General features: G+C 40.9%; 2 protein-coding genes across 8 annotated transcripts; both read right to left on the bottom strand.

Moving 5' to 3' along the window:
- Positions 1-46,386: 46,386 nt before the first annotated feature.
- lgi2a (leucine-rich repeat LGI family, member 2a) lies at positions 46,387-80,475 on the bottom strand. The gene is made up of 8 exons (XM_069923101.1): positions 80,294-80,475; positions 79,520-79,591; positions 70,377-70,448; positions 70,208-70,279; positions 69,990-70,061; positions 60,393-60,562; positions 54,351-54,515; positions 46,387-47,204 (listed from the first exon to the last, which is right to left on the bottom strand). The coding sequence occupies exons 1-8, from the start codon at positions 80,473-80,475 to the stop codon at positions 46,387-46,389; spliced, it is 1,623 nt and encodes a 540-aa protein (XP_069779202.1).
- A 47,499-nt stretch (positions 80,476-127,974) lies between these two features.
- sepsecs (Sep (O-phosphoserine) tRNA:Sec (selenocysteine) tRNA synthase) lies at positions 127,975-266,895 on the bottom strand. 7 transcript variants are annotated; one of them, XM_069925043.1, is made up of 13 exons: positions 266,698-266,808; positions 246,707-246,825; positions 226,523-226,677; positions 214,274-214,392; positions 200,387-200,545; positions 193,605-193,758; positions 192,548-192,650; positions 181,502-181,631; positions 179,833-179,924; positions 157,147-157,240; positions 135,284-135,374; positions 134,747-134,985; positions 128,621-128,737 (listed from the first exon to the last, which is right to left on the bottom strand). In XM_069925043.1, the coding sequence occupies exons 1-13, from the start codon at positions 266,792-266,794 to the stop codon at positions 128,721-128,723; spliced, it is 1,569 nt and encodes a 522-aa protein (XP_069781144.1). In that variant the 5' UTR covers positions 266,795-266,808; the 3' UTR covers positions 128,621-128,720. The 7 variants fall into 7 exon arrangements, with proteins under 7 accessions (XP_069781145.1, XP_069781144.1, XP_069781140.1 ...); XM_069925039.1 differs by lacking the exons at positions 128,621-128,737; positions 266,698-266,808 and adding exons at positions 131,526-132,576; positions 266,834-266,895; XM_069925038.1 differs by lacking the exon at positions 128,621-128,737 and adding an exon at positions 131,526-132,576 and having other exon boundaries at positions 266,698-266,812.
- Positions 266,896-285,520: the final 18,625 nt, after the last annotated feature.

Raw genomic sequence — 285,520 nt, 5'->3', positions numbered from 1 at the left:
TGATATATGGGAATTATGATTTACAAGTAACATTAGAGTATAAAAAACATTACTAAGGATTCCAAAGTAAATCACCGAGGTTGAAGTAAAAGCACAAAATGCTGGAGAAGCTCAGCAAGTCAAACAGGGTCCTTTATGTAGCAAAGGTAAAGATACAGAACCGACATTTCAGGCTTGAGCCCTTCATCAAAGTATGAGAAAATGCCAGCAGGCATCCAAACAAAAGAGTTGGGGGGGAGGTGTTAAGACCGGAAATGATAGGTGGAGAAAGGAGGGAGGAGACAGCAGCAATGAGGGGGAGGAGGGATGGCTGGGTGGGTGGAAGAACTGGATAAAAAAGGTGAACAGTTTTATGGAGAGTCAATGTTCATGTCATATGGCTGGAGGGTGCCCAGACAGAAAATAAGGTGTTGTTCCTCCAATTTACAGGTGGTCTGGGTGGGATAATACACAAGGTCATAGACAGATGTGTCCGTGGGAATGTGACCCGGAATTGAAATGATTGGCCACTGGGAGGTCGCTGTGGTTGTAAACGGTGCTGAGTGAAGAGATCTCCCAATCTGTGATATTTCTGAGTGGGACAGTACACAAGGCCATGTATTTCTGAGTGGGATAGTATTCCACTGGGACCACTCCCTCCACAATTTCTTCATGTACATCTAGAGGACTTAGTTACTACATCTGCTGCACCCTTTGTGGCATTCTCTACATTGGAGAAACTGGTCACAGACTGGCAGATCGCTTCACTCAGCACCTCCACTCTGTTCACAACCACAGTGACCTCCCAGTGGCCAACCATTTCAATTTCGGGTCACACTCCAGCACTCACATGTCTGTCCATGACCTTGTGTAGTATCCCACCCTGACCACCTGTAAATTGGAGGAACAACACCTTATTTTCTGTCTGGGCATCCTCCAACCACATGGCATGTACATTAACTTTACTTCTCTCAGTAAAACTGCTCACCTTTTCTTTCCCCTCCCTCTTTTCCTATCTTTCCAGTTCCACCCAACCAGCCATCCCTCCTCCCCCTCATTACCACTGTCCCCTCCCTCCTTTTTCTACCTATCATCTCCTGCCTTTGCCACCCCTCCCACTCTTTTGTTCAGATGCCTACCAGCATTTTCTCACTTTAATGAAGGGCTGCAGCCTGAAACGTCGGTCATGTATTTTTACCTTTGCTACCTTTGACACTGTTTGACCTGCTGAGTTTCTCCAGCATTTTGTGTTTTCACTTACTAAGGATTCTGTTTGGCCTGGTACGGGTGGAGGTCCATGGGGGGGGGTGGGGGGGGGGGAGAGGGAGACACAGAGGGAGACACCACGAGTTACCACCCTGGGTAACACCAACCCTAGAGATGCCACTGATTCTGCTATCTCATCTGGTGTTGTTATACTGTAATACCATGATATGAAAAACAGGAAGAAATGGTTGATTTCAAAACTAGACAATTGGCTTTTCCACACTCTTTTCTTAAATGTGTTATTTTTGCTTGTTGTATACAAATCCAGTTCTGTTGTCCGGTACATTGTTAGGGCTCTGAGGCTGAAAGGCTGGAATCTTACATCAAGGCAGTTGTTCTCAGGGATGGATTTAGAAAATCATAATTTCCTTAGATAGAGTAAACATGGTTTGGGAATCCTGTTTGACAAATCTAATGAATTTTATTTTCTTTGACATCAAGTAGCCCGACCAGGGAACATTTTTAAGGCTTCAACTTTATCAATTAGATGAAAGGATCAAAACTGGGCACAGTATTCTTGATGAGACCTAACAAAATCTTTGTGGCAAAAATTGAACTCTCAAATATCCTTGGCTACTCTGTGGGGAAAGATGGTCAGAGTCTCTAGGTTATGAGTTCAAATCCCATTGTTGTTGCTAGATTTAAATAAATTAATATATTTTTTTAAATCTGTAATTTAAAAATAAAAGATGACCTTACTAATGGTAAAATGAAACTACAAGATTGCTGTAAAAATGCATTCAGTTCATTAATATCCATCAGGAAATGAAATCAGGCACTTTATTCAGTGTGGCCACACCCACCAACATGACTGATTTTTAATTACTTCTTTGGGAGAAATTAGAAAAAGACGATAAAATTTCAATATTGTTGTGGATGTAGATATCCCAAGGTATGTTTTAGATGCAACATTTATTCTGTTATTAACACCCTTTTCCCTGAATGAACTTGAAAAAGGCAAAGGATCACTCTACTGTTACCTGGGCTGATGGGAGTGTACCAGAAAGAGAGGTTTGGGAAGGCTGGCTGATAATAATTGGAGGTTAGAAGGGTGAAAGGAAGTGTCAAGGAAACACTGACAGGTAGGTGCCAAGAGAGTAGAGAAAAGGAAGAACTACATTTGCTGGAAACTTGAGCAAACAATGAGAAGCTGGAGACCATTTGGAAACCTATTTAAGGTTTCTACATTATATGGATGGATACGGAGTTCTTATGAGGACCCAACCAAAGCTGTGTAGCAGAACTAGAATCCTCAAGCATCACATCTCAACAACTTTACTTAACCCATCATCTCCCAGCCAGCACCCATGGGGAGAAATGGACCATCGCTGTAAAGGGTCCCGAGCCAAAACCAATTAAGTCCTTCCAGGTTCTCCCTATTTATTTGTGATGGCAAGAAGATGCTCCCTTTCAAAATAAGCATAAAAATTAAGGGGGCAGGATAATCTGTATGCCAATTATGAATGAGAGGAGGAGCTATTTCATTGGGGTTGATGTAAATCTGTGGAATTTTGTTCTCACGAGGACACCTCATGCTCAGTCATTGAGATGGAAATGAATATTTTGTTTATTTATGTAACAAGACGATGATGGCGACACAGTTCATATAGCTGTCAGCATAAAGCTGTTACAGCGCCAGTGATTGGGATCAGGGTTCAAATCCCACACTGTCTATAAGGAGTTTGTATATTCTCCCCATGTCTGCATGGATTTTCCCCAGGTGCTCTGGTTTCCTCCCACCTTTCAAAACATATCAGGGTTGTAGGTCAATTGGGTGTAATTTGTCAGCACAGGCACAGGTTTGTTGGCCAGAAGGGCCTGTAACCGTGCTGTAAGTCTATTTTTTTTAAAAATTCAACACACATGGAGATTAGGCAGAAATTTAATTGCAGAATCATCTACAATTTCCTTATTGTTGGAGCATGATTAAGAGGCTTCCTCCTTCTTTGGGTTGCCACCAGCATTTCAATATTGTCTTTCTCCTGTTGTTGCACAAGCTCCTTCGATATCAATCCTTCAAAGGCAGTCTGGGGAGAAAGAGTGGAACAAGAAATCAGCCATGATTATGTGGAATTTGCAGAGCTGACTAGAGGGAAGAAATGAATGGCCTTCTGCAGCTCCTATTTCCCATGGGTTTCTTTTAAATTTTATGTGCCTCATTGGTGGAACCAATAATTGTTTACTCTGTATTCAAACTATAAAAAATGAGATAAAACATGGTTGAATATATTTTTATTATTAAATCTTGGCAATTGATTCTTGATTCTTATGTAAATATGTGCCTAATTATAGAACTGGAGCCAAAAAAGGTCTCAACACTTCCTACTATGTTCTGCAATAACATTTTTCAATTTGATTCATTCATTCACCATAAATCATCTACTGTGTATTGTAATATTGAACTTGTTTCCACCAATTAACAGGAAAGGAAATATATAATTGACTTGGCTGTAATATGCATTTCTTGGAAACACTCTGTGACACTCTGTGTTATGTCTTACCCATTATGGATATTTCAGAAGCTGGGGGAAGGGGTCAAAATTTGGATTAAAACCTAGATCAATCAGATTTCTGCCTGATATGCTCACAGAGAAAATATAAAACTTGCAGTCAGTAATCTGTTCATCCCCACTAGTAACTTCACGTCAATTCGAGGGCTCATCATTTAATCTGGAGTTATACTATACTTTCCCTCCATTAAGTTTAGCAAATCTCACATCCATTGTAATTCAAGATTCAATATTTCTTTAGTGTAATATTACACAAAATTGCCTTGTGCATGTTGTAAGGCCAACAGTGTCACTATTAGTGTCACCCGGTGCTCCTTATGGTAAGAGAGAAAGAGAAGCAAAAGAGAAGCTTCAGAGTTGTTGAGTGTCCATGGATTCACCTCCTGCCCTCCCACAGCCTGTGCAACTGCACAGGCTCCTGTTCAATCCATCGACAACCCAGCCTCCAGATCCAAATTGGACAGAATCAAGAAGCCTTCAGTGCCCGAGGCCCTTTGAGAGCCCTTCTTGCCCTGAGTACCCTCTCAAATCCTGGCTCTAACACCCGATTCCCATGAGCCAGTGTCCCGTAGCCTGCATGGGTCCCTAACTGGTCTGCTACCATGATCATCTTCGCTCTTGGGTCGTCTCATCTGCTTCTCCTCAGTTAAGGGGTTCTCTCCATTTCTGGTGTCTGGTGCCCATCTGTTGTTCCTCAATGTCGGCAACGCTTCATGGCCATTGCCGAACCCAGGCACCATCTTGGGCACAGACCCGTGGTTGCAGGATTTTACTCATGAACATCAATGGCTCCTTTAACAGGCCACTTAAAGCAATACAAATCTTTTAACAGAAGTTCTGCCATCTTTTAGCCTTCAAAATTTGAGAATAATTCATTTTAGAAGATCCACGAGTTTGAAATCACATAGCACTAAACTCAGGGAATGTTTCATTCCCATTGTTATCAGGCTCTTGAAAGCCCTCTCATAATTAAAAGATTAACTCTTGAATCTCACAAACCCGACTCCTTGAAGGTCCTTGCATTTTCTTTTGCTACACTTTTCTCTGTACCGTTAGATTTTGTAAAGTTTTGTTTTTGATTTTGTTTTGCTCGACTTGTTACATGAATTGATTTTTCTGGATAGTATGCAAAACAAAGTATTTATTAAATCCCATTCCACCTCATAATTAAAAATTTGATTAATCTTATTAAAGTTACTATTCCCTGTGACTCTTCCTGGCCTCTGGTCATTGTATCTTTGGAGTGTTGTCTTCCAGGTACAATGGTAAATTTGTTACCTGAGCCAGCATTTTGGCCTAAAATCATTATTTATTGTTCCTTCCTCTTTCATATTCCTCCATTTGTCTCTGTTTCCCTCCGAGAATTCAAAGTATCTTCATAGAAGATTTTTGAATTATTCGTTTTAATACTGTATTTGGGACGACCTCTGATTGGATGGGAAAGGAAGTGCCTCACACAATAGAAATGTTTGGAGTACATCCAGGTTTCCCCAAATGATGTTAAACAGCTAACTCTGCTGCATCTACTGACAAATAAAGGGTCTTGGTTCTGGTGAAATGACTTCCAACTTGAAATTTTTTTTAACAACATGGTAGAAGCCGATTCCTACCTAACTCCTAATTAATCTTCAACCCTTTACGTTTTGGAGGGTGGGAGGAAACCAGAACACCTGGGGAAATCCCATGCAGACATAGGGAAATGTACAGACTCCTTCCAAACAACGCTGGGTTCAAACCTTGGTCGCTGGCTCTGTAATAGCATCGCGCTGACTGCAATGCTAACCATGCTGCCCATTTTCTCTCCACACCAATGCTGCCTGACTTGGTAAGTGATTTAGCACTTCCTATTTTATTTTGAATGCTTTGTATTACTTTGCATTACTTTGCATAGTGGAAGAAAGAAGACATAACATTTTGTTTCCTTGCTGCAGTGGCGTATCTGGAATACTGTGGCCAAAACCTGCTCATGAATGATGACACTTCCATGTTGTCCTTTTGGGATTTAGTCTCATAAATGCAAGTAAATTCAGCAATTGCTCATTGAAATAAAGAAATATGCAAATAAATTCCAGCCAGTGCATCTGCCTGCACATTTCACTGCTAGGTTTTTCATGAATTCCAACAGCAGAACTTAAATTTGCATTGCAAGTTTATCTTGAATTTACAATAGGCCCTTTCAAACTGCCTTGTAAATGGGGTTAACCAATTAGTGCCCCAGTTACGCAGCAGTTAGAAAGGGTCTGACCCAGTCAATCCATCGGAATCCAACCGGGTCCCTGACCTCCCTCAGGGTAGTCAGTGAACCCAGTTAAATGTACCTAGGTCACGTCCACTGGCGATTTGAAAACTAAAATGGCCAACCCACTTATTCCAGTGACGCTTGCATGCCAGCATCCGGACATCCGGCAGTACTTCCAGTGAGTACATGACGCGTCATTGCTGGGGCAGAATCCCCTTAAATTGCTGGGTTGGTGATTTAATGGGTCGACCCCCCCCCCCGCAATTTAAAAGATGCTTCCGGCACCTTTGTCCCAGTAATTGCACCTTTATCCCAGGACGGCTACATAGGTGCTGCAGTTTAAAAGAGGCTACTGAGGTTTCTGCTCAAAGGTTCTGAGCCTTTGACACAGGATCCAGAAACCTATCCATTATCATTGAGTTTTATGTACAGTTGCAAAGAGAAACATCCAATAACAAAGACAATTACTTTTAATTATTGTTGGGACCAAGGTAAACTGCCTCAGGATCTTCGTGATGCCACCATCATCACCCTGTACAAAAACAAAGGCGAGAAATCAGACTGCTCAAACTACAGGGGAATCACGTTGCTCTCCATTGCAGGCAAAATCTTCGCTAGGATTCTACTAAATAGAATAATACCTAGTGTCGCCGAGAATATTCTCCCAGAATCACAGTGCGGCTTTCGCGCAAACAGAGGAACCACTGACATGGTCTTTGCCCTCAGACAGCTCCAAGAAAAGTGCAGAGAACAAAACAAAGGACTCTACATCACCTTTGTTGACCTCACCAAAGCCTTCGACACCGTGAGCAGGAAAGGGCTTTGGCAAATACTAGAGCGCATCGGATGTCCCCCAAAGTTCCTCAACATGATTATCCAACTGCACGAAAACCAACAAGGTCGGGTCAGATACAGCAATGAGCTCTCTGAACCCTTCTCCATTAACAATGGCGTGAAGCAAGGCTGTGTTCTCGCACCAACCCTCTTTTCAATCTTCTTCAGCATGATGCTGAACCAAGCCATGAAAGACCCCAACAATGAAGACGCTGTTTACATCCGGTACCGCACGGATGGCAGTCTCTTCAATCTGAGGCGCCTGCAAGCTCACACCAAGACACAAGAGAAACTTGTCCGTGAACTACTCTTTGCAGATGATGCCGCTTTAGTTGCCCATTCAGAGCCAGCTCTTCAGCGCTTGACGTCCTGCTTTGCGGAAACTGCCAAAATGTTTGGCCTGGAAGTCAGCCTGAAGAAAACTGAGGTCCTCCATCAGCCAGCTCCCCACCATGACTACCAACCCCCCCACATCTCCATCGGGCACACAAAACTCAAAACGGTCAACCAGTTTACCTATCTCGGCTGCACCATTTCATCAGATGCAAGGATCGACAATGAGATAGACAACAGACTCGCCAAGGCAAATAGCGCCTTTGGAAGACTACACAAAAGAGTCTGGAAAAACAACCAACTGAAAAACCTCACAAAGATAAGCGTATACAGAGCCGTTGTCATACCCACACTCCTGTTCGGCTCCGAATCATGGGTCCTCTACCGGCACCACCTACGGCTCCTAGAACGCTTCCACCAGCATTGTCTCCGCTCCATCCTCAACATCCATTGGAGCGCTCACACCCCTAACGTCGAGGTACTCGAGATGGCAGAGGTCGACAGCATCGAGTCCACGCTGCTGAAGATCCAGCTGCGCTGGATGGGTCACGTCTCCAGAATGGAGGACCATCGCCTTCCCAAGATCGTATTATATGGCGAGCTCTCCACTGGCCACCGTGACAGAGGTGCACCAAAGAAAAGGTACAAGGACTGCCTAAAGAAATCTCTTGGTGCCTGCCACATTGACCACCGCCAGTGGGCTGATAACGCCTCAAACCGTGCATCTTGGCGCCTCACAGTTTGGCGGGCAGCAGCCTCCTTTGAAGAAGACCGCAGAGCCCACCTCACTGACAAAAGGCAAAGGAGGAAAATCCCAACACCCAACCCCAACCAACCAATTTTCCCTTGCAACCGCTGCAATCGTGTCTGCCTGTCCCACATCGGACTGGTCAGCCACAAACGAGCCTGCAGCTGACGTGGACTTTTTACCCCCTCCATAAATCTTCGTCCGCGAAGCCAAGCCAAAGAGAAAGAGAAGATTTTTGTTTGTAATAATGTTTTTAATTTAAAAGGATTCTAAATGCTTGACTGACTGGATAGCTGTGACTTTGCTGTTTGTCATATGGTTTCCTTGGAGATTCATGGGTGGGGCTTATTCTTGCCTATCCAGGTGATTTGATTACATTCCACAAGGTTTTGGTGGCACTCAGGGCCTTGCTGTATGGCCCAGAATAATCTCGCCTGGCAGATAGTGCTTTCAGAATTGAAAAATATAGGTGCAAGGCAGTGGGAAACCTGAACAGCAAATATCAGCAGCAAGACTGAGAAAAATCTGTGCTCCTGTGAGATTGATTGTTGCGTGTTATTCCAACAGTTGTTTTTAAATTGATTTTGTTGTGTTGGCCCTCTTAACTTATTAGTCTGTATGAAGTGTGTGTAAAAGGGGCAGGACAGTGGAGAGATTCTGTCCCACATGTTCAGCAGCCAAAGTTCAGTCCTGACTCCCAATGCTGTGTATGTGGAGTTTGCAAGTTCTTTCTCCTCTGAGTGTTCCATTTTCATTCAACATCCCAAAGACATATGAGTTATGGATTAAATGGTCATTGTCCTTGGTGTTTGAAGAGTGGTAGAATCTGAGGGGATTTGTTGGGGAAGTAGAGTAAAATGTTTTGGATAAGATTTACTATGAATGGGTGCTTGATGTTCGGCACAAACTCAGTAGGCCGAAGGAGTATGCTTGCACTGTCTGACTCTTTCACTCTAAGAGAGAACATCGCAATTTTAAAAAAAAACTGTAGATCCTGAAAATCTGAAATACAAACAGAAAATGCTGGACATGTTCAGAAGATCAGACAACATATATGGAAAGAGAAACAGAATTAATGTTTCAATCAATGACCCTCATCAGAATGGGTTTCTCTTCTCTCAGATGCTGTCTCAAGGCTTTATGAGCCAATTGGTCTTTTGTTGTTGTTTGGTTAGTTGTTCATATTTCATACCAATTTAATTTACCCTCTATTCCTTTAACTAACAAGGCCACAAATAGACAAAAACTTACAATATTTCCTCTTACCCTTCTATTCTAGTTTTTCAGATTTTTAAAAATTCTTTCAAATATTTCATCTTTTACAACTTTTTTTAAAGCCAACTCTTTGCCTTCAAAACATTAAATCTGTAAATCCATCTTTGTGTTATCTCCCTCATAAGAAGCGTCACATAAAGGCCACATACAGTAAATAGAAATATTTTTTTTCCATATTTGCACCCCTATTCAAGAATTTTGGTGTGATAAGTGCATCTTAGCATTTTGACACATGCACCCTGTCACATTTGTGGCCCGAAATGTGAAGTTAATAAAACATTAAACACAAGTTTTATTAGGTAAACTTCTCCGAGTCTTTTTATTTTCCAGTTTCCTTTGTTCTCCTGCTTGTGCTCTTATCTCCCTCTCATACCACGTGACTTCCGGTACATCTCATACATATTCATTATCATGACATCCCTCCTTTAATCAGAAATAAACTTTACCTTCACTTACCAATATCCCTCGGAAACATACAAACATCATAACTAATGGTAATACTATAACTCAACTACATAAAATTTACTTCCTACAACACTCATACATGCACTTTATGATATAAGATTAAAATACTGTCCCAAAGTTCTTATTAAAACTATGGCACAAAGTCTTTGTATCGTTTGGGCACTTTCCGGTTTCGTTTTGGCCTGCCTGCGATATTGTCATCGCTTCTTGGTTGTTCACTCTCAGCGTCGGAAATACTGCTCGCCACGGCTTTGGGTGTTTCTGGCGCTCTAGTCACTTTATCAGGAGTGCTGGTAACTGCCTCTGGAACATCATCAGGTCTCTCAGTTTCAGCATCTCGTATTGGCCTTTCAACCTCTTCGCTCGCTGTATCTCTGGACTGGTACCTTTTTACACCTGATACATTTCTCTTATACAGGACTCCAGTCGGAGACTTGACTGTCACCATACTGCCACTTCTGGATACGACAGTATAGGGTTGATGGTAATAAGGTGTGTCTAGCTTACCACCAGTTTCATGCCTCACTAGAACATTATCTCCTGGCATGATTTCTGAGTACTTGGCTCCACGTTTCGAATCTGTGTACAGCTTTGCTGCACCTTTCTTTTCAGCATTGTGGTCCCTCATCTCCTGGTCATCTCGGATTTCCTTTATTTCTGGCATTTTTGTGCGGACTTTTCTCCCAAAAAATGCTTCTGCAGGACTTTTTCCAGTGGTTGCATGAGGCGTTGCTCGATAGACAGCCACATAAGATAGCAATGCTTCTCACCAATTTTGTCCTTCTGCGTGTGCAATCCTCAATCGTTTTTCAATGGATTGATTTTGTCTCTCTACTTCTCCGTTGGCTTGCGGCCATTTCGGAGTTACTTTATGATGGTGGATACCTGTGGTCCTCATGTATTCCACAAATGTCTCTGAAATGAATTGTGGACCATTGTCAGAGTATAATGTAACAGGTAATCCATATCTTGCGAATATCTCTGCTAACGCTTGTATTGTTTTTTCAGTGGTTGTGGACTTCAACACCACGTACTCATAGTATCTGCTGTAGTAATCTATCACTACCATAATTGATTCACCCGTCGGTAAAGGTCCAAGAAAATCAACAGCTACGTCGATCCATGGTCCTGTCGGGAGTTGCGTACTCCGGATCGGTTCTGGCGGATTACTCCTACTTGTGATTTGACATCCGTGACAAGTTTTAACAAATTTCTCTGCGCCTTTATCACAACTTGGCCACCATACCTTGGTCCTGAGGTTTTGCTTGGTACCAACAATGCCTAGGTGTCCTTCATGCGCTAAGGATATGATCTTCGGTCTCAATCTTTGTGGTATCACCAATCTGCAACCTCTTAATACACACTGTCCAATGCAACAAAGTTCGTCTCTAATGGGAATGTAAGCCTTGTGAGTATACTTGTCCCATTGTCCACTCTGTATGCATTCTCTTACTTCCCTGAGTTCTGGATCACGTTCGGATTCTCTCTCGACTTCCTTCGTGGTCACAGCTTTCGGTGTCGACTGAATAGCTACGAAGCGTACAAAGCTCTCTGTTTCTGTTCCCAATTCTGACTTGGAATGTGGACCACCATCCTTCACCAATCTGGACAGCGGATCTGCAATGTTTGTTTTCCATGCAATGTGGATTACTTTATATTTGTAGGGTTGTAGTCTGAGTACCCATCTCTCTATTCTGGCACATGGTTTGGATCTAGGTGCATAGATCACCTCTAATGGCTTATGATCTGTGATGAGTTCAAATTCAATGTCGTATAAATATGCATGGAACCTCTCACAGGCCCAAACAAGTCCGAGTGCTTCTTTCTCTGTCTGAGAGTATCTTCTTTCCACATCTGATAATGATCTGCTGGCATAGGCAATGATTCTTGGTTCTCCATCATGCATCTGGACCAACACGGCTCCTAAACTAACCGGGCTGGCATCTGCTATGACTTTGGTTGATGCCGCCGGATCGTAATATCCAAGAGTTTTTGCATCTGTCAGGCTTTGCTTCAGCTCTGTGAACGCTTTCTTCTGCTCAGATCCAAAATGAAATGGTACACCTTTCCTGGTTAGTTTCCTTAGTGGTTCTGCCACTGTAGCGAAATTAGGAATGAACTTTGCACAAAAATTGACCAATCCCAGGAAACTCCTCACCTCTGTTGCGTTCTGAGGTGCACGTGCCTCTTCAATAGCTTTCACCTCGGCCTCTGCAGGATTTAGTCCTTCCCGTGTAAGTCTGTGTCCAATGAAGTCCATTTCTGACATACCGAACTGACACTTGTTTCTATTCACGGTAAGGCCTGCCTCCTGTAGTCTAGATAGTACACGCCTCAACCGTTTGTCATGCTCTTCCTTCGTTGGTGCATGGACTATGATGTCGTCAGAAATGTTGACAACTCCAGGAATGCCTTGAATCACTCGATGGATTTCATACTGGTAGATCTCCGAAGCTGCATTAATTCCAAATGATAGTCTCTTGTAACGATACAATCCACAGTGAGTCACAAATGTTATTACATCTCTGGAACCTGGATCCAGCTCTAATTGATGATAGCCCCATTTCAGATCAATTTTTGAGAATATCTTACTGGTAGTTAGTTCTTGGACTATTTCCTCCACTGTTGGTATAGGGTGTCATTCTCTAATTATAGCTTCATTGGCCATTCTCATGTCAACGCATAGTCTTATGTCACCCTTTGGTTTGGGCACAATCACTACGGGACTGACCCATTGTATCGAATGTTCCACCGGTTCAATGATGTCTTGTTCGATCAATTCTTTAATTTTGGCTTCGACTTTCCCATGAAGTCCAAACGGAGTTTGGCGCATTGGTTGTGCCTTGGGTTTGACCGTTTCATCTACCGCTAGCTTGAATTGTCGACCTTTCAGCTTTCCTACTCCTTGGAAGACTGCGGGGAATTCTTGCTTCATATCCTCGTATGACTGAATTGAATTGACACAAGCTCCAATATGAAGTATTGCCAGGTCTTGCGTTGTGCTTCTACTCAGCAATGGTTCTCCCCTCTCTTCTATGACCATAAACTCTGCTTCGGTGTACTTATCTCCAGCTTCAACAGTTGCAGTAAAACATCCAATGGTCTGCAATGGCTTGGTTGCTGTGTATGGATACAGTTTCTTGGAACACTTCTTTGAGGTACAGATGATCTTTTTCCTTTTCAACTTCTCCCATAAATGTCGATCAATCACATTACTGTCACTGCCTGAGTCTACAATGACCTGCACTGTCACTCCACCAATGATCACTGGGACCTTCTCATGATGTACTTCATTCAACGTAAATTGGTAACAACTCTGTTCCTCCTGGGTATCATCATCGTCACCGTCTATCTGGCGAATGGTATCTTTCTTTCCAGGATACTTTCCTTTCCCCCAGGCTTTGCCTTTGGAAGTTGTACTCTTCCTCTTCTGGTCTGCATTGGACTTGCTTTTGCATTTCTTTGCAAAGTGGTCCTTACCTCCACACTTTCTGCAAACTTTGCCTTTGGCCGGGCAATATGGGTCTTTTCCAAAGTGACCTCGGTTTCCACATCGGTAACACTCCACGTCCTGTGTCGACGTATATCTTGGCTGATTATGGCGATGTGAGAGCCTCTTAATTTGCTGGCTTGTGTTGTCTTTCAGTGTCATGGTATGAAATTGCCCTTCAACAGCCTCTAATGCAGCAGCAATGGTTAAAGCATCGGTGAGTTCCAACTCACTCCCTCTTTCCAGTAGACGTCTTCTGAGTTTATCTGATCTGCAGTGCTGTACGACTTGATCCAATAATTGATTGTCCAAATCAGCTGGCATGTAATTGCATCCAACAGCTAGCTGGCGTAGTCTCGTCACGTTCTGAGCAATTGTCTGGCCATCTTCTTGTCTCGTTCTCCGAAACAAATGGCGTTGAAATGTAGCATTCGGTGTCACTACATAGTGTGCATTTAATGCATCTACCGCTTTCCGGTACTCATCCTTTCTTCCAGTATTCAAAAGTGTCTTAAATGTTTCCCAAACTGAGGGTCCCGCAGTGAAAAGAAGTAACGCCCTTCTCTGTGCTTTTTGTTCAACCGTACCGGTATCTAGAAATAGGCCACAACTGTCGGCGTAGGATTCAAATTCTTCCAGCCATGCCTTTCACTTCACACTTACAGTGCTTGCATCACCCGTTGGGTCAAAATGAGCAATTCCACTATGTGTTAGAAAGTCACCGTCTGCCCCAGCCATGAGGAAATATTGCAGCCCCAAAAGTACTAAGCAAAGAGAAAATTCTTATCACCTTGAAGTTGTCTGTAATCCTCTGTAATCTTGTTTAGTCTTTAATTTTCTTCAAGCTTCTTTCATCCTGGTCGCCAATGTCACATTTGTGGCCCGAAATATGAAGTTAATAAAACATTAAACACAAGTCTTTTTATTTTCCAGTTTCCTTTGTTCTCCTGCTTGTGCTCTTATCTCCCTCTCATACCACGTGACTTCCGGTACATCTCATATATATTCATTATCATGACACACCCATTTGTGTCACCCATTTTATTGATCATGGTCCATGGGAAATGGGGATGAGTGATAATGGTTGAGAGGAGTTTGCTGCGTTGCAACACATCAAACCCTAACTCTAATGTTCATCTGGAGTTTTGGTTTGAAAATGATCTCTTTAGTCCTTTTAGTTATTCCATACATTCTTTTTGATGTAGATTACATTGATAGTACACAGAAGATGCATGAATTTTGTTCTAAATTCCATTGAATTTATGATCAAAGGTTGTACTTCAGCAAGAAGTAGTTATGAAATAATTCCAAAAAGAGTAATTTTTATTATAACAGGGAGGCAGGTTGGGCATGATCAAGTCTCACACATGCTCTCAATAAAGGGTCCACAATCATTTACACTATACGTATGGATGCTGACTGACCCATTGAGTATTTCCAGCTTCTCATTATTTGTTCAGTTTTCTCAGATATGCAGCCTAATTTTATGACAGGATTTTATTTCTAAAACATTCTACTTCCAGTCAAACTGAAGGTTGGTTTCTTGTTGAGCACCAGGATATGGGGCTGCACTTACACATTCCCTCTGACTCTTTTCTTGTCTCTCTTAGGTGGTCTGATTTCCAGAGGACCAGAAAATTTGATCTGTGAATATCATTAACAGAAAGCATCAAATAGCATTGAAAATACCTTCATCAACATTGACCTTGTTTGCTGCATAATTGTTGGCTTTGAGTCATGCGCTCCACCCTGCCCTTAAAACATTGGTGTTCATAGCTGAAAATCAGTTTCAATAAAATTGTGTAACATGGAATGCCTGGGTTTCCCCTCCAACACATCCTGCAATTTGAAACCTTTTGAAACACTTGAAACACTTTTCCATTTGGAGGAATGGTCATCTTTCTCAAAGAGTAACTTTATTTTTCTTTCCCTGACTCATTTTTAATGACTGTCCAACTTATTATTGTATACAAGTACACTGTAAGGACCAAGCTCGGAGAAGCTTCCCAGTTTTGTTAAAGCTTAAATTAATTATAAATTATATATTTTATGTAATTCCTGCAACATAGACAATTGAGTCTGGGCTAACTCTCAGGGTAATGCCATATTTCCCCCCCCCCCACACACACACACACACACACACACACACACACACACACACACACACACACACACACACACACACACACACACACACACACACACACACACACACACACCCTTTAATGCTCCTCTGATTTCCCACCAACAACCTGCACCATGAGTATTGTAGAGCTGCCAATTAATCTAACAACCAGCAGGTCCTTGGGACATGGATAAAAACAGGTTCACCTGGAGGTCCACCCAGAGAGCACAGATGTCAGCATCAAATCTGGGTTCCTGAAATTGCAAGGTAGCAGGACTAACTGAAGTGCCACTCTTTCCACTAGCAAGGGAAATCAGAAGTAAGGGACATAGGGTTTTGTCCATTTAAGGCAGGGATGAGGCTCAGAGGTTGTAAATCTTTAGAACTCCCCATGCCATCAAGCTGAAGAAGTTGAATCACTGAACATACTTTGAAGCCGAGAGAGAGATATTGGGACTACAAATGCATCAAGTGGTTTGGGAAACAAAGAGAAAAGTGGAGCCAAGTTTAAGATCAGATCAGCCACGATCTTATTGAATTGAGGAATAAGCTCAAAGGGTCATTTGGGGTACTTTTGCTTTATTTCAAATGTTCTTTTGCTCATGCCTCCCCATTCATCTTCTGTCTGCCTGCCCTGGAAGGCAAAATTCCTAAATATTCATTATAGAATTTCATTACTACAGTGGCTATTATCTAATTCTGCTGACATAAAATGATGTCAATGAATATTGGGGTCGAGATGCACTGGCTGGCTATGAAGAACTGTGAAAAATATAGATGGATTTCTCCAAATTTGGACTACTTTGTCTCATGATTAAAGAGCAATGAGGAAAATGCTATGTTTGGTATTTCCCTTTTAACTAAAGTAGAAAAAATTAGCCCAGAAGCAAGAATTTGCACTTAAATGTGACAACTTCAACATCATATTTGATAAAAAGGTGCAGTAAATGATTGATTGTTGTGGTATATGATTTCAGCATCTGACAGTTCCCTTTTTTCTGTTTCTGGAAGATGGCACATTCAGTTAACAGCGCAATATGTGATAGATTACAGCAGCCATGAATGTGTTTGGCAATGCAATTAGAAATTATAGAGAAGATCTTCCTGGCTTGTGTCTGGGGAAATCTCTTCCAATATATATCAGGAAACAGCCTATGATTAAATAATACAATCTTCTTGGTACCTATAAGGCTGGCTTCCGTTAAAGTCAAAGGGATGGAATTTAGATTGTATTCGAAAAATGGAGCGCAGGTTCAGGTTGGTGGGTGGGGACGGGGGAATGGAGGTGTGGACACTGCAGCAATTAGAATCAGTGCAACCAGCAAAGAATATCCCAGAGGCTGCTCATGAAAATAATTAATATATAAAGTCACCATTCTTTGTATTCATTGATTTTACATCCATTATCGAAGGAGCAATAGTGCTGCGAGATCAAATTGCAGCAAGAAACTCTCAAAGGGAAGGTTCATTCTATCTATATGACTGAAAATGGTGAACAGAACCAAAAATCTCCATTGTTATTGTTGAGGCATAACCTTAGGTAGAGGGAGGAGGACGAGGAAGCCTTTTGGCACACTCTCAGAGGGAAATGGGAAGATACAATGGAGAGCATTGATGCTAGGAATAGATCTCCACAAATGTAACCGTAATAAAGAAAAAATGAACGAGTTGACAAATTAAGGCAAGGAAGCTGAAGAAAATTGTAGTAAAACCAGAAAGTTTTAGAAATATTTAGTGCCCAGACAGATTCTGCGAAGAGAGAAATAGAGCCAAAGTTTCAGGTTAATGACCTTCCATCAGAGCTTTGTTCTAATCATAACTACATAGCTCATAGTATTCAACCTGGTAATCAAACTTCATCAAAAATCATTTTTCCTAATACAAAGTCATTATAATTGCAATTCTTGATTTGTATCTGAACCACAAATTGTCAGCTATACCACATCAACAGCCTTGCAGAAGGTAGGAAACAACAGGAGACTGCAAGCTGCTGTAAGGGAAGAAATCACTCCATCTCATAACATTTCCTCCACTTGTAGAGAGCAGCTTGGCTATCGCAGGAAGAGGAGGTGACGTTGCAGCAGTTTTACTCAGAATCTGCATTCTCACTCTTCCCTCAACCCATTCAATCATGTTTACCCCTTTCTCTCTGCTCTCTTTTACATAACAAGCAAACATTGCTTGGTTGGATGATCATTCCTTTATGATCTTTCCAAGAAGCTTGAAGCCTCAGACACTCCACAATGTGTGGTCTAGGTTGTGATAGGGATGTGACTATTATTTACCTCATATCCAAAATCCACTATGCACAGAGGATGTAGTAGAGAGAGAGAGAGAGAGAAGTACGTTGGTCCCAACTACCACAAGATGAAAAGCAAAAAAAAAACATAATTCTCCAGATCTGAAATAGAAACATGTTTATTAATATTCAATAAATCTGTCAGCAGCTGTGGGGGAGAAATGGAGTTTGGTCCATTCATCAAACCAAGGTAACATTAGAGATCAAACATTGAAGAGAAGTGGGGAGAGGCAGGTCTACTTACTGACACCAAGGCTCATCTTAAAGCAGCCATTCATCCAGAAAACATGAGATTTGAACAATGTGGTATAAAGTCTCTTTGTCCGCTGAATATCTTTAAGTAAGTCTTACCTTTCAAAGAGATCTTAACTGCTGTGCATTCGGCTTCATCAAGACATGGCTTAAACCGTCGATATCTGATCAGGGGGTTTCTCAGTCCACAGGATGAAACCCACAGTGTTCACAGGAAAGGCAAGTGGCAGAGGGGCTTCCTCATAAACACAGTGGAGTGATGGGATATATGGTCCTGGTGAGCTCCTTTACCCTGGATATGGAATATCTGCCATGAAGTGCCACAGGAATTCACATCAGCTATATTGACAGTTACCATAAATATTCATGTATAATGATTCCCAATTTTGAGGGGAAAAATTTTACCCCCGTGTATAATACAACCCCTCCCCTCACCTGCTTGAGTCATGCTGCCGTCTCTCACGACCCCCCCCTCCCCTCACCCGCCTGAGTCACGTTGGCGTCTCCTGCTCGCCTGGCCGCCCGCCCACCCGGCCACCTGAGTTGTGCTGCTATCTACTGCTCGCCTACCCGCCTAGCCGACTGTCCGAGTTGCGCTGCTGACTACAGCTTGCCCACCCACCCGAGTTGCACTGCCGACTACCGATCTCCTGCCCAGACACCTGAGTTGCACTGCCGACTACTGCTCGCCCGCCCAGCCGCCTGAGTCATGCTGCTGTCTACTGCTCGAGTTGCAGAAATTTTTTTAAAAATATTTTACTCTCGTGTATAATGCGATCCCCTATTTTTGAGGGGAAAAAGGGGGAAATTCTTTTGCATTATACTCAAATATTTACAGTATCTACATCTTACCCCTGGTGAATGCAGAGCTGGGCTTCATAAACTATTTGCCTCCATCAACAGCCATGAAATGAAGCTGCATTAATCATAGACAGGGACTTCAACCATGGCAACTTCAAGAGCATGCTGTTAATATTACTCCAGCACATCTTCTGTCCCACCAGAGGCTGAAACACCCTCAACCACTGTTAAATAACCATCAAAAACATCTACCCAGACCATCCCATACTCATACTCAAACAGGTAGAAGAGCAGTCAGCACTTCTACCTGTTTGGAATGGAGCCTGAGAAGTGAGGACCCAATGGTAAATGATGTGTAAGACTGGACTGGAGACACCGATGACATCATATGCGACTGCTTTGAGTCCATATTCAAGAATTCCGCAACCATTCTTGACAACTACACTGATTTTATCAGCAAGTGGGCACAGGACAGTGTGCCAAAGAGAACAAACTGTGGGTTTCCTAACCATGAAGTTCACTCACATCTGAAGGCCAGGACTGAATCATTCAAGTCAGGTGACCCAGCTTGATACAAGAATTTAAGTATGAACTCCACCAGGCTGTCTAAGATGCCAAGAGGCAGTACCGAATCAGATTTGAGTACCAGCCGCACCTCATAAACACCAAGAACTCACAGGCTATAAAGTGAAACTGGCCAGAATAGCAAGCACCAGCTAATCCCTCCCTGATAAGCCCTATGCACTCACTTCGAACATGAGGCCAGTGAATCCAGGCACGTGTCCTATTAACCTCAGGCACGCTATGGTCCCCACCACAGACATCAGGTTAGCCTTCTGTCGAGTGAACCTGCAGAAAGTGACTGGAGTCCCTGGTTATCTCCTTCAAGTCCGCACTGGCATCTTCATCCTCTCCCTGCAACAGGCTGAAGAACCTACCTGCTTCAAGAAGGCCCCACTCCTCCTCGTGCTGAAGAAGAATATGATGAATCTAATGACTATCAGCCATGGCTCTCATTTGCTCCGGCCTCCCAACCACCTTCACCCACTCCTAATCACTTACAGATGCAACAGATTCATGGCAGACACCAATTTCCTGTCTGTTTCCTCAGCCCTGGAATATCTGGATGACAAGGATATCTAAGACATACCATTATTGATTTCAGCTCCGCCTTCAGCACAATGGTCCAAATAAACTCCTCCCCAAATTCCCCTGTCCACATCAACAGTGCTGAAGTGAAAATAGCAGACAGCTTTAAGTTCCTCCAGTGACTTGTCCTGGTCTACCCATATTGACCTAATGTCAAGAACTGTGTGAGGTACAGCTGAAGCAAAGAACTAGAGGGGAAGAATGCCAGGGCTCTCCCACTAAACCTTTTCACATCCTGTGTAAGTAAACAAAATGGTTAATGTATGATGACTGTAAATATATAGCTTGTATTTGTATACTCTGTGAGTTCACGATGAATTTCTTTTCTAAGAAATAAGAGTTCATTTTATTTAAAAGAAACTGGTTTCTCCTTGTTTATTTCTTAAAGATTGGATGCTTTAGCAATCTTTTCCAAGTATGTCCTTTGTTTATGTTTGAAGAAGAACTTCAGCCATGTTCCAACCATCAGCCTCCCTACTGGCCTATTTATGCTCTTGTATTTGTGGCACTTCCTTATTGCATACTGTTTTTCAATTGTTGCAGGCTTGAGCCACACTTCCTGATCTTATTTCCTCAATTTGACATTAAAGTAAAAACAGTGTATCAATTTCCTCTGTGTGACGTAACAAAATATTTTGCAAATTTCATACAGTGGCTAAAAATGACCTATCAAAAGCCAGGGTTAACATTGAATCCTAAATAGAAATAAGTCAAGTGAAAGCATCATCAAATAATTTTGGATGTCTAGCATTGTTTCCTTAATCGAAAGATCCAAAATCAGAAACCCAAACAACTAATTTATGAACCTCTGAAACTTCTTTCCGCAATCTCCACTCCTCCTCATGTTGGTTACTTTTGAACACAAACAGTCTTTGCTTTGGAGTCAGATGTCACAAAGGTTTGGGGTTTTTTTTTGCTGTTAAAAATAAATGAGAATAGAGGAAATATTTACACTCAGAAAAGGTAGGGTTTTTTTTAATTATTATCAGAATTATTTTCTAAGGCAAATCCTCCTGCCCCACTAACAAGGAAACACTATTTGATCATATCCTGGAGGATGACAGCCAAGGCCAGTTTAAAAAAAAAAGGCAAATTGATCAATGATATTTAATAGCACATCGACCATAGAAGAATGTACCAAATTTAAGTAGCTGCTGCAGTATTTTGAACAGATTAAATCTGGGAATGTTGATGATTATTAAACAGAATAATCTGGGAGGTAAATGAATATCTCTCTACTAAATTATCGTGAAAAGGTACAAAATGACGATAACACAGAGGGCAAAAGGGAAGAATAGTTTTATTTGCACAAACGTGTACAGAGCTGATTAGTTCTTCCAGAAATAAATTTAAAATAAATTGTTTCTTAAGGAGGGATATTGAAGGTTAATGGAAAATGAACAATGGAAATGATTTGAACTAGGTGACATTTACTGCACACTAATACAACAGACATAATGGCCATTTTCCAATTATAAAAGAGAAGCACAAACTCTGTAGATGCTGAAATCTTGAGGAAACAAAGAATTGCTGAACAGCGAACAGTATATCATTACAAAAATGGCCAGGGAAGTTAAAATGGTTCACTGCAGGAAGCCTTATTGTAGATCAGGTGTTCGGTGAAGAAGTTACCCAATCTGCATTTGATCTCACTGATGTAGAGAAGGCTCTACCGAGTACACTGAATGCAGTAGATTTGGTTGGGAAATGTGTATGTAAAGCTCTGCATCACCTGTTTGTAGCCATGGAAAGCTTCCTTTAGCCAACCATTTTTACTCTCCCAACCATTCCTATAATATGTCTGTTCTTGGCTTCGTCCTTTGTCAAGATGAGGTCAAACATAAACTTAAGAACCAACACATCATATTCCTCCTGAAACCTAAGAGCATGAACATGGTTTTTTTTCTTCTCGTTTTATGTTACATCCACCCATATGGTTCTAATGTTTCCATCTCTTCTTTGCCTTTTCCTGTAGTTACTTTTCCCCGTCTCAACATTTCTCCCTCACAGTCTCTTCTTCTACTTGTCGCTACGCCTCTCACACCTTCTGACCTCTCACACCTAGCACCTCTGGGTCCCTCCTCAGTTTCTTTACGCCTCCCTTTAGATGCATCATATCACCATCATCCCCCCACCCCCTTCCCTCACATCCTGATGAAGGGTCCCAATTTGAAACATTGACTGATGATTTCTCCCATGGGTGCTGTCTGACGTGCTGAGTTCCTCCAGCAATTATTTGTTTGTTCCCAATACAATGTTCTTGGGTTTTAATCCTGCTTTGTACTTTATGAAAGATCACTTCCACCCATTATGGAGTGTCTAACATTTGTAAGAATGGCAGAATTGATGTCAGATGCCAAAATACACCATCCTGTGTAAAGCAGGAGCTGATCCATCAGATGGTTTCCCATTGTAATGAGAAATTGCTGCTCCAGATCACTTCTCAAGCATTTGAACAACCACCATCCTGAACAATACCTATTCTGATTGTCTCAATAGGCCTGTATCATTCAAACCTGATTCCAAGATCTATTCAGGCCGGAAATGTCAGTCACAATAAATCAATACCTCAATGGACATTACATGACCTGCTAAGATCCTCCAGCATTTCTGTGTTTTTTCCTAAAATCACAGGATCTGCAGACATTTGTGTTTCACTCCACAAGATCTGTTCATGATGGCCACCTTCAGAACAAACAACATTCCAATTAATTTCATTAGTATACAACGAACATCTTTTCATCTCATTTATTTGATTCTTCATATTAAAATGCATTGACTTGAAATGTTCAGATTTAAACTGGACTGTTTAAATGGATTTGATTAGTTAGTGTATAGCTATTGCCTGACATACATCAAGTTCCGTTCTCGAAATTAGTATGACATGGAGAAGTCGAGAATCAAACATTTTCATTTCCAAATTGAGCATCCTCCTCGGCTTCTTGCTAGATCTATCAGCAGGGGATGGGTTTTTCCTTTTGTTTGCCATCTTCTTTAACGAGCTTACCACGCTGACCAAATGGCAACTGAGAGACTCACTATCGTTTGCATGCAGCTGTTTTATTTCAGTCGTATAAACGGATGGTAGTAAGTCACATAAGGAGAGGCTGTATTTCATGTTCCGTCCATGTCTGTTATGAGGTTGAAGAGAACCCCTTGTATTGTGTTATGTTTATTGAATACAATGGACTTCTTTCATGCTCACCCAATCTTTGGGGACAATAAATATACATTCTGTAAGGTTAAGTGATTTAGATTATACTCAACAAGTTCATTTCATGAACTAAAAGTTATTTGATGGTGGAAATCCAACTTTGTAGACTTCAACTGATCACAGAAATTCAGCACCTAACCTTCTCAACAGTAGAATTATTAACAATGCAGCCAGGCCAATGTCTGTATTAGCAAAGTTTGCAAATGGTTCCCTTTGGTCGCTGCGCTAAGTCCAGCATTCAGTGTGATGAACCTTGAAAAACTGAAATAAACTACTGGAATACCATTGTCTGAATCTAGAGCTCCATTGAAACTCTGCCATGGAGAATTATTCCCTACGATTCTAGGACAGATTTCATGCTCATCTGGACCATCCATCTAGAACCATTACAGCACAGATACAGTCTCTTTGGTCATTTCAGTCTTGTGCCAAAATATTATTCTGCCTAGGCCCACTGACCTGCACTAAATTCATATCATTCCAAACTCCGTCCCCCTCCATTAATATACCTATCCAAATTTTTCTTTTTTTGATTATTTTATTTATGATTTTCCAAACTTAAACTCAGTTCAATCTTATCGATTTTAATGTTGACAACATCAACATTGATTACAGTTTACAATTATCAAGGTTTTCTGTAGAGTTCAAGCTTTTTCTATCCCCTTCCCTTACCCCCTTACCTCCTCCACGTTCAACACTTAACACTTAACCAACCACAGTTACAGACAAAATTCAGGGTGTTCACAACAAAGGTAATACAGGTACTCAATCCTTTATCCGGAACCCTTGGGGGGACAGTGATTTCCAAATTTCAGATTTTTCTGGATTTCGGAAAGTCAGATTTAAGCCCACCTGAATTGTGCTGCTGTATCCACCCCCACCCCATTCCAGTCGCGTTGCCATCTCCCCCCACCCTTGCTCACCCGACTCGCGCTGCCAGTCCCCCCCTCACCCGCCTGACTCGTGCTGCCGGTTTCCCCCAACCCCCCCATCGCCCGCCCGACTCGTGCTGTCGGTCTCTCGCCCGCCCAACTCGCACTGCCGTCTCTCTCCCCACTTGCCAGATTTTGGAGCTTTCCAGATTTTAGATGTGCAGATAAATGATTGTGTACCTGTATCCAAATTTTTCTTAAATGTTTAAATTGAGCCCACATTTACCACTTAAGCTGACAGCTCATTCTACATTATACTCTATCTATACCCCTCATAAATTTGTATACCTCTATCAAATCTCCCCTCATTCTTCTGGACTCCAGAGAATAAAGTTCTAGCCTGTTTAACCTTTTCTTGTAATTTAGTTTCTCAAGTCCCAGCAACATCTTTGTGAATATTTTCTGCACTCTTTCAATCTTATTGATATCTTTCCTGTAGTTAGGTGACCAAAACTGCATAAATTTGGCGTCACCAATGTCTTATACAACTTTACCATAACATCCCAACACCTCAACCCAATACTTTGATTTATGAAGACTAATGTGCCAAAAGCTCTATGACCTATCTGCCTGTGAAGCCATGTTCAGGGAATTATGCCCTACCCATTTATTGTGCATGCCTTACCTTGTTTGTCCTTGCAAAATGCAGCACCTCACATTTATAACCATATAACAATTACAGTACGGAATCAAGACATCTCAGCCCCTCTAGTCCATACTGATCTAAGAGATTTCCTCTAGTCCCACCTACCTGCACTTTGCCCATAACCCTCCATTCCCCTCTCATCCATATACCTATCCAACTTTTCCTTAAATGACAAAATTGACTTTGCTGCGACCACCTTTTCCGGAAGGTCATTCCAATCAGCCACCACTTTCTGAGTGAAAAAGTTCCCTCTCATGTTACTTCTTAACTTTTGCCCCCTAACTCTTAACACATGATCTCTTGTTTCAATCTCACCTACTCTTAAGGGAAAGAGCCTATTCACATCTACTCTATCTATCCCCTCATAATTTTAAATACCTCTATTAAATCCCCCCTCAACCTTCTACGCTCCAATGAATAAAGACCAACTCTATACAATCTTTCTTTATAACCTAGATGCTGAAATCCAGACAACATTTTAGTAGATCTTCTCGGCATCCTCTCTACCTTATTGATATCCTTCCTATAATTTGGTGACCAGAATTGCACGCAGTATTCTAAATTTAGCCTCACCAATGCTTTGAATAATCTCAACATCACTTCCCAACTCCTTTATTTAATGCTTTGATTTATAAAGGCCAGCATACCAAAAGCTTTCCTCACCACTCTATCCACACAAGATTCCACCACCAAAGAATGATGAACTGTTATTCCTAGATCTTTCTGTTCTTCTGCATTCTTCAATGCCCTCCCATTTACTGCATATGTCCTGTTTTGATTATTTTTTCCCAGAATGAAGCACTTCACACTTCTCAGTATTAAACTCCATCTGCCATCTTTCAGCCCACTCTTCTAAGCATTCCAAATCCTTCAGCAGTCTCTGAAAACATTCTTCACTATCCACAACTCCACCTATCTTTATATCATCCACATATTTACTAATCCAGTTTACCACTCCATCATCCAAATCATTAATGTAAATGACAAACAATAAGGGACCTAACACCGATCCCTGAGGCACATCGCTCATCACTTTCCGCCATCCTGACAGACAGTTATTCACTATGACTCTCTGGCATTTACCCTCTAGCCACTGTTGAACCCATTTGACTATCTCAAAATTAATACCCTGAACCTTCCATGTGGAACCATATCAAAGGTCTTACTGAAATCCATATAGACAACATCTACTGCTCTACCCTCATCAACATTCCTAGTCACCTCCTCAAAAAATTCAACAAAATTTGTCAAACATTAAACATTGAAAAATCTGATTTTGATATATTGGAGTTTGGATTGATAGTTTACCCTTTGTTCCTATAACATCATTTCTTTTAACCCATATCTTTAACAAATGTTTTAATACCGGCATATCATATCCCTGCAATAAATTCAAATTCCACTTACTTATAAACTGGTGAACATCAAATTCAGAAATACAGGCTAACTCCACTTTGGTCCAACTAGGAGGCTGATTAATATCCATCATTCTTCTAACAAACTTCAACTGTGCAGCTTCATTATAATTTTGAAAATGAGGCAACTGAAGTCCACCTAATGCATATTTCCATGTCAATTTCTGTAAAGCTACTCCATAAAAATTTCCTCGCCATCTTATTCAAGTCCTGAAAAAAACCCTTTGAAAGTGAACATGGAATTGACTGAAATAAGTATTGAAGACAAGGAAAAATATTCATTTTAATACAATTTACTTGACCTATTAGTGTTAATGGAAGATCCTTCCATTTAATCAAATCAATTTTTTTTATCTTTTTCAATAAAGGTATATAATTTAACTTAAATAAAGATTGATAATTTGCATTCACAGTTACCCCTAAATATTTAATTTTATCAGACCATCTTAATTTTATAATATTTTTACACTCTTTATAATTCCCTTCCAAAATTGGCAATATTTCACTCTTATCCCAAATCACCTTATACCCAGATAACTCCCCAAATGGAACTAAACATTCTTGTAAATCTTTCAAAGAATGTTCTGGATGTGTCAAATAAATCAATACATCATTATCAAATAAATTAATCTTATATTCATCATCTTCAATTCTTATCCCTTTAACCTTGTATTCTGTCGAATTGCCTGACCTAATGGTTCATTGATCAATGCAAATAAGGCTGGTGACAATGGACAACCTTGATGAGTTGATTGTGGTAATTTAAATGGCAAAGAAGTTTGGCCATTCGTCATGACCCTAGCAATTGGATTTTTATACAATGTCTTAACCCAACCAGTAAAAAAAAGGGCCAAAATTAAACTTCTCCAGCACCTTAAATAAAAAAATTCAATTCAACCCTTTCAAATGCTTTTTCTGCATCAAGCACAACCACCATTGGTTGGTTGGGATGCTGTCTTGATGCATTGATCAACATTATCAATCTAAGAATATTATCAGATGCACATCTATTCTTAATAAAACCTGTTTGATCTGTGTGTACCAACTGAGGTAAATATTTAGCAAGTCTATTTGCCAGTACTTTAGCCATTATTTTATAATCCACATTTAATAAAGAAATTGGTTGATACGAAGCTACATTCAATAGATCTCTATCTTTCTTTGGAATCACTGTAATTATCGCACTTGAACAAGATTCCGGTAATGACTGATCTTCAGTTATTTGTTGGAACACATCCATAAGTATAGAAGATAAATTTTCATAAAACACTTTATAAAATTCCACTGAAAATCCGTCATCCCCTGGTGACTTTCCATTTGGCATCTCTTGTATAGCTTCTTTGATCTCAAAATCTATAAATGGAGCTTTCAATTCCTTTACCTCTTCCTCCCCCAAAACCAGTAAATTTAACTTAGATAAGAAGGATTCAATAGAACCATCATCCTGCTTTCTCTCAGAAGTATACAATTTCTGATAAAATTAATAAAATTGGTCATTGATTTCCTGAGGTTTATAGGTAACTATTGAATTCTTTTCAACAGCATTAATAGTTCTCGATACTTGTTCTGTTTTCAATTGCCAAGCTAATACCTTAAGAGCCCTCTCACCCAACTCATAATAACATTGCTTAGATCTTTGAATTAATTGCTCATACTGATATGTTTGTAAAGTATTATAATGTAATTTCAACTTAGTTAATGCTGCTTTCTTATCTTCTGTAACCTTCTTCTGAAATTCCTTTTCCAACTCAATAATTTGTTTCTCCAACTTCAAACTTTCCGCCAGATACTGTTGTTTTACTTTCATAGAATAACTAATAATTTGACCACGCAAATATGCTTTAAAAGCATCCCTCATTACAAAATTACTACTAACTGAATTAGCATTTTCAGCCAAAAATAAAGCAATCTGTTCCTTAACAAAAGTAATAAACTTTGGTTTCTTCAATAACATTACATTAAATCTCTACTGGTAAGTTGATTGCAACACTTCAGAACCTACACAAGAAATAAACAACTTAGAATGATTAGATATAACCCTACTCTTCTATTCAGCCTGCACTACTCTAGCCTGCAAATGTACTGAAATTTAAAGAAAAATGTATTCTCAGGGTATAAAAGTGATTCAGGATTGTTTTGAAGAGGGACAGTTTCTTTCTTTTAATCAATTGAGAGAGAAATTTGGTATACCAGTAAATTTTTATTTGTGTATTACCAACTTAAAGCTTTGATAAGGGATAATTATGGTAAAGAGATGAGTTCCTTTATCCCAAAGAGAGGTTTTATTTCAGATATGTATCGATTGTTACAGGAAACTATGGATAAACCAAATTTGGAGAAATCTAAAAATAAATGGGAAAGTGATTAAACTCATGTTATACCTCAAGAGGATTGGGAGGTTATGTGTCATGAAGGGGTAACTAAGTTGACTATTGTAAGATATGGTTTGGTTAATTATAATTTTTTTGCATCAGTTATACTTGACTCCTAAGAAATTGAAAAAATATGGATTTAGTAATTCGGATCTTTGTTTTAGATGTGGGTTAAGTACTGGAACCTTTTTGGTCCTGTGATAGGGTACAATCATTTTGGGAAAAAGTTAAGTTGGTTTTAGAGAAATAATTTAAAATCAAATTACCATTAGATCCAGAGAATTTTTTGTTGGGTTATATGGTTTCTTTGACTGGTTTGGAGATGGATAATTTTCAAATAGCATTTGTACGTTTGGTGTTATCTGCGGCACGAAAATGTGCAGCAATTACTTGGAAAGACAATGTAGACATTAATATAGCTCGTTGGCATAATGAATTGAGATCTTATATTTGTATGGAGAAAATAACATAATTTACATGATAATTACCCTTTTTTTGTTAAAATGTGGTCATCTTATTTAGAATATATGGGTTTGGAAATATCTTAAAATATTGTCTATGTTTTATGTTTTATTTTTTGGCTCCCCTTGAGGGGGCTGGCTGGGGGGAGGGGGTGTTTACTATATTGTATAAAAACCTTTTATTTCCTGTTGTTCCTATTGATTTTATGTTTGTAAAAGTTTTAAATAAAGTTTAAAAAAAAAGATTTGTCAAGCATGACCTTCCATTTGCAAACCCATGTTGAGTATTCCTGATCAGACCCTGTCTCTCTAGATACTTATATATATTATCTCTAAGAATACTTTCCATTAGCTTATCAACCATGATGTCAAACTTACAGGCCTACAATTGCTAGGCTTACTCCTCGAACCATTTTTAAACAAAGGAACCACATGTGCGATACGCCAATCCTCCGGCACTATGCCCCTCCCTAATGACTTGTGAAATATCACTATCAGAGCCTCTGCTATTTCTTCCCTGACTTCCCTCAAGTTCCTGGGGAAAATCCCTTCAGGACCTGGAGAGTTATCCACCTTTCTATGCTTCAAAAGCTCCAATACCCCCTCATTCCTTATCCCTACATTTTCCATAATTACCCCTTTTGCTTCCCTTATCCTGCATTAAACTCCACTTGCTATTTTCCAGCCCATTTTTCCAGCTGATCCAGATCTCTCTGTAAACTTTGAAAGCCTTCCTCGCTATGCACTACACTTCCAATCTTAGTGTCATCTACAAATTTGCTGATGCAACTTACCATATTATCAAGGAGATTATTGTTATAAATGGCAAACAAAATGGACCCAGCACCGACCCTAAAGAACATCATCAGTCACAGGCCTGCGGTTGAGAGGCAATCATTCACTACCATTCTCTAGCTTATCCCATAGAGCCTATGACAAATCCAGTTTACTAAATCACCACAAATAATAAGCAATTGAGCTTCCTGACTAACCTCCCATGTAGGACCTGGTCAAAGGCATTACTAAAGTCATTGTAAAGAACATCCACAGTCTTCATCAACTTTCCTGGTAACTTCCTCAAAAATTTCTATAAGATTGATTAAGCATGACCTACCATGCACAGGTTAACTATTCCTATTAGTCTGTGGGGTGCTGTTAGTCAGAAGCAAACACACAAAACCAAAAGACTGTTCAACAAGCTTTATTTGACATATACTTCCACAGAGCCAGTTGTGAGGAGAGCTGCTGTAAACTCTGAGAATGTCTTCGAAGGTCTGGCTCAGGCTTATATCCTGGAGGGTGATTGACACCTGACCGGGTGGGGCTTGGTCTATTCAGGTCAGCTGATTGACAGCCAGCCAGGTGTCCCTATGCTCTTCTGCAGATACAGAAGTTACCCGCTGCAGTAGGCCAGTGGTATACCACCACATTCACCCACTTCTTTAAAATTGTCCCGGGAGAGGGGGTGAGGGGGGTGAAAGTTGCAGTAAAGAGCCCCAAAACATAAATGCAGTATTTATAGATTGAGACGGTCCAGCAGCTGTTGGAGACTCTGCGACTGTTGCAGGACTGGCTCCTGGTCAATGGTCAGTGAAGGTGTGGGGGGGGTGGTGGCTGGGGCTGAGGGCCAGAGTGGCTGGCATGGTGCAGCATGGAGAAGTGGCCAGGGGGGCCGGGCTGAAGGCATGTGTATTGCATCGGATGGGCGGGGGGGGGGGCAGGTTCATCGCCCACAGTTGTAGCAAGTCCTTGGTGTCCAAGGAGGTCTTGAGTGCCCCATAGCTGTCTGGGGTTGGGGGTGTGTGTCAGGCCAGGGGGGTCCTGGGCTGGAGGATGCTGTGCTGTGGTGGGAGCTCCTGCTGGTGCCAGGTCCCTGGTTGAGACGGTTTCCTCCCTGCTGCTGCTGAACCTAACTTAGGCATAGTTGTGGTTTGCGTGTAAGAGGAACACCTGCTCAACCAGGTGTTCAGCCTTGTGTGCCTGCATGTGTCTATGCAGGAGCACCGCTCCCAGGGATGCGAGGCATGCTGGGAGAGACGTTCCCGTCGCCGATTTCCTGGGGAACGAAAACAGGCGTTGGTGAGGGGTATCGTTGGTAGCCATGAACAGGAGTGACCGAATGGCATGAAGTGCCTCGGGAAGAGCGTCCTGCCAGTATTCTATAGACCACCCCTTTGACTTAAGGGCCAGGAGAACTGCCTTCCAGATCACCCCGTTTTCACACTCCACTTGCCCATCACCTCATGTGACTAGTCGCGATGCTCCTTGCTGTCAGGTACTGGCGTAGTTCCTCACTCATGAATCTAGACCCCCAGTCACTGTGGATAAATGCAGGGTAGGCAAACATGGTGAAAATCTATGTCAGTGCCCTGATGACGGTGGCCGTGGAGGTGTCTGGGCAAGAGATAGCAAAAGGGAGGCGGGAGTACTCGTCTATGACCGTGAGGAAATAGATGTTCTGATTTGTGGAAGGCAGAGGCCCCTTGAAGTCCATGCCAAGGTGCTCGAAAGGTCGAGTGGCCTTCACGACATGAGCCTGGGGTGGACGGAAAAAGCGAGGTTTGCATTCTGCGCAGACCAGGCACGTCTTGGTCATGGTCCTGACATCCCTGATGGTGTAAGGGAGGTTCTGGGGACTTGATAAAACAACCTATCCCAATCCACACTTAGATCCTTTCTCATTTCCTCAAAATTGGCCTTTCTCCAATTTATAATCTCAACCTGAGGACCAGACCTAATCTATAATTATCTTGAAAATAATAGCATTATAATTACTGGACCCAAAGTGTTCTGCTACTCAAACTTTCTTTATCTGTCCTGACTAGCTTCTTAATAGGAAATCCAGTATTGCACTCTCTCTATTTGATACCTTGATAGGTTGATATAGAAAACTTTCCTGAACACATTTTACAAACTCTAAGCCTTCCAGCTGTTTTACAGAATGGGATTCCAGTTAATATGTAGAAAGTTAAAATCACCTACTAACACAACATTTTTTTCTGCAGCTATCTGCTATCTCTCTGCAGATTTCTTTCAATTCTCACTGACTATTGGGCGGTTTATAATACAATCCCATTAAAGTGGTCATACCTTTCTTGTTCCTCAGCTCCACCCATGTAGCCTCAGTGGATGAGCTATCTGATCTGTCCTGCCTATGCACTTCTCCCCCTTTCATCCCTCCTGCTCTTTTGCATCTGAAACAACAGAACCATTGAGTTGCCAGACCTGTCCCTCCTAAAATCAAGTTTAACTAATGGCCACAATGTCATAATTCCACATGCCAATCCTCACTCTAAGCTCGTCTGCCTTTCCAACAATATTCCTTGCATTGAAATAGATACACCTGGGAACATTATTTCCACCATGAACAACCCTTTGATTTCTGTCTTTATATGCAGACATGACATCATCTTTTTCCTCCTTCATACCACTATTGCACTGGCAATCTGGTTCCCACCCCCCTGCAAATCTAGTTTAAAGCCATTGCGGAGCAGTATTAGCAAACCTTCCTGCAATCTTTCCTGAAAATCTCAGTCACTGAAAGATACAGCAAAGGAGGTAAATCTTTCCTTATTTTTAATGTTTTATTTTTGTTTAAAATTTTCCATTTTCTAAATATAACTGTATATATAAAACATTTTTTCTTACAAAAACAAAACTCAACAACTCCTTCCTCTTGCCCTCTTCACAGTATAAATCCTTACACAGTCAGGGCTTACAAATGGGAAGGTCACTTATATTTTTATAATAGTAGCACTTTTTTGTATTTGGCCCCTTTATAATCCAAATGATCTTGCCATATTTTTATAAATGTGTCATATTTGTTCTTTTAATCAGTTCTCAACCTTTTTCTTTCCACTCACATACCACTTTAAGTATTCCCTATGCCATCAATGCTCTGTGATCAGTAAGGGATTGCTTAAGGTGGCATATGGATGGAAATAAAAAGTTTGAAAACCATTGTTTTAATCATACCTACTTGACTCGTTATGTGCATCGTTTCATAACTCCAAAGGAAATAGGCCAATGACCATTTTTCTCAAGCAAAATATTTCAGTAACAATCGGGTCGAGAGCAGTGATTCTCAACCTCCCCTTCCCAGTCACATCCCACCTTAAGCAATTCCTTACTAATCACAGAGCACCGATGGCATAGGGATTACTTAAAGTGGTGTGTGAGTAGAAAGAAAAGAGTTGAGAACCATTGCTTTATCTTGTATGTGATTTTCTCCATAGGTATACAACTGTTCATCTCTGTCTTCCATCATGTTATCTGTAGAAGGGAGTCAGATTTCCAAGTAATCACAATACATTTCTTATCACAGCTAAAGCTATTTTAGCAAATTAAATTTGGAATTTAGTTAATTTATTATTTATTTCAATAAAGCTGTCCAAAAGGTAAAGCTCCGAGTATTTCAGTAATACCCTGCCAGAAAAGTCTCACATTCACATACAACCACACAGCATGTACAAGCGTTCCTATTTCTATTCCACATCTAAAACACATTTCCTATTTTGATTTATGTAATTTCTGTGGTGTGAGGTATAATTGGTGTAGAAAATTATATTATACCAATCCATAAGGTAAATCTTACCTAAGAAACACAAGAACTGAAGATACTGAAATCCAAAGCAAACAATCTTAAGCTGGCAGAACTTAATGGGTCAGATAGCATCCATGGGTGGAAACAGTCAGTGAACATTTCGAGTGGGGACCCTTTATCTTTCTTATACTGGCTCTACAACGGAACTATCCAGCAAGTCTTATTTTGCCCTTCCTTTCTCAGAATCACACTGTTTCCCCTTCCAACATTTCTACAATTTCCTTTTTAAATTGACTCTACTTCCATTACATTTACAGAGAGTACATTCTAGATCACGACACCTCACTGCAGGGAACGAAATTCTCCTAATCTTGGCTTCTTTTGTTTTGTTAACCTGGTCTTTTATTTTCCATACCTTTAACACTAGAAATAATTCCATCTTTTTAATTGCATGAAAAATGAACATTATTTTAAATCTTCATTTTGGGTAGAGAATTACTGAATATTTTTGGCCTGCAGGGAACTATTCAACTCATCTTCTCTGTGCTTATTGAAAAAGAACTACCCATCTTAATTTTACCTTCCAACACCAATTCTGTAGCCGAGCAGGTCATAGCTACACAAGTGCATGTTCAAGTACTACTGTATATGTGATAAAAGTTCTCTTTAGCCATTTCAGGCTTTGAGTTACAGACCCCAGATACCTGAGTGAAAATATATTGTTCTCATCTTCCCCTCTAACCCTTTCCTATTTACATTAAATCTGTGGTTACTTTGACTCCTCATTTAAGGAGTATAATCAAACACCTTTTATTGACAAGGTGACCATTTGGAAATTTCGATAGTTCGGCATCTGGCTCACAGGGTGATATTTGTATTCTCCAATCCGCTGGTACCCCAGCCCCCTTCTCTATTACAGGGCTTTGAATCTTGTGCTCCCTTCCATTTCACTGAGGCCAAGGTTGTTATGCTCCCTGCACGCTGAGCAGGGCCCTGGTTCCTGTGTTCCCTTTCGTCTCACCGAGGCCCTGCTGCCAGTGCTCCCTTCCTACTCACCAAGGCCCTGGTTTCCAGGCTCACCTCTCAATGGTGCTCTGTCTCCTGTACTCCCTTCTATCTCACTGGGGCCCTGGTTCCCATGCTCCTCCCTCTCACTGGGGCCCTGATTGTGGGGCTCTCCCACTCAGGGAAAGACCTGTTTCCTGTACTTCCTTCCCTCTCACCAGGGTTGTTTCCATGCTCCCTGCCCACTCGCCAAGTCTCTTGATCCCAAGCTCCCTGCCAATTCTCCAGGGCCCTGGTCTCCAGCTACTTGCCCTCTCTCCAGGGTTTTGGTTCCCAATTCCCTGCCCTCTAACCAGGGTTCTGGTTCTCGTGCTTTCTTTTCACTCACTGGGGCAGTTCCCATGCTCCCTGTCCACTTAGTGAAACCCTGATTCCTGTGTTTCCTTCTCTCTCAAGCCTTGGTTCTTGTGCTCCCTTCCCGGTCTTTGGGCCTGTTTCTTATGCTCCCTTCCCGGTCTTTGGGCCTGTTTCTATGCACTATTCTGACTCACTTAGGCCTTATTTCCCATGTTTCCTCTCAATTCCTCTGTTTCCCAGATCCATGTGAAATTTACTGAATGGATACCAGTTAAACTTACTGGATTCACTGGAAGAATTTTTCTTCTACTGTGCAACCATCTTAAAAAATGTATTTAAACATGTGCTTGAGTGTTACAACGAATAACAGACAATAATATGAAAAATCTGCTGGTATGGCACCACCAAAATCCTGAGTGTTCCAGATTTACAGATTTTTACCGTGGGTTCTTTCTAAATTCTTTATTTTGGCCCCTATAGTTACATGTATCTTAATTGATTCTTCTCTCACCCTTCCCTTTTTCAAAGAAAACAAGTGTGGATGATCCAGTAATGACTTTTCCAGTCCTGGAAAAGTTCCTGTAAACTTCCTCTGGACCATCATATCAGGTGGTCTAATTTTTTTACTGTGACTATCATAATTCAGGCTGCAGTTGCAGTGCAGTGGCGGGGTCCTGGGCAGTCTGGGGCGCCTGTGTCCAATCGTTGGCATTGGGCTGGTAGGTATGTGGCGACGAGTCTGGTGTGTCTCTGTTGTGGGTGAGGTAATGTTCCATAGCCCTGGTGCATCATGGGTGGATAGGAGTGAGGGGAGTGTGGAGTGATCAATGAAGGACTCCAGGGCCCCTGAGGGCGCCAAATCCTGAATAGAGATGGTGTCCTCATGCCCATCATTGTTCGCCACATAGGCATATTGGGGGCTGGCGTGGAGGAGGTGGACCCTTTCGATCAGAGGGTCGGACTTATGGCACCACACATGTTTCCTGAGTAGATCTGGCCCTGGGGATGTCAGTCACACCGGCAATGTGGTCCCAGTCTCAGATTTCCTGGGAAAGGAAAACATACGTTCACACAATGAGGCATTGTGGCATAGGAGATTTCTGATGGAGTGGAGCGCCTCTGGGAGGACCTCTTGCCCGCAGGAGACACAGCCCCTAGCCCATGACATTCTCCCTTTCCATTTGCCCCTTCTCCCGGGGGTTGTAGCTGGTGGTCCTGCTCATGGCAATGCCTCTGTCCAGCGGGTATTGGCGCAGCTCCCCACTCATTTAAGAGGACCCCCAGTCTCTATGAATATAGCTGGGGAAGCCGAAAAGAGTGAAGAGACTGCACAGGGCCTTGATGACTGCAGCCACTGTCATGACAGAGCAGGGATGGCAAATGGGAAATGGGAGTACTCATCAATAACATTGAGAAAGTACAGGAGGGCAGGGATCCTTTGAAGTCGACAATCAGGCATTCAAAGGGGCAGGTGGCCTTTATCCACTGTGCTCTGTCTGGCCAGTAGAAGTGTGGTTTGCACTCTGCACAGACCTGGTAGCTTTTGCTCATTGACCTGATCTCTTCAACGGAGTATGGCAGCTTGCGGACTTTGACAAAGTGGAAGAACCTGGTAACTCCGGGGTGGCAGAGATCATTGTGAAGGGCTTGTAAGCAGTCATTCTGTGTACTGGCACAGGTCCCGTGAGATAGGGCATCCAGAGGTTCATTGAGTTTCCCAGGCTGGTACAGGATATTGCAATTGAACGTGCACAGTTCGATTCTCCACCTCAATATTTTGTTGATCTTGATTTTACCCTGCTGCAGATTACTGAACATGAATGCAACAACCTGTTGGTCAGTTAGCAGGGTGAATCGTTTACTGGCGCGGTTGTGTCTCCAGTGCTGCACTGCCTTGACAATGGCTTAGGCCTCCTGGGCGACAGTGGAATGTCGAATTTCGGGGCCCTGGAGGGTACGGGAAAAGAAAGCAATGGGTCTGCTTGCCTGGTTAAGGGTAGCAGCCAGAGCGAAATCTGATGCATCACTTTCCACCTAGAATGGGATGGATTCATCCACTGCATGCATTGTGGCCTTGGGAATATCAGTCTTGATGCAATAGAAGGCTGCTCTGGCGTCTGAGGGAAAGAGGTGGATTTGACAAGGGGGTGGGCCTTATCTGCATAGTTAGGGACCCACTGGACATAATAAGAGAAAAAGCACAGGCACCTTTTTAGGGCCCTAAGGCTATGGGGAAGGGGAAGTTCCAGGAGTGGGCGTGTGCGGTCAGGGTCTGGACCAATGACTCCAATCTCAATGACACTGCCAAGGATGGCAAAATGGGTTGTGTGAAATATGTGCATGGCCTTATTGTACGAGAGATTGAGGAGCTTGGCTGTCTCAAGGAATTTGTGAAAGTTGGTGTCGTGGTCCTGCAGGTTATGGCCACAGATGGTGTCATTGTTGAAAGACGGGAATGTGGTCTTCAGCTCGTACTGATCTACCATGCAGTCCATCTCCCTGAAGACCGGAACTTCATTGGTGACGCCAAAAGGGACCCGCAAGAAGTGGTAGAGCCATCCATCTGCCTTGAACCCAATGTATGGGTGGTTCTCTGGGCAGATAGGGAGCTGATGATAGAATGGTCAAATAGACCCGATACTGGCCTGATTCCTGCAACACAGGAATCCATGATCAGGCCCTCCGTATACTCCACAGCTGTCATGGCCTTACATTCACAGGCCCTTCTGAGGGTTCGCAGGGCCTGAAGGAACTCGGTGTTTGACTCCCCAGGTCACTGCTTTTGGATCACCAGGAGATACCTGTCATAGACTTCATTAATATTTTGTAGGTACTGGCCCTTTAGAATATCCATGGCCTCCTGCTTTAAAGTAGCACCCTTGATTATCAAGTACACCAGGGTACTGACTCAAGAGTGCAGTAAGTATAATTTGTTGGTCTCAGACAGCAAGGATGCAGGAAGGCCTCGAAACAACGTAGCCAGAGTTCGAAGTTGGTCGATGCCTCAGGTGATTGAGGGTTGATTTCCAGGTTCTTTGGCTCAGGATCTGCTCCATTATAAAACTAATGCTAATAAAATTGATGCACCATCAATGACATTGAATAAACTGATAGGCTTTTATAAGCTTTAGAACAAAAGCACATCGATGGTGCTTGACTGTTCTGCACTAGGCAGGGGCTGTGGAAGATTCTAGAGCCTGCGGGAAGAACCACAGGCACAGTCGGTCAATGGATGTGCCAAAACAGACAAACATATATGTACAGTGGTTTACCCCCCCCCCCCCACCCCCTTTTCTCCTATAATCTTTATCTTGGCCAATAACAGGAAGTATCTCTTTCCTTTGTTAGCCACCTTATTGACCTATCCTGTGACTTATATGAAGGGTTAGACTCTTCAATATCCATTGGTTGCACAATGTCTTCCTATTTATTGTATTTTCCTTTGCCTTACCTCCTTATTTTAATGACTCATACTTGTCTGTATTAAATTCCACTTGTTTTTACTGCCAAAGTAACTGAACCATTCAAGTCAAGTTCATTATCATCCGTTGCGCAAGTACAACCCAACAAAACAGCATCTGGTCTGTAGATGACACTTCCCAATCTCTCGTATTTCCCAATTTCAAAACATGCCATCTTCACAGCTTCAATATTCCAAATTACTATCTTATTTCCAATGAACCAAACTCCATATTTTCAGCTGTAAGTAACTTTAATTCATTGATATAAACATTTAGCATTAACTTTGCATCAAGATTTTTCATAATTTGAATAAATAAAGCATACTGAATAATAATGATATAAAACAATTATATGAGATGATTAAGATGATAAGAAATGAACTAAGATGATGAGATAAAATGATGAATTCAAAGAAAAGTATTTCGATGCTTACGCCTCCTCCATGATTCTTCAGACTGAATACAAGCTCCCCATTCGCCAGGATATTACAACATATGATGTTAAGGTAACTATGGTAATACTACAAAAACAATTTATCCTTAAAGGGATAGACATAAAATTAACTAAGAACTAAAAACACAAGGTTTTAACCTTTACAAAACATGTAGAACCACAACCAGACATAACACACATACAGACAAACAGTACATTTCCAGGACAAGTATTCACATAGACAAATAAATAAATATTGTTTCATGAATATGAGAGTATCGGATGTTCAATGTGAGCACTTGCTTTGGTCGTTCAGCATTCTCACTGCCTGTGGGAAGAAGCTGTTCCTCAGCCTGGTGGTGCTGGCTCTGATTCTCCTACATCTTTCCTCGATGGGAGCAGTTAAAAGATGATGTGTGCAGAGTGCTGGGAGACCTCAAAGATTTTGCATTCATATTTTCCTACAATCTAAAACTTTTCTCTTCACAATCAGCCACAATATAGTTTCTCCATCATTTGCAAATGTCTTTATCATGATTCCAATGGTTAATTTAACTCATTAGTAAATAATTTAAAAAATCTAAGAGAGTGAGAACTGAGCCCTGAAGATCCTCACTCTCTATCTTCCAGTTGCAAAACAACCCATCAACTATTATGCTTTCTTCTTATCTCTGAGACAATTTCATCTGATAAGGCTTTGCTCATTTTATCAATCTGTCCATGTCCTCTTTGCATTGAACAACATTTCTAATTTGAGTTCAGTGAGGAAACTTTTAAAGTGTAGGTCCTTATGATCTGTAGAAGTTGATTATGAAGAGCAGTGAATCCATGAAGGACACTACTGAAGATTTCACATAAAAAATATAATCCCAAAGTTTGGAGTTTTCCAAAGATTTATTATATCCTGCCTTATTAGGTACCTTTCAAAGTTCAGACGAACAGCATCAAGGGTACACTTTTATTAAGCCTCTCATTTACCATAACAAGTAAATCAATAAAGTCATCTAAAATATCTGCAGACAAGTTGAAGGGTAGGAAATGTCAGTGTCATTTGTTGACATGGTCAACCATGCCTTTAACCTTTTGCCTGGAGTTCATTCCTAGCTAAGGCTGGGATAAAAATGAATACACTACATGTGTACCATATAAGTGTGAAACGTATCACCCAACAGAGTCAACATTTTCCATCAAGTTCATTCTATAAATCCAGCCTGAAATCCAACACGTGTTTGTGTCACGTTGCTTGGATTGAGAACTATTAGAATTGAGAACCTTGGAAGAATTTGAGACGCATGATTCAGCTCACCGTGTGTCCTGCTGGTTAATTTTTTTTTAATGTTTAAATATGAGAAAACCTTACGAGTAAGCAAAAGATGAGAGGCAGTTTGAAGAGCCATATTTACCAGTCTGCTGCTTGAACCATCTGTTTGGGCCACAGCACCGTTTCATTGATTCCCCAGAGCAGGGGCTGACTTCACCAAATGCCTTGCAAATCATGCAGTTATCACACACACAATATCAAGTCATACTCATCCAGGACTCTATATATCACTGCCTCAAAGTGTCAATCACAACAAGCTATCCTTACACTAAACTATAAAACCAGGCATCCATTTTTGCTTGAGTTTGGGGACTATTAATCTCAGACTTTGTCACAATTCAAGATTACATTGACCTTGTGTGATGATATAACTAAAATACTAGCTGTACTCCTACCAGCCCTGCAGGGGGCAACCACTGTACCTGCAGGCTGGCAACTTGGGAGGCTGGCCTCACCTCGCCGGCTGTCAATCACCAGCCTGTATATAGACTTGAGCCAGCTTCTCCTGGGGTCAATCGGATACGCAGAGCCAGCAGAGGACAGCCAGGCACACATGGAGCCAGCAAAGATATTAAGACTGGTGTGTACAGAGTTTGAGCTGATTAAATTGTGATGCACTGTGGGGCAGCAAGCAAACACAAAACACGAGAAGATTGTACTACAGGCTATAATTGGACAGATTTTATTTCTAGATTTCTCTTCTGTGTGTGGTTTTAAGAAAGGACTGTGTTTTATATATATATATTTTTTTTTTCTTTGGCTTGGCTTCGCGGATGAAGATTTATGGAGGGGTAATGTCCACATCAGCTGCAGGCTCGTTTGTGGCTGACAAGTCCAATGCAGGACAGGCATTGGATGCAAGTGAAAATTGGTTGGTTGGGGTTGGGTTTTTCCTCCTTTGTCTTTTGTCAGTGAGGTGGGCTCTGCGGTCTTCTTCAAAGGAGGTTGCTGCCCGCCGAACTGTGTGAGGCGCCAAGATGCACGGTTTGAGGTGATATCAGCCCACTGGCGGTGGTCAATGTGGCAGGCACCAAGAGATTTCTTCAGGCAGTCCTTGTACCTCTTCTTTGGTGCACCTCTGTCTCGGTGGCCAGTGGAGAGCTCGCCATATAACACGATCTTGGGAAGGCGATGGTCCTCCATTCTGGAGACGTGACCTACCCAGCGCATTTGGATCTTCAGCAGCATGGATTTGATGCTTGTGGACTCTGCCAGCTCGAGTACTTCGATGTTGGTGATGAAGTCATTCCAATGAATGTTGAGGATGGAGCGGAGACAACGCTGGTGGAAGCGTTCTAGGAGCCGTAGGTGATGCCGGTAGAGGATGATTCGGAGCCGAACAGGAGTGTGGGTATGACAACGGCTCTGTATACGCTAATCTTTGTGAGGTTTTTCAGTTGGTTGTTTTTCCAGACTCTTTTGTGTAGTCTTCCAAAGGCACTATTTGCCTTGGCGAGTCTATTGTCTATCTCGTTGTCGATCCTTGCATCCGATGAAATGGTGCAGCCGAGATAGGTAAACTGGTTGACCGTTTTGAGTTTTGTGTGCCCGATGGCGATGTGGGGGGGCTGGTAGTCATGGTGGGGAGCTGCCTGATGGAGGACCTCAGTTTTCTTCAGGCTGACTTCCAGGCCAAACATTTTGGCAGTTTCCGCAAAACAGGACATCAAGCGCTGAAGAGCTGGCTCTGAATGGGCAACTAGAGCGGCATCGTCTGCAAAGAGTAGTTCACGGACAAGTTTCTCTTGTGTCTTGGTGTGAGCTTGCAGGCGCCTCAGATTGAAGAGACTGCCATCCGTGCGGTACCGGATTATACCTCCTATGGATGCTGTGTGACCTGATATGTTCTTCCAGCATTTTTGTGTTTTTAATATGTAGAGTTTCCTCCTCTTCTGAATATATCTGGAATTTGGTGGCAGGGTAAATAAAATCTGTTTTTGTCAAGAAATTTGATAAAAAACACATTGCACAAAGCAACAACAAGGCAATTAGTAGCTCCTGGTTCAATGTAGTTAAATGATGGATAACAGATGCATGCTAATATCAGCCCATGAACATTAAGATAAAAGTGCAGATAGACCATTGTAAAATCTGACAGAAAATGTGAGGTTTAGTCCTGACTAAATAGTTGGTCTCAGAATGCAAAGCAGATGGGAATTATTCTCCTTATGTTCACAATGGTTTTGGCAATTCACAAAAATGAGGCATGAAGTATAAAATCAGAGAACAAAAAACAGGCTGAGCCATTCTGTATTTAAAACAATACTAAAGAAGTAAAAGTGAGTGATTGTTTTGATAATTTTGTGAATGTTTGATTCAGGGGGAATTGGGAATAATAGCTTGGGCTGTACATTTCTGTCAAAATAATTACATGTAAAAGTGTAGAAGGAATAATTTATTTCTAGATAGAAGGCACAGGCTGTTTGCAGAACCCATATATTTTCTTGGCAAACAATTCTTTTTTTTTTATTTTCAGTTCTTCTGAGTAGTTTTTTCTTGCTCTCACTCTTCCTATCTTTATCAAAAATCACCATTTATTTTCTTTGAGGCACTTTCATTTATGTAAGACAAATTCCGTGCTGGGGAAATTTAAATATTTTGAAGAAGGGTTCAGACGTGAAATGTTAGTTATATATCTAAACCTTCCACGGATGGGGCGTGATGTGTGGAGCTCCCCCTGTGGAAGTCAGCCCGTGCCTCTGAGCTGAAATCAGACTGCAAAAGAACACAGAAGTATCTCTACAAAGCATCCAGATTTTTATTACAAATGATCAATTCGTATATGGGAAGTAAGGATGACTAATCAGGATATGTCTCAAGCAGACATCTTTCTAATGTCTCAGCCCTCACTTCAAAAATACAAAGGCATGCTTCTATATTTATATAATTTCAAATGAGTGAGGGGCAAAATGACCCTCCCTCAATATTAAATCATCCTATATAAAAAAAATTAGTTCCCCGCCACGACACCTGGCTTTTTGGGTTTATCTTTCACAAGCAAAATATGGTCTAGCATTGCCTTGAAAAATACAAAATTAATGATGTTTATGCTAGCTTTATCTCAACCACTAATTGCATTTATGCAAGCCATCTTCTTATCTGTCCTTGTAAAGCACATTGGGTGCCATTTTTCACAACATGTTACAAGGTCATATCTGTAGCTGTGTTTTCAGCCATCTTATGACACACTAAAGATTTGTCAGCCATCTTGTCTGTCTCTAAATGCTAAAAGCAAAAGCCTTAGCATTGAGATATAAACTATACTTCCACAATCCAGGAATTTTATGTTTTTTTACAATATAGCATCGACATCAGGAAAAATTAATAATTTTTTAAGATAATTACTGTTATTTTGCAGGATACATTGAGCTTATTAATAGCAATAGGGTAGCTTTGTGGCTATAATTGTTTTGTAAGTTAAAATAATTAATTGAAGGGATATAGGTCTTGCAGGCTCCTTAAACAGTTGTAGTCCTTCAGGTTTGGCAATACCTTTCACATTGTTAGGGAGAGAACCTGATTTTTGACCCAGTGATGATGAAAGCATTATCTTTCCAAGTCAAGGTGAAGTGTGGCTTGGAGGGTAACTTCCAGGTGGCGATGTCCCCAATGCTTTGCTGCCCTCGCCCTATCAGCTGGTAGGAATTGTGTGCTTGGAAGATGCTAAGAAGGTGAGTTGCTGCAGGGCATCCTGTAGAGAGTAAAAAAACTGCCACTACTGTGGTTGGGTGAGTTAACCATTGAGATTGCAGTACCTGTCAAATAGACTACCATGTCCTGTGTGGCATTGAGTATTTTTTTAAATCTGCACATATCCAGGAAAGTTTACAATAATCCATCACACTCCTGACCTGAGTCTAGTCTAGTCAAGTCAAATAAAATGGAAGTCAAATAAAACAATTTCAAGTCAAATAAAATGCAAGAACTACAAATGCGAAGTTTCATTAAATACATCATTTTCCCTTTATCATACTGTGCTGTGATTGATGTAAATTTCAGTGTTTCCTACTCATGTGTTGCAAGTTCTTGCAGCTGTCAGATTTCAATCCAACAAGTATGACCATTAAAGCAAGATCTTAGAGGAAAATGCCATAATGCAAGCTTAACTTTCCATTTATTATCACATGGCCAGCACAATATTGAGTGCCTAAAGGCCTGTACTCTGCTGTATTGCTCTATGTTCAGTGAAAAGATTTGTTTTATATGCTATCAGCAAGTCTATTTGTACATAAGCATAACAGAATAAACATAGTGCAGAGAGCAGAGTTAGAATGAGGGATCAGTTCAGAGTAAGACCAACATTATTTTACTAGCGTAAGGTTTGTTCAGTAGCAGAAAAGAATCTGGTGGTGTGTAATTTCACACTTTTGAATCTTCTTCCCAACAGGAAGGAGGAGAGAGTGTGGCCAGTTTGGGATGTGTGCTTCAGTACGTTGGCTGCTTTTTCAAGGCATTGGAAGGTGTAGGTGGAGTCAATAGAGGGAAGGAAGGTTTCTAAGATGGTCTGTGCTGTGTTTACAATTTTATGCAAGAGGAAATGTTGGTGCATCTTTTTGATCAACATGTTTGGTCCAGGATAGGTCATTGGAGAGATTTATTCCTAGGAATATAAAGCTGCCTACTGTCTTCACTTCAGTTCCTTTGGTGTGCACAAGGGAGTGAGTTCTACTATTCTTCTTGATAAACTCCTTAGTTTTCTGACATTGAGGGAGAGGTTGCTGTCCTAACACCAAACCATGAAACAGTTCTATTAAAACTGTTTATTTTTTCAAAACAATGAGCTTGAAAATCTCACCAGAGGCAAATTTTATCTGTCACATTACTGTTGGCGGCATTTGTGAAAGTATCTGCTGGAAAAAAATGCTAGTAAAAAATGAGTATATTATTGAGAATTGTGGATTGATCTTCTAGAGAAAGGCAAATAACATCTCAAAATTTGCAGTAAATTGCTCTATTCCAGCTACAACTACACAGCAGTGGCTTTTTTTTGGGAACTGTGTAGAAACATAGAAACATAGAAGATAGGAGCAGGAGTAGGTCATTCGACACTTCGAGCCTGCTCCTCCATTCAACGAGATCATGGCTGATCTTAAAGTTCAGTACCCCGTCCCCGCCTTCTCTCCGTAACCTTTAATACCCTTATACTGAAGAAATATATCTAATTCCCTCTTAAATATATTTAATGAACCTGCCTCTACTGCCCTCTGTGGCAATGAATTCCACAGATTCACCACCCTCTGGGTAAAGAAATTCCTCCTCATCTCGGTCCTAAATGGTTTGCCTATTATCCTCAAACCATGGCCCCGGGTTCTGGATTTTCCCATCATTGGAAACATCCCATCTGCATCCATTCTGTCCAGTCCTGCCAGAATTTTATATGTCTCTATGAGATCCCCTCTCAATCTTCTAAACTCCAGCGAGTACAATCCCTGTGAATGAATTTCTGGGCCCCAGCCTACAATGTATCTAAACAGGATGGCTGAAGAGAACAGATAGTTGTGCATACCAATTTAATGACCAGTGAAATTAGAAAAAACAACTCTTATAATCAATATTGTTATTACTTTTGGTTTTTTTTGTTTTCTAGATTTAATGCATTATTTTCAGTGGCCAAGGTAACATATATCTCACTTATTGGAATATAGGAAGCCCCTGGCAACAAACAGTAAGCTGCTTTGTTGCACCAACACAGCAGCTACAGATGGTCTAATGCTACATGCTTATTTTCCACCTAAAACAATGGCTCGCTGAGCAAGATCCATCTCAAGGTAGCAATCCAAACAAAATGAAAGTTGTCACTCTGTGGTTCTGTACATTTCACTTTTAATTGCCTGGTTCCTTCTGCTAAATTAAATTGCAGCTAAAAGGAATCAACATTCGTTGTAACATACAGTACAAGTTAAAAATCAAGCCAATGTCACAAGCAAAATGTAACTATTCTGATGAGGTCTGTGTATGACTCATGACCTTTCTGCCAATTTATAAGCATAGTTAATTCAGGAATAGTATTTATTCTGTTGTACAAGTAATTAAAATGAGCATATTTATTTATTGTTTAACTAACATTTACATTTTAGAATTTTATTATATATACCATAATATAATACATATTGATGAACAAAAATACATTTCATAAATACATCTTCTGCAACTATTGTACAGTAAATGACAGTTCTTCTTTTAATTACCTATTAGAATCAATAAATGTTTCCTTTGTTTTGAGAATGGGAGTTTACAAGAGAACAGTGAATACATTGGCATCACAGGGCAAAGTCAAGTAAACTAATGGCCTCCACCTTTCAAACAGTAAGCCATGACTTGATTACTGAGTTTTTATAGGGCTATTTTTTTTTCTGATTGTAGATTTGTTGTGTAATACTTTGAAGCAGTTTGTTTCAGCAAAGATCCAATTTCAAACTAACTGATCCCAATTTTGATTTAGCTGTTTTTTTTTCTAGAAGTTACAAGCTCAAATCAATAACTGCATGCTCAAAAATTTGAGTACTTCCTTTAAAACTTGCAGCAAATAAAAAATCCATTCGATCTGTAGATACAGCAGTGAAAGATCGAGGAGCCTGGACATAGATTTCTTCAAATTTTGTAAAGTCTTTTCGTTGACTGTCCCAAATATAAATCTGCGAGAAAGTGTAGTCACTTCCTACCACCAAGTAGTGCCGGTCCTTGAATGAAAATGGCTGCAGAAGCATTGATCCTCGTGAAGGAAGATCCTGCACTTCAATAAACTGCTTTGTATTCCATTTCATTATTTTAGAATCTCCAATAAATCTTGTTAGACAAATGAACAGATCATTTTTAATTCTAAAACTTTTCACAGCTATAACATCCTCCATATGTTGAATAACACTTTGCTGCACAAACTGCAATGTATTTCTGTCCCACTCAAAGATCACTGGGTTTTGTGATAGAGTTGTCAATATTAAACAAGGTTTCCCATCAATATTGATATATTCTGAGTCTGTATCCCTCAACCATTTGTGCAGTGTCTGGTAGGAATAGAATCCTTTTCCACTCCACTTATATATTGTTGATAACCCAGCTTTGGAACTATCTACTATAATAAAGTACCACTCGTTGTTAATCTGGAATGCCTCAATGTCATTTGGCTTTGAAATTTTAGAAGCTTCGATTCCTTGAAATTTCACAAATTTGGTCCAGCTCTCATCATATTTATAAATGGAGGAATCACCAAAAAGTTGCGCAATTACAACAAAGATTTGTTGTTCAATTGTTATTGCTGTACATCCAATTACGGATTGACCTGCAAATAAGGCACAAGATTGTTATTTTATATAATATGTAACTGGAAAAGTAGAGAACTCACAAAGTAGAAAACCTTAGCTATTATGAATGCCCCTAGAATCAAAACGACTGGAACAATTTTCGTTAGTCACAGTCAGATGCCAGTAGCCTACATAGAGAAAGACAAGATTTAAAATTAACTGGGTTTTGTGGAGAGTTCCAAAGAAAGCTGGTAGATGTCTGTCCATCTCCCTTTCCAATGTGACTTCCAAATTGGTACAATTCACTACAATCATGAATTTAGTGAACAAAAATATCATTAAACAAACTGAACAACCAATGAAATGAAAAATTTTCCAGACTGCAAACCAAAGGAATAAAATGCACAAATTCAGTTAATTTCAAATAAAGATGAATAAATTAATATCAACAACAATAATTTTATAATAACATAAGGAGGAAATTCAATTTTACACATATAAAATTAGGTTTCAGGGCCAGGGTGATTATTAAGCAATAATACTGATTTCATCTTATTTAATGAATTCTAATACATTAACAATCTTTACAATGAGAATAGAGTGGATGCAATAACTTTACATCCCATGAACTGTGTAAAAGCTTGTAGTTCTCATTGCTGCACTGCCTTCAGATAATGGAATCTGCAAAGTCTATTAGTTACTCATAGAACTATAAACTTTTACTTACATATACTCAGCGTTTGGAGGAGCAAAGTATCACTCTCATCAATTTCTGGAATTCTGCATTTAACTAAGCACATACAGATGTCAGATGTTGTTGTCAATTTTAAGCAGTAATGGTGTTAAAGTATTTACAATTTTGGCATAATTACAATTTATGGCCATTAAATTTGGTGCATAGCCTTCATATTATTGAACAATCATTATTGGGACTAAAAGCACTTGTTAGTCTAGTAATTATGCTGCAGAAGGTATGTTTATTATGAAAATGGTTGCCCTTTATCTCATTACTTGAGGTACACAACATTTCTGGGTTTCTTCCTCACCTGCAACTGAAATTGTTGGTTCAATTCCAGTACTTGAAATGGCTATTTTCCCAAGTTAGGATCTGAGCAAGTATTAACTTTTAAATTTAAATTTAATTTTTTTAAAATCTAAATTTTAAATTGAGATATACAGCATGGAAACTGGCCATTTCAGCCCATGTGTCTGTGTTACCCAATTTACACCCAATTAATCTACACCCCCAGTATATTTTGAACAGTGGGAGGAAATCAGAGCCCCCAGGAAAAACCCATAAAGACACGGGGAGAACATACAAACTCCTTACAGACAGCGTGGGATTCGAACCCTCATCCCAGTCGCTGGTGCTGTAAAGGTATTGCACTAACCACTATACCAACTGTGCCGCCCCATCAAAGGTATTACATATTTAACAAATGTATTTGTTTAATCATTTTTACCTTTGGCCTCAGACCGAATACTTTGCCCAAAATTTTGGGCTGAAATTTGGATTACTCAGTCTGTACAACTCCAATATCCTTCAGTGCAGATATTCTTGTGGTTTGTGCCCACACATTTTCCAATATCACTTGGAGCAAAGCTAAAGGACAGATCATTGTGTATCTATACTGAGACAATTTTCATACCCATTGATTTAATGATTTGTGTATATTTGTGGGGAAAAGATTCTTCAGATTTCAAACTCTGCTATTAATGCTAAATGTGTTCCTGGTGGCAATAATACTTTCTCTGCTACTTGTGAAATACAGCTTTTGAAAATATGGGAACAATTTCTGAGACAGAGTACATTGTACTGTTGTTACCCTAAATTGCTATAAGAGATGAACATCTCGGAAAGGAAAAGGTGCAGGAGACCACTTAATACATCAAGGCTCTGATCAATAGTCCTTGACCTGAAATGTTAGCTCTGTTTTTCTTTCTGCTGTTATGACCAGAATTGCAGAGTTTGTTTCTCAGCATGTTCTACTTTTATTTCAGATTTCCAGCATCCATGCACATAACTGAGGCAATCATTTCTACCCTCCTCAGGAAGATTGCACACTAGTGTTACTCAGTGGTGCAGCTAGTAGAGCCATTGCTTCACAGCTTCAGAGGCCGAGATCAAATCCTGACTTCCCGTGCTGTATGTGTGGATTTGTTCTTTTTCCTTGTAACTAGGGTGTTTTGTTTTATCCCACATCCCAATGACATAGGATTGGTCAGTTAATTGACCATTGTTTATAGATTAGTGTTAGTAGGAATATAGGGAGAACAAATTTGGATGAGTAAATAGATACAAAATGCCAATGACTGAAGCGCTGTAAACAAAACACCAGCTTACTTTTAAAACAACAAATAGCATACAATGCAAAAATCCCCCAAAGAGGAGAAATTACTGGGACACTGTAAGAAAGAACAGAGGTCACGAATCTCCATTGAGGTAATCCTGCCAGAAAACATGTAAAGCCCCAACCACTCTCATGCACTCCTTACCATTTAAAGTAGATAGAAAAGGTCTGTTGTAAACAAATGCCAACATTACTCTATAATTATTTTCTATGGACTCCTATTACAATGAGCGTGGAAGGAGGAAATTAATTACATTAGCAATGGAGGAAGACCACAGGAGTCATTGCCAACACTCTTATCTCAGGACAAGTGGCACATTAAATATAAAACCATCCTGTTGGCTTCTTGATATGTAGGACTCAATTATGGAAAAAATATGTTTTTCTACTAATCAAAGTTCTTTGGCGTTCCTTTCTGCTGAAATTAGTTTTATTCTCTTAGTGAAGTTCTTCATGTCGAAATCTCATTGATCAATTATTGATGAGATGCAGAAAGATATTCTTCAATAACCAATTATATCATGTTGCTTTATAAGATTGCTCTTTCTACAATATTTTATTGATCTGAAATTGGGCAAAATTGCAAGCGTAAGATTAAGGATTTAACTTGGGGTACTTTGGAAATAAAATTTAAAAAGGTGATGAATCCAGCACTGAAGATCTTGTATTTAAATGGCAGCAGTACAAGAAGTAAGATCAATGATCTAACAGTGCAGCTGGAAGTTGGCAGGTATGGTAATGTGGCCATCACTGAGTTGTGACTGAAAGAGGACCAAAGTGGGAACTAAATATCCATGGATACACCATGTATCAAAAGGACAGGAAGATAGCCTGAGTGGATGGAATGATTTTGCTGGTTAAAAATGGAATTAAATCTTTGGAGAGAGGAGACATTTGATCAGAAGATATAAAATCCCTGTGGTTAGAATTAAGAAAATGTAAGGGTAAAAAGTCCCTGATGGGACTTGTGTACAAGCCATTAAACAGTAGCCAGGATGTGGCATGCAAACTACAAAGGGAGATAGAGAAAGCATTCAACAAGTACAATGGTGCAAAAGTCATGGGGGATTCCAATATGCAGGTTTTCTGGGAGAACCAGGTTGATACTTATTTACGAATACCTTCAGGGTGGCTTCTTAGAACGGCTTGTTGCTGAGCCAACCAGGGAAATGGCAATTCTGGATGGGTATTATGCAATGAACCACAGTTGATAAGGGAGCTGAAGGGAAGGGAACCCTTAGGGAGCAGTGATCATAATATGATAGAATTCACCTTGCAGTTTGAGAGGGGAGAAACTAAAATCAGAGGTGTCAGAATACCAGTTGAATAAAGGGGTCTATAGAAGTATGAGAGGCATACTGGCAAAAGTTGAATGGAAAGGCACACAAGCAGGGAGGACAGAGAGAAACAATGGCTGGAGTTTCTGTGGGAAATAAGGAAGGTGCAGGACAGGTATATTCCAAAAACAAAGAAATATTTGAATGGAAAAATGACACAACTGAGGCTCCCAAGAGAAATCAGCCAAAATAAAAGCAAAAGATTTTATTTTAACTTTGAAAGGAAACAGGCAAATAATATCAAAAAAGTTTTTTTTGCATGAAAGAGTTTTAAAAAAATAGGTAATAGTAGATAGAGTACTGGAGAAATTGGAGACAAGGAGCAGGCAGAGGAATTGAATTCGTATTATATATCAGTCTTCGCTGTGGAAGACATCAGCAGTATACCGGACTTTCAAAAATGTTAGGGAAGAGGAAGTGCCAGATTACCAGAGAGAAGGTGCTTAGAAACCTGAAAGACCGAAGGGTAGATAACTTTCCCGGACCAGATAGAAAGTACACTCGGGTTCTTGAAGCAGCTATCAAGATTGTGGAGGCATTTGTAATGATCTTCCAAGAATCAATAGATTCTGGCATGGTTCCAGAGAACTAGAAGATTGCAAATAATATGTAAAAAAGGAGGAAAGCAGCAGAAAGAAAATTATAGACCAGTTAGTCTAGCACCAGAGGATGTGAAGTTGTTGGAGTCGATCGTCAAGGATGAGAATATGGAGTACCTGGAGGTGCATGACAAGATAGGACAAAGTCAGCATGGTTTTCTTGATGGAAAATCTTGACTGACAAATCTACTGCAATTTTTTGAGGAAACCACAAGCAGGCTAAACAAAGGTGAAGCAGTGGATGTTGCATATTTCAATTTTTTACAAGACTGCTTAACAAGAAGAGAGCCCATGGACCTACGGAAAATATACTAGCATAGGTGGCACATTAGCTGACTGTCAGGAAATAGAGAGTGGGAATAAGGGCTACTAGTTACCAGTGGTGCTCATAGAGGGGTCAGTGTTTGGGCTACTTTTTAAAAAATTTTCTATGTTAATGACTTGGATTGCAGAATAAATAGTTTTACGGTTAAGTTTGCAGATGATACAAAGAGAGGTGTAGTGACAGGTTGTGATGAGGAAACAGAAAGGCTGCAGAGATTAGGAGAATGGGAAAAGAAGTGACAAATAAAATCATTGCTGGAAAGTATAGAGTCATGAACATTGACAGAAAGAATAAAAGGGGAAACTATTATTTGGATGGGAAGAAATTCAAAATTTGGAGGAGCACATGGACTTGGGACTCTTTGTGCAGAATATCCTAAAGGTTAACCTCCAGGTGAGGAAGGCAAATGCAATGTTGAGAAAAAGGATATAAGAGCAGGGAGATGATGTTGAGGCATTATAAGGCACTGGTGAGGCCTCACTTGGAGTACGGGGTACAGCTTGGGGCTCCTTATTTAAGAAAGAATATGATGGCATTGGAAAGGGTTCAGAGAAAATTAACAAGAATGATTCCTGGAATGAAGGGATTAACATATGAGGAACATTTCATGGCTCTTGGGACTGTACTCCTTGGAGATCATAAGAATGAAGGGGACCTCATAAAAGCATTTTGAATGTTGAAAGTCTGGACAGAGTAGATGAGGCAAAGTTAATTCCCATAGTTGAGGAGGCTAGGACAAGAGGGCACAACTTCAGAATTGAAGGGTGCCCATTTAAAACAAAGATAAGAAGAACTTTCTTTAGTCAGAGACTGGTGAACCTCTGGAATTTGCCACCACGTGCGGTGCGGAAGCCAAGCTGTTAGGTGCATTTAAGGTAGAGATTGATAGGTACCTGAATAGTCAGGGTATCTAAGGCTATTGGAAGAAGACAAGTGACTGAGGCTAAGTGGGAGAATGGATCAGCTCATGACGGAATGGGGGAGTGAAATCGATGCCCCCATTGAAGTAATGGCCTACTTCTGCTCGAATATCTTATGGTCTTATGGAAATCTCATAAAAATTCTAGAGGGGAAGTAATAGACAACTAACTCTAAGATTTACCTTGAGGTCCTGATGAAATTCATCCCCGATCAAACTATTACAGTACCAGGAGCCCTGGTTCAAATCAGGCACTGGCTGTAAAGAGTTTAAATGTTCTCCCTGTGACCTCATTGGTTTACTATGGGTGTTTCGGTTTCCTTACAATCTCCAAAATGGTATGGGGTTTATAGCTTAAATGATGTATTTGGGCAGTGTGGGATCTTGAACCAGAAGGGCCTGTTACCATGCTGTATCTCTAAATTAAATACAACTACTGGCAGGAGCTAATTACCATTCTTCGAATCTGTTTTTTCTGTTGTCAGCTAGATTGAGAAGCTTTGACCATTGGAAAGTTTGGTCTGTGCAGCAGGATGATGGGGAAGAGTGAGGGATACATCATGAATTGGGAGCAGGGACCAATGATGGAAGAGGCTTGAGAAGTTGGGAGAGGTGAGAACATCAATGACATGGATAAATTGTTTTGAAGAAAAAGGGAGATGATTGAAAAGTTGGCCCAAGAAATTGGGTAAAGGTAGTACGACATTGCAGAGGGCCCATGGACAATGTCATCTGGTGTCCCCTGTAGGCTGACTGCAGTGGAGATTAACATGGGTGGACTGTGGTTATGAGGATCTCCATGGTCCACGTACAGTTGTAGAAGACACAGATATCCCCTATTCAGCAGCTATTCAGTGTTGAAGTTGGAAATCAGAAAAAGTGTTAAGCATGCAATCTTTTGAAAATATCAAAGGAAATTATTGAAGTTTTAATCTCAAGTCCAACCATATTCTTTCTGTGGGTGTATCGTCACTGACAGAGACCTCTGTTTCATAGTCTTCATTCATTACAAGTTGTCTAATTGAATAACCAATTAACATTTCAAAACTTAAGCATTTAGAAAAACTATATTTTCAGTCATTCTTAAATGGTTCCTACTTTGTGTCTTGATAGCAAAATCAGAAAAATAATGTTAAGATGTCAAAAAGTTTAGTGCATCAATATTAGAATCACATACTTCACCTTTAGAGCAGGCAGCCAGCTGTCAATAGTATTCATTGACATATCTCTGGTTTTGGTTTTTATAAACCTGCATGGATTTATGATCCAGAACTAACATATAATCAAACACTATTAATATTATTTTTCCAGCCTCTCCTCAAAGTGGAATTCAACTTTAAACTAGTCCAGTGGACCTCTTTTCTTTCACTCCCATGACCATTCTTCCTCTGTAACTCAGTGAATTTTTGAGAATGGAGGTTTTTCTGACTGGGACAAATGGAAATCAGGACCAGAGATTTTGTACTTCACTAATAGGAATTCAAGCATTATGTGGGTATCTATCATCGATTCCTAATGGAGCTTCTCAGTAGAGATCAATTCTGACATCATGAATTGGGATTTCCCATTCTGCATGGTTGAGCATCAGAAAATTACATATAGTGCATGCAGAGTGTTGGGCTAATATTAAGTGTTGGTTAGATTTGTACATACCAGTAATATTGTCATAACTTCTAAAATTCATCTCAATGTGGTCCCACTCTAACACGCTGCAGTTTCCCACATTTGGTTGTGCGATTGTTACATAAATATCATTCTTAAAAGAGAACGTGTTCACAGCTACAGATTCATATGGCAAGATCTGGTGCAGTACAAACTCTGCAAATAAAACAGTATTTTACACACATAAACATCAAAGTAATAAAGGAAAAGCAGACACTCAGCTTTCATCAAACTGTTCACAAAATTTTAAGGTAAAATAAAGATTTTGTGGTTTATTTCAGAATAAGAATTGTTAAAACAATGTCGCTGTGATTTTAATGAGCAGGTTGGAATAGTCTGTATCTGGCATCGATAGCTTTACTCAGCCTGACAATAATATATTGCCCCTTATCCAACTCATGCACAATTAAAATTACACAGAAGATGCTTTTTAGCAAAGGTCAAGCATTGTTGAACAACACATTCAGTTTGTTTTTAGTCACGTAGCTTGCTGAGAATGACATGAAAGGGAGCAATTACAGGATTCAAGTTGATACTAAAAACAATGAAGTAGAATGAAAATCTTTTCCAGTGTTCAAAAAATTCTATGTTTATGTCATTTTAATTTTTTACTTATTTTCACCATTTGTTGATGACCCCTCTGAAGTGTAGTGTTTCCATAGAGTGGGGATGTTATGCAGGATGTTACCCGTGGTGGTAGCATCTCCAGTTTCTTGAAGACTAACTGGGTGTGCATCACAGGTGTCTGTAAAGGTCACCACTGCCGTCAATATTTTTGCCTCTGCTTCCTCGCAATGTGCTGTATGATAAATATCAAAGTCCCCGCTATCTTCTAAAATAAGTGCATAATGCAGATGGGTTGTTTGTCAAAAATGAGAGTTAGGCAAACTTTCCCATGGGTAAGCATCTCCGGCAGGAGCAAGTATTCTGATTCAATTAGTTGCCATTAATTGCACAAACGTGGCAATTTGAGGACCTGTACAGGAGTCAATACCTTTGATATGCATTCTCCTATATAAAAACTGAAATGCGGCAGGTTGTACAGAACATGTTATACGGTAAGTGTAACATTTCAGGCTTTTTCATTCAGGGAAACAGACATACAGTATGTGCTGATTCTTAGAAGACAAGGAATGATCTTGTGACTAATGGTGTGCCTCAGGGATCTGTGTTGGGACCATAGTTGTATATATCAATGATCCAGATGATAATGTGGTAAATTAGATCAGCAAGTTTGCTGATAACACAAAGATAGAAGGCGTTGTGGACAGCGAGCAAGATTTTCAAAGCTTGCAGAGGGATCTGCACCAAATGGGAGAATGGGCCAAAAAAATGGCAGATGGAGTTTAATGCAGATAAGTGTTAGATGATACATTTTGGAAGGGCAAATCAAGGTAGGACATACACAGTAAATGATAGGGCACTTAGGAGTATGGAGGAGCAGAGAGATCTAGGAATACAGATACATTGTTCCCTGAAGTTGGTGTCGCAGGAGAACAGGGTTGAAAAGAAAGCTTTTGGGATCTTAGCCTTTATGAATCGAAGTATTGAGTATAGGATTTGGGATGTTATGTTGAAGTTGTTTAAGACATTGGTGAGGCCAAATTTGGAATATTGTGTGCAGTTCTGGTCACCTAACTACAGGAAAGATATCAATAAGTTTGAAAGAGTGCAAAGAAGATTTATGAGGATGTTGCTGGGCTTTCAGGAGTTGAGTTAGAGGGAAAGATTAAGCAGGTTAGGAGTTTATTTCTTGGAGCGAAGAAGAATAAGGGGAGATTTGATAGAGGTTTACAAAATTATGAGAGGTATAGACAGAGAGGATTCAAGTAGGCTTTTTCCACTTAGATTTGGGGAGATAAATATGAGAGGTCATAGTCTTAAGATGAAAGGGGAAAGGTTTAGGGGGAACATTAGGGGAAAGTTCTTCACTCAGAAAGTGGTGGAAGTGTGGAATGAGCTGCCTTCTGATGTGGTGAATGCAGACTCAATCTTGTGTTTTAAGAATAAATTGGATAGATACATGAATGGGAGAGGTCTGGAGAGTTAGGAATGGGAAAAGGTCATTGGGAGTACAGGAATGATGGTGAGCACAGACTAGAAGGGCCGAATGGCCTGATTTCTGTGCTGTAGTTTTCTATGATTCTAAATCTGACTTGAAATACCCATGTGGAATTTCATGCCAGAGGATTGTGAGAGCCTTCTCAGGAGTAATAAAGCCTAAGCTATTAAAATATTGAAGGTATGCTATAGAGTTCTAGATATGGCTGGAGATTCTACTCAGTATTTGTCGGCAAAGGGTTAATGATGATGTCCAGATCAACACTATAATGCCCTCCTTCTTCAAAAAACAAGGCTTCCCCTCTGCTGCCATTAACTAAGCTCTTACCCACATCTCCTCCATTTCCCTCACATCTGCCCTGGTCCACTCCAGCCTGAGATGCAACAAGAACAGGATTCTCCTTGTTCTCCCCTACCACCACACCACCTTCCACTTCCAAAATATTATCCTCTGCAATTTCCGCTACATACAACATGATTCCACCACTGGAGACATCTTTTCCTTTCCTCCCCTCTCTGTTCCCTCTGCGACTCCCTCATCCACACATCTCTTCCCACTTATCGCTTACTCGGTACCTGCCACTGTGAATGCAGGAAATGCTGCACTTGCATCCACTCCTTCTCCCTCATCACCATTTGGGACCCAAAACAGTCCTTTCAAGTAAAGCAACACGTCACTTGTGCATCTGCAGGAGTCATCTACTACATCCTGTACTCCCGTTGTGGCCTCCTCTACATCAGAGACCTTCACTCTGTTCGCTGCAATAACAGTTATCACCCAGTGACCAACCATTTCAATTCCACATATCATTCACACACTGAGATGTCTGCCTATGGCCTCGTGCACTGTCAAACCAAGGCCACCCGCAAATTGGAGGAACACTACTTAATGTTCTATCTGGGCACTAGTTCAACCAGGTGGCATGAACATAAACTTCTCCAGTCTCCAAAAGGCCCTGCCTCTACCTATATCTCTTTCTCTATTCCTCTGTCTTCTTTCCTCCAGCTCCTCACCCCCCTCCCTCTCCATTCAGAGTGCTCTTCCTTCCCCCCTCTCACTTTTTGCCGTTTTACTCTTTCTATATTCACCTTTTGCCTATGGACCTGTGCTCCGCCCTCTGCCCCTCCTCTCCCCATTTTTTATTCAGCTTTTTGATCATACTTTGATGGAAGGCTCAGCCCTGAAATGTTGGTTGTACAGTATACTGTTGCTTCTTATGAATGCTGCGTGGCTTGCAGAATTTCTCCAGCACTTTTCTGTATTGCAGCCAAGAATGCGTTGGGTGAAAAGCTCATTGAAGGATTGTGACTGAATCTTATGAGGTTGGGTGTGGTTGATTGGGAAATTAAGATGTCAATGGACAGGCCATGGCCAGTGTTTAAATAAATAATACAATCTATTTTCCTTTCAAGCACAAAAATTGCACAGGAAATGGGACCCTTCTGTGGCTGAGAGGGAAATTGAGGATAACGTTATATCAAAAGAAAAGGCTTTTAAATTTGCGAGGGGATTTCACTGATGATTGAGAGCATTTAAGGACCAAAAAACTAATTTAGTGGATAGAATATGAAAATTAACAAATAAGAAAAGTAAAAAGACCGAAAAAGGCTTCCCTTTGCATGCACAAAGGGGATATCTAGTGACGGCAAATGCGGATCCATTGTTGGGAAAATTTGCAATGTGGTAAAAGAAAAAGAGATGAGGACACAAAAGACTGCCAGAAAATCTAGAGAATTAAGGAATCACAAAAAAGTTATTTAATCGTGTTAAAAAAAAGTGCAAGGAGATGGTGAGGCTTCAACTATTAAATCTCATGGATTCATTGACTGATATCCCAGAATTTTGAGAAAGGTAATTTTTCTGAAGATTCTGGAATAGTTCTTACAAACTGAGTTGACAACCCCAAAATGCTGGAATATATAATGAAATATGTCGTATCAGAATACCTGAATAGAATAAAAGTGAGGAGAGTCTGCACTAATTTATAAAAGAAAAATTATGTTAATTAATTTATTGTAGTTCTTTGTAAACTTGATGTTAAATCCTAAATTCATCTTCTGAAAAAACATCAGTATCCAGCTAAGCAGAGATCAGCACAGTTTGCAACTCCCTATCCTCAAACCCTTAAAAAGCAAACTCTCCAGAACACAAATGGAGTGTGAATTACTGGATGAAATGTGCTTGCTACTGGTGTATGCTGTGGTATTGAGGGGCAAACCTGAGCCACATTCCCCACACCCCGTCCCCACCCCCACCCCCACCCACCACAGCCGGCTGCAGTATACCACCCACCATGTGGAGCAGTTCACTTTCTTTTCCCCTGGGAATGAGCCTGAGCTCCACTCCAGATTTCAAGCCGTGGGCGATGCTGGTGAGTCATTTGCAAGGTGTGTGCTGGTAAAGGGTTGGGGGCTTAGCGAGGTGCATGCCCAAAATCAATATTGTGCCTGTTTGTGACGATCACCATAAATAATTTTCCTAATTCATTAGGGTTCTGTGCCTGCACCAGATCGAGGGGCAGCAGGTACCATTTGTTGTATATTTTCATTGTATTTAACTGTTCACGATTTGTAGCGAGTGCCGTTATTAGGTGCATCTGATGCGTGTGTATTGTAAGTACCTTGTTTAATTATGTGTCTGTATGATCCCTGTGGCAACTTACCCCCGCAGGTCAATAAATATCTTTGCTGTGATCGAATTTTGTTCAGATTCGTTGCTTCTCAGACCCTCCGAACTTGTATCCCTTATCACAGGTATACCTTCAGAAAGAACGAGACTCTCTGAGGAATCACCCTTGTAAATGTTCTGCAGTATGCTGAGCAGACAAAGGCTTTCGGGGATAATAGAAAAGGATATTGTTTATCTGTGGAAAAGCCATCTCTTAGTTTACTGAGAGAAAAAAGTCTTCCTGTTGCTTCTATTATCCCCAAACGCTCACTTTTGTTGAACTGACTAGTCCATTGAACTGCTTCCTATGTTACCCAAAGACTAGAGCACATTTCTCCTGCTGCTGTTACCCACCACCTCCCCTTCCTTCACCCACATCTTCTTGTTGCAAGTTCTCTCTTCCCATCAATGGGGAACATCGTATCCTAGTGCTCCCTGACTGCACCTGGTAGTAATGACATTATTGAATCTGGGTGCCAACCTTGTTTCACGTGCTTCTAATTTCCACTTGAAGACTGACCTTACCTAAAATCCAAATGTATTGCTTCCAATGAATTGTGTTCATAGATTCCACCCCACAGAGTTTCTTCTGGAGCTCACCCTAACAATTTCACCACACCATTCTTCTGAGTTAGGCAGTCTTCAAATTAATATTGGGGCCAGCAGGTCTTTTTATTTTGAATGGTAATTAACTGAACTTCCAAAATTTCATCTTCTTGTAACATTTTCCCTCCATTCACTGAGCTAGGAATTTAGTTTCTCTTTCTTATCTAATTTTTTTGCTTGCTGGAAGATTGGTTTTGGGGATGGAGGGGGATATCTTTCTCATTAACTCATTAATTTGTACTTCCAAAGAAGAATCACTAGTAAGTGAGCAGTAGTGGAAATTTATGTCAAACCTCACTTTAGTCAAGAAATAATGTGATTATTTGTAGTGTACTTAGTGCAGACCCAGTTAAATGAGAAATTCTGAGGCTAATGGTACATTTTACCTAATGAACAACTGAGCAGGATTTCAAATATTTAATCAGATGTTGCCATCAGGGTCAATAAAAGACATCTGAATAATCATCCACTTTCTTATTTTCTACATCTGTTTCTTTATTTATGTCTATACACTAAAGGGGGAGAGACTCTGAGATGGTCAGTGGATTTATTAAAAATAGAACAGCAATTTTTCATGTATTGTATTTTACATGTTAATTGTATTATTCTGAGATAGAAAAATATTTGCTATGACCTATGACTGATATAATTGACAATTATATTTAAATTACTTGTGGACAACATGGGAAATGACCTACCTGTTGACATGCAATCGAACTTAAAGGTTGCCAAATCAGTAATCTTCTTCCCCTTGTGATCTGGCGGGCCAGCACAGTAAACATCAGTCACAGTGGTATTTATGGTCTTCAACCAAGAGGTCATCCATTTAGTTTTACAGTCACATTGGAACTTGTTACCACGCAGATCCCTGGTCAGTTAAAGAAAATATTGAATAAATAATTGTGACAGGAAGTCATTGTATTTGATCATCTGTGGAGAGGCGTCCCTTTTCTGGGCTGCATCTGAGCACAGGGGTTTGCCTCGGGACAATTTAGAACAGAAATGAGATATTTCTTAAAACTTATGTGCAAGTTTAGCTTGCTAGAACACAGGGCACCAAGAGAATTACAGGTTAAAGGGATCAGAGAGGAAAGTGGTCAATGTATCAGCCACAATCTTTCTGAAAGACAGAGCAGACGAGGGCTCATGTAACCCTTCTCCTCCTGCTTTTTCTTATAAGGTCTCCACATGCTTACAGGATACAAAGTCCAGAAGCTGGTAGCATCATTACAGGATAGAGGGAAGTTTGTGGTGCTCATGTCAGGAACAGTTGCTACCCTTCCATCGAACTCCTAAACAACAAACTCAATCAGAGACTCATTTAAGAACCTCTTACTTTGCACATTATATATTATTGAATATTTATTTCTGTATTGCAATCAGTTTGTTTACATGGACAATATGGCCTTGGACAATAGATGCTGTCCTTGCCAGCAGCATCTTCATTTCGTGATCAGAATTTCTCTCTTTTGTATCTTTACTTGAGTAATTTTTGCACTACCTATAAGTGGTAATTCTGCCTGGCCTGCAGGTAAAAAGAATCTCAAGGTCGTATGTGAAGCCATGTATGTACTCTGACAATAAATCTAAACTTTGAACTTTATCAACCTTTGAAAATCAAGACCACTGGGGCAGTAGATGGTGCAACATGTTCAGGATCTCCATACAAGCCTACTGCTTCTGGCATTCCCAGATGTAGCCACTTCGAAGTACTAACCAGGCTGGTGTGCTCAGTTTAAGATAAAACAAGACCAGTTGTTTCCAGATGAGTTCCAAATGACCATTTTCTACAAAGAAGCCAGTAATTTCAAAGTTATCTTCTGATTGTTTAGTCCAGTGGTTCTCAACCTTTTTCTTTCCACCCGCATACCTCTTTAAGTATTTCCTATGCCATTGGTGCTCTGTGATTAGTAAAGGGATTGCTTAAGGTGGTATGTGGATGGAAATAAAAAGTTTGATCACCACTGTTTTAATTGTACTTAATTGACTCGTTATGTGCACGGTTTCATAACTCCAAAGGAAATGGGCCAATGACAATTTTTCTCAAGCAAAATATTTCAGTAACAATTGGGTCTAGAGCAGTGATTCGCAACCCTCCCTTCCCACTCACATCCCACCTTAAGCAATGCCTTACTCATCACAGAGTACCGATGGAATACGGATTACACAGGTCATTAGTTTTCTTTTAATCTAGATTCCAGGATGCATTCTTGCCCTTTCCCCATATTCCTGTGCAATCAGACTGGGAATGTGCTGGAGGCCAAATATTTTCAGCCCCACCAGATCTGTATCTGGCAACTCAATTTTCAAAACAGAAAAGACATTTTCTTAATCATATAATGTGCCTCAAAATGCTTTTTATATATGTTATATATCTACTCAAACAGAACAATAAATGGAATCCCAAAAATTTGGAAAACCCAAGGAGGCAACTTGTAAATAGTGGCCTCTACAGGTGGATTGGTGCTTGTGCAAGAACCCACCAGTTTTGAGGCCTGAAGGAGATGAGGCTGCCTCACTGTGGATGTCTAACCTCATCTCAGTGACCTTGAAAGGAAGCTCTCTTTGTGACCCTATCAGCAATCTGTGGCAGCATTTGGCTGAAGTCAGCCCTCCAAAAGAATCCAAAGCTTTCAGTACCATTTCAGACCCAGAGTCTAACTCATGGAATTATGGGGTCTTCTTAAAGATTCCTTCATTAGGCTCCAGAGGTACACCCTGCCCCAACATCAGGACAAGCTTATTGTAGATTACTACGCAGTGGTTGTCACTCAGATGGGAGATCTCAACATTGACTGTGCGCCCTATACTTGGTCATAGCATTAAGTCAAGCGCAAGGAATCAATAACTCAATGTTACAACTGGAGAGCTGATGAATGCCATTGCCCATTGTACTGCAATGACACCAAAACCTTGAGATAAATTCAGTACAATATGTCCAAAAAAAATCAAGTAAAATCCCTTCTGGCTAATCAGCCATTAACCAACTTGCAAACATCACCAAGGTGCAGAAGGCATTAATGACAGTAATATTTGTGCCTGTTTATGTAGTATTCCTTTTTCATATGCAGAATGAAACAGTCTGTCCCTGACTGCAGCAAAAGCTGGACAATATGGCCTTGGACAATAGATGCTGTCCTTGCCAGCAGCATCTTCACTCCGTGATCAGAATTTTAAAAAAATGACACTATCAACAGTATAAAGGAATGTGGGGCTATCATTTAACGTAGAGATCTTAATTTTATTGGACGAGTGATTTGCAAACATTTTTGTAATTTGCACTGTTTTCCTCTGACTTTCTTCCATTCCTTGATCCCTAAAAATAAAGAAAAATAATGGGAATATATTATCTGAGAAGTTAAGTTGGTAATAAAACCATAGAAGTATTGTTTATTATTTTTACACCATCTGGAATCCCAAAGTACATGCTTTTGTAGCAATTTTTTCCAGAGAGTTTGCTCCCAGCATGGAATTTAAATCAATCCCAGTAGGGATAGGAAGATGGGAAACAAAGATTTTCTGGTAAATAATTTTAATCATTGCTAAATTAGGGTCATTACAAATTAATGTAAAATAACCTCCAGGTTCATTTTGAGCACAAATTCAAACTGTATATATCCTTGTATTTAATTTAATCACAACTCTGAAATGAAGAATGTACTTGAATACTTTGAAAATAAAATGGCAATGAGCCCATTCAAAATTATTTTTCGTATTAAAACAATGAAACACACACAGAATAACCCTAAGGCCCATCTTGTTCTCTTGCATAAACTGTAGTAGAGGTTCATAGTTTTGATAAATATCCTTAAAACTATTGACGTGATTGAAGAGAACTTGGTGTATCTGTCACACCAAGCAATCACCCAGCGGGAACTTGGGAGGAAAGTTGGGAAGTTCCCCATTGTGAAGCCGAGCACGGGAAACATTCCTCATTCGTCATCCTGAACCAACCCAAAAAGGGTGGGGGGGGGGGGAACTTCTGGCTGCATGTTAACTCATTCCCCCCCCAGTCTTATATGGATCATATGTTTCCAAATGGTCAGAAATATTTATGAACAATCAAAAATTTTCCTTAAATTTTAAAACTTGAACATTCTTTAATCCACCCTAATACTTTAAAACACACCCAAAAAAAATCAGCATTAATGAATAGTCACCTGCCTCCCTTGCAACAATTTTCTTCTATTCAAATCAATATATATGCACCTCTTCCAGTTTGGCACAGGATTGTAAGCCCCATCAAATGTGAACCCACGGAAAGCAACCAGACCTGGTGGAGTTCCAGGATGTGTCCCAACTGTCTGTGCAAATTAACTGGCGGTCATGTTCACGACATCTTTTATCTCGCCCTACAACAGACAAGTCTTCCCTTGCATCAAGAAGGCCACTATAATGGCAGTCCCAAAGTAAAGCACAATAACAGGCTAAATTGCAACCACCATCTTTAAGTGCTTTGAGAGGCTGTTCATGGGTCACATCAACTTTAACTGACCAACTAGCTTTGACCCACTTCAGTTTGTCTCCCATCCAAAGAGATCCATGGCAGATGCCATCTCTCTGGCTCTCCATTCAATCTGGAGCATTTGGACACATGTTAGATGACTATTCATAGACTATAGCTTTGCCTTAAATACCACAGTCTGGAGAAAACATTCCCAAACTTCAGGATTTAGTCTACAGTGTCCCCCTTTGCTTCTGGACCCTTGACTTCCTGTCTAACAGACTACAATCAGCGAAGATGAGTAACAACATATCCTCCATGATCACGCTGAACATGAGTGCTCCTCAAGGATGTATACTCAAGCCTCAATTATGCTCACTCTACACCCATGAACTATACATCTAAATAACCACTCCAACTCTTCAGATTTGCCAAAGACATCACAATAGTGGATTGAGTCTCAAATGAGCAGATGGGATACAGGAAAGCAATTTAAAGTTTGGTGGCACAGTGCTAAGATAAGAAACTCTCTCTCAATATCGAGACAAAGGAGATGATCATTGACTTCAAGCGACCCCACACCCTTGTCCACAATAATGGCACTAAAGTTTAAAGAGTACATAGCTTCGGCAATAAAAATATCCAATGACCTGATTTGGGACAAACATGATGCAATGGTCAAGAAAGCACACCGACACCTCCACTTTATTTGAAAACTAAGTAAGTTCAACACGTTTCCCTTGGCCCTCAATAACTTCTGCAGGTGTACCACCAAAAGCGCACTTGTTCAATACTTCAGAGTGTGGTATGGGAGGTGGTCTGCTCAGGATAGGAAGAAGCCTCAGAAGATAGTCGATGCTGATCAGAACATAATACCAGCTTCCCTCCCCTCCATGGACTTCATCTACATTTCCCACTGTCTAGAAAAGGCAGTCAAAATACTGAAAAACCCATCACACCCCAGACACACTCTCTTCTCCCTCCTCCCGTCAGGGAGAAGGCTTAAGAATGTGAAAGCACGTACCAACTGGCTTAAAGACAGTTTCTTCTTCACAGCCATCAGACTCCTAAATGAAACCTACAACAATGTTCTCACGCTGTCCTTGCTTGGTGTTAATTAATCTTCCTTTTCATTGGAATCATACACTCTGTAAATTGTGCTCTTTACACAGCTGTATAAAACTTTTGGAGATAAATTGTTGTCCTGTTTTCAGAAGGATTTTCTCACTGAACAATGTGCTTTGTGACCAATAAACAAACATAGGTAGCTGCTAAACAATGTTAAACCACTGACGGCAGCTTCGGGAGTTGTATGGACACCCCAAGGATACTGCCATTGGCATACCTACTGAAAGGTTTTTCATCGATAGCCCACATAAATTGGTTGTAACTTGTTTATGAAAAATAATCTCCTGTTTATACAGTAAAACCCCCCAGTATCCAGCACCTATGGGGCCTTGGTAGATGCCGGATAAGTGAATTTTCCGGTTCTTTGAGACATGGATTGGCGAACTGACTGCTAGGGTACACCAATTTTAACCTTTCGTATTTTTTACCCGTTTATTTTCTGCAATTTGTTTTGGCAGTTGCTTGCATTCTGGATAACGGGGATTTTACTGTATATGGAATAACATAGAACTTACAGCAGAGAAGAATGCGATAGAGCCTAACAAGTCTGTGTTTATACTCCACATTTTTGTCATAGGTCAGTTGTCTGTAAATAATAAAAATGGAGGGAAAAGTAGAAATCCTCTCATAGCTTTGTTAATTATTCAGCCAGAACATTTACTTGCCACACAATTTACTGATGAAACGTGCTATTCCTAAAACTTGCTGCCATCAAGTCATACTTGTATAATTTATGGATAAAGGTGAAGCTGCCCAATGTACGTCTCTTCAAAAGGAAAAATTACTTGGCATCATAACAGACCACTGCTTGTTTAACCAAATTGTATTTAGTTACAACATCCGCGACCCGGATTCAAATCCGCTGTTATCTATAGGAAGTTTGTCCATTCTCCCCACGTCTGTGTGAGTTTCCTCCGTGTGTTCCAGCTTCCTCCCACATTTCAAAGACGTTTGGAGTTAGTAAGTTAATTTGTCACATAGGTGTAATTGGACAGTACAGGTTCATGGGCTGGAAACTATTCTCTGAAACTACAAATGGTCTTCAAAGCTACTTTTTGAACGTAATTAAAAATATTTCATTTATAAGCATTTCCCTAAGGATTGATCCCATTGTAATGCAACCATGGGGCATCTTGAATGGAAAAAAAAGGATAACAAGCTGCAACCATTATCCTTGCTGGAAACAGTGAAGTTAATTATCATGGCTCTATTGCCATTTAAATCAAAAGCGATCACACTACTTAAACCCGTTGACAGTTCTCTGCTAACTAAATGGGGAAAAAATGGCAAAATGGTGTGGCAACAGCATGGATCATTGACTTTATAATACTGATCGCTTTTATATGATGCGCTGAATGTTCTTTTCTAATCGGCTCATTATTACAATGGATGATACATGGAATTTTACTGCCCCAGGAAGCTCAAACCTACAACTTCATTAATAATTCAACTCTGAATAAGTTGTTGCTGGTAAAAACACATTAGGCTGCAGACGCTGTGATTGTAGTAAAAATGTTCATAATGAGCAGCTTAATGGTTAATTCTACAATTCTTACATTTAATTCACATAAATTTTCACGTTCAAATTCAACATAGAATTGAGTGGAGTTTGATCCTCAACAGCAGTAAACTTTATCAATGATTATATAGAATGCCTGCATACAACCAAGCTTGGTTCCAAAAGATGACTGTGTTCTTTTTAGTGATTGTTCCCAAGTAGCAAGTTGAGGTTTAAAAGACACCTTTGAGGTAATTAATAATTTGGGCTGACCAGCAAAGCTCTCAATGTGGCAAATCAAGTAGAATGTGAATTGAGAAAATGGCTTCTAGCCCTTTTGAAAAATTTGGTATTACTAGTGGACCCATCAAGTTGCAGAGTGAGAAAGTTACACAGAGCAGGAGCAAATAAAAGTAAAGCAGGCACACAGCCAGTGTGCGAGTGGCCCAGTGTAGGAGTGGGAATTTGAGTCTCTGGTTCACCAGTGGCCCACTGTAGGAGTGGAAATTTGAAGCTTCGGTTCACAATTGGCCCAGTGTAGGAGTGGGAATTTGAAGCTTTGGTTTGTGAGTGGCCCAGTGTAGGAGTGGGAATTTGAGGGGGGAGGTGGAAGGGGAAGAGGGGTTTGAACTAGATTTTCAGGGGGGTGGGAACCAGAGTGCCAGAGCAGATAGTGGAGTGGAGGAGGAAAAAGATGATGTAAAGTCAGAAATCAAAGGTGAACATTCTGGAAATGTTCTCAGGTGAAACTATTTTAAAGCAAGGCATATTGTAGGAAAGGCAGGCGAGCTTAGAGCATGGATGGGCATGTGGAATTATGATATTGTGGCCATTGGTGAAACTTGGTTGTAGGAGGGGCAGGACCAGCAGCTCAATGTATCGGTGTTCCATTGTTTCAGTCATGATAGAGCAGGAGGAATGAAAGGGGAGGAATGGCATTGGTCGTAAGGGAAAATATCACAACTGTTCTCAGTCTTGTCAACTAAGGCTATATGGGTGGAGCTGAGGAAAGGGAAAGGGATGACCACACTTGCGGAGTTATATTATAGATGGCCCAATAGTCAACGAGAATTGGAGGAGCAATTCTGTAGAGAGGTAGCAGACAGCAGCAGGAAACATAAGGTTCTGATAGAAGGAGATTTTAAGTTTCCACATATTGACCGGGATTCCCATACTGTAAAAGGGCTGGATGGCTTGGAGTTTGTCACATGTTCAGAAAAGTTTTCTAATATACCATCTAGAGAAGGAGCAATACTGGATCTCCAATTATGGAGTGAGGCAGGACAGGTGAAAGAAGTATGTGTAGGGGAACATTTTGAGTCCAGTGATCATAATGCCATCAATTTTAAATTAATTATAGATAAGGATCAGTCTAGTCCTCAGGTTGAGATTCAAAATTGGAGAAAGGCCAATTTTGAAGAAATGATAAAGGATCTACGAAGCATGGATTGAGATAAGTTCTTTTCTGGCAAAGATGTGTTCAGTAAGTCAAATCGAGTTTACTACCTCACCATGAATACCAAATATCTGAATCTTCCTGATTAACCTCCCATGGGGGACTTTGACAAAGGCTTTACTCAAGTCCATGATTTGCTTTCACAAAACAAAGATACTATTGACTGGGTGGAATAAGTGACCAGCAGCAACTCCATCTGCTGCTCCTCATGGTTAATCCCTTCAGTGGAGAAGTTAGAGTGAATTGCAATCAATTTCATGCAGAAATAATTAACAAAGTGCAAAGGGAAATTGGTTTCAAAAACAGTCATAAAAATAGACAAATGTGTAAGTAATAAATTGTAAAAAAAAATTCAAAAATGTGTGACTTTCTAATTTTTAACAATTGACAACTAGATAAATGTCATCACTTCTATTAGGGGCTGGAGAGATTAGCATCGTTAAAATGATACTTGCACGGTTAACTGATTAATTGACAATGAAACAAATATTAAAAACTCCTTAAAACTGTCGTGAAAGTTGCAAACAAGGTGTGGTTTCTGCAAGGTTCACAGATATAGAGTATATTATCCTTGTACGGCACTCCTCAATTTATGGAACACTCCTCCTCTCTATAAATTGTTAGATAACTTAGACATCATGTGCCATTTAACCCATTGTTACTTTAGCTGTGAAATCTGTACCAAAGTCTCATTCAATGTTAGGAAATCCAGTTTGACTAAAGTGAAAAGTGAAGCATTACACACATCTCTGATGACTTCTATGGTGACCTTGGTCATGTGGTTTCTTAACATTGGCTGGAAGACTGAGAACATCCCATGGTTTCTACAAGTCAGAAAAAATTATGCCTCAATTATCCAAATAGCATAACCCTGCTCCAACACCCTCTGCATGTGATTCCCATACGATCAGATCAAAATCAGTGTATTGTAACATTATACTTTCAATTCTTCATTTCTTCACAATAAGACACACTTATTTACACCATCCTTCCTCAGCAACAACAATAATTCACACAATGGAAGCCTGGAACTTACTTAGAAGGTGCCCTATCTTGCTCCCTGTTACTGGCAATCAGCTCAATAACTGTTTCATCAAGGGAAGTATAAAACTCAGTGAAAATATAGTGCCAAGTGGTGAACTCCTTCCTAAGATGAATGAATTTGGGAGATGCAAATTAATTCAGAAGAAATTAAGATGTGTTTTCAGTTTGAATGGCTGATGGAATATATAGAAACAAGTGAACTTTAAAATGTTTGGTCTGTTCCAGAAATGGTAATTTTCTAATGTGCAAACTTCAAATTTTCCTATTAATCTTTCATCAACAATGGACATCAATGGGAAAACATGACAATTAACCAAACATGTACTTAATTTCACAGATGTAACCAGTTTCAATCTGTTACTTAACACTAATTTTGGAAAAGGCCAACTCTGTAATTTCTTCCTTCAGATTCAGCAAAAGGCATTTCTGCTGAAGAAGGTTTATTGAAGGATTCAATATTCAAGACCTGTTTTATATGGTTTAATTTGTGCTGCCAAGTGAAATTCAGATATTTTATAGTGTGGCATCAAAGTTTTGGGCCTGAGCCCTTCATCGGGAAAGTGAAAAAAATCCCTAGGTCCAAAATATTTTAATTTCTAGAGATGTTCTATGACCTGTGGAGTTGCCCCAGTACTTTTGTGCATTATTTTAGAACTCTACCAGTTTATTGCATTAAATAAATTAAAGTTAAATGAATGTATTGCTAAAAAATGTGAAAAGCTTACAGTTCAATCAAAGAATCCAAGTCAAGGAAGACATCCCTTGGTAAAGATCTGATCCCATTGTTGGCCAAAGAACTGAAAATAAAGTAATTCATTTTAAAGCATCACCTCATTTGTTTAAACACCATCTGAGAAATTACTTGATTTTACGGTTGATATGTTTTTTTAAACAAAAACTGGTGACTTGACAATAGCACAACAATGACAACATGAAAACTCACAGATGGATCAAATCTTTTAGTCCTCGAAAAGCATGTCGTGATACAGACTCAATTTTGTTGCTTTCAATGAATCTGCAGATATAAAGTCAGCCAATTAGTTCAAATGGTTCAGTAACTTCATAATTAATTACATGAAGGAAATAGGAAACATAAAATGAAATGAACTCACAAATACTCAAGACGTGCAAGTTCACCAAAGGCATCATCTTTAATTGATGTGACTGAATCTGAATTCAACAGCCTGAAATAAAAATCAGGTTTAATAGATTTTTTTTTTCAAAGTAACAGCATGTAAACATTGATTTTTGGCGGATTTAATTCAAATATTAAATGCAATTCTAACAGAATGAGTGGCACAGTTAGGATAGCGGTTAGTACCCCATTATTACAGCGCCAGCTACCCCGGTTCAAATCTGGTGCTGTCTGTAAGGAGTTTGTGTGTTCTCCAGTGTCTGCGAGGTGCTCCGGTTTCCTCCCACCCTTCAAAATGTATGGGGGGGGGGGAGTTGCAGGTTAATTGGATGTATTTAGGTGGCGCAGGCTTGTGGGCCGAAAGGGCCCATTACTGTATTGTATGTATTAAAAGAATTAATAATTACAAATTTTTGCAAATTCTGACAAAAAATAGTTTCAGGGCAAAGTTGTGAGGGGACAATGGAATATTATAGCTTGGTGAATGGTGATACTGAAACAGTGGGAGAGGTAGCTGAAACCTATCCTTTGTTATAATGATGGAGAAATAAATGAGGTCTTCATTGGAGCTGAAGTTGAAGCAGGCAAGCATGAAGGATTCAAGCGTAAACTTTTTTTCCAACAGCAAGTACAAGTTTGGATTAAGAATGTACTGTTTTCAATCTGATGTTTAATGCAGGCTAAGAACATGATACAAGAGAACACTGGAATTAGATGGAGAACAGAAAGCTTTACCGTCAACTGTACTCAGCAAGATTGAAACAATGGCCGACAGACAGCAGAAGTTCAGTTGATGACCTCTCCACCAAGATTGCATTTAAAGGAACTATAGCCATAAGCAAAAACCATTGTGGGGGTTGATACCAGAGTAAATATGAAGCGGTTATAAACATATCAATGAGCAACTTTTAAAAAGTTTTATTTTTTGTTTTAATTCATAAATAATTTGTGTTCTATTACACAGCAAATCTTCAGTGCCGCATTGGCCATCAGTAAAAACCACCTTTTTTTAAATTATTTACAAATAATAAAATGTATTTACAAATAAATAAGTAACATTAATTTCTTCTAAATGAAATTAAGACTGAAATGGAAATAAATACCAAGAACTGAATCCAATGGTTAGAAGCTAAATTTAAAATCTTTTCTTCCACTTATCACTCTGGATGGTGCAATATTAAATCCAATGTGGTTGAATGAAGTGGAAGTTGCCCCTAACTCCAAAGGGCAGCAAGGATGGTGCAGGGGGCAGTATGGTTGGTGTAAAGGTTAGCACAGTTCTATTATAGCGCTATCGACCCAAGTTCGAATCCACCACTGTCTGTAAGAAGTTTATACATTCTCCCTCTGACCACATGGATTTCCTCTGGGTGCTCCAGTTTCCTCCCAACATTCCAAAGATACACAGGATTAGAAGGATCATTGGTCACATTGGTGGATTTGAGCAGTGCAGCCTTGTAGGCTGAAAGGGTCTGTTACCGAGCATCTCTAAATTTTTTTTAAAATGAGAAGAATCTACGTGGAATAATTGCAGATGCGACAGTAGTACGTACATGGCTGCGTGGACCTAAAGCACAAACCGTCTCTAAATCAGCAACTTCTCTTATAGCAATACAGGGTCTTTGGATGCGACATGGAACACATCAGACCATGTTTACGTGACCTGTGAAAAGTAGAGACTGATACTTGATTCCTGAAATGGGAGTTTTCATCTTTGGCGATAACGTTTGAACACAAGGCAAATATGAATTAAATGTCATTTCCCTGTTCACTGAAGATATTTTAAAGTGTATTTCAGATAGATATTATAAAATATGTTAATTATAAATTCTCATTTGTGTTATAGTAAAGTTTACAAACATTAGCATTAATTGGTAATTGAATAAGATTTATTCATGAAGAAGGTAGAGTTATTATAATGCACTAATTTACTTTTAAGCTCAGCAATGCTAATTGTTTATTATTTAGAAATTTGTCATGCCCTATAGATTTAATGTTGCATTCAAGATGCAACATTTTTTTTAAATTTTTCACACTATAAACCATATTGATCAAGATACATACATTTTCCTTCTTAAATATATAAAGATTCAACATTTTTGATGAATTCTCAACTCACATTTAGTTTAAGATGAAGAGTTGTGAACAGTGATAAAAACATATTCAAAAGTACAAAAAGTAATAGAATGTAATGGCTTGATTTGTATCATTTGTGCTGTTCATTACATCCAGTTCATCTATTTCCAGGGGGTTGTAACATGAGAGTAAAAAGGATCTATTCACACAGGAGTTGTTCAGAGAATAGAGGACGATTTCACATTTCTAGCTGAAAACAACCTATTTTGGGGAGGGAAAACAGAGGCTGGGAGAGCAACTTGGCATCAAAAGCAAATTTACCAGCATGTTAGCATAGGTAAAATGTTAAATCAGGGATGGGTTTTGTAAACTTGGGGTGCATTACATTATTTTTTTAGATATTTGATGCCTCAAATTATAGAAGGGTTCAGGAAAGTTATTTCCTTTAGTGGGGGGAATGCAGAATGAGAAACTATAAATCTTAAAATTAAAGCTAAAATAAGTAAAAGTCAGAGAAAATCTTTCAACGCACATGAACGCAGATATCTAAAATTCCATGTCCTAGGACCAAGAAGGAGAATATCTAAGATTACTGCAGGATCTGGGAAAGTGAGACCAGGAATGGCAGATGGAATTTTGGAATTTAACATGCACAAACTCAAGGCATTGCACTTTCATGGTGAATAGGGAGTGTTGTAGAACAAAGAGACTTGTCATTCCAATGAAGTTGTGTTGCTGGTAGATGGGTGGCAAAGAAGAGGTTTGGCATGCTTGCCTTCATTGGTGAAGGAGTTGTACAACTGTACAAGACGTTGGTGAGACCATACCTGGAGAATCGAGTGCAGTTTTGATCACCCCACTGTAAGAAATATATATATTTAAGATAGAAAGGTTACGGAAAAGATTTACAAGAATATTATCGGGACCAGTCAGCTTGAATTACAAGGAAAGGCCGGGGAGGCTGTGAATTTTCTTCCTGGAATATGAGAAGCTAAGTGAGTTCTTATAGAGTTCATAAAATCATGAAGGACATATACAGTGTAAGGTAAATAGCCCTAATCTTTTTCCAGGATAGGGCATAGATTTAAGGTGAGAGGAGAAAAATTTAAAAGGGACCTGAGCAACACCTTCTGCACACAGAGGTAGGTGGGTATATGGAACGAGCGCTAAAGAACACGGTAGAAGCAGGAACAATGATAGCATTCAAAAGACATTTAAACAGGTGCATAGAGATTAAAGTTTTGAAGGGATATGGAATGGATGCAGACAAACGGAACTCTATGCCCAGAGTGCCTAAGATGCTGGATGAATTATTTTGCTCAAAACAAAGGTGATTTTGTTAGAAATTAGTATAATGGGATATGGAGCAAAGTTTGGTAAATGGAGGTGAGAGACAGATGAGCCATGATCTACGTAGATCAATGGACTAGATTCAAGGGTCTTAATAATCTTTATCTGTGTTCATATTTATTAAATCACCTGAATTACCCACAGTGCAGTCAAAGGAGGAACCTGTAGAATCATAATATGGGATATTGAGATTAATTTTACATATCCTTTAATATTTCCCCTTGCTAGTCTCAAACATCTTCTTATGTATCCCAGAGAGGTAGCCCCTCTAATTAAATATGTATTGCTGCATTTCTGATCTACAAAATTATGTTCAGTAATAACTGAATTTGTATCATTTGTGCTGTTCATTACATCCAGTTCATTATTTTTTTCAGCCAGTGTTCCCTCATCATGTCCTTCCTTTTGAAGCTAACATTTTATTCCTGGGGATTTTGAGGAGGTGGGGGTGGGTTGTTTTGTACTTTAATATTCAGTTGTGAAGCCATGTTATTAGTTGTATACAAACAGTATTGCTGTGTTAATAGTACCAAGATAAGGTGTGAGTCTTTATTGATGTTCATCCAGACCAAGTAGGGTTTCAAACAGTGAACCAGGGCAATCTGTAGCTGAAGAGTTAGTTTCCTCATTGACCCTTGCTCTCAACTTCCTGATTTTCTCTCCTTCCTGATTTAAATGCTTATCTTTGCCTCTACCTATTCAGAATTCAGAATCATCTTCGATCTGTTTGGACAAAGAACATGATTACAATTAGTCTGTTCTCCTTGGATATCTTGCATCCTTTTAACTTTAGTGCATGGTTTTCAACGATCAATTAATATCTGCTGACGCAAGCTGGGCACAGTTATTACTTCTGCATTTTCTTCAGATGACTGACTCCTTATGTCCTGTCAAGCTCGGTGATCCCCCATGATTATCTGCCTATCTCCATCACCTCACTTTTATTGAAACTCTACTATATCCTAGGAGTGCATTAGAAATCCAAAAGCATTGTTGGTAGAAATGGCAGCTTTGGGCTTTACCATGTCTTAAAAAAACATCATCTATATTTTCACTGTATTCCCAAAAAATGTTAATAATTAAATTTTATAAGATAATTTGTTAATTCATAGTTATTATGCCATTTTGGAAGATGCTTAGGTGCCTTGCATTGATTAACAATTTTCCCAAATTGAGCAATGGTAAATGGATTTGGTGCTGAGTTAAGTCTGAATTTGGGCAACTGTCTGGCAGTACCCTCTGCTCACAAAAATAATGAGAATTACTACCAAGCACTGAAGTGTAAAGCAAAGTCAACAATCCATTCAGCTGAGATTGGGTTAAGGGGCACATGTTAACACGATTAAAGTATTTTGTGAAATATCCCTCAACAGCAGGATTTCACTCGAATACGTTCATCTGCAGGTTACCATGTCCTTCAGAAAACTAAGCTATCTTTGCACAATGACCACAGTCCATGGGAATTGATTTCATACCTGTTCATCACAGTGTAAGTAATATAGTCAATTCTAAAATCTGTGGGTTGGATTTTACAAATATTTATTGTAAAAAATGCCCATCTTGTAAATAAACATAAGTGCTGGAGAACTTTAGCAGGTCATACAGTGTGTGGAGGAAACAAAGGGATAGAAACCATATTTCGGGCCTGAGCCCTTTGTGAATGTATGAGTAGAAAGAAGCCTGAATAAACAGGTGAGGGGAGGAGGGAAGGGGTAGGGAAAGGAGCACAGGCCAACAGGCAAGAGGTCATAGGTGGGTAAGGTTGGGAGGACAGAAGAGAAAAAAGCTGAGAAATGACAGTGAAAGAGGGTAGTTCTCTGAATGGAGAGGGAGGGGATGGGGAGCTGGAAGAAAGGAGACAGAGGGCTAGGGAAAGAAGGAGAAACAAGGAGGGGGGGGCTAAAAGTATCTGGAGAATTACCTCCACATCTGCACTGGCCCCAGATACCATTAGGCCTTCCGCAATGGCAGAAATTGTGGAGGATAATATGTTGGATGCAGAGGCTGGGGTGACGGTAGGTGAGGACAAGGGGAATCTTGTCCTTGTTGCATCTAGGAGTGGAGGGGGCCAGTGCAAAGGTGCGGGAAATAGAGGAGATGTGTGTAAACAATGTTGATAGCAGTAGAGGGGGGAAAAACCAAGTTTTTGAAGAAGGAAGACATGTCAGATGTTTTGGACTGGAAGCAGATGTGACAGAACCGAGGAATTGAGAGAAAGGAATGAAATCGTTACAGGGTACAGGGTTTTTTTTTGCAACCTACAATGTGATCCCAGTACCAGACACATCTTCCCTTCTCTTTCCCTTTCCACTTACAGCAGGGACCATTCCCTCCATGACTTCCTTGTCCACTCACACTTTCCTCTACTCCCCCTCCCTTCAGCACCTACCCCCGTGACTACATGAAATGCGATACTTGCACCCACACCTCCTCCCTCACCACCATTCATGGCCCCAAGCAATCCTTTCAAGTGAAGCAAAACTTCACTGTGAATATGTGGTGGTTATCTTCTGCATTCAATATTCCTGTTGTGGCCTGCTCTACATTGGCGAGACTGGACACATGCTGATTTTATTGAGCACCTTTACTCTGTCTGCTGCAATGATGGGAACCTCCAGTGGCAACCATTTCAATTCCACACCCCATTCCCACGCGGACATGTCTATCCATGGCCTTATGCCCTGCCAAACTGAGGACTCCTGCAAATTAGTGGAACACCACCTAGTATTCCATCTGGGCACTCTCCAACAGATGGACTTAACCGACTTCAGCTTTCATTTGGCCCCTCCCCGACTCTCTCCCTCTCTATTTCCCTTTCTCTGTCTCTTTTCCTGCAGCTCCCCACCCCCTTACCTCTCCATTCAAAGCTACCCCCTCCCCATCTTACCTCAGCTTTTATCTCTTCTGCCCACCCACCCTTATCTACCTTGCCTGTTGTGGTGGAACCACTGTATAGCTATGAGCACTACCACTGTCTGCATGAATGTACTGTTTGGGCTGCCCACCCCCTGCACCTGTGACTCCTCCCCTCAGAATCCCCATAAAGGCTCTTCCCCAAACCCCTCCCTCAGTACCTGCCTTGGAACTGGGCCAGCAATATGTGAGATGTGTGGATTAAAGCACAACTCTAATGCGGTTAATCGATAGGATTACACCTGTTAGTCTGTATTCCTTCCCCATCTTTTCCCTCCTTCCCCCCCCCCATCTTTTTTTTTTATTCAGCCTGGTTTCTGCCCATACCTTGTCTATGGGCTCAGGCCCCAATTTAAGGTTAGATCGCTTTTCTTCCTCTAAATGCCCTGCCTGCTGGTGTTCTCCAGCACTTTTGTGAATTGCACTTGTTTAATTTGATCTTTTAGACAATAGACAATAGACAATAGACAATAGGAGCTGGAGTAGGCCATTTGGCCCGTCGGGCCAGCACCGCCATTTTAGATCATGGCTGATCATTACCATCAGTACCCCTTTCCAGCCTTATCCCCATAACCCTTAACTCTGTTACCCACAAGAGTCTTATCTAACTCTCTTTTGAACATAGTCAGCGAATCCGCCTCTACCACCCTCTGTGGCAGAGCATTCCACAGATTCACACTTCTCTGGGTAAAAAAATGCTTTCTCATCTCCATCCTAAAGGGCCTACCCTGTATTCTTAAACTATGCCCTCTAGTCCTCGTCTCCCCCATCATTGGGAACAAGTAATCAGACTTCACCTTGTCTATCCCCCTGATGATTTTGTATACCTCAATCATGTCCCCCCTCATCCTTCTAAACTCCAATGGATACAAGTCCAGTTTTTCTAGCCTTGCTGCATATGACAACCCTGCCATCCCTGGAACTAACCTTGTAAATCTGCACTGCACACCCTCTATAGCTAGTATGTCCTTCCTCAAGTTTGGAGACCAGAACTGGACGCAATACTCCAGGTGGGGTCTCACCAGGGCCCTGTATAACTGCAGAAGGGCATCTCTGTTCCTATACTCCAATCCCCTCTTTATGAAAGCCAACATTCCATTTGCCTTCTTCACAGCTTTCTGAACCTGCATGCTAGCCTTCAGTGACCGGTGAACAAGTACACCCAGATCCATTTGCACTTCCCCACTCCCTAGCTTGTCTCCATTTAAATAATATTCAGCTTTCCTATTACTTCCCCCAAAATGAATAACCTCACATTTGTTCACATTGAAATTCATCTTCCATTTAGCCGCCCACTCCTCCAGCCTGTCCAAGTCTCTCTGCATTTTCCTTACATCCTCCTCACACCCCACACCGCCACCCAGTTTAGTGTCATCTGCAAATTTGCTCATGTTATTTATAATCCCCTCATCCAAATCATTAACATAAATTACAAACAACTGAGGACCCAACACCGATCCCTGAGGCACTCCACTCGTCACATCCTGCCATTCTGAAAAAGACCCATTTACTCCAACCCTTTGTTTCCTATCTCTTAACCAATTTCCTATCCATGTCAGCACCTTGCCTCCAATACCATGCTCCCTGATCTTGCCCACTAGACTCCCGTGCGGTACCTTATCAAAGGCCTTCTGGAAGTCCAAATACACCACATCCACTGGCTCTCCCGAGTCCACCCTCTTTGTCACATCCTCAAAAAATTCCAGGTTAGTCAAGCATGACTTACCCTTAAGGAATCCATGCTGACTATCCCTTATACTATTATTACTGACTAAGTGTTCTGCTATTTCTCCTTTTATGATGGACTCCAATATCTTCCCCACCACTGATGTCAGGCTAACCGGTCTATAATTTCCCGTTTTCTCCCTCCCTCCTTTCTTAAAAAGCGGCACCACATCAGCCACTCTCCAATCCTCAGGGACCTCCCTGGAATCTATGGAACTTTGGAAAATGTCGACCAGTGCCTCCACAATTTCCATAGCCACCTCTTTAAGCACCCTAGGATGCAGCCCATCAGGCCCTGGGGATTTATCAGCCCTTAGTCCCAACAATTTACTCATAACCTCCTGCTTCTGGATCCAGATATCCATTAGATCCCCTACCTCCCCAGTAAAGTTCCCCAAGTCTCTTGGTACCACATGACCACTACCCCCTAACTGACTATAACCTATATCCTCCTTGGTGAAGACAGTTGCAAAGTATTTGTTAAATTCCTCTGCCATCTCCTTGTTTCCGGTAATAATTTCACCCTTGCCCATTTTCAAAGGGCCAATTTTAGACCGAACCAATTTCTTCCTCTTCACATACTTAAAAAAGCTTTTGCTATCCTCCGCAATATTATCTGCTAATTTCCTCTCGTACTTCATTTTCCCGTCTCTTATGGCTTTCTTAGTTACCCTCTGATGTTCTTTGAAGGTTTCCCAATCCTCTAATTTCCCACTCTGCTTCGCTATCTTATAATTACTCCCTTTGGACTTGATAATGCACTTGATTTCCTTAGTTAGCCAGGGCTGCCATTTGCATCTCCTAGAGCCTTTCCTCCACTTTGGAATAAATTTGTCCTGGATCCTGTGAAAAATGTCCATAAAAACCTGCCCAGTTGTCCTCCCAGCTAGTGTATCTTCCCATTTTATTTTAATTTGGTTTTTATGAATTCCACATTTTGTTTTGCTAATCGGCTCTTCTTTTGGGGGGTATTTCACTTTGTTTGACTTAAGATGGTTAACGGGGTCTCCAAGATGAGTGTGTTGATGGCATCCCCCCCCCCCCCCCCATACTCACAAAAGTTGCAAAAGCGGCAAGCTTGAAAACATTCTTTCTGTAATTTCGTGGTAAGTCCCATTCACCAAACTCCTGCGGACAGAGTTTAAAACAAACCTGGATGCATTAAATGGGCAGATATTTCGGTCTTCCGCGATTGACTTAGACGTTAGCAGATTAATTCATCATTCTCGCCTTCTCCTCGTTTTGTTCTGCTCCATGCAACACAGAACGTGGCCCCTTTGCGAGGAGAAACTCTCTCCAGTTGACTTCAACTATCTCTCCCGAAGTTCTGTCCACCTTTTCTCAATGCATGCAGATCTCTTGCACCACAGACTATAACAAGGAACAAAAAAAACCCCAAATGGAATATGAATATTCATTTTTTTTTGGGGGGGGGGGACATTATTTGCAAAAGACGGGATTGGAATGAAACAAAAGGCGGAGATCCGACTGAGCCTTTTGTTTCAGGTGACAGTAGCTCTCCGGGCCCCTGCGAGGCTGTGGCAGGGTCGAGCTCTTGCTTTGGTTTGAAAGAAGAGTGCGAGGGCGACAAAAGAAAGTCTTTCATTTGCAAAACGCCGTCGTTCGTCTATGATCCTTGCTATTTGGAGACCTGAGAGGTGGCGTTCAAGCTTTGCCCCAAGCTTCAATGCATCCGTGTGCTTCCCCTGTTCCAGTCCCCACCATAATAGAAACAGTCCCCACCGCCTGGTTTCGTTTAAAGACCGGCTGTCCTTTCTTCCCCAGTCACGATGTATAAAGTATACACACTAGTCGGTTCTGGCTACTTACAGAGACGTTATATCGCTGGCGGGAATCCTCGGGACCGATGAAGTTCCGATACACATGATGGCATCTCTGGTACAGCTGCAACGGGAAGGACATTTCGCTGTTTTTCTCACCACACCACCGGATAACAAGCTGATCCCAACGGCCAAAGAAAGCCACGCCAAACTCTTGTCCAAGCGGCACATGTTGGGGTATCTGAGGTCCCATTTAAAATAGCATCCCATCCCCTTGTCGTGCGCCCTCCGCTTTCTGCACCGTGTGCAGTTTGGGCGAAAGCGCTGACATCAGCCGGGAATTGGAGCCTGGGGGTCGAATGAATTATTTATCCAACCTTCCAGCTCTTGAGAGTCCTCATCCGACACCACGTTGCCCTTGGCCGCTGTTTTACCTTTCGCTCGGAGGGGTGGCCGTGTATCGATTTTGGGACACACCCTGGGAATTATTCTTGCTGAATTGCAATGACATTCAAACAAAAATAAACTTATCCGCATTGAAGGGGAGACGTGACCGTGGCGTCCGCGGGATTGTTAATATTTCAAAGGATATAAATATTATCAACGTCACCTAAAGAATTTGCAAACAATCCCACAATTTGCAAATGAGCTTTAAGGGTGAACATTTATCTTGTTTGTTGGGGTTTCCTTACATGCTCAAGCAAATCTGCTAGGTTCCCCCCCTTTTAATATTTGAGAACGACGGCAGCAGTAAGTGAGATCTAGATGCCTAATGGAAAGGAGAGGCTGGCTCCATTTAGCCGGCGGGATGGTGAAGGACGGCATCTTCTTGGGCAGGCAACCACATTATCGCATCATGCGAAGTGACAGCACACCCAGGATTGCGAAGCAGGAGGGGGTGATCAGCACTCTGTTCACTGGGGTGCCCCTCACAGGAGGACCAACCGTTTCCCCCTCCATTTATTGTCAAGAGCAAGTCATGACATTCAGTGTTCTGCTGCAGCTTGACAGTGCAAACATACCATCTCACAATAACAACAAAAATAGAGCACTAAAAGTAAGGTTCATTGATTATTCAGGAATCTGATGGCAGCGGGAAGAAGCTGACCTTGTGTCATTCAGTGCTTGTCTTTCGGGTGCTAATGAGTGCTTGTCTTTAGACTCGGTGTACCTTTTTTCCGATGGCAGCAGTGTGAAGAGGGCATGGCCTGGGTGGTGGGGGTCCTTGAGGATAGAGGCTGCTTTTTTAAGACACCGCCTCATGCAGATGTCCTCCATGGAGTGAAGTCTGGTGCCTGTGATGTCTCAGGCCGAGTTAACAACCCTCTGCAGTTTATTCTTGTCCTGAGATTTGGCGCCTCCATACCAGGCAGTGATGCAACCCACCAGAATGCTCTCCACAGTACACCTGTTGAAGTTTACGAGCGTCTTCAGTGACATACCGAACCGCCTCAAACACCTCACAAAGTATCGCCGCTGGCGGGTCTTCTTTGTGATTGCATCTGCAATACTCTGCAATATTTCTACAAATAGCTTGCATGACACAAAGCAGCCCCAGAAAGCTTGACACATCAACCAGTTAATTCCCCAAACCATTCTCACACAGTCATGTCTGTCTTCAGGGTGAAGCCAAAAGTAAAGGAGGGATATTATCATAATCCTCTTCAATAATATGGTCATGTTTATTGTTATATACATTGTACAATGTAGACTTGCACAGACATTATTTCTTGCTTGTATAATAGTAAACTTAATTGAATGAAGAGACCATTAAAAACATACAATAGACAGGGACTAATAAACATACATTAATCCTTGGGCAATAGAACAGACGGTCCTACTTTGATGTTGGAAAGGCCCTGATCAGTGTAACAAGGGGCAGTTTAAGAGTCTGATAGTATCCTCAAAACTAGAGGTATTGATCATCAGGCTTCTCTGCCTTGTGCCTAAAGATAGCAGTGAGATATTCTAGCCAGGGGAATGGTAATCCTTTAGGTTGCTGGTTGCCTTCTTAAGGCAGCATCTCACATAGATGTTCGCAATGAATGGGAAGTCAGCGCCTGTGATGGCCCTGGCTATGCTTGTGTCCCTGGGCACTTGAATTACTAAACCAGCTGTGTTGCAACCAGCCAGAATACTTACCATGGTTCACTTGTGGAAGGTTGATCGAGTATCCAATGACATGTCAAATCTCCTCAGAGTCCTTAGTATGTGGTGTGCCTTATTCATGATACGCTGGACCAGGAGAGGTTCCTGAAATTTGTACTTGCAGGAACTTGAAAGTCCTGACCCTCTCCACGTCCATTCCTCAATACAGACTGGTGTGTGTTCCCTCGGCCTCTCCTTCCTTGACTCAACAATAAGTTCCCAACCAGATACTCGATCACCATCTTGTATTCTGACTCATCATCTCCAGTTATTTGGCCAACAACAGCAGTAATAGCCTTAAACCTAATTGCATGTACCTACATTTTAAAAATCTAAGTATATCTATCTCTATCCGGTTCCACTACTTCCATCTCAAATTTACCTCCCTCCCCCCTACCCCACCAATCCCTCTAGCAGTCTCTCCCCCTCTCTCACCTTCTCTCCGATTTACCCACCTCCCCGTTTCTCTGACTCCCACCCCCCCCCATATACTTTTTACTGCTTCCTACCTTTATCTTTGTAAAGGTTCCCTACCAACAGTTCATTGTTTGCTATTGAAATAGGTATCCAGAAGTATTGAAAACAAAATACTGCACCAGGTGAGAAAAATCAAGACAAAAGACCATAATGCTATTACAAAATGGTGACATGGGCAAAGTTAATTTTGGTAGTTGGTAATTTGTTTATTTCCTTTCTACGTGAATCTTCTTCCAAATGTTGAGCAGATGGTGCAGTACTGGTGAACTTCTATATTGCACCAGTTTTTCATCCCACTTAAAAAGTATATGTTCTGGTACCATCTCCCCTATTTTATCTAGCTTTATCCTGGTTTGGTCCAATCTGGTTTTTCCCTTGTTTGATAAAAATCTGATAGATATCTTAATTGTGTTGCCCTATAATAATTATTAAAGTTTGGTAGCTGCAAACCCCCTTGTTTGTACCATTCTGTTAATTTATCTAGTGCTATCCTCGGTTTCCCCCTTTCCATAAGAATATCCTTATTATTTTCTTTAGCTCATTAAAGAATTTCTCTGTTAAGGGAATTGGTAACGATTGAAATAGGTATTGTATCCTTGGGAAGATATTCATTTAAATGCAATTTGTCCTTCCTGTAAGTGTTAGTGGTAAATCTTTCCAATGTTCTAAGTCATCTTGTAATTTCTTCATTAATGGCTGATAATTTAATTTGTATAGATGGCCTAGATTATTATGTAGTCTAATACCTGGGTTTCGGATTGCTTGTGTTTGCCATCTAAATGGTGATTCTTTTTTAAACTTTGTGAAATCCACATTATTTATTGGCATCGCTTCACTTTTATTTGCATTGATCTTGTACCCTGATATTTCTCCATATTCCTTCAATTTCTTATGTAATTCTTTTATTGATAATTCTGGTTCTGTTAAGTATACTATGATGTCATCTGCAAATAAACTGATTTTATATTCCCTCTCTTTTATTTTTATCCCTTTTATTTTATTTTCTGTTCTTATCAGTTCTGCCAATGGTTTTATTGCTAAAGCGAACAGTGAGGGAGATAGTGGACATCCCTGCCTAGTTGACCTGCTTAATTTAAATTGATTTGATATATATCCATTTACTGTCACCTTTACCATTGGATCCTAATATAATGCTTTAATCCAATTAATATATTTCTCTGGTAGGTTGAACTTCTGTAATACTTTGAATAAATAATCCCATTCTACCCTGTCAAAGGGTTTCTCTGCATCTAAAGCAGCAGCCACTGTTGGCATCTTATTTCCTTATACTGCATGGATTAAGTTAATAAACTTACAGACATTGTCCCTTGTTCGTCTTTTCTTAATAAATCTAGTTTGATTTAGTTTTACTATTTTTGGTACACAGTCGGCCAATCTGTTTGCTAATAGTTTTGCTATTATCTTATAATCTGAGTTAAGTTGAGATATTGGTCTATACGATGCTGGTGTTAGTGGATCTTTCCCCGTCTTTGGTATTACTGTAATTATTGCTGTTTTACATGAATCTGGCACTTTTTGCGTTTCTTCTATCTGGTTCGTTACTTCCAAGAGAGGAGCAATTAGTAACTCTTTAAATGTTTTATAGAATTCTATTGGGAGTCCGTCCTCCCCAGGCATTTTATTGTTCGGTAGCTTTTTTAATATATCTTGTATTTCCTCTATTTCAAATGGTTTTATCAATTTGTTTTGCTCCTCTTCTTGCAATTTCGGTAGTTCAATTTTAGCTAGAAACTCATCTATTTTGTTTTCTTTCCATTCGTTCTCAGTTCAGTATAATTGATCGTAGAATTCCTTAAAGTTTTCATTCATCTCTATTGGGTTATATGTAATTTGTTTGTCCTTTTTTCTTGATGCCAATACAGTTCTTTTAGCTTGTTCTGTTTTAAGTTGCCAGGTTAATATTTTGTGCGTTTTTTCTCCTAGCTCGTAATACTTCTGCTTTATTTTCATTATGTTCTTCTCCATCTTGTACGTTTGTAATGTTTCGTATTTTATCTTTTTGTCCGCCAATTCTCTTCTTTTTGTTGCATCTTCCCTTGTTACTAGTTCTTTTTCTGTACTTACTATTTCCCTTTCCAGCTGTTCTATTTCCCAATTGTAGTCCTTCTTCATCTTAGTTACATAACTTATTATCTGCCCTCTGATGAAGGCTTTCATTACATCCCATAATATAAATTTGTCTTTCACTGATTCCGTATTTATTTCAAAGTACCTTTTAATTTGGCGCTCAATAAATTCTCTAAAATCCTGTCTTTTAAGTAGCATGGAGTTTAATTTCCATCTATTTGGTCTTGGTGGGATGTCCTCCAGTTCTATTGCTAATAACAGAGGTGAGTGATCAGATAACAATCTAGCTTTATATTCTGTTTTCCTAACTCTCCCTTGGATATAGGCTGAGATGAGGAACAGGTCAATCCTTGAGTATATTTTATGTCTACTCGAATAGTATAAGTATTCCTTCTCCTTTGGGTGTTGTCTCCTCCATATATCCAAAAGTTACATTTCCTGTATTGATTTAACCATAAATTTGGCTACTTTGTTCTTTCTGCTAGTCTTTTGTCCAGTTTTATCCATCTTTGAATCCAAATTAAGGTTAAAGTCCCCTCCTATCAATATATTCCCCAGCTTATCTTCAAAAAAATATCTTGCATAAATTTTTGATCCTCTTCATTAGGTGCATATTATATTAACCAAATTCCAGAGTTCTGAATATATCTGACATTTTATCATTACACATCTCCCTGCTGGATCTATTATTTCCTCCTCTATTTTGATTAGTACATTTTTATTGATTAATATAGCTACCCCTCTGGCTTTTGAATTATATGATGCTGCCGTTACGTGCCCTACCCAGTCTCTCCTTAATTTCTTGTGTTCCACTTCAGTTAGATGCGTTTCATGCACGAATGCTATATCTATTTTTTTTTCAGTAAATTTAATAGCCTCTTCCTTTTAATTTGGTTATGTATTCCATTGATATTTATAGTCATATAGTTCAACATGGCTATCTCATACTCTGTTTACATCTTGTTTCCATTTCCTCACCACCACCTTTCCCCTTTTCTCCATTTCCATTTCTCAGTTTTCTTTTTTTGAAAGCATTGTATGACAACACTTCTAAAACATCAAATATTTCAACCACTCCCACATCTAAAATTCTCTTAACCCCAAGTGTCCCCCCCTCTCTGAGTCACCCCTTGTCCCTGGCCGGGCAACCACAACTACCCTCTCCATTCAGACTGCGAACCCGTTTGCAAGTCTCAACTTATTTCCCAGTGACTGTTATTCTCTCCCACCCAACCCCCTCTTCACATTACAACAAAGCTCTCCCTCTTTTCTTATCTTTTTCTTTTTTTTATCCCTCCTCTTTTCCCTCCTTCTCCCTTACTTCCCTCCTTTAGTTCTTACTTATACATTATTTTTACATATTTATATGTAATTTGTCATTGTTCTTTGTTCTTGTTACATCTCTTCATCTCTCTTTTGTCTTGCAGGCGTTCTGCAAATTCTCGTGCTTTCTCAGGATCCGAGAACAGTCTGTTTTTCTGCTTCGGGATAACTATTTTAAGCACCGCTGGATATCTTAACATAAATTTATAGCCTTTTTTCCATAGGATCGATTTTGCTGCGTTAAACTCCTTCCTCTTCTTTAGGAGCTCAAAATTATGTCTGGGTAGAAAATTTCTTTTTGACCTTTGTATTCCAATGGTTTCTTGTCTTCTCTAATTTTATTCATTGCCTTCTCCAATATATTTTCTTTTGTCGTGTATCTCAGAAATTTTACTAAAACGGATCTTGGTTTTTGTTGTGACTGTGGTTTCGGGGTTAATGTTCTGTGAGCCCTTTCTATTTCCATTTCTTCCTGCATTTCTGGCATGCCCAGGACTTTTGGGATCCATTCTTTTATAAATTCCTTCATATCTTTGCCTTCTTGAACTTTGCCTAAGTCCCACTATCTTTATATTGTTTCGCCTATTATAGTTTCCATTGTATCCATCTTCTGAGCTAACAAATCCTGTGTTTCTTTAACCTTTTTGTTACTTTCTTCCAATTTTCTTTTTGTCGTTCATTTCCATTTCTACAGCCTTTACACGTTCTTCCACATTTCCTAATCTTTTCCCTACATCTGTTATGACCAGCTCTATTCTACTCACTTTTTCTTCTGTACTTTTCATTTTTCTTTTCATTTCACTAAATTCTCGTGTCAGCCATTCTTTTAATGCTTTCATTTGTTCTTGAAATTTTTTAAAATCTATGTATTGTCCATTCATTTTACCTCCTATTCCTCTGTGCATAGCTTGGTGTTTTTCTTCTTCTGTGTCTGCTCTTGGGTTTGTGTCTTCTGTTTCTCTTCCTTGTATCTGTGTCTCTTCTGACTTTCTTGTTGAGCTGCTTGTCTCAGTTTGTTGAGTTTTTTTTTTCCATGGTTTCTTGATGTTGGTCCTCTTCTTCTGGGCTGGTTATCTGTTGTGCCTCTCGTTTCCTTTTTTCTTTCTCACCCCTCCCGTTTCCGTGGCTTTCTTTATCTTCCAGCTGGGAGCCCTGCTGTCGGGCCTCTCTCAGCTGTTCGTGCTGTGTAGTTTCACTCCACAGCTGGTCCCCCCTCCCATTGGTGTTCTCCTTGTTGTGCGCATTGTGCAGTTGTGCACCCCCATTTGGCTCCGTGAGCCATTTTTGCAGTCCTGCAGTCGCAAACCTGCGGGGTCTCCACTAGCCTCGGGGAGTGGGCTCCTCTTTCCATGGCGGCTCCCTGTTTTTTCGTGCAGGTAAGGCCTTCACCTTTCTCTTCCGGCGTCTTTCTTTCTTCTTCTCTTCTCGTTGTTTTTGGCTTTTCTTTCTTAGGTGACATTTTCTCCACACCTTTATTTTTTATTTGTTGTGATTTGTGTGTCTGGGGCTTTGCTTTTTCTTCACTTTTATCCTTCTTTTCTGGAGAGGGCTAGTATTCTCCTTCCAGCCACTACTCCATCACCTGACTCCTCCATTTTTCATATTTCATTGTCATTATTTAGTTTTCATAAACATAATCATTAACATTGTTACACTTTGCCCTTATAACTCCAGTTTTTCTTTGCATGTGGTGGGATAGAGAAAAGGTAGAAAACGAAGCAAAAGTTTTTCTGACATTTTAATTATTGTTAAGAATAGCTTTCTTTTCTAAACAATACTCAGCATGGTAGCACTGCTCACGTAATAAGTGACAACTTTTCAAGCTAGTATTCCATGGGGCATCATATCCAAAAGAGACACTTAACTTTCAATGACAAAGTCAACATTTATTAGCTGGAACGAATTCTAGAAGATGGCTAACAGGCAACTGCTCAATGAAGAGCTCCGGGATTTAGACCTGGAGTCAATGAAGCTACAAAAATATATTTCCAAGTGGGATAAGAAAATGACCAAGAGTTGAAGCATTCTCTTGTGCCTCATGAAGGAAGCAGGTTTGCAGGCTGTTATCATAATAGACCAAATGAGTAAATGCATACCATCTCCAAGTAATGCAGTGTAACAATGATGTACTCACCAATGAGGAAAGAGGGCATTTAAGATGGTGAATAATGTGCCAATGAAGAAGGGTACGATGAAATGGGAACTCGTCTTGAATGTCATTAATTCAAAAGATGGGAAAATCAGTACCAGAACAATCAGAAAACTCTATTACATGCTATTTTTTGGCAGAAGAGTCACATCATTCCCACCAAATCTCATGAAATGGGTAAATTTTAATATTGTCATATGTGACCAAGTAACGAGCTACATTAGCTGGAGATGTACAATAACGTAAAGATAATATTTCTTCAAATATACATGACTGAAGATTACTTGCTTGAAACTCCAGGTTGAGAATTTGCCATTGCAATGGCATTTCAAATACTCATTCTATTTCTCACCCAAAAGAATATTTACATTGAAAATGTATTGAAAGTAGATTTTACCACAATGCACTGCAGTATTTATTCAAAAACAATGCATGTAGAGAGAGGGTTTCTACTTCAAATGCACGGTTCATGCAATTGAAATGGTATGTTTGATTGAGGAAAAGCTCAGGTTGTTCGTAAATTGAACGCTTTCAGCCTGGGAACTGCCTGTATATGCTTTTGCAATCATTTAATTTTTTTTTCTGAGTTATTGGTTTCTTTGGTTTCTACTGGTATGAAGTACAAACCTTTGGAATTCTCTGCCTCTGAGGGCTGTGAAGACTGTGAGGTTGCGTTCATTCAATCTGTAGATCAATAACAAAACAGATGCACAGACACAAGGACTGCTACTTCATAGTTCCAGCGATACAGGTTCAATCCTGACTTCCAGTGCTATATGTATGGTGTTTGTTTATTCTCCCTGTGACTTTGTGTGTTTACCCAAGATGATTCCATTTCCACCAAGATCTAAAGTATGTGCAAGTTGGTCATTTATTTGGCCATTGTAAATTGCCCCTTCACATACAGAGAGAGAAGTTGATGAAATGTGGGGAGAATGAAAAGGAATTTGTATTGTATTATTCTACATGGGTGCTTGATGGCCAAAGTGAGCTTTTGGGTGGATGATTCTATGACATATTTTTGTACATGATCAGAACCAATGGTTATGTGGACAGTGCTGGAAAGTGGTGCTGAGATAGAAAATGAACCATAATCATAATTAATGATGAATCAGACTCAAAGGCTTGTCTTGCTCCTATTTCATATGTTCTTATAGAAGATTAAGTAATCAAGATGTTAATCTATTGCAGCATATTTGTCAGTCATTTAATATTAAAGATTTTTAACCACTGATTTTTGATTGCTATTCAGCAAATCTGAATAGTCAGTTAATATTTTTTAAAAATATTTTATTTACAATTTTAAATCATATGACATTAGTATATAAATAAAACGTTATATAATTAAATGAAACTGCCCCCAACCTCCCACATCCACCCCACTAACACCCTCCCTCCTCCCCTCCCCACCTACAAAGAAGGAAAGAAGGAGATCCTCATTAAAAACCATCATAATCAACTTTTTTAGCTGTGGAAACTGAGACATACACTGGAGCAGATAAGGAGATTAAATTTTAATATCAAGAGTTTTTAAATATGGGTTCCAAACTTTTACAAAAAAATGATATTTATCCCTCAAATTATATGTTATCTTTTGTAAAGGAATACAGGATTTCACTTTAGTAATCAGTTAACAATTTACATAATTTTGCAAATATCTCACCACTGGGAACCCTGCTTACAGCTACAACCTCTCTTCTATTGATGCTTTTATGGGCAATATTACTTGACATCAAGCATTCTGTGAGACTATCTATTACAAATCATACAAATTTAAAATATTCTTTCAACCGCAATCCCATTAAGATGTGCATATCCATGGACTAAAGTAAAAAAAAAACAGTATCGCTTCAATAATGGTTTAAGGGATGCTTGGCTTTAGTTTCACGATTGCACAATGAAAATAATCTGCTGAAAGTAACAAAATGTTATTTGAAATTTGTATCATACACTTATGATCAATTGAATAAATTGCACTATAATGCATTTATGTTGAGGCTGATGTAGAACTGAGCAGCGAAACATTGTCTCCAAATGTAATGGGTAAGAATGAACAACATTAATCATCTAAATAAACAGTTCGACAAATATTAATTACAACCATTTCCATTACATTCAATTTATAATGATAATGGAATTAATCACAGTTAATAATTTATAAAGCGGAATTTGAAATGCTGAACTTAAGACCACTGTCTTGATGACTAAACCAGTTTTATATTCATTTCCCCTGATGTCACTATTTTGAATGTTACCCATTATATATTCCCCTGATTCCGACTGCAAAGGACCTACTCTGGATTTCACCAATCTTTTCCTCTTGACATATTTATAAAAGCTTTTGCAGTCGGTTTTTATATTTGCCGCAAGCTTACTTTCGTAATTTATTTTTGCTCTCTTGATTAATCCCTTTGTCCTCCTTTGGTGCATCTTGACTGCTCCCAGTCTTCGGTCGTGGTACTTTTTTTGGCCAATTGATATGCTCTCTCTTTGGACCTAATGCTGTCTCTAATTTCCCTTGTTATCCACGGTTGAGTCACCTTTTTTGGTTTATTTTTATGCCAAACCGGTATAAACAATTTTTGCAATTTCTCCATTAGATCTGTGAATGCTTTCCATTGTCTATCCACAGTCAACTCCCCCATAAACACCACCCAATCAATCTTACTCAACTCCCATCTCATACCATCATAATTCCCTTTATTTAAATTCAGGACCTTAGTCTCGGTTTTAATTTCATCACTCTCCATGTCGAGTGAGAATTCGATCATATTGTGATCGCTCCTACCCAAAGGACCTCGTACAACAAGATTGTTAATTAGCCCCTTATCATTGCATAATACCCAATCTAAAATGGCCTGCTCCCGAGTTGGTTCCTCGACATATTAGTCTAGATAATCGTCCCGTAAACATTCAAGGAATTCCTCCTTCTCAGTATTTTTACTAATTTGGCTAGTCCAATCTATATGCATCCACCACATTTAGGCAAATAGCTTCATTATTTATTTGTTCTTCAACAAGCTCTGAGCAATTTCTAGAATGTTTGAGTGGTGCGCTGTTAGCCAGAATCAGACACACACACAAAGGTAAAGACTGTACAACCGGCTTTAATCCACAAAGACTTCCACAGAGCCAGGCTGGCTGTGGCTGCAATAACTCTGAGTGAGGCCTCTGGAGGTCGGCCCAGGCTTATATCCCGGAGGGTGATTGGCACCCGACCGGGTGGGGCTTGATTCCTTCAGGCTGACTGATTGACAGCCGGCCAGGTGTTATCCTGTCCCCTTACCTTCCTGCAGGTACAGAGGTTGCCCCCTGCAGTAGGCCGGTGGCGTACCCCCTCAGTTGGTTTCTGCCCAGTTTATTTAACTTATATGGTTATTTAATGGAGGTGAATAAGCCCACTGGATATAAAAATATTAGCCATCGATTACCCTTGATTATTCTTGAAAACCTACAGAAATGGTCCTGGTATGTCCTCATGCATGTCCTATTGAAATGAATTAACTAGGTACATCAAGACAACAAGTTGAGATCAATACAATTATGAGCTGTTTTAAATTACAAAAAAAAGTAAAAAAGATATATCTGGACAGTAACATTTCAATCTGTTCAGTATAATAAAACATAATGAAGGGGAAATTACTTCAGCAGTATGTATCAGTGCATTATATCCAGATGCAACAGAATTAGAATCAGAATTTATTGTCATGAAGAAGTCATGGAATTTGGTGTTTGCACCAGCATCACGGTGCAAACATTCATATTATAAACCATCTTACAACAATAAATTTTAAAAATAATAAATAAAAATACTAGCGCATGAAAAGTAAGGCGGTGTCTTTGGTCCATTGATCGTTCAGGAATCTGATGGCAGTGGAACAGAAGCTGTCCTTGTGCCACTGACTGCTCGTCTTTAGGCTCTTGTCCCTTTTTCCTGATGGTGGCAGAGTGAAGAGGTCATGGCCTGGGTGGTGGGGGTATTTGAGGATAGATGCTGCATTTTTAAGACACCGCCTCATGTAGATGTCCTTGATGGAGTGAAGTCTGGTGACTGTGATGTCACAGGCCGAGTTAACAACACTCTGGAGTTTATTCTTGCCCTGAGATTTGGCACCTCCATACCAGACAATGATGCAACCAGCCAGAATACTCTCCACAGTACACCTGTAGTTTTTGAGAGACTTCGGTGACATACCGAATCTCCTCAAACACCTCACAAAGTAAAGCCACTGGCAAGCCTTCTTCATGATTGCATCAACATGGAGAAACTCCAGGACAGATCTTTGGAGATGATGACACCCAGGAATTTGAACTTCTTGACCCTCTCCATGACTGAGGCCTCAATAAGTACTGGGCCATGTACTCCTGACTCCCTCCTGATGGCCACAATCATCTTCTTGGTTTTGCTAACATTCAGCGCAAGGTTGTTGATTTGACACCACTCAAAGAGCTGATCCATCTCCCTCCTGTACACTTCCTCATTGTCGTTTGTGATTCTGCCGACAACTGTGTTGTCATCGGCAAACTTGTACATAGCATTGGAATTGTGCCTGGCCACACAGTCATGGGTGTATAATGAGTAGAGCAGTGGGCTAAGCACACATCCTTGGGGTGCACCTGTACTGATGATCACTGAGGAGGAATTGTTTCCAATTCGTACTGACCATGATCTTCCAGTGAGAAAGTCAAGGATCCAGTTGCAGAGGGGGGATACAGAATCCCAGAGTTTGTAGCTTCTTGACCAGCACTGAGGGAATAATGATAATGAAGGCTGAGCTGTAGTCAATGAAGAGCAGCTGCATGTATGAGTTGCAGTTTTCAAGGTGTCCTGGAGCTGAGAGGTGAGCCAACATATTGCATCTGCCGTGGAGCGATTGTAATGAGAGGCAAGTTGTAGTGGGTCCAAACCTTTGCTTACATACATGTTAATTCTGGCCACGACCAGCCTCTTGAAGTATTTCATCACAGTAGAAGTTAGTGCTACTGGGTGGTTGTCGTTGAGGCAGCTCACCCTACTCTTCTTGGGTACCGGGATGATTAAAGCCCTTTTGAGGCAGGTGGGAACCTTTGACTGCAGCAATGAGAGCTTGAAATGTTTAATGAAAATACTAAGTCTATCGCAGCATTAAAATGGAGCAAGTTCTCTCAACCTTAAAGTCAACAATACTACTTCAATCAATATCAAGAACCATAAACCATCATTCAACTCATTTGATATTTGTGGGACATTGCAACATGCAAATTACTGCACTGGCTAAAAAGCAACAATAATTCATTGACTCTAAAGTACTTTGGAGTCACAATAAGTTGATAGAGATTTTATCTGTCCAGAAAATAATGCATTTTCCAACATTCAATGAGCCAAAAAATGAATTGTGTAATCAATGAACCCCATCTGCATGCAGCAGAAATTAGTTTACATTCAAATTAGTTTACTGAACAGGTTCCTTTTGAGTTCATATAACATTTGGAAAGAGATCATGCTCTACTGGTATTATATGAAGCACAAATAATGGATAAACATATTTTAGTCTGAATGAGAAAATCTTGATATTAATATGCCTGCAGATCTAAATTATTCAAACTGTAAAACTTTTGTTTCAAAAAATTCAAGCTAAATTGTAGTTTAATAATAACTTGACATTTTCAAAATGTCACCTTACTTTATTCATAAATTAATGGGTCATGTCATTGATAATTAAATCCAATTATCCATTCAGCAAAAGAGAATTATTTGCCTTTACTGTCACTTCTTTGCTTCACAAGATCAAAGGTAAAATGTTACATTAATTGGATATTGCATGTTAAATGAGTAAGAGATATCTGGCATTTAACATTTTAAGACAGTGCACCCTTTTTTGTGCACTAAAATCTAGTTCCATTTAGCAATCTCTTAAAATTGCAAAATTGTTCTTAATGGCCCAGTGGAACTAAAGTTCATGTGGTTCATTTTCTGCATCAAGTGCAATTTGTGCTGTTCTCAACTGTCAATGGACCAACTTTTCTTTACCAAATTTTTTTTTCAAATATATTATTTACCCTCTATTCCCTGCTATCATTCTCATAAACCTCCTCTGGACCTTCTCCAGAACTCTGGAGGCTTTACTTCACAGCAATCATGGAAAGACAACAACTCTTCAGATGCACTAGCCATGGAAGCAAAGCTGAATCAAGACACATTTCAGAGGGCTAAGGTGTTAGGTAAAAACATCATGAGCTGGGAATGTAGAGGGAGTCACCCAGTGCTGGGCCGTAACAAGATGCAGATGTGACCTTGTACACTCAAGATAAGAGTGGTAATGACAAATTGATGTGCAGCAAGCTAGCAGAGAAGGATAGCAACAGTTTATTCATTGGACAATGTAATGGTATGATAATTTACTAAGTACGTATCCTGAGGTATATAAAAAAAACACCACTTGCTGATAACGGCAGAATGCGCCTTCTCCAACTAACACTGTTAGTTGCAAGTGTTACAATCCGGCAATAAAGAACAAAGAACCTTGATTTCGACTCAGTCTGGTGTCTGACTCACTCATTCATGAACAAAGGAGACCTAACAAAGGAGAGGGAGAGGCTGAAAGAAATAACATTAAAGACCTAATAACCGAAACACACTTTCTAAGCTTGTATTTTGGGGATAAGGGTGAGCTGGAGCAGCATACCTAACAGGGTCACATTTAGGAGACCCGGACAGAAAGTAGATCAATAGTTTCCTCCATGAGTGAGAACCCCGGCAGCATGGAGAAATATTGCTTGATCTTATATATAAAGGTAAGCTGTTTACCTCTTCTAATAGATGTGTTACACAGATGTAGTTAGCCAGACACATGTATATCACAAAACTTCATTCACACCTCCACACATTACGTCTTCTCTTACAATCATTGTAAAGTTCACACTTTATCAATTGGCATCCCTCCCCCCCACTCCCCCTGCAGGTGGAGGTCAACCCTGCACTTCGAGTTGGAGAAGAAGATTATAGACAAAGGGAAACAGTGTCCAAATTGCCTCAAAAGCAGAGGTTGTACCTTTGCTTTGTAACCTTGTTAACAATGTTTTACTGTATTAACTAAGTAGATCCCCTTGGATCAGATCTATTGTAACCACCTTCATTTGGATCACCATTTTATCACAAAGTTTAGTGTAATGTTAGCATTCAGTTCAAGAGGATTGGAATATAAAGGCAAAGATGTATTGCTGAGGCTTTACAAGGCTTTGGTCAGATCAGATCTCGAGTATTGAGAGCAGTTTTGGGCCATATATCTAAAGTAGTATGCATTGTGTTGGAGAGGGTCCAGAGGAGGTTTATGAGAACAATGCCAAGGAAAAGAGGGTTAATATAAGGAGTGTTTGATGGCTCTAAGGCCTGTACTCAATGGAATTGCAAATATTGAAAGGGCTGAATAGAGTGGACGTGGAGAAAATGTTTCCAATAGTGGGAGAGAACAGAGATACTGAAAGTAGGGGTCAATCTTCAGAATTTGTCGCCACAAATGGCTGTAGAGGCCAAGTCATTGGGTAGATTTAAAGCAGAGGTTTTTGATCAGTAAGGCCATCATAGGCTATGGAGAGAAGACAGGAGAATAGGGTTGAAAGGAAAAGTCCAACAGCCATTATTTGAATGGCAGAGTAAATTTATGGGCTGAATGGTCTAATTTGTCCTATTTGGACAAATGCAACTCTCTCCCTTCAAGAATATCAGAGGGGGTTCTTTTCTTCCTCCTTCACTCCAAGCACAGGGTGCGGGAGGAGCAAAAGGGAAGAGAGGAACAATAATCCAGCTCACACTGCACCATTACCCATCAGGCCATTAGCATATTTTTAGGCACTAGCACCATGAGGGAGGAGTACATTAGGCTGGATGGACATGTGTCTCAGGGACATTCACCAAACGTGAACGTGTACATGCTCATGAAAGGAAGTCCACACATCTACACTGACCCACTCAGATGATGGCCATGATTAGATGATAATCTCTTCATCGGGCTGGTTTGGCCAAATGCAAGAAATGGCAAAGGATTTTCCATTATCAACAAAGGAGGAGTCCATCTCCAAGATCTTGCAAGAGGTTGAATGGAGCAGCTGGCCATGATCTCCATGTGCTTTCAAGTTTTTGTTGACAATCCCTCCATACCATTCCTACAAATGTAGGTGATAGCTGATGACTCTAAGTTGAATGGAAAAGCAAATTCTGCAGAAGACACGGAGAGTTGCAGAGAGACACAGATAGGTTAAGTGAGTGGGCTAGAGTCTGGCAGATGGAGTACATTATATTGGTCATTCTTTGGTTCGAAGAAGACGTTGTTGTGCACTTCATCTGTGAAGACGAAGGTGACTTTGCAGTCCCAGTCTGGAAGAATGAAGTCTAGCACAATGGGGGCACTGGAAGTCCATTGTTGTAATAACTGTGGCTGCTGCTCTCCTTCCACCAGTGTTTGGCAATGTTTGTTTTTGAAACTGGTGTAAGCTTCGTCAACCATGGCTCACCATTGGGACCTGTCAGCAGCCACAGTTTCTAGTTCTCTTGGCTGGATGTCACAGTAGCATAGGGTTTCCTTCACAATGTTTTTATGGATGGATGACCTTGAGGTCTCCTTCTGGTCTTCAGTTCACTATAGAGCAGATGGCGAGGCATATGGTGGTGGCTTATTCTGATGACGTGTCCCACCCATCGCATCTGGTCTCTAATAATCATGGACTCAATGCTGGTGGACTTCACGTGACCCAAGAACTCCAGATGGAGACACGGTCTTGCCAACAGATGCCAAGGGTGGAATGGTTGGCGCACATGTGGAATTTCTCCAGTTGTTTGATGTGGCATCAGGACAGAGTCCAGGTCTCACATCCATATAGGACAGAAGGGATGACCACAGCTCTGTAGACTTACAGTTTTGTGGAGGTGCAGATGTTGTGTTGATTGAGCACTCTGGTATGCAACCTCCCCAGAGTCTGGATGGCCTTGTTAATCCTGGAGTCAATTTATTTGTCCAAAGACCTATCACTCAAGATGATGCTCCCCAAGTATCTGAAGCTGTTTGCATTTGTCAGCTGGGTGTCGTCAACAGTGATTTTTGGTTCTATAGTGTTGGTGTTTGGCTCAGACTGATGGAGTACTTCAGTCTTGTTCAGGTTGATGGTCAGGCCAAAGAGTCTGAGGATTTGTTCAGCATTAACTGTAGACCACTATCTTTGTGAGCCAAGAGCACACAGTCATCAGCAAAAAAGGTTTCTTGAATGACTATGTAGAAGCACTTCGTCCGTGTTCGAGTGGCGAAGGTCAAAGAGAGAGCCATCCAGTCAGTACCTGATGTATACTCCTTCCTCCAGACCTTCAACAGCATGTGACAACATGCAAGTGAAGAACAGATTGAACAAGACTGGGGCTAGCTCATAGCCCTGCTTCACCCCATTAGAAATGGCAAATACAGCTGATGTGTCACCACTGGAAAGGACCTGTCCGATCATTCCATTGTGGAGCAGCTGAACCATTTTTATGAATTCCCTTGGGCATCGTAATGACTCAGGATGATCCAGAGAGCCTCCCTGTTTGCAGTGTCAAATGCCTATGTTAGGTCAATGAAGACAGAGTAAAGAGGTTTATTCTGCTCAATGCTCTTCTCCTGAACTTGTCTATTGGCAAATATCATGTCCACTGTATTCTGTTCTGGCTGAAAGCCGCACTGCACCTTCAGGAAATTCCTTTCCTTTGTCAAGTCTGTTCAGGAGGATGCAGCTGAAAATATTGCCTGTGAAGGTGTGACAGAATATGTTATGTTTTATATTGTATATAGATATGATTTTGGGAGATAAATTGTGGCAGGTTTTTTTTAGTGTAGGTCACATAAAACACTTCAAAACAGATCTCATTTAAAACACTGGTGCTTTGCTCAAACCAGACAGACTGGCTCCAAATACCTCTTCAAAAGCTTTGGGGAGTGCCTAAGGGACTTCACTAATGGATTGTTGTTTTGAAAAGCAACAGATGAAAGAACTCAGAGGATAAGGTTCAGAGCCACACACTATCTGAGGGGAGGTTGCTGTTCTAAGAGGGTCATGTGGTTTTGCAAGCAAAGAGAGACAGAGAGAGAGAGAGAGAGAGAGAGAGAGAGAGAGAGAGAGAGAGAGAGAGAATCCAGTTCAGCAGCAGCAGCTGGGACTGGAATATGACAAGCTGGCAAGCTTGTGGAAAAACCCCATTTGGAAGATGGATTGTGTCTGCTTAGTTCAGCCTGGTCAAAGCCTTTTTCATCCACACAAGAGGAGAGGACTGGCTGCCTAATGTTTCACTTGAAATAAGGGAAACAAAAAGGAACTCTGTGGTGACCTGAAAGAAAGAGGTTATCATCTGGAAAACCCTGATGGGGCAAGTTTCTTTGCCAAGTCATTGAAGTGGCTGATTAGAAGGGATCAGTTTGTGTCCAGCAAACAACAAATCTCTCTTTGAAAACCGACAAGAACCTTCCTGAGCGGTAACCATTTACCTTTCAAGCACAAAAGCCTGGTGAAATTCATAAACGTTAAATTCTGTGCACAGTATAAGAATTGCCTGCAACCAGTGAACATGGAAGAATGAGAAGTGAGATTGGACTGTGAATCAAAGAACTTTTCTGAAATTACATACATTTTACGTGCGCTTAGAATTAGAAGCAGGTTAAGTTAGGTTAAATAAGTTAATAATAATAAGTTAGAGTTTGATCCTGTTTTCATGTTTAAAGATAATTAAAGGCAACTTTTGTTTAAGTAACCATTTGTTTGATGAATTTCTGTTGCTGCTGGGTTTTGGGGTCCTCTGTGCTCATAACAGATGGACAGCAGTGAGATACTCCTGCAGTTTTCTGCAGTTTGATTTGCTTCTCTTATTTTTGTAGAGAGCCACGATGAGGCCATCGCAGAAGTCATCAGGCATCTCCTCTGTGATTCAGATGTCTTTCAGGATGTCTTAGAACACCTGTGGTGCAGATGGAGTACAATGTTGGTAAATATCCACTTTGGAAAGAAAAATCATATTATTATTTAAATGGAAAGTGATTGCAGCCTACTGCCATGCTGAAGGACTTGGGAGTGCTTGTGCTTGAATTGCAAAATGTTGATTTGCAGGTGCAGCAGGCTATCAAGAATGCAAACGGAATGTTGGCTTCTTTGCTGGAGAGATTTAATTGAGGAGCAGAGAGGTTATGCCGCAACTGTTCGAGGTATTGGTGAAGACACATCTGAAGTACTGCGTACAATGCTGGTCTCTTTACTTGAAGAAGAATTGTACTAGAGGCAGTGCAGAGGTGATTCACCAGGCTGATTCCAGAGATGAGGGGATTAGTTAGACTATGAGGTGAGATTGAGTCATCTGGGACTTTTCTTGGTGGAATTTATAAGAATCAGAGGGGATCACATTGAAGTATAAAATTATGAAAGGCCTAGATAAAATATAGGTACATAAGTTGTTTTCATTGGTGGAAGAAACTAGAACAGGAACATGGAGACAAGATTCAGGGTAGTTGATTTAAGATGGAAATGAGAAGGAACTGCTTTTCCCAGAGTTGGTGAATCTATGAATTTGTAGACCATTGAAGCAGTAGAAGCTAACCTCAGTCAATTTACTTAAGATCAGGTTGGATAGGTTTTTACATTGTAGGGGAATTAAGGGATATGGGGAAAAGGTAGGTAGGTGGAGATGAGCCTTTCATCAGATCAGACATGATCTCTTTGAATGGTAGAGCAGGCTTGGTAGACCGGATGACCTATTTTTTTGTGTTCTTATGTCCTTAATCTTCTCATGCCACTCTTAAATTTATCACTGACCTCATTCAGAAGTGAAATGTAATCTATGAGCAGATTATTGCTCTTATCGAACTCAGGGAAGCTATTCGTGAGCCACCAGCTTTCATATGAACAGAGAGATGGTGCAAGTTGCCATCACTTCACTTGCCTGAGAAGAGGTATGGTGTGCATAGGTGGATCGTTCTCCTATGCGAACAGAGATAAGGCACAATAGAATACATTTCACTTCTCCAGGAATCGAGGCATTCTCCCAAATCCCACAAATATCCCCTCTCCCAATCATCCCTCATATGTCCCCATATATTTAATCAGGTGCACAGAGAGATGACTCTGAGGAGTTGGGTTAAGAAAGTAGGAAGCACACATTTCGTTTCATTTCAGATCTGTTGTTCAAAACAATGGTGGTGCTATCAGATCAATGGGACCATCTTCTGTCTAGCTCACAGCAGCACACTGGTATCCACTCTTATGACACCAAGACATCTCCCACTGTTGTCTCTCAAGTTCCCACCTTAACTACCTCACCTCCAGAGTTCCAGACCACTCCTTCAATTGTCTCTAACCAGTGTAAGAAATTAAGTTTTTTCAATTAATTTAGAGTGGAAAAATAGAACAAACTATAAACAACATGAAGCTTTTGAATCTACTTACATCAGCTGAAATAGTGGAGTCCTTAGAGGAAAACAGAATTGCTTATATCAACTGAAAATACAGAGGTGTTAAAAGCTTTTCGAAAAAAAATTACAGAATTGATAACAAGATGATGAAATGATGTTGGAAAAGAGAAACAGGATAATGAGTTAAAATCCATGCCCGGGCAACTACAGGCCGTGTAAACCCTTTAATTATTGATCAAATAAAAGTCATGAACACATGCATAAGTTGGATTGTGATTTAATTTTCTGAGATATAAAAGTGAGCCTCCACTCAAAGAACAAAAATCAGAGACAAGCGAATGAAAAAGTAAATGTGGTGATTGGGAGTTGGTGATCTCCCTGAGCACTAGAGGGCGTTGGAATACCTCGGGTTAAATGCACAAAATGGATGTGACCCACGAGGTTGTGATAGTACAGATGCTATCACCAATGTGTATATGTATAGATTGTAGTGTAGGATGATTGTGATTGGCTGAGACTGTAGCCACGCCTACTGGCAGGTCTTAAAGGGTTGCTCCTAGCCAGACCAGATCATTCTGGACTGGTCGATCTACATGTGATACGCTCCAGTCTTCTAGTTAATAAAAGCCTTGGTTTGGATCAACAAGCCTTTGATTCTTTCAACGTGCTCTACAGAGGTCATGAGTTAATAATAAAATATAAGTAATACAAAATAACCTAAGTTTCTTTATCACAATAGAAGAAACATCACAGTAAAGAGAGTCCAAAGATTAGAAGAAGAGCACTTGCCATCCAAATGTAATAGCGGAAGTATCGGTAACCTAAGACAACAAGTAACTATTTGAATTTATACATTCCGTTTAAGTCATCTTGATAAATGTAGAGCACATCGAAAGAATCAAAGGCTTGTTGATCCCAACCAAGGCTTTTGTTAACTAGAAGACTGGAGCGTATCACATGTAGATCGACCAGTCCAGAATGATCTGGTCTGGCTAGGAGCAACCCTTTAAGACCTGCCAGTAGGCATGGCTACAGTCTCAGCCAATCACAATCATCCTACACTTCTTTTCTTTTTCTTTGGCTTGGCTTCGCGGACGAAGATTTATGGAGGGGGTAAAAAGTCCACGTCAGCTGCAGGCTCGTTTGTGGCTGACCAGTCCGATGCGGGACAGGCAGACACGATTGCAGCGGTTGCAAGGGAAAATTGGTTGGTTGGGGTTGGGTGTTGGGTTTTTCCTCCTTTGCCTTTTGTCAGTGAGGTGGGCTCTGCGGTCTTCTTCAAAGGAGGCTGCTGCCCGCCAAACTGTGAGGCGCCAAGATGCACGGTTTGAGGCGTTATCAGCCCACTGGCGGTGGTCAATGTGGCAGGCACCAAGAGATTTCTTTAGGCAGTCCTTGTACCTTTTCTTTGGTGCACCTCTGTCACGGTGGCCAGTGGAGAGCTCGCCATATAATACGATCTTGGGAAGGCGATGGTCCTCCATTCTGGAGACGTGACCCATCCAGCGCAGCTGGATCTTCAGCAGCGTGGACTCGATGCTGTCGACCTCTGCCATCTCGAGTACCTCGACGTTAGGGGTGTGAGCGCTCCAATGGATGTTGAGGATGGAGCGGAGACAACGCTGGTGGAAGCGTTCTAGGAGCCGTAGGTGGTGCTGGTAGAGGACCCATGATTCGGAGCCGAACAGGAGTGTGGGTATGACAACGGCTCTGTATACGCTTATCTTTGTGAGGTTTTTCAGTTGGTTGTTTTTCCAGACTCTTTTGTGTAGTCTTCCAAAGGCGCTATTTGCCTTGGCGAGTCTGTTGTCTATCTCATTGTCGATCCTTGCATCTGATGAAATGGTGCAGCCGAGATAGGTAAACTGGTTGACCGTTTTGAGTTTTGTGTGCCCGATGGAGATGTGGGGGGGCTGGTAGTCATGGTGGGGAGCTGGCTGATGGAGGACCTCAGTTTTCTTCAGGCTGACTTCCAGGCCAAACATTTTGGCAGTTTCCGCAAAGCAGGACGTCAAGCGCTGAAGAGCTGGCTCTGAATGGGCAACTAAAGCGGCATCATCTGCAAAGAGTAGTTCACGGACAAGTTTCTCTTGTGTCTTGGTGTGAGCTTGCAGGCGCCTCAGATTGAAGAGACTGCCATCCGTGCGGTACCGGATGTAAACAGCGTCTTCATTGTTGGGGTCTTTCATGGCTTGGTTCAGCATCATGCTGAAGAAGATTGAAAAGAGGGTTGGTGCGAGAACACAGCCTTGCTTCACGCCATTGTTAATGCAGAAGGGTTCAGAGAGCTCATTGCTGTATCTGACCCGACCTTGTTGGTTTTCGTGCAGTTGGATAATCATGTTGAGGAACTTTGGGGGACATCCGATGCGCTCTAGTATTTGCCAAAGCCCTTTCCTGCTCACGGTGTCGAAGGCTTTGGTGAGGTCAACAAAGGTGATGTAGAGTCCTTTGTTTTGTTCTCTACACTTTCTCTACACTTGTTCTCTACACTTCTCCATCCTCAACCGATGGTCAGAACACTTCCAATCTCTTTTCAGTACCAACCGCTCAGTCCAAGATTCCGCCCTGCTCCAGCTCCCTCAACAGCCCCTAAGGCTAGAGCTGGATGAGGTTCCCACCCTGGATGAGACATATAAGGCAATTGAACAACTGAAAAGTGGCAAAGCAGCAGGTATGGATGGAATCCCCCCAGAAGTCTGGAAGGCTGGCGGCAAAACTCTGCATGCCAAACTGCATGAGTTTTTCAAGCTTTGTTGGGACCAAGGTAAACTGCCTCAGGATCTTCGTGATGCCACCATCATCACCCTGTACAAAAACAAAGGCGAGAAATCAGACTGCTCAAACTACAGGGGAATCACGTTGCTCTCCATTGCAGGCAAAATCTTCGCTAGGATTCTACTAAATAGAATAATACCTAGTGTCGCTGAGAATATTCTCCCAGAATCACAGTGCGGCTTTCGCGCTAACAGAGGAACCACTGACATGGTCATCCTACACTACAATCTATACATATACACATTGGAGATAGAATCTGTACTATCACAATAAGCTTGTTCTACATTATAATAATTTGATTAAATACATCTGTTCTTATACTAGTGAGGGGGATGAACCTTATCATTATTTACATTGAGGACTGGCCAACACATTGAGAGCAAGAGATACAGTATATCCAAAGTCTGATAGGTCATGCTTTTAAGATGAAACTCCTCCACGCATAAAGAAGTTAACTTGCTGTTTTTCCTTTGATCCGAAGCTAACTATTTTTCTCTCCCTCTCTCCTGTCTGGTATCCGAGTCAGCTGTTTGTTTTTATTGTTACAAATTCATAATTACTCAAATCTTTCTGGTTATCCATCGCATAGATTGACGATGGTTCCTTTCAGTCAGTTTGTGGGGTTTGATATGAGGATTCCCCACTCCTCAAAAAGGAACAGTGTGTGCGTGAATGGATTTAGGTGAGTAGGGGGTTGCACAGGTCCAGACCCACCCTCTCAACAACTCCTCCCAGATTCTCACATACCAGGTTATCATGCACATTTTTTCACAGTTAAAATCAGAACACTTCAAAAATTTCAAAGTGGAAAGACAATTTCAAGGGAATTACACAATCGGGTACATTCCAGATGTGGAATTACAAACATTGTAAACTATTCAGCACCTGCTATCTTTTCATACACACAGCACTTTTATTTGTCTGCATAACTGATGTGATCCTTCTGAGGCCTTTTTTTCCAGCTGACACGATATTTTTTGACTGTTTTCTGTGTATTTAACAAAAAAATATTAACAGTAAGAAAAAAGGCACAGGGCGTTCTCTGTTACTGTGTTCCCTGGCTTTTATGCTTCAAAGTGTTTAGTTTTCTCAGTGGAATATTAAACTTCTGAGAGAGAGAGAGAGAGAGAGAGAGAGCGAGAGAGAAAGTGTGTGTGTGTGTGTGTGTGTGTGTGTGTGTGTGTGTGTGTGTGTGTGTCACAACATTCATCCACAATCTCATATCAATGTGTCTTGGCATCGCACATAGCTGAAAAGGAGCTGCTCCCCAGATGTTTTAGATAACCAGCATTACACGACTTCCTGTGCAAACACAATTGTATCTTTTGATGTGAGCAAAGGAAGCATCCTCCTTGAAGAACACACCAGGTGACAGCCAAAATGTATTCCCACTGACCAAAGAGTGGAACAAAACTCCACACTCCTGTCCATAATCCAGCAACCCTTCTACAAACACTACAGAATAATGACAGCCCCATGTCAAGACAGTGCAACTCTTGGCTGACTGCAGGCATCACCAAGCACAACCTGGTCCAAGGAATGAAATTCCAGACTTGAAAGGATTATCAGGATTGTTTGTGATGTATGTATGTACGCTGAAAATAAATCTTAAATCTGAACATTCGAAGGAAAATCTAGTCATCATTCAACCACAAAAGGCCTTTGAGTGGGTTGCTAACTTTGACAGTGGGCATGCTTGGTAACCCAGCCATATGAATATAAAATGTATAGTTATAGCCCAATGGACCAAGAAATAATGAATTGCTGTAATAGCTTAAATGGAAGTAAGTGGAGTTTCACAAGGGACTCTGGATCTCATTGGCTTGAAATCCTAGTCCCTCAATACATCTCCCTCTCCAATTAATCTAATTAATATGTTTGAGACAGCCACTGTGGCTGTTTATTATTGCATCAAATAACCAGACAACACAAGTGGCAACTCTGACGAATGCTTTACTGTTAAAACCAACAACGATACAATGTATAACGGGAGCTTCTTGAAATGGCGTCTGCTACCAGCCAAGCTCCGTTTTTAACTAGCGCACCTCGCAGGGACTCGTGCATGCGCAATAGCGCTGTGGCGAGTACAGTGGGTGCAGAGCAGCCGATGGGAGCGGCTGTCTATATCCTTTTTCTTGGGCAACCCCTCCACATACCACTCCATGTAGGTTTTGTACATTATAATTATAATTTAGCAGTGAACAGTCAGCCCAGTTTAATCTTGATATTTTGGGTTGGGCTTACAAGTACGCTCGCAGCATGTTACGTAGCAGCCATTAGTGGAAGTGGTATATAGTCTCATCATGAGTGGTTTGAGATGGGGGTGGCTCCCTTATGGGTAGGATGTATTGATGGTTTTTCCGATACACCCTTCCTTGTGATTTTACCTGGTATGACCTGGGCTCCTGGCAGCTCCTTTCGACTATGCCCATGCAGTCGTAGCCCTGTGGAGTCTGCACCCTTATGACTTGCCCTTCTGCTAATGACTCGAGCGATCAGCTGATTCTGTCGTAGCACCTTTTCTGCGTTAGCCTCCTGTTCAGCAGTTGGGACTTGATTTCTTGTGGGTTCTTTAACTGAAGGTCCAAGAGCCTCCTTGCCACTGGCAGGGTCATCTGCATCTGTCTCACATGAGTCTTTGACCTGGAGAGCCCAATGTGGCATCACGAGGGATGTTCCTTAAGTTCAGCAGGTTGATGAACACATCCATCTTCTCCCTGTGACACTTCTCTATGAGCTATTTCGCACTCCTCACGACTCTTTCAGCCAACCTCTTTGACTGTGGGTACTCTGGGCTGCTAGTGATGTGGTTGAAATCCCATGTTACTGCAAACTGTCTGAATTTCTCACTGGTAAACTGTGTGCCATTGTCCAATAGCAGTGTCGGGTCTATTTCAAACCATCCAGAGTATAAATCAGTAAGTACCAAATATGCTGACTGTGCCATTCGAAGATACCTATTGCTATGGTTGACCAGGTGGAGCTGCAGCAGCTCTTTCTGCTGATGTGGCTTGGTGCCATTGCACACCGAGCAAGTTTGTACATCCTGGTCTATGTTTTCGGTCATCCCTGGCCAAAAAACTATGTCTCTAGCCCTGCGTTTGGTTTCTTCTTCCCCCGGGTGCCCTCTGCGCAGGAAGCTGGCGTTGATGTTTTGCAATGAACTCTGGACTACTGCTCTCAGGCCCCTTATTATGATTCTGTCATTGATGAGTAATTTGTCCTAGAATGGGAAGTAGGGTTACACTTCAGGTGGTTGGTTGCACTGCCAGACACCCTTGATAAAAGTGCCCAGGGTCCTCAAAGTTGTGTCTTCAGCCATGAGCTCTCTTAGTTCCTCGAACCAGGAGGAGGAGCATTATTGTCATTATATCAAAACTGTCCTCTTTCTCAGCGTGCTGGATAGTACATTGTGTGTGATAGCACGTCGGCTAACTGCATTTCTTTTCCACACTTATAAACTAAAGTCAGGTTGTATTTCTGAAGCCAGAGCATCGTTCTCTGTAATCATGCAGGGGTTGCATGAATTGGCTTCTTCAAAATTGTGACCAGAGGTAAGTGGTCAGTCTCTATGGTCACTGGTCTGCCGTAGATGTAGTCATTGAATTTTGAGCAGGTGAAAACTAGTGTCAACTCCTTCTCTATTTGGATGTACCTGGTCTCTATGTCAGTGAGTGACCTGGATGCATAGGTTACTGGTTTTCCATCTTGCAGGCATGCTGCACCCAGACCATAATGTGATGCATCTCAGACTGTACTGTGATGCATCACAAGTTAGCATGACTGGTCTTCGTACGTCATAGTATGATAGAACAGGTGAGCATGACATATGCCTTTTTAATGCTTCAAATGCATTTTATTGTTGCTTGTGCCAGGACCACGCTACATCTTTGTGCGTCAGCAGCCTCAGTGATCACTAGAATTCGGGATGAACTTGCCCAGGTAGTTGACCATGCCCAGGAAGCATTGTAGTGCTGTCACGTCTGTCAGTACTGGCATTTCACTGATTGCTCTAGTCTTTGAAGGGTCCGCCTGTGAAAACATGGCCTACATAACTGACCAGATTCAGCCAAAATCTGCAATTCTGGGGGATGAGCTCAAGGTTTACCTTCCAGGCTCTGTCGAGTACCTTTTTTCAAATTTGCAATGTGTTCTTCCAAGTCTTTTCCACCTTCAAGTATGTCATCATCAATGATTACAGGAGTACCCAGCAAAGATTTCCTCCATTCACCTTTGAAATACTTCGCTGTCTGAATTGATTCCAAATGGCATTCACAGGAATCTGTATCGGCTGAAACCCGTGCTGAATGTGGTCAGCAGTGATGACTTGTAGTCAAGTTTGATTTGCCAGAAGGAATTCTATGCATCCAAGACCGAAAAAATTGTCACGTCGGCGGTCTGCACAGCAACATCCTCCACAGTAGCTATTGGATGGTGTGGTCTATTGGGTTGATACAGATCTGCATCTTCTGTCCGTATTTTTTCTTAGCAGCCACCATGGAGGACACATCTCTTGTCTCACCACATGGTTGCTGCTGGAGTTACCGCACTCCAAACAGGTGAGGGTGTAGTAGGTTTGGCTTTGTCTTCTTCTGGCTTCTGGTCACTGCCTGTTCGCAAGTTCCGCCTGGACTGCATCTATGCTGGTGCCTTGCTAGCTTTCTGCTGTTCTCCTCCATGGTTTAGTAGGCCAGACACCTGGAGATGGCCATAGCGAGTGTTAGTTCACTGTCACAGAGCAGTGCCTTTCTCATGCCTTCGTTGCAGATGCTGCAGACTATCCTGTCTTTAATCAACTCTTCACAGGGTGCTCCAAAGTCACAGGTTTTTGCCCTGATTTTTAGGTGGCTGACGTATGAGAGAATTGACTCGCCTCTGGTTTCTGGTATTAAATCTGTGCCTTTCCATCATTAAGATCTTTTGTGAATTGCCCATTTTTCGAAATTTTCCTTTTAAACACTCGAGGTCCTCTCTTGACTCAGCCGGTCTGACAACAATATCCCCTTCACGCACCTCATTTGTGTATAGGAATGACCTTTCCCTTTTGATGGCCTCAGGGCCTGCCAAATTTAGTAAAAAATATGCTCTGACTCCGGCAGACTTGTTTTCTTGTTTGACGCAGTTTTCTTTATGGCGCAGTTACAATTGAGTTGCAAACATGGCATTTGTAACTCACTTTTCACTTGAAGGTTTCAGGGCTTCAGGCCTGGGATGCACACGATCCCACTTCAGACACCATGTTTGTTATTGCCTCAAATAACCAGACAACACAAGTGGCCACCTCTGACGAAAGCGTGACTGTTAAATCCAACAACAATACAATGTATAACGGGAGCTTCTTGAAATGGCGTCTGCTACCAGCCAAACTCCGTTTTTAATTAGCACGCCTCGCAGGGGACTCGCGCATGCGCAATGGCGAGTACAGTGGCTGCAGTGGGTGCAGAGCAGCCAATGGGAGTGGCTGTCTACAGTGGCCAAGACGCTAATGCTTCAACATTGATGATAAGCAACAGTCCAAATGGTTCAGGACCTTGGCCCTGTTTAGACTTGATGGATGCAGCTGGTGCATGGAAAATGCTTTCTGTGCAAAGCTCACAGTTGCCTGAGCAAATTATCTGTCATCAGGACATAAAATAAATCTATAAGGAGCAATTTATAACAAGGGCACATTTACAAGGATAATGCCAGATAAATAATTTCAAATACTAGAGGCCATGTATTTAAAGTGGGAGGGCATGTTTTTAAATAGAGAGTGGTAGAGCTGGAAAGGGCTGTCAAGGATAGTGGTGGAAGTAGATATGATAATAGTGTTTAGAGATTTTAGATAGATGCATGAATATGCAGGGAATGGAGAGATGAATCATATATAGGCAGAAGAGATTTATTTTAATTTGACCATGTTAAATGTAAACATCATGAGCCAATTGGCCTTTCCCTGAGCTATGGCCTTCTATTTCCATTGTATAATCAGGGAATCTTCACTGATGTGCTACATTTGCAGGATGTGAGGGACTATTACATATCATCTGGGCTTTCTTGCAGATTATTTTTGTTTTCTGTTATGAGTTGTAGCGCGGAGACTGCCAGGGTTTACACTATTTTGCAAGCTGTTTATGAAAAGTTTCTCTCCATGAGAAGGCCCCTGATATCCCATGGGTCCCACACTTGCTTCCATCTGCTCAGCCAGGAAATGGAACTTCAGTATTTCTGCACCATCTTAGAAGGTGCCCATTCCAAACATGCCAGCTCTCATAGTAATCCATAGTCATTCTCTCATCTCTTTCCCTGTAATCTATTGTCCCTCGTGTGTCCATCGAATCCTCCCTGGTTCCCCTACCGGACACCCACACTGTGAATAGTTTACAGTAGCCAGTTAATCCACGTCTGGAATGTGGAAGGAACCAAGAGGTAAAACTCTCCAGTCACAGAGAAAATATTCAAATTCAATATAGATAGAAATGGAAGTCACGATCAAACACAAGCTGTAAGGCAACAGCAGAATTCAAGGAGCAAATCTGTATTGAGATATTAGACAGATGCAGGAAACACAAGGCTGTGATAGTAGAGGATTTTAATTTTCCACAAATTCACTGGGACTTCCATATTGTAAAAAGGCTGGATGGCTTGGAGTTTGTCAAAAGTGTTCAGGAAAGTTTTCTAAATCAATATATAGAGGAACCAACTAGAGAGAGTGCAATACTGGATCTCCTATTGGGAAATGAGGCAAGACAGGTGACATAGGTAGGGGAACAATTTGGGTCCAGAGATCATAATGGGCAATTAGTTCCAGGTTAATTATGGAGAAGGATAGGTCTGGGACTCTAAGTTGGAGAAAGGCCAATTTTGAGTACATGAGAAAGGATCTAGAATGTGTGGATCTGATGAAGTAGTTTTCTGGAAAAGATGTGTGAGTTAAGTGGAGGACCTTCAAAGGAGAAATTTTGAGTGTACAGAGTTTGTATGTTCCTGTCAGGATTAAAGGCAAAGTAAACAGGCATAGGGAGCCTTGGTTTTTGAGGGATATTGGAGATCTGGTTCAGAAGAAGAGAGGTGTATACAAGGTATAGGCAGCATGGAGCAAATAAGGTACTTGACGAGTATAAAAAAATGCAAGAAAAAAAATCAGTAAGGCTAAAAGAAGACATAGGGTTGTTTTGGCAGACAAAAGTAAAGGAATTTCCTAAGGGTTTCTACAGGTATATTAAGAGCAAAAGGATAGTAAGGGACAAAATTGGTCCCCATGAAGACAAGAATGGTCAGCTATATATGGAGCCAGAAGAAATGGGAGAGATTTTAAATGGGCTTTTTGCATCAGTATGTACTCTAGAAACTGGCACAAAGTCAAAGGAAACAAGGAAAATGAGCAGTGAGGTCATGGAATTTATACAGATTAAAGAGGAGAAGGTGCTTGCTGTCTTAAAGCAAATAAGGGTGGATAATTCTCCATGGCCTGACAAAATATTCCTTTAGACCTGGAGAAATTACAGGGGCTCTGGCAGAAATATTTAAAATCTCCTTAGCCACAGGTGTGATACTGAAGGATTGGAGGGTAACTCATGTTCCATTGTTTAAAAAAGGTTCCAAGAGTAACCCTGGAAATAATAGACTGATGAGCCTGATATCAGTAGTAGGTAAGTGATTGGAAGGTTTTCTTAGGGATCAAGTATATAATTATTTGGAGAGCCAGGGACTGATTTGGGATAGTCAACATGGCTTTGTGCATTGTAGGCTGTGTTTAACCAATCCGATAGAGTTTTTCAATGAGGTTACCAGTAAAATTGATAAAAGAAAGGCTGTGGATGTTGCCTACATGGACTTTATTAAGGCTTTTGGTCAGTCAGAAAGGTTCATATGCTAGGTATTCATGGGGATGTAGTAAACTGGATTTGACATTGGCTGGTGTGGTAGCCAGGGAAGCAGTTGAATTCTGGTGTCACAGGATTCACCCATCTGGTCAATGCTGTCTGCTGATAAAGCTCTGGTGTGAAAACTACCTCACGATGAAGGAGTCAGTTACGCTTCCTGAGAATGTTACTTTAAAGAAATTTATCTCATGATCCAAAACCATCTGAACACTAAAGGGGTAAAAATGCTTCCTGTTCCTAAAATGGTCCAGCTTATTAAAGGGAGCCTTTGTGGGAACAGTTAATGTCTGCCTGCACTCCCAGGGCCAAAGATGCTAGTGCCTTTCCGCTGAAATTAAAGTAGGCATAATGGATCTTTTGGGAATAGAGAGCCTGGGTGACCGGTTAGATGCAATGATGAGCAGCATTCTCTGAGGCGTGGAAGACTGCTGTGACCTGCTTGAAAAGATGTTGTGGCAAGAGTGTTGAGTGAGTGCATAAACCTGGCATGAGAATGTGACTGATGGTCTTCATGCAGGTGGTTACAAATCTGAGCCTGCAAAAATGTGGCTCATCTTAAAAGTATGGATGGAAAGCAAGTGCCACTGAAGACTTGCTGGTAAAGTCTTAGCCTCCTGCCCTGAGGTCCCCAACCAACCCAAGTAGCCAGTCATGGCTGTAATAGCATATCCACCAATAAGGTACAATAGCAAGCAAAAAATGCTAGAGAAAGTACAGATTGTTCTTTGCAGCATACTCCGTGGGATTTGGAAAGTGTTTGAGGAGCCTGTGCTTACTTCAACCACATCTCCTGATGACAGTGGATTGGCTCTTTAAATATCAAGAAATCTAACAATAGGGCAACGTGCTCCCAGTTACATAGAAGCTTAGAAGACAGGAGCAGGAGTAGGTCATTCGGCCCTTCGAGCCTGCTCCGCCATTCAATGAGATCATGGCTGATCTTAAAGTTCAGTACCCCGTCCCCGCCTTCTCTCCGTAACCCTTAATTCCCTTATACTGAAGAAATATATCTAATTCCCTCTTAAATATATTCAATGAACCTGCCTCTACTGCCCTCTGTGGCAATGAATTCCACAGATTCACCACCCTCTGGGTAAAGAAATTCCTCCTCATCTCGGTCCTAAATGGTTTGCCTATTATCCTCGAAACATGGCCCCGGGTTCTGGACTCCCCCACCATTGGAAACATCCCTTCCGTCCAGTCCTGCCAGAATTTTATATGTCTTTATGAGATCCCCTCTCAATCTTCTAAACTCCAGTGAGCACAATCCCAAATTGCGCAATTTTTCCTCGTAAGTTATTCCTGCCATTGTGTTGTGTTGAGACAGTTCGATGGCAGCCATGGATTGCAGCTTTCAGTTTCAATTTTTGTTAGTAAGAGCAGAAATTGTGTTATTTTAATAGTGTTGCTTGCACCTGAGGATGGAAAAAAGTTAGACATGCAACATAAATAGCTCACGGAAATGTCTGGTATAATTTCATGTCAGGTGCAATTTCACTTGGGATTGATTTCCAATGTTATTTATTCGAGGTGAAGTGGAAATGGAATGGCATAGCACATAAATAGTGAGCACTCCGTGGTTACATTTCTGGGCTAAGCACTTTAGAGTATTAGCAGTCAATTATTCTATAAAAATTCACTTAGTTCAGAAATTATGTACATGTAGTACTTTCAATATAACATGCTCCGAGATTTGAGGCGCAAGGAGACATAGAACATTTACTTGTGATCACCAGGCATTATGGTGTGAGACACATAAATGGGTGAGATAGTATTTTCCTGCCCATCAGCTTCATATGTCTGCACCTTCCCTTACTTGGTCTTCGTCTTGATGTGCAGGCTCTGAAACTGACATCTATTCTACTCTGCATCTGCTGTTCTGCTAGACAAAACCAATAGCTGAGCATAAGGACAACTTTACCATTCCCTGACATATGTCCGAGTTTCGTTCTGACTGGCGGATTGGATCTCAAAATACACTCAAGTCGAATGTATGTTACCATGGCATGTTGAAGTCGTATACTTATACAGCATTCTTTTATCCTACTCAATATATAAATGCACTTGGCTGAGGTTTAAACCAGCATGAAAATTAGTTGAATACTAATTTACTTGAATAATGCGCACTTACTGAATGGCAGCTTAGAGCGAGAACTGAGAGAGATGTTGTGATGTACACAATTCCAGGATATTGCCTGACAGGCAGCCATTAGCACTGGTGCATGTACAACCAAATGTAAATTTTGTATTTACATGTATTTTTTCTTTATCTTTTAAAATTTATACGGCATTTTTTTGGTTGTACATATGGATGGTCATAAGTTACACAAATCGTAAGTAGGGGAGAGGCTGTATTTTTTTCTCTGAAAAGATGTGAATTTTTCTTCTTGCTCCTTCACAGTTATCCGGTTCATATTTGAACTGTAGAGTGGTAATTTATTTCAATGCTCAAATATGATAAGTCATAATAAGAAATCAGCCAGTATCCTTATCAGGTGAAATGTATTTACTTTCTTTCATCGATAAAATCTCTTAGAAAAAATATTTGGGTCTTCAGTACTAGTGCCCTATGTGGAGAGGCCACAATTCAAGACCCTTCAGCTATTGTGCATCAGAAGCAGAAAACTGTTTGAAAAAACCTGAAGTTGTTTTCTTCAAGAAACATAACAATGGAGAAAATTGATGTTGTAGTAGTGCAATGTAAATGGAAAGACATGGCTTGTACTAAAAATTGCAACATGAATTCTCTGTATTATTATAGGCAAGGTTTTATGAATAAAGTAATCATCAGGAAATAAAAGAAAGAATCCTAGGAAAATAGTTCTTCATAAAGAACCATTTTCCGGAAAGTGGTCTCAATATCTCAAGACTCACTTCATGTTTTTACATCCTTCATAAAGCTGAACTGCAAAGGTTTAATTTCTATCCCATGCAGACATAACCTTGGTATATCTGCAACCCAGCCTAAATGTCTTTGTCAATGCTCCTGTTTGAAGCAATCATAAAACCTCAAATGTTTGAAAAATTATTGTATTATTATTCAGTTTCTGTGTTTGACGTTTTTGAAGTAGCAACAGGCAAAAGAAAATGAGTTATAACTAATGTATTTCTATATTTTCAAAACACATTTAATGAAGTTCCAAGGTTTTATACCAAATAAAATGGGCTTAGCTTGAGTAAAGCACTGGTCAAAGTTCAGAAAACAGACCAGGAATAAAATGGTCCTTTTAGGGTGCCTCCTTTGTCCCTCGCTGGTTACAATGCATATTAAATATTTAAATGAAAATAAATAAGTATTCACATATAACTGTGTTTCTGTTATTCAGCTTTGACCACCTTCCCAATCCCTGGCTCTGAGAACAGGTCTAACCATATCCCAGATTCCTGATACTAGAAACATGTCAATATGCATTCTCAATCTGCCCCTCCAGTTAAGACACTTAATCATGTTCTCTGGCCACATACCTAAGCACATCCCTGACTTTGGATCCAAACACGCATCAAACTGTGTTCGCAGTGCCTGGGTTAGTCATACACCCAACCATGTTAGACCCCAACTCCTGCTGTACACCTGACCATACTAAAGTCCAACCCGGGTTGTACACCTGACCATCCATCCCTGATTCCTGCTGAACAACTGCATGAACATTGTCAATTGGGAAGGCAGGTGGTAAGTTTGACCTTTATTGTATGAAACAGTAGAAAAGGAAGTAATTCCTGCTGAGATTGTGCTGGGGTTTGATGAGACAACGTCTGAAATACTTCATCCATTGATTGGTCCAAACTGAAGGAGGTGGTGCAGTGCAGATTCAATTCATTGGTTACTGGAATGAGTGGGTGGAGAAGGGATATTTCTATGAGGAGATAATGGGTAGGGCAGCACAATGGCACAACTTGTGGGGACACTGCCTCACAAGGCCAGAATCCCTGGATCAATCCTGATTTTAGGGTGGCACAGTTAGCATAGCAGTTAGCACAACACTTTACAGCTCCAGCGACCAGGGTTCGAATCCCGCATTGTCTGTAGGGAGTTTGATCATTCTCCCCATGTCTGTGTGGGTTTCCTCCTTCCCTTCAAAAACATACCGGGGGTTGTAGGTCAATTGGGTGTAATTAGGCAGCATGGGTCCATGGGCCAAAAGGGTCTGTTACCGTGCTGTATGTCTAAATTAAAATTAAGATTGACCCAGCTAAAACATGATGGAGAAATTAACAAATCTTTCAATTTTTCCAATAACCTCAGGAAACAATCCCTGCCCAAAGATCTTTGTAAGTAGAATGGTCTGCTGCTATGAGCAGATTTTACATTTCTATGTTACATGATATGCCTCCATTTTCAAAAATGTAAAGGTCTCTATTTGTGTAGCCAACAGGTCAATGCCTTCATTTCCTCACAAATTCACGATTGGCAACACAAACATTTATTGTTGTGCTAACATGAAATTATTTGAAAAATACAATCTTCTACAAAGGAATAAATAAAAATAAATAAGCTTCCTTCTTCGCACATGGAAATGAGGCACAAAGATGCAGACCAAAATAAAAATATTTCTGCAAATGTCATTACTTGGTCCCAAATATCATTAAGATGAAAATTCCGTTCTAATAATCCCTGTATAATTTGCAGAATTGTAAAACTGCCTGTGTAACAATTTATTAACACAGTTCCCTTACAGCTGAGTCATTAAAAGTTGACACAACCATATGTCAGAAAATAACATTGCTGTATCAGCTCGCACAGATGATCTTAGCTCTTTTATGCTTCCAGATATAACTTTGTAATAAATCATTTCAGTTGAAAATGATAACTTGCATTTCCTTACACCTCCAAGATATAGTTCCTGATTTAGAAATAGTATTCAGGAAAAACCTAGGAGCATGAGATGTCAAATCAGAAGCCAGACAAGACAGAACCATAGGAGAAGGAGAAGGTCATCAGCTATCAGGATTAGAAATCAAGAAGGGTGAAGAAGAAAATTGTTTCCCCTCATCGATAAAGGCTGCAAACAATAAAGGCTCAGTTTTTCAGGATAAACAAGTGAAGAGTTTTCAAACATGGTCTATCAATCATAATATTAGTTTCGTTAATTAAGGTCTGGTCCTCGGATTGAGATTCTAAATTGGAGAAAGGCTAATTATGAGGAAATGAGAAAGGATCTAGAATGCATGGATTGGGATAAATTGGTTTTGGGCAAGGATGTACGAGGTAAGTGGAGGACCTTCAAAGGTGAAATTTTGAGAGTACAGAGTTTGTATGTTCCTGTCAGGATTAACAGCAAGGTTAGCAGGCATAGGGAACTTTTGCTCTTGAGGGATAATGGGGATCTGGTTCGGGAGAAGTGCAAAGCAGGTATAGGCAACATGGAGTAAATTAGGTTCTTGAGAAGAATAAAAAATGCAAGAAGAACCTCAAGAAAGAAATCAGAAAGGCTAAAAAAAAGACATGAGGTTGCTTATGCAGACAATGTGAAGGAAAATCCCAAGGGTTTCAACAGCAAAATTAAGAGCAAAAGGATAGTAAGGGACAAAATTGGTCCCCTTGAAGATCAGAGTGATTGGCTTTGTATGGAGCCAAAAGAAATGGGGGAGATCTTAAATGTTTTTTTTTTCATCAGTATTCACTCAGGAAACAGGAAGTAAGGAAAACAAGCAATGAACTTATAGAACCTCAACAGATTAACAAGGAGAAAGTGCTTGCCGTCTTAAAACAAATAAGGCTGGATAAATCCCCAGAGCCTGACAAGATATTCCCTCGAAACTTGAGGGAAGCTAGTATATAAATTGCAGGAGCTTTGGAAGAAATATTTAAAATGTCCTTAGCCATGGGTGTGGTGTCAGAGGGCTGGTGGGTAGCTCACGTTGTTCCCATGTTTAAAAAAGGTTCCAAAAGTAACCTTGGAAATTATAAGCTGGTGAATCTGACGTTAGTAGTAGATAAATTACTGGAAGGTGTTCTAAGAGATTGGATATACATTGGATAGCCAGGGACTGATTCGGGATAGTCAACATGGCGTGATGCGTGGTAGGTTGTGTGTAAGCAATATTGTAAAGCTTTTCGAGGAAGTTACTGTTAGTGAGTGAGGAAACAGGTTTAGTAGGTCTCAAAGGCAAGGATTCGAGACACAGTTTTGATGGGGAAGGATTTTATTTACAGAAGTGAGAAATAGTAACAGATGCAGCACACATCCACACACCCATGCATTGTTTACAGTAGCCGGGGGAAAGAAATAGTGGACAATTAATAACGAACGTGGGGGGAAAATAGCTTAGGAACAAAATACTTGCACACAAATACAATGAAAACTGGTACATACAATGATCAAGGAAAAATCACTATGATGCCCCACCACCCCCTGACTCAGTGCAGGCATTAATTAAATGGTCCCAATCCTTTTAACAGTGCACATCTTACCAACAGTTTCTCCAGCACCCTTCCATATTTCTAGGCCTGGAGTGAAGCAGGGTGGTCCCAAGCTGGCAAAGAGAGAGAGAGAACAAAGAACACATGCCACCTTTATAGTTCTGAATGGTCCAGCCTGGGTTATTTACAGGAAGCCAATAGCTTGATGCCAGGAGGGTTAATTCAATTACAACAGCCAATGGCCTAAGGCCAAGTACAGGCAGGCTGGAGAGTTCAATCCAGGCAATTTACATGGGTCCAACAACAAGGTGTCAACTAATGGGTTAGGATCCTTGATTGGCAGCTGATGTGTCCTCCGACTAGGTAGGGGGCAGTCCTGTCACATGACAGCCGCAACCCTTCCCATTACAGTTACCAGGAATGTTGACAAAGGAAAGGCTGTGGATGTTGTCTACGTGGACTTTAGTAAGGCCTTTGACAAGGTCCCACATGGGAGGTAAGTCAGTAAGGTTCAGGCTCTAGGTATCAAGGTGAAGTAATGAAATGGATTCGACAATGGCTTGGACAGGAGAAGCCAGAGAATAATAGTGGATGATTGCTTCTCAGACAGGTGACTCGTGGTTTGCCTTAGGGATCAGTGCTGAGATCATTGTTGTTTGTCATCAATATCAATTAGCAAATTTGCAGATACCACTAAGATTGGAGGCATTGTGGACAGCAAAGAATGTTTTCAAAGCTTGCAGAGGGGAAAAATGGGCTACATAATAGCAGATGAAATTTAATGCAGACAAGTGTGACGTGTTACATTTTGGAAGGACAAAGTGCGAAAGGACATGTGCGGTGAATGGTAGGGCACTGAGAAGTGCAGTACAACAGAGGGACCTGGGACCTGGGAATTCCACAATTCCCTGAAAGTGGCATCACAGGCAGACAGGATTGTAAAGAGAAATTTTGGCATATTGGACTTCATAAATCAAAGTATTGAGTATAGGAGTTGGGATGTTATGGTAAAGTTGCCTAAGACATTGGTGAGGTCAAATTTGGAGTATTGTGTGCAGTTTTGGTTACCTAACTGCAGGAAAGATATCAATAAGATAGAAAGAGTGCAGAGAAGATTTACAAAAATGTTGTCCAGACTTCAGGAACTGGGTTACAGGGAAGGGTTAAACAGGTTAGGACTTTATTCCCTGGAGCATAGAAGAATGAGGGTAAATTTGACAGAGGTATTTAAAATTGTGATGGAAATAGAGTAAATGTGATAGGCTTTTTTCATTGAGGGTAGGTGAGATACAAACCAGAGGACATGGGTTAAGAGTGAAAGGGGAAAAGTTTAGGGCAAACATCTTCACACAGAGAGTGTGGGAGTATGGAACACCTGCCTGCTGAAGTGGTGAATGTGGCCTCAATTTTAACATTTAAGACAAATTTGGACAGGTTCATGGATGGGAGAGGTATGGAGGGCTATGGACTGGGTGCAGATCAGTGGGACTAGGCAAAAAAATAGTTTGGCACAGATTAGAAGGGCCAAAGGGACCTATTTTTATGCTGTACCATTCTATGGTTCTAACTGTAACTAGCAAAATGAAAATACTTTACAAGTCACTCTAAAGTGGCCGATATTTTGCTTTCAAATGGAAATTAAAATGGTCTCTGCACTTGCTCTGATGAAATATGTTACTCTCACATCCTCATTTAGGGAATATAAGATAAAGCTCTTCCAATCTTCCAACCTCACAATTGGTCCTTGCCTGCACAAGCATACATTTTCCACATTAGCCACCACTCCAATACTGATAAAACTGAAGATTATACTGATTAATTTTGTGCAGTGAATTCAGGTTTAATAGGGACTGGATAAATCTTTAATTTTAACTATACAGTTTTACAGTAGATTTTAACATTTCTTGGTAACAAATCTACCTTTGCTGCAAAACTGTTTTGACACTTCAAGGCAATCGCCATTGTACTGCTCTGTTTGCCAACAGAACTAATTCTGTAATTAAGATGCTCAATCTAAGCTGTCTTCAATAGATTTTGTGCACTGAGCTTTTTCACCATTTTTACAACTACTCAACTTAAAAAAATAGTTTGTACTATTCAATTTGCCAGCTAGTACTTTGCAATGCTAGTCATCAGATCAGATAGTTTCTCATCTCATGACTTTCTCTTTTTTTAATCCAGCTCTAATACAATGAAATGTTGACATGGTATCCCAGTACTCAAGATGTAGACTGGCTCGGACTATTGATCCTTCATCCTGAATTTGAATCTCAACATGACAGGTGGGAAATTTATATTCAAATCATTAAATGCAAGAATGAAATCTAGGGAAATACTAGATTATTATAAAAATGATCTGATTTACAAAAGTTCTTCAGGGAAGGCAGAAAGTCTTTCATCATTTTCTGGCCTTTTCTTTATGTTACTTCATGTGCACAAAGACAGTTGATTCTTAACAGACTTCTAAAATGGTCTAACTCACTTCAGGAGCCATTTAAAGATGGACAGCAAATATGAACTCAGCATTGTCCAGTTTAATGGCTGATGGAACCTACTATGTGATTTTAATATTTTCTGCTATTTTTGTTTTTCTTTCGGATATGATTTTGTTTCTTTTTTAATTTAAATTTTTACCTATATCACAGTAGCAGGGCCTTTCGGCCCACGATTCCATGCTGCCCAATTACATCCAATTGACCGACAGCCCCCAGTATATTTTTTGAAGGGTGGGATGAAACTGGAGCCCCCAGGGAAAACCCACACAGGCAGAGGAGAACGTACAAATTTCTAACAGACAGCATGGGATTCCAACCCGATCCCTGGTGCTGTAAGGGCGTTGCACTAACCGCTACACTAACCATGCTGCCTATCTTTGATTTGCTGCCTCTGCTCTTTCATGAATGTTAGTACTGAAGATATGTTTGTTTGCTAGATTTTTCCTTTGTCTGTCTGAATAGGCACTTACCAAGATCCATTTTTCCCATTCTATACCTCTCTCTGACTCTAATTGCTTCTCCCTATTTTCTCATGACTCATCAGTGATATGCTCTGCTTCTTTCACCACTGCACTTGCAGTATGGTATAATCCAACATCAACATGAGATCCATTGATGTACATTCTCTCAATTCTTCCTTTGGAAGATATTGATTCAACTTGCATTATCTTGGAATGTAGAAGAGGTATTTAATGTTATGAGGGGGATATACAGAGAAAATGCAGATAGGCTTTTTCATGGAGGGTAGGTGAGATACAAACCAGAGGACATGGGTTAAGGGTGAAAGGGGAAAGGTTGAGGGGTAACAAAAGGGGGAACTTCTTCACAGAGATTGGTGGGAGTGTTAAACAAGCTGCCAGCTGAAGTGGTAAATGTGGGCTCAATTTTCACATTTTAGAAACGTTTGGACAGGTACATGGATGCGAGGGGTATGGAGGGTTACGGACTGGGTCAACGTCAATGGGACTGAGAAGAAAAATAGTTTGGCACAGACTAGAAGGGCCAAAGGGGCCTGTTTCTGTGCTTTAGTGTTCTTTGGTTCTTTACCTGTCCTTGTCTATTGTCTAGCAGTGTGTTTCTCGAACAAGCAATCTTGAATTCTTTTTCAGATGGCAAGTGTATCTTATGTGATATGTGTAATACAGAAAAACCTCATTAGAATGTGGTAGTTGGGGTCCAAGATTTCATACCGTGTTACAGCCGAGTTGCGGAACAGATGCAGGGGCAGCCGGCGCGGGACGTCGGGGCAGGGCGTCCCGCACTGGCTGCCCCACCCCTGATATCCTGTGCCGGCCGCCCCTGCCCCGACATCCCGCGCCGGCCGCCCCTGCCCCACGCCAGCCGCCCCTGCCCTGAAGGCCCGCGCCGGAGGGCAGTCAGGCAGCAGGGAAGGGGGCAGTCAGGCAGCAGGGAGGGAGGCTGTCAGGCGCGGGGAGTTGGGTCGCCAGTTGATTGTCATCAGCCCGCCCCTTAGCAGTTTGGGGTCCACAGACACCCACACTAATAGCAATTCTGCGGATTAACGAATCACGTTATAACGAGGTTTCCGTGTATTAGTTCCCAACAAACATTGCTATTTCAAGGCTGTACTATTCTGATGACAATTTCATGTGACTAGCTGCCCTCTGAGTTGATGTGGTGAATGGAATGTTCCGGAGACTGTTGTTCCCTGTGGAGAAAGCTGTGCTAAGAATGGTGTCAAAATGTGGTAAGTTTTTGTTCAATAAAGTATCTTTGTTGGGGAGTTAAAATTCTCAACTGTTTGTAGTATCTTGGAGAAGGATACTATTGACATGGAAAGTGGTTAATGGAATGACAAAACCTGTCTCTGTGACTGAACTAGACTATGGAAAGCCAATGGGAACCTTTCCAATGACAATAATAAAGACATTGAGCTGTGTCATTCAGTTGAGACAGTCATTAATTTGATCATTTCCCAGAGAAACACTAAAGCCACAAATTCTGGAATCTTGAGCAAACAAGGAACTGCTGGAGGATGTCAGACCAGGCGGAATCCATAATCAGTCAATGTTTTGGTTCTGAGCCCGTTATCAAGAGCAGATGAAATTACATATATAAAGGTGGGGAGGGGCCTAGGGGTGACAGATTATAGGTCAGAAGGTGTTATGGTTTGGGAGACAGGTAGAAGTAAAGACCATTGGGAAGCTTTACATGCACATCTACTGCATTTGGTGCATTCAGTGTGGCTGAGTTTACATGTAGATGTCATTCTTGTTGAGTGAGTGGGATGTGGAGAAATTAGGAGTATCTGAGGGAATCCCATGTAGTGACAGGAAAAAAATGAAATCTGCATTCAGATGACCACAACTATGAGATAGCAATTCTAATTGTGACAAGGTAATAAAATTGCCCTTCAACTGATTTTATGCTGATACAGACTATTGAAGTAAAAATGTGTTTGATTCGTCAGTGATGCATCCACATCCCACTCACTCATTGAGCATGCCATTTACATGTAAACTCAGAATTGCTGTTGGTTAGCTGGCTCTTGTAAATTGCCCTTTGTAGGATGACTTGGGAGATTTAATAAGCACATGATAAAGAATAGGTTGTGGGGATATGAAGAGGAAGTGGAACCTCTGGAATGCTGTGGGAGCTGTCATAGATTTGTTTCAAGATTGTAAGAACACATCATGAAGTCTGCTGCAACAATCTGCAAATTTGCAAGACTTATGTGAAACTCTTGATTGGGTTAAATAAACATGGATCACTGTTAGGCTTAAAAGTTGAAACTGCCCAAACACATTTCAGTTAGGCTGCTGATGGGAGAGAAGTCCACTTAGATGGCTCTGGACTGAATTAATTTCCTAACGGTGAATAATGAGCCAGTGCCTCTACCATTCCAACTGTTTGAAAATCCATTCCATTTTACACTTCTTTCCACTCAACCCAATATTCTTTTAGGATTTTTTTTGTGAAACAGGATGTAATTTCTGATAAAGGTAATTAAGTTACATCATCTTGGATAGCATGAGGATTGAAATATACCCTAAACAAATATCTTATAACATAATCATAAACACTATCATCCATCATTATGAATTTTACACCATCTCGGATATTCTGCTTGGTTGATTCATTAGCCTCCCATGTATAATAAAAAAAAATTGTGTCTCAGTATTTTCAATTCTTTGACTCCATAATTGAGTGAAATATTGGTCCTTTTAAAAACGGAGCAATTTTTACAGGGAACTAATGTTGCGACAGGATATTCTGGAAAAATAACAGTGGGTTTAATGGTGCATGACGCTATAATTGCTTAAGCAACCCAACTATCTGTGCCCATGGAGAGAGATATGCTATGAAATAATAAAACACAACCTCACTATCAACCTCCCTGCGCTTTTCATGGAATTGTTGCATCTCCCCATTAATTGCAAATTAAGCTTAAGCAGCAGAAAAAAAAGGCTGGTCGTCAATGACGTAAAAACCAACTCAATGGTTTTGTAGTGCCCCACCGTCTTAGCAAGGGAACAATTGAAACTGGGAAGTCTCATTTTTGAAAGTCAGGAATTTTCCTAAAGGTCATTACAACATAAAAATTGATTGTATTTTAAGTGACTTGCTTTTTTCAGCTTTCTTTCCTCTCCAGTTAATTTGATTCCACTTCAGCCTGTAGCCTTTACTTTGTTTCTTTCTCTATCCTAACACTTGCTGGGTGTGGAGAATGATAGTTACATTTCATTTTTATCAAGATTTTTGATGCACTATTTGCTGCTTTCAACTTCTCTTTATTGATAGTTGCAAAATAAAGCATCAAATATTTTCCACACTATTCTGAACACTAAGGGGTGGAGCACGATGGGCTCATTGTCTATTGTTTCCACACAAATTCCTTGTTGAGACAGAGGAATGGACAAACTGACTTTCCTTCCAGGTATTGCAGGAAGTTGAGTGCGTGCTGAGTGGTAAGTGGCTTCACACACCAAGCCCACAACCACCAAATCCACCCACCAAAGGCTTTTCACTAATATTAGACATCTTGGAAAGAGGATATTTTAAAACTGTTCAAATAAATTGAAATATTTTTAAAAATATAATTGTGATGTTAGAGGCAAACTAAATTCAAGTAAAATGTCAAAATGCTAAGTACCTGGTAACTAAAAATATTAAAACGAAGCAAAAAAAAATCACAACACTTTTTTTTCTCCTGTTGAGTCAGTTATCCCATTCGAATGATTGGACTTGCACTACTAAAATCAAATATCCCTGATGCAAAGCTGTGGCTGGATGCAATGTGCATTGCTCCCTCTCCTGAGAACCTCAGTGCTCTGCTACTGAGCTCAAATGAGTTCTGCAATGGAGCCAGAGGTCAGATGGACTTGTCCACACCTGTGCATTTGGTTGAATTATGCCAGTTTAGGATATGCCGAGATCTGAACCACTGATGGCTGCCGGTTAACTGACTGGCTTTTTTTCCCTCAAGAGCTTGCTCAAAATATGGGGATCCCACCCTCTCTCAATGTAAATGAGAGGAAAGGGTTTTTACCATATCATTAGTACTGGCAGAGATTCAAATTTGGTTACATTGCTTTGGGCTAAATCAGTGGTTCCTAAACTTTTTTGGGCTGCTGCCCTCTTGTCTTCCAGGACACATCACAAGTGCCTGCCTCCTCATACACATACAATGAACACAAGCCTCTTTCTTAGTATTAGGTCTACTGCAAATTTAAAACAACTAATCTAACACCATAAAAAAGCATTTGCATTTCACAAATAAAACTTACAGTAAACCAATTTATTTGGCAATATGAAAGGGTAAATTTACATTTCACCTGATATAATGTTGTTGGTCCCCGTCCTGGGCGATCAGTCCCCATCCCATATGGTCGGTCGTCGTCCCAAGTAGTTGTCATCCTGAGTGTCACTATCCCAAGTGGTCCCAGCCAGTCACCATCCCCAGCAGTGACTGTCCCAAGCAGTCACCATTCCTGACTGTCACCATCCTAAGCAGTCTCCTCCCCAATCCCCTACTTACCTGATGGATAGCACACATTGAGCATTGGGGATTGAGGTTGCTGGAAATGTACAGACCGCCCCTTTTACCTTACCGCCCCCTTTTTCCTCACTGCCCCCGGACTTTGGGAATGACTGGGATAAATGAAACACTCATCAGTGTTACACAGTAGAGAAACAGACCATTTGGTCCATCACCTATACATACCATCAAGTACCCATTTATACTCATTTCATTTTATTCTTCCCACAGATTCTTCCCTTCTCTAAACACTAGGGGGAATTTAGAGTAGCTAATTAATTTGAACACTTTTGGAATGAGAGAGGAACCCAGATCACCAGGAGTTAATTCACGTACTCAGAGATAACATGCCAACTCCACACAGACAGCATTGCAGGTCAGAACTGAACCCAGGTTATAGGAGCTATGAGGCAGCTCCTCTTCTAGCTGCACTATTGTGCAGTCAACTGGTACTTCTGAAACAGCAAGAAGAACACACTGAAAGAATCCCTGTCACAGATTGGCATTTAACTTCATCATTCAGACTGGGAATATGTTTCGCACTTACAGATTATTTGATATAACATAACATAACAATTACAGCACGGAAACAGGCCATTAGGCCCTTCTAGTCTGCACCGAACCAAACACCCCTCTCTAGTCCCACCTCCCTGCACAATGCCCATAACCCTCCATCTTCTTCTCATCCATATACCTGTCCAACCTTTTCTTAAATAATACAATTGACTCCGCCGCCACTATTTCTCCCGGAAACTCATTCCACACGGCTACCACTCTCTGAGTAAAGAAGTTCCCCCTCATGTTACCTCTAAACCTCTGCCCCTTAATTCTTAACTCATGTCCTCTTGTTTTAATCTTTCCTCCTCTTAACGGAAATAGTCTATCCACATCCACTCTGTCTATCCCTTTCATAATCTTAAATACTTCTATCAAATCCCCTCTCAACCTTCTACGCTCCAAAGAATAAAGACCTAATCTGTCCAATCTCTCCCTATACTCTAGATGCTTAAACCCAGGTAACATTCTGGTAAACCTTCTCTGCACTCTCTCCACTCTGTTTATATCCTTCCTATAATTAGGCGACCAGAACTGCACACAGAATTCCAAATTAGGCCGCACCAACGTCTTATACAATCTCAACATCACCTCCCAACTCCTATATTCCATGCAATGATTGATAAAGGCCAGCATACTAAAAGCCTTCTTCACCACCCTATTCACGTGAGTTTCTACCTTCAGGGAACAATGTACCGTTACTCCTAAATCTTTCTGCTCTTCTGTATTCATCAATGCTCTCCCATTTACCACGTATGTCCTGTTCTGATTCTTCTTACCAAAATGAAGCACCTCACACTTATCAGCATTAATTCTTCCTCAGCCATCAACCGTGGTCAATTGGCATAATGAAGCATATGGCAATGACTTTCAACCAGATGCACATAACATCTGCATTTGAGTCACTGGTGATGATGAGATTATGAAATGATATCCTGGGCAGGCCTCCCAGATCACACCCAAGTGCAGAAATTGTTCTGAAATACAAACTCAACATTTAATGTAGTGCAGGGCCATTTCAGAAGAATGTGTTAAACTTTTATGTGCTAGTACCCCATAGTGTGATTTCAATGCCGTTTCTGTTTGGTGGCTCAACAAGAATCACTGTGAAACCTTTTATTTCTGTACTATGTTATGTCGATGTCAAAATGGTTTTCTATTAATGTTTAACATATTATTACCAAAGAAACAATTGATCACAGTATCCAAACCTTTACTTAAATGGATTAATAGGAGAGGAAAGAAGGAGCAGTGATGAATTACAGCTGTCGAATAAGTAGCAAAAGATTCAGATTTCAACTTTATTTCAGATTTATTGTCAAAATACATACAGTACATGACATCACATACAATTAGGCTCGAAGTCATGGAGGGGGCATTCACGGGCATTCCCCCCAAATGAGTTGTGCTCCCCACCCACCTGCATCATATGGTTTCGTCTCCATGCACTATGAGTACGTATGTTGGTCTGTTACGTCGGAGGGAATAGAAAGTATGATGGCGGTGCACGGAGGAGGTTCATGGCAGGTATGTGCCCCTCCTGCAGATACACTAACGCCCCCCCCCGATTAGACTTGTTCTGATGACGACTCTGCATACAATCCTAAATTAATTTTCCTGTGGACGAGGCAGGATTACCACTTATTGGTAGTTTAAGAAGACTTTACTCAACATACACATGTAAACAAACTGCAATACAGAGAGAAAAAAAATCAATAAAGTGAAAAAGTAAGAGTCCTTAAACAAGTCTCTAATTGAGTTTGTTGTTGAGGAGTCTGATGGTGGAGGGAGGGGTAGCAGCTGTTCCTGAACCTGATGGTGTGAGTCTTGTGGCAACTATAGCTCTTTCCTGATGGTCGGAGTGAGAATAGAGTGTGTGCTTGGTGATGTGGATTCTTGATGATTGGTGCTGCTTTCCGTCAGCGGCACTCTGTTTAGATGCTCTCAATGGTGGGAAGGGGTTTGGCTGTCCTTGGCTATGTCCACTACCTTTTGCAGGGCTTTATGGCAGGTATATTGGTGTCCCCATACCAGACCATGATGCAGCAAGTCAGCACAATGAAGTGCCAGTTGGTGAAGTAGACAAAGACAATGTGGTCAAACAATAATCATGGCTTTTATTAGCAGAAACTCATGGTACAATAATGAAAGTCAATAGGTGCATACACAGTTATACCCAAGGGGAGTGTCCTTAACAGTACAGATAATGCACAGCCAATGTTAGTACAGCAAGGCTCGCCAGAGGGGAGATAGGCAGCTTGGCAGACATTCACCACAGTCTCCCCCCCGGTTAAAATCAAAATGACAGTTGCTCGGAAAGACTGAAGCAAGTGATACATGAATACCATGTTTGGCCTTGAGACACTCTTAAGTCAAAATACGCCAGTATCTAGCAAGCAATCGAAATATAATGTGATGTTTTATGAATATGTCAGCCTATCAGGTTGTTTACGAATTCTGGTGCTTCGTCTCAAAACAGGTGGCTCCTTTGCAACCTTGGGAACTGGTGCAGGTCCTGGGTCTGTAGTGTGGGAAGGACTGGCTTCTGGACCCGCTCCAGAATCGCCAGCGTGAGGAAGTGGAGCCTCAACATGGCCATCTGAAAGCTTACTAGGGGTCACAGGCTGGGGGGGACGAGTCCAACCTCTCAGGCTCCCTCTGAGTAGGGGTGCGAGGAAGGGGCGAACCAGACGAGGCCAGATCTCTTTGAGGTACAGTGTCAGTACTCCCGTCTGCGAATTTAACATGAGCACAGTTGGGGTTAGTATGCAGTAGATGAACTGGTTGGACTAGGGGGTCTATTTTACGCGCCCGAACGTGGCTCCAACAGGCTGGCCAGTCCATCACAGTTTCTGATTTCCTAGGAAAGGCAAACATACATTCATGAGGTGTTTGATTTGTTGCAGTACACAATAAAGACCGAATAGAATGTAGCACCTCAGGCAGCACCTCCTGCCACCAGGTAACAGGGTAACCATGTGTTTTTAAAGCAAGATTAACAGTCTTCCAGACTGTAGCATTAGCCCTTTCAACCTGCCCATTGCCCTGCGGGTTGTAGCTCGTGGTTCGGCTGGTGGTAATCCCCTTTTGTAGCAGGGGTCGCTGCAGTTCAGCGCTCATGAATGCTGAGCCTCTATCGGTATGAATGTAATTGGGAAAACCAAAAATGCTGAAAATTCTGTCAAGTGACTTAATGACAGACGCTGACGAGATGTCAGGGCAGGGTATCGCAATACCTGGAATATTCATCAATTACAGTAAGGAAATATACATTTTTGTTGTTGGAAGGTAATGGCCCTTTAAAATCTAAGCTAATCCTCTCAAAAGGTCGGGTTGCCTTGATGAGAGTGGCCTCTGGAGCTTTGAAGTATTGCAGTTTGCATTCTGCGCAAACAGGACAGCTTTTAGTCAGTTTCCTGACTTCTTCCAGAGAGTAAGGAAGGTGGTTAGCCCTTATGTAGTGGAAAAATCTCATGACTCCTGGGTGACACAATCTGCTATGGATCTCTTTTAGCCCCTCCAACTGAGCACCAGCAGCAGATCGTGACAATGTGTCAGAGAGATCATTTAACCTGCCTGGTCTGTACTGGACCTCATCATTATAAGTTGAGAGTTTTATTTGCCAGTGTGCCATCTTATCATTCTTGATTTTACTTTTGTGTTTAGTACTGAACATGTAGGTTACAGATTTTTGGTCAGTGGCAAGAGTAAATTTTCTGCCGGCTAGAAAGTGTCTCCAGTCGCGAACAGCTTCAATAATAGCCTGGGCTTCTTTTTCAATGGCAGGATATTTAAGTTCAGGTCCGCGTAACGTGCAGGAGAAGAATGCCACAGGTCTGTCCTTTTGATTAATGGTTCCTGCCAAGGCACAATCTGAGGATTCAGTTTCCACTTGGAATGGGACATCCTCGTCAATGGACGAAAGTGCAGCATTGGCAATATCAGCTTTAATTCTCTCGAAAGCCTTCAAGGCCATTGGAGAGAGAGGAAAAGATTTAGTGTCAAACAGAGTGCGTGCCTTCCTGGCGTAGTCCCGAACCCATTTGCAGTAGTAGGAAAAGAATCCCATACACCTTTTAAGAGCTTTTGCTGAGTTTGGGGGTGGTAACTTCTTAAGTGGGGGGGCCATTCTTTCCAGGTCGGGGCGGATTTCGCCCTTGCAGACAATGTAGCCCAGAATGGGTAGCTCAGTCATGTTGAACACACATTTGCCCTCATTAAATGTCAGGTTGAGTTCTTTAGATGTTGCTAAAAATTTCTTTAAGTTGTTGTCGTGCTCAGCCTGTGTTTTCCCACAGTTAGTGACATTAGCCAGATAGGGAAACGCACCCTGTAACTCATACGTCCTAACAATCTTATCCATTTCCCTCTGAAACACTGACACACCATTAGTTACTCCAAAAGGTACCCTTTTAAACTGGTATAACCCCACCCCCCCATCAGCCTCAAAGGCTGTATAGGGTCATTTCTTTTTTTTAATGGGGATTTGGTGGTAAGCTGCTTTGAGGTCGATAGTGGAATACACTTTGTATTGCATTGATGCGTGGCAGGGGGTAGGCATCCAGGTTAGTGTAACGGTTGATTGTCTGGCTGTAGTCAATAGCCAGTCGTTTCTTAGTGTGATTTTTCACAACAACCACCTGGGCTCGCCACGGACTCTTACTGGGTTCAATTACTCCCTCTTTAAGCAATCTCTGGGTCTCCGCTTTGATAAACTCACGATCCTCTTTGCTGTAAGAACAGCTCTTAGTGGCAATCGGCTGACACTTGGGGATAAATCACTGAAAAGGGAGGGAGCTTTAATCTTTAATGTGGACAGACCGCAGTAACTAGCGTGGGGGATGGCACGTGTGGGTAGTGGCCCACCGAAATTTATCAGTGGGAGTACTTTTCACCTTACACACTTTAGCGAAGTGGCCGAGTTTCCCACAATAGCTGCAGGTAGCAAATCAACCCAGGCACTTCTGTCTGGGGTGCCAGCTCTTAACACAGAAGTAGCATTTTTCTGGAGTTCGCCCTTTTCTTTCCTTCGGGGTTCCAGCACTCCTGGATGTTTCCTTTTCGGTTTCTAGCATTTCACTGGACTGCATGGCACTTCTCAGTGTTTTGGCTAGAGTGACTGCCCGGTCGTAGGTTAAGGGCTCCGTCTCCAGCAGCCTCTGTCGGATGTAACTGGAGTCAATCCCGTTGACAAAAGCATCCAGCTTCAAGGCATTGCAGTGTTGTTGCACATTGACTGCCCTGACATCACATTTGTTTTCCAGCGAGTCGAGGGCCAGTGCATAGACAGCATCACTTTCCCCAGTTTTCTGGCGTCTAGACAGCAACTGGTGTCGAGCAAGCACCACATTCCGTGGCCCTGCATAGTAAGCAGTCAGACGTTCCCAGGCTATAGCCAGAGTGGTAGCTCCTTGCGTTACAGCGAAAGGGACCTCGCCCAGCAGAGAGTTCAGGTGGCCGCACTGTATCGCCTCATCAACCATGTTGTTTTGAGCCATGTAGTAATCGAAACAAGCAATCCAGTGGTTGAAAATTTCTCTGGCCCTCGGGCCAGACTGGTCGATCATCAGCCGCTCTGGCTTGAGTGCTGCATCCATTTCTGCTAATAAAATTAGTGCCAGTTGATGAAGTAGACAGAGACGATGTGGTCAAATAATAATCATGGCTTTTATTAGCAGAAACTCATGGTACAATAATGAAAGACAATAAGTGCATATACAGTTATATCCAAGGGGAGTGTCCTTAACAGTAGAGATAATGCACAGCCAATGTTAGTACAGCAAGGCTCACCAGAAGGGAGACAGGCAGCTGGGCAGACATTCACCACACACACTTTCCACTACACATCTGTAGAAATTTGCCAGGGTTTCTGATGTCATACCAAACCTCTGCAAACTACTGAGGAAGCAGAGGTACTGGCATGCTTTCTTCACAATTCCATTAATGTGTGGGGTCCAGGAAAGATCCTCCGAAATAGTGACTTCCAAGAACTTCAATTTGCTCGCCCTCTCCTCCTCCGATTCCCCAATTATCTACCATTGGCTCATAAACATTTGGCTTCACTTCCTGAAGTCAACAATCAATTCACTTCCTGAAGTCAACAATCAATTCACTTCCTGAAGTCAACAATCAATTCACTTCCTGAAGTCAACAATCAATTCACTTCCTGAAGTCAACAATCAATTCACTTCCTGAAGTCAACAATCAATTCACTTCCTGAAGTCAACAATCAGCTCTTTGCTTTTGTTGACCTTGAGTGCAAGGTTGTTGTTGGTGCACCATTCAGCCAACTCTTCAATCTCCCTCTTGCATGCTGACTCTTCACCCTTTTTAGACACACCCACTACCATTGTATCGTCAGCATAGATGGTAGATGGCATTATTGTCATACCGAGGCATACAGTAATAGGTGTATCTGTGAGTAGAACAGGGGGCTAAGAACACAACCCTGTGGTGCTCTGGCACTGATGGAGCTTATGGAGATGTTCTTCCCAAACTTCACTGATTGTGGATAGGATCCATATACACATATCCAGGTCTTGGAGTTTGCTGATCCAATTTGAAGGGATGATGGTGCCGAACTTGATAAAGAGAATCCTGATGTATGCATCTTTGCTTTCCAGGTGTTCCAGGGCTTTGTGAAGAGCCAGTGAGATGGCATAAGTAAGGAGTGTTGAAAAACAGGGAGCTCATGGAGAGCTGCAAGCACAAGAGGGTGAACAGGATAGATTTGAGTTAACGTTTCAGAGTTCTAGATGAGCCTGATTCAGGAGAGATAAAGATGAAAGTCCATGTGGCAGAGCAATCTCGATCATACATGGAAGTGATTTTGCCATAAAAGATGGCAATGAAGCCAAACAAAAGTGAAGGTTTGCGTTCTCTATTAGTTCATTGCGATGCAGTAATCCAATGCTATTACTAATATGATTGATCAAGGAAAACTCCAGATGCATTACAACATGATGGCATCACTGATTCCAATCACAACCAACACCTTTACCCCACTCATCAGTATTGTATTCCATCTGTGTGTTGTGCAGCACAATTACAATATATGCATTGGCCCAGTTTCAAAGCCTATTACAAAAAAAATATAGTTTTTAAACATGCTGATGAAAAGTAACTGACCTGGAATCTTAATTCTGTTTCTCTCTCCATAGATGCTGTCCAACATGCTAAGAATCCTTAGCATCAACATTTTTTTTGTTGCTTTGCAGCATCTTTACGTAAATTCTTGTCACACATTTGAACCAGCAAATCGAAGTAAGGTACAAGGATTTAATCAAAAGAGTAAGTCCAGACAAGGGGTGGGGGGAGGGAGGGGGTGGAAACAGGCCTTAATCGCTAAGGATCTAGAGGCCAAGGGAGAATGAATTACATCAGTCGAGGATGAAATATCAGGAAGAGTTGTAGGAACTTCAAGTTTAAAAAAAGGCAGGATAGGGAAGCTGCGAAATGGTTTGAAAGCAAAGGGAAGAATTTCAAAAGATTAAAATTGAGGCACTCCTGAACCTGGAGCCTGTGTGAGTTACTGGGTGAACAGTATGAGTGAAGAGCATTTAATGCAAGTTCTAACAGAGGCACCACAAATTCGTGGAAGTCAAACAAGGAAAGCTGACTGGGACAATATTGCAATAATCAAATTTAGAGATAAAAATGATTGATCAAGGAGTTTCAGCATTAATTGAATGGAGATGGGAGCAGAATTGAAAACCAAGGAGTTTCAGCATTAGATGAATGGAGACTGGAGCAGAATTGGAAAGCGTTTTGGGATTAGCTATCTTTATTCTCTTTCATTTAGAGTTATAATACAGGTGCAATATGTGGAACAACTGCCTAATTATATGGTCCCATTATTCTCTTTTTTCTTCTTAGAATAGGAGTGGTTTACAGACTAACTAGATTCCTCCTATGCAATCAAAGTAAATGTCGTATTCACTTTGAAGCCCAAATCTTAACTGCAAAAGACATCCATATTGCAAAGGGATGAGAGAAATAAATCAACAATATACTCTGCGTGCATTTGAGACCAAGACAGAACTAGGTTGCTGTTCTATAATCCTGTTGCAGGATGATAACTTACTTTGAGAGTGTTAACTCTGTCAGTATAGAATGTTAATGGTCTCAAGTGAAACGATGCCTGGCTTTTTTCCATGCAGTCTCTAGCGGATTTGATTTGACAAGTGTCTGAAGAGCTGAAGCCCAATGCTGCTGAGTGCAAAGGAGATAAGTGGTTTCTTAAGGCAATGCTGGGCCACCAAATAATCCCTCAGATAAAAAGAAATACACCATTCCCAACACTCATCTTGAAGAAATACACCTCAACCCTTCATGTTTGCGAAATGTTTTTTATATTCATAAGCTTCATTTTTACATATATATTCTAATAGGCTTTAGTAAACAAAACTGGAACATCAAAAAAATATTGAGGTTATCTTGAATGCTTTGAAGAAAGCATATATCGGATATTCCTGCAGTGCCAGCACAAATTCAAAAATACTTTCAATTAATTTACTGATCTAATTATTATTTTACCTTTCTCTCCCAGCATCTAATCTAAACAACCTCAACATTACCTATATATTTAGTGACTGATTTGCTAATTATGAATTCATTCTAGATTACAGAAGCAAATTTATTGCTTCATTCTTTCCTGGCTATCACAAAAAACTTTTAGCTCCTCTGATACAAATCAGAATCAGGCGATAACTCCAACGTCAGTTATTTTTCAGTCTCGCACTTCTGAAACTTTACCTCCGAAATGAGCAAAAGCAATGATTTGTTGGGAATCAGACATGCTGACGTACAACATCAGCCTCAACCTTTAGGCTATTTTGAACAATTTCAGACAATTGCTCCATTTCAGCACCTTCAGATGTTTCCTGCATTGCCATTCCAATTTCTGTTTCTGCTCTTGAAATTCCTTTCTCTTTCAACATGTTCTTGAGGCATTTGTCCAGTTTTTTAATAAAAAGATCTACATCTTGTTTTTTTATCCCAATCGCTGATGCAGCATTCATATAAGGGCATGGGTAGCGATTAGTGTGAGACATAAACCCTTCGAAAGTATAGCCACTTATATCTTGTCTTATGCCAACTGGAACAACTCTGGAGGGAAGGGAAAAAGAGACATTGTGGGTTTGCCTCATGCTGAACTTATGTACACATTTAATAATATCCCATCACATTCAAAATTTGAATAACGTAAAATACAGAACTGACACTAAATATATTTTTTTAAACACCCCTCTTCATAAAAGCAGGAATGGCTACTGTATAAATGACAAGCCTTGGTGGATGCAGCTCAGATAACCAATTCAGACATTCATGATCCTCGTATGAAAGGAAAACAAAGCTCAACTCAATCAATAACTACATTAAGGGTGCCAATTACTCAGTAACTCACCTGGCTCCAGATACCAGTCTGGTGAAAAGCATAGATCCCAGCTGTGTGACAGCCTTATCATTGTGTCCATGGAATCTCTTCAAGGACATTGCTGTGGAAAGAAAGGAACAATGAGATGGCAGCACTGTATGGGAGTCATCAAAACTGTGCTCAGATAATCTTTTTGTAGAAAACGCATTTTGAAAAAAGAATGAACATGGTGGCAACAAAGCAACAAAAAAAAACAGTAGATAAGGACATGAAATAAACAGAATTACTAGCTGAGATTCCATGCTGCAGTAATTGGAAACTTTTTTTGGTTATTGTGTTATCAAACTGATATCACCTCTGGAGTAGCCACACAAACGCTTAAAGGAAAAGAACAAGAAGCTGCAACTGCACCATCTTCAAGATCTGTGTACTAATGAACATGTCAAGGGAGTAAAATTCTTAGTGTAAACACAGTAAATAGCCCGGAAAGGTTTCAATGGCATGCAAATCCATAATTATAGCTGAGAAACCTTACTGAACCTGATAAAAACAAATACATGTAATATTCCAAAGTATATACTTAAAATTATTAGGTATTCTCAAACAAAAATTTCAACATTTAAAATATATGAATGACATTTTTGCTTTTTCTTTCCAGGCTTCTGGTCCATGAGACTTCTATAATGTGACAGGGTGCTCAGCCAGCTCAGCATTATTGAAGCATTTGATTCCATTTAACTGGGACTTGATAGAAACAAGGCAAAGGAAAATCCCATGCCACAGAAATAACTAGATCTTTGTGGGCAGCTTTCTTTGAAGTCACCAGTGAGCATCATCTTTGATTGCAGAACCCAGGTCCCGGACTTTTCAAACTGCTGGACTTGGTCTTTGAGATTTGGACATATCTCCTGACAATAAGCAAAATCTAATTATATATGACAAAATGACACCCTATGGCACTCCCACAAATTTGGCAGCTCTTCAATAGATGATAGGTTGGTAAATTGGATTTGTAAGCATGCAGATGATACAAAGATTAGTGGTGTTGTGGACAGTGAAGAAGCTTATCAAAAGTTTGCAGTGGAATATAGGATGGTTAGAGGAGTGGGCAGAAAAATGGCAGATGGAGTTTAATACTGATAAATGTGAAGTGCTACATCTTGGTAGGACTAATCAGCAAAGGTCATGGATGTTAAATGATGGACAATTGAGGAGTGCAGTAGAACAAAGGGATTTAGGAATTCTGGTACATAATTCCCTGAAAGTGGAATCATATGTATATAGGGTGGTGAAGAAAGCATTTGGTATGTTGGCCCTCATAAATCAGAGTATTGAATACAGGAGCTGGGATGTCAGGTTGAAGTAGTATAAGGAATTGGTGAAGCCAAATTTGGAATATTGTGTGCAGTTTTGGTCGCTGAATTATAGGAAAGATATATAAAAAAAATAGAGAGAGTGTAAGAGGAGATTTACAAGAATGTTGCCTGGGTTTCAGGGTTTTAGTTACAGGGAAAGGTTGACCAGGCTGTGACTTTATTTCCTGGAGTGTAGAAGATTGAGGGGTGATTTGATAGAGGTATTCAAAATGATGAGGGGGATGGATAGAGTCAATGTGGACAGGCTTTTTTCATTGAGAGTGGGAGAGGACATGGATAATATTTAAGGAAAAGTTGGACAGGTATATGGATGAGAGGTGTGGAGGGTTATGGGCTGGTGCGGGTCAATGGTACTAGTGGAAAAGGTATTTGACATGGACTACAAGGGCCGAAGTGGCTGTAAATATATATATATATTGCTTTTATATCATTATATATGGCTATGAGGAAATATTACTTGTTAAAAGAAGAGAACCAAAAACAAAGAAGGATAATCAGGACAAAAAAATCAGAATTATTTGAAGAATTGGTAATCGATGGTCTGGGCAGTGTAAACATAATAATGATCAGCCCTTGGGGAGTCATCAGTTGATACATATCATTATTATGATACATATCAACTGACTCAGCTTGTAGAGGTGCTGCTTTCATGGCACCAGATAACCAAGTTTATCTCCATCTGTGTGGTGTTTGCACATTTTCCCTATATCCGTGTAATTTCCCCCAGGGTGCTCTGGGGTTCTTGCAGATCCAAAAGAAATATAGGTTGGAAGGTCAATCGGCTGCTGTAAACTGCCTGTGTGGTGGAATCCAGATAGTTGAATATAGGGAGAATGGGATTAATGTCGTATTAGGGTAAACTAGTGGTTGATGGTTGTTACAGATGTGCTCAAGAGGCCCGTTTCCATCCTGCATTACTTTATGGTTTGATAACTTTTACTGAAGAATTAAATGACAAAGATGGAGGAAAAGGGTTGGGGTTGGATTAACAAGGCCATCACAGATGTTATACTGGCATCTAGGGTGTACTTGTAACATTATTAAAAGAGCTTGGAAATGGGAGTGCCTGAAGGTATATTGCAGAAAAAAAGAATCTCAGGGTTGTATGTGATGTTATGTATATACTCTGACAATAAAATCTAAAATTGTTCACATCTATTATACATCTTATGCCTTAAACCCCAGTCACAATTTTTGTTTGCAAACAGGCAGAACACGAGTGTCCCACTTGTACCTAGTCTTGAAAGCTGCCGAGATAACAATCTATAAAGTGGCCTGCTAAATACAAACCAACATTGTACAACCCCCTTTCCCACTGTCTATGCATGCAATTGCTTCCATTAATTTGCCATCCAAAAGACCCAAAACTGTAGGCTGGAATAAGATCAGAATTCATGGTCCAAAACATTTATCTGCACATGAAAATGAGGTTGAAGATCATCTACAACACTTTTGAGTACTCAATTTATCTTTGCTTAAATTATTTTGTTTTTGAAATCCCTAAAAATGAGACATACAAAAGATCTTAATCACTGATGGGACATTTATGGAAACATGAATTAGATTCCTTGGCATCAATGCTATCCTACATCAGCAGCTCCTAGGAGACATTATCCTTGTATCACAATGAAGTTTTAAAATTTATTTTATCTCTTAATTTTAATCTGTAATTTTTTTTAAGTCAACAATAGAAGTGCATAATTAACTTCGTTACAAGAACTTGTATCTGCACAGGGTATTTTTTTATACTGTATTACATACTGCATGTTTGGTAGTCCTTTGACACTGCACTGAGAGGAGTTTTACACTGCAGCCCCACTGGAATCAGTTTGAGATTAGTCAGTGTTTTGAGAAGGTAGTCTCACACCAATTGTACTCAACCCCACAAGCGCTAAGAAGTCTTCCTAGTTAAAAACCTCTTTAAAGTCCATAATAGTAGAATTTGCATTCACCTGGCAGTTTATTATATTTAAAGCCCTCTATTTAATGTTTCATTTATTAAGTTTTTTGAAGAGATGAAGAAGATTGAGGAAGGCTTCTTCATGGATTTTAGCAAAGCCCTTCACAAGACCCTGGTTCGGACAGTCAGAATACACGGAATGGATGGTGAGTAAGCTAATTTGGCACAGAATTGGCTTGATGGTAGGACAGAGGGGAGAGATGCAGGATGCTTTGGCAGATTGGTGGTCTGTGACCACTGGAGTGCACTGGTCCACTGTTGTTTGTCATTTATATTAACAACTTGAACAACAATGTAGTTACCAGGGTTACTAAATTTGTGGATGATACAAAAATTGATGAAAAAGGTTGTGTGAGATTACAACAGGATCTAAATGAATTCACACTCAATGTTACCAAAACCAAGGAGCTGATTGTGGACTTTAGGAAGGGAAAACCAGAGGTGTATGAAAAAGTGATTATTGAGGGAGAGTAAGCAAATTTAAATTCCTGGAAATCACTATCTTGGAATATTTTTTCTAGGCCCAACACACTAATGTCATCATGAAGAAAGCGCATCAGCACCTCGACTTCCTCAGGAGTTGCGAAGGTTTAGTAATGACATCGAAAACCTTGGCAGACTTCTACAGTTGTGTAGTGGAAAGTGTGCTGACCGGCTGCATCAAAGCCTGCAAAAGATAGTGGACATCACCCAGAACATCACAGGCAAAACATTCTCCACCATTGAGAACACCTTCATGCAATGCTTCTGTCGGAGAGCAGTAGCCATCAAGGCTTGTACCACCAGGTTCAGGAACACTTGAAAGCTCACCCCCATCAGACTCCCAAAGAACAAACTCAGAGATTCATTTAAGAACTCTTAATCTGCTCATTATTTATTATTGAACATTTTTTCTTCCATATTGCACAGTTTGTTTACATTTCAATCTTTTGTATTTGTTTCTTTTGAGTAAAGTTTTTTTTGTACTACCGACAAGTAGATATTATGCCTGGCCCACAGGGAAAAGAATCAGGGTTGTATGTGAACTTTGAACTAGGAAAGTGGGCCATGGTACAGCAGATGGAATTAACCTGCAAGTGCGAGGTGCTGCACTTTGTTCAAGATAAAGTTTATTGTCACAAGTACCATGATGCAGTGACAGTTTGTGAACAGACATCTCATACATCATACAAGTAAGGCACAGGTAAAAGAGCAGAGTTATAGAGAGATCAGTTGGCATTGAGATAAAGCAACATAATTTTATTATTCTGGGGTTCATTCAGGAGTCGTATAATGGCAGGAAAGAAACTGTCCTTGAACAGATAAGCTTATCGATTTTATTCTCGTGAATCTTCATTCTGATGAGAAGGGTTGAAAAGAATGTGGCTGGGTGTGATGAGTCTTCTCGTCTGTACTCCTCCACATTACCATTGTCTGATATCCTACATGTGATGGTGGTGTCATCGTGCATTTATAGATGAATTTGGAAATGTCTTTGGCCACTCAATCATGAGTATTCAGGGAGTATAGTAGGGCTGAATACACAGGCTCGTGGTGCCCCAGTGCTGAAGATGATTATGGTGGTGGTGCAGTCAACAATCCTCTCTGGTTTCAGCCTGTGGAATTGAAAGTTATAGAACCACAGAATATTACAGCACAGAAAAAGGCCCCTTCGGCCCTTCTGGTCTGTGTGGAACCATTTTTCTGCCTAGTCCCCCTGACCTGCACCCAGTCTATAGCCCTCCATACACCTCTCAGCCACGTACTGTCCAAATTCTTCTTAAATGTTAAAATTGAGCCCAGATTCACCACTTCAGCTGGCAACTCATTCCACACTCCCACCACTCTTTGTGAGAAGAAGTTTCTCCTCTTGTTCACCCTAAACATTTCCCCTTTCACTCTTAACCCATGTCCTATCTATATTTACTAAGTCTTAACCTGTTTAACCTTTTCCTGTAATGTGTTCCTGAAATCTGACCAGCATCCTAGGAAATCTTCTATGCACTCTTTTTGTCTTATTGATATCTTTCTTGCAGTTAGGTGTCCAAACCTGCACCTCACACTTGTCTGCATTAAATTTCATCTACCAATTTTCAACTTATTTTTCCAGCTGGTCTAGAACCCTCTGCAAGCTTTGAAAATCTTCCTTGCTGTCCACAACACCTCCAATATTAGTGTCATCTGTAAACTTGCTGATCCAATTTACCACATTACCGTCCAGATCATTGATATAGATGACAATCAACAATGATTCCAGCACTGATCTCTGAGGCACATCACTAGTCACAGGCCTCTAATCTAAGAAGCAATCATCCTCTGGCTTCTCCCATCCAGTTATTGTCAAATCTAGTTTACTACTTTACTTTGAATATGGAGTCTTTGAACCTTTCTGACTCACCCCTATGTGGAACCTTATCAAAGCCCTTACTAAAGTCCATATAGACAACATCCACAGCCTTTCCTTCATCAATTTTCCTAGCAATCTCCTTGAAAAATTTTATAAGATTGATTAAACATGACCTACCATGCACAAAGCCATGCTATCTATCCTGAATCAGCCCCTGGCTGTCCCTGAGAACATCTTCCAATAATTTATCAACTACTGACATCAGGCTCACCAGCCTATAATTTCCAGGGTTATTTTTGGAGCCTTTAAACAATGGAACAACGTGAGCTACTTTCTAATCTGTGGCTAAGCACATTTTAAATATTTCAGCCAGAGCCCCAGCAATTTCTACAATAGCCTCCCTCAAGGTCCAAGGGAACACTTTGCCAGGCTCTGGGTATTTATCCATCCTTATTTGCCTTAAGACAGCAAGCACCTCCTCTTCTTTAATCTGTATAGGTTCAATGACCTTACTGTTCGTTTTGATTATTTCCCAGACTCTGTGTCCAGATCCTGAGTGAATACTGATGAAAAAAAAACTTTTAAGATGTCCCCCATCTCTTTTGCCTCATACAAAGCCAACCACTCTGATCTTCAAGGGGACCAATTTTGACCCTTACTATCCTTTTGCTCTTAATATATCTGTCAAAACTCAGGATTTTCCTTCATTTTGTCTGCTGAAGAACCTCATGTCTTTTTTTTTTGCTTTCCTTTTCCATTTTTTTTTCTTTTTCAATATTTTTATTAACATTGTAATTTCACATCCAAAAATACAGAGTACATTCTGATACATGTTAAAATTGAAAAAGATACATTACAATTAAATCATATCATTTCATCCATGGTACTCCACATTTTAATCAAACATAGTATTTCAAACATTGATATATTACTTTATGAGGAGTCACGTGATGGAGTAGTGGCCGGACGGTGAACTCCAGCCCTCTCCAGAAAAGTCGGGAAAAACAAGAGAAAATACAAAGGCACAGAAATACAAGTTAAAGAAAAGTGAGTATAAAGGTGGAAAGAAGATGGAGACAAAAGGAGAAAAATCAAAATCAACGGAAAGAAGAGAGGAAGAGAAGACAACGGAGGAAAAAGGTGAAGGCCTTACCTGTCCGAAGAGGCCCGCTGTGGAGAGAAGACCCCACTACCTCAGGTCGGTAGAAAGAGAACTACAACAATGGCTCACAGAGCCGAGTAAAAGTGCGCAACCGCGCATGCGCGAGGAGTCGCGCATGCGCGATGCGCATGAAAAAAAACACACCGACGGGAGGGGGGACCAGCTGGGGAGTCGATCTCCACAGCCGGCAACGACAGCTGCAGAACACCTGCAGCAAGAAGAGACCACAGAAGACAATGGAAACAAGAAAGAAGAGGAGGAAAGGGCAGCAAAGAAACAACAGATGGTCAACCTAGAGGAAGAAGAAGAGGAAGAGGAAGAGTACAGGGAAATAGAAGAAGAAAAGAAAGGCAAGGTAAAGGAGGTACTTGCTCTTGTTAGAGGATACATGGAGTCATTTAAAGAATGGCAAACACAGGAATTCAATGATTTAAGAAGAAGAATAAACAACACAGAAAAGAAAATAAATAAAATGGATATGACCTTAACAGAAATGGGGAAAAAAATGGACAAGATGGAAGAACGGGCAATAGCAGCAGAAATGGAGGTAGAAGACTTAAAAAAGAAATTGGAGGAATCTAATAAAAAAACTAAAGAGACACAAGAATTACTAGCCCAAAAAATAGATATAATGGAAAATTATAACAGAAGAAATAACATAAAGATAGTGGGCCTTAAGGAAGATGTAGAAGGCAAGAATATGAGGGAGTTTATAAAAGAATGGATCCCTAAGGCCCTAGGATGTCCAGAACTACAGCAAGAAATGGAAATAGAAAGGGCACATAGAGCATTGGCCCCTAAACCACAACCACAACAAAAACCAAGATCTATTGTAGTAAAATTCCTAAGATATACTACAAGAGAAAAGGTACTGGAGAAGACAATGGAAAAAGTAAGAGAGGGCAACAAACCACTGGAGTATAAAGGGCAAAAAATCTTCATTTATCCAGATATAAGCTTTGAACTCCTAAAGAAGAGAAAAGAGTTCAATGCAGCAAAAGCGATTTTATGGAAGAAAGGATATAAATTTACACTGAAGCATCCTGCGGTATTGAAAATATTTATTCCAGGACAACAAAACAGACTATTCTCGGATCCAGAAGAAGCACGAAAATTTGCAGAACAATTACAAAAATAGACTGAGGGATGAAGACGGGTAATGAGAGCAAAAATTATCACGATTGATATGTATGTGGGTAAAGAGGTATAAGAGTGAATTGAGACAATGGGCATATGTGAAAGTATCTGTAATTAGAGGAAAACATAGAGAGTATAGACAAGAATTAATAAGGGAAGGTAATGGAATAGAGAGAATAAGGAGGGAACTAAAAGAGTGACCTTTGTGACATATAAAAAACGAAATCTTTTCTGGGGGGGGCTGGGTGGGGGAAAAGAGCGGTCACTGCAAAATCAGTTGACGCTTGCGAGTGGATTCGCAAATCCAAATGGAGAGGGGAGATGTGGTTGTCCGACAAGGGATAAAGGGCAACTCAGGAGGGGAAGGGGAGATTGGGGATAAAGAAGATAGAAATAGGAGAATAAGGAAAATGTTGGATGTTGTAGGAATGTTGTCTGGTAAAGAGTTGAAAATAAGAAAACAGAAATGGAAAAGGAGGAAAGGTAATGATGGAAAAACGGAAAGAGAAGATAAACAAAATATAAAATGGCTACGCTGAACTATATGACTCTAAATATTAATGGAATACATAACCAAATTAAAAGGAAGAAACTACTAAATTTACTGAAAAAGGAAAAAATAGATATAGCATTTGTCCAAGAAACACACTTAACTGAATTGGAGCACAAGAAATTAAAGAGAGATTGGGTAGGACATGTAACAGCAGCATCGTATAATTCAAAAGCAAGAGGAGTGGCTATATTAATTAGCAAAAATGTGCCATTCAAAATAGAAGAGGAAATAATAGATCCAGCAGGGAGATATGTTATGATAAAATGTCAGATATATTCAGAGCTTTGGAATCTACTTAATATATATTCACCTAACGAAGAAGATCAAAAGTTTATGCAAGATATCTTTTTGAAGGTAGCTAATACGCAAGGGAACATACTAATAGGAGGGGATTTCAATCTGAATTTGGATCCAAATATGGATAAAACGGGGAAAAAAATTAACAGGAAGAACAAAGTAACCAAATTTATAATTAAATCAATGCAAGAAATGAAACTTGTGGACATATGGAGGAAACAAAACCCAAAAGAAAAGGAATACTCATACTACTCGACTAGACATAAAACATACTCAAGGATAGACCTATTCCTGTTATCAGCCCACATACAAGGGAGAGTTAGGAAAACGGAATATAAAGCTAGACTATTATCGGACCACTCACCCCTGTTATTGGCAATAGAGCTAGAAGACATCCCTCCAAGAATGTATAGATGGAGATTAAACCCCATGCTACTTAAAAGACAGGATTTTAGAGAATTTATTGAAAAACAATTAAAAATGTACTTTGAAGTAAATACGGAATCAGTGGAAGATAAGTTTATACTATGGGACGCAATGAAAGCATTCATTAGAGGGCAAATAATAAGTTATGCAACCAAGATGAAGAAGGACTATAATCAGGAAACAGAGCAGTTGGAAAGGGAAATAATAAACATAGAAAAAAAATTAGCAATAAAGGAAGATACAACCAAAAGAAGAGAATTGGCGGATAAAAAAATAAAATATGAAACATTACAAACATATAAGGTGGAGAAGAATATAATGAAGACAAAACAGAAATATTATGAACTAGGGGAAAAAACACACAAAATCCTAGCATGGCAGCTTAAGACAGAGCAAACTAAGAAAATGGTATTGGCAACAAGGAAAAAAGACAAACAAATTACATATAATCCAAAAGAAATTAAGGAAAACTTCAGAGAATTCTATGAACAATTATACCGAACCGAAAACGAAGGGAAAGAAGGGAAAATAGATGAATTTTTGACTAAAATTGAACTACCAAAACTACAAATAGAGGAACAAAATAAATTAACAGAACCATTTGGAACAGTAGAAATACAAGAGATAATAAAAAATTTACCAAATAATAAGACACCAGGAGAGGATGGACTCCCAATAGAATTCTACAAAACATTTAAAGACCTAATAATACCGCCCCTCCTGGATGTAATCAACCAGATTGATGAGACACAAAACTTACCAGATTCATGTAAAACAGCAATAATTACAGTGATACTAAAACAAGGGAAAGATCCACTCTCACCAGCGTCATATAGACCAATATCTCTGCTAAACACAGATTATAAGATAATAGCTAAACTATTAGCGAACAGATTAGCAGAACAGGTACCGAAAATGGTAAATTTAGACCAAACTGGATTTATCAAAAAAAGACGCACAACACGCAATATTTGTAAATTTATTAACTTAATCCATGCAGTAGAAGGAAATAAAGCACCGGCAGTAGCAGTTGCTTTAGACGCAGAGAAGGCCTTCGACAGAGTAGAATGGAATTACTTGTTCAAAGTATTGCAAAAATTCAGTTTACCGGAGAAGTATATTAATTGGATTAAAGCATTATATAAGGGACCGTTAGCGAAAGTGACAGTAAATGGACATGTATCAAAGCAATTTAACTTAAGCAAGTCAACGCGGCAGGGATGCCCACTATCACCATTATTGTTTGCGCTAGATATATTACTTTATTATATAAAAAAAAATCAAAACCCACTACTAAGAAAGAAGCTGTTTGGCCAAAAAAAAAGAAAATTCTTAATCAGAGTTATAAATGACCTCATTAGTCAACATTTTTACCTTCATAATAAATCAAAGGTTATAAAAGTAATTCAAAAAGGGCCCTCAGTGTTTGAAAATTTAAATTCAAATCAGAAATTGAGCATCTAATCTTCTCTAAGTTTAAACATGACATCCTAATTTCTTTCTTGAGGTTTTTCTTTTTTTTTAAACACTCCTCAAGTACCTTATATGCTCCATGTTGCCTATTCCTGTTATATACCACTCTCTTCTTCCAAAGTAGATCACCAATATCTCTCAAAAATCAAAGTTCCCAATCCTGCTAACTTTTTCTTTAAACCTGACAGGAACATACAAACTCTACTCTCAAAATTTCACCTTTGTAGGACTTCCACTGACCTCACACATCCTTGCCCAAAAACAACTTATCCTAATCCACGCATTCTAGATCCTCTCTCATTTCCTCAAAATTGTCCGTTCTTCAATTTAGAATCTCAACCCGAGGCCCAGACCTATCCTTCTCCATGATTAACTTGGAACTAATGGCATTAAGATCACTGGATGAAAAATATTCCCCTTCTGTCACCTGTTCTGTCTTTGTCCCTAATAGGAGATGCACCTTCACTTGTTGGTTCCTCTATATATTGATTTAGAAAACTTTTCTGAACACATTTATCAAATTCCAAGCCACCTAGCCCTTTTACAGAATGGGTGTCCCAGTCAATATGTGGATAGTTAAAATCTCCAGCTTTCACTTCCTTATGTTTCCTGCAGCTGTCTGCTATCTCTCTACAGATTTACTCCTCCAATTCTTGTTGACTATTGTGCAGTCTATAATTGTGCTCATCCCTTTCCGATTCCACAGCTCCACACATATAGCTTCAGTAGAAGAGCCCTCTGGTCTGTCCTGCCCTGCCATAGCACAGCTGACAAGAAATGTCACTACTCTTCCTTTCAACCTTCCATTCTATCATATCTGAAACAACAGAAGCCCAGAACACCGAGCTGCCAGTCCCGCCCCTCCTGCAACCAAGTTTCATTAATGGCCACAATGTCATAATTCCACGTGCCAATCCACGCTCTAAGCTCATCTGCTTTTCCTGCAATGCTACTTGCATTGAAATAGATGCACCAGAGAACATTTCCACTTCGTACAACCTGTTGACTTCTAACATTATATGTAATTTTCACATCACCTTTTCCCTCCTCCATCTACTCTGATACTCTGGTTCCCATCCCCCGAAAATCTAATTTAAATCATCTGGAACAGCACTAGCAAACCTTCCTGCAAGGATATTAGTTTCCCTCCAGTTCAGATGCAAGCCGTTCCATTGGAATAGGTCCCACCTTTCCTGAAAGAGAACACAATAATGCAGAAATCACCATGGATCTAATTAGAGAGAAGGGTGCTGAGAACAAGGTTATGTAGCTTGATGATTCATTTTTTTGGTACAATAGTGTTGAAAGTGGAACTGTAGCCGATGTCATAATCTAATACCAGTGCTCTTATTGTCCAAGTGTAGGGCCAGAGAGATGATGTGGCCCTGTTTCAGCCATATGGGAATAAGAGTGGGTAAAGGGTGGCTGGGAGGCTGCAGTTAATGTGAGCCACAGCCATCCTCTCAAAGTGCTTCAATGTGGTGGATCTCAGAGCCACCAGCTGATAATCACTTAAGCTAGCCACTGCCTTCTTCTGCATTGGGATGATCGTAGCCTTCTTGAAGCAGGTGAGTATTTCAATCTTTTGGGAAAGAGGATGAAGATATCTCTGAATACAGCTGCCAATTGGTCTGCACAGCATTGAGGACATGTCCATGAACTCTGACTGGTCCAGTTGCTTTCTGAGAATTAATTCTCCGGAAGGCCAATTTAACATCTGCGACAGTGACTGTGGATGCAGGATTACTAGGAGAGTGTCGGCCTTGGAGGTCATCTGGGAGTGATGCGCTGTTTATTTGCTATTCTACCCAATTTTTCTTTGTAGCCCATGATGACATACATGACCTGCCATAAGCACCTGGTATCTGTGAGGTTTGCCTGGGACTTGCCTGGCTCAGTATTGCTTCTTGGTAACTCTGATGGCCAAGTGCAGGTTGTACATGGTTTTCAAAAATGGTGCTGGTTCACCTGACTTGTACACCACATTCATGGCCTTCAGCATGGAATGCACCTTGCCATTCAGCTCTGATGAGCACGTAATTGCTAAGTTTGGGAGTTTGAACCAGGGCAGGATTTATAATATGAACTGCAGGCCCTGGGGAATGCTAATACAACAAAAATCCCTGAGGGTACAGAAACATAGTTCCAGGAAAATGGAGATACAGGGTGAGAGGGTGGAGAAGAAGGCATTTGACATGTGTACAGGAGTACAAGGTTAGAGAACAGGAGCAGGAACATCACATTACATCCTTGGAGCATTGTGTGAAGTTTAGGTCACCCAGCTATTGCAGAGATATCATTAATCTGGAAAGGGTACAGAAAATATTACAAGAATCCTACTGGAACTGGAGGCTAAAATTATAAGGAGATGTAAGAACTTTTCTCCCTGGAGCAAGCAGGCTAAGGGAGAACTTTATTTATGTTTATAAAATCACAAGGGGTATATAGAAGATAAATTGTCATAGCATTTTCCCCCACTAGGGGAATCTAAAACTAGAGGGATAGGTTTAAGGTGGGAGGGGAAAGATTTAAAACAGATCTGAGGGGCACCTTCTTTACACAGAGGATGGTGGGTATTTGGAATGAGTTGCCAGAGGAAATGGTGAATGAGGGCAATGTTTTTTACAATTACAATTTGTAATGTTCAAAAGACATTTAGAAAAGTACATGGATAGGAAAGGTATGGAGAAATTATGGGCTGAACATAGGCAAATGGGGATTAGCTTGAATGACACAGACATGGTCTGAAGGGCTTATTTCCATGCTGCAGAACTCTGTAACTAAGGTGTGGTGACAACTTTTAAATGCAAATGTCATTTTTGGTCTATTTGCCCATTACACTGACAGACAGCAAGGCCATGCATCAGATCAAACATACAAATGTCTTACATTCAGCAACATTAAACTACTAAAACAACCTTAATATTTTACATTTAAAATATATTTAAAAAGATAATATTAAACCAAAGTCATCTTAATTTTGAAAATGTAAATTATCCATTCTAATCGTTCTCTCTTACAGTTGCTTCTCCATTAACATTAAATATAGGCTGCCAGCTCCCCACTGGGTGGGGGTGGGTTAGAGCTAACAAAGTAATTTGCTATTGCCATTTTGCACTTCTCATAACTCCAAGTGCACCAAGAAAGACAAAAGTCACTCAGTATTCAACTGGGTTAATCAAATTAGCATTAAATCAAACTGAGAAAACTAATCATTGTTAAGTTATAAATACCAAAGTTATGTACTGTAATACCATGCTACAATGAATGTTTATTCAGCAATTAAACTGGTATCTTGATGTCATAAAATTATAATTACTTTCTGATAACATTTACACAATCTAAAGCAAAATCTGCAGAGATGGAGCTTTACTTTATTACTGCAGTGTGTAGAAAAAATTAAATTAAATCACTTTTCAGATGCAAGTACTTGAATTGATAAAAATCAATTAACAGTGAACAGCTGCAAAGCATCTCAAGTGCCACTATTGTAAGAAGTCACAGCAGCATTACTCAATTCACTGACAATACTCTTGGCAGTAGATTGAGATACAAAGATATTTTGAAAGGAGTGGTGGGATGTGATTCAATACCAAAACCGAAGTAGCAAAACTGGATGACAAGTGCAAAACAGATCACAATATGGATCTCTTTGCGAGTTCTGATTTCACCGAACCTTTAGTGATATCACCTTTAGTGAGGAAGAAGGCTGCGTCCTCGCACCAACCCTCTTTACTATCTTCTTCAGCATGATGCTGGAACAAGCCATGAAAGACCTCAACAATGAAGACGCTGTTTACATCCGCAAACAGATGGCAGTCTCTTCAATCTGAGGCACCTGCAAGCTCACACCAAGACACAAGAGCAACTTGTCCGTGAACTACTCTTTGCAGACGATGCCACTTTAGTTGCCCATTCAGAGCCAGCTCTCCAGCGCATGACATCCTGTTTTGCGGATACTGCCAAAATGTTTGGCCTGGAAGTCAGCCTGAAGAAAACTGAGGTCCTCCATCAGCCAGATCCCCACCATGACTACCGGCCCCCCCACATCTCCATCGGGCACACAGAACTCAAAACGGTCAACCAGTTTACCTACCTCGGCTGCACCATTTCATCTGATGCAAGGATGAACAAAGAGATAGACAACAGACTCGCCAAGGCAAATAGTGCCTTTGGAAGACTACACAAGAGTCTGGAAAAACAACCACCTGAAAAAACTCACAAAGATCAGTTGACATACCCACGCTCCTGTTCGGCTCCAAATCACGGGTCCTCTACCGGCATCGCCTACGGCTCCTAGAACGCTTCCATCAGCGCTGTCTCCGCTCCATCCTCAACATTCATTGGAATGATTTCATCACCAACGTCGAAGTACTGGAGCTGGCAGAGTCCGCAAGCATCGAATCCAAGCTGCTGAAGACCCAAGTGTGCTGGGTGGGTCACGTCTCCAGAATGGAGGACCATCGCCTTCCCAAGATCGTCTTCTCTGGCGAGCTCTCCACTGGCCACCGAGACAGAGGTGCACCAAAGAAGAGGTACAAGGACTGCTTAAAGAAATCTCGGTGCCTGCCACATTGACCACCGCCAGTGGGCTGATATCGCCTCTTGGCGTAGGTGCATCTTGGCACCTCACAGTTTGGCGGGCAGCAACCTCCTTTGAAGAAGACCGCAAAGCCCACCTCACAGACAAAAGACAAAGGAGAAAAAACCCAACATCCAACCCCAACCAACCAATATTCCCTTGCAACCGTGCCTGCCTGTCCCGCATCGGACTTGTCAGTCACCAACGAGCCTGCAGCAGACGTGGACATTCCCCTCCATAAATCTTCGTCCGCGAAGCCAAGCCAAAGAAGAAAGAAAAGAGGAAGTTCAGCCTCAACTTACTTTTGCTGTTGACAACTTGCTATCCAAAGTTGTCCCAATCCAAAACATTGACACCTAGCATGGTTAGCTTGTCTTGGATTATTTCATATCATCAAATAGACAAGAATAACATCTGCCCATTACACTGACAGACAGCAAGGCCATGCATCAGATCAAACATACAAATGTCTTACATTCAGCAACATTAAACTATTACAACAACCTTAATATTTTACATTTAAAATATATTTTAAAAAATATTAAACCAAAGTCATCTTAATTTTGAAAATGTAAATTATCCATTCTAATCATTTTCTCTTACAGTTGCTTGTCTCCAATCAGATGATCAGGTTCCCTGTTCTTTTAGGTCTAACCTGCTGCAGTTCAGCAGCAGATTCTCAGCCTAATTGTTGGGGAATTGCAGCAAGTTCATGCTTGGTTATGGGACTCAGAGAAGAGTCCAACTTCACAGCGCAGTCAGAAAAACCCCACCATTCAGCCCAATACATTCCAGATTTTAGTATTTGCATCAGAGTTGCAAATGTTTTTACATTTATGTGGCCAAGTACAAGAGGTTCAGCACAGAACTGCCAGCATTTCCCAGTAAGGTTTGCCTAAATCAGTCTAATCATTAAAAATAAGACATGTTTCTATTGAACATAAGGCCACCAGACTTAATGCAGTGTTCTAAAAGCAAAGAAACCGGCAGCTGAATGCATTTTTCAATGAGCTGCAAGATCTAGATGAAAAAGTTTGTTTGTTTTCCAACTTTATTATCGCAAAAAAATAGTTGTATGGGTTGCATAATGCTCTTTGTAAAAGGTACAAAAAGATTGAGATTTACAAGAGGAAGATTCACAGAAAAGCTTTTCTGAGTAACACTAACCCTGATAATGTGAGTTTCACCACAGCATTCCCTAATGATGTGTGGCAAGTTCTTACAGTTGTCAGCATGTCACCTACATGAATAATCTCTGCAGCTAGCTCTGAAAGAGACCACCCACCATAAAACAAAACTACACTCTTCCATCTACAGGGGAGTGTTGCTACTGAATGAATGTATTCTCCCAAGGTAAATAGGGTTGGTGGGGTAGATGGGCCCAAACAGGATGGTGCAGAGTGGTACCAGCAGAAGGAATGTTCTTTATTCAAGTGGACCACGGTGACCCACCAGGGCAATGGACAGACTTGCATTATACGAGACTATCTCTGCAAGGTTAGGGATGTGATTTTGAGGCTTTATAAGGTACTGGTGATCCCTCACTTGAGATCAGAGCTACAGTTTTGAGCTCCTTATTTAATGAAGAATGTGCTGACATTGATAAGGCTACAGGAAAGATTTAAAATAAGGAATTAGCACAAGAAGAAAATTTGATGGCTCTTGGACAGTATTCCTTCGAGCTCAGAATAATGGGGGACCTCAGAGTAGCATTTAGAATGCTGAAAGGCTTGAACAGAGTAGATGTGGCAAAGGGATTTCCCATGGTAGAGAAGTCAAGGACAAGAGGGCACAACTTCAGGACTAAAAGGTGCCAATTTAGCCAGAGAGTGGTGAACCACTGGAATTTTCTGCCATGGGCAGCTGTGGAGCCAAGCTGTTAAATGAATTTAAGGCAGAGATTGATATGCAACTGAATAGTCAGGGTATCAAAGGCTGCGGGGAGAAGGCAGGGGAATGGGGCTGAGTGGGACAAACATAGAAACATAGAAGATAGGAGCAAGAGTAGGTCATTCGACCCTTCGAGACTGCTCTGCCATTCAACGAGACAATGGCTGATCTTACCCTCTCTCCATAACCTTTAATACCCTTATACTGAAGAAATATATCTAATTCCCTCTTAAATATATTTAATGAACCTGCCTCTACTGCCCTCTGTGGCAATTAATTCATCAGATTCACCACCCTCTGGATAAAGAAATTCCTCCTCATCTCCTAAATGGTTTGCCTATTATCCTCAAACCATGGCCCCGGGTTCTGGATTTTCCCATCATTGGAAACATCCCATCTGCATCCATTTTGTCCAGTCCTGCCAGAATTTTATATGTCTCTATGAGATCCCCTCTCAATCTTCTAAACTCCAGTGAGTACAATCCTAATTTGCGCAATCTTTCCTCATAAGTCATTCCTGGTGAATCGCTTCTGCACTGCCTCCATTGCAAGAACATCCTTCCTTAGATAAGGTGACCAAAACTGCACACAATACTCCAGGTGGGGTCTCACCAAGGCCCTGTACAGCTGCAGTAAGGTATCCTTGTTCCTATACTCAAACCCTCTTGATATGAAGGCCAACATACCCTTTGCCTTTTTAACCGCCTGCTGTACCTGCATGCTCGCCTTCAGAGACTGATGTACAAGTACCCCTAGGTCTCTCTGCACTTCCCCATCTCTTAATCTATTGCCATTCAAATAGTAATCTGCTCTCCAGTTTGTATTACCAAAGTGGATAACCTCACATTTATCCACATTGTAGTGCATTTGCCATGTATCTGCCCAGTCCCTCAATTTATCCAAATCACACTGGAGCTTCCTGACCCCCTCTTCCGTGCACACAACCCTTCCTAGCTTAGTGTCATCTGCAAATTTGGAGATATTACATCCAATCCCCTCATCCAGATCATTAATGTAAATTGTGAACAGCTGGGGTCCCAGTACAGATCCCTGTGGCACCCCACTGGTCACCACCTGCCACTCAGAAAACGAACCATTTATCCCAACTCTCTGTCTTCTACCTGCCAGCCAGTTCTCAATCCACATCAATATTTTGCCCCCAATCCCATGAGCTTTGATTTTGGAAGCCAGTCGTTTATGCGGGACCTTATCGAAGGCCTTTTGGAAGTCCAGGTACACCACATCCACTGGCTCTCCCCCATCTATTTTACCTGTCACCATCTCAAAGAATTCCAATAGATTTGTCAAGCACGATTTACCTTTTGTATATCCATGTTGACTCCGTCCGATCCCTTCTCTGCTTGTCATATGCTCCGCTATTACATCCTTAATAATGGATTCCATCATTTTGCCCACTACTGATGTAAGGCTCACCGGCCGATAATTCCCCGCTTTTTCTCTACCCCCCTTTTTAAATAGTGGAGTAACATTAGCTACCCTCCAATCCATGGGTACTGATCCTGAGTCTATCGAGTTTTGGAAAATAATTCTTAAAGCATCTGCTATCTGAATGGCCACTTCCTTGAGTACCCTAGGATGTAGATTATCAGGCCCTTGGGATTTATCTGCCTTCAATCACATCAATTTCCCCAAGACCATGTCCTTAGAGATACTGATTTCTTTCAGTTCCTCCTTTGCATTAGTCTCTATGTTTCCCAACATCCTTGGGAGGTTATTTGTATCCTCTCTTGTGAAAACAGAACTAAAGTAAGAATTTAATTGGTCTGCCATTTCCTTATTCCCCATTATATATTCCCCTGATTCTGACTGCAAAGGATCTACTCTGGATTTCACCAATCTTTTCCTCTTGACATATTTATAAAAGCTTTTGCAGTCGGTTTTTATATTTGCCGCAAGCTTACTTTCGTAATTTATTTTTGCTCTCTTGATTAATCCCTTTGTCCTCCTTTGCTGCATCTTGAACTGCTCATGATGGATTGGTGGAGCAGACTTGATGGGCTGAGTGGCCTATTTCTCCTATACTTTTGGGTAACCTGAGAATGCCAGAAAATGCTCATGTCCACTCCTCCTGCCTCTGGGGCTAGAGAATTAGATAAGCCTTCTCTCCTTGACAATGAAATACAGATGCCTTCCACAATGCAGTGGTGAGATGTGGCAGAGATCATAATTGGTTGCCTGGAATGATTTTGAGGATAGAAAGCTGAATGACTTGAGCCTGACCTTTGTGAACAAAGTAATCCGTGAGGCCAAATACTGCATTTTGAGTGTTGGCCCTTTAAATTAAACAGTGTAGAAAAAGAACTTGCAGGCAGTTGGAATTTGCATGTTGAAGAACTGTTAACATAATTTGGAAGATCAAATGAGTTGAAGCAAATTAAACCTCATTAAAGCATTAGGAGCCAAATTTTCAAATGGATACTAAAGCAGAAATCTGTGCAATATTCCTCCAGGTTAAGCTCATTTTCAGTTGCACTGTACTTGATTTTTGGGGTTGTCGAAAGGAACCTTTGGTCTTGATTTCACTTTCATATGAAACTAAGAAACATGTTGAAGAAACTTATTTTCTTGTTTCCTAATGCCAATACCTTTCAGGTCTGTCACCAGTTCAATAAATCTTTAGAAATCATTTTCCTGTAACCTGAACCTTCAAAGCATAGTTATGTCTTTATATTGATTAAATGTTCAAGTAACAATAAAAGACTTAGTGTCTAAACACACTTGCTCATCAGCCGTATTGAGCACCAATCATGCATAACATTTCAAGCCAATTGTGAATTCAGCCAACATACAGAACTATTGTATATTTTGGCATATAAGTTGACCAACATATGTCGACCACCATTTTTTTATGGTATATCAGGCATACAAGTTGATCCCCATTTTATGGGCTGTCCAGGCCTCCCAGGAACAACACATTTTTTTTTTAAAAACACCTCAATCACAAGTGACAACACTGTAAAAAAAAAACCTTGCCCTACCTGGCAGCAAAGATGACAGCCCATGGAGCTGGAGCAGCGATACTGTGTTCCAGGCAGGAGCAGGAACATCGGTCTACCAGGCAGGAGCGGCAACAGTGACCTCAGGGTTCCAGATAGGAGCAGTTCTGGCAGCGCCCAGTGGGGCAGTGGTGCCGGGGAGTGGCGGCACTGGCAGTGGGGAGGTGCTTCTAGCATCAACTTGTATGCCGAATTGACGTCAATCTGTTTTTTATTGGTGAATTTAATGTCTCAAAAGTATATCTGGCATATAAGTCAACCCTCCCTTGTGAAAATTTTTAGCATTTCACAACTCAACTTATACGCCAAAATATATGGTATTTTCTAAATTCTCCAAATTGATTGTACGCTTGAAATTCTGTTGCAAGAATCATAATAAATAAGCAAAGATTTACTGTAAAACTAGATTTAATGTAGAATAATGTACAGCATAAACAGAATATCATATTTCTGGATATAATTGTAAATCACTCTGATATTGGTGCCATTAAATCTTTGCACTGCCAAGTTATGTTAAAAACCTGGACAAACAATGGCTATAACTTACAAAGTAATGCAGGAAAACAAGATGGCGCAGAACTCATGGGAAACAGTAGTGTTGCTCAAAATATTCACACTCTAGCAAAATATTGAATTACAAATGAACTGTGAATAAACACAGTGATGTTACAGTGACCTCTACTGCCAGAAACAATATATTGAAAGAGTCTGATTAAAGGTCCCTACTGATAGGAAGAAATGTAAACTCTGTAAAATGGATGTCCATTCTAATGAATATTGTAGAACAATTGTTGCTTTTATTTCCGATTTTTAACATCTGTAGTACTTTATTCACCCTCCTCCTTTACCCTTCCCAATGTTGATACCTTTATTTAGCATGCTTCTATCATTTCTTCACCAACTTTGCTTAAAATGGATAACCACTGACTGGAAAAGATCCAAATTTAAATTATACATCATAATATTCTCAAAATGGGAAGGTTTCACCACTTCTGCCTTATCATTTTTCTGCATGTCTACCGTAAATATGCATGTTTAATGCATTTTGAGTATAATCCGACCCCCATTTTTGAGGGGAAAAATGGAGAAAAATTTTACCCACGTGTATAATACGACCCCCTCCACTTGCCCGCCCGATTTGCGCTGCCGTCTCTCTCCCCCCTCTCCCGCCCAATCCGCACTGGCGTGTCTCTCCCCCCTCGCCTGCCCGATTCCCGCTGCTGTCTCTCTCCCCCCTCACCCACCCAATGCGTGCCCGATTTGCATTGCCATCTCTCTTCCCCCCTCGCCAGTCCGATTCGCATTGCCGTAAATATGCGTGTATAATGCGACCCCCCCCCCTACCTTGAGCTTGAATTTTGATAAAGTTTTCACTTTTATATACGCATATTTACGGGTAGTTTGGGTTTCTGGACAGTGAACTAAACTAAAATGATGAAAGTCTCCTGAGCTAATTCCAATACAATATCTTTTTTAATCTTTACATTGTAAATTCTGCACTCTCTCTATTTTGTTTATATCTTTCCTATAATTTGGTGACCAAAACTGTACACAGTTCTCCAGTCTGCTCAATCCAAACTACTGAATAAATTGGGCTTCTATTGCAAGAAAATATACTTAGAATTGCTTGTTCTATAGAGTTCAAGAAGACACAATAATTCCACACAGGAATGAGAAAAAAAAATCTGATCTACCTAAAGACACGGTGTTATTTGAGGTTCCCAGAAGTCTTTCACCATGAGCTTCGGACAACTTCTTTATTTCAGTGGAAAGATAACTGAACATTTCCTGCAAAAAACAAATTTCATCTATTAGTCTACAAAATAATTCACAGAAATATCTCCACTTTACCTATAATTAAGTCATATCATATGGGAATTCTTTTCAATTTTGCATGCACTCAACTGTCCCCAAATGTTGATCGCTACTTTGCCTTCACAGATGCTGCTTTACCCACTTGAGTATTATGAGCAGTTTATAACCATATAACCACTTACAGCACAAAACAGGCCAGTTCGGCCCTACTAGTCCATGCCGTAACAAATCCCCACCCTCCTAGTCCCACTGACCAGCACCCGGTCCATACCCTTCCAGTCCTCTCCTCTCCATGTAACTATCAAGTCTTTCCTTAAATGTAACCAATGATCCCGCCTTAACCACGTCTGCCGGAAGCTCATTCCACATCCCTACCACCCTCTGCGTAAAGAAATTTCCCCTCATGTTCCCCTTATAATTTTCCCCCTTCAATCTTAAACCATGCCCTCTAGTTTGAATCTCCCCCACTCTTAAATGAAAAAGCCTATCCACGTTTACTCTGTCTATCCCTTTTAAAATCTTAAACACCTCTATCAAGTCCCCTCTCAATCTTCTACGCTCCAGAGAAAAAAGCCCCAGTCTGCACAACCTTTCCCTGTAACTCAAACCTTGAAATCCTGTCAACATTCTCATGAACCTTCTCTGCACTCTCTCTATTTTGTTTATATCTTTCCTATAATTTGGTGACCAAAACTGTACACAGTTCTCCAAATTTGGCCTCACCAATGCCTTGTACAATTTCATCATAACCTCTCTACTCTTGAATTCAATACTCCGATTTATGAAGGCCAACACAACATTCCAAATGCCTTCTTCACCACACCATCTACCTGAGTATCAGCCTTGAGGGTACTATTTACCACAACTCCTAAATCCCTTTGTTGCTCTGCACATCTCAATAGCCTACCATTTAATGCATATGACCTATTTAGATTTGCCTTTCCAAAATGTAACACCTCACACTTATCTGTATTAAATTCCATCAGCCATTTCTCAGCCCACACCTCCAGCCTTCCTAAATCACCTTTTAATCTACGGTAATCTTCCTCACTGTCCACAACACCACCAATCTTTGTATCATCCGCAAACTTGCTTATCCAATTCTCCACCCCCTTGTTTTTTGCTCCATGTTGTAGCATCTGAATTCCATTGGGTCAACATGACAACTTGATTTCTTCTAATAGATCTAGAATATTGTCATTCCTCCACTGGTTTTAAGAAAAAAAAATTAATAAACAGTTTACCAACAGAAAATATAATGAAGCTTGGATATATGAACAAAAGTGTTCAAAAGTCACAAACCCCACCCCCCACACCAATAAAGCAGAGAAACTACGAAGAATTAGCTATCTTGACAACCACTTTATAAAGTGAACTGTCATAATGCACCATAATGCACAACGTTTACCATAAGCCGTAAAAAGTCTTAACAATACAGATAGTCCTCAACTTACGATGGTCCAACTTATGACTTTTCAAAGTTACGATGGTTTGAATCCATAACTGTATTTCAAATTTTGACTAGGCACTGTTTCAGTCCCCACACTGATCTCACTGCCCCGCTCTCTCCTGACAGCCCCATCTTGGACCCCATACTGATCACACTGCTTTTTTTCGACTTACAATTTTCGACTTGTGATACGAATGCTGGAACGTAACCCCATTGTAAGTTGAGGACTACCTGTATTGAGTTGTAAAACATATTGATCCTCCTAATATGTAATACAATGAAGACAAGTTTCTTCTGTCACCCAAACTATTAAAATATACACATAAAAATCATTGGAAGGCATTGGAAGGGACTGTTATCAGTCACCAAGTGTTCTGTACACTTTTTATTTAACTGATTCTTTTAATTTCGTGCTAATACAACGCTTCCCTATAATGAGAAAAACTTTAATTTGTAGATTTTTCTGTGCAAAAGTAAGGAAAAGGGGAACATGTTCTTATTAGCATTTACTCTGTTCTGATGTCCTGTCATCTCATTTTCTTTTATTTTCTCATCACACAAAGATGAGGATTCCTGTGCAATAACATTTCATGATTTTATCAGAGAGACTATTTGCTCATCATTACCTTATTCAGATATACTTTTATTACCTTAATAAGGCCCCCAAATTTTAAAATCATACTACTATTACTTATTTATTTTTTATAGTCTGTGGATTTTGATGAAAAGCAACAGCACCTTTCTTTACACTACCTCAAATCCATATAAATATGAATAATATAATACAATGATCATAAATCAAATATATTCAAAGAGGACAATACTTATTTTACTTAAATGGAGATGGTTTGCAGTGCTGGAAAAGTTGCTGATTGCACCCAGAATATGGGTCTTTCATGTATGGACCTTATCCATTTATGTACAACTTTGAGTACTATTCTAAATGGGAGACTACATCCTTAACATTCTCAGACATACCAATGCTATTCTGAGGGCATAATGAACTGCACTTATGATAAAATAAGATTTCCATCAGTTATTTGCGCAGAAGGAGCATATTATTTTTCTGTTTTTATTCTATATTCAATTTTATATTTTAGTTAACCAACAAACCTAATTGCCCAATTAAAATTTGCAGATCATTACATCATTCTTCTTTTGTCTTCATATTTACACTGATCCTGCAACTATTATAGTAAACAATAGGTCACTAAACTACCCATCACAATCCCGAGAATATTAGAAATCTAAGCTTTGGTAACAGTCATTCGCTGAATTTGTTTCTGGTGGTAATAATTTCTATAAATGCATTTTCTCTCAAGATGATAAAAATATCACAAATTAATGTTTTGGTTCATCCTTTTACAGCAGTTTCCAACAGTGCATGTTCTACATTGTAATTCTGTAACCAGTAATTATTTTTAAAAATATATATGCAATACTTATCGTTTACACACTATTAAATCTCCATGGATTCTAAATAAAGAATGTTGACTGACTACAGGACATCTGTGTAAATGACGTCATTAACGAACATTTAATGAGTCTTAGAAAATTAATGTAATTGTTCTATTTTATCTTAATAGGATCCTTCTACAAGTCAAACTGAATTGATCTACTTTAAATAGGACAAAGAAGATTGTTTATTCAGGATAAAGACTTTACTGAATACTAATTAAACTAAAATGCAAGACCAACAAAAAAAATCCCACTCTTTAATTAAAAAAAACAAGCAAGCAAAACAGTCAGATGAAAGGAAACACACAGAAAGGCAAACATCCTTGGATTTTGCAAACATATATCTTCTATTATCCACTGTCAGCTATATGTTAGGACATATATTCTATGCTACAACTTAATTGCCATTCAAGATTGCCATATTCAGCATCTCATGCAAAATAAAATGTTTCCAGAGTTAAATTATGCTAAAAGATGTTCACAGTTTAATTATACAGAAATTGTAATTGTGGATTTAAAAGAACAGATTATAAAATGTTGATATAAACAGGAACTAGTTGAAATCTTTCCTGCCAGCTAATGATGCAAGATCATATGATGAAAATCAAATATCTTCAGCTGATTGAAGTCAAAAGCCACTAAAATATAATATGTAGTTCATTTGATGCTGAAAGGTTCTTTATGATGTTGGATACTTTCAACTGAGCAGCAGGTCTAGGCTTTTAAGTATTGTGATACACCTTAAATATGGATTTCTTTGCCCAAATTTCTGAATAGAAGAGGGAGAGAGGTGGATCATAAGGAAATGAAAAATAAAATAAAATGCTTCCTTTTACATTAGCAGGAACTGTATAAAGAATAGATGCATTTCCCTTTCTATATTTCATGTAACCAAGGATACACAATGGCATCAGATAAACGTCTTCCCCAGCAGTGCATTTGGTCCTTTGCAATGACTATAAGCGGGAAATTTGTTTTCTCCCCACCAATTGTTGACTGTACTGAGTTTTTCTTAATTTGACTCTTGCTAAACATTTAAACTTATGAAAATACTGTATATATGAAACATTAACCTCAGAAACTCATCAACAACTTTTATGAAAATATAATCAGTCATTCAATTAGAATCTAGAAGTGAAAACTAATTCTCCTCATTTATCATCAATATAAGTTTATTGTTTAAATGAATTCAGCATGTATCACGAAAGAATACGGATTACCCCATTGTGTGGAATAATTAGTTGGCGTCTCATTTGCGCAGTCCAAAGTATTTGGACTTTATTCCAAGCTTTTCTGTATTTTTGACAAACAAAAGTGGCCCAGCATGTAAATGTGCATGAATTTATTGTGCTACTTTTAGCATTTAGACTTGCAACTAGCCAGCCATCACTGCCCGGTTAGGAATACTATATGAATGCAGTAAAGTACTGTGACAGCTGCCATAAATCAGCAAACACCCCAATGCATTAATCTTTTTACTTGTAACTGTCATTTTTTTTATCCTCCCAAATAAAAACTTATTTGCATTCTATGTATTTTATAGACTGATTAAACAGTTTACCAGAAATAAAGACAGTGAAAATTTCTTTAATCTCTACATCTTAGTCCTTCTTTTAAAGTTTTAATCAATTCATTATTATTTTTCCTTATTTTCCATTCAATTTTTTTCTTGCCTTTTCCCAAAGATGGTGAATGCACAGCATTTGAGATATTGGATCACACCTTCTATATTTGAATAAGTAAAATGCACTTTCTTTAGCGCTTAGATGTTAGCAAGTGGTTTCAAGGACTTTATTAACTTTTGAAATGCAATTTTGTAAGACAGAACTTCCATGGATTAGTTAGTTATTAACCTTGTGAAGAGAGGTGACTAGATCAGAACTGTTAAAACAAAATATTATCTTTCCAATTATTTGCATTATTTTTAAATTTCATTGAATTTTTCTCAGAAATAAATTTAGAAAACAATACCCTTGAACTGAGATTTTAGAATTGAAATGAATCTTCAATGAATTCACCATTGTACTCAACTACAACAAAATGCACCAACCCTTTTGCTAATTTATTTTCTTCCTGTTGCATAATGGTACCTCAGGTTTGAGATTTGCAATTTGATACCTGGACCCCAACATATCTTCTGATTAGTCCAAAAAGATGATTAATAATTACACTTGCTCATGAGGAAAACAGCAGCATAGATCTTGGCATTCTTCCATTTATCATCTATTTTCCCTGCACCAGTTCAGTTGATATTTCCTTCATAGTTAAAAATAATTTTCCTATATTGCATGCTAAACAAAAATTGATTGCATTTCTCACCTTCTCAACTGCTTCAATTTAATGTCACCTGCAGTGAAAGGATAAATTATATAACTAGCCAGGACAAGCACGAAGATTTGACGCTTTCCATTGACATCCTGCTTAAGAACTAAAAGGTGTGGGGAGACGGACAGTTTAAAGGGAGAGGGAGGTGAAGGGTCAGTGGGTGATAGGTGGGCCGAGGGAAGGGTGAACGATGATTACAGATAGATCTGCATGGGATGGAGTTGGAAAACAAAGAATGATGAAAGCAGACAAAGGTAAGGCAAGGAAAAAATGGGGAGGTAGCAGTGGGAAAGGGAGGGCGAAGGTGGGGACATCTGCTGAAGGAAGCGCTACAGCCCAAGGGCTTCACCCTCCACTGTGCTGACCAGGAAAAAACAGAGGAGGCAACATTTGCATCATCATCGTGGTGCACAAATGTGATGGTCATGTCCCCCTCCTGCTTCCCCGACAAGGAATATCTGGTGATCAAGTATCGCCCATTCTATTTGCCAAGGGAGTTCACTGCCGTCATCCTGGTCACAGTATACATTCCGCCTAAGGCTAACATCAGGGTAGCATTGGAGGGGCTGAGCACTGTGATCAGCAGGACATGGGAGAAAACATGCTGATGCTTTCCCAATCATTGTAGAGACCTTCAACCAGGCTAACCTGAAGAAGTCTCTACCACTAACACATTACCTGTGAAACCAGAGGAATCAACATACTTGACCACTGCTACACCAGCATGAACAATGCCTCCCAAGCCACCCCGCGTCCACACTTTGACAAGTTTGATCACCTGGCTGTACTTCTACTTCTGGCAGGCAACTTGCTGGAGTGTTCACACATGTTATCAATCTTTCATTGCCACAGTTGGAGATTCTCACCTGCTTCAATCATACTAGTTCTCAAGAAGAGCAGAATGAGCTGCCTCAATGACTCGCCCAGTAGCACTTACATCTGCTATGATGAAATGCTTTGAGAGGTTGGACATGGCCAGAATTAACTCATACCTCAGTAAAGATCTGGACACACTGGGGGCGTGGCCATGCTGAGGATCTGAGCAGGTGTTTTGACAGAGCTTTCCATAAAAAAAAGTATTAAAAAGACAGTTTGAAAGCTCAGAATCCAGAATTTTATTGTCAAAAATGAATAAGACTAGTACTAAACAACCAAGGCAACCAAAAACAGAAACTGAAGAAGCTCAGCCAGGAACATCGAGTGGAAGCCCAATGAGGAGTGAACTCAGAGGGGCTGAGTGAACTCAGCAGAACTGAGGGGGCGGCCCAAGATATAACCGCCATCCTGATCAAGATGGAAACTTTGTGCACTCGTTTCACAAGTGTTGAATCAGCAATAAGAGACTTATCGGAAAAGATATTGGAAAGTAAAGAAATCATGGAAGATTTAACAGAACGAATGACTCAAGTGGAGGTGGAGCTGGACAAAACAAAAGACACGCTAAAGGCTCTAGAAGAAAAAGCAAAAACATGGGACATAGACAGAAAAGGATTGATGGACAAGATTGATCATATGGAAAATTTCAGCAGACATAACAATGTAAGAAGGAATCGAAGGGGAAGACCCGGTGAGCTTCTTTAAAACATAGATTCCACAAATGCTGGGACAAAACAAATTAAATGCAATATTGCAAATTGAAAGGGCTCACTAGACCCTCGGACCCAGAAGAACCGGTGAATAGTCCTGTCCTGGTAAGACTTTTAAATTACCAAGAGAGGGATGCAATCTTGGGAGCAGCATATGAACAATAAAAAAATAACAATGGCCCATTCGTGGTGGATAATGCAAAAGTAATGTATTTTCAGGACTTTAGCCCTGCCTTGGGCAAACAAAGAAAGGAATTTGATGAAGTAAATAGATAACTATGATCTAAAAACTTTAAATATTCAATGATTTTCCCAGCGATGCTAAGGATGGATGTCTCAGAAAGTAATCGACAAATTTTCAAGAACAAAGAAATGGAAGAATTTTTAAGAAAGCTATGAAAAGATTAAAGTGACCAGATGAGAAGACTGAAAAGACCCTTTTAAAACGGGACTAACTGAAAGACGCATCTTTTTAAATTAATATTTAGTCATACTCAACCGTCTTGTTTTTACTGCTAAAAGAAAAATCATTGTAATTTACATGGAGAGTTCTGGAAAGAAAGGAAAGTGATGAAGAAATCTGCAGGGTCAACTCAGATTTAAGGAGAAAATTGCACCAGGAGAGGAGTGTTTTTAAAAGATGGTGCTAAAGGGAGGGATTTTTCTTTTTCCGAGGATTCTGCGGGCTTTTCTAGGGTGGGTGTGTGTGGGTGCGTGCGTGCGTAATGGATTGGTGAAGAGGAAAAGAGTGTTGGCATACCAAAAGACATTAAAAGCAGCCATAATCTTTTTGCAGGAAACGCATCTTACCAAATTGGAACATGATAAATTTAAAAAAGAGGATGGGTGGGACAAATTATATTGTTTTCCTTTCGTTCAAAGGCAAGAGGGGTAGAGATTCTAATAATAAAAATAAACCAGTATTAATAGAAGACACCTCGACTGATCGAGCCAAAAGGTATGTAATGGCACATTGTAAAATTTATGGAGAAGCATGGCCATTTATGAATATTTATGCTCCAAGTTATGATAATCAAGCCTTTATGAAGGATATCTTCATAAAAACAGCAGAGGAAAGGCAAAATATATTGGTTGGAGGAAATTTTAATTTTTGCTTGGACCCAATACTAGATAAATCTACAAGAACAGTAATGAGAGCAAAAGCAACAAAAACCACTACTTCAAATATGAAGGATCTAAATCATCGATATATGAAGCAATTAAATCCCACAGAGAGAGACTACGCCTTTTACTCAAGGGTGCATGATTCACATATAAGGATTGACTTATTTTTAATGTCTGTCCAGTTAAAAAGTAAAATGATAAAAACAGAATACTATCAGACCACTCACTACTAACAATAATGTAAAAGCAAGAAAATGTATACAGATTGGTGTCTTAATACCACACTACATAAAATAATAGACTGCTGCAAATTTATAAAGAGACAGATAGAAATATTTTGTGAAACGAATCAACCATCTACTAACAATAAGTTTTTGATATGGGGCACGCTCAAAGCATATTTGAGGGGACAAAATATATTCTATACAAAGAATCTTAAGAGAGAATATATGGCAGAAGTTTGGAGAAAGATATTATAGAAATATATATATTAAAAAAATCAAAGAACAGAACTACAGGAAGAATAAAAATTACTGGAGAATAAAAAGCTAAGATATAAGATACAATGTAAACATATAGAACAGAAAAAAACTATATTAAAAACTAAACAATACTATGAGTTAGGTGAACAGGCAGAAAAAGTTTTATCTTGGCAGATTAAAGCAGAGGAGACATCAAGATTGATAAATGCTATAAAAAAAGAGACAGACACTAGCATATGAACAAAAGGAAATCAATGACATCTGTAGACAATATTACACAACATTATACAAATCAGAATTACTAGGAGATGAGAATTAAATGGAAGAATTCCTGTTGAATGTTGAACTTCCAAAACTAGGAGAGAGAACGGATAGAACTAGTCACTCCCTTTACAAGGGAAGAAATTGAAAAGGCCCTGGGTACCCTACAGGCTAATAAATTACCTGGGGAGGATGGATTGCCACCTGAGTTTTACAGACAATTTAAAGGACTATTAACGCCCCTGTTAATGGATGTTCTGGACCAAGCAGCAGAAACACAGACCCTCCTGGAATCATTCTCAACTGTGATTATTAGTGTTATCAAAAAAATGGTACCATTAAAAACTTTGCCCTGTTAAATGCTGATTACAAGATACTAGCAAGAGCATGGCTAATAGGTTAGGACAATATTTACCAAAATTGATACATACAAATCAAGCAGAATTTGTTAAAGAAAGACATTCCTCAAATAGTCTAGAAAGATTATTTAACATAATACACATGGCAAAATTCGAATGGAATCCAAGTATTACAGTCTCCCTGGACGCAGAAAAATATTTGACCATTTGGAATGGCTCTTTCTATTTAAAACACTGGAAAAATTTGGCAAAGGCAGAACATTTATAAACTAGATAAAAACTTTATACCATAAACTAGAGATTGAACCACTGGCGGAGATAATAAGAAGGGATCTGAATATAAAGGATTTCAAAGTTGGACAAGAGGAATATAAAATTAGTCTATTTGCTGACGATGTGCTACTATATCTATCAGGCCTGGCTAAATCTTTGGAAAAATTATAAGGAACACTAGAAAAATATGGAAGAATATCAGACTATAAAATAAATATGGATAAATGGTAGATAATGCCATTAACCACTTTTGAGTATGGAAGATACCAAAAGGAAGTAAATTTAAAAGGAAGACAGGTGGAATAAAATATCTTGGAATAGAAAATGACAACAACTTACAAAATCTGTATAAACTAAATTTATTCCTCTTCTTGGTAAGATAGAAATGGACCTGCAGAAATGGAGAGACTTACTGATTACTTTATTGCGAGGGGTTAATTGCGTCAAAATGTAAGTGATGCCAAGACTGCAGTATTGTTTTTCAATCACTGCCTATTCTGTTACCTAAAAACTTCTTTAAAACTACCAAACAATCATATTAGACAGTTCCTATGGAATAATAAGGAACCAAGAATCACACTGGAAAAAAATTACATGGGACTATTGGCTGGGAGGACTTCCAAATTTAAAAAAAATACTACTTAGCTGCACAGGCTAGATTTCTTGCAGCTTTCTTCATTGAAGACAACAATCCCACCCCCCCCACCCCTTTTTGGATTCAGATGGGAATGTACTCAGTGGAGGAGAAGGAAGAAAAAGATTTTATCTATAAATGGAGTGTCAAATCACTAGAAAAAAAGACAGATAATCCCAAACTAATACATATGATAAAAAATGTGGCAAGAAATTAATGAATGTATAGGAAAAAAAAAGTAAGGTTATTAATAAAAGCTCCACTGTGTGGTATGACAAAGACATAAGATAATGACTGTCCTTCGAACAATTAAAACACAAATACAGAGTGGCCAGTGAGACCTTCTTCTGTTTTCTCCAGCTTAGATCGTTCTTAAGAGAAAGATGGGGACCAACGCTGACCCCACATGAAATTAGTGAAATGGAACAAACAGTCTGGATGGGGAAAATACCTAAATTTATAACAAAAATGTACTATGCACTCCAGAGCATAAGTGTAAAACCAGGATTACAGAGGTCAAAAGAAAGATGGAAGCCCAACTTGGGTGTGGTGATTTCAGAAAGAAGCTGGTCAGATTGGTGTAAGGATAGCATGACATCAATTATAAATCCAAGATACCTAAAATGGATGAGACGGGGGGGTGGGGGGGTGGTTTGGGAGGAAAGGGGGGGGGAGAAAAAGTCACTGTATATGTGTGAAAAAGAAATAGTGTATATCATGACTAATGTGATTTATGGTGTGAAAAATAAAAAAAAAAAAAAAAAAAAATTATAAATCCAAGATATGGACTGATTCAGTACAATTTTTTTTTACACCAATTATATTGTGCCCCACAAAAATTACATAGATCAAAAGCAGAAATATCAGAGATGTGTTTCAGATGTGGGACTGAGACAGGACCTTTTTTCACATGCTACTTGCATGAAGGTGAGGCCATTTTGGCAAGACATCACCGAAAAATTAACCAGGATTACAGGAGTGGCCTTCATAGGTGACCCAGAGCTATATCTACCAGGTAATTTTATGGAAAAAAAGCAACAAATTGAATAAATATCAAATCTAATTTATAAAAATAGCACTGGTGGTAGCAAAACAAAATGTATTGCGATCACTTGGAAGTGACTCCCCTCTACTTATAGCAGGCTGGACTGCGGAAATGAACAGCTGTATACCTATGGAAAAAAAATCACATATAAAGAATAAATATGGCACTTTTGTAAGGATCTGACAGCCATTCCTGGACCACATAGGGGCCTAAATACAGTAATAAAAAAAAGAAAAAGGACTATAAATGCAACTATTATATATTTCAACATTGTTTTTCCCATTTGTATTCTATATATATATTTAAAATATATGTAAGCTCTGATGGTGTGCAGATTCATATGTATTGAAGGGGGAAAGGTCTGTTTTTTTTTGTTACTGCTTTGTAAATTTTATTATGTTATGTTTTTGAAAAAAAAAATCAAAATTAAAATTTTTAAAAAAGATCTGGACACACTGAAATTCGTGTACAGTCACAAATTATGCCATAGCATATGCAATATCACTGGCTCTCCACTGATCTCTGGATCACCTAGACAACAGCAACATGTACATCACAGCCTACTCTTCATTGACTGCAGCTCAGCTTCCAACACCATCTTACTCTCAGTGCTGGTCAACAAGCTGCAAAACTTGGGCCTCTGCATTCCTCTTTGCAACTGGATTCTGACTTCCTCATTGAAAGACCAGACAGTATGAATCAGAAACTAGGTCTCCTCACTGACAATTAACATGGGCGCACCTCACGAATACATTTTTAGCCAACTGCTTGACTCACTCTACACCAACGACACTATGGTTGTCCACAGAATCACAGGTGGCAATAAGGAAGTGTACAGAAGGGAAATAGATAAGCTAAGTGAGTGGTGTCACAATAAACCTGAACTCAACATTAGGAAAACCAAGTAGCAGATTTGGACTTCAGGAAGGGGAAAAATCAGAACACAAACTGGTCCTCATCGAGGGATCAGCAGTGGAAAGTCAAGTCAAATTTACTGTCAACTGATTGTACAAATATAACCTGATGAAACAAAGTTCTCCGGTCCTCAGTGAAAAACATGCAGACACACAACCGGGCATAACACACATACAGACAAACAATACATATGCAGGACAAGTATTTTATCTATACAAATAAATAAATAAATAAATAGGTTTTGTTTTGTACAAATGAGAGTCTCGGGTGGTTAGTGTGAGCAGTTCCTTTGGTCGTTCTACATTCTTACGGCATGGGAAAAAGCTGTTCCTCAGCCTGGTGGTGCTGGCTCTGATACCCCTGTATCTCTTCCCCAACAGGAGCAACTGAAAGATGCTGTCTGCAGGGTAGAGGGGTCCTCAATGATTTTGCACGGTTTCTTCAGACAATGATCCCAGCAGATCATGATGAGGGTGGGGGGGGGAGGGGTGGGGGGAAGACTCCAGTGATTCTCTCTGCCACTTTTATAATCCTGTGGATTGACCTCTGATCCATTTCTCTGAAGCAACCATACTACACTGTGATGCAGCTGGCCAGGATGTTCTTGAGAGAACTCTTACAGAAGGTTGACATAATGGTGGTCGGTAGCCTTGCCCCATCAATCTTCTCAGGAAGTGCAATCACTGTTACACCTTCCTGACAAGTGAGGAGATGTTGAGTGCCCACAATAGGTCACTAGTTAAGTGAACTCCAAGGAACTTGGTGCTCTCCACTCTCTCTATTACAGAGTTGCTGATGTTTCGTGGAGTGGTCATCGTCCTCCTGAAGTCCACAATCATCTCCTTTGTCTTGTCCATGTTGAGACTCAGGTTGTTACTCTCGCATCATTTCATGAGATTTTCCACATCTTATGACAGAGTATATAGATATGTTTTTGGGAGATAAATTGGGAAAGGTTTGTTAGAGACGGTCAGATACAAACACTTCAATACAGATCTTATTTAAAATACTGGAGCTCTGCTAATGCTAGACATGTCAGCTCCACAGCTTCTGCAAGAGCTTTGGAGAGTGCCCAAGGGACTTCACTAATGGATTGTTGTTTACAAAAGGCAACAGATGAAAGATCTTGTTGGAGCCACAGACTGTCTGGAAGGAACTTGTTGTTCTAAGGGGATCATGTGGTTTTGCAAGCAGAGAAAGTCAAACAGCCTTTCTCTCAGAGAGAGAGAGAGAGAGAGGGAGACAGAGATCTTTCTACAGTGTTACAGCCAGCAGAAGCAACTAGAATTAGAACAGGACAAGCTTGTGGAAAGCCCCATTTTGGAAGACAGCCTGGTCAAAGTCCTTGTGGTTCATGCAAGAGGAGATGACTGGCTGTCTAATGTTCATTTGGAATAAGTGAAACAAAAAGGAACTCTGTGGTGACCTGAAAGAAAGACATTACCATCTGGAGAACACTGAAGGGAACAAGTTTCGTTAGCAAGACATTGGAGTGGCTGATTAAAAAGGAATCAGTTGTGGTTGTCCTGGAACAACAAATCTCTCTCTGAAAACTGACCAGAACCTTCCTGAGTGGTAACCATTTACCTTACAAGCACCAACGCCTGGTGAACTTTATAAATGTTAAATTCTGTGCATAGTATAAGAATTGCCTGAAACCAATGAACTTGGACCAATGAGAAGTGAGACTGGACTGTGAAGCAAAGAACCTTTCTGAACTTACACACACATTACATACACGTGCGCTTAGAATTAGAAGGGGGTTAAGTTAGATTACTTAAGTTAAAGTGTGATTCTGTTTTCATGTTCAAAGATAATTAAAAGCAACTTTTGTTTAAGTAACCATTTGTCTTGGTGAATATCTATTGCTGCTGGGTTTTGGGGTCCTCTGGGTTCGTAACAATCTTCTCTGTAGTGTGACCCATCATTGTTGCTGATGTGTTGTGTCATCTGCAAACTTGATGACTCTGTTGGAGCAATTCAGTTGTGGGTCAGTAGCATGAACAGGAGTGAGCTAAGCACACAGACCTGAAGCGCACCAGTGCACAGCGTGACAGAGCTTGACATTCTGCTACCAGCCCAGACAGATTATGGTCTTTCCGTTAGGAAGTCCAGGATTCAATTACAGAGAGGAGTGGTGAGTCTCAGTGAGGACAGCTTCTCCACCAGCCTCTGGGGAATGATTATATTAAATGCTGAGCTGAAGTCAATGGGAACCAGAGTGATAGGGAAAAGTGTAGGGAAGATAAAGTAATGGCCAGGAAAAGTAAAATAGGAAAAGGAATGTTGGGAGGAGAAAGTAAAAAATCAGATAGTGCAGTGAGTTTTCGGGTCAATGATAGTGTTAAGAAAATTACAAAGAAAAATAGTGGGCAGAAAAATCAAAAGAAAAGGTTACAGAAGTCACTAGATATTAAAAGGACAAAGAGCATAAGGGCACTTTATCTGAATGCCCACAGTATTAGAAATAAGGTTAGTTAACTTGAGGCGCAAATCGGTACCCATGCCTATGATTTGGTAGCCATCACGGAAACATGGCTACAAGGTGACCCTAAATGGGAATTAAACTTTCAAGGGTATCAGGTGGTGCAAAGAGATAGACAGGATGGTAAGGGAGGTGGAGTTGCACTCTTAATAAAAGATGAGCTCCAGGCAGTAGTGAGGAATGATATAAGATCTAAAGAGCATAATATTGAGTCCATTTGGGTAGAGATAAATAACAAAGGGAAAAAAATTATTGGTGGGTGTTATCTATCGTCCACCAAATAACAATAGTTTAGTGGCACAGGAAATAAATAGAAAGATAAGTGAGGCCATGTAATAATGATACAGCAGTAGTCATGGGGGACTTTAACTTCCACATAGATTGGGAAAATCAAGTTGGTCGTGGGAGTCTGGAAGAGGACTTCATAGAATCCATCCACGATAGCTTTCTTGAGCAGCATGTTAAGGAACCCACTAGAGAAAATGCTCTCCTGGATCTAGTTTTGTGCAATGAGATAGGTAGAGTAAATGATGTAATAGTCAGAGACCATCTGGGAAATAGCGATCATAGTATGATTGAATTTCTCATTCAGATGGAAGGAGAAATAGTTAGATCTAAAACTAATATATTATGCTTAAACAGGGGTGACTACCATAGGATGAGGGAGGAATTGGGCAGAGTGGACTGGGAGCACAGGCTAATTGATGAAACAATTGAGGAACAGTGGAAGCTTTTCAAAGAAATATTTTGTAATGCTCAACAAAAATATATTCCAGTCAGGAAAAAGGGCAGCAAGAGAGGGAAAAATCAACCGTGGTTAACAAAGGAAATAAAGGAGAGTATAAAATTGAAGGCGCAGGTGTACAAAGCTGCAAAGAGCAGTGGGAAACTGGAAGATTGGGAAAACTTTAAGAGACAACAAGGGGTTACAAAGCGGGTAATAAGAAATGGGAAAAAGGATTATGAAAGTAAATTGGCACAAAATATAAAAGCAGAAAGCAAAAAATTTTATAAATATATAAAACTGAAGAGGGTGGCCAGAGTTAACATAGGATCCTTGGAGGATGAGAAAGGAAAACTGGTAGCAAAAAATGAGGAAATGGCCAAGGCATTAAACAAATATTTTGTGTCAGTCTTCACGGTGGAAGACACGTCCAGCATGCCCAAGTGCGGAGTTAAGGATGCGAATGTTGGGGAGGGCCTTGATAAAATAGTTGTACAAAGGAAGTAGTGATGGAGAAACTAATGGGACTAAAGCCAGACAAATCACCTGGCCCTGATGATATGCATCCAAGGGTTCTGAAGGAAATGGCAGAAGTTATAGTTGATGCATTGGTGGTCATATACCAAAATTCCTTGGATTCTGGGCAGGTCCCGGCAGACTGGAAGACAGCAAATGTCACGCCACTTTTTAAGAAGGGATGTAGGCAGAAGACTGGAAATTATCGGCCAATTAGCTTGATGTCAGTAGTTGGAAAAATGCTTGAAGCCGTCATTAAAGATGAAATAGTAAAACTTTTGGAATGTAAGGGTTCAATCAGGCAGACACAGCATGGTTTTAGAAAGGGAAGATCGTTTGACAAACTTGTTAGGATTCTTTGAGGATATAATGGGTGCGGTGGATAGAGGGGAACAGGTTGATGTTGTATATTTGGATTTCCAGAAAGCGTTTGATAAGGTGCCGCACAAGAGACTTATCAGTAAGTTACAGGGGAAGTATATTGGCCTGGATTGAAAATTGGTTGTCTGACAGGAGGCAGAGAGTCGGGATAAATGGGAGTTTTTCAGGTTGGCAGAGAGTGGTAAGTGGGATGCCGCAGGGGTCAGTGTTAGGCCCACAACTGATGACTTGGAGGAGGGGACAAAATGTGGTGTAGCCAAGTTTGCGGATGACATCAAATTGAGTGGAAGAGCAAATTGTAATGAGGATGTGGAGAGTCTGCAGAGGGATACAGTTAAGCTGGTTGAGTGGGCAAAAGTCTAGCAGATGGAGTACAATGATAATAAGTGTGAGGTTATCCACTTTGGCAAGAAAAATAAAAGAGCTGAATATTATTTAAAGGGTGAAAAACTACAGCATGCTGTTGTGCAGAGGGACTTGGGAGTACTTGTGCATGAATCACAAAAAGTTAGGTTGCAGGTGCAGCAGGTTATTAAGAAGGCAAATGGAATGTTGGCCTTCATCGCTAGAGGAATTGAATTCAGGAGTAGGGAGGTGATGTTGCAACTGTATAAGGTACTGGTGAGACCACGCCTGGAGTACTGTGTCCAGGTCTGGTCTCCATATTTGAGGAAGGATATACTGGCTTTGGAGACGGTCCAGAGGAGGTTTACTAGGTTGATCCCTGGGATGAAGGGGTTGACTTATGATGAAAGATTAAATCATCTAGGATTGTATTCGCTCGAGTTCAGAAGAATGAGAGGAGATTTTATAGAAACATATAGGATTATGAAGGGTATGGATAGGATAGATGTAGGAAGGTTTTTTGAGCTGGCCGGGGAAACTAAAATGAGAGGACACAGTCTCAAGATTCGGGGGAGTAGATTTAGGACAGAGATGAGGAAAAATAGTTTTTCCCAGAGAGTAGTGAATGTTTGGAATTCTCTAACCAGGTTGAGGCTGCCTCATTAAACATATTTAAAATTCGGTTAGATAAATTTTTACATGATAGAGGAATTAGGGGATATGGGGAGAAGGCAGGTAGGTGGAGTTAGGTCATAAATTAGATCAGCCATGATCGTATTGAATGGCTCGATGGGCCATTTTTGGCCTACTCCTGTTCCTACTTCCTATGTTCCTATCAGCAGCCTGGCATATAAGATGTTGTTCTCCAGGTTAGCCAGGACGGAGTGAAACGACAGGTTAGAGCATCGCCTGTGGAACAGTTTCTTCCATGGTGAATTGAAAAGTCTCTGGTAGGTGTGCTTTGATGCATTCCATCACCAGACACTCGAAGCATTTCATAAGGGTAGAGGTCAATGGCACAGAGCAGTAGTCATTGTGGACTGTTATTGTTGGTCTCTTGGGTACTGGGATGATGGTGGCAATGATGGACTGCTGTAGTGAGGTGTTGAAGATGTCCCTGAAAACCTCTGTCAATTGGTCTGTACAGTCCTTCAAAGCCCGATTAGGTATGTTGTCTAGTTAAGAACTTCAAATTCTTGGGTGTCAACATCTCTGAAGATTTGTCCTGGGGCCTCAGTGTTGATGTGATCACGAAGAAGGCCTGCTAGCAGATTTTTTTCTTCTTTGTATTGCACATATTGTTTACATTTTTTATAAGTTTACATATGTACAATGTGTTGGGTATTTTTGCACTACCAATAAGTAAGTGGTAATTCTGCCTCACCCACAGGAAACAGAATTTCAGGGTAATATGTGATTTCATGTATGTCTTCTCTCCTCTTTGGCTTGGCTTCGCGGACGAAGATTTATGGAGGGGGTAAAAAGTCCACGTCAGCTGCAGGCTCGTTTGTGGCTGACCAGTCCGATGCGGGACAGGCAGACACGATTGCAGCGGTTGCAAGGGAAAATTGGTTGGTTGGGGTTGGGTGTTGGGTTTTTCCTCCTTTGCCTTTTGTCAGTGAGGTGGGCTCTGCGGTCTTCTTCAAAGGAGGCTGCTGCCCGCCAAACTGTGAGGCGCCAAGATGCACGGTTTGAGGCGTTATCAGCCCACTGGCGGTGGTCAATGTGGCAGGCACCAAGAGATTTCTTTAGGCAGTCCTTGTACCTTTTCTTTGGTGCACCTCTGTCACGGTGGCCAGTGGAGAGCTCGCCATATAATACGATCTTGGGAAGGCGATGGTCCTCCATTCTGGAGACGTGACCCATCCAGCGCAGCTGGATCTTCAGCAGCGTGGACTCGATGCTGTCGACCTCTGCCATCTCGAGTACCTCGACGTTAGGGGTGTGAGCGCTCCAATGGATGTTGAGGATGGAGCGGAGACAACGCTGGTGGAAGCGTTCTAGGAGCCGTAGGTGGTGCCGGTAGAGGACCCATGATTCGGAGCCGAACAGGAGTGTGGGTATGACAACGGCTCTGTATACGCTTATCTTTGTGAGGTTTTTCAGTTGGTTGTTTTTCCAGACTCTTTTGTGTAGTCTTCCAAAGGCGCTATTTGCCTTGGCGAGTCTGTTGTCTATCTCATTGTCGATCCTTGCATCTGATGAAATGGTGCAGCCGAGATAGGTAAACTGGTTGACCGTTTTGAGTTTTGTGTGCCCGATGGAGATGTGGGGGGGCTGGTAGTCATGGTGGGGAGCTGGCTGATGGAGGACCTCAGTTTTCTTCAGGCTGACTTCCAGGCCAAACATTTTGGCAGTTTCCGCAAAGCAGGACGTCAAGCGCTGAAGAGCTGGCTCTGAATGGGCAACTAAAGCGGCATCATCTGCAAAGAGTAGTTCACGGACAAGTTTCTCTTGTGTCTTGGTGTGAGCTTGCAGGCGCCTCAGATTGAAGAGACTGCCATCCGTGCGGTACCGGATGTAAACAGCGTCTTCATTGTTGGGGTCTTTCATGGCTTGGTTCAGCATCATGCTGAAGAAGATTGAAAAGAGGGTTGGTGCGAGAACACAGCCTTGCTTCACGCCATTGTTAATGGAGAAGGGTTCAGAGAGCTCATTGCTGTATCTGACCCGACCTTGTTGGTTTTCGTGCAGTTGGATAATCATGTTGAGGAACTTTGGGGGACATCCGATGCGCTCTAGTATTTGCCAAAGCCCTTTCCTGCTCACGGTGTCGAAGGCTTTGGTGAGGTCAACAAAGGTGATGTAGAGTCCTTTGTTTTGTTCTCTACACTTTTCTTGGAGCTGTCTGAGGGCAAAGACCATGTCAGTGGTTCCTCTGTTAGCGCGAAAGCCGCACTGTGATTCTGGGAGAATATTCTCAGCGACACTAGGTATTATTCTATTTAGTAGAATCCTAGCGAAGATTTTGCCTGCAATGGAGAGCAACGTGATTCCCCTGTAGTTTGAGCAGTCTGATTTCTCGCCTTTGTTTTTGTACAGGGTGATGATGGTGGCATCACGAAGATCCTGAGGCAGTTTACCTTGGTCCCAACAAAGCTTGAAAAACTCATGCAGTTTGGCATGCAGAGTTTTGCCGCCAGCCTTCCAGACTTCTGGGGGGATTCCATCCATACCTGCTGCTTTGCCACTTTTCAGTTGTTCGATTGCCTTATATGTCTCATCCAGGGTGGGAACCTCATCCAGCTCTAGCCTTAGGGGCTGTTGAGGGAGCTGGAGCAGGGCGGAATCTTGGACTGAGCGGTTGGTACTGAAAAGAGATTGGAAGTGTTCTGACCATCGGTTGAGGATGGAGATCTTGTCGCTGAGGAGGACTTTGCCATCTGAGCTGCGCAGCGGGCTTTGGACTTGGGGTGAGGGGCCGTACACAGCCTTTAGAGCCTCGTAGAAACCCCTGAAGTCGCCAATGTCCGCGCTGAGCTGTGTTCGTTTGGCGAGGCTAGTCCACCACTCATTTTGGATCTCCCGGAGTTTGCGCTGAAGATGGCTGCATGCGCGACGGAAGGCTTGTTTCTTCTCTGGACAGGACGGCTTTGTAAGGTGAGCCTGGTGGGCAGCTCGCTTCTTTGCCAGCAGCTCCTGGATTTCCTGGCTGTTTTCGTCAAACCAGTCCTTGTTTTTCCTGGAGGAGAAGCCCAGTACCTCTTCAGTGGATTGCAGTATGGTAGTCTTCAACTGATCCCAGAGGGTTTCAGGGGACGGGTCCGTGAGGCGGGTTGCAACGTCGAGCTTTGCTTTGAGGTTTGCCTGGAAGTTTCCTCTCGCTTCGTCTGACTGCAGTTTTCCAACATTGAACCTCTTTCTGGGGGCTTTATTGTTCCTGGGCTTTGGCTTGAAGTGAAGGTTGAGCTTGCAGCGAACCAGCCGGTGGTCAGTGTGGCATTCCGCGCTAGGCATGACCCTGGTGTGGAGCACATCTTGTTTGTCACTTTCTCGCACCAGGATGTAGTCCAGGAGGTGCCAGTGTTTGGATCGGGGATGCATCCAGGTGGTCTTAAGGCTGTCCCTCTGCTGAAAAAGGGTGTTTGTAATGACAAGCCGCTGTTCTGCGCAGAGCTCCAACAGGAGGCGCCCATTGTCGTTGCACTTGCCGACGCCATGCTTGCCCAGGATTCCTGGCCAGGTTTCTGAGTCTTTGCCGACACGAGCGTTGAAGTCGCCCAGGATGACAACCTTGTCGGCTGTAGGGGTACGTTGGATGAGGTTGCGCAGGTCGGTGTAGAACTTGTTCTTTTCTGCTGGTTCCGCCTGGAGGGTTGGAGCATAGACACTGATGAGGGTGATGTGACGCTTGTTTTGAAGTGGGAGTCGCATGGACATGATTCGGTCCGAGAGGCCTGTCGGAAGGTTTTCGAGTTTGGAGGCAATGAAGCTCTTGACCATGAAGCCTACACCAGATAGGCGTCGTTCATCCGAAGGCTTGCCAGACCAGTAGAGTGTGTAGCCCGCGCCGCGTTCTTGGAAGCTGCCTACATCTGCCAGGCGGACTTCACTGAGAGCGGCTATGTCGATGTCAAGTCTGAGGAGTTCATGTGCAATGAGGGCAGACCGACGTTCAGGTCGATGGCTGTCAGTCTTATCTAGCATGGTTCTGATGTTCCAGCATGCTAGCTTGAGTTTGTGAGCATCTTTTGAGGGGGAGGACGTGGAGGGGGAGGACGTGGAGGGGGAGGACGTGGAGGGGGAGGACGTGGAGGGGGAGGACGTGGAGGGGGAGGACGTGGACCTGTCCTCGGGCCTGCGCAAAGGAGCTTTTAGGTGGAGTGCAGTGCGCGCAGTACTGGCCCCACCCTTTACACCCATGGTTCGTGTGCCGTGGCCAAGCAAGCTGGGACGTGGCAGCGAGGTCCTTGGGTCGTAGGTTTTATATCGGAGTGGCCTTCTCCTATGCAGGTTTCTTACCCGGGCTGGAGGGGCCTGCCTCCCCTCCTAGGTCGGTCCATACTGCCCGGACCGGGGCCTCCGTCTGCCTCACTCGACCGAGGCCGGGGCCGCCGTCTCCCCCTTGCTCCTGCCCGTATCGGGGCCGCCGCCGTCTACCCTTCGCCCGGACCGGGGCCGGGGCCGCCGCTGCTCTCCCTGTGCCCGGACTGGGGCCGCCGCCTCCCCCTTGCTCCTGCCCGTATCGGGGCCGCCGCCGTCTACCCTTCGCCCGGACCGGGGCCGGGGCCGCCGCTGCTCTCCCTGTGCCCGGACTGGGGCCGCCGCCTCCCCCTTGCTCCTGCCCGTATCGGGGCCGCCGCCGTCTACCCTTCGCCCGGACCGGGGCCGGGGCCGCCGCTGCTCTCCCTGTGCCCTGTATGTACTCTGACAATAAATATGGTAAATCTAAATCTCTAAAGACCTCTCCTGTGGCTTCCATCTCGAAGAAGGCTCCCCAGTGCTTAAACTTTGTGAGATTTGAGGAGATTTGGTACATCACCAAAGACTTTTGCAGATTTCTACAGGTGTACCATGGAGAGCATTCTGACTGGTTGTATCACTCTCTGGTATGGAGGTGCCAATGCACAGGGCACGATAAAACTAGACAGCTGTAAACTCAGCCAGCACCATCATGGGCATTAGTCTTCACTCCATAAAGAACATCTATAAGAGGTAGTGTTTCAAGAAAGCAGCCTCTATCCTCAAGATCCTTACCATGCCCTCTTCACACTGATACCATCAGGAAGGTACAGGAGCCTGAAAACCAGCACTCAGCGGCACAAGGACAGCTTCCTCTGCCATATTTTTGAATGGACAACGAATCACAAACACGACCTAATTTTTTCCTACTTTTGCACTAATCTATTTATTTTAAAATGTCATTTATTGCAATATTTGTACCGTAATGCTGCCACAAAACAACATATGGCGTGACATGCTCATGACAATAAATTCTGATTCTGAGATAAGTGGAACTACAAAAGTGAAGTCTAGTAGGCTGATGGAAACAATGGAAGCGGGGATATGGTGGGAAGGGTGTGCTGTGGTGGGTAGATAGAGAACCTATGGGGAAGGGGTGTTGCAAAGATGTGTGACAGAACCTAGGTGGACGAGAAGGAGAAAGACAGGGACTGAGGGGGGAGCAGATTACTTGAAATTGGTTATGAATGAGAGCAGAACAACTATGTACGAATGTGGACTGTGATGTCATAAACTCACCTTTCTCTCTTTTAAGAGACGCTTGTATCCATTCACACCAAGTGATAGCAGGGTTATCAGAACATCCACGGAGGGTGAAGCTGAAGCTCGGCCTAGAAATATTAGTGGGAAATATTCTTATTACTTAGTTTAGCCATTTCTAAATTCCATGCAAGAAGTACTTCAGTCATGGCACCAAGCTTTGCAGATGATAAAAAAAATCAAAATTCCAACAATATAAATCACAGTAGTAATTGCTAAATCAAGTAGAAAGTACAAAAACCAGAAGTCTGGCACCTCTAGGTTGAACAATAATTTTGTTTCCAACAGCTATCCATCTCTTGGACTCCCTGAACCACCCAAACTGTAACACTAGTCCAAGACCACTGAAGATCTGTTTGCACTGTTGTGACATCACATTTTTTGCAGTAACTGCAACTGTGAATATTTATCTATCATTTCATATTATTTTCCCCTATTGAGTGGTAACATAATTTATACATATTTATTAGTGTATTTATATCTCTAGGTAGCTATACCAAGCAATATGTTCAGTACATCTGTACATTGTGCTTCCAAGAATGATAGTAAACTCTCACTCAGCAGATAAGTATCAGCATGTATGTCATCTCCTTCCAGACTTCTCATCTGTGTACTGCAGAGTGGCAGTATGGAACGTGCTTAAAGTTGGATGCAGATGCATCTGAAATCTTGCTGCGTCCAGAGGCAGCTCCTCATTGCAATGAATTGAGGAGTTGCATACATTTCATATTTGGCCCTTCACCTTCATGACATTCCTTTGATTGGGTTGCCAATGTGAATGAAAAAGGTAGGTAGAGACGAGCTTTTTAAATCCCTTAATTTAAAATAAATATTTTAAATGTTCCACAAATTAAATCTGTTCTTAAAATTGATTATAAAGATTTTAGAAACAATGACAAAAAATACAAAATTAATTTCAGCTGTGTCTCATATGGTCACACTGTTGAGATATCAGGATGTGCATGGCTGTAAAAGGAAGCGGTGACCAGAAAAATCATACCAATTGGGCCAAAAACATGACACCTCTGATATAGTTTAATCCATGATGATTTGTTGGTGGGTGCTCGATCAATCTCCCCCCTATGATTTCCAAGAAAACTTCAAAGAAACAATATCAATGAATGTGTCTAGTAATTTTCCAGCGTCTGTGCTACAGATAAAAAAGCAGAACAGTACAGACACTTTACAAGATGTCCATCAAATTTTAAAAAGATGTTATTGCATCACACAATTTCTATTTTGACTTCCAAAGGGTTTTTTAAAAGAGAAAAAAAGGAGGGAAAAATTATTGAGTTATGTTTTATTTTAAATAGCATGAAATAAACTCAAACCCTTTTCATTTCTAATTACAATTCAATATATTATGAAATAAAATTCCATTAGTCTTCTTATCTATGTCATCAATATTGATAACAGTGAAACAACTGCTCCCTCAGAGAATTTTGAACTTAATCTTATGATTTTTTTCACATATATTGAAAGCTTAATCAATGTCCAGCATCCTAAATGAAATTGAGATTATTGAGGCTAAACCAGAATTTGCATCAATGGTTTTCCTCAGCCAATCTGGACATGAATGAAAGCCAACCTTGTCGTAATAGCCACCATAACTGCAAAATATTTTGCCAACTTGTATATAATGAATTACCTGGATACATTTTGCTGATTTCTTGTATGAAGACATCGTCAAAACCAGCAACTATAGCACCACCTACAGGAACCATGAAATTCTTGTCTAAACTCTGTACAAAGGCATCTATTCGGCCAATGCGAGCTCCCTAATTAAAATAGAAAACAAAGTGAGGTCTGAAACAAAAGAAAATATTATTCTAACTACCACTTTAAAAACATACTATGTCAAATTTAAATGTGTCAAAGGGAAGCTGAACACATGTGATGTACATTTAGTTAAAAATACCAGAGAGTGATTTAAATTCAAGATTCCGTTATTATCATGTAATAGTACTGAACATGTACTATTTTAACAGTTTTTAACAGATTTAAGCGATGGAGATATTTTAAATTTGCCAACAACAAATTCACAGCATCAAAGAGAATGCCTGAAGGATGGCCTGACCCCAAAAATCTCAGGTGATTATGTATACTGAGAAAGGTGACTGCATCCAACATAAATTCAATTCCCGCAATGTCGTGCTCAGTAACCTTTCTAATCCAGTTTAATCAATGGAAGGGTGAAAAGCGACAGGATTTGGGGAGCATCAATTAAGAAATAATTAGTAGTGCACTATGAGAACAGAAATAAAAGGGGATACAATCAAAAATGAATTATTTTAATGATGTATTTTATAAAATATAGAATTGGTGCAATGCAGATTTCATTAAGATGAATGATGTTGAGTGCAGGCAATGAAACACTTTCAATTTCAGGAAGCCAGTGTCAACATTAAAGGCTCCCAGGTATGGTCTTGACAAAGATTAATGTACACTCTCCAACATTGTTCCACTTATATTGCCGGAGCATCTTTATATGCAGCAATCATTCATTTGCCACATATTCTATCCTTTAAACAACCAAATCTGGGTCAGTTTGAGTGTTGTAGAGCTTTCTGTATACATTAGAAAATGAACCCCAGAATATCCAGGTTCAGTCTCTGATCAGTCACTTTAGCCAGAGCACCAAGGAGCTTTACATTTTAATAGTGAGCGCTACACTTGAATCCAGATGCCTAACAATTAACAAAATTTTACCTCCAGAGTATAATTTGATCTATATTTTTGGAAAAGCCACAATATCATGGAGCAACAATGGATAAAAAACACAACAGCTAAAAGTCCGTGAAGTTTATGGATGAAAATGGAATCCATGAGTGATACCCAACTGCTGTGGCAGAGCCTAATTGCAAGATGTCTGTAGCAGACATAACCTGCCTCAAAACAAAATCAAATGCAGTCGGATACGGCAAAGCTTCACTCCCTGACAAACTCAATGTCTTCTACATTCAATTTGACCACAACATCAAAAAAGAACCACCAATGCACATCCCCATGTCCCCTGATGATCCTCTCCAGTCCTGTATTCACAGGAGAGTGAATCTGAGGAATACATCCGGTCCAGATGGAGTATGCAGTCAAGTAATAAAACTGCTGATCAACATATTCATGGATAACTTCAACATTTCGCTCCGGCAGGGCATAGTACCCACCTGTTTCAAGCAGGCATCAACCGTTCCATTACCCAAGAAGAATGTGGTAACCTACCTTAATGACTATCTATCGACCAGTGGCACTTATATCAACAGTGATGAAGTGTATTGAAAGGCTGGTGCTGAAGCATATCAGCTCTGTCTAAGTGGCAACATGGATCCTTTCCAATTCACCTATTGTAGCATCAGGCAGATGCCATCTCATTGGCTCTACACAAAGCCCTGAAACACCTCGACAACAAAGATGCACACATCAGGATGCTCTTTATCAAATACAGTTCAGCATCTTGTTACGGAGTCCAGAGGACCCCAAAAACTAGCAGTAATATATATACACTACAACATAGGGTTACTTAAACAAAAGTAGTTTTTAATTATAATTGAACAAGAAAACAGAATTAAACTTTAACTTATTACTTAACCTACCTAATCTCCCCTCTAATACTAAGAGCAGGTGTGTGTAATGTATATTTAAGATTAGAAAAGTTCTTTAGATCCAATCCCACAGATTGCAGGCAATTCTTGTACTGTGCACAGAAGTTAGCATTAATAAAGTTCACCAGTCTTTGGTGCTTAACAGGCAAATGGTTACCACTCAGAAGGGTTCTCGGTGGTTTACTGAGAGAGATTCCTTTTCCAGGACATCCACAACTGATTCCTTCTCAATCAGTCTTGCTGACGAAGCTTGCCCCTTTCAAGGTTCTCCAGATGATCCTCTTTCTTTCAGGTCACCTTTCAGACTGCCAGTCTTCTCCTTTGACCAGGCAGCTTTCCAAAGTTTGCCAGCTTGTCCCTCTGGAACTGATTTCTGTGATCCTTTCTCTCTCACTCCCTCCCTCTCTGAGAGCAAAGTTGTTCTGTCCCTGCCTGCAAAAATCACATGCTCTCCCAGGCAAGCTGTATGTTGATACTTTGTTGCATTTTTGCAAAAAGCACTCTGAAAGACCTGCAAACAATCTGTGTTTTAACATGCGTGTGTGCAAGCTGCTCCAGCAATTCCTCCCAAACCACCTCAAAATACTCTGTCACAATCTCCTCAAAATTGATCAGCAAACTCCAAGACCTTGGACTCAACAACCCATTGAGTAATTGGATCTTCGATTTCCTCACTTCCAGCCCACAATCTCCTCCACAATTTCCATAAGTACCGGAGCACAAGGCTGTGTTCTTAGCTCCTGCTCTACTCACTTTACACCTATGACTGTGTGGCTTGGTACAACACCATCTACAAATTTGTTGATGATACCACTGTAGCGAGTTGTATGAAAAGGGGCGATGAGTCAGGATACGGAAGGGAGATTGAAAACTTGGTTCAATGGTGCACCAACAACAACCTTGAAGTCATTGTCACCAAAACCAAGGAGCTGGTTGTTGACATCAGAAAGGGAAAACCAGACGTGTACGATCCAATGATAATTGGGGGGGATTCAGAGGCGAAAAACGTGAAACTTATATTTAAGTTCTACTTGTTCAGGAGTTTGCAGAGGGTTGGTTTGACATCAGAAGCCCTGGCAAATTTCTACAGATGTGTAGTAGAATGTGTACTGGCTGGCTGCATCAGAGTCTGGTATGGGGATATGAATACCCCTGAGCGTAAAGCCCTGCAAAACGTAGTGGACACAACCTAGGACATCACAAGCAATGTCCTCTCCACCATCGAGAACATCTACAGTGAACGCTGCCGTTGGAGAGCAGCAGCAATAATCTAGGATCCACATCACCCAGCACACTCTCTGTTCTCGCTGCTGCCATCAGGAAAGAGGTATAGGTGCCACAGGACTTGCACCATCAGGTTCAGGACAGCTGCTACCCCTCCACCAACTTATTTAAGGACTCTTACTTTATTGTTTTTTTCCCCCCCTCCTCTTTGTATTGCACAGTTGTTTATTTATTTACACGTGTACATTCGTGTACAATTTTTTTGGCACTACCAATAAGTAGTAATTCTGCCTGGTCCGCTGGAAAAAAAATCTCAGGATTGTTTGTGATATCATGTATGTACTCTGACAATAAATTTGAAATCTGAAAATAGAAAATGCTAGAAACATTCAGCAAGTCAGACAGTACCTGTGGAGAAACAGTCAATGTTTCAGATAAGTGACCCTTAATCACAAGAGTTCTCACAAGTTCACGGACTTGAACACTAACACTGATTCTCTTCCACAGATTCCATCTGACCTAACAAATCGAATATCCAAAGAATATTCTATTTTTATAAAAATAGCAAAAATTCTTGCTTGTACCACTGAATCCTGATATTTAAAAATCTGTACATTGAAGTTCCTCCACACCATTTGATTTGGATCAAAAGAGCATTGCTAGTTACATCAATTCTGTTGCGAGTGAGGAATTCACATAGAAGGTTCACAGAACCACATCGTTGGGTGTCCCTGTGCACTGCAATACTAAAACTGACAATGTTGGTTTCGGTGAGCCGTTGATGAATTGCAAGGAATTGCATTATCAACATTAAGCCGGAAGGTGTGACCTTTGCAGCCTATTCTTAAATGGGATAGACAACAATACAAAAAAAAATCTTCCATGAGCTTTATACAAAGTTTGAGGAGATTCAGCATATCATTGACCTCTATTGTATTTTCACAGTTGTACTGTGGAAAGGATACTGACTGTTTGCATCATGGCCTGGTTTGGAGATGCTTCCTCAACATCACAAAGGACTTCCATCACCCTGATCACAAACTCTTCTCACTGCATGCCTCAGGAAAACGGTACATAAGTCTGAAGTCCAGAAGCTCCAGGTTCAAGGACAGTTTAAAAACTGACCATCAGCTGTCAGGTTCTCGAACCTCCCCATATTACCCCAATCTAAAACTTTATGGGACCAGCAACAGATCCATTGAAACATAATTATTTTTGCATTAACTGAAATCGAATATTTATCCTATCTTCTGTCTCGTAAAAGTTATTTAATGTATACTATTGTTGACAATCTATCTTGCATATCTGATTACGTATACAATGTACACCAACCTAGGTGCACTTGTGCACAAATCACAAAAAGTCTTCAGACAGGTGCAGAAGGTTGCTGGTAAGTCAAAAGCCATAATGGCCTTTATGGCTGGGGTTTGACGTTTAGAAATAAAGGAAGTATTGTTTATAGTTGTACAGGATACAGTACGAGTCCTCATTGGTGATATTACTAAAAAAAGGGTGGAAATAACAGGATAAAATCCAAAAGAAATTCAGCAGCAGTTTAATTCCTGGGTTAAAAAGGTTATTATTTCACAGCTAAATTCATATTCTTTGGTGTTCAGAAGACTGAGGTGATTTTAATGAAACAGATGAGATCCTAAGGGGACATGATAGGGTGATGTTAAGATATTTCCATTAGTGGGAGGGTTTCAAATGAAGGGTTATTTGAAATGAACTGCGCAGAAATTCTCCTCCCAGAGGATGGTGAATTTCTGAACGAGAAGGTTGTGGAGGAATTGGGTGGGGGGGGGGGGTGTTGTGCAGAGGTTATTATTATAGGTTAAGTTGACTGGATAGCATGCACAACAAAGGTTTTACACTGTAACTTGGTACAGGTGACAATAAACAATTCAACTCAAATCACCAGAGAAGTCTGTAAAGTTATAAAAGTCTGCACTTTTAGAAGGGTGCAACGCAGGGAAATATTTCTGCTCCTTCTGCCTGTCCATGTAGTCAAGGGAAATTTCCCCTTTTTGTAAATGGACCTGCAATAATCTCCTTAAAACATCAGCGAGCGACAAACTAACAAGGGGATAGAGGTTGGCAGCAAAAGCCCATAATTATACTAACAGGAAGCTGAAAGGAATCCCGATTTGTCTTAAATGCATAATACAATCAAGGTGTGCAAGATCATATCTGAGGTCACAGATCTCAGAAAGGACAAAGAACACAGTTTGAATGTTGGCTGTTTCAATGGTATAGATTCAGAGAACAGCATTAATAAAACCCAAATGTTCGATGGGTCAATAAGAACAAACATTCTTCCAAGTCAGAGAGATAAAGGGCAGAACAATTAGTATTGCACAATGATATTACATAAAAACATAGAAGATAGGAGCAGGAGTAGGTCATTCGGCCCTTCGAGCCTGCTCTGCCATTCAATGAGATCATGGGTGATCTTAAAGTTCAGTACCCCATCCCCGCCTTCTCTCCGTAACCCCTAATTCCCTTATACTGAAGAAATATATCTAATTCCCTCTTAAATATATTTAATGAACCTGCCTCTACTGCCCTCTGTGGCAATGAATTCCACAGATTCACCACCCTCTGGGTAAAGAAATTCCTCCTCATCTCGGTCCTAAATGGTTTGCCTATTATCCTCAAACCATGGCCCCGGGTTCTGGATTTTCCCATCATTGGAAACATCCCATCTGCATCCATTCTGTCCAGTCCTGCCAGAATTTTATATGTCTCTATGAGATCCCCTCTCAATCTTCTAAACTCCTGCGAGTACAATCCCAATTTGCACAATCTTTCCTCATAAGTCATTCCTGCCATTCCAGGTATCAGCCTGGTGAATCGCCTTTGCACTCCCTCCATTGCAAGAACATCCTTCGTCAGATAAGGCGACCAAAACTGCACACAATACTCCAGGTGTGGTCTCACCAAGGCTCTGTACAGCTGCAGTAAGGTATCCTTATTCCTATACTCAAACCCTCTTGATATGAAGGCCAACATACCATTTGCCTTTTTAACCGCCTGCTGTACCTGCATGCTCACCTTCACTGAATGGTGCACAAGAACCCCTAGGTCTCTCTGCACTTCCCCATCTCCCAATCTATTGCCATTCAAATAGTAATCTGCCCTCCGGTTTGTATTACCAAAGTGGATAACCTCACATTTATCCACATTGTAGTGCATTTGCCATGTATCTGCCCAGTCCCCCAATTTATCCAAATCACACTGGAGCTTCCTGACCCCCCTCTTCAGTGCACACAACCCCTCCTAGCTTAGTGTCGTCTGCAAATTTGCAGATATTACATTCAATCCCCTCATCTAGATCATTAATGTAAATTGTGAACAGCTGGGGTCCCAGTACAGATCCCTGTGGCACCCCACTGGTCACCGCCTGCCACTCAGAAAATGAGCCGTTCATCCCACTCTGTCTTCTATCTACCAGCCAGTTCTCAATCCACATCAATACCTTGCCCCCAATCCCATGAGCCTTGATTTTGCATGCCAGTCATTTATGTGGGTCCTTATCGAAGGCCTTTTGGAAATCCAGGTACACCACATCCACTGGCTCTCCCCCATCTATTTTACCTGTCACCATCTCAAAGAATTCCAATAGATTTGTCAAGCATGATTTACCTTTTGTAAATCCATGTTGACTCTGTCCAATCCCTTCTCTGCTAGTCATATGCTCCGCTATTACATCCTTATTACAGGGGCAGTGACCTGGTTTTGTATCCGGTGCTATCTGAAAAGAGTTTGTGTGTTCTCCCAGACCACTCCGTATGTGATTTTCTGCAGGTGCTCCAGTTTCTTCCCACCCTCTAAAACATACAGGGTTGGTCAGCTAATTGGGTTTCATCAGCCAGTAGGGGCTTCTACTGTACTGTATCATTAAATTTTTTTAAAAATCAAGCACTTTGACCACCGAGCTCACAGCGATCATCAATAAAAATTGACAAACTTTGTTTCTTTCTAGTTTTGTGTTTATTTCCACTGCCTCTGCCCCCCCATAAAACCCACAAGAGTGAACTTTATTCTGCATCTCAAATTTTTGGGTAGTGATTTATGAATTCTACAAGGGTGAATTTTTATTACCCGAAATGCCATAAATATAGGGTTGCCTGTGTAACAAAGTCTTATTCTGCTGAGGTCCTGCTCGTCATTCATCTAGAAAGGCACAACATTACAATGACCTGCAGATTTCTCATCACTTATTTTGCTTATTAAGTGTCTATGCTTAATATTAAAATAACTGTTTCCATTTTCACTGCTATGAAAGAAGACCTTGGTGATCAAGCATACAAAACTAGTTTTTGCAGCATCTTTTGCCTTGCACCAAGATTCTAGTTATGTTTTATCTCACAAATGACATATATACAATGGTGGAAGCTTTAGAAGCAACTTCTTCTTCTTCTTTGGCTTGGCTTCGCGGACGAAGATTTATGGAGGGGTATGACCACGTCTGCAGCAGGCTCGTTGGTGACTGACAGGCAGGCACGGTTGCAGCGGTTGCAAGGGAAAATTGGTTGGTTGGGGTTGGGTGTTTCCTCCTTTGTCTACTTTAGAACTACTTTAGAAGCAATTACATTTAGTAAGCCAATACATGTCGACTTATTAAGGAACAATTCAGGTGCAAGTGCTTTCTTTCCAACTTCCTCTACTTCCGTATAGAGAGTATCAAGGACATCTTTTAAACAAAATAACTACCGGTACCTGTCTTGAACAGCAACCAATATGAGGACATAACTAATATCATAACTTTGCTATCTAAGTAATCACACTGGTTGTACGCTGGCTACACTTCTTGTCTTGTTCAGGACAGCTGATTGAACCAGAAATGCAAGATGAGCTGAAAGTTAGATGTCCTGCACTCAAGACTAGACCTACTGAAAGAGAGCCTGAATACAAAATACATCCTACACCTCAGATTTAAGAGATATGACTTCAATCATGGAAATTGAATCACTGAACTAAAAAGTAGGAAGGCAAATGCATACGAGTTCAGTGATCCCATTCAAGTTTTGGGTAATGCTACTTAAAATGGAGGGGATGGATTTTGCATCCAAGCCCTTTTTTTTAATCCAAATTAATGTTTACCTTGAAAACATAATTTAAAAAAAATTTAAATTATATTTGATCAATTTTAAAATGCATCTCCAAACAGCCTTTAAATGCAGCAAGCTGTCAGGTAATTCTAGGACCACCACTTGATGTTGAGTCACTGCTTGCAACTGACATTTGAGTATAGATCATTAGCTCAACCAGCAACTAGTACATGTAACAGATTAGAGCAGATCAGTGGGTACTGGAGGTGGGCTCTTCACCTGCATCTCCTCCATTAGCCTTGCATATGCCCTGGCCTCCTCTGTCCCCATGCATAGCAGGAAAAGGATTTTCCTTGTCCTCACCAACTACCCACCAGCCTCCACGTCAAATATATTGAATTCTGCCATTTCCACCACTTAATAGCGATTCCACCATCAGACACATCTTCCCTTCTCCTCTCTGCCTTCTGTAGAGACCACTCCGTATATGACTCACTTGTCCACTCCCACTGTACTCTTGACACCTACACCTGTGACTGCAGGAGGTGCTGCACTTGCACCCACACCTGTTCCCTCACCACCATTCAGGGCATCCAAACAATTCTTCCAAGAGAAGCAACACTTCACTTGTGAATCTATAGGGGTCATCTACTCTATTTGGTACTCCAGTTGTGATCTCCTCTACATCAGCGAAACTGGATGCAGACTGGGAGATCATTTTGTTAAGCACTCAGCTATGTCTGCCGTAATAATAGGAATCTCCCAATAGCGACCCATTCCAATTCCCTGCCCCATTCCCTTGCTGACATGTTTGTCTATGGTCTCATTCACTGCTAAACTGAGACCACCTGCAAATTGGAGGAACAACACCTCATCTTGCATCTGGGCACCCTCCAACTGGATGGCATTAATATTGACTTTCTGGTTTCCGTTAGCTCCATAAACACATCCACCTCACCCCCCACCCCCCCATCTATCCCTATGTTACTTTTCATCTAGCTTTGTCTCTTTCACTTCCTTTTCCCCAAGTATTGCATTCAAAGAGCCAAAAAAACCCTTCCCCAATAATTTTTCACCTTTTGTCTCTCCTGCCCTCCTATCTTTATCCACTAAAATCTTTTGCCTGCTGGTCTGCACTCCTCCCCCTGCCTCTTCTTTCCTTCCTTTCAATTCAGGCACTTGCCTGCTTTTTACTCATACCTTAAAGGGCTAGGCCCAAAATGTTGTTTGTATATCTTAACCTCCTACGGATGCTGTGAAAGCTGCTGAGTTCATCCAAAATTTGTGTTTTTACTACAATCACAGTATGTTCAGACTTTCAAGATTTACTAGAGCTGGTACACTGAGCCATTGTTGCTCATTTAGGATGATTCAGGCTTTATTCTGAGAGATGGACCGAAATCTATGCAATGGCAATCGGTGCAAGTTTCCATTATTGCCTGCAAGATTCCGACAAGCCATAAACTGAGGTAATCTCAATCCAGTTCCTCATCAATAAATCTGCCAATTATTTTTTATCAGAAATCAGTGATCTCATGGGTCAAGAGCAATTAGTTAGATCGGGAGATGTAAGTAGCTGTAGAAAGAAATGCTGAAATAAACAAAATAACTATCCTTTCAATGGATATCTATTATTTCAGACAACTAAACATTCCTTTTATTTCACCCATTGTCCCCTACCCCCAGCATGTCTTTTAAATTAATTTCCTTTCTCTCATTTTAGTTTTGAGGAAGGGTTTTTGACCTGAAAAATTAAGTATTTTTTTTCCACAGATGCTGCTTGATTGGCCAAGTTCTTTCAACAAAGAAGAACAAAGGTTGCAGACACTTGAACTTTGAGTGAACAAGGGGAAGCTGAAGGGAATCAGCGGATCAGAAAGCGTCCATGGGTAGAAATGGTCAGTCAATATTTTGGGTTAGGACACTACCAAGACCAGAGTTCCTTTCAGCATTTCTGTTTTATGACAGAGTACCTCCTTGGGTGAATGATGAACAGCCAATGGAACCCATATTGAAAAGTGCAGTTTTCCTTTAAAAATGTATGTACAATCAAAAATTCAGGATATTTGGCTGTTCATCTGTATCCAGCAGCAAACAAACAAAAAAAAAAATATGGTCCAGATGACCTTCTTGATAAAGAGAATTTAAAGTTCCTTATCATGTAAAACTTGACATTCCAATTACTTCAAATGCATTGAAACAATCAAAATTCCAATTCCAATGCAACAAAACCTCTTGGCAACAAAGGAGGAGTTGAATAACTGGATAAATCTGATTTTATGAGTGTATCTTTGACCAGGAGACAGACCAAATCTACTTCTCTTTCCAAATTAGTGACAGGGGGTCCATTTTGTCCACTTCAGTAGGCAGTTGGGGGCTCAGCATCACGCTAATTTAGCAGACGACATCTATAAAAATGAACGATTTTCTCAATGATGCCAAAAGTAATGCAAGTCTTCATTATGTGTTTAAAATCTGAAGCGGGTGCTTGGGAATAAGTGCTTCAGCATGATAGTGATTTTTTTTTCAATTTTAGAATTCATCCCAGTTAAGAAGTGTACAAAACAACCAAGAAGAAAAAAAGGAAATTAGGATTAAAATTTAGCTGATCCATACTGGTAAAGAAATCCAGGAACTCAGCTAACTATTGCTATGGCAGAACTAAGATAAAGAACAACTTCAAAAATACACATTTCACCAAATGGAAAATATACTCCAATGAATTTTAATCATCTAGACCAAATAAAAATACATTTATTTTCTCCAAATACATTTTTCTCTCATTTTTTATATTTTGAACTATCGCCTGTTTTGTACCTGCTGAATGAGATGCATGCACTTGGACAACTGGACTCCATAAGCATTATTGACGATGTGAGGAATCTCATATTTTGCACAAATCTGAGCTAGCTCTTCCAGTCTATAATAGAAACACAAGTATGTTAATTAAACTTAATACAATAATTGTCAAAAAATGTTACATAGTTCTACAGACTATCTAGAAACCCAGTCAAGATTTAACTATTCAATAATGGACCATCATTAACTTCTTTAATATACAGGAACTTCATGTGTGCCATGAAAACTTACAAGAAAAGCAGAAGTGTTTGCAGAGGGAAGGAAGCACAAAGAAATGTTGACAAGCTTAAACGATGGCATGAAGAGAATAATCAAGGTGTATAAAGAACGACTGCTGTAGCTAAGACTTTTCAAATGGGGTCAATAAAATAGGACAAGGATTGAAAAAGGATCAAATTACAGGAAATTACTGTAATAAACATAAAACAGCTTAATTCTCACATTTCTAATCACCAGCAATATTGCTCAAAGCCAGACAATTATTCTGGATTGTTGCTGCATTTTCCCACCATTTTATACATCATCTCTCCTTCTATATTAAAATTTACCTTGGACAGTTTTCCAATGTGGCAGCTGGTTAAATACAGATGAGTATGTAAGTTACTGATCTTTAAGCTGTGCTGAACTGCCTGGTATTATCTATCCATATTCTTGGGATTCAGCACAAGAACTACACCAGTGTGGATCTTTCATCAGTTCGTTCAGCTACAAGATTCACTAGCAAACCAGAATATGCCTCATCTATGATGGCTTTGAATCAAGCAGCTTGCTGGGATTCTTGGGTTAATACACATTTGCAGTTATAGCTGGCTCACAGCCACTTAACAAAATGAGAAAAAAGCAAACTCCCACCTAACCTTCCTTTGTTGATCACTTTCAAAGGTTTCATGAGGGCATGCATGTCGCTGACCAATAGTGAATATACAGGCTATCCCATTTTGTTTTACAGTACAAGCTGAATTTCTGGAAAAGTACAATGCAGTTATCAAGTTGTACATAAACAGGATCCATTTACCTGTCAGGGGCCCTTGGGGCAAAGCAAGAAGTAGTGGAATGAACACAAAGGACATTTTCTGCTCCCAGTTGTTGGATCTTGCTCTCAACTGTCCGTAGATCTGTGCGCAATTCATCTCCTTCAAGCAGATTCTCAATCACTACAGGTTCAAAACCTGATGCAAAAATAAATCCCCAGGGAAATGACCAAGTTCTAAAATATCAAGGCATAATTTACATTCCATATGGCCAAATGATCAAAAACAGTTTTTCCAATGACCGAAACAAATTATAGTATGCATACATGGAGGAAAAAAATGTGAAAAATCACTTGCGCACATATCATAATTGAAAAATTGCATACATTCAAAGTGCACCGTGAATCAAAATGTCAGCCCAGGGATGATTATAATTATCAATGATATGTCTATCTTAGCATTAAAAACAGAAAACGTTGGTGTTGAGAAAACAGAATTAAGGTTTGAGCTTAATGGCACAAACACCATTTCTCTCTCCACAGGTTGTGCCAACCTGCTGTACATTTCCAGCAACTTCCATTTTTATTTCAAATTTCCATTGTTCCAATTCATTTACTTCACTGTCATGCTGATAATTATAGGTTTATCATTTTAGAGGCCAATTGTTTTGAAAAATTGTATTCTGCAGATTTAGCAGACCTTTTAGTGAAAGGAGAAGAGAGAAATTTGGGAACTATGGACCTGATTTTGATACCTGTACTAGGAAAATTGCAGTATCCATTATTAACATAATATACAGGAACTTCATGTGTGCCATGAAAACTTACAAGCTATGTGGAAAATAGTAACAGGAATGACCAGAGTCAACATGGATTTGTTAAAGAGAAATCACATTTGACCTTTTTTTTTTTAAGACTTATTTTTGAGGTTGTAAATAGCCAAATAAGGAAAAGAGTCACATGAAAGATTATTAAACAAGGTTAAAATGCATAATTTTGAGAGTAATATTTGGAGAATAAAAGTAAACAGATGACTTTCAAGCAGGAAGCTTGCAACTCTATATTGAGATGCTGGTCATTCACGACCTATGTGAATAATTTGGAAGAGGAGTTTATCATAGCAAATGTAAGTTTGCTGATTATACAAAATTAGGTGACATTATGGGATGCAAATAAGAGGCAGAGAGAAGTTTAGGGGAGGAGTAGTTTTCATCAGAATATAAACTGAGCAAGGACATAGGAAGGAATATATGGGTCGGCTCAACATCGAGGGCCAAAGGGCCTGAACTGTGCTGTATTGTTCCATGTCAGATAGAAAATAATGGAAAATTGTAAATTCATCTATTTTGATTCAAATAAATTGCGTTTTTTTTTTAAATGATGAGATACCAAATAATCTTGTGTTCAGAGGCATCTGAATGTTTTTGAACATGAATAATTGAAAGTTGATACATGGAAACAACAAAGAATTAGAAAAGAAAAATTATAAGTGGATTTGAACACAAGAGATAGATTGCTCCAATGTGCAAGGCCCTGCTAAAAATGCATCAGGAATATTGTGTACAGGTGTAGACTCCTGAACCAAGGAAAGATATGATAATAACCATATAACAATTACAGCGCGGAAACAGGCCAATTCGGCCCTTCTTGTCCACACTGATCTAAGTACCCTCCTCTAATCCCACTTACCAGCACTCTGCACATATCCATCCATCCCCCTCCCACCCATATACTTATCCAACTCTTTCTTAAATGTCAAAATTGACCCTACCTCCACCACCTTTCCCGGAAGCCCATTCCACACAGTAACCACTCTCTGAGTAAAGAAGTTCCCCCTCATGTTAATGATCAAGATGGTTCAGTAAAGGTTCACCAGATTGACCCCTTGAAAGAAAGGTTTGTCAGATGAAGAGAGGTGAAGCATGCAGACCTATTCTTCCGAGTTTAGCATGAGAGGTGATCTCAATGAAATGTTCAAAATATTTATGGGAACTTGACAGGGTTCATGCATCTGGCTGATATATCTAGAATCAGAGATTACAGTATCAAAGAGGTCAACCACTCAAGAAAATGTCAAGATTAACTGTCAGTGAGGGTTGGATTCTCTACATAAAGTGGCTATGGAGACTCAATCGCAGAATGTTCAGACATGGATTGACAGATTTTAGGTCATTATGCAATCAAAACTATGGGGTGAGTGCAGGAAAGTGGCAATTAGGCAAAAGTACAGTCATTGAATGAAGGGCCAAACCACTACCTCTGCTTCTATATCAAGTTCAAAGTGCAGGAACTAGGATCTATTAACTTCTATGACTGCATTAACAGAATTTCCAACCCATTCATTAATTATGCCATTTGATTAGGAAGGTCAGAGTTCTGGGCAGAATTTTGTGATATGTATGGAATGGTGTAGCATGACCAACTTCCAGCATTATAGCATTGTGAATAGGGCCAGAAGATGTGATTCTTTCATCCAGCCTACTGAATGGAATTTATGAAAATTCATTCTTTTTAAGTTATCAACAAGGTGCCACACTGGATAAATGTACTAAGCCATGTAGTCCAAAGTCTCAGGTTTGATTTTTGATCAATGCTGATTTGGACACTTCCAATCAGGCCAATAAAAACTGCACTTTATCCTTCTGTAAAACAGATTACTGTGTAATGATTCATGCAGGGAAATACAGGTGTTGTACTGTGGACAGGTAAAATATTGCATCAACAGTTTTGGAAGAGGCAGGGTTTTAAACTTTAATGTCAGACAGAAAACATCAAATTTTTTAAAAAACAAAATACTATGTTTAACTGGTAGCTATCAAGGTTAAAAAGTGGTAAAGGAAAAGGAAAAGTTGTGAGAGGATAGAGAAAGTAGAATTTTGGGAGAATTTTACTTTTATGTACACATTGAATGCAATCTAAAAATAATAAAAGATGAAGTTTTCAGCAATAGATGAGTTGATACAGGGATAGAGTTTAATAGAGTTACCATTGATGTGTGATTTTTAAAAACTATTTAAAATAAAACCACAGCAAATATTTACAATATTTCAAACTTAATCCAAATACATGTGGTATTTTATTAAAAAGGTTAAAAAGAGAAAAGAAATTAATAAAGAAAAACCTCCTATCAATCCCCCCCACCCCAACCCCCCTACAAAAAAAAGAGAAGTAAAACAAGGGACAAGAAAACCACACCAGGAGTACTTCACTTTCTGATACCTTTAAATATATAAATATATAGAGACCTGTATGAGAAAGGGAATGTTCAAAATTCATTTAATTGTTAATACCAACAGTTTGTAAATATGGGCTCCATATTTTCCAAAATGTATGATATTTATCTCTTAAATTACAAGTAATTTTCTCAAGTGGAAATACAACTCTGAACTTCTTCATGCCATCTAACACTGATGTGTGATTGATGGAGTCTATTTGCAGCTGGGAGTTCAACTTGAGGTCCAATGAAACACCAAAGCTGCAAATGATCTGATTCAGCCTCAAATAATTACCACAATGAATGGAATTTATAGTTTCCTAAGGGTAAGAGAAAATGGCTTTATCTTCCAAATTTAGAAAATGATGGGAGGAGTTCATTGAAATCTATTGAATATTTGTATTCTATTTCTTTCTTTGGCTTGGCTTCGCGGACGAAGATTTATGGAGGGGGTAAAAGTCCACGTCAGCTGCAGGCTCGTTTGTGGCTGACAAGTCCGATGCGGGACAGGCAGACACGGTTGCAGCGGCTGCAGGGGAAAATTGGTTGGTTGGGGTTGGGTGTTGGGTTTTTCCTCCTTTGCCTTTTGTCAGTGAGGTGGGCTCTGCGGTCTTCTTCAAAGGAGGTTGCTGCCCGCCAAACTGTTAGGCGCCAAGATGCACGATTTGAGGCGATATCAGCCCACTGGCGGTGGTCAATGTAGCAGGCACCAAGAGATTTCTTTAGGCAGTCCTTGTACCTTTTCTTTGGTGCACCTCTGTCACGGTGGCCAGTGGAGAGCTCGCCATATAACACGATCTTGGGAAGGCGATGGTCCTCCATTCTGGAGACGTGACCCACCCAGCGCAGCTGGATCTTCAGCAGTGTGGACTTGATGTTGTCGACCTCTGCCATCTCGAGTACTTCGACGTTAGGGATGAAAGCGCTCCAATGGATGTTGAGGATGGAGCGGAGACAACGCTGGTGGAAGCGTTCTATGAACCATAGGTGATGCCGGTAGAGGACCCATGATTCGGAGTCGAACAGGAGTGTGGGTATGACAACGGCTCTGTATACGCTTATCTTTGTGAGGTTTTTCAGTTGGTTGTTTTTCCAGACTCTTTTGTGTAGTCTTCCAAAGGCGCTATTTGCCTTGGCGAGTCTGTTGTCTATCTCATTGTCGATCCTTGCATCTGATGAAATGGTGCAGCCGAGATAGGTAAACTGGTTGATCGTTTTGAGTTTTGTGTGCCCGATGGAGATGTGGGGGGGCTGGTAGTCATGGTGGGGAGCTGGCTGATGGAGGACCTCAGTTTTCTTCAGGCTGACTTCCAGGCCAAACATTTTGGCAGTTTCCGCAAAGCAGGACGTCAAGCGCTGAAGAGCTGGCTCTGAATGGGCAACTAAAGCGGCATCGTCTGCAAAGAGTAGTTCACGGACAAGTTTCTCTTGTGTCTTGGTGTGAGCTTGCAGGCGCCTCAGATTGAAGAGACTGCCATCGTGCGGTACCGGATGTAAACAGCGTATTCACTGTTGAGGTCTTTCATGGCTTGGTTCAGCATCATGCTGAAGAAGATTGAAAAGAGGGTTGGTGCGAGAACACAGCCTTGCTTCACGCCATTGTTAATGGAGAAGGGTTCAGAGAGCTCATTGCTGTATCTGACCCGACCTTGTTGGTTTTCGTGCAGTTGGATAATCATGTTGAGGAACTTTGGGGGACATCCGATGCGCTCTAGTATTTGCCAAAGCCCTTTCCTGCTCACGGTGTCGAAGGCTTTGGTGAGGTCAACAAAGGTGATGTAGAGTCCTTTGTTTTGTTCTCTGCACTTTTCTTGGAGCTGTCTGAGGGCAAAGACCATGTCAGTAGTTCCTCTGTTTGCGCGAAAGCCGCACTGTGATTCTGGGAGAATATTCTCGGCGACACTAGGTATTATTCTATTGAGTAGAATCCTAGCGAAGATTTTGCCTGCAATGGAGAGCAGCGTGATTCCCCTGTAGTTTGAGCAGTCTGATTTCTCGCCTTTGTTTTTGTACAGGGTGATGATGGTGGCATCACGAAGGTCCTGAGGCAGTTTTCCTTGGTCCCAACAAAGCTTGAAAAACTCATGCAGTTTGGCATGCAGAGTTTTGCCAAACTCTGCATGCCAAACTGCATGAGTTATTCTATTTAGATATACAGCAAAGTAACAGGTCTTTCCAGCCCACAAGTCTGTGCCACCCAAATGCCCAATTAACCTTCAAAACATTTATGTTTTTGGTTGGAGGAAACTGGAGCACCCGGAGTAAACCCATGCAGACACAGGGAGAATATACAATCTCCTTACAGACAGCATGGGATAGGAACCCGGGTTGCTGGCCCTGTAATAGCATGGTGCTAACTGCACTGCCCTATGATTATACTGAAAGGGATTTTCCATGGTGGGGGAGTCTCGGACCAAAGGATACAGCCTCAGAATACAAAAATATCCCTTCAGAACAGAAATGAGGAGGAATTTCTTTATTCTGAGGGTGGTGAATCCGTGAAAATGCATTGCCACGGACAGCTGTTGAGGCTATCATTGGGTATATTTAAGACAGATGTAGGTGGGTTCTTGTTTAGGAAGGGAATCAAGGATTTCAGGGAGAAGGAAGGATGGGTTTGAAAAGAATAGCAAATCAGTTATGATGGAATGGCAGGGCAGACTTAATGGCAAAATTCCACTCCTATTTCTTGTATCATGATCTAAATACTTACTGGAGGAAAGTATAGTACACCCAGTGCTGAGTATTAGACAGCCAAATCAGAGATCATGAAGGGGTTGATAAAGATGTTTGTGTTGTTTATTTGCCTGAGAAAATTGATCCATTTACATATAATTTAATTCTGAAGTATTACCACAAGGCCAAAATGCACCAAGACACTGATTCAGACATGACTCCATTCTAATTTCTTGCTGCAAAGCCTGGATTGCTGGAAGAATGAAAACTGCTGCCCTGCATAGTGAATGAAAAATTTTTTAAAAACCACTGCAGATAGTGGAAATCTGAAATAAAAACAGAAAATTCTGCAGCATCACGTCCAGTTGCATTTGTGAAAAAAAGAAAGTTAAATGTTTCAGTCGAAGAGTCGTTATTAGAACTGAGAAAGAAAGCAAGATCGTTAAGGTAGCAGAGGAGGTGGGCAAAGAACAAAGGGAAGGTCTGTAATAGGGTGGCCATATTCTTTCATAATTTTACCCATGTCCATTTTTACCCTCCTCCACTATCAATTTGCTTTCGCCCTTTTTCAATCTGTTGAAAACTCTTCAACATGAAACATAAATAGTTTCTAGAGATGATATCCAATTTGTTGAGTATTTACAGAAGTTTTACTTTAGTTCCTCCAAACATGACCATTTAAGCATATTCCCACAGAAAGCTCAGAAGTATTGTGATAAATTCTGGGAAGAGGGGGGGGGGGGGGGGGGAGGGTTGCAGGAACACAGAGGGGAAAGACATTAACTTCATTGTAATCATTAAATTGCAAAATAAAACATGCCAGAATATAAATAACATGAAAATTAGGGGAAAAAAAAAGAGAAGCCATAACAGCAAATCTGTCATGGGGAGAAATGAAAGCTTGGAGCTGCTTGATAAAATAATGTGAATTTTGCACCTGCTGTGATCATGGATTTGAAGCACGATTTTTGATCAATCCTTGGCCATATGATAAACTTTGCTTTAGGTCTCCGGTGGCGCAGTGCAAGAAAGCAAAGAGTGAGGGTCATTCCTGTTGCCATTGGAACAACAAAGCAGCTAGAAGCACTTCGAACACCTGGAAACACAAGAGATCCACAGTCAGCACTTTCTGGTGTATAGAAGGTTTAAAAAAAATTGAGCAAATGTACAAATCTGATGGTTTAAAGATAAGGGTTGCTTATTCAATTTAGTCACAATGTTGTTTTACTGAAGCACACGTGTTAAAAAATGGAGTTGTGGACAGTATGCAAAAGATTAAATTTATTTAAAAAGTGATGACATTCATAAGTGGAAGAATCACATAAAAAAATATAGTATTTCCTCTAATAAGGATGAAGTTGCAGAGTTTAAATAGTCATTAATTTCAAAGCCAAAGATAAATGACTTAAAAAGGATAGCACAATGATACAGCAATGCCATGAGACATCAAACATACTTAAATCCAAATTAGAATAACAAAGCAACTTCTGCACCTCAGAAGTTATTTTATTTATTTAATGTAATTTTAGTAGTGAAGTAGTCCCAAATTTGCCTCAAATATTGATCAGAACTCTCCTATCTGTTTATGGCAATTATATTCTTAAAAGGTTAGGAGACCTTTTTAAGGGGAGGCAAAAGGAAAAAAAATACAATACTTGATCGATGACAGAACTGTGCAGTAGTAATCATCAGTAAGGGGCTTAACTGGTTTGGTCTGTTTTCACTTGAAATCAAGGTTCAGGGTAACACAATACAGCAAAACCCTTAGTATCCAGCACTATGGGAATTGGAAGATGTCGGATAAGTGAATTTTCCGGTTCTTTGACATTATGTATTGTATGGATTGGCGAGCTAACGGCGAGACATGCCAATTTTAAACTTCCATAATTTTTATCTATTTATTTTCTGCTTTTTTTTTTAAACTGGTTGCTTGAGGCTGCCAGATAACAGGGGTTTTACTCCGTAAAGATTTTGGATAGACAGAAAGACTTTTCCACTTGGGAGAGAGCAAAACTAGAGGATATTAGTAAGAAATAGCCACAAAGAAATAAGAAGAGATTTCTTAGGAAATCATTAACCACAAATGGGTGGGAATACTAGTAGACAACAAGGTGAAGGTCAGAGGTTCATGGAAAGTTGGATAAGCATATGAAGATTATGCTGATGACAAAGAAGCACAGGTGGTTCAAAAGAAGCACAAACAATGGAATGACACCATGATACTGGGCCAATTGGTATCAGTACATTTTCATGCACCTTAACTCTCAGCCAACTATCTAAATGTAATCCCTGTCTCGTACCCAGATGGTTGACTAACTCATCTCAGCAAAAGATCACAAAGAATATCACTTCAAACTATGCAACTTACTTACCATTGTCATGAGCAAAACGTAATTAACAATTCTCTTTGGAGCGTAGAAGGATGAGAGGAGACTTAATAGAGGTCCACAAAATTACGAGAGGCATAGATAGGGTGGACAGCCAACGCCTTTTTCCCAGAGCAGGAATTGCAAACATCACAGGAAATATGTACAAAATTAAGGGAGAAATGTTTAGGGGAGACATTGGGTTGTGGGTGGCTGGAATGCCTTGCCAGGGACTGCAGTGAAGGCTGAAACATTAGGGGCATTTAAAAGACTATTGGACAGGCACATGGATGAAAGAATAGAGGGTTATGGGGTAGGGAGGGTTTCATACATTTTTTTAAGGAATATTAGGGCTGGTATAACATTGAGGGCTGAAGAGTCTGTACTGTGCTGTAGTGTTCTATCTTCTTATTCACACTTATTCCCACTCCATATTGTTATGGGTTATATATTTTATATTATATATAAATGACATTAAAAGAGATAGATTGTGGGGGGAGGGGGGGTTAGTGTAGGTTACTTCACAAACAGATACTTAACACTTCACATCTCATTTAAAATGCAAGAGCTTTGCTGAAGCCAGACATTCAGTCTCTGTGACTCTGCAGAGACAATGGATCTGCTTTGGAAAGTCCGGGCTCAAGTGCTGATAAAGATATTTCAAGGATTGGATTTGGAGCCTTGGGATAGGTTCTGGTTTTTTACAAGCAGAGAGAGGAAAAACAGGCAGGTGATTTCTCTTTTGGGATAGAGAGGGAGGTCAGTTCTGCCGTAGCTTTTGAGGCTGCAACATGGCAAGCTGGCAGGCTTGTTGAAAACTCCTTTTTGAAGACAGGTTGTGAGTTCTGACAATAGGAAATGTCTGGCTAGAGTGTTTCTCCTGAAATAAGGGAAACAAATGTGACAGAGTATTGAGAGGTGGTTTGGGAGGAATTGTTAGAGCAGCCTGCACGCACACATTTTAAAACACAGAATATTTGCAGGACTTTTGCAGAATGCTTTTTGCAGGAGGCAACAAAGTATAGACAGCAGCTTGCCTGGGAGAACATGTGATATTTGCAGGCAGCAGAGAAGAGTCTTGTTCTCAGAGAGGGAGGGTGTGAAACAGAGAGGAGAGAGACAGAAATCCGTTCCAGAGGGACAAGCTGGCAAACTTTGGAAGGCTGCCTGGTCAAAGGAGAAGACTGGCAATCTGAAAGATGACCTGAAAGAAAGAAGATCATCTCGAGAACCCTGAAGGGGGGAAGTTTTGTCAGCAAGACTGATTGAGAAGGGATCATTTGCATATGTTCTGGAAAAGGAATCTCTCTCTGAAAACCAGCAAGAACCCTCCTGAGTGGTAACCATTTGCTTGTTAAGCACCAAAGACTGGTGAACTTTGTTAATGCTAACTTCTGTGCACAGTACAAGAATTGCCTGCAACCCATGAGATTGGATCCAAATAACTTTTCTAATCTTAAATATATATTACAACCACCTGTGCTTAGTATTAGAGGGGGCATTAAGTAGTTAGGTAGATTAAGTAATAAGTTAAAGTTTAATTCTGTTGTTCAAATATAATTAAAAAAAACTTTTGTTTAAGTAACCCTGTGTTGTGGTGCATAACCTTTGCTGCTGGGTTTTGGGGTCCTCTGGACTCCACAACACAAGAGAAACTCTGTGGTAACCTAGAAGAAGAGGTTATCATTTGGAAAACCCTGATGGGGCAAGTTTCTTCGGCAAGACACTGAAGTGACTAATCGGAGGAAGTCAGTTTGTGTGTATCCAACGAGCACAAATATCTCTCTAAAACCAACAAGAACCTTCCTGAGCAGTAACCATTTACCTTTAAGCACCAGAGCCTGATGAAAATACAAAAATGTTAAATTCTGTGCACAATATAAGAATTGCTCGATACCAAACTTGGAGGAGTGAGAAGTGAATGATTGGACTATTAACGCAAAGAACTTTCCTGAACATATACACACTACATACATGTATGTTTAGACTTTGAAGGGGTTAAGTTTGGTAAAGTTAATAGTAATACGTTAAAGTTTGATCCTGTTTTTATGTTTAAAGAAAATTAAAAGCAACTTTTGTTTAAGTAACCATTTGTCTTGGTGAATTTCTATTGCTGCTGGGATTTGGTGTCCTCTGGGCTTGTAATAATATTTAAAAGAGATTAGAGCAGATTAACAGATAACCGTTATGGAATTTTGAAAATGAAAACATTGAAGCTTTATTTTATTTTTAAATAATATAACTGTGACATAATTGCAGGTAATACTTTGCTGTTTTGTTCCACAGAAATATTACTGAGTATGACACAGGGGGACATGAGAGACATGAATAGCAGCATACTTGGAGTACAAAAAACATTGATGGATTGAAGGCTCGAAAAAATGCCTTTAAACGCAAAATTGATAAACATGAAAAAAGAAAGAATTTGAAAGGATTTTCAGAATAAATGGGGCTTAGGAAACAGCTCTTTCAGAATGAAAGCACAAGTCCAATGGGATAAACTCAAACATTCTATAATGATGAAGCTCAAAAATAACACTGAAATGAACTGGAATAGAAATATCATTAGCTCCTCATGCCTGTGCCAATTAACTCATTTTGCAGAACATCCCTTTAGGTGATTAATATGTTGAATTCCGCAAAGCAAATGGAATAGGGATAAGGTGCAGAATTGATGACCCAAATCATTACTTTTAGTTTAAAATTTGACACATGATAAATGTGTACTTCAAAGCAGTACATCTTCAGAAGGCAAAGTATCCCAAATTAGGATTGTTAGCATTTTATTAGTTGTTGAGTGGTGTGTACTTGTGATAACGCAATAACACCTTGGACCTGCCAAGTACTTTATGTGTTCTGCAAGGTTAAGTTATCGTTGCAAAGAATACTGAACCTGGTTCTGCACATGCACCAGGAATATTACAAAGTCTGATGTTTCATACCCCTTCAACCCCTCACTGGTGAAGGCTCAAAATACAGAGCAGTTTGTCTCAACTCATTACTCACTGACCATCCGGAGGGGTGCACTATGGCGACAGAACACATTCCTTTGACATATTGTACATCACCAAAATTGCTTCCACTGCACCTTCCTCCCAGCAACTCTCACTGAGGAAGATAAGAACACAGGATATGGTCAGACCACAGTGGTCTCATTACCATACCAGTAGAAGTCTGAACTAAGCAAACCAGAGATGATTTGAATTCCCATCTGAAATTTGCATTGTTAAAAAATACAGAACTTTAAACAAACAAATAATCATTGATCAATAATATACTGAACTGTCGTACAACGTCCATCTGTTCATTACGCAAAGGAAATCTGATTCTTTCCCTATCTGCCAATACGCAAGACACCAGATCTGCAGCAATGTATTTTGCGATAATGTGGGAATGACAACACTTTCAATGTCTCTTCCTTGTCACACGTGATTGTCTTCTAAAAGTATAATTCCTTTAACACCAATGGCAAGTACACTGAAATTTCCCACCCAACACGGGCCTGAAGGAGGGCTGCAACAAAATATCCAATCTTGGCAAGTTGTGAAGCATGTAAATTTGCATGAAAACAATACATTTTGCAATGATCACTGTATCATTTATGTAGCAAAACTATTGGTGCAAATTTAGCAAGGAACACAGAATGTGAGATCATTTCGCTGAGCACCTTTGCTCCATTTGCTGCAGTAACAGGGTCTTCCCAGTGGCCTACCATTTTAATTTCACACACCATGTCCATCCATGACCTCATGCCCTGCCAAACCGAAGGGACCTGCAAATTGGAGGAACAACACCTCAAGTCAAGTTTATTGCCTTCTAATTGTCTTATGATCCTGTGGATTAATCTTTGATCCCTTTCGGTGCAACAACCATACCATACTGTGATGCAGCCGCCCAGGACACTCTCGATAGCACTCCTAGAGAAGGTTAATATTCCTTCTGGGCACTTTCCAACCAGACGGCATTGACATTGATTTCTCCAGTTTCCATTAAACCCCTCCCCCAAGTCTCTTTCTTTCCTTATCGCTCTGTCTCCTTTCCTCCATCTCCGCATCCCTCTCCATAGAGAGTGACGTCCTTCCCCTTCACCTTAGCTTTTTTCTCTTCTACTCATCCAACTCTTACATGTTAGACAATTTTCCTACCTCTGCCTCCTCTCCTCCTTTTTGCCTGCTTTATGCTCATAACTTGATAGAGGGCTCAGGCACAAAGTGTTGGTTCCCTTTACTTCCTACATATGCTGCATGACCTGCTAAGTTTCTCCAGTACTTTTCTACATTCTTCCAGTGAGTTCTTCTGAAATTCCTTTAAGGAATGTTATGAGACTTTCAAATGTGATGGAAACTGATGTCTGAACAAACCAAAATCTCCTTATAATTTTCTCTCTATTTGAATGCTATCAGAATGAAAAGAATGGCAAATCTGACGTACATTCCATGGCCAAAATAAACATGAGCAATGAGCAATTGCTTTAACTATCAATATTATTCTCCAGGGATATTGGATGCAGACTCGCTTCCTATTAGTTAAAATATTAATTGTCTGACATACAAGTTTTATGTTAAAGGAATCATGTATTTCCTGCTAGCTATCATCTCCAAAATGTCTTGAATGGGATATTGTCTCTCATTTTCCCCCCTCCCCCAATATGATGATAAAAATTAACATTCCCTGTTCAGATTTACACACATTGTTATTTAAAAATTTGAAGAATAAATAGAGCTGGTATAAATGGGCTTCTCAGTTCGCAGCCGTGAGACATCAGCTCACATTGTTAGGATACATCTCCTAAATACATTGTCTGAAAAGGATGCTCAGAAAAAAATAATACATTTGAACAAGTTCTCTCTGCACAAATACTGACAAGCCAAAACTATTACAATTCAGCATAAAATTCACTGTTGATTTCATTTACCATGAGCATAACAAATAATAGACAGAATACACAGAACAGCTGGAGAACAATATTCTGAGACTAGTTCAGTTACATTGCTGGGGTATGGTAAGCACCATCTTCACTATACATTGATGTATGATTTGAGGAAAAAAAATAGATCAACATATTTAAATTGTAATTTTAACAGGTCAAGATGCCTCACTGGTGGTTAATCAATCAAAAAAATGATTAGCCAACTGTACAAGATGTGGTGGAATTGCAGTAGAGCATTGAATCAGAGGTCAACCCATAGGACCATAAAAATGGCAGAGGATCACTGGGGTCTTCTTCCCCTCCATCAGTATAATTTACCAGAATCGTTGTTTAAAGAGGGCAAAGTCAGAGAGGACCCTTACTACCATGCACACGGGATCTTCCAGCTACTCCTGTCGGTAGTCTGAGGAACAGCTTCGTCCCACAAAGAGAGAGACTGCTGAATGATGGCTAAAATAATTCTCCCTGACATTTTTATTTATTAATAATATTTATTTTTAAATATGTACACATGTATATGTATCGTTCGTCTGCTCGTGTGTACTGCACCGTGGACCAGAGATCACTGTCTTGTTGCGATGCACTTGTACAACTGATAACAAATCAACTTGAACCTGAAAGCAGAGAAAGGCAGTGGAAAAAAAAACTCACCAAGACAAGCAGCTAAAGAGATAGCTTTTAAGGAACTTTAAGGTGGAGAGCATATTAGTATGTAAAAATGTTTTGATGAGGAATCTAGGTTTGCAGCATAGATATGCAGCATTGAAGGTATGGCTAGTTAAATAGAATTAATAGAATGGTGGATGGGCAGAAGATGGAACTGGAGATAAGCAGAAATCATGCAAAGTTGTATGCTGGAGGATAACACTGAAGAGATTTGAAGATGACAATCATGGAATAAAGAGTTTTGTTAAGACAGGAGATAACTAAGATCATTTTTTTTTGAAATATTTTATTTTTTATTTTCCAAAGACTCATGTAAATCCAATAAACAAAATATCACATTCTCTTTCCACATGATGATTTACTAAGTCCTTACTCTCCCCTCCTTACACTCTCCCATCCCTATCCCTTAAATTATACAATAATACTGTGACAGATTATGTTATATTTTATATTGTATATACATATGTTTTAAAGGAGATAAATTGTGGCAGTCTTTGTGTAGATCACAAAAAAATACAAACATTAAAATGCCAGAGCTCTGCTCAAGCCAGACAGTCCAGGCTCCCAGTGACTTTGCAAAACCTTTGAAGAATGCCTATAAGAACTTCATAAGTAGGTGTTAATTGGATATGCTGTAGAGTAATGGATTATTGATTTGGAAAGCAACAGATGAACAGACTCAAAGATTGGGTCCAATGCTGCAGTCTGTCTGAGTGCAGTTCTAAGAGGGTCGTGTTTTCTCTGAGTAAGAATGAGAGAGAGAATGAGAGTGAGAATTTAGTTCTACAGTTCAGCAGCAGCAGCTGGGACTGGAACAGGACAAGCTGGCAAGCTTGTGGAAAAACCCCATTTGGAAGACGGGTTGTGTCTGCTTAGTTCAGCCTGGTCAAAGTCCTTGTGGTCCATACAAGAGGAGATGGCTGGCTGTATAATGTTTCACTTGAAATAAGGGAAACAAAAATGGAACTCTGTGGTGACCTGAAAGAAAGAGGTTATTATCTGGAAAACCCTGATGGGGCAAGTTTCTTCGGCAAGACACTGAAGTGGCTGATCGGAAGGAATCAGTTTGTGTCCAACAAGCAACAAATCGCTCTCTGACAACCGACAAGAACCTTCCTGGGCGGTAACCATTTATCTTTCAAGCACCAAAGCCTGGTGAAGATTCGTAAATGTTAAATTCTGTGCCCAGTATAAGAATTGCCTGCAAGCAGTGAACTTGGAGGAGTGAGAAATGAGATTGAACTGTGAATCAAAGAACTTTTCTGAACTTATTCACACATTACACACACGTGCCTTTTTAATTAGAAGGGGGTTACATTAGGTTAAGTTAATAGAAATAAGTTAAAGTTTGATCCTGTTTCCATGTTTAAAGATAATTAAAAGCAACTTTCGTTTAAGTAATCATTTGTCTTGGTGAATTTCTATTGCTGTCGGGTTTTAGGATCCTCTGGGCCCATAACAATACAAATACCAAAATATAAAAATACAAAAATAAGAACATACAAAAGCTACCTAAATACCAACAAAGACAACAATCCTCCTCAAGGCTAGAGGACCTTGGATGTTAAATAAAAACAGGTAGGGGCAAAAACACCAGTCTTGTATGCTACATTCCCCATTTCATACTCTTAATCCTTTATTGCTGGGACGGATTGTTTCTTTTCTCTTATTCGGGGAGGTAGGGGTGTATGAATTATATCTGTGCACCTATGTGCCTCAGATGCGGTTGCCATACAAATGTGTCATATTTCTTCTGTAAATTGTAGGTGATTTTTTTTCCCCAGGGGAATACAATGCTATTTCCATATTCCATCATGCGATATTTAGCTGGGAGTCAGACTTCCACGTTAGGAAAAATCCACCTTCGTAATTTTTTTCCAGAGTGTTCTCCAGGTCTTCCCAGAAGGATCTCAACCTTGTACACAGCCTGGTGCAGTAGACAAAGGTTCCATCCTCCACACTGCACTTAAAGCACATTTCCGAAATTTCTGGCTTTAACTTGTGTAATTTTATCGGTGTGAGGAACTAAGATCATTCTTACCATAATACTATTCAGTCTGTCAGATCCATGCCAACTTCCATCCAGCAAAATAATCCCATCAGTCACATTTCCCCTCTTGTATCCCAGTAGCATTTATCCCTCCTATGCTCATTAACTCCCTTAAAAAATATATTATTCTTTTTTCTACTCTTATATACTGTTATGAGCCCAAAGGATCCCAAAACCCAGCATCAATAGACATTCACCAAGACAAGTGACTTTCAAAACAAAAGTTATTTTTAACTTCAAATATGAAAATAGAATCAAACATCAACTTAACTCTATACTTAACTTACCCAAATTAAACCCCTTCTAATTCTAAGTGCACATGTATGTAATGCGTGTGTAAATTCAAGAAAAGTTCTTTGGTTCACAGTTTAATCTCACTTCTCCTTCTTCCAAGTTCTTTGGATGCAGACAATCACCTTACTGTGGACAGAATTTAACATGTATAAAGTTCACCAGGCTTGGTGCTTGAAAGGTAAATGTTTACCGCTCAGGAAAGATCTTGTAGGGTTTGCAGAGAGATATTTGTTGCTCCAGGATTTCCACAACTGAGGTACCATCACTAGTCACCTCAGGGTCTCGCTGATGAAATTTTCCCCATCAGGGACTTCTAGATGGTAGCCTCTTTCTTCAAGCTACCAAGGAAAGGAATGGAACTCTCACTATTTCAAGAGAAACATCAGACAGATAGCACTTCTAGCTATCTACTGTTCTGGAACTTGCTTTCATCAGTTTCAGTTTTCCCTGGATTGCACTTTTCAGTTACTTGTGTCCAACACACTGACTGACTGTGCTGTTAACTTGACTCTCTCTCTTTTTCAACTGAAACTCCAAAGAGAGAATGTGACTCATGTCTTGCAAAACCCCCACCTTCCTGAGCAAAACAACAGAAGTTCTTTCTTCTGCTCCCATCTGTTGTTAGATAAAGAAAATTCAGGAGTGACCTTTCTATGAGCACTTTGTAGAAAGGGTACTGATAGACAGCCTGACTCCAGCAAGACAATGGTCAAGCATTTTGTTAGTTCAATTAACACCTACTTGTGAAAGGTACTTACATTCTTCAGAGATCCTGCAATGTGAATTCTTCAGTCTTTCAAATAAGATCTGTTTTAAAATGTGTGTATGTATGTGACCTACTCTAAATCTTATAAATTCTCCCAAAATATTAATATTGTTACAATACTGTATTTATAGATAATTTGCAGCAGCCAATTAGCTTATCAGCATACCCACATGGTAATACCACACAGATAGCACCTAGTCTCTAAAGCTGAGGCAGCAGCAATATCTACCGTGGTGTTTATTTGAGATCCCGCGACCTCAGGGTCTGCACCTAAGATGGCAGCGCCTATTAATTGGCAGCAGCCATGCAGGGCTGCAGACTCTGGGGAACTGGAGAACTGGAACAGGAAGATCACTCACCACCCTAGAAGGAGCAACAGAAGAGAAATGACCCATGGGACTGTGACCACAGAGGTGGACCAGTGAGGGGGCTCTACGGCGGGCTGCTGGTGACTCGAGCAAGGAATCCACGGAAGCTGCAGACTGCTGGAGACTGTAGTCAGAAGACTTGCACCTGGCTGTGGACTGGTGAAGACTGGCTTGATCTGGCTAGAGGTGTACCAGGTATCAGAACTGGGATGTGAGGAGGTGCCGAGGCCGATAAAGGATCCCAGACCTTGTCAAAGGTTTAGATCTGGAGCTCGAGGTGCCAATGGTTTGGACTGGACTCTGGGTGGCTGCGAAAGTGCTGGAGGTGAACCTACGGATGCTCAGTGACTCTGGGGCGACTCTCTTTTGCTTCTCTTTTTCCGACTGTAAGAAATGAAAGAGATGCCTATACAATTTATGCCATTGGCGATTCGGTCTGCCTTGCAGCAGGAAAAAGGGAATTTCATGTAATAAGACACTGTTTTATTACTTAGACAATAAATTGAATCTTGATCTTGATCTTATCTGCATTTCTGTACATTCCTCCAAAGGGCATTAAAGAACCAAGTTAACAGCTGCATACTACATAAAGGAGGGTGATTACAATCTCCAGACACGTATAGTTGGCAAGCAAAGTTCAATCAGTAGTATACATTCGGATAAAGAACTATTAAATGTTATAAGTTCTCAATTTTCCTAACATGGAATACCTCTCGAACTTGATCAGCTATAAAGTCCACAATATTTTTAAGCAAATTTCAATTGCCAAGTAAACTGATAGTGGACACTGAAACTTCAGATTACCCTCTGAAGTAAACATAATTAATTTTTCAGCCATCTTGTGTCAAAAAACAAGTTTTTGCAGAAATGCTTTAAAATAAATGAGTCATTATTTTTGTTAAGACCAACAGATTGACAACAGGTTACAGATTTTCCGGAAATCAGCAAGTCATTAACAATATGCGTCTTGACAAGACTGAAACCTTATTAAAACATCACAGGTACACAAACTCAAGAACATCTTGATGTTAGAAATCCAACTGTTAACGGAGAATAATTAGCAACCTTGTTCTGTACTTTTATATAAGTGTTTATGTCACATCTCCTCTTTCCTTAAGTTTGTGTTCTGTCTACCATCCAACACAAAGTCCAGAATGAACCCTGTTTCAAAGACTAGAGCTAGCCCTCAAACCATCCATTAGTCATTGGTGGGTTATATCTTCAAGTAATCAGCGAAGTATTTTTGTAAACAAAGCTAACATTTTAATACTCAAAAAAGACAACAAATTAAGGCAGATGCAGAATTTTCAGGATTGAAATTCTAATGCCAACATTGAAAGAAAGGCTCTATAGGGAATTTTTTAAATATTTTGAGTCATATTTTACCTCAAAAAAAATCAAATGCAGATTTTCAATACCAAACATCCAAAATATTTTAATAAATCTGATTTTTTTTTTAAAATGCAACTTTGTAACTTATGGTAATTAAACATGTACTGCTCAACATATTCTGCCTGAGACCAAATAAGTGCTAGAAACTCTCACAAATTAGTCTCAAAATTCCAACTTGAAACATTCCCATGGAAATGTTGGAAAAAAAGTAGCTGAAACATGAAAAGAAAAATAATCCCTGATTCTGTCCATTAAAACTACTGGAAGCATTATGAAGTTTGCAATTTCTTACCCAGTCCATAGAATCGTGTACAATCACATGACTGAACCCGCCTTGCACGACTTTATAAAACAGGGATAAGCCCCAAATGTACAGTGGCTGTACACTGAACCTTGTTTCCAGAGTTGGGACTGAATACACAACAAATTTACCATGGGGATCCAAAGATGCATACCTATCTGTACAATCCTAAATCACTTCAGTGTTCCTCTGAGAAACATCTGGAGCAGTTTCTTACACTCATCACTTATCCCCATCATGTCTATTTTTCTGAAACACCATTTTGGGTTCAACTTTCTTTTAAGCTCCATCTAAAAATCAGTTGCTAATGCCTCTGGAAAGAGAAAAATCTAAATTAAGGTCCTCACCCCTGCTTTCAGATCAATCTCCCAAGTCTAATATACATGGTTGAGTCTACACTTTATTCTGCTTTTATGGTCCTTTTGCAATGTGAAACCATTGGTGAATTGCAAAATATTTTAAGATTAGCACATACAGCTTTTCTTCAAGTTATGGCATTTGAATTTCCAACCTGCAAATATTATATTTCCTGCCTCAATTGCTTGTCTCTTAAGTATTAAAATGTCAGCTTTGTTCTCTAAAATGCTTCATTAACTAAATGAAGATGGAATCCACCAATGAATTACAGATAGTTTGAGGGACAGATCCAAAACTTGAAGCAGGTCACGGGCAGAAAGAGTCCAAACCTACAGGAAAAGGGGACATATGGTAGTAGTTCATAAATAAAAGTACAAGGTTGTTAATTTTGCATTAACAGTTGATTTCTAACATGGTTACTTCCCCCCCAACACCTCCAAACCCAAAATAACTAGCAAGTGGAGAGTGGTTAATGTTAATGAGAAAGGTGATGCCAAGTTGACAGAGTAATTTAAGAGGCATTTAGAGAGACAGTTAAATAGTCAAGGAACAGAAGGATATTGAGCTCCTGCAGGCAACTGGGATTAGCATAATTGGTCAAAAAGTTTGATACAGTAGGCCTGAAGGCTTGTTTATGTGTCGTACAACTCTATGACTCTGTATAATACCTGGCTGTAGCAATCATATTCAGCTTGTCTCCATAAAAGTGCCAGCAGAGAATCACACACTTGCCCTCCTCTTCCCACAACATTTCACTCCAGTTTACGTAATCGCTCAAGGAAACACATGGTGCCATCTTAGTTCCCTACAGTCATAACTGCTGAGCTTTGTCTCTGTGCCTGAAAACATATTTGGTCTTTTCAAAAGAGAACCACAATTTTCAATAGGTCTTTCTTTGGCTGACTTCTTAGGGAGCAAGCCAGAGGTAAAAGCAAAATGGTACAACATACTAGTGAGAAAGTGGCTGAAGTTCAGTTTACAATGCAGTAAAAAGTCTGCATAACTGTGCCAAAGAGATATTTGAGTTACTTTCACAATTAGAAGGCACTCACTTCACGACGGCCGTTTTGTTCCCATTTCCAGTGTTACTGCAATTTTGTGATTGTTGTCCAAGCTTAAATAACATATCCTGTATAGCAATCTAAAATAAATATCATCCCCCCAACTCCCAGATAAATTGGAGATAGATAATAATTTTACACTTCAGATTTATAACAAAGTTTTTTTTTGTATAGATTTGTACATATTTAAACACAAATGACACCATTAAAATTGACACAGCTAATTTCTTCGAGAATGACAAAGCCTATAAATTAATACAAATGCAATCAAACCTGCAATTTGAAGAATATCCAACACCAAAGAGTTTGTAATTTTATTTAGCAGGCTGGATCCTGCTGCTTTGGGCTGAATAGCTGCAATGTCTCCTGATCTTCCAATCCCGTGCATTAACCTAAATAAAATGCAAGGAAAAAAAATAAAAGCTTAAAAATATGGTAATGCTATAAGTTGGTCTTATTATCACATATACTCATGTAATTGTCAAATTTTTTGGACCACTTTTTTGGGCCAAAAAAAAAGTGAGCGGTCGACTTTTACATGGGTTAACATTCTGACCTCATGAAGTACCTGTGTTGTTCGAGGCGTCAGGAGCTTGGAAGGCTGGGACCTGGAGGTAAGTCCACGTTTGGGGTGCTGGGAGTTAAAATGGGTGGGCGGCGAGGACCTGCTGTTGGTAGCTTGAATGGGCAGGTGGCTGGAGCGAAGGGAGTTTGGATGGGTAGGCAGACAGAGCATCGGGAGTTCAGACGAGTAGGTGGCCAGGGCACCAGGAATTCGGATGGGCGGGCCGCCAGGGCGAGGGTCCACTGTCAGGGTGTCAGGAGCTCAGATGGGTGAACAGTTGGGGCCAAAATTAGGAGGGCTGACATTTTACATAGGTCAGACAAAAATACTGATTTTTGGGCCAAAAAAAATGGAGTGGGCAACTATTACATGATATCAACAACTACATGAGTATATACGGTAATTTATAAAATTTGTTCATTGTTTATGGTGGGAAAAATGCATTTTATTTTTCAATAAATTGAACTCAACAAAGTTAACTGACTCTATTGGTATCTATTGGGTTCTTGATCATATTTCCAAGATTGAACTAGTTTTGTGTTTTATTTTTACCCACTTTAACCATGATTATCTTGGTTTTCATATCTTAGATCACTCTTTTAGGTGCATTTCAATTTGGTTAATCTTTCTACAGGCCTAGGTTTGAGGTCCTTGTGATCTTTTCTTACAGATAAAGGAACCCAAGCAATCAACACATATGCAATCATTTTCTTTTGGCCACTATATTTATGCTTTAATTAAAATCTCATTGTGGCTTTTGAAAGTCTTCAACTAATAAAGTAACAGTAAAAAAAAAGTATATTAAATAGTTACATCTTCTTTCTGGCTCCTTGGGTTGACAAAGTAATGAGAAAAACAATCTGCCGCCAGTATAATCCTTAGTAAACAATTTTAAGTGCAACATTTTGGGAAGAATATAAAGCAAACTTGTCATCTAAAAAAATGAGTCATAATGGGATAGAAAAGAAAAAGGATCTTGAAAAATTGATTTACAAAGCACAAAAAGTAGCTACACGAGTAACAAGAACATAGAAAAAAGAAAAAAAATAGCATTGGTGCTCATCTCCAGAGAGAGAGATTTGAAAAGCACAGAAACAATATTAAACCCATAACAAGTCCCAGTCACACACTCACAGTTCTTAGGGGAAAAAGATCTGCAAATGCTGGAAATGTAAAATCAGAATAGAAAAAGCTACAAACACTAAGCAGGTCAGGATAGCAAGAAACAACTCCTTCCATGCTATTTGTCTTACTTATTTTAAGTGGAATTTTTTTAAGTGCATGAGAAAGGAATAAATAAATAAATAAGCATACAGCAATGGAGGTGTGCACATGGAGCATACATGACAATATAGGGCAAATATTTGAAAAGGGCTGTTAACTAATAAGTTAACAGTTCTAAAGCAGAACTGCAATGCTCAGCATTGTTGAGGAACATCAATCATGACTCGTTGATTTTCTGACTCTTCTCAACTTGTAAAAAGTACGGTTTCTTTCTGCAGGAAAGCATTAGCAGGATTTCCAGAAAGTTTAAAAGAAGTTCTCTCAAATCCCAGAAAAATAAAATCACACTCAAATCCTTGTGTCAATGATGTGTTTTAGGAATTGAAACCAATCACAGTTACAAATTAGATCATGACTGTATTGGTGCATGACTTTTACATTCTCCCATTTGTAAATGCTCATCAGCAACAAGCGATAAGAAATTATAAAGAAGCAAACTGCATCACCAAATAAGCAGATGGATTCTGAAAGGTGATAGTTGAGGTGTCAAAAACATCACTTCTTAAAACTCCGAGGCAACTTTAATTATGTTGATTAATTCTTCAAATTAAGACAATCTCCTGTTAAATTAAACAAGAATCAAATTTAACAATGCTCATCTGGTCAATCAGGGCAGGGTGATAACTGGGCAAAGACTGGGTAGGTGCTGTGATAGTGAAGGTGAATAGTACCAAGGACACTGCAAGGAAGATTAAAGTGAGAGAATAAGGTACTGGAGAATTATTTTTATTTGGGCACTTGCAGAATTTGGTGGCTTGCAGAATTAAAATGTCACATTTGTGGCCCGAAATGTGAATTTAATAAAACATCAAACACAAGTTTTATCAGGTAAACTTCTCAGTGTCTTTATTTTCCAGTTTCCTTTGTTCTCCTGCTTGTGCTCTTATCTCTCTCTCATACCACATGACTTCCGGTACATCTCATACATATTCATTATCATGACATCCCTCCTTTAATCAGAAATAAACTATACCTTCACTTACCAATATCCCTCGGAAACATACAAACATCGTAACTAATGGTAATACTATAACTCAACTACATAAAATTTACTTCCTACAGCACTCATACCTGCACTTTATGATATAAGATTAAATACTGTCCCAAAGTCTACGTATTGTTTGGGCGCTTTCCGGTTTCGTTTCAGCCTGCCTGCGATATTGTCGTCGCTTCTCGGTTGTTCATTCTCGGCGTCGGAAATACTGCTCGCCACGGCTTCGGGTGTTTCTGGCACTCTAGTCACATCATCAGGAGTGCTGGTAACTGCCTCTGGAACATCATCAGGTCTCTCAGTTTCAGCATCTCGCATTGGCCTTTCAACCTCTTCGCTCGATGTATCTCTGGACTGGTACCTTTTTACACTTGATACATTTCCATCGTGGTCCCTCATCTCCTGGTCGTCTCGGATTTCCTTTATTTCTGGCATTTTTGTACGGATTTTTCTCCCAAAAAATGCTTCTGCAGGACTTTTTCCAGTGGTTACATGAGGCGTTGCTCGATAGACAGCCACATAAGATAGCAATGCTTCTCGCCAATTTTGTCCTTCTGCGTGTGCAATCCTCAATCGTTTTTCAATGGATTGATTTTGTCTCTCTACTTCTCCGTTGGCTTGCGGCCATTTCAGAGTTACTTTATGATGGTGGATACCTGTGGTCCTCATGTATTCCACAAATGTCTCTGAAATGAATTGTGGACCATTGTCAGAGTATAATGTAACAGGTAATCCATATCTTGCGAATATCTCTGCTAATGCTTGTATTGTTTTTTCAGTGGTTGTGGACTTCAACACCACGTACTCATAGTATCTGCTGTAGTAATCTATCACTACCATAATTGATTCACCCGTCGGTAAAGGTCCAAGAAAATCAACAGCAACGTCGATCCATGGTCCTGTCGAGAGTTGCGTACTCCGGATCGGTTCTGGCGGATTACTCCTACTTGTGATTTGACATCCGTGACAAGTTTTAACAAATTTCTCTGCGTCCTTATCACAACCTGGCCACCATACCTTGGTCCTGAGGTTTTGCTTGGTACCAACAATACCTAGGTGTCCTTCATGCACTAAGGATACGATCTTCGGTCTCAATCTTTGCGGTATCACCAATCTGCAACCTCTTAATACACACTGTCTGATGCAACAAAGTTCGTCTCTAATGGGAATGTAAGCCTTGTGAGTACACTTGTCCCATTGTCCACTCTATATGCATTCTCTTACTTCCCCGAGTTCTGGATCACGTTCGGATTCTCTCTCGACTTCCTTCATAGTCACAGCTTCCGGTGTCGCCTGAATAGCTACGAAGCGTACAAAGCTCTCTGTTTCTGTTCCCAATTCTGACATGGATTGTGGACATCCATCCTTCACCAATCTGGACAGCGGATCAGCAATGTTTGTTTTCCCTGCAATGTGGATTACTTTATATTTGTAGGGTTGTAGTTTGAGTACCCATCTCTCTATTCTGGCACATGGTTTGGATCTAGGTGCATAGATCACCTCTAATGGCTTATGATCTGTGATGAGTTCAAATTCAATGCCGTATAAATATGCATGGAACCTCTCACAGGCCCATACAAGTCCGAGTGCTTCTTTCTCTGTCTGAGAGTATCTACTTTCCACATCTGATAACGATCTGCTGGCATAGGCAATGATTCTTGGTCCTCCATCATGCATCTGGACCAACACAGCTCCTAAACCAACCGGGCTGGCATCCGCTATGACTTTGGTTGATGCCGCCAGATCGTAATATCCAAGAGTTTTTGCATCTGTCAGGCTTTGCTTCAGCGCTGTGAACGCTTTCTTCTGCTCAGATCCAAAATGAAATGGTACACCTTTCCTAGTTAGTTTCCTTAGTGGTTCTGCCACTGTAGCGAAATTAGGAATGAACTTTGCACAAAAATTGACCAATCCCAGGAAACTCCTCACCTCTGTTGCGTTCTGAGGTGCACGTGCCTCTTCAATAGCTTTCACCTTGGCCTCTGCAGGGTTTAGTCCTTCCTGTGTAAGTCTGTGTCCCATGAAGTCCATTTCTGACACACCAAACTGGCACTTGTTTCCATTCACGGTAAGGCCTGCCTCCTGTAGTCTAGATAGTACACGCCTCAACCGTTTGTCATGCTCTTCCTTCGTTGGTGCATGGACTATGATGTCGTCAGAAATGTTGGCAACTCCAGGAATGCCTTGAATCACTCGATGGATTTCATACTGGTAGATCTCCGAAGCTGCATTAATTCCAAATGATAGTCTCTTGTAACGTATCAATCCACAGTGAGTCACAAATGTTGTTACATCTCGGGAACCTGGATCCAGCTCTAATTGATGATAGCCCCATTTCAGATCAATTTTTGAGAATATCTTACTGGTAGTTAGTTCTTGAAGTATTTCCTCCACTGTTGGTATAGGGTGTCGTTCTTTAATTATAGCTTAATTGGCCATTCTCATGTCAACACATAGTCTTATGTCACCCTTTGGTTTGGGCACAATCACTACGGGACTGACCCATTGTGTCGAATGTTCCACCGGTTCAATAATGTCTTGTTCGATCAATTCTTTAATTTTGGCTTCGACTTTCCCACGAAGTCCAAACGGAGTTCGGCGCATTGGTTGTGCCTTGGTTTGACCGTTTCGTCTACCGCTAGCTTCAATCGTCAACCTTTCAGCTTTCCTACTCCTTGGAAGACTGCGGGGAATTCTTGCTTCATATCCTCGTATGACTGAATTGAATTGATACAAGCTCCAATATGAAGTATTGCCAGGTCTTTCTACTCAGCAATGGTTCTCCCCTCTCTTCTATGACCATAAACTCTGCTTCGGTGTACTTATCTCCAGCTTCAACAGTTGCAGTAAAACATCCAATGGTCTGCAATGGCTTGGTTGTTGTGTATGGATACAGTTTCTTGGAACACTTCTTTGAGGTACAGATGATCTTTTTCCTTTTCAACTTCTCCCATAAATGTCGATCAATCACATTACTGTCACTGCCTGAGTCTACAATGACCTGCACTGTCACTCCACCAATTATCACTGGGACCTTCTCATGATGTACTTCATTCAACGTAAATTGGTAACAACTCTGTTCCTCCTGGGTATCATCATCGTCACCGTCTATCTGGCGAATGGTATCTTTCTTTCCAGGATACTTTCCTTTCCCCCAGGCTTTGCCTTTGGAAGTTGTACTCTTCCTCTTCTGGTCTGCATTGGACTTGCTTTTGTACTTCTTTGCAAAGTGGTCCTTACCTCCACACTTTCTGCAAACTTTGCCTTTGGCCGGGCAATATGGGTCTTTTCCAAAGTGACCTCGGTTTCCACATCGATAACACTCCACGTCCTGTGTCGACGTATATATTGGCTGGTTATGGCGATGTGAGAGCCTCTTAATTTGCTGACTTGAGTTGTCTTTCAGGGTCATGGTATGAAATTGCCCTTCAACAGCCTCTAATGCAGCAGCAATGGTTAAAGCATCGGTGAGTTCCAACTCACTCCCTCTTTCCAGTAGACGTCTTCTGAGTTTATCTGATCTGCAGTGCTGTACGACTTGATCCAATAATTGGTTGTCCAATTATTGCATGTAATTGCATCCAACAGCTAGCTGGCGTAGTCTCGTCACGTACTGAGCAATTGTCTGGCCATCTTCTTGTCTCGTTCTCCGAAACAAATGGCGTTGAAATGTAGCATTCGGTGTCACTACATAGTGTGCATTTAATGCATCTACCGCTTTCCGGTACTCATCCTTTCTTCCAGTATTCAAAAGTGTCTTAAATGTTTCCCGAACTGCAGGTCCAGCAGTGAAAAGAAGTAACGCCCTTCTCTGCGCTTTTTGTTCAACTGTACCGGTATCTAGAAATAGGCCACGACTGTCGGCGTAGGATTCAAATTCTTCCAGCCATGCCTTCCACTTCACACTTACAGTGCTTGCATCACCCGTTGGGTCAAAATGAGCAATTCCACTATGTGTTAGAAAGTCACCGTCTGCCCCAGCCATGAGGAAATATTCCAGCCCCAAAAGTACTGATTTAAAGAGAAAATACTCATCACCTTGAAGTTCTCTGTAATCCTCTGTAATCTTCTTTAGTCTTTAATTTTCTTCAAGCTTCTTTCATCCTCGTCGCCAATGTCACATTTGTGGCCCGAAATGTGAAGTTAATAAAACATCAAACACAAGTTTTATCAGGTAAACTTCTCAGTGTCTTTATTTTCCAGTTTCCTTTGCTCTCCTGCTTGTGCTCTTATCTCTCTCTCATACCACGTGACTTCCGGTACATCTCATACATATTCATTATCATGACAGTTAGGCTTTGTCCACTGGTTCTAAAATAACCTCAATGAGGAATAAAGTGAAAAATAAACTCAAATTTTTTATTTTTTTTAATCCTAGACATATAGCACAGTAACAGGCCTTTTCAGCCCACAAACCCCATACTACCCAATTAACCTACAATGCTGGTACGTTTTGAATGTAGGAGGAAATCGGAGTACCAAGAGGAAACCCACGAAGACACAGAGAGAATGAGCAAACTCTTTACAGATAGCACTGGATTCAAACCCTGGTCACTGGCACTGTAACAGTGTTGTGCTAACCAAAAGATTTAGACAAGAAGGAATGGGATCAACAAAGACTGGAAGTAAACCAAATTGGTCATCTGTGTTTGAGCATCCAAAACCACAAAGATGAGCAGTAATGAAAGCCTGATGATGAAGAAGGGGGGAGTCTGGCTTGGTCTGCTTCTTAGATCCCAGTGTAGCCTGATTAAATGACCTGAGCCCAACAATAATAATGGCAATGAGTTTATTGTCATAGAGTATACGTTGAACAAGACACATATGCACTAAAATTACTGGCTGCAGCTGGATAGGCCCTTTGTTTTTTTTAAAAAACTGCAATTATAGATGTAAGATTGGGTGGGGAAAAAAATTATAAACATTCAGGCTTGGGTCATTTCAGACTAGGCAAGTCAATCTGGTAATCCTCACTGCTGGTGACAAGATAGGGCAGCCTGCCCTCAGAAAGTCATGGTGGCAGAGCACCACAACAGTCAACACTGCTGACTCACAGCTCCAGAAACCCAGGTTCAATCCTTTATTTTTTAAATATTTTATTTCTGATTTTCAAAGACTCGTACAAATCCAAATAAACAATACTTTTTTTTCCAACAATAGTGTATAGCACTATTATTTTATCCCCTACCCCTCTTCCTTCCCTCCTGTACCCTAATTTTAAAAATATATATAAATTAAACAAATACAAAGAACTAAATAGCATTAAAGTCAAAACACTAAGTGAATTTAAGAAGAATCCAAAGAAATCTAAAATAAAAGGTAGAGAATAAAATACAAGAGCATGTCGCCTGTGCCATGATCCACTTCATTAATCTCAAGCATTCCACTACTGGCACGGTTGTATTCACTTTATCTCTTTCTTTGGCTTGGCTTCGCGGATGAAAATTTATGGAGGGGTAAAGTCCACGTCAGCTGCAGGCTCGTTTGTGGCTGACAAGTCCAATGCGGGACAGGCAGACACGGTTGCAGCGGTTGCAAGGTTGGTTGGGGTTGGGTGTTGGGTTTTTCCTCCTTTGTCTTTTGTCAGTGAGGTGGGCTCTGCAGTCTTCTTCAAAGGAGGTTGCTGCCCGCCGAACTGTGAGGCGCCAAGATGCACCTACGCCAAGAGGCGATATCAGCCCACTGGCGGTGGTCAATGTGGCAGGCACCAAGAGATTTCTTTAAGCAGTCCTTGTACCTCTTCTTTGGTGCACCTCTGTCTCGGTGGCCAGTGGTAAAAGGGGTATAATTACCCCTGCGCACCAATGTGCTGCAGATAGGGTTGCTGAAACCCTAACGTATGCGTCATATTTCCTCCTTAAATTGTATGTAATTTTTTTCCTTGGGAATACAACTCTGCATTTCCGTATACCATCGTGTAATATTTAGTTGGGAGTCAGACTTCCATGTGACTACTATACCCTTCCTGGCTACCAACAAGGCCACCTTCAAAAACTAAATTTGGTATCTGGATAGTTTAAAACTCATGTCCATAATGTTTCCCAGAAAGTACAATTCTGGATCCTGTGGAAAATCCATTTTTGTATTTTTTTTCAGAATGACTCCCAGGTCATCCCAGAAGGATCTCACCTTTGTACAAGCCAGGTTGAAAGGATAAAGATTCCAATCTCCACACTACAGCTAATACAGTTCCGAAATATCCTATTTAGATTTATGTAATTTTTGTAGTGTGAGATATAGTTGATACAGGAAATTGTATTGCACCAACCTGTACCTGGTCTTAATAAATGCTGGCATGCTGTCCAGACAGATCTGACCAGCATCGCTCAAGGATTTTTGTGCCCAAGTCCGACTCCCACCTTTCCCTCAACCTGTGAAAGCCCGGCTTTGGGCCCTCACTTTGGAATAGGAGATACATTGTAGAGATAAACTGGCACGTATTTAGATTTATGTAATTTTTGTGGTGTGAGATATAGTTGATACAGGAAATTGTATTGCACCAACCTGTACCTGGTCTTAATAAATGCTGGCATGCTGTCCAGACATAGATCTGACCAGCATCGCTCGTGGATTTTTGTGCCCAAGTCCGACTCCCACCTTTCCCTCAACCTGTGAAAGCCCGGCTTTGGGCCCTCACTTTGGAATAGGAGATGCATTGTAGAGATAAACCGGCACGTATTCCCCTTTCTAATTAGAATCTCCATGTCATCTCACACAAGTAGGGCCATAGACAGTCCCAAATTATCCCTTAACAAAGATCTCAGCTGAAGATACAAGAAAGTTTTATTAGGCAAATCATATTTATTCCTCAGCTGTTCAAATTATATGAGCTGCCTTTGGTCATAACAATCCTCGACATACCTGATCCCCTTCTGGCACCAGGATCTTATTATCCAGAGTCATGGGTATTAATTTATTCTGGGTCAAGGGAATGTTAGGAGATATCCCCATCTTTAGTCCAACACATTGATTTATTTTTTGCCATGTCTGATTTACAGGTTTTAATATGGAGTTATCCCAGGTTCAATCCTGACCTTCAGTGCTGTCTGTGTGGAGTTAGCACCTTCTTCACATGAATGCATGAGTTTCACCCACTTGTTTCAGTTTCCCTCCAAGCCGGTTGATAGGTAAATTGATTACTGTAAGTTATCCCTGGTATTGGTGGTGGTAGGAGAATTGGTAGGAGGGAGGGGTGGTGGGGGGAGAGTGGAGGGGCAGGCACGTGGTGGAGGAGGAGGGATGGAAGAAGGGATGATGACGATGAGCATATGAAGATATTTTAGGGAATGGGTTGGAGAAGTGACAAAGACTCAATGGGTCAAAATGTCCTCCTTTGTGGTAAGAAAATAAAACAGATGTGGAGATTACACAGGAAGAAACTCTTATTTCTCATTGTACACCTTCAACAAACAGCTTAACTACATGACCTGAGCCCAGCTGGACTTAACCATATGCCTTGGGGTCAGGTTGGGTATTTTCAGGCTCAGGTAAGGTTTGAACAAGTAAATCAATATACCACAGATCAGAAAAGGTGCTTAATGCAAGGAAGCACAACAAAAGAGCAAAGGTAGTAGGGAGAAGGATGAGCGAGACAAATCAAATAGATGGAGAAGGCAGAGACAAACGAGGAAAGAGGATGAAGAGAAGCCATGAAAGGTCAAGGGAGCAGTGTGGGCAGAGTTTCAGAGTCATCTGAGGGCTGAAGGTTGAAAGCAAAATGGCCCCTGATGAGGATTAGGCATTGCCTTAGATTTAAATGTTGCCCTGCGATGAGGTAGGGGGTCAGGGTGGAAGGTCCAAGAAATCAGAAAACCAGAATCAGGGCAGAATTTTCCTTCTCCAGCCTGAAATGCAAGGCTAACAAATGGCTCCAAGTAAGATATAGTTGCAGGCCAAACTGGATATATTCCCAGCAAAATCAATTATTGTTGAACAAGATATTAATTACTTTAATACACAAATAACCATATAACCATTTACGGAGCGGAAACAGGACATGTTGGCCTTTCGAGTCCGCACCGGTTCACTGATTTTGTGCGCCCTCTTCAGGCATTGGTCTCGGTAGATCATCATTCAATAATGATGGACGAATTCAATGCAGATGGAATCAGTTTGGCGACAATTTGCCAAAATTCTCTGGACAGGTCCCAGTAGATTGGAAGATCCTATTCAAAAAAGGATGTAGGCAAAAGACAAGGAACTAAAGAGCAGTTAGATTAACATCTGTAGATGGGAAAATGCTTGAAACTATCATTAAAAAAGAAATAGTGAGGCACCTGGAGTGAAAAGGATCCATCAGGCAGACGCAGGATGGATTCAGCAAAGGCAGGTCCTGTTTGACAAACTTAGTGGAGTTCTTTGAGGATATAATGAGCACAATAGATAGAGGATTGGGAAACATTTTCCTCTTTGGAATTCTGTTTCTAACCATGATTGGTCGAAAACTGTTATGAGCTCACTGGACTTGGCTAATGGAAACTGAGCAGTTAACTAACTGTTCGACAGCACCACTTAAAGCAATGTCCATAATTTTGCTGGTTAGGAATAGACTAATGTGGTTAATTTTTTTTTAGCAGGTTGGATTCCTCTTGCTATCTGTAAATCATTTCCTCACAGAAAGCAGAAGAATCAACACTATTGGCAGGTGAAGGTGAACCCTATGGAAATAATTAGTCCATTTTTAAGCAGTGATCAGTACAAAACCTTTCTAATATTCTTTTTAGCATTGAAACTCAGAACAGTTTTGTCTTGAATAGTTACTGAAGTGTATGCGGATACCTTTCTGTGTGCATCAGAAACAAGGTACATTCTTGGTTAATTTTGTAAACTGTTGTGAAAGGATGAGGTCATTCTCTACCGTAATTTATGCTATGAAATATAAATTAGGAAGAATCTTTTCAAAGGCAAGTTTCTGACAAAATCAAAACTTTGCCAAGATCTACAAATCTATGTAAAGATTCACATCTTCCTCTATGCAGGTTCCTGATTTCTATCTCACAAGGAACAATTTGTCAAATACACTCAAATTCAAAAATCCTGTTGGATAGTGCCTTCCAAAACTCAGCCTGTCTACAGAACTGTGGTAACAACTTGGGGATTATTAACTGGTTCTCTACTGTATTTAATCAAGATGAGAACATTCTTTAATTACATAAATTTTTACCAATGTAGGTTTGAACTAAGCTGTAACTTGTCAAAAATCGCTGGCAGTATTTTAAGATTTCTTCTGAAATTCTTTCAGATTATGCTTTTTCTTCGTTTTAGCCCATGTAATCAAACTTCTAGAGTGGGGTGTGGCCTTTAATTTGACAATCAAGTACACTGCTACCAAATTAGTTATGTTGACACTTTTTGGTGGACGTTTTACAAGCTTTGGAAGTTGAAAAAAATATTTCTTGAATTGTGTTTTTTCACTGTCCTCAGTCAAAGAAAATAATATTCTTCAGAAATGCAAATTTAAAAAAAAATAATGCAGTTAATGTACAATGCCAACATTCACTGGAATGGCCATAATGTGGTTGATCCCTCCCCCACTCCTGAACAACTTTAAATATTCAGAGCTGAAGACACAAATCTAATCACGTGTGTAAAAAAAATGAATTAATAATGTTCAGGACAGTGCTATGGAACTCCTTATGAAAATGTCCTCAGCTATTTAAAAAAAGAGTATTTAAAACTTTACCTGTAATGTCTTCGAGCAACAAGGTTTGAAGCCACTCTTCCTTCCCTCTCTCCAACTCCGCAGTTACCAAGGAAGTTGTTACTATCCATAATAGCCAGCTCATGCAGTAAAAGCTCAATGGTACTCTCATTCCATCCATCTTCTGGACATTTACCCTATGGCAATTATACCACAGTAAAAAGCTATGCAGATTTTAATATCTCATATGAGATGCAAAATCCTATTGACAAGACTTGAAACATGAAATGCACAATATTTTCCCAATAGCATCAGGATTTGTATTTTGAAAGAATGCAACACCCAAGCTTCTCATTTGTTCTTTTTTTTTCCTTCCTAAATCAGTGATTTTACAACCTTTGTTTTTTTTGCCCCCACTCACATAACAACTTAAGTAATCCCATACTAACCACAGAGCAACTATAGCATCTATTCGGGAGGTAGAGGGGAAGATAGACAGAAGCTTCAAGGGAATGTCATCCTCAAGTCAGGAGGGATGTAGCTGGGTGATTGTTAGGAGAGGGAAAAGGGAATTGGCAGATAGTGCAGAGCACTTCTTATAGACGACACTTCCCTCCTTCTAATATGTCCTACTTTCAAAACATGTCATCTTCAAGGAAAGTAAGCCTCGATATTCCGAATTGCATCTTGTTCATCCAAATAAATCAAACTTCGTAATTCCAGCTGTAAATAGCTTTAATTTTCGTTGATAGAAGTGAATAAACATTTTAATAGCCTCTCACTTCATAACGATGAGTAAAACAAAGCATATTGTAAATGATGACGATATTCAACTTGAAACAAATATAAATGGCTTAAAATGATAATGATTAATAATGACTAATAATGAATTCAAAGAAAAGTTTCTCAAGTGAGCTTACTCTTCTTCCATGATTATTCCAAGAATGACAACGAGCTCTTCATCTGCTCCGATATTACAACATATGACATCATAGTAACTATGGTATCTCCACAAAACAAACCATTTTTCTTAAAGGGAAAGTCATAAAACCACAAATCACAAATACAAGATTTTAAGCTTTACACACCTGTGGCAGTTCCCCTCAACAATAAGTATACTGTTTTGGATACTGTTGGGTGCGATGATCTACCAGGGATAAGTTGGAGTAGTCACAAATCTGGTCTTTCAGCTCAGAAGGGAAGGAGGAGAAGAGGAGAGCGATAGTGATTGGGGAATCTCTAGTTAGGCAAACAGATAGGTTTAGTGAACGAGATTGCGGCTTTTATATGGTATATTGCCTTTCAGGAGCCAAGGACGTCTCTGATCGAGTCTACAATATTCTCAAACAGGAGGGTGAGCAGCCAGCTGTTGTGGTCCACATGGGGACCAATGACATTGAAAGGAGTAGGAATGAGGTCCTAAAGAGGGAATATAGGGAGTTAGGAAAGAAGTTTAAAAAGCAGGACTTCAAGTGTGGTAATCTCAAGATTGCTGTCTGTGCCACACACTGGAGAGGAACAGGAAATTGTGGCTGAAGAGTTGGTGCAGGGGGAAGGGGTTCAGATTTGTGGATCATTGTGATCGCTTCTGGGGAAGGTCTGACCTGTTCAAAAAGGACGGGCTGCACCTGAACTGGAGGGGGATCATTATCTTGATGGACAGGTTTGCTAGAGCTGTTGGGGAAGGTTTAAACTAATTTGGCAGGGGGATAGGAATCAGAATGTGAGTGCAGAGATTAGGTAGAAGGACAAAAGTATGATGCTATGCGTTCTGAGTTGGTGATGAAGGACAGGCAGGGTACAAAACATAAATGTAGCCAGTAAGAGGGGTTGTAATGTGTCTATTTCAGTACTAGGAATAAATGGGATGAACTTAGAACATGGATCAGTATGTGGAACTACGATGTGGCCATTACAGAAACATAGCTGGAGGAAGGGCAAGATTGGCTGATACAAGTACCAAAGTTTAGGTGTTTTTCTTTTTTTCTTTTTAAATTATTTTTATTTGTTTTAAACTAAACAAATATAAAAATACAATGAAAATCAATTATGAAGTGTAATACATGGCTATTCAACAAGCAGTACATCAAAACAAGTATATAAATTGATAAACACATCCATAAGTCATAGTCTGGATAGTATACTATACTCAAGTAAAAGAACAAAGGTAAAGAAGAAAAAGGAAAAGAAAAAAGAAAAAATCCAAACCCTTTCCCTTACCACCATTGTATGATGTTATATATACTTAACACTGAAATAAAAAGCAAAGGAGGAAAAAATATTTAAGGAACTTAAAAAAAGAAATAGGTCAGACGGTTAAATTATGCTGAAAAATCCTTCCATTTAAGCAAAATCGCATGTCTCGCCAAAAGAGGAACAAAGGAAAGGGTACAACTCTTGACTGAAGATAAAGGAACGCCATTCAAAGAGAGCAACAAAAGGATTCGGCTCTAATTTTATATTTAGAATTAAGGATAGGTGTGGAAAATAACTCTCCAGTACTTTTCCAGACTAGGACAAGTCCAGACATATGAATCAATGAAGCTTCTATCACAACTACAACTTGTATCAGGATAAAAGCAAGACAATCTAGCTTTAGACATGAAAAATAGTGGGGAGGTCATGAAGCATATAAGGATAACCAAGGAGGTAGTGATGGCTGTGTTGAAAAAGATAAAGGTGGATAAATCTACGGGACAGGACAAAATATTCCCAAGGACACTCAGGGAGGCTTGTGGACAGATAGTGGGGCCATTAACAGAGATATTTAGGATGTCACTGGTCACGGGGGTAGTGCCAAAGAATTGGAGGGTGGAGCATGTGGTTCCGCTGTTTAAGAAAGGGTCCAAATGTAAACCTGGGAATTATAGGCCCGTGAGTCTGACGTCTGTGGTGGGTAAGTTGATGGAAGTGTTCTGAGGGATGGTATTTACAAATATTTGGAGGTACAGGGATTGATAGGGAGTAATCAGCATGGTTTTGTCAGGGGTAGATCATGCTTGACAAACCTGATTGAGTTTTTCGAGGGAGTTACAAAAAAGGTTGATGAAGGGAAAGCTGTGGATGCTGTCTATTTAGACTTTAGTAAAGCTTTTGACGAAGTTCCCCACAGGAGGTTAGGAAAAAAGGTGGAGGCATTAGGTATAAATAAGGAGGTAGTGAAATGGATTCAGCAATGGTTGGATGGGAGGTGTCAGAGAGTAGTGGTAGAAAATTGTTTGTCCAATTGGAGGCCGGTGACTAGTGGAGTTCCTCAAGGATTGTTTGTTATATATATTAATGATCTGGAAGTAGGGGTGGAGAATTGGATAAGCAAGTTTGTGGATGATACAAAGATTGGTGGTGTTGTGGACAGTGAGGAAGATTATCATAGATTAAAAGGTGATTTAGGAAGGCTGGAGGTGTGGGCCGAGAAATAGCTGATGGAATTTAATACAGATAAGTGTGAGGTGTTACATTTTGGAAAGGCAAATCTAAATGCATTAAATGGTAGGCTATTGAGATGTGCAGAGCAACAAAGGGATTTAGGAGTGATGGTAAATAGTACCCTCAAGGCTGATACTCAGGTAGATGGTGTGGTGAAGAAGGCATTTGGAATGTTGGCCTTCATAAATCGGAGTATTGAATTCAAGAGAAGGAAGTTTATGATGAAATTGTACAAGGCATTGGTGAGGCCAAATTTGGAGTACTGTGTACAGTTTTGGTTACCAAATTATAGGAAAGATATAAACAAAATAGAGAGAGTACAGAGAAGGTTCATGAGAATGTTGACAAGGGTTTCAAGGTTTGAGTTACAGGGAAAGGTTGTGCAGACTAGGGTTTTTTTCTCTGGAGCGTAGAAGATTGAGGGGGGACTTGATAGAGGTGTTTAAGATTTTAAAAGGGACAGACAGAGTAAATGTGGATAGGCTTTTTCAATTAAGAGTGGGGGAGATTCAAACTAGAGGGCATGGTTTAAGATTGAAGGGGGAAAATTATAAGGGGAACATGAGGGGAAATTTCTTTACGCAGAGGGTGGTAGGGATGTGGAATGAGCTTCCGGCAGATGTAGTTGAGGCGGGATCATTGGTTACATTTAAGGAAAGACTGGATAGTTACATGGAGAGGAGAGGTCTGGAGGGGTATGGACCGGGTGCTGGTCAGTGGGACTAGGAGGGTGGGGATTTGTTATGGCATGGACTAGTAGGGCCGAACTGGCCTGTTCTGTGCTGAAAGTGGTTATATGGTTATGTGGTTATATGGTGCGCTCTATGTACCACTTTAAATTGCAATAAACAAAAACGAGCACATAACGAAGAGCTATTAACCATTTTTAAAAATAACATCCCAATCTTCATTTGATTTAGTCAAAATTAAGAATGCCTGGAAACAGGACCTAAATTTAAGTAATGAGGCCTATTTTAAATGTAATAGCTTCCCGTAAATGATAGCTATTAAACCTTTACGAAAGGATTAAAAACTAAAAACTCATCAACAAAATTTGTTTCAGACACTTTGGGGAAATCAGAAATTTGAGACTGTAAAAAATGTTGGATTTGCAAATATCTGAAAAGATGAGAGTTAGGCAAGTTAAACTTATCAGAAAGCTGATTAACTGATGTAAAGCAGCCATCAATGAAAAGATCTTTAAAATATTGAATACCTGCTTGGCACCATTACTGAAAAACAATATCAATATAAGGTTGAAATAGGTGATTAGCTAGAATAGGATAAAAATTCTGAAATGTAAAATGTTTCTCAACTGTGCCTAAATTTTTCATAGAATGTTTAACAATGGGGTTATTTATCAACTTAATTGAAAGAAATGGAAGTGAAGAGCCAAGAAGTGCTAAATTAGAGAAATCTTAGGAGAATTCAGCTCCATAGACACCCATAATCGACGGTCAGTATAATTATGAAAATATGACCAAAACACAGGACATTATATATTGACCACCCAGCAACAAAATCTATAGTTAGGTAGAGCTATGTCACCATCTCTCTTGGGTTTCTGTTTAGCTGAGGGTGTCTATCCTTCCATGTATCAGATGATATAACTGAATCAAGTGAATCAAAAAATGATTTGGGAACAAAAATTGGTACAGATTGAAAAAGATACAAACATTTAGGAAAAATATTCATTTTATTAGAATTACTACAGCCAAGTAAAGATATACACAAAGATGACTATTGAATTACGGACTGCTTCACTTTCTTTAGCAAAGTAAGATAGTTTTCCTCAAAAAGATGTTTTTGATTTTTTTGTAATTGTCATACCAAGATACACAAATTGGTTCTTTAACAATCTTTAGAGGAAAACCAACATACATAGAATTTAAAGGAAAAAGTTTACTTTTGTGTGGATTTAATTTATAACCTGAAAATTGTCTATATTGGGAGAGTAACATCACGCTGGTAAGGAGGCAACTGGGTCTGAAATGAAAAGTAAGAGATCATCTGCATATATTCAACCCCCCCTCTTCCATATCCCTGAGACATCCATACACTCTAGGAGTCCAATTGCTAATGGTTCAATGGCCAAATCAAAAATTAATGAAATTAAAGGGTGCCTTTGATGGGTGCTATGTTGCAGATTAAAAGGCTGTGATTGTTGTGAATTAGTAAGAATTGTAGCAATTGGATGTGAGTACAGTAATTTAATCCATGTAATAAAATCAGTATCAAATCTAATTTTTTCCTAAATCGTAAACAATTATGACTATTCTACACAATCGAATGCTTTTTATGCATTCAATGATAGAACACACTCAAGAGCCTTGTCAGAAGGCAAATAAAAAATATTCAATAAACAACATGTTAAAATTGGAATATCGGTTTTTAATAAAGTCCGTCTGGTCTTCAGAAATAATTAATGGCAAAATATTTTCCATCCTATTGGCCAAAACCTTTGCTAAAATTTTAACATCAACATTCAATAGAAAAAATTGTCTATAGGAGGAACATTTGGTTATATCTTTATCCTTTTTCACTATTAAAGATATACAAGCTTCATTGAATGATTCCGCAAGTTTATCCTGCTTAAATGAATGATTTTTAAAATTCAACTGGAAACCCATCGGGTCCTGGGAATTTCCCAGACTGTAATAAAGAAATAGCAGCCATTTTTTCCTTCTGTGAGATAGGTTCATCTAGTCTAGTTTGACTATCTGAAGGAATCATGGGAATATTTAACCATTCTAAAACTCTTCATCAAACTACTCTCATTTATACACTCAGAAGAATAAAGATGAGAGTAAAATTTCCTAAATGTATCATTTACCTCAGAATGATCTGATGTCATGTTACCATTATCTTTAAGTATCTTACTAATATGTTGTTTAGCTCCAAATCCTCTCAATTGGTTAGCCAGGAACTTACCAGATTTATCACCATAAATGTAAAACTGACTATTAAGCCTTCAAAAGTTGACATTCAACTGTATATGTTGAGAGAAGATCAAATTTAGTTTCAAGTTTGATCTTTTTATATAATTCGGGATTTTTAGTTTCAGCATACTAAATCTATTTGTTTGGTTTGGTTAATTAACTCAGATCTTTATGGTTTTCCTCTTTTTATTAACAGTAAAAGAAATAATTTGTCCCCTGAGAAAAGCTTTCAAGGCATCCCATAAAACTAAACTGGAAACTTCAGGTGAAACATTAGTATCAAAGAAGAAAGCTATCTGTTCTTCCATAAATTTAACAAAGTGATTGCCTAAAAGTAAAACTGCATTGAAACACCAGTGTCTTTTTACTCGAGGAAAATTAGGAAGAGATATTGATAATGTAACAGGGGCATGATCAGATATCAAAATTTTATGATAATAACAAGAATGTATTATTGGAATTAATTATCAGTAAGAAAGTGAATAGGTATGATGAACATGTGAGAAAAAAGAATGCTTTCTATTAGTGGGATGAAATAAACACCAGATTTCCAAAATATCATAATATGTTTCTGCTCCGTAAATGATTATATGGTTATATGATACGAAAGAATGAATTAATGAGCCAGATTTACTTAATATGGCTGAATTAGTAGATGAACGATCTAAAATAGGATCTAACTAGCAGTTAAAACAAGCAAATATAAACTTAAATCCGGCAAAGAAGAAATGTTAAAAAAAAACCACATCATCAACATTGAGAACATAAATGTAGCAAAAATCATCATTTTGTCATGTAATTTCCCCAAAACAATAACAAAATGACCATTAGTATCTGAAACAAGATTGTGCATAGTAAAGTGAATATTTTGATTACTAAGGATCGAACACCCCCCCCCCCGACTTTAGCTTGAAAGGAAGAATGATAGTGATGCCCCTTCCACCACAGCATCAGGCTTGAAACATGACTGCGACGAACATGTGTCTCGTGTAAGAATATAATTGTGGCTTTAAGTTGTTTTAAATGCGAAGAGACTTTTCTCCATTTTACTGGATGGTTGAAGACTTTTACATTCCAACTGATAAAAATTAAGTTTTCCATGTAAATTCACTAATAAAAAAGATTGATTAATAGTGATAAAATTAATTTCAAAAATTTCAACATAAAATCTAAGTCTGTACAAAATGCACAAACAACATTCAGTCAGCAGGTGTCACTCTTAGAACAGAAATTACAGATCTGAAAATTGAGCATAAAAAGGCCAAAACACAATGACATCATAACAATGTTGAACAAAAGTAAACACCCCTAAACTACCCCTCCCCCAATCCCAACCCCAAAAAGCTGCCGAATAGACTAATAACATGCTAATAAATTTCTCTTGAATTTCTACAAGCATCTTTCTGTTAGATTAGATCAGTCATTCTCAATCTTTTTCTTTCCACTCACATACCACTTTAAGTATTCCCAATGCCAATGGTGCTCTGTGATTAATAAGGGATTGCTTAAGGTGGTAGGTGAGTGGGAAGGAAAGGTTGAGCATCACTGCTCTAGACCTAATTGTTACTGATATATTTTGCTTGAGATAAACAGTCATTGGCCCTTTTCCTTTGGAGTTATGAAACTGTGTACATTAACAAGTCTATTAGGTACAATTTAAACAGAGGTTTTCAACCTTTTTCTTTCCACCCACATACCACCTTAAGCAATCCCTTACTAATCACAGAGCACCTATGGGATAGGGAATACTTAAAGTGGTATGTGAGCCATGAAAGACCCCAACAATGAAGACGCTGTTTACATCCGGTACCGCACGGATGGCAGTCTCTTCAATCTGAGGCGCCTGCAAGCTCACACCAAGACACAAGAGAAACTTGTCCGTGAACTACTCTTTGCAGATGATGCCGCTTTAGTTGCCCATTCAGAGCCAGCTCTTCAGCGCTTGACGTCCTGTTTTGCAAAAACTGCCAAAATGTTTGGCCTGGAAGTCAGCCTGAAGAAAACTGAGGTCCTCCATCAGCCAGCTCCCCACCATGATTACCAGCCCCCTCACATCTCCATCGGGCACACAAAACTCAAAACGGTCAACCAGTTTACCTATCTCGGCTGCACCATTTCATCAGATGCAAGGATCGACAATGAGATAGACAACAGACTCGCCAAGGCAAATAGCGCCTTTGGAAGACTACACAAAAGAGTCTGGAAAAACAACCAACTGAAAAACCTCACAAAGATAAGCGTATACAGAGCCGTTGTCATACCCACACTCCTGTTCGGCTCCGAATCATGGGTCCTCTACCGGCACCACCTACGGCTCCTAGAACGCTTCCACCAGCGTTGTCTCCGCTCCATCCTCAACATCCATTGGAGCGCTTACATCCCTAACGTCGAAGTACTCGAGATGGCAGAGGTCGACAGCATCGAGTCCACGCTGCTGAAGATCCAGCTGCGCTGGATGGGTCACGTCTCCAGAATGGAGGACCAACGCCTTCCCAAGATCGTGTTATATGGCGAGCTCTCCACTGGCCACCGTGACAGAGGTGCACCAAAGAAAAGGTACAAGGACTGCCTAAAGAAATCTCTTGGTGCCTGCCACATTGACCACCGCCAGTGGGCTGATATCGCCTCAAACCGTGCATCTTGGCGCATCACAGTTTGGCGGGCAGCAACCTCCTTTGAAGAAGACCGCAGAGCCCACCTCACTGACAAAAGGCAAAGGAGGAAAAACCCAACACCCATCCCCAACCAACCAATTTTCCCCTGCAACCGCTGCAATCGTGTCTGCCTGTCCCGCATCGGACTTGTCAGCCACAAACGAGTCTGCAGCTGACGTGGACTTTTTACCCCCTCCATAAATCTTCGTCCGCGAAGCCAAGCCAAAGAAGAAAAGAAAATGTGAGTGGAAAGAAAAAGGTTGAGAAGCACTGAATTAGATGTTTCGGCTTCTGAAAAAAAATGTATACATTTCCAAGTAAATTTTTTCAAAGCGATAGGGAAGTCATGCTTAAGCTATATAACCGTGTACAACAGAAAAACAATTTGAATATTTTTTTTAACCCAATCTCTTTTCAATTTCATATGTTCTTTCCCAGACAAATTAGTTTCTTGCAAAAAAGCAATATCAACCTTCATTTTCTTTATATATGCCACTATTCTCTTCCTTTTAATCAGATTTTTGAGTCCTTTAACATTAAAAGTTGCAAATTTAAATGAGCCATAACGAAATTCCCACCTCAGATTGGCACTTCACACAGCAATTACAATTATATATATACATATACATATTTTTTTTTAAACCCTTAAAAAAACCCCTCTAACAATACAAAAAAAACCTTAACAAAAACAAACAGCTACTACTATAAAGTAGTAGCTGTTGAGCGAGTGCTGTCAATTCCACAAGTGGCATATGACTTTAGAAACAGCAGAGTCATCCACCATCTCCTCAGCTGAAATTTCTAATACAAATATCCTCTTATAATTCATCCCAATGGTTCCACTCTACATTGAGCTTGAACTTCATCTTCAACATCAATCAATGATTCTTCCAACTTCTTTTTCCCATTCCCATTCCCAATCTATATCTCAGGCATTTTCTCCATTGATTTTTTCAAATCTGGTAAGGAATTAGCAAAGGTTAATGAACCATGCGGGCTCTGAAAGAATTGAAACTGATTTAACCTGTAAAACTCCTTGAATACCGCCGGGTAACTAAAAGTAAACTTGTACCCCTTCTTCCACCACACTGTTTTAACCGGATTAAACTCTTTCCATCTCTTGATAATCTCCTGACTTAAATCAGCATAAAAGAAAACTCTATTGCCTTGTACTACCATAGGATTCTGATCAAGATGTGCTTTCTGCACAGCTAGCCGCAAAATCATTTCTTTATCCTGATACTTCAAACATCTTATAAGAACTGCTCTCGGGGGTTGACCCGAGAAAGGTTTTCACCTTAACAACCTATGCGTCCGTTCTAATTCCAATCAGTCTGGAAAAGATTCAACTGCCAACGTCTCAGGAATCCATTTCCGAAAAAAATTAGCCAGATCAGGACCTTCAAAATCTTCCGGTAAATCCACCATCTTAACATTATTACAACAACTTTGATTTTCCAACGAAGACATCCAACTGCTCCTGGCGGATGCGGCTTTCACTGAACCCCACAAAGTCGCAGCGTTGTCAGACATTCTGTGGAAACAGAAACAGAAGTGCTCAGCTACCGTAGGGCTCGTAAAGAAGTCCCGCAATCAGACCAGAGCAGTTCCAAGCAAGGAATAGCAAACGAAAGGCAGGAGCAAGTCCAACGACAGATGGTGCTTCTACCACCGGAGATGGGGCACCGAGGCCCGCCGTTGCCAGTCCCCCTGCGAGTTCCAGGGAAACGACAAGGCCAGCCATCGCTGATGGCCACGACGGCTGGCCATCAAGAGAGCCTCCTATATGTCTGGGACCGCCTGTCTGGCAGACGCTTCCTAATGGATACAGGAGCAGAGGTCAATGTGATACCCCCGACAGGGTTTGACAATAGGTGCAGGCTAGCGGGACCCAAGTTGAGGGCTGCCAACAACAGCAGTATACGGACCTATGGCACTCGTAGGGCCGAGCTGCAGATGGGGGGCAGTCACTTCTCGTGGGAGTTCACGCTGGCTGCAGTGGAACAACCACTCATCGGAGCGGATTTCCTGCGAGCCCACAGCCTCCTAGTGGACCTTAAGGGTAAGCGACTCATCCACACCGAGGCCTACCAGACCATTGCACTGAGGGGCGCTACCTGTTCACAGTGATCAATCGCTTCACCCGGTGGCCAGAAGCAATCCCCCTGGCTGACACATCCACCAGGTCCTGTGCCAAAGCACTCCTCTTGTCCTGGATTGCAAGATTCGGACTGCCACAGCACATCACTTCTGACCAAGACGCACAGTTCACCTCCAGTTTTTGGACCGACATTGCCAACCTGTGGAGCACTCAGCTACACCATGCGACGGCATACCACCCACAAGCCAACGGCATGGTGGAGCTTTTCCACAGGCACCTCAAGACCCGCCCTCATGACCAGACTCAAGGGCCCCAATTGGGTGTCCAGACAACTGGACATCCGAACAGCGCTGAAAGATCTCCATGCATCCTCCGCTGAACTCGTCTACAGAGCCCCACTTACGGTTCCTGGGGATTTCGTTCCTCAGGCCAGAGGACAGCAGAAGGAGACAACACCTTCCTGGACAGGCTGCACAAAAAGGTCGGTAACCTGGCTCCGATCCCACTCTCCAGACACACAAGCCAAGTCCAATATCCCCAAAGAACTCAAGGACTGAGTACGAGTTTGTACACAGAGGACCCCAACATTCACCATTGCAGAAGCCGTATGAAGGCCCCTTTCAAGTCATCTGCAACAATGGAGCTACCTTCGAGTTGGACATTGGTGGTAAACCAAAGATCTTCACTACAGATAGACTCAAGCCTGCCCACACAGACCCTGCAGAACCCATGGAGACACCAACACAGCAACGCAGAGGCAGACCACAAAAGTCTTTGGTGACTATACCTACGGACACTATATAGACTATAATGCCGGGTCTGAGGGGGGAGAGGGGGAAGAGTCATCTTGCGGACTGCAATTGCAGAGATCGGGCCAGCACATCGCGTGACAGCAGATGCGGACAGATATCACTAAAGCAACTTGCAGGACAATGAACTGGTGGGTAGAAGCTGGGGCAGCATCAGACCAACAGCCCTAAAATGGCGTTGGTCAAGCTACCCAACTAACTCAGCAGAAACAGGCTGGGGAAGAAGGGCATTCATATGCATGGATGTTCCTGCCCACTGTTGTTATTCATATGGACGACTCAGTCAATCAGCAAAAAACGGCAGGAACTTGAACAGTATAAAAGCAGCTTTTCCAGCCCTAATAAAGGAGTGAGCTTAACCTGCCACACTGTGTGTGTGTGTTTGTTTCTTTGCAGAGGTCAACTACAATAAACTTATTAACTATTACCACTAACGATCTAATTATTATTAATAATAAAAAAAATAATAGTACGCAAATTATAAATAGAAGAAAAAATTTTTTACATAAATATAATCAGAGTGTGTCAATATCCTCAGACACTCTGTGTTAAACCAAATAATATAGAGTAATCAATGCTTTCCATTTAGGTTCTGTAGGACAATTAAGTAAACCTGTAAAGTAATAAAGTTCAATCATAAATCAGAGTCATCTGATTAACAAAGAAATGTTACTCAGGGTGCGGAGTGGAAGCTTATTTGATAACATATTCCTGAGTCTCATCCACTATATTAAACTGCTTCTTGTACCCGCTGGGAAGAGTGATACGACAACGCGCTGGATATAACAGGGAGGGCTTATACTCGAGAGTATATAGCTCCAAAATAACTTTTCTGCAGACTGCCCTCTGACTCATGACTTCTTAACAGTAATCTTCAACAATTCTAAGTTTCTGGCCACAATACAAAAGTTTTCCCAGCTGACAAGCTTCACGGATCAAAAGTTCCTTTGTTTGATATCGGTGTAGCCATATAACCATGAATGCAGCTTTTGCCCAGATTTGGGTTTTGGCAGCACTTTGTCGATCTCCAGTGGAGATGGAAACATCTCCTTTCTGAATACTGTTACAAGAAGATCCAAAAAAAATTTAGTAAGTTGCCCAGTCTCAGTATCTTCAGCTCAGCCCAAAATGCGCAGATTTTGATGTCTGTTTCAACTTTCCAAGTTGATGACTTTTGCCATTAACTCACATTGATAGTAGTTAACACTGAGGCAGCATCTTCCAAGTGCTGGACCCGGTCACTTAAATCATTCAAAGTAGATTCTACAGAAGAAGACGCTCACCTTGTTTTTCAACTGATCGGCAAACTTGCTCAAGTTTATCTTCAGCAATTATCAATTTAATCTGGGCAAGTGTTTCGGAGAAGTTCTCGGAAGGTAGGCTAGCTGATGTTTCTTGCTTTTTTCCATTCTTTTTTCAGCCATGGTGCTCCTTGTATCCATTTTATCGCAAGTAAAAATTATAAATATGAAATTCAACACACATTTCAAGTGTGAAAGAAAAGCAGGGGAATAAAAGAATACTGATTACACAGGAGCAAGTAACTGAAGCTGCCACTTCATTTCACAGCCAACTGGAAGTCTTAAGTGTTTTAAAAGGAATAGGATGGGAGGTAGAAAAGGGGAGGAGTAGCATTGCTGGTCTGGGATAGTATCACAGCTATAAAAAGGAAGGATGCCATTGAGCTATTGTCTATTGAGTTGGTGTGAGTGAAAGTCAGAAATAGGAAGGGAGCAATCACTGCGCTGGGAGTAGTCTATCAGTCCCCAAATAGCCCTCAGGACACCAAAGAGCAGATCATGGAATAGTTCAGAAAATACAGGGATATAGTTATGGGTGATTTCAACTTTCCTAATATTGACTGGCACCTCCTGACTGCAAGAGGGATAGATGGGGCTGAATTTGTCAGATGTGTTCAAGGATTCCTGACATAGTATATGGACCAGCCAACAAGAATAGAGGCCATACTAAATCTAGTTCTGGGTAATGAACCTAATCAGATGGCGGACCTCTTGGTGTGAGTGACCACAATTCCCTTAGCTTCAGCATACTATGGATAAGGATTAAAAAAAAGACAAAATAAGAAAGTGCTTAACTGAGAAAGGACTAATTATGAAGAGGTGTTCATGGGTAAAAGCACGGAAGTAATGTGGAAAAAGTTTAGAAACAACTTAAGCAGAGTTCAGGATAGGTTTGTCCTTCTGGGACAAGGAAAAGGTGGTAGGAAAAGGGATCTGTGGCTGACAAAACAGGTGAGGCAATGAGTCAAGAGGAAGAAGCAAGAATATATTAGATACAGGAAATAGGAAACAGGAAGGACTCATGAAAAATATATGGTTGCCAGGAAGGAGCTTAAGAAAGGACTGAGGAGAGCTCAAAGTGGGCATGAGAAGGCTTTGGCACGTAGGATTGAGGAGAACCCCAAGAGGTTCTAGGCGTATGAGACGAACAGAAGGATTTCAGGAGTGAAGGTAGGACCATTAGAGATAAAGGTGGGAAGATGTGCCTGGAGACTGTGGAAGTGGGTGAAGTCCTCAATGAATACTTCTCTTCAGTATTCACCAAAGAGAGGGATCTTGATGATGGTGAGGACAATATGGTGGGGTAAATGTTCTGGAGCATATTGATATTAAGAGAGAGAATGTGATGGAGCAGTTAAAATGCATTAAGATGGATAAGTCCTTGAGGCCTGATGGAATAGTCCCCAGGCTGCTCCACGAGGTGAGGGAGGAGATTGCTGAGCCTCTGTCTAGGATCTTTGCACCCTCGTTATCCACGGAAATGGTACTGGAGGATTGGAGGGTGGCAAATGTTATCCCTTGTTCAAAAAAGGTAGTAGGGAAACTCCAGGTAATTATAGACCAATGAATCTTGCGTCCGTGGTGGGCAAGATGTTGGAAAGAATTCTTAAGAGATAGGATCTATGGGCATTCAGTGAATCATGGTCTAATCAGGGACAGTCAGCAAGCCCTTATGAAGGGCAGATCATGTCTCGCAAGACTGATAGAGTTCTTTGGGGAGATGACCAGACATATTGATGAGGGTAGTGCAGTGGATGTGGTCTACATGAATTTTAGTAAGGCATTTGACAAGGTTGCACATGAAAGTCACAAGACAAGGGATCCAGGGAATCTTGGCCATGTGGATTCAGAATTGGCTTGCCTGTAGAAAGCAGAGGGTTGTGGTGAAGGGAGTACATTCGATTGGAAGGCTGTGACTAGTGGTATCCCACAAAGATTGGTTCTGGGACCTCTACTTTTCATGATTTTTATTAACAACTTGGATGAAGGATAGAGGGGTGGGTTGGCAAATTTGCAGTTGACACAAAGATTGGTGGTGGTGTGGATAGTGTAGAGGATTGTAGAAGATTGCAGAAGGACATTGATAGGATGCAGAGCTTGGCTGCGAAGTGGCAGATGGCATTCAATCCAGAGAAGTGTGAGGTGGTACACTTTGGAAGGACAAACTCCAAAGCAGAGTACAATGTTAACGGTAGGATTCTTTGTCATGTGGAAGAGCAGAGGGATCTGGGGGGTTGATATCCACAAATCCCTGAAAGTTCCTTCACAGGTAGACAGGGTAGTTAAGAAAGCTTATGGGGTGTTAACTTTCATAAATCAAAGGATTGAGTTTAAGAGCCGCAAGGTATTGATGCAGTTCTATAAAACTCTGGTAAGTGTTCAGTTGGGGTCGCCTCATTGTAGGTAAGATGTGGAAGTGTTAGAAATGTGCAGAGGAGATTTACCAGGTTTAGAGAGTATGCATTATGAGCAGAGATTAAGGGAGTTACGGCTTTACTCTTTGGAGAGAAGGAGGATGAGAGGAGACATGATAGAGATATACAAGATATTAAGAGGAATAGAGTGGACAGCCAGCGCCTCCTTCCCAGGGCACCACTGCTCGATACAAGAGGGCATGGCTTTAAGGTACTGGGTTGAAAGTTCAAAGGAGATATTAGAGGAAGGTTTTTTTTTACCTAGAGAGTGGTTGGTGCATGGAATGTACTACCTGGGTCAGTGATGGAGGCAGGTACATTGGTGAATTTCAAGAGACTACTTGACAAGCATATAGATGAATTTAAAGTGGAGGGTTATGTGGGAGGCAGGGTCAACATTGTGGGCTGAAGGACCTGTATGTGCTGTACTGTTCTATGTTCTATGAATGTGTGGCTGAAGAGTTGAAGCAGGGGGCAGGGGTTTAGATTTGTGAATCATTGGGATCAATTTTGGGGAAGATCTGACCTGTACAAAAAGGACAGGCTGCAGCTGAACTGGACAGGAATCAATATCCTGGCGGGAAGGTTTGCCAGAGCTATTTAAACTAGTTTGGCGGTGGTGAGAATCAGAATGTGAGTGCAGAGATTAGGGTAGAAGGTGAAAAGCATGATGCTGTGTTGTGAATTGGTGAGGAAGGAAAGGCAGGAGAGGAAACATAAACATTTAGAGGGTTTGAAATGTGTCTATTTCAATGCAAGGAGTATTAGGAATAAAGGAGATAAATTTAGAACGTGGATCAGAATATGGAACTACGATGTGGCTATTGCAGAGACTTGGCTGGTGGATGGATAGGATTGGCTGATACAGATACTGGGTTTTGATGTTTTAAAAGGAATAGGATGAGAGGTCAGAGAGGGGGTTGGGGACGCAGCATTACTGGTCAGGATAGTATCACAGAAAGGCAGGATGCTGCAGAGAGAGTTTCTGCCGAGTTGGTGTCGGTGGAAATCAGAAATAGGAAGGGAGCAATCACTGTCTGGGAGTTGTCTCTATAGGCCCCCAAAGAGCCCTTGGGACACCGAGGAATGGAGAAGTAAGCAGATTTTGGAATGGTGCAGAAATTACAGGGTTGTTGTCATGGGAGACTTCAACTTCCCTAATATTGTCTGGCACTTTCTGACTGTAAGAGGGATAGATGGGTCTGAATTTGTCGGGTGTGTCCAAGAAGGATTCCTGACACTGTAAGTGAAACAGCTGTCCAGAGGAGTGGCTATACTGGATAATGAACCTCTTGGTGGGGGAGCATTTTGCTGCAAGTGACCAGAACACCTTGAGCTTTAGTATAACTATGGACAAGGATAAAAGCAGGCAAAAAAGGAAAATGTTCATTTGGAGAAGGGCTAATTACGATGGGATAAGTCAGAAACCGGGGAGAGTACATTGGGGACAGATGTACATGGGAGAAAGCACAGAAGTAATGTGGAGAATGTTTAGGGATTAGTGGCACCAGGTTCATGATTGGTTTGTCCCACTAAAACAAGGAAAAGATGGGAGGAAAAGGAAACTATGGTTGACAAAACAGGTGAGGCATTAGGTTAAGAGGAAGAAGGAAACATACATTAGATTTAGGAAGCAGGAACCACAAAAGGCACTTAAGAATTATATGGTAGCCAGGAAAGAACTTAAGGAAGGACCTCGAAGGGGGCATGAAAAGGCCTTGGCGAGTAGGATTAAGGAGCACCCCAAGGCATTTTATGCTTATAAGAAGAACAGAAGGATGATGAGAATGAAGGTGGGGCCGCTGAAAGATAAAGGAGACAACTTGTGCCTCCTAAACTTCAAAAGATAGGAATAGAACAGACTTGTGTGTTGGATGATGATGAGATTAAGGAAGTGTTGGAACTTCTTAAAAACATTAAGATAGGTAAGTCCCCGGGCTGGACGCAAAATAGCAAGAGATACCTGGAGCATTGGTTATGATCTTTGAGTCCTCCTTTGCCTCAGGGAAGGTGCTGGAGGTCTGGAGAATAGCAAATGTGGGGCCCTTGTTTAAAAAATGTAATAGAGAGAATCCTGGAAATTATACACCAGTGAGTCTTGTGTCAGTGATGTGTGAACTATGGGAGAGGATTTTTAAGGATACGATTTATGAGTATTCTGCTCAAGAATAATCAGCATGGCTTTGTGAAAGGAAGGTCATACCTCATAAGCCTAATTGAGTTTCTTGAGGAGTTAAATGAAATTGATGAAGGTAGTGCGGTAGATGTGGTCTATATGGATTTTAGTAAGGCATTTGACAAGATTCCCAGTGAGAGACTCATTCATGAATCTTGGCTGTGTGGTTTCAGAATTGGCTTGTATGTAGAAAGTAGAAAGTCATAGTGGATGGAAAGTATTCTGCCTAGAGTCTGGTGACTAGTGGAGTTCCACAGCGATCTGTTCTGGGACCCCTGCTCTTTTGTGTCTTTGTGAATTTTTTTATATAGATGTTCAAAATCATACTGAGGGTGGAGGTTAATTGGGTGCAAATTGGGTGGTGGCACAAACTCGTGGACCAAAATGGCCTGTTACCGTGCTGATGTCAAAATTTAAATGACCTAGATGAAAAAGTGGAAGTGGTCAGTAAGTTTGCAAATGATACGAAGGTTTGAGGAGTTGTGGATGGTGCTGAAGGTTGTTGTTGGTTACAAAAGGATATAGACAAGATGCTGAATTGGGAAGAAAAGAAGCAAATGGAGTACAATCAGATAAATGTGAGGTGATGTATTTTGGAAGGACAAACCAGAAAGCTGAGCAAAAGGTTAATGGTGGGATACTTAAGAGTGTGGATGAACAGAGGGACCTTGGGTCTAAATCCATGCATCACTCAAGGTGGCTATGATAGTTAAGAAGGCCTATAAGATGTTGGGCTTTATTAATAGGGGGATTGAGGCCGAGAGGTCATGTAGTAACTCTACAAATCTCTGGTGAGACCATACTTAGAGTATTGTGTTCAGTTCTTGTAACCTCATTGTAGGAAGGATGTGGAAGCTATGGACAGGGTGCAGAGGAGATTTACCAGGATGTTGTCTCGATTGGAAAACAAGTCTTGTGAGGCAAGGTTAGTGGAGCTGGAACTTTTCTCTTTAGAGTGCAGAAGAATGAGAGGAGGCTTAATAGATGTCCACAAAATTCTGAGACACATAGACACCCAGTACCTTTTTCCCAGGATGGAAATAGCAAACACCAGGGGACATCTCCACAAAATGAAGGGAGGAAAGTTTAGGGGAGAAATCAGGGATAAGGTTTTTTCAGAGTTGTGGGAGCCTGGATTGCCTTGTGAGGGATGGTGGCACATGGATGAAATAAAAATAGAAAGTTACAAGGTAGAAAGGGTTTTTTTCGGTAGGAATATACAAGTCGGCACAACATCTAGGGCCGAAGGGCCTGTACTGGGCTATAATATTCTATGTTCTAAACCAACTGCGACAATAAAAACCAAGAATGTGGACTACAATGGAATGAGAGGCAAAACCATTCATGCAAAATTCTCAGGTCGTATATTACAACACATTAAAACACAAATGGCCAATCAGTTCCTGCATCCTGTTCCACAATTCAATGATATAGAATTTCTGCAAGTGATCCTCACTTCATATCCTGTAATAATAACAGCTTGATCTTAGATTTACCAATGTAAAAAAAATTCTAACAGCATCATTTGTTTTGTGCAAGAAATCTCCCCCACTATTTGCATGGAATGTTTCTCTTGGTTTCTGATTTTCACATTGCTCTTAATTAATCAATAAAGATTTCAGTCCTGTCAATTCAATCTCCTTATCATTCCAACCCAATCACTTGTAATTGTTTAATATGCTCCAACTTTATTCTACATAGAAGCACCTGTGGCATTAGCTGTTAGCAAGGAGGATGTGGCAAATATACCACGAGCACTCTGAGGTGATTCATCAGCTGCACCATTTGTCACTGGTTTGATCATACTGAGATTTTGTACACTCTTTCACGTCCTTTTTTTTACTATGCTCCAAGAACACCGCCATGCACTCTATCATTATAAATTAATAATCTCCAGAACAATTCTTTTCTGCAACTTCTCTCACGTTTTCAAATCCTTTTTAAAGCAAATGACAAAAATTGAACATAAAACTTTAGTTACAGTCTAATCGGATGCTATAAAAGTTCAAAATAACCTCCTTACTTTTATATTCTAAGCCTTCTGATCACTTTCTCAACCTTCCATGAAATTTTTAATGAGTTATCCATGTATACACACAGAGGTCTTTCTGTTCCTGCAATCCCTTTAAAAATACCATTTAACTTCTAAAGTCTGTTTTCTCTGCCGAAGTATTTAATTTGAATGTCTCATTCACATGTTTACCCACTCCATCAGTCAGTATTCACATACAAGCTTTTAAGAACCGTTAAAAATCTAAGAAATTAACAAAGTGAACATGGAAGAAAAATTGATGTTTTAAGAAAGCTTTTAGAGAGGAACATAGTTTTGCTCTTTCTTTGGCATACAGTATGTTAAAAGATGCAACAAGTTTTCCAACAATAGTTAATCTAAATTATTTTCATTACCTTTTCTATTAGTAGCCGAATTAAGTGCTCATGTGTACGATGAGCCTGTAAACCTTGACGAATATATGAAGGGGAGACTATCTTTTCAGATAGAGCAAAATTTTCTGTATTCATCCTAACTGTTGAGAAAAAAATAAATTATCAGTTCACTATCACATTATCTGGCAGTTGAAACATTGCATTCTATTTTCATACTAACTTATTAGGGGTTGGGCAGTAAATGCTAGACACACCAATGATACAGAAATATCATGAAGAAAATTAAATTCAATCTTCATTTTTCTCTTAAGCTTGCTTAATTTTCATTGAATGTTATAAGACAACAGTAAAGAAATACTTTAATACTGTACCCTAACTAATTCAGATGATCTTTCAACTCGAATCACCAGCTTCAAATTCCCACAATAGTAATAAAAATGAAAACTAATTTGTAATATTGAAATTTTTCACATAACTTGCCATTTGACATTTTTCTTACTTTTTTCCTTTAATTTCTCCATCTGAAGGCATCATATTTTTCTCCCCCAAAAAATTACCACGACGATTCACTAAATTAATGCATCAACACAAAAATGATTAAGCTGAAGGTCGGTGAAAGCAGCAACACCTAATCCTATTATAGCCTTCTTTGGTAAGGAGAGGTTTGAAAGCTGTGATCCAGATAACCTTGGTGAGAAACTTCAGTGCCATCAATAGTTCGAAGAAGAAAAAATTACAATATGCCAGTTACAGAGGGAGTAAATGTTTGATTGCAAAGGAGTATACAAGTCCAATGAAGAGATAGCTTTATTCTCAATTATCTTAAACTGTAGTTCATGTTCTATCCATCCGGACAATGAAAAATATTCCATTACCCTCTTGATAAGTGGTGAAGATGGTGGGAGGTTCTTCAAGTTGCATCGAGAATTTAGCAGCCACAATGTTAATGTCCAGTTACATTTTTATGACTTATTAATCCATTTGTGGTACGCTTGACGTCCTGTTTTGTGGAAACTGCCAAAATGTTTGGCCTGGAAGTCAGCCTGAAGAAAACTGAGGTCCTCCATCAGCCAGCTCCCCACCATGACTACCAGCCCCCCCACATCTCCATCGGGCACACAAAACTCAAAACGGTCAACCAGTTTACCTATCTCGGCTGCACCATTTCATCGGATGCAAGGATCGACAACGAGATAGACAACAGACTCGCCAAGGCAAATAGCGCCTTTGGAAGACTACACAAGAGTCTGGAAAAAGAACCAAATGAAAAACCTCACAAAGATTAGCGTATACAGAGCCGTTGTCATACCCACACTCCTGTTCGGCTCTGAATCATGGGGCATATATATATGGTAGATTCAAACTAAACATGACAATGTTGAATTTTACCCACCCCATGGAGTAAATAGTTATCAATATGTGAGCTACTGTAAGATAGCCTCTCTGGCTCCAAAAATGGGTGTTACCCCTCTGATTTAGTTGCAGATTTTTAAAAAATTAAAATTTGATCTGTGGAGAGACAAAATTAATGTTTAGGTCAATGTTTTGTCTTTAGAAAAGGCCCTGATGAAAGACAATCAAACTGTAAGGTCTAAGCATGGGTAATATGTGATTAGCTAAGTATTTACATTTTACATAAGAAGAAATAGGAGCAGGAGTAGGCTATCCGGCCCATCAAGCCTGCTCTGCCACACAATGAGATCATGGCATATCTGAGGATAGCCTCATCTTCACCTATCTGTCTTTTCCCCATATACCTTAATTCCCCAACTATGTAAAAATCTATCAAACCTAGTCTTAAAAATATTTACTGAGGTCATTCCACTGCTTCAAAGTGCAGTGAATTCCAGATTCACCACTCTCCAGGAAAAATTTCTTCTCATCTTCATCCTAAATCTACTACCCTGAATCTTGAGGCAATGTCCCCTATTTCTATCTCCCACATCAATGAAAACAACTTACCTACCTCTATCTTATCTACGCCTTTCATAATTTTATAGGTTTCTGTAAGATCCCCTCTCATTCTTCTAAATTCCAGCAAGTACAGTCCCAGATGAGGAAATCTCTCTTCATAGGTTAACGTCTCCTGTAAATCATGGAAAAAATGTCCACCTGCTCCCATCTATCTACAGCGCTTGTTATATCCTCAAAGAACTCCAGTAATTTTTCTGAATTCACGCTGCATCTTGATGGATCCATTTTGCTCCAGATGCTACCATTTCTTCTTTAACGATAGCAAGCATTTTCCCGAACTGCAGATGTTAAACTAACTAGCCTTTAGTTCCCTGCCTTTTGTCTATCTCCTTTTTTGAATTGTGGAGTAACATTCACCATCTTCCAATCTGCTGGGACCTGCCCAGAGTCCAGAGAATTATCACCAAAGCCTCTACTATAACTTCTTCCATTTCTTCCAGTACCCTTGGATGCACTGATCAGAACCAGAGGATTTATCCATCTTTAGACCCTCAAGTTTTCTCTTCAATGATTGCCAGGTCCTCACCTCCCATCACATCCATAACATCTGTCTTTGGCATGTAGACTTGTTCTCCGCCGTGAAGACCAACACAAAATAGTTATTCAAATCCTCAATCATTACCCAATATCAATTCCCCCTTTTCATCTTCCAAGGGACCAACCCTCTTGGATTTGTCTTCTGTACACTGCAACTGAAGCATTTGTTCATACAAACATTTTTATTCTGATTACTTTGTGTTAGAACATGGTACTCGACAAGGGTGTCCTCCATCATCTTATTTTCACCATTTCAATTGAAGATGATTTGCTGTTTGTAACAGATCTGCTGAGTAGTATTCCTTCTATTCATTTTGGAGGTGTTCAGCTCTTTTTCAGGTTATAAATGTAATCTTCAAAAGGGTGAATGCTATCTCCACAACACAGCAGCTCGGCAATTTTATCAATTAGACCTGCCTTTTCAGTTCAGGTTTCAAGTATCGGGGTGGTGGGGGGGGGGGGGGCGGAGGAGAGTGTGTGTATAAAAGTGTAAATTAAATCAATCACATTCATGTTCCAACATCCTAATAAAAAAAAATTCCCTTATTAATCAAGTGAAATCAGATTTTCAGAGTTGCAATAATTTGCCTCTCATTAATGGGCAGAATAAACATAATTAAAATGAATATGTTACTAAGATTTCTTTATTTCTTTCAAACTATTCCTTTATTTCTTCCAAAATATTTTTTCACATCTCTGCACAAAATAATTTCCTCCTCTATTTGTGGAGGGAAATCACTGAAGGCTAGTAAAACATAATTGCAAAATTTTAAGGTTAATGGAGGACCCACTCTCCCCAATTTCCAATTATACAACTCGGCAGCACACATACATAAAATACGTTACTGGGTTCACTCTCCTGAGCTCTTCTGGTGTAAACTGGAGGAGTCATCTTGCAAATCATTTTCTTTATTTCCCATGGCATATTTTTCATTGCCCATAAAACCCTCTAATCCAGATGAGACATCATTTTAAGTGGATAGCTGCTAAATAACCAGTGGCAGATTGGCCGTTAGGCTGAAGCCTAGGGGCCTGGAGGGTTCGGGGGCCTGAGCCCCAAGGCTTCAGCCTACTCAGTAAAGGGTAGCCTGGTCTCGGTTTATCATTTCATATTGACTGCGCGGGTGAAACCAGTGACTAAAGAGTGTGGGGCAGAGTCAGAATCGCATGTGACATGTGCAGTGGTTTCTGGGAGCTAGCGGTAGCATGAGTATTTGTGGAGTGTACGATCTTCCACCTTCCCACCAAACTTTAATGTCCAATTCGTTTGGAGAGACATTAAAAATCTAATAATTTGGTAGGAAGGTGGGGTGGGGGTGTCGAATTAAAGCAGCTCGCCCAGAATGTACAGAAGCATTTAAGTTATTAGTGGCACTGTGGTGGGGCAGGTGGGCACCGCTAGGCCTGGGTGATTGAATAAGAGGCCGCCTCAGTGAGGCCTCTCAATCAATCACCCAGCGGCACCTATCAGCCCCACCAGAGTGCCACTAATTGCCTCTGGGCAAGCTGCTTTGATTCAACCCCACTCCCCAATTATCTTCCACCTTTCCCCCCAAACTATAAGATTTTTAATGTCCAATTCAGTCAGAGAGACTTTTAAAATCTAATAGTTTGGGAGGAAAGTGGAAGATTGGAGAGTGGTATAGGGTTGAATTCTGCTTGTAATCTCCAGAATGCTGGATAATGTCATAACAACTAAGAGTTTAGGTGAGGATCACATGACCCGGCTGGCATTCTGATTTAAGGTAATTGATGTTGGAATCGCAAAAGGCCGCTAGGATTTTATTTACCTCACGTGAAAAAAAATGGGGTTCTTGGGGAACATTTCAAAGCAAATAGGCTGAGTTTAAGTGACCCCAGGGCATAGTGGGGAAAAGGGAGACAGGAGGAGGGGGGACAACCTATCTTCACTCCTTGAACTTCACCACTGTCTGTCTATGTTTTGCCATGAAGACAGTAAAGTCATCACCTTTAAATTCAAACTGCAGTCACCTCACTGTTTCCCAAGAGCCTCTCACATCCCAGCAGTGTCTCAAGTTTAACATGCTTCATAAAAAATAAACCTCATTCTTGCAAATCTCCCAACCGAACAGAAATATATTTGTGCATTTTCAGTGTGCTATTTATGATTTAATAAACCTGAATTGATCAATTGAAAAGCTTTCAATTGTGTTGTCAAAACACAAGCAAAATCAGACCCTGGACAGAGTGTTCTCTTTTAATTGATGTAATTAAAGAAAAGGCATGGCCGGAGAACCGTGCAGAAATAGAAATACACGTTTAACATTAGATTATATAAAAGTAGATGGCATCTTAGAAATTCGTTGATGCCTGATTTTTACCCAGCTGTTTTTCATCTCCAGTTATTTCTCTGAACCTCAGCCGGAAGGCTCAGAGGATAAAATGCCAACACAGGCAAACCAGTTACATATACAGTCGTCAGTGTCAGGTCCCTGCCAGCGGCTGGCACCAAGGCACCCCACTACCGGCCCAACCCTTCCCCTCCTCATGCATCCCTCTCCACTGGGCTATTGCCACCCGGCCCATCAATTCTATCCTGCAATCGCCAAGCATAGCTTAAACACGCACACCCCGAGTACATACCTGATGGATAAATTTAGAATATGTGAGGGGAGGGCATCATCGGGGGGAGAGGGGCAAGGTTGAGGGGTGCCTTACAAAAGCTCAGCCTAGGGGCCTGGGTGGTAGTTAATCCGCCATTGATTCACACCATCAATTACTGATCCATTTTTTTGTATGGCAAACTAAAGATACCTAACACAAGACTACTATGTGAATGGAGTATTTTGCAGCTTCACCTCTCTGTCACATACATCTGGCTTACCTGCAACACATTTATTTTGCTATTTTCAAATTCAGCACGTTACTTCGAAGTCTTTTTCAAATTTCTCTCAGTTACTTTCCAAACAACCCTAAGAATATCTAGTATCAGTTAATCTAGGAGTGAGAAGGATAATTTAAAAAATTTATAGCTTTATTCATTTTCTGAAATAAAAACAGAATGGGAGCAAGAATTGGAAATGATAATTGAGGAGAAACTGTGGGAAGAGGCGATTGATAGAATTTGCTCTACCACCTCCAGTTCCTGGTTGGGACTTATTCAGTTCCAGGTGCGGATTAGGGTTTAATTTTCTAAATCTCAATTGTCAGCCATTTATCCAGAGGTGGAGGATAAATGCATTAAGTGTAACGATGTGGGGGCTCAACACTAGGCAGGCGAACCGGCCCCACTTGTAAGCCACGTGGCAGGGCAGCCGGCCAAAATGGTGCTGTCGGGGGTGCTTCCTTCCTCCCAGCATGGGGCTCAGAAGTCCACGCTGGGGGGACCACGTGATGCCTGGGTGACATCAGCGCCCTCCAGTACGTTTCTCAGCCAGGTCTGGGCTGGGAGCATAAGTATGTCCCAGCAGCCTGCAATAAATTAGTCTGCTCACTGAGCTCAACACGTCTGGTTGTGTGTGTTCTTTCAGGAACAGTGTAGCTGCCACTACAATTGGTGACCCTGACTGGTTCAAACGTCTTTGAACCCATCATGAGCAAGCCTGGGATCAGCGCTATAGCCATGAAACTGCCTGAATTCTGGGTTCAGGAGCCGGAGACCTGGTTTGGCCACGCGGAGGCTCAGTTTCAACTCTGCCAGATTTCGTCCAACACGTCCAAATTCTACCATGTGGTCGCTGCCCTTGACTAGGCCAATGCCAGACGCATGCTGCACCTCGTGCATGCAGCACCCACCTGCCGAAGACAAATATGAGACCATCAAGCGAGTGTTTACCGGATCCCTCGGACTATCCAACACCAGCTGGCCACTCGGATGCTACACCTCGACGCCCTGGGGGACAGGTCCCTGATGGAGTTGATGGATGAGATGCTCGTGCTCATGGGTGAGCATGCCAACTGCCCACTCCGAGCACATTATCCTCGACCATATGCCCGGGGACATCCAGCCACTGCTGATCCAGGAGAGCTTCACTGACCCGAGGAAGGTCGCCCAGAAGGCCCAAGAGCTATGGCTTGCACGATTCCTGAAAAGCTCAGCGGTCCAGCAGGTCATGAGGCACAGGTACGACCATGCCAAGCCCACCTCTAGCGCTGCGGTAGAGCATCCACCCTCTGCAGGGTCCCCCAAGAGCATTACCAAGGCCGCAGCATCCGCTCCAGGCCTCTGCTTCTACCACCAGCACTGGGGAGCCAAGGCTTGGAAGTGTCGTCAGCCCTGCTCGTTCCAGAGAAACGACCAGGCCGGCCACTGTTAATGGCTGCGGACTCTGGCCAAGGACACAGCCTCCTCTATCTGTGGGGTTCAGTCAGCAGCTGCAGGTTCCTCGTTGACACTGGAGCCCAGATCAGCGTCATCCCGGCCACGACCGTCAAGTCCAGGAACCGACCTCGTGGACCTCCCTTCCGTGCGGCCAACGCAACAGCAATCCGGACGTATGGAGACAAAACAGTCCACTTCCAGATCGACCAACAAAATTTTGCATGGAGGTTCACCGTCTCGTCCCTCCTGACTGCCATCCTGGGTGCAGACTTCCTTCTCGCGCATGGGCTTCTGGTGGATATTCGAGGTATGCGCCTGGTGGACGCCCGTACCTTCCAGGCCGTTCGCCCTGACGCCTCCTGCTTGGAGCAACCGCAGATGGCCACGATCAGCACGCCCAAAGATGAGTTCCAGAGAATCCTAGACGAGTTTCCGACACTCCTCAAGCCACAGTTCGCCGATGCCTCGCCGCGCCATGGGGTGTTCCACAACATCCCCACCCAGGGCCCACCAATTCACAACAAGGCATGCTGGCTCCTGCTTGACAAGCTCCAGGTGGCGAAGGAGGAGTTTTCGCACCTATTGGAACTGGGGATCATTTGGCGGTCCGTCAGCCCATGGGCCTCGCTGCTCCACCTGGTCCCGAAAGCCTCCGGTGGCTGGCATCCCTGCGGAGACTATCGATGGCTCAACGAGGCAACAGTTCCTGACCGTTACCCCATCTCTCACATCCAAGACTTTACGGCCAACATGCATAATGCGAGGGTTTTCTCCAAGGCTGACCTGGTGCGTGGATATCACCAGATCCTCGTGCACCCTGAGGACATACCCAAGACTGCCATCATCACCCCTTTTGGCTTGTTCGAATTCCTACGCATGCCGCTCGAGCTCAAGAATGCCGCTCAGACCTTCCAGCATCTCATGGACTCTGTGGGCAAGGACTTGGATTTCGTCTTTATTTATCTGGACGACATCCTCATCGCCAGCAAGGACCAGGCACAACACAAAGCCCACCAACGCGCCCTTTTCTTCCGGCTGGCCAATTTCGGACTTACCATCAACTTGGCCAAGTGCCAGTTCGGGAAAGAGTCCATGTAGTTCCTGGGCCATAATATTACGGCTGAAGGAGCCAGGCCCGCTTCATCGAAGGTCGCTGCTATCAGGGAGTTCCCACACCCGGACAGCCTCAAGGGGCTGCAGGAGTTTGCGGGTATGGTCAACTTTTACAACCACTTCATCCTGGGAGCTGCACTCATCATGCAGCCGCTATTTGCCCTCATCGCAACCAAGCACAAGATGCTCACTTGGGACCCAGAAGCCTGCACCGCATTCAAGGCCACCAAGGATGCCCTTGCGAAGGCCACCATACTCGCCCACCCGCACACCGACTGCATATGGCACACTCTGTCGATGCCTCTGCCACAGCTGTCGCTGCCGTCCTGGAGCAGCAGGTGAATGGACATTGGAAGCTGTTGGCATTCTTCAGCCGCCTGCTCCGCCTGCCGGAACGCAAGTATAGAGCCTTCGACCGCGAGTTACTGGACATGTACCTGGCAGTGCGGCATTTCTGCTATTTTTTGGAGGGGAAGACTTTTACCATCTTCACCGACCACAAACCCCTCATCCAGGCGCTCACGATGGCAAAGGATCCCTGGTCGGCCCGCCAGCAGCGTCACCTCTCCCTCATGTCGGAGTTTACCCCCGACATTCAGCACAAGGCGGGGAAGGACAATGTGGTTGCCGATGCACTCTCGTGACCGGCCATCTGCACGCTGATGCCTGGCCTCGACTTCGACCAGCTCGCCTGGGATCAAAAGTCTGATGAGGAGATGAGGGCCTTCAAGATCACCATCACGGGCCTGTGGTTCAAAGACCTCCCAACTCCGAGCGGCAAAGGCACCATCTTGTGCAAGATCTCCATGTGCACCCCACGACCAGTGGTTCTGCAGCAGTGGCGCAGGCAGGTCTTCTGTCACATCTATGACCTTTCACATCCGTTGATCAGGTCCACGGTCCAGATGGTGGCAGAACGGTTTGTATGGCATGGGCTGCGGAAGCAGATCGCGGGCTGAGTCAGAACATGCACCCATTGCCAGATGTCCAAGGTGCACAGACACACCAGGGCGCCCGTACAGGAGTTCGAGCATGTCCGGGAATGGTCCAGCCACATTCACGTGGACATCGTCGGGCCCTTACCCATTTCCTGGGGCAACTATTACCCGTTTACAGTGGTGGACCGCACCACTCACTGGCCTGAGGCGATCCCGACGCCTCCACCAACTCCTGCTCCCGAGCACTGTTGCATGGTTGGGTCACCGGGTTCGGCTTCCCATGTCATCTCACCAGTGACCGGGGCGCCCAATTCACATCTGCGCTCTAGGCACAGCTCGCTAACAGGTTGGAGATCCAGCTACACCGCACCACGGCCTACCACCCGCAGGCCAATGGACTGGTTTAACGTCTGCACTGCCACCTTAAGTCGGCACTCATGGCCCATTGCACCGGTCCCGAATGGGCAGACGAACTGCCTTGGGTGCTACTGGGCATCCACTCCACTCCTAAGGAAGATCTGCAGACGTCATCTGCTGAGCTGGTCTACGGTGCACTGCTGGGACTACCTGGTGAGTTCGTCAATCCCCAGCAGTCGCCGCATGAACTACTTCCTCACCTCAGGGCACACTTGGACTCGTTCGAACCCCCACCGCTGCCCAGACATGGCACCCACCCATCTCACGTTCCCGGCGAACTGCTTTCTGCGGAGTACGTTTTCGTTTGGCGGGGCCCGACCGCAGCACCTCTGCAGCGACCATACGAGGGGCCATACAGGGTTGTACATCGTTCCAGCTCCACGTTCACTCTGGTCATTGGCAGCAGGCGGGAGCTGTTTACCATGGACAGGCTGAAGCCAGCGCACCTCGATCCCACTGAGCCTGTGGTCGTAGCCCAGCCCAAGAAGTGAGGCCGCCTGGCAAAAAAAGACATTGATGCCAGTTCTGGGGGGGGGGGGTGCTGTGTGGCAGCTCACCACTAGGCAGGCGAACTGGCCCTGCTTCTAAGCCACGCGGCGGGGAAGCTAGCCAAAAGGGCGCCATCGGGGGTGTTCCCTTCCTCCCTGCACGGGGCTCAGAAGCCCACGCTGGGGTCCACGTGATACCCAGGTGACATCAGCGCTCTCCAGCGCATTTCTCAGCCAGGTCCGGGCAGGGAGTAGAAGTACAGCCCAACAGCCTGCAATAAACTAGTCTGCTCAGCCCGTCTGGTTGTGTGTGTTCGTTCAGGAGCAGAGGAGCTGCCGCTACAATGGCACCCTTTGCCATGTTGCATGTTTTATCAATGTCCCAAAGCACAGGGGTTCTGGGGTGGAGTGTTTAGCACATTATCCAAAGTATTCAAAGATAATTTGCAACCCTGCCCATTGACTGTAATATTTGGAATCTCTCACAACTTCCCAAATTCACTAAAGACATCCTAGGGCACACATGTCAAACTCTGGCCCGCGGGCCGATATAATTATATTTGGCCCGCAAAATCATTTCAAAAATGTATTAGAGGTGGCCCGCCCTGCAGCGAGAGCCGATGCTGTTTTTTGGTAGTGTCACCCCCACCATCCTCCCACTTCATTGCACATCCTTCCCCATTGTAACACGAGAAATTGTAACACGAGAAGTCTGTCGATGTCATCAGCCGGCAAGCCAGTTGGAAGGCTCCCCGCACAACCAGTCACTTCTCCCACCTGTCGAGTGGTGCGGCGGATGGGCAGCGCCTGTGATTTCCTGTCGGCGCGACGGGCATGGCAGGCTGTGCACAGCCCCCGGGCAGCGCGAGCCCCACGCGACTGGCACCGGACGGCCCTTTCACAGTGCGATTCTTCTCCCGGTCGCCACGGCCTTCAGCGCTTGCACCCGCGCGGACCCCAGGGACGGCTGGTTCGGCCCTGCACGTGAAGAGCGAGATGGTGGTTGTCCACAAACGCTGATCGGCAGCGCGCTGAGCCTGAGTGGGTGGGTAAGCAGGGGTGGGCAGAGGGTGTAGGTGAGGAGTAATGGGCAGGGGAAGTTATGGATTTATGCGAGGGGCAGTTAGAGGGAGGGATGTGTAGAAGGAGGGGTGGGTAGGGAAGAGGTAAAAGGGGAGGGGCAGGGCAAATAGGGGAGGGGTGATTAGAGGGTGAGAGACAGGTAGAGGGAGGAACAGGTTGAGGGGAGAGGCAGTGTATAGGATGGGGTGGGTAGAGGCAGAGCGAGTGGAGTGAGGGGCAAGTAGAGGTTGGGTAAAGGACTGGTCAAGTAGAGGGATGGTGGGTCGAGGGTGAATAGAGGCCTAGAGCCTGAGGAGTGAGCAGGAAATGCTGAGTCCTGATGCAGGCCAAAATGGACACAGCCTGTGAATGCTGACTACATCTCCACAGGGACCAAATAGGTTTCCCTCAGGTCAACCAAAGGATGAACTTGAGCTACCTACTCCTGACCTGTAACATTATCCTCCTAAAGTTATATCCTAAAGTTTAACATTACATATGAAAGAAGAGAAAACATGCAGATGTTGTTGAAAATTGTCAATAAATATTTAGTTCGGCCCTCGACTTAGTCCAAGTTTTTAATTTTGGCCCTCCGTGAATTTGAGTTTGACACCCTGTCCTAGGGTATGCATCTTTATTAGCTAAGCATTTAATTTTATTGCATTGGAAGTCTGTTAGGTATTCTTCTATTTACACAATAGTTTAGACTAATTTTCTTCAATAAACTAGATTAAAATCAAATACACATCAAGAGAGGCACCTTGAATTCTTTTCATAATGCCCTTTAGGCATTATTTCTCTGAATTACGAGTGCAAATGGAGTAAATATGTGATCATGTAGTGTCTGTATTAGCATAGTTGGTAATATTTGGATGATGCTATCAGCTAATGAGCCAAGGTGGTTGGTTGGTGGGGGGGGGGGGGGGAGGTCTGTGTGTGTATTTGAGGGTGTATGTGATTTTTTAAGAAAAAATCTTTTTGGTGCTTTCTCCAATGCTCCATGTACATGTGTATTGGTTTATTAGTTTTTAAAAAAAAGGGGGGCATAATGTGAACAAAGTTGTTTTGATGTTCAATGACTATATTATGGATAAGTTTTCTCAGCACTACCTTTTTAGTGATAGCCATTACATCCTGGTCCTCGCCTTCAATCACATCCATAACATCTGTCTTTGGCATGGTAGTCATGTCCTCCGCCATGAAGACTGACATATAATAGTCATTCAAAGCCTCCTCCATTTCCTCATTACCCAATATCAATTCCATCTTCTCATCTTCCAAGGGACCAACCTTCACTTTATCCACCCTTTTCGCTTTATACAATTCTAAAAATCTTTTACTGTCCATTTTTATAAATTCTGCTAATATTTTTTTCTGTCTACCTTCCCTCTCTTTATTGCTCACTTCGTGGCTCTTTGTTGCTTTTTAAAGTTTTCCCATTCTTCTACTTTCACTCTGCTCTCGGTAACCTTGTATGCACGAGGTTTTAGTTTGATGCCATCCTTTATTTCCTTAGTTATCCAAGGTTGGCTGTCCACATTTTTACTGTCCTTACTTTTAACTGGAATATACTTATGTTGAGTACTGTGAAAAATCTCTTTGAAAGTCTTACACTGTTCCTCAACTGTCCCTCCCATTATAGCCTGTGTTCCCAGTCTATCCTGGCCAACTCCTCCCTCATCCCCTTGTTCAGGAATAATACATTGGTTTTAGACTGAACTGTTGTACGCTCCATTTGTATGAGAAACTCCATCCTACTGTGATCACTTTCCAAGAGAATCCCGAACTGCAAGATCACTAATTTTAACCATCTCCTTGTACAGGACCAGATCCAAGATAGCATGTTCCCTTGTAGGTTTAGTAACATGCTGTTCAAGAAAGCTATCATGTATGCATTCCATGAAGTCCTCCTCAAGGTTGCCTCAACCAACCAGATGTGCATGTTAAAGTCCCATGCCTCTTATATTTCTTGGTTTATTACCTGTCCCACTGTAATGTTAGATTGGGCGGCTTACCAGTGATTTTTTTCCCCACCCTTTAGTATTCTTAATCCCTACCCAGATATTCAACAATTTGCTCCTTAGATCTTGCATCATCTCTCACTATTCCCCTGATCTCATCCTTAATAAGAGCACTATCCCACCTACACCTTCCTGCCAGCCTTTCCACATTATATGATAGCCTTGGATATTTAATTTCCAATCCTCTCCACCCTGCAACTAAGTTTTCGTAATGGCCACTAAATCAATACCCCTTTGTACTAATTTGTGCCACAAGTTCACTAACCTTGTTTCGAAAAAAATAGAAAGTAAATTCAATTTTTTTTAAAAATTATCAACTTGTTCTCTCCACGGATGGAGAAGAACAAGGAGACAATAAATTCTTAAATTTGAGTGCTCAAGTTATATTATATGCAATCAGCATTTTTCCTTTCAGAAAAAGGAGTGCAAAAAGTTCAATAAAGTTGGGTTGGAATTCAAGTCTCGTCTGATATATTGAATTGTAAACAAAATGACGTTGCTAAATTTTTATGTATTAAGACAATTAAAATGAAATGTGCAACTCTTAACGTTCTGCTGTTCCCTAATTTCACAATTAATTCTATGCCAATCCCCACCAAATTAACTTGGGAGATTCAGTGAAGCAACATTTCACGTGTGAGTCTGCAGGATCATCTACTGCATCCAGTGCTCCTGTTGAGGTCTCCTCTTCATCGGAAAGGCTGAATGCAGACTGGGAGATCACTTTGTTGAACACCTCAGCTCTGTCCACCACAATAGCGTGAATCTCCCAATTGCCACCCATTTCAATTCCCTGACCCATTCCCTTGCTGATATATCCAAGGACTCATGCACTGCCAGACTGAGACCACCTGCAAATTGGTGGAATAAAACCTCACCTTCCGACTGGGAACCCTCCAACTTAATGGCTTTAATATCAACTTCTCTGGCTTTCATTAAATGCACCCCCCCCCCCCCCCCACACACACACTTCTTCCCCAGCTCTGTTTCTCCCTTCCCTATCTCCTTTCACTCAGACATATCTGAGTTTTTCTGATATTTCCCTCTTCTGCCTCATTCTGCTAATTTCTTGAAGAAGGCCTTATGCCTGAAATGTTGGCAATATATTTCTGCTTTTTATAGATGCTGAAAAGACCAGCTGAGTTCCTCCAGCATTTTGGTGTGTTTTTACTACAATCACAATTTCACACTGTGTTTCACACTAGTTATTTTACACTGAAAATCTCTGTCAACCAACTAGCTGGAATGTTCATGGATATTTTCAATCTCTTATTGCTGCAGTTAGAGGTTCCCACCTACTTCAATGGCCATCAATCATATCTATGTCCAAGAAGAGCAGAGTGAACTACCTCAATGACTATCGCCCAGTAGCACTCACATCTACTGTGATGAAATGCTTTCAGAGGCTGGTCATGGCCTGAGTTAACTCATACCTCAGTAAAGATCTGGGTCCTTTGCAATTTGCTTATCTCCATAATTACTCCACAGCAGATACAATCTTGCTGGCTCTCCACTTAGCCCTGGATCACCCGGCAACAGTCACACACACACACATATCAGGTTACTTTTCATCAAACTACAGTTTAGCTTTCAAAACCATCATATCCTCAGTACCAGTCAACAAACTTCCAAACCTGGGCCGCTGCACATCCCTAGGCAAATGGATCCTTGACTTCCTCATCGGCAGACCACACTCAGTATGAATAGAGAATCATGTCTCCACCTCACTGACAATCAACACCTTAAGGATCCTTGCTTAGCTCACTGCTCTACACCCAATTCAAATGCCATCTACAAATTTGTCGATGACACCAAAACCATCTACAGAATCACAAAAGCCAATGAGGAAGCTTACAGGACTCAATGTTAGAAAAACTAAGGAACTGGATGTGGACCTCAGGAGGGTAAATTAGAACACAAACCAATCCTTATTGAGCGATCAGCAGTCATTTAAATTCCTTGGTGCAAATATTCTGAAGATCTTTGGGACCTCCATGCGGATGCAATCTCAAAGGCAGCTCGCACTTCATGAGGAGCTTGAGGAGATTTGGTATGTCATTAAAGACTCTTGCAGATTTCTACAGGTGTACAGTGGAGAGCATACTGACTGGTGCAACACCGTCTAGTATGGAGATGCCAATGCACAGGACTGGAGACAACTACAGACAGTTGTGAACACAGGCAGCACAGTCATGGGCAATCGTCTTTATTCCATTACAGACATCCACAAGAGGTGATGTCTCAAGAAAGCAACCTCTATTCTCAAGGACCCTCACCATTCAAGCCACACCCTCCTTACTGCTACATGTAATGATGCAAGGCCTTGATTATAGTTCCTGTTTGATTAAACTTGGCTACCAGCAGGGGGCTGACAGAGCAAGAGACAGTATGTTAGATCTGTAATGGAGGCTTGCAGCCTCATGGCATGCCTCATGGTGCTGTTTACAACAACTTTAAAATAAAGAACCTTTTCCTGTCTAATAACTCATATGTACGAATACAAGATGAAACATGGTGTCAGAATGGGATGAAGGAAATACTTTAAAAGCAAAATCTAAAGTCAGCAACTGATCAATGAAGAGAAGCTAACAAAGTGAAAAATGGCAGGATTACATCCACCAGTGAAACTTCAGCTGACAGGTAATGTGGCTGAAAATTGGAACAGATTTAAACAGCAAACAGAAGCAAAGTGTGTGAATTTGGTGGACTGACTGACTCGCTGATAAAAGACAAATATGTGCGGTATTCCAGACAATAATTTAAGGGAAAGACTGCTAAGAGAGCAAAATCTAGACCTGGAAAAAGCCATAGTACTCTATAGAGCTGTCGACACTGTAAAATTGCAGGCAAAAGATCTGTTCAGTGAAATTGGCTGCAACATGAATGTAGTGAGCAAGATCAGACATAAACCGTTTAACAAAAAGTGTGCCAAAGTGGAAAGAGTCATGGCCAAGGAACAAAAATGAAAGGGACAATCAAAAACCATATCATCGATGTGGTACACAACACCTACCAAAAAAGTGTCCAGCATATGGTAAAACAAGCTATATGTGCAACAAAAGCAACCATTATGCCAGTTGCTGTAGGAACCAAGTACAACAAAACAAGGCTCCTGCAGTAGATGAAAAGGAGATAGAGGAATTCAATGTAAATGTTGTTACTGAAAATAAGAAACTGGATATTGAGATTAAAAGTGAATGACATATACATTTCAGTTTAATTGGATACTGGAGTACAAATTAATGTAATATCAGAGACTGATTTTAAGATTAGACCTAGACCAAAGATGTCTGGAACAAAAGTGAAGGTGACAGATATTCAGGTACTGATATACCAGTGCAAGGAGAATGCATGGTCAAAGTGAAACACAAGGGTTTTACATAGAGCACGTGCTAGCATTCATCGTGGTACCAAAGGATGTACAGACCATACTAGGTTTAACAGCCTGTGAAAAATTCAACCTGGTAAAAAAAAAGTCCTCGTTGTGGAAAGTGAAGGAAAGACAGTCTATGATGAACTCATGAATGAGTACAATGACCTATTTCAGGGAGATCACACAATCAGAGTGGATAATCATGTGCCACCGATAATACACCCATCCAGAAAAGTTCCATTTGTGCATCAAAAGCAACTAAAGGCAGACTTGGACAGGATATAAAGCCTGAATGTGATTCAGAAGATAGATGAGCCAACGGAGTGGGTGAGTTCACTTGTCGTTGTGGACAAAAAGAATGGAAAGCTTAGAATTTTTTTGAATCCAAGAGATCTAAACAGAGCAATAAAGAGAGACCACTTTAAGCTTCCGACGCATGAAGAAATCATGTCACAGTTTGCAAATGCAAAGTTTTTCAGCAAGTTAGATGCATCATCAGGATTTTGGCAGTTGAAATTGGATGAAGCAAGTTGAAGTCTGTGCATGTTCAATTGTCCATTTGGCAGATACAGATTCCTAAGGTGACCATTCAGAATTGTCTCAGCTCCTAAAGTGAATCACAAAACTATCCATATGGTCTATGAGCACCTGGACGGAGTTGATACCACAATGGATGACATCATAGTATGAGGAACCATGAGAATGATGATGAGACTAATGAAAGTGCTGGAAGCAACAAGGAAAGCAAACCTGAAACTGAATAGAGAGAAATGCCAGCTCGGGGTGACAGAACTAACATTTGTAGGAGATGTTAGTGAGGGCATCAGACCAGATCTCAGAAAGGTGCCCACCATTAGGAATATACCAAGGCCACAATGCAAAAAGGAGTACAGAGGTTTAATCGAATGGTCAACTATATGGGTAAATTCATATCCAACCTCTCAGAAAAGATGACTCCATTGAGAAGACGAACAGAAAAGAACATTGAATGGGAGTGGGATCATGAGTATGAAAAGTTATGGAGGGAACTAAAGAAACTGCTCACAGAGGAACCAGTTCTGAGGTTTTACAACCCAGTGAGATATCATCAGGCACATCACATAGTGGGCTCAGTGCAGTTCTTCTGCAAAAATAATATGCATCACATTCAATGACAGTCACAGAGTTGCGATAAGTTTAAATGGAAAAGGAGCTGCTCAGCATCACATACGCCTGTGAAAGATTTCATCAGTTTGTGTCAGGACAAGCAATCAGTGTAGAGACTAACCATAAGCCCTTGATTGCATTGTTCCAAAAGCCATTAAATGAATATCCACTTAGAATACAAAGCATGATGATTAGGCTGCAACGTTATACACTGAATGTGGCGTACACTCCGGGTAAGCTAATATACACAGCAGACACATTGTCTAGAGCTGTTGACACGAGAAAGCCCACAAACACCAAAATCGCTGAAGACATGAATGCCTTTGTGGACATGATCACAAGTGCACTGCCCATATCAGATGCAAAAATGGAGCTCATAAAGTCAGAGACAAACCAAGATGAAACACTGAGACAACTGAGAAAAAACATCTTGGATGGATGGCCCAACTTGAAGCAGGACTGCTCACCTGACATTTCAGAGTACTGGAACTGCAGAACGGAACTATCAGTGGTTGAAGAAATTATCTACAAAGGAAGTAAAATCCTTATCCCAAAGAGGCTGAGAAAAGAGATGCTAAAATGGATCTATGAACTCGGAATTGAAAAGTGTAAGAAAAAAGCACGAGAGGTGATGAACTGGCCAAAAATCAACAAGGATATAACAAATGAAGTATCAAGTGTCAATATGCCAGAAATATCAAGCAAGCAATCCTGCAGAACCACGAAAGCCGCACCCACCACCATACAGACCTTACCAAAAGGTAGGCACTGACCTATTCAAATGTCAAAGGAAAGACCATCTTGTAGTCAAAGACTATTACTCCCTGTATCCAGAGGTGTGTAGCCTGAACACCACCACTGCAGATGCTGTAATAACAGGTATAAAAGCCATGTTCTGCAGACGTGGCGTGGCAAGCAAGGTCTTCACAGACAATGGACCCCAGTTTTGGAATTTAAATTTCCAAAAGTTTGTCAAAGAGTGGGACTTTGTACACACCACATCATATCCTCATTTTGTCCAATGGTCTAGTGGAAAAATCAGTACAGACAGTGCAAAGACTGATGAACAAGGCGAAAGACAGACTTCTATCAGAGCATGCTAGTATACTGCACAACGCCACTCAAGTATGGTAGGTCACCAGCTCAACTCCATATGGGATGTAGGCTAAGATCAAACCTACCTATTCAGGAGAACCTCCTAAAATCAAGAGGGGGGGAAGGTGAGTAAATTCAAAGAACAGAAAGAAAAGCAAATGTATTACTTTGACAGCAGAACAAAAGTCTACCAGAACTCACCACTGGTGACTGTAAGGTTAAAAGTCAAAACAAACTTATGGACTCAGAAAGGAACTTTCCTTTCCAACCAAGATCATACACCATTCAGACAAATTACGATGCTGCTCTGCGAAGAAATTGTCAAGATCTTCAAATGGTACCAGCCACAGTAGATGGAAAGGCAGATACTGTTGAACAACCTGAACATATAGCTGAGAAGACATCATCTGAGGCAACAACTCTGATTCAAGGACAATTAATCAGGAGATCATCAAGACAAATGAATCCTCTGAAGAGACTCATGGTGCAAATTTAAAGACTCCTATTATAGAATTAAGTAGTTCTATCTTATTCACTCTTCAAGTTTTAGTGTATATAAATATGAACACACAAAACAAGTTTAAAAAATGTTAACAAAGTTGATAATAATGAAGATGTAAGTTCCTGATGTTAAAGTTAAAACTGTAGAGTTTTACAAAGAAAACACATCAGTTAAAAGTAAGCTACTTTTGCTTTAAGGGAGATGTACCTGTAATGATAGTGATCATGTTTGCATGGCCACTAGCAAGGCCTTGATTATAGTTCCTGGTTGATTAGACTTGGCTGCTAGCGGGGGGGGGGGGGGGCTGACACAGGGCAAGAGACAGTATGTTAACTCTGTAATGGAGGCTTGTAAATTCATGGCATGCCTCATGGTGCTGTTTACAACAACTTTAAAGTAAATAACCTTTTCCTTCATCCATGTGTTGTGGAAGAACTCACACACAGGAATACAAGATGAAACACCACCATCAGAAAGGAAGCACAGGAGCCTGAAGATAACACCCAATGGTACAAAAACAGCTTCTTCCCCTCTACTACCAGATTTCTGAATAGACAATACACCACAGACACTACCTCACTTTCTCTTCTTTGGCACTAATTTTCAATATAAAATTAGAAACACCTATAATTATGCCGAAAAACAACAAATTCGGTGACATGTTCGTGACCATTCTGATAACTTTGGGCACAAAGGAAACGTCATCCCAGGATTTAAGGCACGCGTGCAATGTAACAAATGTCTCTACAAATGACCGACACAAGGAGACTGCAAGAATCTGAAGCGAAACACCCTCCCTGCTCGATAAAGGGTCCCGGTTGAAAAGGTCGACCATTCTTTCCCCCCTCCCTCACTGACACTGCTTGACGCGGTGTCCCATAGTCAGCGACGGCCCTCCAGTAAGTAGGCCACGAATGAGACCACGGAGATAGCATAATCCGGCAGGGTTTCTTACAAGTTACCCGCGCGCAAATCTAACAAATGCTTCACACTTTTGAAAATTATGCATTTCACAAAGAATATATACAATAGTTGGCTGACACGATTAACTCTAAACCCCCCACCAGTGTTTACGGGCAGAGGTCCAATGCGGAGCACAGATGTAAGTTTTGCACGCTCCACACGACTGGCTGAGTCCTGCCGAATAATTCTATCCAACATTACACAGCTGATTATGCCGCCGGCAGCCCCGGTTCTCACCAGTTCACGCATTCGCTGTGTACGTTTCTGTTCGCGATCTCTCCGGAAAAGACACCTTCCCCACCCCCGCCCCGCCTCGCCCCGCCCCGCCTTGGTGTTAGTATTGGATCCACGCGGGAAGTGCAGTATTCTTGTCACTGCCTGAACTTGAAAGGCTGCTGGGCCGCGGGGACAGTGTATTCAAAATCGCCTCGTTTTTTTTTAATTTTGTTTTCGTCTTGCTGACTCACCTTCCTCCGGCCAAAACAAAATCAGCGTGCAATGCCTGGGCTCGGTGCTTTGCGCATTGGGATAGATGCCTTGCAAAATTACCACCTTCCAAACATTGCATAAAGTATGGCTCAACCTGAAATTGACACTCGATCAGATGATTTTTTGGGGGGGAAAAACATAGGGCCAGGAGATCTCGGGGCGAGAGTGCGGGAAGTTTTTGCATTGTTATCTTTCTGAAGTACCATGCAAATCAGAAGGTAGGGGCTTATGGTACAGTTAATATTTCAATTGGGAAACCAATGTTAACGGTACTTCGTTTTCTTTTTCTACTAATTTATGAGGTTTTTTTAAATTTTGGATTGCATGTGTAGTTTTTGATCTTGAGAACCTTAATGTGAATTTGAGATAAGGACGTCTGAGAATTGAACAGAGCAGAGCAGTGTTTCAGCCCAGTGGCTTCAAATGATGAACATTTTAACAGCAGATAAGTCAAGGCAGTGAGTGGTAGAATTACACACTTGGAAGCAGGGAGCCATCACGTTAGACCAGCGGGCAAATCGTGCCACACTCTTGATCGACAAATCCTGCAAAAAGCAGTCAATTTTAGTGACCTTGTGGGTCAAATCAAGCACCAGGCAATACTGTCAAAAGAATTTGAAAAGAAAAGCAGAACAGACTGTAAAAATTTCAAATTGAAATATTTTAATTTGGAGGAAAAAAATTAAGTTACAGAAATTAAAAGCATTGAGATTGATTAGCTTTCATTTGAGTGTGAAGATGTGCTACATGGGCAGCAGTGGCTATTATATGCCAAGTGAACCCTGTCCCTCAACTCACACCTGAGCTCTGCCTGTGGAATTTGTGCTGGTGTACTGCAGCGAGAGAACCTTAGAACATTACAGCACAGAAACAGGCCCTTTGGCCCTTTATTCCTACTAGACCCACTGCTCTGTGCCGTTCATATTCCCTCCATACCCCTCATATTCATGCACCTGTCCAAATTTTTTCTAAATATTCATCACTTCAGCTGGAAGCTCGTTTTTCACACTCCCACTACTCTCTGTGTCAAGAAGCTCCCCCAGAATTTCTCCCCTTTCACCTTTAATTCATATTCTTTGGTTTGCAGGGGTGCAGTGCTAATTTTTTAGGTGCTGGAACTCACCAAAAATAGTGACAAGGAGGTGCCTGGAGCCGCCCCATGAGGTGCCAGAGCAGCACTCCAGTGAGTACCGGCAGCATTGCACCTCTGCTGGTTTGTATCTCACTTAATCTACTCCAGCTAGGCCCATCATAATTTTCTATACTTCGAGCATATCTTTCATTCTTTCACACTCCAGAGAATAAAGTCCTAACCTGTTTAACCTTTCCCAGTAACTTAGTTCCTGAAGTCCTGGCAACATCCTAGTTAATCTTTTCTGCACTCTTTCTAAATGAACAAAACTGCACATTTGACCTTACCAATGTCTTATACAACTTTTTCATACCATCCCAAAAGCTATTCTCAATGGTTTGATTTATGAAGGTCAATATGCCAAAAGCTCTCTTTATAACCATATCTACCTTGACATACAACTTTCAGGGAATTATGTATCTGTATTCCCATATTCCTCTCTTTCACCATGCTCCTCAGTGCCCTACCATTTACCATGCATGACCAACCATGGTTCATCCTTCCAAAATGCAACACCTCAAACTTATCTGCCATTTTGCAGCCCATTTTTCTAGCTGGTTCAGATCTGAAAGCTTTGAAACCCTTCCTTGTTGTTCACTACACCTCTAACCTTTTTGTCATCTGCAAACTTGCTGATCAAATTTACCACATTATCATCCAGAATATTACATTAGATGGCAAACAACAATGGATCATGCACTGATCCCTGAGACACACCACTAGTCACAGGCCTCCAGTCTGAAAGGCAATCATCCACTACCAATCTCTGGCTTCTCCATTAAAGCCAATATTGAATCCAATTTACTACCTCACAATGATTACTGAGCGAATGAACCTTCCTGAAGAATCTCCCATGTGAGACCTTGTCAAACGCCTTATTAAAGTCCATGTAGACAACATCCACAGCCTTTCCTTCATTGACTTTTGTGGTTCTTCTTCTTTGGCTTGGCTTTGCGGACGAAGATTTATGGAGGGGGTAAATGTCCACGTCAGCTGCAGGCTCGTTTGTGGCTGACAAGTCCGATGCGGGACAGGCAGACACGGTTGCAGTGGTTGAAAAGCCCTATAAGATTTATTAAACATGATCTACCATGCACAAAGTTATGTTGACTATTGACTAGTCCCTGACTATACAAATGCTTGTATATCCAATATCTTAGAATACCTTCTAATCTAATACTGATATTGGCCTCACAGGAACAACATAAGCTACTCTCCAGACCTCTGGCATTTCACCTCTGGCTGAGGACATTTTAAATATATCTGCCAGATCCCTGCAATTTCGACACAAGCCTCACTCAAGGTCCGAAGGGATACTTTGTCAGGCCCTGAGGATTTCTTAACCCACATTTACTTTAACACAGCAATCACCTCTTCCTCTTCTTTAATCTGGATCAGGTTCATGACCTCACTGCTTGTTTGCCTCACTTTCCAGAAAATAAACTATCCCAATCCATGCTTTGTCCATCCTTTTTCATTTCTTCAATATTAGCCTATCTTCAATTAAGAATCTCAACCTGAGGACCAGGCCTATCCTTATCCATAATTATATTGAAACTAATGGCATTATGATAGCTGGACCCAAAGTGTTCCTCGACACATACTTCTGTCACCTGTCCAGTCTCATACCCTTATAAGAGATCCAGTACAGTACATTTCCAATTATCCAAAATGCTTGGGAGCAGACCTATCTCGGTTAAGCAGACTTTTTGGATATTTGGAAATTTTCTCTAAAAGCAGCCCAGTAGCATCAGGAGAATACGTATCGGCTATTGCCGATCCCCGACACCTCTTCACACAGTCGTTGATCCCCGACACCTCCCCAACATGTCAATCCTGCCTGGGAGCTTGAGGCCTCACTTCACCTGTAAATGGTAGGAGATTGGAGGATTGTCCTCCAGCAGAATTGAAACGACCTCGCTGAAAGGGTATTTGATAGAGGGAGAAGCTCAGGGAGCGAGAGCAGCTCGGGCAGGTGAGCAAGAAGAGAGCAGCAGTGCTGCTTGGGTGGGCAAGTGGGGAGAGAGTGTGGTATTGAATTCAAATTCTGAGAAGGCTACGATGCAAGTATCACAAAGTTGCAGTAATTCATGGCAAAAAAATGACAATTTATAAAAACTAATCAGTGCTATCCTATCCATTCCTTTCCTTGTAATCAAACTGATTCCCTGTTGCCCCACTTGAGCACAATGGGTAATTTTTACCAACTTTTTATTCAAATTGTGACGTCTCAGCCGAAAATAAAACTTTTGGATATTCAGAATTTCAGTTGATTGTTTTTCAGTTAATTGGAAATGCACTGTATTGCACTCTAGTTAGTACATCAATAGATTAATTTGGAAAACTTTCCTGAACACATTCTAAGCAATACAGCCCTTAACAGTATGGAAGGCTGTTGTAAGTGAGGAAACAGATTTGGTAGGTCTTAAAGGCAAGGACACTGAACAAAATTTTGATGTAGGGAAGGATTTTATTTACAGAAGGCAAGTGTAGGAAAATAGCAACTGAAGCAGAGCGTGCGCGCACACACACACACACACACTGAACTGGTACATACAATGATCATGGAAAAATCATCACCACCCTTTGACTCTGTGCAGAAATGGCTCTGCTACAAGGGACAATAATTAAACACTCCCAACTCTTTTAACAGTGCACATCTTACCAACAGTTTCTCCAGCACCCTTCCACATTTCTAGGCCTGGAGTGAAGTAGAGTGGTCCCAAGCTGCCAAAAGAGAATGAATAAAGAGGGCATGCCACCTTTATAGTGCCTGAGGGACAAGCCCACATCATTTACTGGGGGCCAATAGCTCAGTGGCAGAAGGTTTAATCTAATTACAACAGTTCTGTGTGCAGTTCTGGTCGCCTAATTATAGGAAGGATATAAACAGAGTGGAGAGAGTGCAGAGAAGGTTTACCAGAACGTTACCTGGGTTTAAGCATCTAGAGTATAGGGAGAGATTGGACAGATTAGGTCTTTATTCTTTGGAGCGTAGAAGGTTGAGAGGGGATTTGATAGAAGTATTTAAGATTATGAAAGGGATAGACAGAGTGGATGTGGATAGACTATTTCCGTCAAGAGGAGGAAAGATTAAAACAAGAGGACATGAGTTAAGAATTAAGGGGCAGAGGTTTAGAGGTAACATGAGGGGGAACTTCTTTACTCAGAGAGTGGTAGCCGTGTGGAATGAGCTTCCGGGAGAAATAGTGGCGGCGGAGTCAATTGTATTATTTAAGAAAAGGTTGGACAGGTATATGGATGAGAAGAAGATGGAGGGTTATGGGCATTGTGCAGGGAGGTGGGACTAGAAAGGGGTGTTTGGTTCGGTGCGGACTAGAAGGGCCTAATGGCCTGTTTCCGTGCTGTAATTGTTATGTTAATAGCCCAAGGCCAAGTGCAGGCAAGCTGGAGAGTGCAGAACAGGTAATTTACATGTTACCAACAGCATGGTGTGCACTAATGGGTGGGGAGGAACCAAACCTTGATTGGCAACTGGTGTGTCCTCCGAGTAGGTAGGGAGTAGTGTTGTCACATGACAGCCACAACCCTACCCAATACAGAAGCCCAATCAATATGTGGAAAGTTAACATCACAACTTTGTTTCCTCTCGCTGTCTGCTATCTCCCTGCAGATTTGCTCTTCCAATTCCCACTGACTATTAATGTCATATCTTTCCCATTCCTCAGCTCCACCCATATAAGCCTCAGTCGACAAGCTCTCCCTTCTGTCCTGCCTGAGCATAGCTGTGATATTTTCCCTGACAGCAATGCTATTTCTCACCCTTTTATCTGTCCCGCTCTATCGCAGCTGAAATAATATTCCATAATCCCAGAACATTGAGCTGCAAGTCCTGCATCTAAGTTTCACTAATGACCACAATGTCATAATTCAACGTGCCAATCCATGCTCTCAGCTTGCTTGCCTTTCCAGCAATACTCCTTCCAACTGAAATAAATGCATCTTTTTTTATAATTTTTTAAAATTTTTCACACTGTGAATCATATCAACCAAAATATGTGCAAACATTTCTCATTAAATATACACAGTGGCATTTTCCACCTTTCCCCCCCCCTTCCCGCCCCCCCTCCAAAACTAACATATACAATACAATAAAACCATAAAACAATGTCTTCACACAAAGAAAAAACAACAAGAAAAATGTGTCATCTACTTTTACACACTAAATCAAATAGTTTTGTCTTCTTATCATTTTAGGGGATGGAGGTCTGCGGTCGGCTCTCTCTGTTATGTTCCATGTATGGTTCCCAAATTTGTTCAAACAATGTGACTTTATTTTTTAAATTATATGTTATTTTATTCCATTGGAATACATTTATTCATTTCCATGTACCATTCCTGTACTCTCAGGCTCTCTTCCATTTTCCAAGTTGACATTACATTTTTTTTGCTACAGCTAAGGCTACCATAATGAATCTTTTTTACGCTTTATCCAATTTGAGGCCTAATTCTTTACTTCTTATGTTACATAAAAGAAAGATCTCTGGATTTTTTGGTATGTTCTTTTTTGTGATTTTATTTAATGTCTGATTTAGTTCTTCCCAAAACGTATTCACTTTCGTTCATGCCCAAATTGCATGTATTATTATTCCCATTTGCTTCTTACAGTGAAAACACCTATCTGATAATGTTGGATCCCATTCTTTTAATTTTTGAGGAGTGATATATACCCTGTGTAACCAATTATACTGTATCATGCGTAACCTTGTGTTTATTGTATTCTTCATAGTTCCAGAACATAAATTTTCCCATGCTTCATTCTTTATCTTTATGTTTAAATCCTTTTCCCACTTTTCTTTAGGTTTATAGCTTATTTCATTATTTTCCTTACCTTGGAGCTTAATGTACATATTTGTTATAAATCTTTTAATTATCATTGTGTCTGTAATCACATATTCAAAGCTGCTTCCTTCTGGTAATCTCAATCTGTTTCCCAATTTGTCCTTTAAATAACCTTTCAGTTGATGGTATGCAAACATTATACCATGAGTTATTCCATATTTGTCCTTCAACTGTTCAAATGTTAATAAATTATTTCCCAAAAAACAATTTTCTATTCTTTTGATTCCTTTTCTCTCCCATTCTCTAAAGGAAAGGTTATCTATTGTAAAAGAGATTAGTGCGTTTTGCGTCAATAACAATTTTGTTATTTGGTAATTCATTTTTTTCCTTTCTACATGGATCTTCTTCCATATATTAAGTAAATTATGCAATACTGGTGAGCTTTTATATTGCACCAGCTTTTCATCCCACTTATAAAGTATGTGTTCCGGTACATTCTCCCCTATTTTATTTAGTTCTATCTTAGTCCAGTCTGGTTTTTCTCTCGTCTGGTTAAAATCTGATAAATACCTTAATTGTGTGGCTCTATAATAATTTCTGAAGTTTGGTAACTGCAAACTACCTTGGTTATACCTCTCTGTTAATTTATCTAATGCTACCCTCGGTTTCCCCCCTTTCTACAAGAATTTCCTTATTATTCTCTTTAGTTCATCAAAGAATTTCTCTGTTAAGGGAATTGGTTATGTTTGAAATAAGTATTGTATCTTTGGGAACACATTCATTTTAATGCAGTTCACCCTCCCTATCAATGTTAGCATTAGTTCTTTCTGCAATTTCTTTATTTATTAGTGGCTGATAATTTAGTTTGTACAAGTTGCTTAAGTCATTTTCTAACCTGATACCTAGGTATCGGATAGCTTGTGCTTGCCATTTAAATGGTGATTCTTTTTTAAGTTCTGTATAATCCGCATTACTCATTGGCATCACTTCACTTTTATTTGCATTGACCTTGTACCCCGATATTTCTCCATATTCCTTCAATTTCTTATGTAATTCTTTTATTGTTATCTCTGGTTCTGTTAAGTATACTATGATGTCATCTCTAATAAACTGATTTTATACTCCTTCTCCTTTCTTTTTATCCCTTTCATTTTGTTTTCTATTCTTATCAGCTCTGCCAATGGTTCTATTGCTAAGGCGAACAATGAGGGGAATAACTTGATCTACTTAATTTGAATTGGTTCGATACATATCCATTTACTACTACCTTTCCCAACAGTCCATTATATAATCCTATAATCCAATTAATATATTTTTCTGGCAGATTGAACTTCTGTAATACTTTAAATAAGTAGTTCCACTCTACCCTGTCAAAGGCTTTTTCTGCATCTAAGGCAACAACCACCGTTGGTTTCTTATTTCCTTGAGCTGAATGAATTAGATTAATAAATTTACAGACATTATCCGCTGTTCGTCTTTTCTTAATAAATCCAGTTTGATCTTGTTTTACTATTTTTGGTACACAGTCAGCCAATCTGTTTGCTAATAATTTTGCTATTATCTTATAATCTGAGTTAAGTAAAGATATTGGTCTATATGATGATGGTGTTAATGGATCCTTCCCCTTTTTTGGTATTACTGTAATTATTGCTGTCTTACATGAGTCTGGCAAGTTTTGTTTTTCTTCTATCTGGTTCATTACTTCCAGGAGAAGTGGAATTAATAACTCTTTAAATGTTTTATAAAATTCTATTGGAAATCTATCCTCTCTTGTTGTTTTATTGTTCAGCAGCTTTTTTTAATATATCCTGTACTTCCTCTATTTCAAATGGTTTTATCAGTTTGTTTTGTTCCTCGTCTTGCAATTTCGGCAGTTCAATTTTAGCTAAAAACTCTTCTATTTTATCATCTTTCCCTTCATTTTCAGTTTGGTATAATTGTTCATAAAATTCCTTAAAGTTTTCATTAATCTCTGTTGAGTTATATGTGATTTGTTTGTCCTTTTTCCTTGATGCCAATACAGTTGTTTTAGCTTGTTCTGTTTTAAGTTGTCAGGTCAATATTTTATGTGTTTTTTCTCCCAATTCGTAATTTTGTTTTTTTACTTTGTTTTCATTATGTTCTTCTCCACCTTGTAACATTATGTATTTTATATTTTTGTCCACCAATGCTCTCTTTTTCTTTATATTGTCCCTTTTCACACGTTCCTTTTCTATACATTTTATCTCTCTTTCCAGCTGCTCTATTTCCCGATTGTAGTCCTTTTTCATCTGAGTTACATAACTTATTATCTGTCCTCTAATGAAGGGTTTCATTGGGTCCCATAGTATAAATTTATCTTTCACTGATTCTGTGTTTATTTCAAAATATGTTTTAATTTGGCATTCAATAAACTCTCTAAATTCCTGCCTTTTAAGTAGCATGGAGTTTAACCTCCATCTACATGTTCTTGGATATCCTTCAGTTCTATTGCTAATTACAGGGGTGAATGATCTGAAAGTAGTCTAGCTTTATACTCAGTTTTCCTAACTCTCCCTTGAATATGGGCCTACAACAAAAACATATCAATCCTTGAGTATGTTTTATGCCTACTCAAATAATATGAATATTTCTTCTCTTTTGAATGCTGCCTCCTCTGCTTGTCTTTTGTCCAGTTTTATCCAACAATGGATCCAAATTAAGGTTAAAATCCCCTCCTATCAATATATTTCCTTGTGTGTCTGCAATCTTCAAAAAAATATCCTGCATAAACTTTTGATCCTCCTCGTTAGGTGCATATATATTGAGCAAATTCCAAAATTCTGAATATATCTGACACTTATCATTACATACCTCCCTGCTGGATCTGTTGTTTCCTCCTCTATCTTGATTGGTACATTTTTGTTAACTAATATGGCTACACCTCTAGCTTTTGAATTATATGATGCTGCCACTACATGTCCTACCCAGTCTCTCTTCAATTTATGTTCCACTTCAGTTAGATGCATTTCCTGCACAAATGCAATATCTATTTTTTCTTTTTTCAGTAAATTTAGTAGCCTCTTCCTTTTAATTTGGTTATGTATTCTATTAATGTTTATAGTCAACATGGCCATCTTATATCTTGTTTACAACTCTTTTCTGCCTCCTTGACACCTCCATCCCCCTTTTCCCCATTTTTATCTTTTAGTTTTCCCTTTTTAAACTCAATGTATGACAACACATTTAAAACATAAAATACTCCAACAATTCCCACATCCAATAAATAACACCTTAACCCCAAATGCACCCAACCCCCTCTAAGTTTCCCCTTATCCCTTGCCGGGCAACCACAACTCCCCTTTCCATTTGGTATGCGATCTTGCTCGTAAGCGTCAACTGATTTTGCAGTGACGGTTATTCCCTCCCCCCCCCCCAGCCTCCCTGAAAACACTTTTTTTAATACATATAACAAAACTCTCTTTGTTCCCCCCCTTCTTCCTTCCTTCCCTTCTCTTTTCCATCTTTAGTTCTTTACATATACATTATTCTTACATCTTTATATATACTTTATCGCTGGTCTTCTTTCTTGTTACATCTCTTTATCTCTTCTTCTGTCCTGCAAACGTTCTGCAAATTCTTGTGCTTCCTCCAGATCAGAGAACAGTCTGTTTTGCTTCCCAGGTATGGCTGGATGTCTTAACCTGAATTTATAACCTTTTTTCCATAAAATCGTTTTTGCTGTATTAAATTCCTTCCTCTTCTTTAAGAGTTCAAAACTTATGTGTGGGTAAAAAAAATATTTTTTGTCCCTTATATCTTCTCTAACCTTATTCCTTGCCTGCTCCAGTATATTTGGTTTTTGATGTTTCTGCGGTTTCGGTACTAGTGCTCTGTGTGCCCTTTCTATTTCCATTTCTTCATGCAATTCTGTCATTCCCAAAACCTTCAGGATCCATCTTTTTATAAATTCCTTCATGTCTGCACCTTCTTCATCCTTCAGGCCCACTATTTTTATGTTGTTTCGCCTACTATAGTTTTCCAAAATATCAATTTTCTGAGATAACAACTCTTGTGTCTCTTTAATGTTTTTGTCACTTTCTTCCAATTTTTCTCTTAAATCATTTACTTCTAATTCTACAGCCATTTCCCACTCCTCCACATTTTCTACTTTTTTCCCTATTTCTGTCATGATCAGTTCTAAACTTTGCATTTTATCTTCTGCTCTTTTCATTTTTCTTTTAATTGCACTAAATTCTCATGATAACCATTCTTTTAATGATCTCATTTGTTCTTCAGAAAAGGCTTTATCTATATTCTGTCCATCTGTTTTACCTTCTATTTCCCTGTGAAGATCTTGGCCTTCTTCTTCCTCTTCTTCTGTATCTGTACTTGTGTTTGTGTCTTCTTCTTCTCTTCTTTGCATCTGTGTCTCTTCTGTTTTTCCTGATGAATTACTTCTATGTCTTTGTCGGGCCTCCTGCTGTTGATCCTCTTGTTGTCGGTCACCCTGCTGTCATTCTCCCTCGTCCGGCTCTTCGCTCCTTTCCTCACTGTTATTTTTATCCTCCAGCTGAGCGCCCTGATGCCGGGCGTCCCTCAGCTGGTTGTGTTGTAACTGCCCGCTCCTCGGCTGAGCCTCCCTCCCACCAGTGTTCACTTTTTCCTTTGATTACGCGCTGCGCACGCACACTTTTGTTTGGCTCCAAGAGCCATTTTTGGAGTCCACCAGTCAGGAGGTCGTGACTTCGCAGGGCACTTACCAACCTCAGAGATCGGCTTCTCTTCACCACCACGCTCCCTGCTCCTTTGTGCAGGTAAGGCCTTAATCTTTCTTCTCCTGTGATTTTTCTTCGTTTTTCCCATTGCTCTTACTTTCTCTTTCTTGGGTGCCATCTTCTTGTTCTTCTCTGTAACTTTATCTTCTTTTTCTTGAGTTTTGTATTCGTTGAGCTCTGTCTTTTCCAAACTTTTTTTTCTTTTTTTCTGGAGCGGGCTGGTTCAACCCGACCGGCCACTACTCCATCATGTGACTTCCCTGAAATAAATGCATCTCAGAACATTATTTCCACCATGCACAACCCTTTGATTTCTGTCTTTATATGCAGTTTCAACATCATTTTCCTCCTCCACAATCTGCTCTGACACTCTGGTTCCTATTCCTTTGCAAATCAAAGTTTAATCCCCCCCAAACTCGCATTAGCAACTGGAACTGCCAGGATATTAGTCCCCTCCAGTTCAGTTGCAAACTTTCCCACTGGTACAGGTCCCACCTTCCAATAGCCCAATAATCCAGAAATCTGAAGCCCTCTTTAACTAGCTGACAACTAGCCATGAAATATTTCTCATCATTAGATAATGGAAAACAAATCAGAGGCACAAGATGGATTGCTCAAAGTAATGTGGAGTTTGATGTGGACTGTTTGGGGCCCCAAATGGTGGTGAAGGAGGAGGTGTGGGCACAAATGAAGCATATCCTGTGGTCACAGAGCGGTCGAAGCAACATTTTGTTGTGGGCTCCTCTATATTAGAGAGATTGGATGCAGATTGAGAGATCGCTTTGTTGAACACCTTGGCTCTGTCTGCCGCAATAGTGTGGAACTCCCACTAGCCACCCATTTCATTTCTCCATCCCATTCCCTTGCTGACGTGTCTGTCCATGTTCTCATGCACTGCCAGGCTGAGATCACCCGCAAATTAGAGGAAGAACATCTCATCTTCTAAATGGGCACCCTCCAACCAGATTTTTGTTGCATTTTCAAGTAAAGTGGCAGGAAGTTCTTCCTTGGAAGGGAAGGATACATTAATCACCAAATTTTATATAAATGTCAGGATGCGTGAATATTACAATGATAAATTGTGAAAAATATTTGAGAAATTGGCTTAATACAGCAATGGAAATCTTGTTGCCCATTATTGAGCATTCAGCAAGTAATTACACAGGATTTCAGAATATTATAAGACATTGTGCCATTATCATAACAATATTAGAGTGAAATACAAAAGTCTGCAGACTGTATGATTATAGTAAAAACACATTGAAATGCTGGATGAACTCAGCTGGTCTTCTCAGCATCATTAGGAGTCAACAAAGTGGGGCGGGTGGGGGGGGGAGTTAATGAAAGCCAGAGAAGTCGATATTAATCCCATCTGGTTGGAGGGTGCCCATTTAGAAGATGAGATGTTGTTCCTCCAATTTGTGGGTGGTCTCAGTCTGGCAGTGCATGAGAACATGGACAGACATGTCAGCAAGGGAATGGGATGGAGAATTGAAATGGGTGGCTAGTGGGAGTTCCACACTATTGCGGCAGACAGAGCCAAGGTGCTCAAAAAAGCGATCTCCCAATCTGCATCCATTCTCGCTAATGTAGAGGAGCCCACAACCAAATGTTGCTTCGACTACTCTGTAACCGCTCTGCGCCCACAACCTCCTCCTTCACCACCATTTGGGGCCCCAAACAGTCCTTCCAAGTGAAGCAACATTTCACTTGTGAATCTGCAGGTGTCATCTGCGGCATCTGGTACTCCCATTGTGGTCTCCTCTACATTGGAGTTTCTCCTGCATTTCAGCTTTTGTTTACTAATAACAATGTTAACTCAGTTACCGCTAAATAAAACCTTTTGAAAGCAGTATGACAGAGAACAGTTTCCCACTAAAGTATTACTTTAGCAAGAAGTAAAAATAAATAGTACTAAAAAGAGATGGAGTTAATGTGTAAATCCTTTCAAAAAACCTTTCTGAATATGGTCCTCAAATATTTATCAATATAACACAAATCAAACCTCTGTCTTACTCGAAAATTATATTAAAAAACTGCAGATGCTCAAAAGTAAAATAAAAATAGAAGACTCACAGAACACTCAGCAAGCAAGGCAGTATATGTAAATAGAGAAACAGTCAGTGTATGTGGTTAAAGTTTCAGTACTGAAGAAGAATTATTGACTGGAAACATTGACTCTGTTTCTTTCTCTTTAACTACACCACTTCATACCCTGTCCCCTGTAAGGATTCTATTCCTTTCTCTCAATACCTCCATCTTTGTCACATCTGCTCTGAGGACAAAGTCATCCATGCCAGATCATCTGAGATGTCCCCCTTTAAATAATACAGCTTTTCCTCTATTACTATCAACTCGCCCTCACCAGCATATCCTCCATTGCCCACATTTCCGCCCTGGCTTCCTCCGCCCCCATACGCAACAAGGATAGGATTCCCCTTGTCTTCACCTACCACCCCACCAGGCTCCACATCCAATATATCATCCTCCGTAATTTCCGCCACCTACTCCAAGATCCGATGACCAGAACACATCTTCCCTCCTCCACCTCTCCCTGCATTTCGCAGGCACCAGTCCCTCCATGACTCCTTCTTCCACTCCTCCCTTCCCGCCCACTTGGCACTTACCTCTGTGATGGCAGGAGGTGTTCCACTTGTGCCCACACCTCCTCCCTTAATGCTATTCAGGGCCCCAAACGTTCTTTCCAAGTAGGGAAAAAACAGATGGCACCTTACAGTGGTAACTCTTTTCGTGCAGCTACAATGGGAATCATTGTGATCATTCTGTTCACATCTAGTACAACATGAACCCACAGTCACAGAAATCAACTTACCAGTAAGTAACGCTGTACTAAGGACGATGGGAAATCTTGAGATTATCGGGAACGGCAAACTCTGGTGGAACAAAACAGCCTGCACATGGGCCATTAAGATCACGGGCGATTCAAACAGTCGATGTTGACAGAAGACCTGTCAACAAAGTAGCAGAGGGGCAGAACACGTTCTCAACCTTTTCCTTTCCACTCACATACCGTTTTAAGTAATCACGATGCTTTCAGTGCTCTGTGATTAGTAAGGGATTACTTAAGGTGGTATGTGAGTGGGAAGGGAAGGTTGAGAACCACTGCTCTAGACCCAATTGTTACTGAAATATTTTGCTTGAGAAAAATGGTCATTGGCCCATTTCCTTTTGAGTCATGAAACCGTGCATATAATAAGTCAATTGGGTACGATTAAAACAGTGGGTTTCCAACTTTTTCTTTCTACTCACATACCACCTTAAGCAATTCTTTACTAATCACAGAGCACTTATGGCATAGGGTATATTTAAAATGGTATGTGAGTGGAAAGAAAAAGGTTGAGAACCACTTGGTTAAACTAAGACTCCAAGCCCTAAGGCCTCCAGTCCCGACCATCCTCCTGGCCAATGTACAATCTCTGGAAAATAAACTGGATGAACTCAGAGCCAGATTATAATAGCAATTGCTGTGTAATATGATTCACTGAGATGTGACTGAACAAGGGCACTACAGCCTGAGGACTTCACCCTCTGCTGAATGGACTATACACCAGAAAAAGAAGAGGAGGCAGCCCTTATGTCATCATCAGTTCATTGTGGTGTACAAGCGTAACGGTTATCTCCCATTTCTGCTTCCCCAACTGACATCTTGTGATCAAGTATCATCTATTCAATTTCCAAGGGAGTTCATTGCCATCATCCTGGTCACTGTTTACATTCCACCCCAGGCTAACATCAGACTAGAACTGGAAGTGCTGAGCATGGTGATCAGCAGCCGTGAGACAGCACACCTTGATCCCTGATCATTGTACAGACTTCAACCAGGCCAAGCTGAAGAAGTCTCTAACGAATTATCACTAACATGTTACCTGTGAAACCAGAGGAGCCAAAACACTTGATCTCTGCAACAACACCATGAAGTATGTCTACTGAGCCATCCCACGACTGTACTTCGGCAAGTACCTGGCTGTACTTCAACTCCAGGCAGACGAGCAGAGACAGGGCTACAGCACAAGTGGTGAAGACTGAAAGTATGGTCGAGAGAGGACTGATTTGAGTTGGTGGACTGTACTCATTCTCAAACTTGGATGAATATGCCACGGTTGTCACCAACTTCATCAAGACCTGTGTGAATGAGTGTTTGCCACACATCTATACCATGAGTACACCAACCAGAAGCCATGGATGAATCAAAATATTTGCATCCTGCTGAGAATGAGGTCAATGATTTATAAGATCGATAATCCAGATTTTTAAACGAAATCCAGGTATTGAAGTCTATCTCAGCAACAGGCAATCCAACAGAGTCAGATATTTGCCAGCTGTAGCAGGGATTGCAGGCCATTAAATCTTATAAGGCAAAGCAAAACATCATGATGCCTCGCTACCCCATGAGCCGAACACGTTTTATGCTTGCTTTGAAGAAGAGACCTCAACGGTAACAATGAGAATCCCTGCAGAAGCTGATGACCCTGTGATATCCATCTCTGAGACCAACGTCAGAACCCTTCAAGAGGGTGAACCCTCACAAGGCGTCAGACCCTGATGACTTACTTGGCAGGGTATTGAAAATCTGTGTCAGCCAGTTAACTGGAGTGTTCACAGACATTTTCAATCTCTCATTGCTACAGTCAGAGGTACCCACCTGCTTCAAAGGGGCATCGATCTTACTGGTGGGCAAGAAGAGTAGAGTGAGCTGCTTTAATGACTATTGATTTGTAGCACACCTACTGTGATGAAATACTTTGAGAGGCTTAGAATGAGCTCATATCTCAGTAAAGATCTGGACCCATTGCAATTCCCCTACCACCATAATTGCTCCACAGCAGATGCAAAATCCCTGGCACTCCACTCCACTCTGGATTACCCAAACCACAGCAAAATGTGCATCAGGCTACTCATCATCGACTACAACTCAGATTTCAACATCATCATACCCTCAGTATTGGTCAATAAGCTCCAAAACCTGAGCCTCTGCAACCCCCTCTTCCTCATTGGAAAACCAAGTCAGTACAAATCAGAAACAACATCTTCTCCTCATTGTCAATCAATACAGCTGCACCTCAAGAATGCCATGCTCAACCACTGCTCAACTATGACTGAAAAAAGACACAAATGCTGGAGAAACTCAACAGGTCAAACAGTGCCTTTATTTCACTAGTGAATCTGCAGAGTACTGCATCTGGTTCTCTCGTTGTGGCATCCTCTACATCAAAGAGTCTAGATGCAGACTGTGAGATTGTTTCATTGAGCATATTGGCTCTGTCCATGGCAATGGCATGGATCTCAGTAGCAAATCATTTTAATTCCCCTCCACCAACAAATTCTCACCTTTCTTCTCTCCTATTCTTTATTCATATCCAATTCACACTTTTTGGACAACACCCAATCCAGAATTGCCATTTCTCTGGTTATCTCAGCCACAAGCTGTTCTAAAAGCCATTCTGAAGGCTTTCAATAAATTCCTTCTCTTGGAATCCAGGACCAACCTGATTTTCCAATCAACCTGCATATTTAAATAGCCCAGATCTAATGTAACGTTGCCTTTTTGCATGCTTTTGCTATCTCAGATTTCAGATTTATTGTCAGAGTATATACAGGTACTTCAACTGTAATTGGGACAGAAGGATCTGTTGTTTCTTATGGATGCAAGTTGGAATTTTGCCCACGCTTGTGGAGTACCGGACTTAAAACAAACTTTTTATTCAAATATTAATTTGACAAACAATAACAGGGATACAGGGTATACAAAATCCAAAATGTGCACACTTACTTTGTTAGTCGGCGTTCCAGGGTCTATAGGCTGGGCACAGCCATCTTGATCCCTGTGCATGAGTCTTTGGTTGGCATATACACGATGGGTTCACATATTGGAGTTCAGTTGGCGCATGCATACTGGGTTCAGGCGCTTAATTCTCACACGTGCACCAACTGAACTCCAATATGCGAACCCATCATGTATGCACCAACCAAAGACTCGCACATGTGGGCAGAAATCACAATGGCTACGCCGAGACTAAGGACCCAGAGACGCCGATTAACAAAGAAAGTATCCACATTTTGGCTCATACATGCCTGTATCCCTGTTTTAGTTTGTGAAATACAACATAAACTTTATATTTTTTCTTATTTATTTATTTTTTTAAATTCAGTCATATGTGCAGATGGATGTAAGTTACAAGTTGGGGAGTACGTGTACATGACAACCCTAAGATTGTTTGCTGTGGGTGAGGCAGAATTACCATTTATTGGCAGTGCAAAAACAGACTCAATGTACACATGCAAACAAAGAAATGTAAACCAACTCTGCAATACGGAGAGAGAAAAAAAATCAATAAAGTGCAAAAAAGTCCTTGAATGAGTCCCTGAATGAGTTTGTTGTTGAGGAGCGTGATGTTGAAGGAGTAGCAGCTGTTCCTGAACCTGGTGGTATGAGTCTTGTGGCAGCTATACCATTTTCCTGTTGGTAGCAGTGAGAACAGAACATATGTTGGATGGTATGTGTGATGGTACACCACCGGCCTACTGCAGGGGCAACCTCTGTACCTGCAGGAGTGTAAGGGGACAGAACAACACCTGACCAGCTGTCAATCAGTCAGCCTGAAGAGATCAAGCCCCACCCGGTGGGGTGTCAATCACCCTCCGGGATATAAGCCTGCGCCGGCCTCCCCAAGCCTCACTCAGAGTTACTGAAGCTACAGCCAGCCTGGTTCTGTGGAAGTCTTTGTGGATTAAAGCCTGTTGTACAGTCTTTACCTTGTGTATGTCTGATTCTGGCTAACAGCGCACCACAATTTAATCCACAAAATTTTCCCACGACTGCCATGGAAAAACTCCTGAGCGCAGGGAACATCGAAGTTGACCCACATCACCCGGAAGCCCAAACACGGTTCAAGATCTGGTGGCATGCCATCGAGGCAATCGTTGAGGCGCACGCAGGCGGTATCCTGGTCTCAGATCGGAAGAGGTTGGTCCTACTCTGGTCAAAGCTGGGTCCCCATGCCTTCCAGGCAACCAAAGGCTGCTCCACGTACAAGAGCGCAATGGACACTCTCGAGAACTTGTACAAGCCCCCCATGAATGCGGTCTGTGCAAGGTACCTCCTCAACACCCGAGCCCAGCAACACAGGGAGACAGCTGAGTCTTAACTGGGACACCTGTGAGAGTTGGCCTGCCCATGTCTGGCTGAACCCAGGGTAGGCGCAGAGGAGGTTGAGAGGCTGATCTGGGACACCTTCATCCGAGGGCTACACTCGAGGGCTATCCGGCAGAAGCTGCTGGAAGATAATATCTACGCCCTGACCAAGACAATGGAAGTGGTCCGAACCCTGGAAGCTGCAGCCCTGCACATCGAAGCCTTCGATTCCAGGTTTCCCCAGGCTCCCTCATGGCCCTCTCACACTGCAGCTGCAGCCCCAGACCGAGCTGGGGAGGAAAACGTCGCTGCGGCAGGCGCCCGGTGCTCCTGTAAGTACTATGGAGCCTGGTGTAGGTCAGATTGACGATCGAGCCAAAACTGTCCGGCTGGGAACCAGTACTGTTCTCGATGCAGCAAGAAAGGCCACTTTGCTAAAGTGTGCCTCTCAAAACCAGCCGGCAGCTCAGCGGCCCTCTATGACCTCCCCACCTCCCCCGCAGACCCCTCCACATGCGCGTGTTGGGCGGTGCCATTGTTCCCGCTAAAACTTCTGCCTTCCCTGATTCCAACGGTGCAGCATCCGGCTCCGCCAGCAACGATCGCTGCAT

This window comes from Narcine bancroftii, chromosome 3 (genome assembly GCF_036971445.1).
Source record: "Narcine bancroftii isolate sNarBan1 chromosome 3, sNarBan1.hap1, whole genome shotgun sequence".
Classification (NCBI taxonomy): domain Eukaryota; kingdom Metazoa; phylum Chordata; class Chondrichthyes; order Torpediniformes; family Narcinidae; genus Narcine; species Narcine bancroftii.
Note: the sequence above shows the minus strand (reverse complement) of the source record. Positions and strands in the feature narration are given on the sequence as shown.

Coding starts and splice junctions, on each gene's coding strand:
- lgi2a (XM_069923101.1), bottom strand. CDS start 80,475: ATGTGCCGCTTGGACAAGAGTTTGGCGTGGCTTTCTTTGGCCGTTGGG. Junction 70,062..70,207: donor CTAAAAGATTTGATCCATCT/GTGAGTTTTCAT, acceptor CTTTATTTTCAG/TTCTTTGGCCAACAATGGGA. Junction 54,516..60,392: donor GTTCGATTGCATGTCAACAG/GTAGGTCATTTC, acceptor TTTTATTTGCAG/AGTTTGTACTGCACCAGATC.
- sepsecs (XM_069925038.1), bottom strand. CDS start 266,794: ATGTTGGATAGAATTATTCGGCAGGACTCAGCCAGTCGTGTGGAGCGT. Junction 226,678..246,706: donor TTCGGCTACTAATAGAAAAG/GTAATGAAAATA, acceptor TAATTGCCATAG/GGTAAATGTCCAGAAGATGG. Junction 181,632..192,547: donor GCATGCATCTCATTCAGCAG/GTACAAAACAGG, acceptor TATTTTAATTAG/GGAGCTCGCATTGGCCGAAT.